The 288,358-nt window shown below is 38.0% G+C and overlaps 1 protein-coding gene, 1 long non-coding RNA gene and 1 other non-coding gene across 3 annotated transcripts; all 3 read right to left on the reverse strand.

The window, feature by feature from the left end:
- Window positions 1-600: 600 nt before the first annotated feature.
- Window positions 601-186,206, reverse strand: DNAJC1 (DnaJ heat shock protein family (Hsp40) member C1). Its single transcript, XM_061126180.1, has 12 exons — window positions 185,688-186,206; window positions 119,822-119,923; window positions 119,289-119,335; window positions 112,998-113,163; window positions 112,059-112,156; window positions 111,022-111,115; window positions 101,064-101,154; window positions 88,468-88,631; window positions 38,600-38,719; window positions 4,382-4,430; window positions 2,669-3,099; window positions 601-814 (listed from the first exon to the last, which is right to left on the reverse strand). Exons 1-12 carry the CDS (start codon window positions 185,886-185,888, stop codon window positions 746-748), a joined length of 1,632 nt encoding a protein of 543 aa, XP_060982163.1. The 5' UTR covers window positions 185,889-186,206; the 3' UTR covers window positions 601-745.
- Window positions 13,025-37,299, reverse strand: LOC133044653 (uncharacterized). The gene is made up of 2 exons (XR_009690016.1): window positions 34,101-37,299; window positions 13,025-22,023 (listed from the first exon to the last, which is right to left on the reverse strand). It is a non-coding gene; the product is annotated as an uncharacterized LOC133044653 (long non-coding RNA).
- Window positions 94,270-94,376, reverse strand: LOC133045387 (U6 spliceosomal RNA). The gene has a single exon (XR_009690248.1). It is a non-coding gene; the product is annotated as a U6 spliceosomal RNA (small nuclear RNA).
- Window positions 186,207-288,358: the final 102,152 nt, after the last annotated feature.

Here is a 288,358-nt window from a genome sequence, read left to right on the forward strand (position 1 = left end):
CAAGTCCTGAGCAAATGACATATTTAAAAAGGAGTGCACAGCTGATGGTGACAGTTCATTCAAAATTAACAGCACAAAATAGTGACTTTTAACTTGGATATTGAAAAGTGGGACCCAAAGTCATTAGATCCTAAAAACCTTGCCTATGTGTTCTCTGGAAATTCATAGTTGGGGATGTCTTTCAGCAAACCACAGTTTATTACTTATGTCTGTGTGCATTTAGACTTTTTTTTAAGATACATATAATGTATCCATATATTATATAATTACATATATTAATCTACACATTAATACATAGAGTTAAGATAACCCCACACTACTACTAGCTAGCTCAGTACACCAACCAGGTTTTTTTCTGCCCAAAATACCAGCATCCTGCTACTCATCAAGTGGTGTGATCTTTGGTCAAAAAAACATTATGTTTTAATTCTTACACATTAGTTCACTCATGTTCCTTCATACATTTGCCTGACTGTTAGAAAAGCACTATTCTGTTTGTCCCCAGGAAATTAAGCTTTGCAGTAATGAGAGAGAAAAATAATCTATAAAATACCCAAATCTGTTTTTTCTGTTAACACAGTATGTTTAAACAATATAACACAACGTTTATTTTAAATTTTTAATTTGTTTTTCCACTAAGGCACATGACGTATAGAAATACTGAGGTACAAAATGCAAATTTCTGCATAAGAGTTTTAAAATAATCCTTTTGGAAAATGGAGGTAAACATCATCTTCCAGAGGATTCAGCTTCTAGCTTGTTTTTTCTTTTGAATCAGTTCAACCAGCAGCTTGTATCTAGCGATACAGTCTTCCTGGAGAAAGAAAAAGAGGTGGTGTGGTGACAGTTACAATCAGCGTGCCCCTTGTGGGGTTAGCCCGCCATGCCCACTGCTGACCAAGGGCTGTCCTGTCGGCCTGGACCTCCTGGGGAGCATGCCCTGCTCTCCTCGGGCACGCCCCAGCACCGGCGGCTCTTCCAGCCCCTCAGGCTGCAGAATTAGCAGTTTAAGACCCCGCTGCCTGTTGCTGCCGCTCCTTGGGGTGAGGACCCTGATGAAGCACGGAGTGGCCTCGCTGCTCCCTTGTGTATCACTTTCCAGAACCATCTCTGTTTCTGTTCAGAAACACCCCGGAGGCACTGTAACCCTTCACTAACTTAAGGTCATGTGGGAAACTAGGCCACTGGTTTGTGGTCTGCTGCAGATGACTTTATCAGCTGCCCGGGACAAAGAATGAGTGTTCACTCTCTTCCTGGGGTTTTGGCTTTAGTAGTGTTCCGAGAGAAACACCTAACAAGTGCTTCTTCTGCATCCCCAAGGACCACCTGCCTAAAATATCAGCCTTTTCCTAACTGTTCTGCCCCGGCAGAGCCAAGTGTGGGATGTGGTGCTCAGCGGCCCAGCGCTCCGCTGGAGGACCTGAGGGCTCTGGGCTCTGAGCAGCAGGCCTGCCCGGGCGGCGCCGGGGGCCGGCTCCTTCTCTCAGGCCCCAGTGGCTTGCGGGCCACTTGGAGGGAGTCACCCAGGGGCAGCGAGCCAGCAGGGGTGGCTGAACCTCCCCTGGTTCTGATGTCAGGCTTAAAGGGAACCCTTGCAGGACATTCCTCCCTGAAACAGGAAGGTTTCCAAACCCCCGAGGCAGTGAGTTTGAGCATTCCACCCCGAGGAATCCATGGCTGCAGCTCCTTCATTCTAAGCCACTGTCAATTCATCCCACCTGTAAATGCTTGTGTACCCACAAATGCTAGAGGAATTCAGGGAAAATTATTTCTTCTGGCAAATCAGTTGGAGGGGCTAGGAAGGAGCTGTGTTTCTCAAACAGATCAACTGCTAATGGTTTATTTTTCTCCTCGGGAATTCTCAACTTCATCATTTTAAAGGAAATAAACTAGACCTATGCACATGGGGACATCCATGGCCACGAGCTAGATTTTCCAACACTGAATATCAATTAAAAAAAGAATGTAAATGAACATCAGTGTGCCCACAGGCTACTGAGTGGTGGGCACAGAAGGCAGCAGAGATTGGGTCTTTTGATTTCTCAGTGTTCCTGGTGTCTCAGACAAAGGGTATGGGTACGAGGAAAGCAGCCCAGGAGACCGCGTGTGTCAGGCAGGGCCAGAGTTGAGAAGATCACGAGGGAGGCTCCGCACTGGCAGCGCCAAAGCGGGGGGGGGGGGGGGTGTCGGGTGGGGCCTGCTTCTCCACAGGGGCCGCCGCCCCTTCTGAGCTGGTGTCTGGGAACCCTCTGCCGACGTGTTTAATGAGCTGCAAACAGGGCAGACAGCGCTGCAGGGACAAGCTGGCTCCTGGTCCTGCGGGCCACCTCTCAGTCCCTCCCCCGGCCCAGCCCCCACTGGCAGAACGAAGGCTCCAGAAGGTTGGTAGCATTGTCGTGGGGAACTTTATGTTCTGTGCATGGGGTTTTCGATGAGAAAAAGTAACTGGTCGGTGTAATGATGACACTTAGACTCTTGACCTCATTTATGCTCAGTCGAGTGCACAGATTCACAGAGGATGCCTACTGGAAGGCAGCTGGCAGGGGAAGGACGGGTTGGGTAGAAAGAGGATCGGAGGTGGCGTGAGATGAGGGACGGTCAGGTGGGGCCACAAGCCGCTTCCCTGTGTCTGGAGCCCCCAGAGGCCTGCCTTCCCGGCGTCACCCACCTTGCTCTTGGACGGGACACACTTGGCTATCTTGTCCCAGCGGTCAGAGGATCCCCTCGGGTACTGCTGTAACGCTAGTTCCAGAAGCTTCTGTTGGTTCTGAGTCCAGGGCTCCTCTGCAGCTCGCGCGCGCTCTCTCTGCTGGTGCTCCTCGTCACTGGACTCGTGCTGCTCTGACAGGTCGAAGTCCTTCTGCCTCCTCCCCCGGACCCGCTCCTCCGGCTCGGCGGGCCGGGCCGGCCTCCGCCTCCGCGGCCGGCTCTCCTCCGCAGCCTCTGCCCCCAGCTCGGCTGCCGCCGCCTCCTCCTCCTCCTCCGTGGCGGACTGGGCCTCTTCCCGCTGGGTGATGATGCTGTCCGGCAAGGCTGCGGTGGTCCTGGTGGGCCGGGAGTTCTGAGCTGTGGATCTGAGTTCCAAGAGCCTGACCATCCCTGTGTGGAGGGACACACGGAGAGACAAGGTGGGTTCAGGGAACAGGAGCCACGGCGGTGTGGCCGCCGCAGCAGAGAGTGGTGGGGGCATTCTGCGTGTGTTTTACTGATGTTCGCAGTATTCTAGAAAGAGCCATCACTACCCTAGTTGTGCAGGGAGGCACGTCAGCCTCAGCAGCAGCAGAGCTGCGGTCTGAACTCGCTTCTATCTGATTCTGGGCCGTGGTCCTTCCACCACTCTGAGGAACAGGGGCCTCCAGAGTCGGCTGTGATCAGAGGAAATGCAGGGAGTAACCGCCTACTTTCTAGGTGAGAAAGGATGTTCTTCAGGACCCAGGGTTGCTGCTGACTCCACGCGTGTCAGCAGCCTGAATGTGTCAGACCCTCCACGGGGCTCGCTGTCTGCCCGGGCCCCGCCCCTGCACCAACCTGCTTCCCGTGCCACCACCTCCACAGGTGTCACCTCAGAGACCCCCCAGATGTTCAACACCGCCTTTCCTGCCCTCCTCACATACTCCTGACCCCTCCGATTCTCTAGAAAGACCTGTCTGTCTAGGCCCCACCCAACTCCCCGCTGCCTTTTCAAAAGCATGTTTCTGGAGACCGTCTTGGAGGTGGGCATCTTTCACAGAACGCTCTTTGGCAGTCCCTGCCTTCCCGCCAGACCAACAGCTGTCCTGGTGGGAAAGCAATCGGGAATGCCCTCCCCCTTGAGCCCTTAGCATCCGTGCCCTGTCCTCCTCAGGGAGACGTTTCCAGATCTCAGGGTTTGCTGGTTGCTGGCTGGTTACATCGAGTACAGGGACCTGTATTTAAGTAGAGTTGGAAGGTTGAAGAGGCACTTCTTCCTGGTTTCAAGTAAACCGTATGGGGTTCTTAAAAATTCCGTTTAGTCTTTGAGAAAACGGATTCTGAAAAACACAGATTCTTGGGGAAGCTGCTTGATCTGTTCTCAAGGATACTCTGTGTGTGCGGTGGCAACTGTGGTCAGCGTGGAAAAAATGGTATAGACTGGCTTTCCCACGTGTCCCCTCCCGCCATACTAAAGAAGAACAAGGTTTCTACAGCTCCTCAAACCTATTTAAGTACATCTTAGCACCATCGTGTGTGCGGGGCTGGATTGGCTGGTGGGTGCTTGTAAATAGACCCTTTTTAGAGAGATGACCAGTAGAGTCCATTGGGCACAACTATTAAACACCATCATTTTTAAAGCAGTTGTGAAAGGGGGGTTGTTTTGAAGACATGGCTTGAGATAACTGGGATGGAGTGGGTGCTGACTCACCTGGGGAGCAGGTAACTGAATCCTTCAGTTGCTTGGCTTTGGTTGTCACCTGTTTCAAAAGAGAAAAGCTGACTTTCCACATGTTTATTGTAGGTGAGGTGACCTATTTCATACAAGGTCCATGGGAAGGAACAGAGTTTATTGAATCTTGGGCCTCGATGGACCCTCAGTCATCAGTTCAGTCCATTCTTTCTAACCAAGAGAAAACTGAAGCCCAGAGAGATTAAAGGAGTTGCTCCAAAACATCAGTCTAATCAAGTGGCAGAGTCAGGACAAGAACTCAGCCCATTCAGCCCCCGTATACAAGGCTGCTTCTGAAGATGTACTAGTTTTCAAAATCATTATATAAACACATAATGTTTTTTAGGTACAGTTTCCTGAAAGAATATCTTTCTTCACTGGAGACTATTATGAGTATTATGAACAGTGGAGAGATCTACTCTTAAAACTAATGATGTTGTAATATAAAAGTCTTTCTTTGCATCCCAGAAAGAAACCCTGAGAGCACTGAGATTGATCCTGGAGGAGGGACCTCTTGGTGGAGTAGGGCAGTTTGACCCAAGAACCATGAGACATTTACATATATACACAAGTGATCCACAGAAAGAATTATTCCCTTTCTTATAAATAAATGGTATTATATTGTATGTCTCACCTTACAGTTTGCTTTTTAAATTTTTTTCACAATAGTTTGGTTTTTTTTTTTTTTTTTTCATTTAATGATGTCTTAGAGGTCTATAGATAGATTTCCCTTTTTAAAACTGCTATAAAATTTACATAGAGTGGAATGTACAGACTTTAAATGTACATTTCAATGAATTTTGACCAAAACATGTAGTTAACATTCTAATCAAATTATAGAATATTGCTGTTACCTGAGTCCATCTCAGCCCTACCATAAACAACCACTGCTCTGATTGCTGCTATATATGTACTTTAAACAGGAGATCAAAATTAAAAAATTACAGTGGATAGTTATCTTAGTGCATTTATTAAACAAGCCATCCTCTCTCCATTTATTAACTTTATTGTGGTTACATTCCATTGTATACATGGAATACATACTTTGTATTCTATTTCCCTTAATCCATGTAAATTCTTGAACCAATATTTCACTGCTTTAAAGAAATTTGAAAGTAAAACCTCAGAAAATATCCTGTGACCAGCTCATAGTTAGATCTTGTATTTGGTCTTGGTTCCACCTCTGATTAGCTGGGTAACCTTGAGCTGTTTCCAATCGTTTGTCTGTCTCATGTATTACCCTCTGTAATGTGTGGATAAAACTGCTAATACCTTTTGTCTGTTAGGGATGTTCTAAGTTTGAAATAAGCTCTTAGCATGATACCTAGCAGATGGTAAAGGCTCAGTAAATATTACCTGTTATAATTGATGTGGATCATTTGTTTTTCATTCATACAAAGGGCAGAATTAGAGAAAATATTTAAAGCTGCTTAGAAACACTCTTTAATTCTATCCCCTACTTTCCACTCTATGAATGACCTTGCTTATTTTATGGGAAAAAACTTGAGGTTATCCAATGTAAGCTTTCCTGACTTCCAGCTTTCCCAACTCAAAATTCTGATTGTATTACCATGTATCCTTCTCACATTTTATATAACCTACGATATCCTCTTGTATATTTTGAATCATCTCTAGATCACTTACAGTACCTAATACAGTCTAAATGCTGTGTAAGTAGTTGCCAATGTGATGCAAATTCATGTTTTGCCTTTTTGAACTTTCTAGATTTTTATCCCCAAATGTTTTCCATGCAAGGTTGGTTTAATCTGTGGGTGTGGTGCTGACCATACCACGGGCTTCCCTGTCTAACTGCCATTTAAGTCTCTTAGAGATCTCTTAGCTCCTCAAACTAAACAAATCCCAACCTAAACTCATCAACTTCTCTGCTTTTCCTTCCTTTTCCTAACAGTATTATCATCCCAGTCACATAGGCTCAAAACCAAAGGGCCAATTTTGGGGACTTTTTTCTTCCTCTCCAGCCAGCTCCACATTCTTCACGATATTGATTCCATCTGTTCCCATCTCAGATCTCCACCACCTGTATTAGTTCCTTGTTCTCTAACTAAATTAATATAACAGCTTTCTAACTGGTCTAAACTTACCTGTTAGCAGTTCTATGAAATAATATCCCTAAGGCAGAGTTCTCATCAAGTACCTTTGATGGCTCACCAGTGACCATACAACAAAGTGTTCAGTTCTTAACCTGACACACAGGGAAATCCACAATCTCTTTTCTTTCCTGTATGCATCCTGCCTGTTGAACAATTAATGCTCCCTTTTGTGGTTTAGTTGCTAAGTCACGTTTGACTATTTGTGACCCTATGGACAGTAGCCCGCCAGGCTCTTCTCTGTCCATAGGATTTCCCAGACAAGAAATCTGGAGTGGGAAGATCCCGCAGTGGAAAGATCCAGGGGATCTTCTCAACCAAGGAACTGAACCTGTGTCTCCTGCGTTGGCAGGTGGATTTTTTTTTTTTTTTTAGCCACTGAGCTATCTTAATGCTCCCCAGATGGTCACAAATTCCCCACCCTGCTAACAACACTGTAAAGGAATTATGCTCCAATTAAAAAAAAAAAAAATTCCCTACCCTGTACTCTTAGCCATTGTTAACATTTGTCTGAAATGATTTTCTTTTCTTTATCAAACCTCTCCTTAAATATCTGTCCAGAGCCAAACCATCCTTCAAGGTACTTGCAAGTGTAACCTTCTTCTTGAAGATTCTCCCAGTGTCCACCACCAGAACTACCAACTCTGGTGACAATGTCTCTCCTCTCAATTCTACTGTATTTTTTAAAGATTTTATGTTTTTACATCATCATACAATAAAATTATCTTTTCTTCTTTTGTTGTACAGTTCTATATATTTTAACACATTTATAGATTCATGTAACTATAGGATACACAACCTACATATAGAATATGGAATAACTTTTTTTTAAACTCTTGCATCTTATTTTCTTATTTAACAAAATATTTTGGAGATTATTCTAGAACAGTACATGAAGACTTTTTTTTACAGCTTAACTGAGATATAATTCACAGACTATACAATTCATCCACGTAAAGTGTATAATTCAGTGGTTTTTAGTATATTCAGATATCTGCAGCCATCATCATGACCAATTTTAGAACATTTTTATCACTTCAAAAAGAACCCACATACCCATTAGCTGTCATTCTCCATCCTCCTCATCCCACCCCATTCCTCATGAAGCAGTAAGCAACTATGAATCCCTGTAGAGATTCTATAGATCTATGGATTCTATAGATTTAATAGAGGATCTATAGATTTCTCTATTCTGGACTTCCATATGAATGGAATCATATAATATGTGCATTTTTGTGGCTGGCTTCTTTCACTTTAGGTCATGTTTTCCAGGTTCATCCAAGTTGTAGCATATATCAATACTTCATTTCTTTTTAGGGGTGGGATTGGGTAGGAGGTGGAAGGTAGGTTCAAGAGGAAGGGGTCATACATATAGGTATGGCTGATTTCATGTTAATATAAGGCAGAAAACAGCACAGTATTGTAAAGCGATTATCCTCCAATTAAAAATAAATAAATTTTAACCATCAAAAAAAAATACTCATTTCTTTTTACTGGGGGATAGCATTCCATTGTGGATACACCACATTTTATTTATGCATTTATCAGTTGATAAACATTTATTTCCATCTTCTGGCTATTATAAATAATGCTGCTATAAACATTTGTGTATAAATTTTTGTGTGGGCATATGTTTTCATTTATCTTTTTTCTTTTTGTGGGTGGATAGTATGTACCTAGGAGTGGAATTGCTATGTCATGTGGTAACTCTAGGTTTAACTTTTTGAGGAACCGTCCTACTGATTTCCAATATGGCTGCACCATTTTACATTCACATCAGCAGTATGAGAGGCTTCTGATTTCTCTACATCCCTCCTAAAACTCATAATCCAATTTTTTTGTATTATTCCACATCTTAGTGGGTGTAAAGTGGTATCTTGTGGTTTTGATTTGCATCTCCCAAATGATGAGAGATACTGAACATTTTTTTTTTCCCATGTTTATTGGCTACTTGTATATTTTCTTTGGAGAAATGTCTGTTCAGATCCTTTTTTCCTTTTTTATTTGGGTAAGGGTTTTTTTTTTTTTTTTTTTAATGTGCTATGTGGCATGTGGTATCCTAGTTCCCTAACTAGGGACTGAACCCACACACCCTGCAGTGGGAACTCAGGAGTCTTAACCACTGGACCACCAGGGAAGCCCCAGATTTTTCTTTATTATTGAGTTGTATGGGTTGGTTCTTTCTATATTCTGGATATCCTTTATCAAATAAAGGATTTGCAACTATTTTCTTCCATTGTGTAGGTTGTCTTTTCAGGTTCTTAGTGGTGTCCTGTGAAGCATAAAAGCATAAAAGTTTTTAATTTTGATGATAGGCACTGCTTGGACTTCTGTTGTCCTATCTTAAGAATACTTTTGCTGAATCCAAGGTCAAGACTTAGCGTTCTATTTTCTTCTAGGATTGGGTTGGCCAAAATGTTCGTTTGATTTCTTCTGTAAGATGTCATGGGGAAAAATGCCAAATGAACTTTTTTGTCAACACAATAGTTTTATAGTTTTAGCTCTGACATTTAGAGGAATAGCAGCCTTAAATAACAATGTTAAATTTTCTGATCCATGAAAAGGAGATATTTTTCTATTTGTTTTGATCTTCAATTTCTTTCAACAATGTTTTCTAATTTTTGCAGTGTGTACTTCTTTTTGTTAAATTTATTCCTAAGTATTTTATTCTGTTTGATGCTATTGTGAATGAAATTATTTTCTTGATTTCATTTTCAGATTGTTCATAAAGTATTTTTGTACATTTATGTTTCCTGCAATCTTGATGAATTAATTTTATTCCATTGGTTTTTTAGTTAATTACTTAGCATTTTATATGTATAAAATCATGTTATTAGCAAACAAGGGCAGTTTACTTCTTCCTTTTTAGTCTTACTTATCTCACCTAACTGTTCTGGCTAGAACCTCATAAATGTTGAATAGAAGTGGTGAGGGCAGACATCCTTGCCTTATTCTTGATCTTAGTAGGAGAACATCCTCTCTTTCACCAGTAAGCATGCTTTTAACTGAGGTTTTTAGTAGATATTCTTTACTGGGTTGAGGCACTTCCCTCTTATTCCTAATTTGTTGTTTTATCGTGCAAGAGTGTTGGATTTTGTAAGATGCTTCTAAGATAATCTTATTTTTTTATTCTATTAATATGATGAAAGTAAAGTGAAAGTGTTAGTTGCTCAGTCGTATCTGACTCTTTGCAACCCTATGGACTGTAGCCTGCCAGGCTCTTCTATCTGTGGAATTTTCCAGGCAAGAATACTGGAGTGGGTTTCCATTCCCTTCTCCAGGGTATTTTCCCAACCTAGGGATTGAATTGGGGTCTCCTGAATTGCAGGCAGATTCTTTACCATCTGAGCCACCAGGGATGATATGATTTTATGATAAGTTAGCCTTTGACTGTGTGGATCACAACAAACTGGAAAATTCATAAGGAGATGGGAATACCAGACCACCTCACCTGCCTCCTGAGAAATCTGTATGCAGGTCAAGAAGCAATAGTTAAGAACCAGACAGGGAACAATGGACTGGTTCCAAATTGGGAAAGGAGTACGTGACAAGGCTGTATATTGTCAGCCAGCTTATTTAATGTATATGCAGAGTACATTATGTGAAATGCCGGGCTGGATGAAGCACAAGCTGGAATCAAGATTGCTGGGAGAAATATCAATAACCTCAGATATGCAGATGACACCATGCTTATGGAAGAAAGGGAAGAGGGACTGAAGAGCCTCTTAATGAAAGTAAAAGGGGAGAGTGTAAAAGGTGGGTTAAAACTCAGCGTTCAAAGAAATATGATTATGACATCCAGTCCCATCACTTCATGGCAAATAGACAGGGAGTCTTTATGGCAAACAGTGAGAGACTTTATTTTCTTGGGCTCCAAAATCACTGCAGATGGTGACTGCAACCATGAAATTAAAAGACCTTGGAAGAAAAGCTATGACAAACCTAGACAGCGTATTAAAAAGCAGAGACATTGCTTTGCTGACAAAGGCCCATATAGTCAAAGCTATGGTTTTTCCAGTAGTCCTGTATGGATGTGAGAGTTGAACCATAAAGAAAGCTGAGCATCAAAGAACTGATGCTTTTGAACTGTGGTGTTGGAGAAGACCCTTGAGAGTCCCTTGGGCAGCAAGGAGATCAAACCAGTCAATCCTAAAAGAAATCAGTCCTGAATATTCATTGGAAGGACTGATGCTGAAGCTGAAACTCCAATACTTTGGCCACCTGATGCAAAGAACTGACTCATTGGAAAAGACCCTGATGCTGGGAGGGATTGAAGGCAGCAGGAGAAGGAGACAACAGAGGATGAGATGGTTGGATGGCGTCACTGATTCGATGGACATGAGCTTCAGCAAGCTTCAGGAGTTGGTGATGGACAGGGAAGACTGGCATGCTGCAGTCCGTGGGGTCGCAGAGTCAGACGTGACTGAGTGACTGACCTGAACTGATGATGCGTATGTGTCTGTTAGTCGCTCAGTCATGTCCGACTCTTTGCGACCCCACGAACTGTAGCCTGTCAGGCTCCTCTGTCCATGGGATTCTCCAGGCAAGAATACTGGAGTGGATTGCCATTCCCTTCTCCAGAGGATCTTCTTGACCCAGGGATCGAACCCAGGTCTCCTGCATTGCAGGCAGATTCTTTACCATCTGAACTACAGGGAAAATCTATGAACTGATGATGAGTTTACATTAATTGATTTTCAGATATTGAACCTTTTATAAGTTTCTGGATCCAGTGTGCTATATTTTGAGAATTTTTATATCCATATTCACATGAAACACTAGTCTGTAGTTTTCTGCTCATGTCTTTGGTTTGCTGTTAGGGTAATAGCGGCTTATAAAATCCTTTGGGAAGTATTCCCCCTCTTTTATATTTGGGAAGATTTGTGAAGTTTTGGTATTAATTCTTCTTTAAATGTTTGGTAGAATTCAGCAGTGAAGCCATATGGGCCTGGGCTTTTCTTTGTGAATAGTTTTTTTTTTTTTTTTAATTACTGATTCAGTCTCTTCAATTGTTATAGGTCTGTTTTGCTTTTCTATTTCTTCTTTGATTCAGTTCTAGTAGTTTATGTCTTTCTAGGAATTTGTCCATTTCATTGATAGCTATTAGAGAAATAGGTATCCAGTCTCTAGGCCTACATTTCACAGTATTCCTCTACAGTCCTTTTTATTTCTATCAGTTTAGTAGTGCTGTCTCTTTCCATTTTGATTCTGTTAATTTGAGTCCTTTCTTTCTTTCTTTCTTTTTTGGTCAATCTAGTTAAATGACTGTCAGTCTTATTAATATTTTCCAAGGATTCATTGACTTTTCTCTACTTTTCCAGTCTCTAGTCTATTTCACTCATTTCTGGTCTATTTTTTCTTTTTTCTTATTTCTTTCCTTCTGCTTGCTTTAAGTATAGGTTGTTGTTTTCCCAGTGTTTAAAAGTGGTAGTTTAAATTATTGGTTTGAGATCTTTCTTCTTTCTTAGTAAAGACATTTATACATTTCTGTGAACTTCATTAGCTGCATTCCTTAAAACCAGGTGTACTGTGTCTTCACTTTCATTTATCTTTGGGAATTTTGATTCCCCTTGTGATTTCTTCTCTTACTTTTGGCTGGGCCACGTGGCTTGCAGGACCCTCCCTGACCAGGGATTGAACCCAGGACCCCAGAAGTGAAAGCTCAGGGTCCTAGCCACTGGACTGCAGGGGATTCCGTCTTTGATTAATTTGTTGTTTAGTAGTCTGTGGCTTAATTTAGACATATTTATTGCTTTTCCCTATTTTTTCCCTGCTACTGATTTCCAATCTCATTCCTTTGGGATCAGAGAGTATATTTTATATTACTTCTGTCCTTTTAAACTTATTGAAGTTATTTGATCACTGAGCACATTGTCTGTCTTGGAATATGTTTCACATTTACTGGAAGAATGTATTTTCTGTTGTTGTTGGATAAAGTGTTATACAGATGTCTGTTAGGTCTACCTGATTTATCTTATCATTCAAATCTTACTTGTTGATCTTCTGTCTAGTTTGTTTTCTCCATTACTGAAGGAAGGGGGCACGGAAGTTTCCAACTATTATTGTTGAATCACCTGTTTTTGTTTTCATTTCTCAGTTTTTGCTAAATGTATTTTGGTGCTCTATTAGATGCACATGCTTGTAACTTATATTTTCTTGGATTGGCCTTTTAATTATTATAAAATGTTCTTTATCTGTACAAGTATTTCTTGTTTTGAAGTATATTTTAGTATAGCCACTCCAGCTTTATTAAGGTTGCTATTTGCATGATATTTTTTCCTTCCTTTTTCCTTCATTTTATTTCTCTCTGTGACTCTAAAGTGTGTCTCCTGTAGACTACACAGGGATGAATCATGACTTTTTAATCCTCTCTGAAAAACTCTCTTTTGACTGGATTATTTAATCCATTTACACTTAATGTTATTATTGATATAGTTGAATTTAACTTTTAATGTCTTTTTTTGTTCCTCTATTATTGCTTTCTTTTGCATAAGTGAATGTTTTCTAATGTAGCTTTTTTTTTTTTTTTACTGTACTTTATTGAGTTTTTTTTTTTTAAGAGGTTGCTCTAGGGTTTACCATATACATCTTAACTTATGACAGCTTCAGATTTATACTGCCTTAATTCAGGGATATATAGAAACATTACTGCTATATAGCTTTGTTCTCTTTACCCCTGTACTGTAGTATGTCCATTATATAAACTGTATCTATTCATGTTAGAAATCCAGTAACACTTTTAAAATTACTACTTCACCTTCTGTAGTGGTTTACTCAGCCCATACAGCCTTGCTGCCCCTCACATCCTTTGTGCTGTTGTTGGTAAAGATATTACACAAATATTACCTTTCTATATGTTATAGGCCTGAGAGTAACATGTAGCTATTATTTACAACTGCTTTCTAAATCAGTTAAGGAGAAAACATATATTTATACTGTCTTTTAAAATTACCTAATTACCTTTCCTGGTGCTCTTTTTCATGTGGATTCAAATTACCACCTGGGGTTACTTGCTTTCAGACTGAAGAACTTCAGTTTTTATTTATATTGAAAAGTTTTTTTGCTTTTTTTTTTTTTTGGATAAATAGTTTTGCTGGTCGGCAAGTTTTTCTTGAGTACTCTGAATATGTTATTCCACTGCATCCTGGCCTTCATGGTTTATGTTGAGAAGAAGGCTGTTAATCTTACGGGGAGGGGTTTCCCTTCTAAGTCACAAGTCATTTCTTCCTTGCTGCCTTCAAAATTTTCTCCTTATTTTGACTCCTTGCATTTTTATTATGATGCATCTTTTGTTGACATTCTTGAACTTATCCTACTCAGAATTACTGAGTTTCCTGATGTATTTAGGTTAGCATTTTTCAGTAAACTTTGAAAGTTTTCACCCACACACTCTTTGGACTTTTTCCCCTCCTTTCTCTCCTGACTCCCATTATGCATATGTTGGTGTTTTCTCTGAGGCTCTGTTCACTGTTCTTTTGTTTTCCCCTCTGTCCCTCAGCTTGAATTTCTCTATTGATCTATCTTCAAGTTTGCTAATTCTTTCCTGTCAGTTTAAATCTACTGTGGAGTGTATCTCTAGTGAATTTTTGGAATTGTAATTATTATACTTGAATCTCCATTGGTTCTTTTATTATTTTTAAAAATAATTTCTATCTCACACATTTAAAATTGTTATTTTGAGGTCTTTTTCTGTGAAATCATATCTTTGGTCACCCTTTTTTTTTAAGTGTTTATTTATTTGGCTGTGCCAAGTCTTAATTGCAGCATACAAGATCTTTAGTCTGTTAGTTGTGACATGTGAACTCTTAACTGCAGCATGTAGGATCTGACGTATAGTTCCCTGACCAAGGATTGACCCTGGCCCCCTGCCTTGGGAGCTCGAGAGTCTCAGCCCCTGGACAGTCAGGGAAGTCCCCTCTGGTTACTCTTCCAGGGCAGTTTCTCTTGCCTCTGTTCTAATACGTGGGTCATATTTTCCTGTCTTCAAGACTCATTATTTTTGTTCAAAACTGAACTTTCAGGTAATATATTGCAGCAATTCTGGTTAGTAATTTTCCCCTCACCACACCCTTCCCCCAATTAAGATTTGTTTTATTTGCATGTAATTTTAGTGGATGGCTAGATTATCTTAGTGAAGCCTATTGCCCTCTGCCCCTACAGCATTAGGCTCTGATGTTGTTCCTCGGATAGGTGTGGTATGATGCCCAGTCATCTTAGGATGCTAGTCTAGTAGTATTTGTAGGACTCTCTTCCTCTCTTTACCTGACTACAACCAGCTGTTAAACTCCATTAATTGCTGGCTGAAGCTCTGTTTTCTACAAAATGCATGAGGGCAGAAATTACTCCACAAAGAAATCAAATCAAATTGTGGTTCCTTTGAAGGGATGGTTTCTGAGGTCAATAGTTGGTATTTGTTACAACTCCAGAAAGACTCCTCCCAAAGAAGTTATTATCCATGCGCTGGTTTGAGAATACGTGGTTAGCTAACTCCTTGTACTGACAGAATTCTGAATACAGTATAGGTCTTCTTGATTTATGCTGGGGCTGTTGTTGTTCAGTCACCCAGTGTCCGACTCTTTGCGACCCCGTGGACTGCAGCACACTAGGCCTCTCCATCCCTCACCATCTCCCAAAGTTTGCCCAGTTTCATGTCCACTGCATCAGTGATGCCATCCAGCCATCTCCCTCTGACACCCTCTTCTCCTTCTGCCCTCAATCTTTCCCAGCATCAGGGACTTTTCCAGTGAGTTGGCTGTTCGCATCAGATGACCAAAATACTGGAGCTTCATCTTCAGCATCAGCCCTTCTGACAAGTATTCAGGGTTGATTTCCCTTAAGATTTACTGGTTTGATCTCTGTGCTGTCCAACAGACTTTCAGGAGCCTTCTCCAGCACTACAGTTTGAAGGCATCCATTCTTTGGTGTTCTGCCTTCTTTATGGTCCAGCTCTCACAACTGTACATGACCACTGGGAAAACCACAGCCTTGACTATACAGATCTTTGTCTGCAGAGTAATGTCTGCTTTTCAACACTGTCTGGGTTTGTCATTGTGTTCCTGCCAAGAAGCAATCACCTTCTGATTTCATGGCTGCAGTCACCGTCCACAGCCCAAGAAGAGGAAATCTTTCACTGCTTCCACCTTTTCCCCTTCTATTTGCTATGAAGTATGGGGCCGGATGCCATGATCTTTTTTTTTTTAATATTAGTTTTAAGTCAACTCTTTCACTCTCCTATTTCACCCTCATCAAGAGGCTCTTTAGTTCCTCTTCACTTTCTGCCATTAGAGTGGTATCATCCATATATCTGAGGTTGTTGATGTTTCTCCCACCTGTCTTGATTCCAGCTTGTAACTACTCCAGCCCAGCATTTCTGATGATGTGCTCAGCATACAGGGTGATGGCAGACAGCCCTGTCGTACTCCTTTCTCAGTCCTGAACCACCAGTTGTTCCATACAGCGTTCTAACTGTTGCTTCTTGACCCCCATACAGGTTTCTCAGGAGACACGTAAGATGGTCTGGTATTCCCATCTCTTAAGAGCTTTTTTCCACAATTTGTTATGATCCACACAGTCAAAGGCTTTAGTGGATCACGTTTTGTCAGAACTCTCTGCTATGACCCATCTGTCTTGGGTGGCCCTACACAGCATGGCTCATAGCTTCACTGAGTTGCACAAGCCCCTTTGCCACAACAAGACAGTGATCCGTGAAGGATACGTTGAAAATGTTTTTACTATACCTAACCTACTGAACATGAACACCAAAGCTTTTGGCCAGATGGTAAAGAAACTGCCTGCAATGTAGGAGACCCGGGTTTGATCCCTGGGTCAGAAAAATCCCCTGGAAAAGGGGCATGGCAACCCACTCCAGTATTCTTGCCTGGAGAACTCAGTGGACAGAGGAGCCTGGTGGGCTACAGTCCCTGGGGTCCCAAAGAATCAGACACTAACACTCCCCTTAAACATACTCTGAACACTTACATGAGCCTACAACTGGACAAAATCATCTAACACAAAGCCTGTTTTATAATAAAGTATTTTATATCTCATGTAATTTATTGAATACTGTACTGCAAGTGGTTGCAAGTGTATCAGTTGTTTACTCATAATCACGTCAATGCTACTAGCCAACATGATGGGGAGTACTGTACTGCATATCACCAGCCTGGGAAAAGACCAAAAGTCAAAATTCGAAGTATAGTCTCTACTGAAGGTCTATTGCTTTTGCACTATCATAAAACTGAAAAATAGTCAAGCTGAACCATTGTTAAGTCGGGGACTATGCATATATCACAATCTGGACTATCCATACCACACAAAACAAATAGCTACTATAACCTGAGTCTTTCAGATCCTCAGTTTTAAATAATGAAATGAATGGTAAATATCACTATAATCATTTTGGGGCCATACTCTTCTTCTACTTAAAAAGGCAATTTAAACATGTAAGAAAACAACTGGTCAACTTTCCAATTTTATGTGGTTCAACAATTATTTTAATATTTTATCCTCTTTGCCAAGAACATATCTCCTGGTGCCACAAAATGGTTGATCCTTTTTTTCCTGAGAATTTCTCTTCAATAGTTTTTGTTGAGAACATTTAAGTTCTTACTTAGCAAATTTTAATTATACAGTACCGTGTTATCAACTATAGTCACCATGTTATACGTTAAATCCTCAAACCTTATTCAACTTATAGTTGAAAGTTTATACCTTTGCACCAACCTCTCCTTATCTCCCCCATCTCCTAGTCCTGGCAGCTACTTTTCTGCAATTTTTCTATGAATCTTGACTTTTGACTGAATACTACTTCACTGTATGTGTGTGTATAAACACATTTTGTGCACACGTGCATCAGTTGAAGAACACTTTGTTTCTGTACACCGGCTATTGTGAATAATGTTGCTATGAAAATGGGAGTGCAGATGTCTTTGAGATAACAATTTTGTTTCCTTTGGATATATACCCAGAACTGGGATTGCTGGATCATATAGTAGTTCTGTTTTTAATTTCTTGAGGAACCTTCATACAGTTTTCCATAGTGGCTGTACAAGTTTACATTCTCACCAAAAGTCTACAAGAATTTTCTTTTCTCCACATCCTCACCAGCATATTATCACTCTTGTTTTTTTCATATAACAGGTTTTGAGGTGACCTTACTATATTTTTGATTTGCATCTCCTTGATGATTAATGATGTTGCACATCTTTTCATATTCTTGTTAGCCACTTATAGGTCTTTGGAAAAAGTGTCTATTGAGGACATTTGCCTATTTTAAAAATGAATTATTTGGGGTTTTTTGGTATTGTATTTCTATGAGATCCTTGTATATTTTGATGTTACTCCCTTATTGGATGTATGGCTTGCAGGAATTTTCTCCCATTCCATAGGTTTCATTTTTATTTTGTTGACAATTTCCTGTGTAGAAGCTTTTTAATTTTATGTAGTCCCACTTGTTTTTATTTTTGGTTTTGTTACCTTTGCTTTTGTTGTCAAATCCAAAAAATCAACATGAAGACTAATGTCAAGGGGCTTATTCCCTACATTTTCTTCTAGTTTTATGGTTTTGGGTCTCATGTTCAAGTCTGTCTATCTTGAGTTAGTTTTGTGTGTGGCATAAGACAGAAGCCTGGTTTCATCCTTTACATGTGACTGTCCAGTTTCCCAACACCATTTATTAAACAGACTATCCTTTTCTCATTGTATATTCTTGGCTTTGTCAAAAATTAGTTACCTGTATTAATAAAAATAAACCAGTGGCTTTATTTCTTTTAATAAATATTTTTTTATTGGAGTGCAAGTGCTTTACACTGTTGTCTTTCTGCTGTACAGCAAAGTGAATCAGCTGTATTACATACGTCCCTCCTCGCTGGGCTGTGCCGCCAGCCCCCGCCCACCATCCCAGCCATTTAGGTCATTGCAGAGCACTGGCCTGAGCTCCCTGTGCTATGCATTTACAGTAGCTTCCCACTGGCTACCTGTTTTACATATGGCAGTATACATGTGTAAAATCCTAACCTCCCAATCTGCCCCACCCTTCCTTCCCCCACTGTGTCCACACGCTTGTGCTCTATATCTGTGTCTCTATTTCTGCCCTGCAGATAGGTTCATCTGTACCATTTTTCTGGATTTCACATATATGTGTTATTATGCAATATTTGTTTTTCTCTTTCTGACTGACTTCACTCTGTATAACAGACTCTGGAGCCATCCACATCTCTGTAAATGACCCAATTTCATTCCTTTTTTTATGGCTGAGTAACATTCCATTACATACATGTACCATGTCTTCTTTATACCTTTATCTGTTGATGGACATTTAGGTTGCTTCCATCCCCTGGATATTGTAAACAGTGCTGCAGTGAACATTGTGGTACATGTGTGTTTTTGAATTATGGTTTTCTCAGGGTATATGCCCAGCAGTGGGATGGCTGGGTCATATGGTAGTTCTATATTAGGTCTTTTAAAGGAGCCTCCATATTGTTCTTCATAGAGGCTGTATCAATTTACATTCCCACCAACAGTGCAAGACGGTTCCCTTTTCTCCACACCACCCCCAGCATTTGCTGGTAGATTTTTTGATGGCCATTCTGAATAGCATGGTGATATGTCATTGTTGTTCTGATTTGCATTGCTCTGACAATTAGTGATGTAGAGCATCTTTTCATGTGCCTCTTGGCCATCTGTACTGTTTTTTTTTTTTTTTTTTAAGCAAACATCTATTTAGGTTTTTTGCCCATTTTTTTGATTAGGCTGTTTTAATATTGAGCTTCATGAGCTGTTTGTATATTTTGAAGATTAATCCTTTGTTAGTTGCTTCATTTGTAAATATTTTCTCTCATTCTGAGGGTTGTCTTTTCATCTTCTGTTTTCCTTTGCTGTGCAGAAGCTTTTTAGTTTAATTAGGTCCCATTTGTTTATTTTCATTACTCTAGGATATGCATCACAAAAAGATCTTGCTGTGATTTTCTCAGAGTGTTTTTCCTGTGTGTTCCTCTAAGAGTTTTATATAGTGTCTGGTCTTACATTTAGGTCTTTAATCCATCTTGAAGTTTTTTTTGTGTATGGTGTTAGGGAATGTTCTAATTTCATTCTTTTAAATGTAGTTGTCCAGTTTCCCCAGCACTGCTTATTGAAGAGATTATCTTTTCTTCTTTGTATATTCTTGCCTCCTTTGTCATAGATTAGGTCACCATAGGCATAGGGTTAGGGTAGGTGTGTGGGTTTATCTCTGTGCTGTCTATCCTGTACCATTGATCTATATTTCTGTCTTTGTGCCAGTCCCATACTCTTGATTACTGTAGCTTGTAGTCTGCAGTCAGGGAGCCTGATTCCTCCAGCTGTGTTTTCCTTTCTCAAGATAGCTTTGATTATTAGGGATCTTTCATGTTTTCATACTAATGTTAAAACTTTTTGTTCTAATTAGTAAACCAATGGGTTTATTTCTGGCCTCTCTATTATGTTTTTAATGCCAGTGCCATACTGTTCTGATTATTATCACTTTGCAATATAAGCTGAACTCAGAAATGTGATCCCTCCCGCTTTTTTTTTCCCCTCCAAGATTGCTTTGGCTATCTGGGATTTTCAGACTATTTCTTTTTCAGTGAAAAATGCCATTAGAATTTTGAGAGGTTTTATATTGGATCTGTAGATCACTTTAGGTGGTATGGACAATTTAACAGTGTTAAATTCTTCCAATCATGAATGTGGGCTTCCCAGGTGGTGCTAGTGGTAAAGTCAGGAGATGTAAGAGACATAGTTTGATCCCTGGGTTAGGAAGATCTCTGGAGGAAGGCACAGCAGTCCATTCCAGTGTTCCTTCCTGGAGAATCTCAAGGACAGAGGAACCTGGTGGGCTACAGGTCACGAAGAGTCAGACACAAATGAAGCAACTTAGCATGAAATGAATACAAAATATCTTTCCATTTATTTGTGTCTCCTTCAGTTTCTTCCATCAATGTCTTACAGTTTTCAGTGTATGGATCTTTCATCTTCTTGGTTAAATTTATAACTAGCACTTTATTCTTTTTGATGCTCTTGTATATGGAATTGTTAATTGCTATTTTTGATAGTTTGTTGGTTGGTGTACAGAGTTACAACTAATTTTTGTATAGTGATTTTGTTGCCTATGATTTTACTGAAATAGTTTATTAACAGTTTTTAGATGGCATCTTTAGGGTTTTCCATATGTAATATCATGTCATCTGAAAATAGAGATGACATTGGAAGTGACTTGGTTTTCACTAAATCCATTTCTCTCTGATCTAGATGACTTTGATAACATGAGTGCCAGTTTAGTCATGAGTGTTTAGTATTACTTCACTAGCATATTCTAGAATGCGTTTTCCAGTATTCATTCTGCTTTTATATCACATACAATTATATTAGATATGGTCTCTGTCTTAATGTAGATGTGTGGCTTTTTTCTAGCTTCCTTTTGGGAGAAGACCTATATTCCTACACAGGTGCATATAGACAAGGCTTCTCTTCTTCCTCAGTATGAGAAAAAATAATATTGTGGGCTACTGGCTTAAGTGGGCTTTTGGATAACACTGTCCACGTGTGTATTAAGTTACCTGGATTGTAGAATTGTAGGTAAATGTGTTTCACCATGGTCTGATTCCAAGCAGAAAATACTTTATAATCCTGTTTCTTCATGTAGTTACACCTAAAGTTATCTTTAAATTTCTTATGAAACAGGGGCTTTATAATCAATTCTGGGATATATGGGTTTAGGCTGGAGTGAATGAAAAAAACCTAAAATAGGTTTCATTCCTTCCAGTGAAAATACTGATGAAAGTAACAGAAAATTAAATTAACAAAATGAAAATTATATTCCATAGGGTACAGTTAGAGTCAGTGAACAGTTACATAGTGGCACATTTCTACTCAATATACAGAAGAATTTTCCAATTTTCTGAGCTATACAAAGTATATTACTCATATTTCTGGCATCCTCAGATAACTTGGAAAATAAATATTGGCTATTAGTGATAACCTCAAGTTATATGTTTCAAATTCTGGCTGACTTAGTGACATTTTAAGTATTCTAATAATAAAAATTATGTAACTGTGAGGTTCATTCCAGTTGGCCCTCAAGTAAACACTGATTTGAACTGCACAGGTTTGAACCACTTATAAGTGGCTTTTCTCCAATAAAATGTACTAAAGTACTATACAGCTCACAGTTGGCTGAATCTGAGGAGGCAGAACTGTGGATACAGAGGGCTGACTGCAAAGTTATATGTGGATTTTCAACTGTGGGGGCATTGGTATGTCTGTCATGCTGTTCAAGGAGCAACTGTATTTTCATTTGGTTGTATTTAATTTTGGCCAACTTTTTGCTGAATCTATCACTCGTTATAATCAGGAACTATTGTAATTTCAAATAAAAGGGCACTCTGTTACCTGAACATAAAATAAACCACCTGAAAAATGTTTCCAACTGGTAGAAAGCAGTGCTGTTCATTCTTATTATTTCTCCAATGTCTTTAAAATTTTCTCTGGATTCTCTGTCTGGATAGAAAATACAAGAAATAATAATAGTGTTCATCTTAATCATTAAGAAAGAGGGCCTTTCATTAACTTCCTGATTACATCTATAAGTAATGTAGATGGCCCATTTACTCAGAGAATATACTAATGTCGACAGACAGTAGTATAGTTTTGCAAATATTTTTAGTCTTACCAGCAAGATATGTAACAACCCAACATATGTTCACCCACTTTCCTCTTTTTTAAATGAGGAAATTTTTAGCACAAGGAAGCAGTTTTAAATTGCATTAACACTTACTAGCATCTGCCTAAGGGTCACTCACTATCTATTGACTTGCTGTATCTCTGAGCTATACATAAGACAGAGTTAAGCAAAAAATTCATGATAATAAAATAAATCCCCACCATAAACTATGATGCTATCACCAGACCATAGATTATACTGTGAAAAACCAGTGCCCTTCATGAATAAAACATCCATGGTATTCAAAGTGGATGTCATTGTAACTAGTAAATTGGATCTAGACTTGAAAGTGGATCTGTCCTTTTGGTAAGATATAAGGTTCTGATGAGTGAGTAGAAATTACAAACTCAGTACATTAGTAATAGAGGACACTAAATAAGATCCAGGGAAAAACAAAAGACTGGTAAATGGGAGTCTATATAGAAAATGTTTCATGTAGTCTGCAAATATGCTTTGCTTGAATGAATCACCAAGGAAGAGGAACAGTGTTCAGTGAGAGCTTAATGAGATGCTGAATATTTCTGTGGTTCAAGTAGTCAAAGGAAAGCAACCACTTCTAGAGCTCTGTGGAATTATAGCCCCATGGATTGGCCAGTATCTTGGGACATGAAATACTTAGCTCTCAAATTTGTCTCCCTGTCACCCAGAACCTCAGAAAACCAAAATATTTCACTTTGAAGATAATATCTGATCTAGGCACAACAAACAAATAGTGCTGCGTACATACAGGGTTAAAAATAAAGTCTTTGCTAAACCAAGATGATGGTGTAGCTTAAATAAGAGTCAGACAATCTGGGTTCTAGTCCCAGGTTGCCGTTAACTAGCTTTGTGGCCTTGAACTTTTATCTCTTTCTGTAACTCACATCTGTGATGTAATTATTATGGAGATTTACAATTGTGTAATGGTTCATAATAACAAAGTATTTTCATAATGCTCTCATATGTCACCCCCCAGCTGCCCTGTGAAATTCAGATGATAGACAAGGAAACTGAAGCTCAGGGTGATATGGGGACCTACAGAATCACACAGCCCATAAATGGTGGTGGTAGGACACCAAAGCCAGGTTTTCTTTTAAATTCTGTTCTCTTCCCACTTCTTTATCCATAAAAGAGTGCACGAATGATTTCTTTTTAGATCAAATATTCTGTGATTTACTAGATATGACATTATTTATTTATTTTATGGCCACACCATGTAGCTTGTGGAATCTTAGTTCCCCAACCAGGGACTGAACTCGGGCCCTCTGCAGTGAGAGTGCAGAGTTCTAACCACTGGACCAAGAGGGAATTCCCTAGATGTGATATTCTTTTTTTTTTTCCCCACATTTATTTTTATTAGATGGAGGCTAATTACTTTACATTATTGTAGTGGTTTTTGCCATACATTGACATGAATCAGCCATGGATTTACATGTGTTCCCCATCCCGATCCCCACTCCTGCCTCCCTTTCTATCCCATCCCTCTGGGTCTTCCCAGTGCACCAGCCCTGAGCACTTGTCTCATGCATCCAACCTGGGCTGGTGATCTGTTTCACCCTTGATAGTATACTTGTTTCAATGCTGTTCTCTCTGAACATCCCACCCTCGCCTTCTCCCAAGGAGTCTAAAAGTCTGTTCTGTACATCTGTGTCTCTGTTTTGCATATAGGGTTATCGTTACCATCTTTTTAAATTCCATATATATGCGTTAGTATACTGTATTGGTCTTTATTTTTCTGGCTTACTTCACTCTGCATAATGGGCTCCAGTTTCATCCATCTCATTAGAACTGATTCAAATGAATTCTTTTTAATGGCTGAGTAATATTCCATAGTGTATATGTACCACAGCTTTCTTATCCATTCATCTGCTGATGGGCATCTAGGTTGCTTCCATGTCCTGGCTATTATAAACAATGCTGCGATGAACATTGGGGTGCACGTGTCTCTTTCAGATCTGGTTTCCTCAGTGTGTATGCCCAGCAGTGGGATTGCTGGGTCATATGGCAGTTCTATTTCCAGTTTTTTAAGAACTCTCCACACTGTTCTCCATAGCGGCTGTACTAGTTTGCATTCCCACCAACAGTGTAAGAGGGTTCCCTTTTCTCCACACCCTCTCCAGTATTTATTGCTCGCAGACTTTTGGATAGCAGTCATCCTGATTGGCATGTAATGGTACCTCACTGTGGTTTTGATTAGCATTTCTCTGATAATGAGTGATGTTGAGCATCTTTTCATGTGTTTGTTAGCCATCTGTATGTCTTCTTTGGAGAAATGTCTGTTTAGAACTTTGGCCCATTTTTTGATTGGGTCATTTATTTTTCTGGAATTGAGCTGCAGGAGTTGCTTCTATATTTTTGAGATTAATCCTTTGTCTGTTTCTTCATTTGCTATTATTTTCTCCCATTCTGAAGGCTGTCTTTTCACCTTGCTTATAGTTTCCTTTGTTGTGCAAAAGCTTTTAAGTTTCATTAGGTCCCATTTGTTTAGTTTTGCTTTTATTTCCAATATTATGGGAGGTGGGTCATAGAGGATCTTGCTGTGGTTTATGTCAGAGAGTGTTTTGCCTATGTTCTCTAGGAGTTTTATAGTTTCTGGTCTTTTTTTTTTTTTTTTTAAATTAAATTTTATTTTTTTATTAGTTGGAGGCTAATTACTTCACAACATTTCAGTGGGTTTTGTCATACATTGATATGAATCAGCCATAGATTTACACGTATTCCCCATCCCGATCCCCCCTCCCACCTCCCTCTCCACCCAATTCCTCTGGGTCTTCCCAGTGCACCAGGCCCGAGCACTTGTCTCATGCATCCCACCTGGGCTGGTGATCTGTTTCACCATAGATAATATACATGCTGTTCTCTCGAAACATCCCACCCTCACCTTCTCCCACAGAGTTCAAAAGTCTGTTCTGTATTTCTGTGTCTCTTTTTCTGTTTTGCATATAGGGTTATTGTTACCATCTTTCTAAATTCCATATATATGTGTTAGTATGCTGTAATGTTCTTTATCTTTCTGGCTTACTTCACTCTGTATAATGGGCTCCAGTTTCATCCATCTCATTAGGACTGATTCAAATGAATTCTTTTTAACGGCTGAGTAATATTCCATGGTGTATATGTACCACAGCTTCCTTATCCATTCATCTGCTGATGGGCATCTAGGTTGCTTCCATGTCCTGGCTATTATAAACAGTGCTGCGATGAACATTGGGGTGCACGTGTCTCTTTCAGATCTGGTTTCCTCAGTGTGTATGCCCAGCAGTGGGATTACTGGGTCATATGGCAGTTCTATTTCCAGTTTTTTAAGAACTCTCCACACTGTTCTCCATAGCGGCTGTACTAGTTTGCATTCCCACCAACAGTGTAAGAGGGTTCCCTTTTCTCCACACCCTCTCCAGCATTTATTGCTTGTAGACTTTAGGATAGCAGCCATCCTGACTGGTGTGTAATGGTACCTCATTGTGGTTTTGATTAGCATTTCTCTGATAATGAGTGATGTTGAGCATCTTTTCATGTGTTTGTTAGCCATCTGTATGTCTTCTTTGGAGAAATGTCTGTTTAGTTCTTTGGCCCATTTTTTTGATTGGGTCATTTATTTTTCTGGAATTGAGCTGCAGGAGTTGCTTGTATATTTTTGAGATTAATCCTTTGTCTGTTTCTTCATTTGCTATTATTTTCTCCCAATCTGAGGGCTGTCTTTTCACCTTACTTATAGTTTCCTTTGTAGTGCAAAAGCTCTTAAGTTTCATTAGGTCCCATTTGTTTAGTTTTGCTTTTATTTCCAATATTCTGGGAGGTGGGTCATGGAGGATCTTGCTGTGATTTATGTCGGAGAGTGTTTTGCCTATGTTCTCCTCTAGGAGTTTTATAGTTTCTGGTCTTACATTTAGATCTTTAATCCATTTTGAGTTTATTTTTGTGTATGGTGTTAGAAAGTGTTCTAGTTTCATTCTTTTACAAGTGGTTGACCAGTTTTCCCAGCACCACTTGTTAAAGAGGTTGTCTTTTTTCCATTGTATATCCTTGCCTCCTTTGTCAAAGATAAGGTGTGCATAGGTTCGTGGATTTATCTCTGGGCTTTCTATTCTGTTCCATTGATCTATATTTCTGTCTTTGTGCCAGTACCATACTGTCTTGATGACTGTGGCTTTGTAGTAGAGTCTGAAGTCAGGCAGGTTGATTCCTCCAGTTCCATTCTTCTTTCTCAAGATTACTTTGGCTATTCGAGGTTTTTTGTATTTCCATACAAATTGTGAAATTCTTTGTTCTAGTTCTGTGAAAAATACCGTTGGTAGCTTGATAGGGATTGCATTGAATCTATAGATTGCTTTGGGTAGTATACTCATTTTCACAATATTGATTCTTCCAATCCATGAACATGGTATATTTCTCCATCTATTTGTGTCCTCTTTGATTTCTTTCATCAGTGTTTTAGAGTTTTCTATGTGTAGGTCTTTTGTTTCTTTAGGTAGATATACTCTGAAGTATTTTATTCTTTTTGTTGCAATGGTGAATGGTATTGTTTCCTTAATTTCTCTTTCTGTTTTCTCATTGTTAGTGTATAGGAATGCAAGGGATTTCTGTGTGTTTTAATTTTACACCCTGCAACTTTACTATATTCATTGAATAGCTCTAGTAATTTTCTGGTAGAGTCTTTAGGGTTTTCTATGTAGAGGATCATGTCATCTGCAAACAGTGAGAGTTTCACTTCTTCTTTTCCTATTTGGATTCCTTTTATTTCTTTTTCTGCTCTGATTGCTGTGGCCAGAACTTCCAAAACTATGTTGAATAGTAGTGGTGAGAGTGGGCACCCTTGTCTTGTTCCTGATTTTAGGGGAAATGCTTTCAATTTTTCACCATTGAGGATAATGTTTCCTGTGGGTTTGTCATATATAGCTTTTATTGTGTTTAGGTATGTTCTTTCTCTTCCTGCTTTCTGGAGAGTTTTTATCATAAATGGATGTTGAATTTTGTCAAAGGCTTTTTCTGCATCTATTGAGATAATCATATGGTTTTTATCTTTCAATTTGTTAATGTGGTGTATTACATTGATTGATTTGCGGATATTAAAGAATCCTTGCATTCCTGGGATAAAGCCCACTTGGTCATGATGTATGATCTTTTTAGTATGTTGTTGGATTCTGTTTGCTAGAATTTTGTTAAGGATTTTTGCATCTATGTTCATCAGTGATATTGGCCTGTAGTTTTCTTTTTTTGTGGCATCTTTGATTTTGGAATTAGGGTGATGGTGGCCTCATAGAATGAGTTTGGAAGTTTACCTTCTGCAATTTTCTGGAAGAGTTTGAGTAAGATAGGTGTTAGCTCTTCTCTAAATTTTTGGTAGAATTCAGCTGTGAAGACATCCGGTCCTGGACTTTTGTTAGATGTGATATTCTTAATGAAATAGCTTTCATTCAGTTGAATCACCAAAGATTTATTAAGTATTGCCTTGGCCTGTCACTGTACTGAGAACAGTGGTGTACAAATAACAGCGGTCCCCAAGCTTTTTGACCCCAGGGACAGGTTTTGCGGAAGATAATATTTCCATGGATGGGTTGGGGGATGGTTTTGGGATGGCTTAAGTGCATTACATTTATTGTACACTTTATTACTATTACATCAGATTATCAGGCTTTAGATCCAGGAGATTGGGGACTCCTGATATAAAAGATCTAGTGTTATCCACCTCAAGGAGCTTCCAATGTGGTTACTGCTTGCATATTTGTTGACAGATTTCAAATTAACTAGGAGTATTGCTTATAAGGAAGAAAATCATTGTTCATTGCTTTAAAAGTTTTTTACTTCAAAATCAGTGTTGGCTAAAGTAAGGAAAGTATTCGTGTTTTGTGTTAGTTGCTCAGTCATGCCCGACTCTTTGTGACCCCATGGACTGCAGACCACCAGGCTCCTCTGTCCATGAGATTTTCCAGGCAAGGATACTGGAGTGGGTTGCCGTTTCCTTCTCCAGGGGATCTTCCCAACCCAGGGATCGAACCCTTGTCTCCTGCACTGCAGGCAGTTTCAAGTAAGGAAAAGAACAATCGAAAACAGGCTTACGTATTGACAGTGTGGGAGTTTGGCCTCACCTCTCAAGAAAGCCAGGTCTGCACTGCTTTCCCTGAGTTACTGCCAAGCACCAACTAGGTGAATTTAGTAGATTCAGGACCTTTGTACTTTGATTACCCCGGTGTGTATCAGACACCTCTGGGTGATACCTGTCACCCTGCTGAAAGTGTACGCAGGCTGGTAAATACCTTGTTCATCTCCCTCCATTATTCTGTTTGCCCCACCTTAAGCTGTATCCTCTGTGGAGGAAGACCCAGATGAAAGAAGGACCAAATGAAAGGGGAGGACAGGGGTCTGACAGTAGTTATTCCTTTGCTAGAACAATCAAATCAGCCCTCAAGGCCCTTTGACAGGGAAATATACACAGCAAACATATTAATAGATGGCTCTAGAAATCCTCTGGTAAAGCTATCTTTGTTGAGGGGATGGTCTGGCAAGTGTTTCAATAGAGGCTGAAGGTTCCTACTGCCTTCCTGACCTAGAGATTCGCTGCCAGTACCTTACAGTTTTGATTACTGTGGCTTTATAACATTTTGAAAATAGGACATGTGATGTCTCCAAACTTCGTTCTCTCTCAACATTGTTTTGGCTACTTGGGATCTGTTGTGGTTCCATACAAATTTTAGGACTGTTTTTCTATTTCTGTAAATCAATAAAGCTTTTATAATAAAAATTAAGAAGAAGGAGGTAGACCTATATATATATTGACATGGAAAGATACTAAAAGTAAAATGTTTTGTTTTTAAATTTCTAAGTGTTTTTAAAATGAAGTTAATACTTATACATAACTTAAAAAAAAAGTTTACAACAAGGGCTTCTGATGGAAAACCATGTACCCTACACTCAAGAGGCAGGCATTTTTGTCCAGTTCTTTAAAAAAAATTTTTAATGAGCACTATTTTTTTAACCATTAAAAAAACTGAATTATAGTATGTTTACAATGTTGTGTTGGTTTTAGGTGTACAGCAAAGTGACCCAGTTATACATATTTTTTTCAGATTCCTTTCCATTATAGGTTATTACAAGATATTAAATATAGTTCCCTGTGCTATCCAGTAGGTCTTTATTTATTTTATACATAATTGTTTGTTAATCCCAAGCTCCTAATTTATCCCCCTCCCTCACTATTCCCTTTGGTAACCATGTGTTTGTTATCTATGTCTATTTGTTTTGTAAATAAGTTCATTTATACAATTTTTTAAGATTCCACATATAAGTGATATCATATGATATCTGTCTGACTTCACTCAATATGCTACTGTCTAGGTTCACCTATGTTTTTGCAAATGGCATTATTTGTCATTCTTTTTTATGGCTGAGTAATAGTCCGTTTGTGTACACATATCACATCTTTATTCATCTGTAAATGGACACTTAGATTGGTTCTGTGTCTTGGCTATCATAAATAGAGCTGCTATACAGTGGCAGTTTTCACCATGAGATACCATGGGTAAAATATCACCTTCAGGTGAGTTACAATGCTTTATTTCTTTTACCAGCTACCTATCACTGAATAAGAAATCACCCTAGAAATTATCTTAAAACAATAAATATTATTATTTTTAAAAACTAAATAAAAAAAAAAATAGTGCTGCTATGAACATTGGGATGCATGTATCTTTTTGAACTATAGTTTTTGTCTGTTCTGGATATATGGCCAGGAGTGGGATTGCAGGGTCATATGGCAGTTCTATTTTTAGTTTTTTTAAGGAACTGCCATATACTGTTCTCAAAGAAGAAGTTGTTCATCTCACAAAGAAGAACTAAAGAGCCTCTTGATGAAAGTGAAAGAGGAGAGTGAAAAAGTAGGCTTAAAACTCAACATTCAGAAAACTAAGATCACGGCATCCAGTCCCATCACTTCATGGCAAATAGATGGGGAAACAGTGGAAACAGTGTCAGACTTTATTTTCTTGGGCTCCAAAATCACTGCAGATGGTGACTGCAGCCATGAAATTAAAAGATGCTTGCTCCTTGGAAGAAAAGGTATGACAGACTTGGACAGCATATTCAAAAGCAGAGACATTACTTTGCCAACAAAGGTCTGTCTAGTCAAAGCTGTGGTTTTTCCAGTAGTCATGTATGGATGTGAAAGTTGAACTGTAAAGAAAGCTGAGCACTGAAGAATTGATGCTTTTGAACTGTGATGTTGGAAAAGACTCTTGAGAGTCCCTTGGACTGCAAGGAGATCCAACCAGTCCATCCTAAAGGTGGAAGGACTGAAGCTGAAACTCCAATATTTTGGCCACCTAATGCAAAGAACTGACTCATTTGAAAAGACCCTGATGCTGGGAACGATTGAAGGCGGGAGGAGAAGGGGACGTCAGAGGATGAGATGGTTGGATGGCATCACCGACCCGATGGACATGAGTTTGAGGAAACTCCGGGAGTTGGTGATGGACAGGGAGGCCTGGTGTGCTGCAGTCCATGGGGTCACAAAGAGTCGGACATGATTGAGCAACTGAACTGATACCGTTCTCCCTGCTGCTGCTGCTGCTAAGTTGCTTCAGTCGTGTCCGACTCTGTGCGACCCCATAGACTGCAGCCCACCAGGCTCCTCTGTCCATGGGATTTTCCAGGCAAGAGTACTGGAGTGGGGCGCCATTGCCTTCTCCAACTGTTCTCCCTAGCGGCTGTATAAATTTACATTCCCACCAACAGTGCAAGAGGGGTCCCTCTTCTTCACACCCTCTCCAGAATTATTTGTAGACTTTTTAATGATGACTATTCTCACTGGTGTGAGGTGATACCTCATTGTAGTTCTGATTCGCAGTTCTCTAATAGTGATACTGAGCATCTTTTCATGTGCCTATTGGTCATCTGTATGTTCACAGTACCGGTTACAAGTATACATACCCAACTAACATGCTTATTCAACCTGTATTTCCCACCTCTACCAATAACCCCTGGTTCAAACTACCACTATCTCTTGTGAGGACAACTGAAATAACCTCTTGCTTGGCCTACTTTCCTGCTCCCACAGTTGCCCTGCCACAGCATCTTCTCTATTTAGATCTTGCACTCTTTTGCTCAAACCTTTCCTGTCTCAGAGTAGAATTCAAAATTTTTACCTTGACCAGTGAGGTCCTGCATGGTCCTCCACTACCTTTTGGCCTCATCTTCTCTAAACCCCTCCTGCTCAGCCACACTGCCCTCCTTGCTGGGCTCTGCAAGCTCCAAACATGCTCCTGCAAGCACTGTTTCTTCCACCTGGAGCACTCATTCTCACACAACCTCACTCCCTCAGTTGCTTTGTGTCTCTGCTCAAATATTACCTCTGAGAGAGGACTTTCCTCAGAATTTCACTTGAACCTCTTACTCTGCTTTTTCTTCATGGACCTTGTCAATATCTTCAGTTTCTCTTTTACTCCATATATTCAGTTTCTTTCTGTCATGCTTCCCTGCCATTCTTTAGGGCAACTATCTCTGTCTGCATGGTTGCGGCTGTTGCTGGTCCAGCCCTGGAAGGGAAAGGGAGGAAGAGCTCCCAGGAACACAGGTTACTTCACTCACATTCCTCTGAGAAGAAATTGGTGACTGAGCCACTGCAGAGCTTAGAGCGCTGTGAAGTGCAGTGTTTCTGGGCAAATATGGGCCTGCCTTCTCTATTACTAGACAAGGAGAGGACATACTTGATGGACAGCTTGTGATTGTTTTCCACAATTGATTTAAAAAATTGAAAAACCATTTATAAAATATGTAAGATCTCACATAATTGCAATCTGGTAAACAATACTCACTATAAAGACAAATACTGCACTGTGATCATGTTTCTTGTGTCATTAAAATTATTAGTGAGTAATATAACTATTTAATTTTAATAATTAAAATAGGTGATAATTATTAGAGAATATTATCACTATCAGGTTCTTCTGCTGTTTCTATCATTCCGTTTGTTAGTACACAAGCAGACTGTGGTTTTTTAAGTTGCAGGCTTGTGGCTACTCTGTGCACCTGTGGCTACTTACTCCACTCAGGAAGGTTTATGGGCACCATTTTCCCAGTAGCATCTGCTCATTTTGTGTCTCCGTGCCACATTTTGGTAATTTTCACAATGTTTCAAACAATTTCATTATTATATTTGTTGTGGTGATCTTTCATGTTACTACTGTAGAAAAGATTATGATTCACTGAAGGCTCAGATGATAGGTTGCATTTTTTAGCAATAAATTATTTTTAGTTAAGGTATGTGCGTTTTTTGGATATACTACTATTGCACAGTTAACAGACAACAATATAATGTAAACATAACTTTCACATGCATTGGAAAACCAGAAAATTTGTATGGGTCACTTTACTGTGATATTTGCTTTATCTGGTGGCCTGAAATTGAGTCTGAGATATGGCTGATCTTAAATCTGGACTGTGGTTTTCTGTTTGTGGAGTTTCTAGTTGCTTTTTGTTCACACATATGAATTTCTGCAGCTGCTCTCACACAGTCTTTTGTTCTTTGGATCCAACATGGACTTCCTGCGCTCTTCACCCAGCCGTTATCACTGTAGGGACTCAGGATTTCTATTCACTAGGCCTGGTCCACTTTTTCGAGGGTTCTGTGTCTTCCTCTGTATTGATTTATCCCTCATTTCCTGGAGTGCCATCTCAGGAAACTTTCCAGAACGGGCAGAGTCCTCACCCTATGTATTTACCATCGGAACTGCTCTGTTCTAGATTCAGGACCGTTTCCGCTTGAGGGGTGAGGCCACTGTTCTCTGGTCTCTCGGCATCCAGTGCTGCTAAGTGCTCTGCTGTCACTCTGAACTGCTTTAATTTGGAGAGTTTTTCTCCTGAGAAGCTTTAAAGGTCTTTTTAGGTGGTCTCAGTGTTCATGAAGCTCCCCCAGGATCTTTTCCAGGTATTCTACCCCACTTTAGAAGGCTCTCACAAGTTGGTCTCAGGTGTTTGTTCGTTCCTTCATCCTGGAGAACTTGTCTCTTTTATTGAGTAATGCCCTCATGTCTGTTTTCTGTGTCTCTCTCACCGGAACTCCTTTTAATCAGATTTTGAGCTTTTGGACTGATTCCATGTATTTCTTCTCTTTTCTATAGTGTTTTAAAATTGTCTTTTTCTTCTGCTCTCAAGGGGATTTTCCTGATGATGGCTTTCAACCATTCTACTTCATTTATTTGGATACTTATTTTGTTCACAGCACACTTTTGTTTCTCTCGACTTTTTAGATGTTAGAAGGCAGGTATAACCCTACTTAAAGATATCCAATTAACAAAACACTAAGAATTCTTTTAGTGTAATAAAAAGTACTGTAATACTTTTACTGTGATACATAAATGTGAGAATCCTAAATAACAAATCAAATCCAGTTTATTAAAATAACATGATCAAGTAAAGTTTATCTTGGAAATACAAAGGGGGACCTTGGTAATATATTCAACCTTACTAGGTCATATGAGAAAAGTTATATGATCATGTCACGGGATGTTAAAAAAACTATTGTTAAGATTTCACTTCTTTTCCTGAACATAACTGTAATAAAATTTTATTATACAGTTCTAATTAGAACTGTAAGAATTAAAGTGAAGAAAATTTCCCTATCAGACTGATACTAGAATTGATCAGACATTGGGTTTTCCTACTAAAATGTTGAGCAAAAAGTCTAATCACTATTATTTGCAATATAATATTTCTTTGGAATTGTTAGCTAATACATTCAAAGATAACAAAAGATAAAATGGCAAAGCATCTGCAGAAGGTAAGATTATTCTTAAATCGTAATGAATTAACACAAGCTGTCTTCAAAATGAGGCCAATAAGGAGGTAAGTTATAGAAATAAGTGCACTAGCACTTTTCACTTACTTGATGAGCAGTGATGAAAAACAAAAAATTTTGTTTATGAGACTATGAGAAAGTGTCCTCTCTCACACCACCAGGGACATTGTATATTGTTACAGCTTCTCTGGAGGCCAATTTTAGAGTCACCAAAGGTTCTAAAAACATCCATATTCTTGAATCAAGCAGCTCTATTCCTAGGCATAGAAGCTAAGGAAATATATAAATGGAAAGATGAATGAATTAAAAAAAAAAAAAGACATCCCAATAAAATTGCAAAAAAAGAAAAACTTAGTGACAGTCAGTTGGGTGCTCCTTAATTATATTGAGACAACATGGGAGTTTGTATGTGTTTAGAACAATGATGTGGATCTTTGTTGCCATGGAAGAAGTCTAAGCCTGTGTTTCATAGCAAAGTGAAAAGGGCAGAATACAAACTAATACTGTTAAAATTATGTAGTTGTATGCCTGTATAAGAAGACTGAAGTCTGTAATGACATATAACAGATGTGTGTGACAGAAAGATTTGGTAGCACATTATTATCTGTTACTGTCAGATTGAAAATTTATTAGATTAGCTAGTGACTCATCTGGCAAGAAGAATGGAATAAACGACCCATTCCTTTCTAAAATTTAATATCTTTAAGGGTTGAGAGAGTGAAGGAGGGAGGAAGAGAAACACAGACAAGGCTGGTCATCAAGAGAACTTTTCACATACTTTATATGCGCAATGATGAGAAACAAAAAATGCTCTGTGTTTATGAGACTATGAGGACCTTTACAAGTTGTGTAGTAGTAGTTTGACTCTAAAAGTAACAGCAATAACATGTTTGCCAAAGTATGAGTTAAATTACTAAATTCTACTCTGGATAAATACATGGAAAGTTATTTGTTAAATTTGTAATTTGTTAAAAAATTAATGCAAAGTATATTTTAACTGAGATACATCTAAACTGAAACACCTACTTTGGAAGCCCTTATATATATATATACACTATATACTTAGTTCACTGATAAAAGTCTTACATGTTATTATGACAGTTGTTTCAAAAAATGTAAGTTCCCCCAACAAGTATCCTCTCTCTAGTTGTGGCTATAGAAAATAAAATCGGGAATTTTATTATACTCTCTCTTTTTCACCTGCATATGGGACAGTTATCTAACTACACACCTCTCATATTGGCACTAAGCTAATTACTAAAGTCTGTTTAAATCTATCTACCTATCTTTTGTTTTGCTGCCTACCTGAGCCTTTTCCAAGGAGGCAGAAAATCTCCAATCGGTCTGTTATCACAACCAGAATGCAAGAGATTATGGAGAGAAGCAGAATCAGTTTACATCCTTTTCAGGCAAGAGAAAAAGACACTACTTCACAAGCAAGAAATCTGAGGCTCCCCGACCTTAATTTAAAAAACCTGCAGCTAATAATCACATTAAAATTGGTTTTACATGCCAGACAGTTTTTTGTTTCCTCTGTTGTTTTTACAATTTGAGTGTCCTTTGTGGTTACCAAAATTATTTGCTGAAAGGCATATATTAATATTTAAAATATTTCATCTGTAATAAGGTTAAGTCTTATAGTTTAGGTATATTTGAGTTAAAATATATTTTGTATTTTTTTTAATAAAGCTAGTAACATTCCTTGTGTTTATCCAGATTAGAACCTAGCAATTTAACTAGTAATTATGACAATACTGAAAACTCCTTAATTGAGGAGCAAAATGAATTTTTCATTGTAATCTGTCAACCCAAATAAAGAACATATACATTCCACCATGGGTACACTCTAACCCCTCCCTAAAAAAGGTCAATTGTTTCTTGAAGGAAAGAGAGCTCTGCCTGAAGCTACACATTTAGCAAGAAAACAGGTCAAAGAACAGAGGAGCAGAGCTGAAGAGAATTGGTACAGGTGATCTGGTCAGTATGCAGAGGCTCCAGTGACAGCAAACTGAACTTGGTTTCTTTTCAACAGTCGAATACTTAATGAAAACAAATCTAATTAACACCATTAAGGCAAAATAAGTGATCTTCTAAAGGGTGGTTAGCTTTCACTTAACATTCTGCTAAAGGAACTGTATTAGCCAGACCCATTTCAGCTGTTCCAGTATAACTCGCTGTTCCACTAAATAAGTTGTCTTCAGACACTTCTCTTTTAGAGAGAGAGTGGCTTACAGTTTGTGTGTATGTTACTGAAATGAAACGTTCAATCCAGCTATGGAGATGATGCTCACAGAATGAAAATACAATGTGGGTCTATATTTGTGTATACTAAGAGAAAAGTTACCATGGTACTTTCGGTGCCCCAAAAGTTTAGGCTTTCTAAGTATTTATTTCCAAGATACTTTTGGTATTATGAAAATACAACTAAATACTTGGGAAAAAAAAATCTCAGTCATGTTTGCTCCTTCCATGATATAAGTAAAAAATATCTATTAATATTATAGCCATGGAATCATTCTCCCTTGGGTAAGCCTAAAAGAAAAAAAATTATGGGATGAATTTGCAAAAGTGTGAAAAGATGTCTTTATCTACACCAAGGCTGCTCTTTAGAATTCCCTTGATTTTCTAGATCTATGATACTAAACAGCCATTCCAAGGCTCTGTTAGTTACGTGTCATGTATATTAGCTTCTCCTGCAACCCCACTCCAGTATTCTTGCCTAAAAAATTCCATGGACAGAGGAGCCTGGCAGGCGTAGTGTCCGTGGTGTCTCAAAAAAGTTGGACATGACTTAGTGACTAAGCAACAACAATATTAACATTTAAACTTTCATCTCTCTCCTCTTGAGAATAAAGGCTAAGATTTTAATGACAGTACATTAAAATACTGCTCTACTTTTTATCTGCAGTTGGGCACTATTAAAAGTTAAAGGCAGTCCTCTCTTCAAAGGAGACACTTATCAGCCAATTGAACTGTAAGTTTTGGGGCCCTTTTAAACCAATGCCTGTTTTATAACTCTAAAAGTATTTTAGCAGCTTTTAATAACAGGAGTTATATAGAGGATCATAGTACTTAAAACATCAGTAACCATGGAACATCTTTAATCTGGTCAGATTACTGATAAGGCAAAGGCATTATTAACTTAATCTTTACAAACAACCTTACAACAACATAATAAAATGCATATACCCTAACATTCTTAGCTGAAGAGAAAAGCCATAAGGTTACCTTTTCTAGTCACTTAAGATAACTGGTCTTATCTTGAAAAAAGCAAAAAAGCAAAAAAACAAAAAAAAACCCCAAAAGTTATAAAGATAAAAGCACGGGCTGACTTACCACATGATCAGACTTTAACTCTTAAATCAAAATAATTAAAACATCTCATGAAAAATTTTAAGTTTTTTAAATGTGATTTTAAAAAGACCTACTATATGGTAGTGAAAACAATATACAATTTGAAATTCTCAAAGCAGCTCCTGTCCAAATAAAAAATGACAGGCAATCTTTTGTTTCTGAATTAAGAAGTGGAAAAGTTTACTGTGAAAAATAACATTTATGCAACAGGTGGGTTTTTGTTTTTTTGGTAGTTGTGCTTATTAATCATTTTGCAGGGTTTTAAAATTGTTCATTATCAAAAAAAGACCCAAAAGTATAGTAACAGAATTGAACATGAGAAATATGAATCTTTGATTTCAGTAACTCCTTCAATATTTTAGATCTATAGGATTTATTTTAAAGTAAATTTAGTAAAGAATATTTAGCCATTTATGAAAATAAGGATCATACTGATGAAAATAAAGATGTCTCCATTTCAAATTAAACATTTACTGAATATTTAGTACATACCTGGTGCTGTAGTGGGTACTTTTATAAGATTCTCTGCCCTAAATTTCCAGTGTTAAATCTAAAACTTTCCAGATAAACATTTGGTCTTTTAAATGGTAGGTATAACTAATCATATATATTAAATTATATAGGATTATATATTATTTGTATTTACAGCATATATAAACAATTATTTTATATATAATTACAAAGTTATATGCATATAAATTTTTTTTGTTAACTTGTGAAAATGAATTGTAGGTATCATCCTTTAAATAAAAACATAATTGGAATATTGCTTATTTAACTAATGCAAACCACCAGTCTACCTATAGCAGTGTGTACTTCAATGTTAAGAAGATCCAGCTGAAATATAACTAATTCTGATCAAAGAACTAGTAGATTAGCCAAATATTCATTTTCGTTTTTCCATAACATCTTACGAACTTTTGGGCTAACCCAATATTTTTTCCCATAGCTAAAGGAGTCACTCTAAACATAAAAACTAGCGTTGTTTTTCTGTGATTAGGTCATAGTAGCTTAAGTCTCCAAACACTAGAATTCCTAGAATTCCTAATGTAGACCAGGGGACCGGCTGACATCTACTTCTTGCCTATTTCGTTAATGGTTTACTTCCAGGTCCTAAAAGGATTGGAGCCTTTCTCCAAAGATAATGTTGGATGTGTCTGTGTCTGTCTTCTACAGAGGTGGCGCTTTCTGGTTTGTCACTCTCCACACAATGCAAATCTGAATGAACTCACATCTGTCACGGATCGACCCAATTCGTGGGCAATCTTTTCCCATCGACCTGGGGTCCCTCCTGGGAACTTCACCATACTTCTTGTCAGCTGGCTGAGGTCCTCTTCTGTCCATTCAGGTGCCTGCAGAACATTAAAGAACAACAACGTTTGCTAAAACATTTAATAAGCCTGTGAAACTAAGTATTAGCATCATGCTTTCTGCAAAAATAGCAATGTTAATCTAATAGTTTGAATGAAGGTCTGAGTTGCATATTTAACGTTATGAATGTTCCCATATATACCAAATAATAAAGAAGCAGTATTGTGAACCCAAGCTTTTAAAGACATTAAAAAAAAAGGTAAGACAGTCGTTTGGAAGTGCATTGTGTGTCACAGATACCTCATGTGAGGTTCCTGTAGAAGGTCTCGAAGTTTTTAATAAGTTTTTTGCTTTTTTAATGTAAGTGAAAATGTGAACAAGTAAATGTACTAATTCCAAATCAGAACTGAGAGAATTTTTTATTCATTCTATGTAAAAGTAAGTCTAAAAATCATGTTGTTTTCAAGAAGTTTAATTTAGCCAGTGCTAGCATTTCATAAAACTTGAGAACAGAAATAGAAAATCCTGCAACCAAGACTTAAACCATCTGATCCATGCAAAGAAAGCAACACTTCCTTTTTGAGACAGTAAACAGCTTCTTAAAAGTTGGTCAAATGGGTAAATGAATATTAAAATACCTTAAAGATTATAAAAATCTTATTTGCAAAAGCCAAAATTTTAAAAGTGTACATATTTTCTGCATTTTATTGAGCATTACCACTTGGTGAGAGCCAAAGCTGAGAAAAGCAAAAGAGAGCATCATCGAATAACAGATAATGACATTACAATTATTTTATTTTACAGCACTGGTTCCTACCAGAGGCAGTAGCCACGCTGGTGTTATACTAGACTCTAGGAGTCAGCAGAGAGATGGAGGAAGCCACCTTATTTTCCTTTAATTAAAAAGACAGAAGGAAGGAAGGAAACCTTTGAGACAAATACCTTTTCTAATCACCATTTCCGATAATGAACAGGCACACATCAGGCCGTTTGCATTACAGAACCATCAGCACAGAACAACAGTCGGAGGTGAGTGACCCCAGGGACTATCTCTGCAGCCCCAGCACAGCGTCTCCCTGACACTAATCCTCCCTGTCATTCTCCCACTGCGCTCTAACCACACTGACATCCGCCCGCCTCACTGCAAGCTTAACGGGCCCTTCCTGACTTCTTACTGTCTCCCCCAATCAATGGTTCAAGCGTGCTCTTTTCACCATGTCCAAATGGCAGCTTCACTCAGAATCAAAGTGCGCTGCCCCTGTTAAAGGGCTTTCCGAAAGGCTCTCCAATTTGCATTCATTTGCAAAGCAAACTACTTTTATTCACTTTGTTCTGCTATCAAGAATGTTCCCTGCAGCAGATAAATTGGCATAAATACAACCTGCCACTTAAGAGTCAGTAAATAATAGCCAATAGTAGGGAGGATTTTATCAATCATTCTATTTTGTATCCACTAAAAGCTGAAAGCCTCAAACATATTCATCAGTACGACCCTTATGAAACATGCATAAATTCACTTCTATAAAAAAGGTGGCCTACACTGAGTATGGTCGTAGTTTCTTTGATATTTAATGAATATCAGAAATCTAATTCTCCATAACAGATCATTTAAGCATGTACACTGAAAATTATTTTTTTCCTTTTTGCTTATTTGTTTTTACTTTAGGGAAAAAGTATTATTCAGATATTATTTAGAGGGACATAATTGGATTTTCTAGGAAATCATTTTTGCTAAAAAGCTGCAACTTTAATAATTATACCGATTGGTAACAGAAATGCACGCATTACGAAGGCTTTATATATGCTTAATAGTCTAGTGTCATACCATGAAAAGCATTAAGTTGATGCTGCGCAGAGATACAGTATTCAAACCGTCCATCAGTGCAATTTCACAGTAAATCAAATCATCTTATTTCTGTATTAATTGTAACAAACATTCTTGGAGCAAACAAAATTGTCTAAAATGTTAAAAATACATGCACACAGTAAACTAAACATATTTTTAATAGATTGGCCTTCCAAATATGTTGCATGTATGAACAATGGGCATTAAGAATTAACCTAATTTTTAATTCCTTGTTAATGAGTCTAAAAGGACTGTGCCACTTTTTTCTGGAGAGGGAAAAATTTAAATCAAATATTTAGACAGATATCCTGAAAATCATCAACTACTTTGAAAATCTTTCCCTTTAGTTTCACTGTTATTTCACAGCCATGCTTTTATTATTAAAAAACTAGATCAGTAATAACTAGACCATACTCTGAAATCTTTGAAGAGGATCCGTAAGTCCTCAGTAATGGTGGGTTGTGTCTTTATAAGCAACAGCACCTACTGGGACCCAGCTACCACGGCAGCCGTGAGGGTGGCCACGGTGTGATGTATTCTCCTTGTTCTAATCTGGACCCAACTGTAGCTGTGAAAGTCAAATGAATGCAGAGAATACTGCTTTGCCACTTAAAACCACGTATGTGCAACATTACTGAGACCCTGGGCCAAAAATTCATCTCTACAGCAAAGTAATGGAAGATACCACATGGTGTGGGGACAACTGTTGTGACTACAGAAGCATTCCAGTTTTGCATCAGAAAAGCTGTGCTCTGGGAATAAATCTCCATACTGAATAAAAAATAAAAAGTTTTCCAACTATTTAATATTTTTATGTGATGGACTCCAAAATAGATCTACTAAAGTGAGAGCTGATGTAACATTTAAATTGTATTCTTTCTACCCCTTTGGGATAGATTTTTGCCATAAAATGAGCTATGTTCAAAGATTTAGTGCCTTTGAAAATCCGTAATATTTTTGGGGATAGGAGTCAGAGGATGTAGGGAAAGCATGCCATATTTTTAAAGTAACCTATATACACCTCGGGACTTCCCTATAGCTCAGGTGGTAAAAAATCCGCCTGCAATGCAGGAGACCTGGGTTTGATCCCTGGGTCAGGAAGATCCCCTGGAGAAGGGAAAGGCTACCCACTCCAGTACTCTTGCCTGGAGAATCCCATGGACAGAAGAGCCTGGCAGGCTACAGTCCATGGGATTGCAGAGTCGGACATGACCAAGTGACTGACGCACAGACACACACACACCTTTACCCTCACAGAGTTAGACTATAAATTTATTTGGTGCTGAAAACTTATGACCTAATTAAAAGGAAAATGTTAAATGTACTTATTGCCTTTTCATACTTGAATAACAAAGTCTATTTAATAGTAGTGAAACGCTAATGAACGTTTGTTGAAATAACTTATTAATGATCCTTATTTATGTAATTACAGATCTTATAATTTTGGAATGAACAGTTTTTAATAGATTCAATTTAACTCATAAATGCTCAGATTTTACCTAAGAAATAATATCCTTACATAGCATCAACCAGTTAAAAATATCATGTATATATCTAATAATGTAGATGGTGTATCTAATGATCCAGTAGCTGGCTACCTTCTAATTCTATAATCTGTACTGACACTGTGTTTTAGAATATGCATTTGGCTCTCAGCTATTAAATTTTCATTTCCAAATTTGAAAATTGAGCAGTTAATTGACTATATATGTGGATGAATCGTACATTAAAAAACCAAACAACAAAATTAAAAACAAATCGCTTCACAAATGTCTTTTCACTCTTAGGGAAAGAAACTCTTCTTTGAAGAAAAGCTTGGAACCTGTCCTAAGGTATTACCACAATGTTGTGACCCTTGAGGAGCATCACTGTGACAGGAAGGTCTCCTCATCTATGATTTAGCTATCTTGCCAAAAGAAAGATGCCCTCTGGATCAGTGATCCTAAAGTGGGGTCTGGTGCCAACCAGCAAACAAGTTTTGTTAACCTCCTGTGACACAGTTCAGAAACTCACAGCAATTGAACACTGCCACCACCACCAAAAGCAGGCTCTTCCTTTAGACGATATAAGCATCAAACTAGGAAGATGAGTCACACCAAATGTGAGCTGCAGTCCTATTTGGCATGACAGGATGACGGCTTGGTCAACTTTAAAACCTGGTCCTTTACTGTAGATGATTTGAGAAACACTGCTCAAGATAATGCAAATAGTTCAAATTTTTTTTTTTAAACAGTAGTAAATGGGCCCTTGAGAAATGGACTCAAAGAGGTTTGATCTATTCCTTTTCAGAATATTTTATGCCACTAAGTGTTGGGAGGATTCAGCTTCTAGTAAAAGGTTAGGCAGAGGGAACAGCAAAGTGCAGAGCGCTTTGAAGTGGGGCACGTGTCTGGTTCTGTCTGAGGAACAAGAGGACCCGGGTGGCTGGAGCAAAGCAAGCGAGGGGGAGCGGGAGGAGACGAGCCCGACGGGCAGGCGGTAAAACCACAGAAGGGTCAGAGAACACTGCAAGGACTGGGCCTCATTAACTGCCTGACACACGAAGTCAGTGGAGAATTTTTTTCCCCTTTCAGTTGGTTGAGTGTTTATTTTCTTCATTGAGGAAGGCTTATTTACAAAACTGGGGGTCGAGGGGACCCACACAAGCGAGTGCACTGACAGCGCCGATAGCTCAGTCCTGCAAGAGAAGACACCCCCAGAGTCGCCCTCCTTCCAAGGTAGAGTGAAACAAGGTGTAGGGACACAGGTGGCCCATGACGACCGCATCTGGAGCCACGGATAATTTGGTTTGTGACAATTTATCACACAGCCCCAACAGTTGAGCAATGAGGAGTAAGATGGGGGTGTGAGAAGACTCTAAGTCTTTAATGACAGTACTAATCTCTGCCTTTCTTATTCCTTCACTCACCTTCTGTGGCCGTTCAGAAAGGAGTAATCATAAATAAATGTAATCAAGGGGATGGGATATATTTGCCCAGAAATGTTTTTATATGGAAAAATTTGTGAAGTCTTACTTGAAACTATGATATACATTATCCAAATTGTAACCTAGTGTGTTCTAGAATCATCATAATTTAATATTATAATAGACAGCTGGCTCCATCTTATGATGTCTGTTTGCCGAGATCGTTGAAATCTCACTTCTCTCTTCCCCTTATGCGCCACATCTGGGTAAGCTTTTCAGGAAGCCTGGGAGACTGAAACCTTCCAAGTCCATCCCTGTGTACAAGAACCCTTATCCCCGCCCCACCCCACAATAAAAAGCCCCAAACCAGCCTCCTTTTCTTGTTCTCTTAATTTTGGGGTCAACAGGGAAAGCCTCTTTTGTATAATCATGGTGTGCATGACATCAGTCCTGACACGGGAACCAAATTTCGGGTGTGGAGGTGGTGATCCCATCCCTGCTAGGTGGCCACAGCAGTTGGCATCAGAAGCAGGGCATTCAGAGGGGCCACCACTACCTGGAGTTTCTTCTCTTGCTTTGGGGTACTGCCTGATGCTGCGTTTGCTGAGTCCTACCAAGCCTCTGTCATAGATTTAACCCACCACAGTCGGAAGCATCAATGATTGGTGTTACAGAGGAGTACGGGATCAGGACCCTCCCTGAAGTAGCCCTGGGTCCTGCGTCTTAGCCCAGATTCATTTGTGTCTTAGACTGAATTGTGTGTCTTGATTGATGGACTCAGGAGAAAGACCTTGTGACCTACTGGTTGTGTGTCTCCACCAGGCACTGGTCCTGAAGAGGACTTTGGGGATTATTTCCCTGGTGGTCCCCAATGCAGGGGGTACAGGTTCCATCCCTGGTCAAGGAACTAGATCCCATATGCCACAACTAAGAGTTGGCACACCACAACTAAAGATCCCTTATGCTGAAACTAAGACCCAGAGAAGTCAAATAAATAAACATTGAAACAAAGAAAATAAACATTGAAAGGGCTCAGGGGAAAAGACAGCTTGCATAGGCTCTCAGGGTGGTCACTTGTGTGTGAGACCAGCAGTTCCTGTTTGGAGAGCTGAATTACCGAGATTCACACTCCTGAAAGCAAACAGCTCACTAGGACCCTGTAAGATGCTTTTCCTGCATCTGCTGCCGATGTGTCTTGATCCTCGGATCAGAGGATTAGACAGAGAAACACCCATGGCATCCCTGTATGGCCAAGGATCCTACTCCTGGTCACACAAATTTGAGGCTCTGGAGGAAGAAATTTATTAATGTGGGCAGCGTAGAGAAGACCTCTCTCAAGACTATCCAGTAAACACCACCACTAAAAAACAAACAACCCAAAACAACCAAACCAAAACAAACAAAAACCCCTGACACATGGGGAGTTCACTCGCCTACTAGGGCTGCTGGAACACAGTTGCTTAAACAGAAGTCTGTCTCCTCACAGTCCTGGAGTCTTTTTTTAATTTATTTATTTTTTTATTAGTTGGAGGCTAATTACTTCACAACATTTCAGTGGGTTTTGTCATACATTGATATGAATCAGCCATAGATTTACATGTTGTCCTGGAGTCTTGATCTACAAGATCAAGGTCTCACCAGGGCTGGTTCCCGATAAGGCCCCTCCTCCTGGCTTGCACATGGTCTCCTCACTGCATCCTCACTGGCCTTTCCTCTGCGTGTGCACACAGGGAGAGCGCGCCCTGGTCTCTCCCCCTCCTCTTATAGGGACATCAGTCCTATCAGATTAGGGCCCTGCTGGGACCTCAGGAGCCTGGCAGGCTGTAGTCCGTGGGGTCAGAGAGTTAGACACGACTGAGCGACTAAGCACACATCAAGTATCTCCTTAAAGGTCCCATCTCCAATATAGTTGTGTGGGGATCAGAGCTTCAATGAATGAAGTGGGGACACAGTTCAATCAGTAACAAGAAGGAAGTGAAACTGAAACGGAAGTCCACAATTTGGCGCAGTTGGTAACAAATTTTACTGAAAAGGATTTCTACAACAAAAGGATATAAAAAGGGCAGATCGGCTTTTGTACTTCTGTAACATTGGTTCTGAATTAATATAACAATTGGCAAACCTTTGTGGCCTTAATCAATAATGGCGCTCAAATGACAGTTACACTGGGCATCGCACTCAATTTAAATAAGGTGGTTCCCATCATTGTTGGGCAGTTACTAAACATGATAAAGAGGACAAACAGGTATGCCTTACCTCAGCCACAGGAACTACAGTCTTGCCTAAATCCCTAATGATCAGAGTACCCACTGTCCTAAAACGTGCCACAGTGGTCATGGACTCTGACTCAGCAAGTAATAAAATCAAATCTTTGTCACTTACAAATTATCTTGATAAAATAGAAACCCACGGACCTCTTCCTCCCCCAGTGAAATAGTTAATATGGCCCAATGTAAATTAAGAGAGTCTTTAATGATGGAGACCCCTTAGATAAGATGTATTTGGAGAAGAAGTTATCATCCCCACTGCTTTGCTATTTAACAGAACCATTTGGCCTGCTCTTAAGAGTTGGTAAGAACGAATGTGCCACACAGTGGATTACCTCAATCTCATTAAGGTCCCATAGCCAGCACCACTAAACCAAATTCATCCAATCAGCATCTGGCAAATATTTTGCTCTTGCAGATTTATTGAATATTTTTTGTCCATGCCTACTTCACCAGTCCCTTGACTGCAGTTTGTCTTCCCCTCCAAAGGACACACTTTACCCAGCCCCTTTGGGGGTGCCTGCGCTTCATACATGGTGCTAGTGGTAAAGAGCCTGCCCACCAATGCAGGAGATATGAGACACAGGTTCGATCCCTGGGTTGGGAAGATCCCCTGGAGAAGGATACGGCAACCCACTCCAGTGTTCTTGTCTGGAGAACCCCATGGGACAGAGGAGCCTAGCAAACTTAAGTCCATGGGGTCACAAATTTGGACACAACTAAAGTGACAGCCCATGTGAGTACCTGTCACTGTACACAGTCTCTGAGGGCAAGATCTCAGCCACATCCTGCTCACTCCAGAAACTCAGGTGTGACATTGGTGATTCAGGAGCTCACCAAAAAGGGGATGGGTTGTTGCCTCACACATAGGGTGGGGCCTTGTCACCTTGCTTAAATTCCTTAGAAGTATTTGGGAAACTGAAGGCTGCTCCATCTATTTGACACTATCAAGAAATAGCTATGGACTCTCTCACCACCCACAACTTCTTTTAGGTTTTATATTCTAGAGGAAACATTTCTCATTTACAACTTGTACTTTATGCTGTTTACTTGCAAGCTAGGTCACCCCTCTAACAAAATGTTCTAGAATCTGTCCAAATTGTAAAATAACAGACACTCCTGTTACTGCCCCCCAGAGACTCCTTCACTGTAGCAGTTTTGGCAACCTTCTCCCTGTGTTAGAATACTAGTTATGTACAAGTAATGGCTTTAGAAGGGTAAAACCATAAATATCTGGACTACTAAAATTAAACTTTTGGTCTTTTCAAGAAACTGCTTAAAAAATGAAAAAGCCACAAACCAGAAGCAAATATTCATAATATCCAAAAAAAGATCTGATTCACAATTTATATATCCATTCTCCTACTGATAAACATTTGAGTAGCTGCTAGCTCTTGGATATTATTTATTATGAATATAGCTGCTCTGGTATTTGTGTATAACTCTCAGTGGTCATATGTTTTCATTTCTCTCTAAATACTCACTGGTGGAATTGCTAGGTCCTACAGAAAGTATACATGTCACCTTTTAAGGAACTACGTAAGTATTACCCCAAAGTATTGTTTTATACTCTAACCAGCAATAAATTGCTCCAGATCCTCACCCACACTTAATGCTACCAGCTATTTTATTTTTGACTACTCTGGTGGGAGTGAAATGTATCTTCTTGTGGTAACAGTTTGCATTTCCCAGATACCAAATGATCTTGAGTATTTTTACATGTGTTTACTGGACAACTGATTATCTACTTTTATGAAGTATGTGTCCATTTCTTTTGTTCATTTGTTAACTGGATTGTTTGTCTTTTTATTATTCACTTTTAAGAATTCATTGTATTTTGTGGACACAAGATTTTTGTCAGATATATGTGTTTTGGATATTTTCTTCTAGTCTGTAACTTGTATTTTCATGTAAAATTCTTCAACTTTTATTTTGAAATAGTTTTAGACTTACATAATCTCCATATACTCTTTATCTAGCTAATAATGATGTTAACGGCTTACGTAACCACTGTGGTTACAAGCTTCCAAGATGGTCCTCAGTGATTTTTACCTCCTACTATGAATGCCCTTGTTCAGTCCCCTCCCACAACACCTAGGGCTGACTTGTGTAACTAATAAGATACCGCAGGAATGACAGTGTGTAGGTTGCAGAAGACACTGCACTTTCTGTCTTGCTCTCTTCTGGATCACTCGGCTCTAGGAAAGCCAGCTGCCAAAGCACCAGGACACTGAGGCAGCCGGACAGACAGGCAGTGATGGGAAGAGAGTGTCTTCAAGATCAAAGGGCAAACATTCTTACTGTCTAGCAGAGGGGAGATAATTGCCCCCCTCTGTAGGAAAAGACAGTCGTGCTTACTGTTAATAAAAAATCTGGGTTCCCTAAGCTCAGGATTCCTCTTCTGTAACCCAACCCATTGGTCGATGAGGGGGTCATCTGCCCCTCTGCCTCACTTTGTGGGAAAATGGCAGGAAAATGGCAATGCTCTAGCTACTGCTATTGCTGTGAGTGATAAAACTGCCCTTTATCTCCAGGTGAAGAGTCTCGTGTCTTCTACCACATCCGTGAAACTGCAAGTGGGGTAGAATCTCCAATTCTTTACAGTTTTGGTGACAAGGACAAGATTCTGACAGAGACATGATTTTCTGAAAGAGGAAGGATGAGAGCCTTGCACAGACCTGAGGGAAGGCCATGGGAACCCTGTAGTGAGTATGCTGATCAAATCATAGAGTCAGTTATGGAGGCACATGGCCCTTCCATTGCTGCCTGTTAGTGAGGATGAATCATGGAGGTGGCTGCAGGCTGAACACCAGGGCACAGGTTCAAGACAGCTGCCTGACAGGTGGCCTCTCTGCTCCTAACTCTCTTCTGGACTGGGGCGCTTCCTTACCACTCTGTTAATCAGCTTCAGGTCTACACCACTGGAACAGCAAGTACTAAAATTCACTGTAGTACTGTTCCTGTTCAGGCAAAAGGTTCTGCTCTCTTTCAGACAATGTCAGACACACACATTTATAATGACCATGAAAGAAGAGAAATTCATGGGCATAAATCAGGCCAATCATTAGAACGATGTCTGGTTTACTTGGGAGTTCAGGGCGGGCAGGGTGTGTAATGCTCTTAAGTTGGGGTCCCCAAACCCCAGCTACAGACCACTACTGCACAGCAGGGGATGAGCAGTGGGCGAGGGAGCGAAGCTTTATTGCCGCTCACATCCCTGGTGTTACCACCTGAACCTCCTCCCCATCCCCCTGCCCTGTTTGTGGAAAAACTGTCTTCCACGAAACTGGCCCCTGGGGCCAGAAAGGTTGGGGACCGCTGCTCTTAAGGACAAATGGAATCAGCTGGGCTGTCTTTCCTATAGCTTGTCGACCTCAAGTCTATTTGGAAATGACAGTAAAAGGTCTTAGAGGTTTTGGAAGTGGGTCATGGCTACTCTGGGCTTCCCTGGTGGCTCAGATGGTAAAGAATCTGCCTGCAAGGCAGGAGACCCTGGTTCGATCCCTGGGTTAGGAAGATACTTTAGAGAAGGGAATGGCAACCCACTCCAGTATTCTTGCCTGGAGAATTTCCACGGACAGAGGAGCCTGGTGGGCTACAGTCCATGGGGTCTCAAAGAGTCGAACACAACTGAGTGGGTAACAATACAACACAACCCATGGGTACTTTTATCCTTTCAGAGAGATCTATGAGAGACAGATAAACTCTTGTAAGAAACCAAGAATGAGGCATTGATTAGAATTCAGGTTCTTATTACTTCAGACTGGATTTAGAATGCTGATGTAAGTCACCAACTAGAGAATGAGAAATTAACCCCAAGAAATCTAGGTAAATTTCTGGGATCAGCCTACCACCCTGGACAAGTCCTCAGCCCTTATGTAGAAACTGAATGAGAATTAAGAGATGTTAGTGATAGGAGAGCAATCATTCTGGATTAAGGTGAACTCCACAAAGAAGGTCAGCACTCTGTAAGCTTGAGCCAGCCAGTGGACACGCCATGACCTCAGCTAGAAAGCATTGTGGCAATAGTGCTATGGCTAAGACTCCATGCTCCCAGTGCAAGTGGCCCAGGTTCGATTCCTGGTCAGGGAACTAGATCCCACATGCTGCAATGAAGATCAAAGAGCCCACATGCCACAGCTAAGACCTGGCACAACCAAATTAAAAAAAAAAAGATGAAACAGATGGTGTCAGTCACAAGGACCTCACCACCTGATATAGATCATGGGTCACCCAAAACTCTAGAGTTGCATTTGGCTTGTCCAAATCAAAACTTAAAAGCACCCTACTCAAATCAGGGGCTTCCTTGGTGGCTCTGATGGTAAAGAATCCTCCTGCAATGCAGGAGACTTGGGTTTGATCCCTGGGTTGGGAAGATCCCCTGGAGAAGGGAAAGGCTACCCACTCCAGTATTCTGGCCTGGAGAATTCCTGGGGTCGAAATGAGTTGGGCATGACTGAGCGACTTGCACTCAAACCTCTGAGTGCTGGATATGGCATGTGTCTCATTTCAGCATTATTCCATCTGGGCTTTAAATGGACTGAGCTACTTCTCAGTGTACTGTGAAGGGACTCAAACCCACAAGGCTGCCTCGGCACCCAACCAGCAAGCTGCTGGCACGCGGTCTGCTTTTGAAGTCCCACATCTTCGTGACTGTTTTGAGCTGTAAGTCTATGACTAATGATTCTGTCAAGTGGAGACCAAGACAAAGGAAAACAGCCTTAACCTGGAGGCATCTCTTGGGTTTTGGACTTGTTGGCTCCTGACAGCTATCAGGTAAGCACATCTTTTTTTGAAAAGCATCTATTAGCTTGCTATTGAACTACTTTGAAAAAGAATGCCTGGTTTAAGGAAGCTTTGTGACTCTCCAGTCTGATACCACATTTTGGAGTGAGTCAACATGGATTCAGGGACTCATAAGTTGAGAAGGGCCTAACAAGCCTTGCCAATTAAATGGAAATGATATGTTCAAGAACCCAGCTGGCCTCGCCCCTCTGGCACCTGATCTCAACATGAAAAAGTGGCAGCTATCCTCTCTATTCCATCACCTGAAGCAAAGCTGCTGGCTCAATGGGGCCCTTGATTCACAAAGGTTCTCTACATTGCCTGGGCTTTTTTCACTGATGGCTCAGCCAATCATAAACCTGAGAGTATCCAACCTCAGGACCAGCTGTGAAAAAACAACAGGATCTCACTGTGCTCAGAGAGGAGAACTGAGAACTGCCTCCTCACCACCGACCCTTTTCCAGGTTATCGTTTTGCCATTCCCATGTGACCAGCCACATCATTATGGCTCTAGAAGGTAATCTTTGTCATGTTTCCAGCTTTCTAGGCCATTTGCAGTCTGTCAACAGTATGCCTTTTATTGCAAAAGCCACTCAACAGTGGGCCAAGAGTTAAAGTATCTGATGGAACTTAAAAACTGATTTAAAAAGATTTCTGACTCTCTCCCTCACCTCCTCCTGGTCTTTACACCTTAGTAAGGCAGTTGGTCATTAAATGTCACTTTCCCCAGAAAGGAATCCTATCTGAGCCTCTTCCTGGGTAATGGTTACGTAATGATTAGTATGAAAGGAGAGGCAGGGTATTGAGATTTATTTAGAAAATCTGGGATTCCCACCCCAATTTTGGCATCATGCTTCCTTCCCTTTTGACAATCTCAGACCAGTCTGGCTGGTATGCCTTATGGGTGGCAGTCCAGCCAAAAGGGGGCATAAGGGTTTTAACCTCACTTCTGGTCTAGATACCTAGATTCTTCTGTTAGAGTCACATGGTCTTGGGTCATGATCACTTCACTGAATAAGTAGTAGTGTCAGTTGCTTAGTTGTGTCTGACTGTTTGTGACCCTATGGACTAGACTGCCAGGCCCCTCTATCCATGGGATTCTCCAGGCAACAATACTGGAATGGATTGCCATTCCCTTCTCCAGAGGATCTTCCCCACCCAGGGATCAAACCTGGTCTCCTGCATTGCAGGCAGATTCTTTACCATTTGAGTTACAGGGAAATCTATACTTGTCACCAACTCAATGCAAAGTGGGGGATCTAATGGAACTCTGTAAGTTGTATAAAAATACTTTTTCCTCTTGTACCTGACCCTTCCAGGAAAAAGGTCTTGGTACACAGTCAGGGATTAAAAAAATGGGAAAGCTATAGCTACTAAAATGAGATACCCCAATTTTATGGCACTGGAAGGAGAACAACCATCTCAAAATATGGAAAGGAAAGAGCTTAGATCATGAGAGATGTGGGGAAAGGGAAGAGTGTTTGTAATTCTGTCTTTCATAAAAGGCCCTGAACACTCTTGTGAAGGAAATGGCCTGGTACTACCCTCTCAAATGGTTGCAAGTACCTTAAATTTAGCTGGCCGTACCACAATTTGATCATTATTCCCTTAAATATTTCTGATGATGCAGATGACCCAGATCCTACACCTCCCATGCTAAAACATCCATCAACACCTCTGAGTGTCACCTCCATCCTCACCCCATGGCCATCGCCCACTCTGTGGGGAAGGAAAACGTGACTCCGCTGGCGGCACAGACCCACAGGACCGGCTGGGCTGACTACCTTAGGTGGCTGCTCAACAAAACAAAGACTGGACCCCACTGTTAAAACTGGACTGGCCTGGGGACTTCCCTGGCGACCCAGTGGCTGAGACTGTGCTCCCAATGCAGGGGGCCCATGTTGGATCCTTAGTCAGGGAACCAGATCCCACATGCCCCAACTAAGAGTCTGCAAGTCACAACAAAGAAAAGATCCCGCATGCCACAACTAAGACCTAGCACAGCCAAATAAATAAATACAAAACTGAACTGGCCTGGCCAGGAGGCAGTGTAGGAAGCAGTGTCAACTTGTTCTTCCCTGGTCTCATAAAAGTCTCATATGTATCCAATAATATATTCCCACTGCCCTAACAATTGTAAATAAATTCTCTTTACAAGGTCATCATTTGCATGCACCTCAGGACTACTCTTTTTGTGTGAAAGCAAGCCATTATGCAAGGAGATCAAGCCAGTCAATCCTAAAGGAAATCAGTCCTGAATATTCATTGGAAGGACTGATGCTGAAGCTGAAACTCCAATACTTTGGCCACCTGATGCGAAGAACTGACTCATTTGAAAAGACCCTGATGCTGGGAAAGATTGAAGGGAGGAGGAAAAAGGGACAACAGAGGATGAGATGGTTGGATGACATCACTGATTCAATGGACATGAGTTTGAGCAAACTCAGGGAGATAGTGATGGACAGGGAAGGCTAGTGTGCTGCAGTTCATTGTGTGCAGAGTCGTACACAACTTAGCAACTGAACAACAAGAAGTCCTGAAACCTGCACCCTGGGAGGAGTCCCAAGAGACATTCAAGTGTTTAAGGAAACACCACTGGTAGGTTATAGAGCCCTCAGGATATTAAGAAGATCTCTCCAAAATGAAGTAACTGACTTGTAGTTCATGTCCTCCATGAGGAAGTTATCCCTGTAATCGGAACCATCTAACTGAAAAAGGTGGTATGAAATTTGTTTCTGATTATTTGAACTGACCAGTTAAACTACCTATCATGGTGGTGGAAGACATTCAGATCAGCCTCAGCTCTCTGGCCAGGTGGCCAGACTGGTGACCCAACTGCCATAGACGCCAAGGAGGAAGCTCTGCCATTGCTAAAGCATCCTGCTATACCATAGGCTTGATACAAAAACTGCTGATATTCTGGTTATTGCTGTTGCTATGAGTAATAAACTGTCCTTTATCTCTGACCAGGAGTCTTATGTCTTCTATCACTATTCATGAAACTATGGCAGGCTAACCTGTTAAATCTACAAATAGAGTGAAATTGCAGACACTTCACAGCTGACACTATGTACCTTTTCATTTTCTTAATGGCATTTCTTGAATGACAGAAGTTTTTAATTTTCATGAAGTCCAATTTATCAATTTTTTCTTTTATGGTTAGTGACTTGAGTGTTCTGTCTCTAAAAGCTTTGCCAGTCTTAACGTTAAGGTAGGGGTCAAGGTTCATTTACTATTTCACAGTTGTTCCAGTACCATTTGTTGAAAAGACTATATTCTTTCCCACTTTTAATTGTCTTGATATCATTGTCAAAAATCAATTGTATGTGTATGTCTATTTCGGGACTCTTAATATTACATTGATCTACTGTATGACATATAATTTTCATTATACAGAAAAAGGAAATTATAGTGTTGTGCGCTATTATTTTTTTAAAGATGTAGCACATCACAACATTTTGGTTTTTTTCTGGTATTAAAACTATTTTAATTTACAAATAAATATTCCATCTAGTTAAATCTTTATTTATCCCTGCTTGTGGAGTAATGCTGTATAGTGGGCAAAAGGACCTAAATCAGGACCTGTGACCTTTGTGGTCTCTTTTTAGCTACACTTTTCTGATACTCTACAAAACAATATCCTGTCTTACTCTTCCCAAAACAATGACACTATCATCACTTTATTTCAGCTAAGAAACTGAAAAACAGAGATGTAATAATTTTCTCAAGGCCACCCAGAAAGTCAGTACAAGAAGCCAAAGATTCAAAGATTTTAAAGAAAAACAAAAAAAAGTATTTTGGATAAAATTATAAACGACTAAGACCCAACATTTAGTATATTATTTACTAGACTATATAAAAGATATGTGTGTGTGTGGCTCAGCAGTAAAGAATCCACCTGACAAAAGCAGGAGTCTTGGGTTCAATCCCTGGGTCGGGAAGATCCCCTGGAGTAGGAAATGGCAACCCACTCCAGTATTCTTACCTGGGAAATCCCACGGACAGAGAAGCCTAGCAGGCTACAGTCCAGTCAGTCAGTTCAGGTGCTCAGTCGTGTCCGACCCTTTGGGACCGCATGGACTGCAGCACACCAGGCCTCCCTGTCCATCACCAACTCCTGGAGCTTACTCAAACTCATGTCCATTGAGTTGGTGATGCCATCCAACTATCTCATCCTCTGTTGTCCCCTTCTCCTCCCACCTTCAATCTTTCCCAGCATCAGGGTCTTTTCCAATGAGTCAGTTCTTCGCATGAGGTGGCCAAAGTATTGTAGTTTCAGCTTCAACATCAGTCCTTCCAATGAACACTCAGGACTGATCTCCTTTAGGATGGACTGGTTGGATCTCCTTGCAGTCCAAGGGACTAAAGAGTCTTCTCCAACACCACACTTCAAAAGTATCAATTCTTCAGCACTCAGCTTTCTTTATAGTCCAACTCTCACATCCATACATGACTACTGGAAAAAGTATTGCCTTGACTAGACGGACCTTTGTTGGCAGAGTAATGTCTCTGCTTTATAATATGCTGTCTAGGTTGGTCAAACTTTTCTTCCAAGGAGTAAGTGTCTTCTAATTTCATGGCTGCAGTCACCAACTGGAGTAGTTTTGGAGCCCCCCCCTAAAAAAGTCTGTCACTGTTTCCCCATCTATTTGCCAGGAAGTGATGGGACCAGATGCCATGATTTTCATTTTCTGAATGGTGAGCTTTAAGCCAACTTTTTTACTCTCCTCTTTCACTTTCATCAAGAGGTTCTTTAGTTATTATTCACTTTCTGCCATAAGGGTGGTGCCATCTGCATATCTGAGGTTATTGATATTTCTCCCGGCAATCTTGATTCCAGCTTGTGCTTCATCCAGTCCAGCATTTCTCATGATGTACTCTGCATATAAGTTAAATAAGCAGCCTTGATGTACTCCTTTCCCTATTTGGAACCAGTCTGTTGTTCCATGTCCAGTTCTAACTGTTGCTTCCTGACCTGAATACAGATTTCTCAAGAGGCAGGTCAGGTGGTCTGGTATTCTCATCTCTTTCAGAATTTTCCACAGTTTGTTGTGATCCACACAGTCAAAGGCTTTGGCATAGTCAATAAAGCAGAAACAGATGTTTGTCTGGGACTCGGATGTTCGCAATTTAGTCTCTGGTTCCTCTGCCCTTTCTAAAACCAGGTTGAACATCTGGAAGTTCAAGGTTCACATATTGTTGAAGCCTAGCTTGGAGAATTTTGAGCATTACTTTGCTAGCATGTGAGATGAGTGCAATTGTGCGGTATTTTGAGCATTCTTTGGCATCGCCTTTGGGATTGGAATGAAAACTGACCTTTTCCAGTCCTGTGGCCACTGCTGAGTTTTCCAAATTTGTTGGCATATTGAGTGCAGCACTTTTACAGCATCATCTTTCAGGATTTGAAATAGCTCAACTGGAATTCCATCACCTCCACTAGCTTTGTACGCAGTGATGCTTCCTAAGGCCCACTGACTTCACATTCCAGGATGTCTGGCTCTAGGTGAGTGATCACACCATCGTGATTATCTGGGTTGTGAAGACCTTTTTTGTATAGTTCTTCTGTGTATTCTTGCCACCTCTTCTTAATATCTTCTGTTTCTGTTAGGGCCCTACCATTTCTGTCCATCATTGAGCCCATCTTTGCATGAAACGTTCCCTTAGTATATGGCTACAGTCCACAGGGTCACAAAAGAGTGGGACACAACTTAGCAACTAAATAACAGGTGTATGTATATACTATTTTTAAAAAGAATGCACATTGGTGAACTTTTTGAAAATTGGTAAACTCTTTGAAAATGCACATTGGTAAACTTTTGTTAAAAAATCTCTGTAGTCATTATAACTTGTTTTCTACTTTTTTAATGCTGAAAAGTAGGAAAATCTTTATAAAGAACTACACTACTATATACTACCTAAAGCTTTATTGTCTTGAGAAAAATGAATAGTAAAGTGTAGAAAGTCAAAGTTAGATATATCAATATTACACTACTTAGGATAAAGTTTTATCATATTTAAAACTAACATGATATTAATAGAAAAATTTTAGAACATGTCACTAACTTTAAGACCTCATGAAAAGGCAGTACAAATCAGTTCTTTGTTTGTTTGTCTTGGAGCACATGCATTAGTCTACCTGCTTGTCAGCCATGCTTTGAAATTCAAGTTTAAAAACTGTATTGACAGTATACTAACGAATATATATGGAATTTAAAAAGATGGTAACGATAACCCTATATGCAAGACAGAAAAAGAGACACAGATGTGTAGAACACTTTTGGACTCTATGGGAGAAGGCAAGGGTGGGATGATCTGAGAACAGCATCGAAACATGTATATTATCAAGTGTGAAACAGATCGCCAGTCCAGGTTGGATGCATGAGACAAGTGCTTGGGGCTGGTGCACTAGGAAGACCCAGAGGGATGGGATGAGGAGGGAGGTGGGAGGGGGGTTCAGGATGGGGAACACATGTAAATCCATGGTGATTCATGTCAGTGTATGGCAAAAACCACTACAATATTGTAAAGTAATTAGCCTCCAACTAATAAAAATAATTGGGGGAAAAAATAAAAATAAAAACTGTATTGATTAACCAATGACATAATGCAAAATGATATCCTCTTGTTAGAATGATCCTTTATCATTATTTAATGCCCTTCTCCATCTGTTATGACAGTCTTTGTGTAAAGTCTACTTTGTCTGATGTAAGTGCAGTTATCCCAGCTTTCTTTTGGTTTGTATTTGCATAAAGTAACTTTGCCCATCCCTTTACTTTCAGTCTGTATGTCCTTACATCTAAAATCAGTCCCGTGTAGCCAACATACTGATGGGTCATTTAAAGAATTATAGTTGACCCATGAACAACATGGGTTTGAACTGCATGGGTTCACTTCCATGCCATTTTTTTCCAATAATTATGTACTACAGTACCACATAAAACATAGTTGGTTGAATCCACAGACGTGGAACTGGTGATATGGAGGGCTGACTGTAAAGTTACATGTAGATTTTTCACCATGTGAAGGTTTGGTACCCTGAATCTCCATGTTGTTCAAGGGTCAACTGTCATACCAATCCTCTCAAACTCCTCCAAAAAATAGAGAACCCTTTCACACTCATTTATACCAAAACCAGATAAGGAAGCCACAAAAAGGGAAAATTACAGGCCAATATCCCAGATGAACATAGATGCATTTTAAAATCCTCAAGAAAGTATTAGCAAACTGAATTCATTAATACATTGAAAGTATCATAGACCACGGTCAAGTGGAATTTATTCTAGGGATGCACCAATGGTTCAACATGTGCAAATCAATCAATGTGATGCATGTGTACTCAGTCACTCAGCTGTGTCTGACTTTGTGACCCACTGGCCTGCCTGTCAGGCTCCTCTGTCCATGGATTTCCCAGGTAAGAATACTGGAGCGGGTTGCCATTTCCTTCTCCAACGGATCTTCCAGACTCAGGAACTGAACTCATGTCTCTTGTGTCTCCTGCATTGTAGGTGGATTCTTTACCTGATGAGCCATCAGGGAAGTCCCCAAGTCAATGTGATATATACCATCGTTATCATAATACTTTTTGCAGATGATGTGATATAATATATAGAAAACTAACAAAGACTCCACCAGAAGACTGTTAGCACTAATACATTCAGTGAAGCTTCAGGAAACAAAACCACCTATAACAATCTGTTGTGTTTTTATACACTAATAATGAACTCTCAGGAAAAGAAATTAAGAACATAATCCCATTTACAAAAAATAAAATACCTAGGAATTAATTTAACCAAGGAGGTAAAAGATCTGTATATTGAAAGCTGTGAGACATTAATGAAAGAAACTGAAGACGACACAAATAAATGGACAGATGGTCTGTGTTCATGGATTGGAAAAATAAGTTAAAATGTAAATACTACCCAAAGTAATCTACAGATTCAATGTGGTTCTTATCAAAATTCCAATGGTATTTTTCACAGAAACAGAAAAACAATCCTAAAAGTTGAATGGAACCACAAAGAACCCCAAATAGCCAAAGCAATTCTGAGGAAGAAGTACAAAACTGGAGGCATCATGCTCCCTGATTTTAAATTATATTCCACACCTACAGTAATCAAAACAGTATGATTTGAGACAGTATACTGAATGGGAGAAAATATTTGCAAATGATATGACTGATAAGAGATTAAGATCCAACTATATAAACAGCTCATAACACTCAACATCAAAAAAACAAACAACCCTATTAAAAAAAATGAGGCCGAAGAACTGATTAGACATTTTTCCACAGAGGAAGTGCAGATGACCAACTGGCATATGAAAAGATGATCAATATCACTAATCATCAGGGAAATGCAAATCAAAATCACAATGAGATATCATTTAACATCTGACAAAATGACTACCACCAAAAAAGAACACAAATGAATGATGTTGGTGAATATGTGGAGAAAAGGGAACCCTATACAGTGTTGGTGAGACTGTAAATTGCTGCAGTCACTGTGGAAAACAGTATGGGGGTTTTCAAAGAAACTAAAAATAGAGCTATCATATGACCCAGCAATTCCACTTCTGGGTATACCTCTGAAAAAAACAAAAACACTAATTCAAAAGATACATGCACCTAATGTTCACAGTAGCATAACATACAATTGCCAAGATATGGAAATAGCCTAAGTGCCTATCAACAGATGAATGAGTAAAGAAAATGTGGTAAACACACACACACCAGGAAATCCTACTCAGCCGTAAAAACAGAATGAAATTCTGCCATTTGTAGCAACATGGACAGACTTGGAAGGATATTATGCTAAATGAACTAAGTCAGAGAAAGACAAATACTATACGACATCACTTATATGTGGTATCTAAAAACCACAACAAATTAGTGAATAAAACAAAAAAAAAGCAGACTCACACAGTAGGGAGAGGAGCATCAATAAAGGGGCAGAGTAGTGGGAGGCACAAACTATGGGGATAAGAAAGGCTCAAAGACATATTGTACAACACAGGGAATATAGCTGGTATTTGGTAATAACTGTAAATGGAAAATAACCTTTAAAAATTGCATTAAAAAATGGATCCCCTCCTCCAAACAATATGGTATTGGCATAAAATCAGATATATAGATCAACAGAAAAGAACAGAGATCCCAGAAATAAACCTATTCATATATGGTCAAATAATTGATGACAAAGGAGCCAAGAATATACAATGGGGAAAAAAACAGTCTCTTCAATAAATGGTGCTGAGAAAACTGTACAGCCAAATTCAAAAGAAATGAAACTGGACCACTACCTTACACCACATATAAAACTTAAAACAGATTAAAAGACGTGAATGTAAGACTTGAAACTATACAACTCCTAGAAGACAATACATGCAGTAAGCTACTTGACATCACAAATTGATTCACTATTAAAAATCCACCAATTTTTCTCATTTCCTTTAGGATGAAATCCAAATTCCTATGTAAGGTATCTACAAGACTGGGTATCTGGCCCCTGCCTACCTCTCCACTTTTACTTCACCTTAATCTCTGCCTCTACCTTAATGCTTCAGATATCTGAAAATACTAGCAGCACATCAAGAGTGTTTCATATCTCTATGCCTTTTAAAATATTTTCCCTGTGCCTATTCTTCATTATCCACCTATTAAATTACTGCTACATTAAGAATAAGTTTCCTTGAGACTTCCGTGGAGGTCCAGTCTTGTGGGAGCACAAAAGACTCTGTTTTCCCAATGCAGGAGGTCTGGGTTTGATCCCTGGTCAGGGAACTAGACCCCACACGCCTCAACTAGAGATTCTAGAGATCCCACGTGCCACAACTAAAAGATTCTGCATGCAGCAACGATGACCCCATGTGCTACAACTAAGATCTGGAGCAGCCAGAAAAAAGAGTAAGTTTCCTCTGTGAAGCCTTTCTAACTCCCAAGATACTGAAGTACTCCTGCTATACTCCCTCCACAACTATATACACTTTTTATAAAAATTATGATGATCTCTTTAATAACTATTTCTTTGTATGAATTATAATCTCTTAAAGTTTAGGGACTAGGCCTTTCAGGTACATATTCTCTGTGCCAAGAGCACATTATAAAGTCAGTGAATAATTACTGAATGAGGATTCTGGAAAAACGTAGAAGAACCCAAAGGAAAAACAGATGGGAAGCATACCAGGCCCCTTTGGAGGCAGGACAATAAATTCTAGATGTATTATGAAAAGTGGATAACCTCTCATGAGTGGACAGTGACCATAGTTACATATTCCTCCAGGATCAGTGATACTCAAAAGGTAGATCTCTTGCTTAGTAACGTTAAAATTCTGCCAAACAGATGGGATATTTTAATTTATAGATTCATAGCTATTAACATTAAATGTGACCTCAAGGACCAACTATTCTGTCTACAGGCAGAAATTTTCCTCTGTTATCCTATTTGAGAAAAAACTGAAACCATAAGAAATTGGAGAAGTTTTTAAAAAATCAGAACATATGATAAAAGGATATATTGGTAAGTAGTATGTAGTATGGGGAAAATTGGAAATCTGTAATATTCTTTCCATTTTGTTCAACTATAATGCATCCAGTATTTGTGAAAGGTCGTATTATTCAACAGAATGACACCTGGTTCTAGTTTAGTAACTGGAATCAAATATGTACACTGGCTTTCTTAAAGGGTAACACTTTTAGTAGTTACATTCCTTTACAACAGCTGCATTCCAATGGTTTATCTGCATGCTGTAATATTTAATAAGACTCTAGAATAAAGGAGATCACAGAGAAAACCTAGCTCAACACACTCTTTTTAAAATAGAAGAGACTGAAGCCTATGGAAGCTGACACAGCCTCTTCAGGCTCACTGGGCAATCAGTTTTGGAGTCAGGATAAGACCTAAGGTTTTCCAATTTTAGCCCAATAATCCAGTTTCAGTTTTTTAAATTGTAAAAGTGTTGTCACTGACAGTGGGCATATATATTGTATAATGAAATGTCATGAAAACTTCAATCTATTAAGCCAAACTGTTGAAAGTGAGATATCTTCTAAATGTTTCTACAAAATTAAAGCAGGATCACAATTTTAGACAGCATCAGTCATGACAATACTTGCAAATTCTATAGATCAGTATAAATACTGTAATTTCCTTTCCAGTTTTGTAATGTCATCTGATAGCCAAGTCCTAGTATGAAAGGAAAATAAAAATAGTGTCAGTATCGCTCAGATAGCTCACTTAAATGGAGTTGGGAGGCCATTAAGAAAGAATGACTTACGCAAGCCTTGCCTAGATGGAAACTGACCTTTGGACCTGATGAAATCATCCTGAACACCTGCCAGAAACTCAAGTTACTTATAGGACTCCTACCCTAAAAAAACTTGCGACAGTCTATCTACTTAACAGACCCCTAAAGCAACTTGTGATCCCTTAAGGACAAATATTATCTGACTCACGTCAATTATAATTCTCACCAGGCAACTTTTAGCAACCTCTGGTTTTTTGTTTTAGTAAGCCCCTGACTCTTTCTCTTCTTCAGAACACTCTTTCAGGGTTACCTCAATCTGTGTTTCCTGAACTGTGATCCTTAAGACCCCCAAATAAACACTTTTTCTTATTTGCAGCCTCCTGCATTATTTTTTGGGTTGACACTAGACACATTCTGGGTACTCAGAAAACAGTTGTTCAATTGACTGAAAGAATATCATATGTTAGTCTCAAGTATTAACCACCAACAGGGAAGACCTATGTAATTTACAGAAAAGGGATAAAAACAAGAATACAGCCAGGAAAATTACAATAATAGGGGAATAGTTTATAAAATCATCATAATTTTAAAAATACATGCTACTTAGGTCTTCACTAATCACATCAAATTTAAGGAGACTTGAACAAATATCTTAGAAAACCACAAACAAATCTATTAGATACTTTTTAGGTAAAAGTAAAAACATAGATGAAGTGTACAATGAAGATGTGCCTCTTTGTAAAGGCTTTAAATTTTCATGTTTTATCCAGATTTCCTTATGACAAGTGGTACATCTGTAAGATGGTTCCCAGGATAAGGAAGAGGATGCAAAAAGTCTAACTCCACTTTGAGTTAATTTTTCTATTTCAAATTCTAAAAGCTGATGCTGTTAAAGTGCTGCACTCAATATGCCAGTAAATCTGGAAAACTTAGCAATGGCCACAGAACTGGAAAAGGTCTGTTTTCGTTCCAATCCCAAAGAAGGACAATGCCATAGAATGTTCAAACTACTGCACAATTGCGCTCATTTCACATGCTAGCAAGGTGATGCTCAAAATCCTTCAAGCTAGGCTTTAACAGTACATGAACCGAGAACTTCCAGATGTACAAGCTGGATTTTAAAAAGGCTGAGGAACCAGAGATCAAACTGCCAACATCTGTTGGACCATAGAAAAAGCAAGATAATTCCAGAAAAAGCATCTGCTTCATTGACTACGCTAATGCATTTGACTGTGTGGATCTCAACAAACTGAAAAATTCTTAGAGATGAGAATACCAGACCACCTTACCCTCCTCCTGAGAAATCTGTATGCTGGTCAAGAAGCAACAGTTAGAACCAGACCTGGAACAACGGACTGGTTCAGAATTGGGCAAGAAGTATGTCAAGGCTGTATACTGTCGCTTTGCTTCATGGGAAATGCCAGCTGGATGAAGCACAAGCTATAATCAAGATTGCAGGGAGAAATATCAATAACCTCAGATATGCAGATGAAACCACCCTTAAGGCAGAAAGCTAAGAGCAACTAAAGAGCCTATTGATGAGGGTGAAAGAGGAGAGTGAAAAAGCTGGGTTAAAACTCAACATTCAAAAAACTAAGATCATGGCATCAGGTCCCATCACTTCATGGCAAATAGATAGGGAAAAAGTGGAAACTGACAGATTTTATTTTCTTGGGCTCTGAAATCACAGAGGATGGTGACTGCAGCCACGACATTAAAAGACATTTGTTCCTTGGAAGAAAAGCTATGACAAACCTAGACAGTGTATTAAAAAACAGAGACACCACTCTCCCAATAAAGGTCCATATGTACCTTTATCCAATCAAAACCACAGTCAAAGCTGTGGTTTTTCCAGCAGTCGTGTATGAATATGGGAGTTGGACCAAAAAGAAGGCTGAGTTATGAAGAACTGATGCTTTCAAACTGTGGTGCTGGGGAAGACTCTTGGAAGTTCCTTGGACAGAAAGGAGATCAAACCAAATTGAAATCCAAAAGGATATCAATCCTCAATATTCATTGTAAGGACTAATGCTGAAGCTGAAGCTCCAGTACTTTGGTCACCTGATGGGAAGAGACAATTCACTGGAAAAGACCCTGATGCTGGGAAAGATCGAGGGCAGAAGAGAAGGGGGTGAAAGAGGATAAGATGGCTGAATGGCATCACTGACTCAATGGACATGAGTCTGAACAAACTCTGGGAGATAATGAAGAACAGGTAAGTCTGGTGCAGCTCATAGGGTTGCGGAGAGTCAGACACGACTTGATGACTGAACAAAAACAACTCGTGTAAATCCATGGCTGATTCATATCAATGTATGACAAAACCCACTGAAATGTTGTGAAGTGATTGGCCTCCAACTAATAAAAAAAAAAAAAATTCACATTCCCATCAAAAGCAATGGAGTTTTCCCATTTTTCCTCCACATACTTGCCAACATTTAAATTTTAACTAAATGTATGTTTGTAGCTTGTTAGCTTGTTTGTCAGTACCTAAAACAACATGCATTTATCTAGCATATGCATCTGTGGGACATTCAGAGATGACTGATCTAAGCTGGGTTACCCATATTCCATGTTTCTAGTAGGTATTTTAACACTCATTTACTGCACCAGAAACTTTTAAAGCACACCTCAGGTATTAGAAAACAACTTTCTAAAAACTCAATATCTAACATTTTTTGACAAAACTTTTGTACCTATATGCATATCCAACACTGTTCTCAAATTTTCATAATACATATTTAGTTTTGAAATTAATATTTGTTAGCTTCATATAAAAGAAATTTGGGAGTTTTTCCTCTACAAATATTATAATATTAATATAAAATATGATCTGGTCCTGGAAGGTGTGGTATTTGTGTATTTTGTCATGTAGATTTGGATTATGTTGATAGATGCATAAAGATTATTGGGTCAGAATTCTTATTTTTTCTACCCTTTTACTTACAATCTTTCAGTAACATTGTGTTTTAGAGGTCTCTCTTATAAATAACAGGGGGGTTATATTTTGTATTAGTTTTTTAATCTGAAGAACTACTTTTATGTACTGTAATTACTGAAATAATCTGGATTTATTCTTTAACTTATGCTTTTGTTTACCATGTATTTTCTTTCATCCCTTCTCTTTTCCTGTACTCTATTGATCAAGTTTTCTTACTGTATCGTCCTCCACCTATTGGTTTAAAAGTTGTCAGTCAGCCAGTCAGTCCAGTCACTCAGTCATGTCCGACTCTTGGCAACCCCATGAATCGCAGCACACCAGGCCTCCCTGTCCATCACCAACTCCTGGAGTTTACTCAAACTCATGCCCATCAAGTCGGTGATGCCATCCAGCCATCTCACCCTCTGTTGTCCTCTTCTCCTCCTGCCCCCAATCCCTCCCAGCATCAGGGTCTTTCCCAATGAGTCAACTCTTCGCATGAGGTGGCCAAAGTATTGGAGTTTCAGCTTCAGCATCAGTCCTTCCAATGAACACCCGGGACTGATGTCCTTTAGGATGGACTGGTTGTATCTCCTTGCAGTCCAAGGGACTCTCAAGAGTCTTTGCCAACACCACAGTTCAAAAGCATCAATTTTTTGGCACTCAGCCTTCTTCACAGTCCAACTCTCACATCCATACATGACCACTGGAAAAACCATAGCCTTGACTATGGCAAAGTAATGTCTCTGCTTTTTAATATGCTATCTCGGTTGGTCATAACTTTCCTTCCAAGGAGTAAGTGTCTTTTAATTTCATGGCTGCAATCACCATCTGCAGTGATTTTGGAGCCCCAAAAAATAAAGTCTGACACTGCTTCCACTTTCTCCCCATCTATTTCCCATGAGGTGATGGGACCAGATGCCATGATCTTAGTTTCCCAAATGTTGAGCTTTAAAAGTTGTACATACTAGTTTTACTAAAGAGTACCCTTATATTTAAAAAATGATCACTAACAAAGTCTAAAGTTAATTGGTATCTTTATCCTCCTCCCATTCAATACAAGGATGCTAAAATGTTTCTGATTTCCTTCTCCTGAGTATTGCTGTCACATTGTTTTTAATCCCCTCCAAATTTGTCATCATCATTAAAATAATTTATTTTACAGTTAGTGCTTAAGATTTATCAACATGTTTGAGATAGAACGTTTTCCTGTTGCCCTCTCCTTCATTCTGTATTCAACTTTCTTCTGCCAAGGTATATCCTTTATTTGCCTTCAGTGTAAGGGTCTATGAATGGGAAACCGATGTCTTAGTTTTCCTGAAAATATCTTTATCTTATTCTCAACTAATACTTTAACGAGGTATTAAAATGCTAAGTTGACAATTATTTTCTCTAAGCAATTAGAAATAGAAATATTTTTCAATTTTTTCTGACATCTTCTGTTGCAGATGAGAAGGCAATTATAACTGGTGTTTTCCTTAGTTTTTGCTCTGTAATTGGTTTTACATTTTCTATTTGCTTTAATCTTGAACAGTTTCTGCATGGTTTGTGTAAGTGTGAATTTTTATTTATCCTGTTCAGGATACTGTATACTTTTCATATTGTGTACTTATCTTTTTTGTCAATTCTGGAAAACCTCAACCATTATTTTATTATTTTATATTGTATTCCCCACTCACTCCTCCTAAAACTGTCATTAGATAGAATGGTAAAGTACAGTATATATCTATCTTCCATGTCTCCTAACCATTCTTATATTTTCCTTTCTGATCTCTTGGTTTTGTATTCTGGGTGGTTTGACCAGATCATCTAGTTCACTAATTCTCATTTCAGCAGTTTAATCCAACCATTAAAAAGAAAATCAGTGAACATTTTCATTTATACTTTTTTTTCCTCTTATCCTGCATGTTCTTCATTAAGATTTTATCCCTTCTTTTATCTATTTATTTTAAAATGATTAGTTTTATGGTATCTTTCAGATTAGGTTTCTTACCTTCTGTTCTCAGAATGGCAGTTTTCTTTGCTGCATCTGTTGACTTTCCTCACAGTTCATAACTATATTGTGAGCACATCTTCACTAAGTTTTTGATTCTTTTAAAAATAGTTCCTTAACAAGAGCTCCCAAAGCCCTAAGTTTTGTGGTAGAGAACAGTTTTTGCATTGGCTTCTGTCAGGGTCCTAAGGGTTTTAATATCTCTGAACCATCGAATTTTTCTCATTCTTCTTTCATAAAATGGTAGCCTTTTGAGACTGGCTTTATGCAGGAGGCTCAATTCCAGCTGCCTGCAGTCCCAAAGGCACAATTTTTGCTTCAAGTAGTTATATAAAACCCCAGGCACCAAGCCTTAGATTCTGTGGTGTCATTTCCTGCTTATCAGTATGGTTTTGAGCTGTTACTGGCATTAAAACAAAACTGAATTTCCCTTTTATTCTTTTAATCAAGGCTATAATTGTTTTTTTGTTCTGTTTTTTTGATAATACTTAATCTTGTAGTGGAGGGCAGGGCTCATTCGTATCAGCTCAGTCTTTTGTGGTGCTAGAAATCTCTCAAGGGGGTCTTATTAAGGGCTAACATACATTTATTCTTAAGTCTAATAACCTAATGTTCAATTTGTCCATATCTATATAAATGTGTAGATACTATTGTCAATCTGTGATTTCTGAGTGCTATGAAGGGACCTAGAATTCACTATAAGATATAACAACTAGAAAGTGATTTCAAGTAGAACAGCCAATTAAAGAAACAAGAAAAATAAAAATATAAGAGAAAAAGAATATAAAATAGCATGTATAAGTACAACTACTCATGTTCTAGGACTTCCCTGGTAGCTCAGTTGATAAAGAATCCATCTGCAATGCAGGAGACCCTGGTCCAATTCCTGGGTCAGGAAGATCCACTGGAGAAAGGATAGGCTACCCACTCCAGTATTCTTGGGCTTCCCTGGTGGATCAAATGGTATAGAGAACCCGCCTGCAATGTAGGAGACCTGGGTTTGATCCCTGGGTTGGGAAGACCCCCTGAAGAAGGGAAAGGCTACCCATGCCAGTATTCTGGCCTGGAGAATTCCATGGACTATAGTCCATGGGGTCACAAAGATTCGGACACAACTGAGGGATTTTCACTCACACTCTATATGTCATAAATGCTGATGTTTTGCCACATTTGTTTTACCCTCTGAAACATCCTCCTCTCTCACTTACTGTTTTATCTTCCATAATCTCCTGGTTCTTCTTACTCTGGGAATATGCCTTCGGAGGTATTGATTTTTCCATATGTCCCCGAGATGTTTTTCCTCTACCTGCTTTCCGGGATTTAGGTCTCTAATGTACATCAAGGGCTCTAATAGTTACATCTGTAATTTTCATCTCTTAAATTCTACATTGTTAAAAAAAATTCTACATTATTGCTAAATGTTTCCTTCCACTGGTGTCATAAACTTGGCATGTCTTAAACTGATTATATATCTTTCTTCCAAACTATCATTTCCTAAACTGTCATGTTCTTTTTTAATCTCTGTTAATGATATCCACCTCTTCCAACTGTCCACTATCATTTTTAGTCTCCCAGACCCACCTTTGCTGTGTAGCCAATCAGTTGACAAATTGTGAAGATTCAAGAAGATTCACAAGACCTCTTCTCTGGTCTCTGCTTTCCCTACTAGTTACCTTATTCAGGGCTTCATCATCTCTTACTTAGCCTATGGCAATAACTTTCTAATTAGTCCTTCTCTTTCCTTTGACCTTTTACATCATTATAGTCAAATATTTCTATGATACAAACTTAAAAATATCTCTGCACTACTTACAAAATATGAATTAAACATTTTAATCTTACATTTAGGAACTATGACTTGGCTGCAACCCACTTTTATAAATTATTTCCTTTACCGTTTCAAGCATCCTTTGTTCCAGTTAACTGCATTACTCACTGTGCCTGGTAATATGCTCTTTACAGTCTTGTCTCAAGAGTGCTTTATATCAAGCAAGTTTCTTTTCTGGAATGTTTCTCCCCACCCCACTTCCAAATCCTTCAGAAGGCTTTTGTTTTTATTCCTAGTGGAAGTAATCTTGTCATTTGAACTGTAAAAGTTCTCTGTCACAAAACTTATAGTTAACATCAAAACATTTTTATTTAGATTTCTGTCTTATGTTTTCAACTAGGTAATATAGTGGTAGTGGCTTAGAACATAGATTCCCAAGTTAGCAAATTAAATTTGAATCATGGTTTTGTTACTTACTAGCTATTAATAACTAATTTGGAAAAAAGCTATTTTACCTCTCTCTACCTCAGTTTTCTCCTCTGTAAAATGAGGAAAATAGTACCATATGGGGTTCCTCTGAGATTAAATGAGTTGTACATAAAGTGCCTAGAGCAGTATCAGACACATAGAGTCACTTAATAAATGTTAGCTAATTGTAAGGACAAAATTGGGTAAGTCTTATTAAAATTTATCATTGTATCACCCAGTGACACAGTTTCCACATAGCAGTCAGTAAGTTAACTGAAAAAATTATAGTGAAACACTAGTTAATTCAAGCTATTATATACTCAAGTATAAGATTAAGTGGTATAGAAATAGTGCTGTAAGAATTCAGATAAGGGAAGTAATATGAATAAGAAAATACTTTAGGAAAGACTGACTCTCCAATGAAATTGTATCTTAAAAGATCTAATTGGAGAGAAGCAAACAGGATGAACTGATAGGATAATAGTCAAGAAATTATTAGCAGTCATGAGATAATGAGGTACTGGACTAGGATGGTTAGCACTGAGGGACTTCAAAGGGAGAATAGAAACAGAAAGAAAAAAACAAAGCCAGAAAAAATGGGTTTATAAAAACATGGAGAAGTAAAAAAAACAAAACAAAAACCAAAACAACAACATAAACTCGGTTGTATTTCTATACACTAATAATCAACAATATGAAAAGGAAATTATGAAATAAATCCTTTTACAATAGCATCAAAAAGGATAAAATACTTAGGAATTAACCAATGAAGTGAAAGAAAGTTTTTATACAATAAAAACTACAAAACACTGTTGAAAGAAATTAAAGGCATATAAATGGAAAGACATCCCATGTTCATGAACTAAAACACTTCATGTTGTTAGATATGAATTTTACCCAAAGAAATCTACAGATTCAAAGCAATCTCCATCAAAATACCCATGATATTTTATGCAATTGGGAAAACCCATCCTAAAATTCATATGGAATCTCAAGTGAACCTAAAAGCCAAAACAACTGAAAAAGAAGAAAGCTGGAGGATTCACAGTGCCTGATTTCAAAACTTACTACAAAGTTACAGTAATCAAAAGAGAGGGGTACTGGCATAAAGACAGATGGAACAGACCTGAGAGCCCCAAAATGAAGCCAAACATACATGATCAAATGATTTTTGACAGGTTACCAAGACCATTTAATAGGAAAAGGAAGTCTTTTCAACAAATTGTGCTGAGATCATATTATATATAACATGCAAAAAAAAAAAAAGAAACTGGACTCCTAACTTGAATAGTATACAAAAATATTAATGCAAATGGATCAACTATTTAAGAACTAAAAACAAAAAATTCATGGAGAAAAGCAAAAGAGTAAATTCCTGACTTTGAATTTGACAATGGATTCATAACTAATAGTACCAAAAGCCACAAATGAAAAACTAGATAAACAGGACTTCATCAAAATGTTAAAAGTTTGTTCATGAAAGGACATATTTAAGAACGTGAAAAGCAAACCTCAGAATGGGAGAAAATATTTGTGAATCATAAACATATCTAATAAGCAAATCATGTATCCAGTACGCAGAACATATAATGAACTTAACAACAAAAAGACAACCCAACTCCGAAAAGGGGCATTTCTCTAAAGAGAACACACAGCTAACAAGCACAGGACAAGATGCTCAACAATACTAGTTATTCGGGGGGTGCAAGTCAAACCCCCAATGAGACACCATTGCACACCACAGGATGGTTTAACAACAGAAAATAACAAGAGTTGATGAAGATATGTGAAAACAAAATCCTTGTACACTGCTGGTGAGAATGTAAAATAGTTCAACAGCTATGGAAAGCAGATTAGGGGTTCCTCAAAAGCTAAACACAGAATTACAGTGTACTCCAGTGATTCCACTTGGGCATACACTCAAAGGATTTGAAAACAAGCACTCTAGCAAATAGGCTTCCCTGATAGCTCAGTTGGTAAAGAATCTGCCTGCAATGCAAGAGACCCTGGTTCGATTCCTGGGTCAGGAAGATCCTCTGGAGAAGGGATGGCCTACCCACTCCAGTATTCTTGGGCTTCCCTTGTGGCTCAGCTGATAAAGAATACGCCTGCAATGCGGGAGACCTGGGTTCCACCCCCGAGTTGGGAAGATCCCCCAGAGAAGGGAAAAGCTACCCACTCCAGTATTCTGGCCTACAGAATTCCATGCACTGTATGTATCACATGGGGTCACAAAGAGTCGTACATGAATGAGCGACTTTCACTTTCACTCTAACAAACACATGTACACACATGTTCATTACAGCACTGCTAACAGCATCCAAAACACAGAATCAGTCCAAAAGTCCATCAGTTGAAGAACAGATAAACAAAACGTGGTGTACACATAAGATGGGATGTTATTCAGCCATAAAAAGGACAGGTACATGCTACAATGTGGATGAACATTAAAACGTGTGAAGCCTAAGAAGCCAGAAACAAAGTTCACATACTGTATGATTCCAACTATAAGAAATATTCAAAATAGGTAAATTCATAGAGACAAAATGGAGAATACTGGTTGATAGGCTGATGGTAGGGAATGGGGGGGTGCATGTTTAATGGGTACAGTTTCCTTTCAGGTGATCAAGTGTTTTGTGCTAGACAGAGGTGGTAATTGTACAACATTGTGAATAAATGCTACTGAATAGTTCACTTTTAAAAGGTTAATTTTATATTATGTGAATTTCTCCTCAATTAAAAAACCCACATTGATAAGTCCACTAGAAGAGTTAAAATGAAAAAACGACAAATAGCAAGTGTGGGCAGGTATGTGGAGCAATAGGAACTCTCATAAACTGCTGTGCTGCATTGGTTATAGTTACTTAGGAAAACTGGCAAATAATCTAATAGAGCTGAATCATATGCATACCCTAGCACAATGCGTAGTAGGTGCCCAATAAATGTTCACTGATTAAACTAATGAAGTTCCCACTATTTTTTAGGCACTGTGCTAAGACCCTGGGACATAAAGGTGAAAAGTAATGGTTCTCTTCTAATAAACAGATGTTTACATAATTAAAATACAATATACAGATAACCCTCTGTATCTGTGGATTCTGCATCTCTAGATTAACCAACTCTGGATTGAAAATAATCAGGAAAAAAAAATTCTGTAAAGTTCCAAAACGACAAAAGTTGCATATGCTACATGCTAGCAACTGTTTACACAGCACTTACACTGTATTAGTAATCTATAGATTAAAGTATATGGGCGGATGTGCATAGGTTACATGCATTCTATACCATTTTATGTAGGGGACTTAAGCATCTGTGGATTTTGGTCTCCTGGGGTTGGGAGTGGTGTCCTGGAATCAATCCACTATGAATACTCAGGGATGACTATATTTATATTATAGGGGGAGGATGGTGTATGGTTTTTAGAGTCAGATAGATAATTTGAGTCTTGGTGCCGCTATTTATTGGGCTTTCCTGGTGGCTCAGATGGTAAAGAACCCGCCTGCAATGTGGGAGACCTGGGTTCGATTCCTGGGTTGGGAAGATGCCCTGGAGAAGGGAACAGCTACCCACTCCAGTATTCTGGCCTGGAGAATCCCATGGACAGAGGAGCCTGGTGGACTGCAGCACACCAGTCTTCCCAGTCCTTCATTATCTCCCAGAGGTTGCTCAGATTCATGTCCATTAAGTTGGTGACACTATCTAACATCTCATCCTCTGCCGCCCCCTTCTCCTTTTGCCTTCAATCTTTCCCAGCATCAGGGTCTTTCCCAATGAGTCAATTCTTCTCATCAGGTGGCCAGAGTATTGGAGCTTCAGTGTCAGCATCAGTCCTTCCAATGAACGTTCAGGGTTACTCAGAATCATAGTTAGCTATGATTGTAGGTAAATCTGAACTTCGTGTGTCATTTCAGGAGTGCCTTTCTACTCTCAGTTTCAGACTATTGCTGCTAGTCATCTTTAAAAAACAGAGCACATCAAACCTCACTACTTCCAGCTCAAAATCCAAAGATTCTCTACTATATAAAATACAAAATGTAAACTTAAACTTCTGTATTTTGTTACCTACCTGTCTTTCCAGCCTTATCTCATGGCATATTCCCACTGTGTTCTAGACACAATGGCCTACCATCTTACCTTGAACATGTTCTGAAGTGTCTTACTCCTATGTTTTTGCTCAACACGTCTTTCTTCTAAGAATTCACTCTTTTCTCTCCTTCAGTATCTCTGAGTCACGAGAAAGTGATTTTCACAGTATATTTGATAAAAGGTCTTCTACATGTAACTGAGCTTAACATACAGATTAAGCCTGGGAGAGAATTAAACTGATCACATTTGTGGGAGTAGTCTGCTCCACATGACAGATGACTAGATTAGCAATTGGGAACACACTTTGGCCTTGTGGGTATTTTATTTAGATAGAGCAAGTTATTATTTTCTCAATACTAACAGTATTGTTGTAATAGAATATCTCTTCTTAAAAGAACAACACTGGAAAACTGCTTTTCTGGTCCAAAAACTTGAATCTAATCCAGTATCAAAATAAACTGGCCCTATCCCTGTAATTCCTAGTTGCAAATATAGTGAGATACTTCCAGGAAATTTAAAATCATAGAAGTAAGATAATCCATTCAAAGATAAACACACAAAGGGTAAAAACATGTAATGGGTATTGAGTGATGGAGTGAAGTAAATTAGTGGGATCAGTTTAATCCAACAAGTGAATTCAATTCAATTAACATTTACCCTATAGACAGACACTTCAGGGGATATAAAGTTAAAAGCTCAACCATCAGGTGGTTTACAGTGACACAATGGAATAATATAAGTGACCAGGTAATTATAAGAATTATATCTCATCTTGGTCCTGAAATACTTGTATTATTAATAAGACTAGAGGCAAGGGAAATATACAAAGCACAAAAACTAAATCCTAGACTACAGAACGCTAAAAAACTCTTTCATCATTAAAGGAAGATCAGAAACAAATCTCAATTTTTAAAAACTCTCTCCCCACAGGTATACCTAGTTATGTTTAAATATTATCAAAGATTGACTTTTAGAAAGCATTTAGTGTACTATGATTCATCTTTTCTATGGTCTCCTTTCTGCAGAAAATGTCTAATTTATTTAAGTATGTTTTCTATAACATCATAATCCTACTAAGATGAAAGTGGTTTATTTAGAGATACAGGAAAAAAATCCAGGAAATAGTATTCATTCAGCTAATCAGTAATATGATGTTGGAATAAAACAAGTAGCATATTAGTTGGCAGCAAGAGGAAAGGATTCTCAGATTTCAAAGCAACACTGACGTGGTAAGATTCAAGCAGAAGGGAGCAGGTGGTGTGGCAGAAGTCATTAATTATAAGGTACCCAGGCTTAACAAAAGATTGTAAACTATTTCTATTGTAGAAAGTTTCTTAAAAAGTCATTTTATAAATAAGTTAAGGTCAAACAGCCATCACAAAAGAAATGAGTGCTCAAAAAAAAGTTTCTCAAAGAAATAGTCTTTGAAAGACACCATGAAACTAGAGTGTTAGAGTATTACTAGAATAAAACATGCTGATAAGCACCTACCTTAACCATAAAGCCAAAATTCTTCTAGAAAATTATCTATTGAGATTAATTTTATTGAAGGGTTATGATGGGTCTGCCATGGGTATGTATTTGTTTCATGTAATTCTCATGGTGGTCCTTGTTCTATCCTCATGTATGTACTTGAATATATGCATGAATGTGATATACACAAACTGACATGTAAATCTTGTGTACATATTTCAGTCTAAAACAAAAGTAGTTTCTTATTTTGTGCTTTCATTTTATCTTAGTCTATAAGATGGAAGATTGTGATATTCATTCTCTTTTCCCACTCAGAGAAAACTTCCATAACAGGATGAGTTACTAAAAATTTAATACAGCAGGATAAAAAAATCTGCTATACTTTTTTTTTTTTTTAACTGCTTAAACAAATGTTTCCTAGTTCAGAACTATTCAGTGCTTACTGAAGCCGTTAGGCTCCATTTGTGTGAAAAGAGTATGGAAAAGAAAATCTGAGTGTGAATGAGGGAGCTGAAGAAAAGAATAAGATAATTTTGGGGGGTATCTAGCACTGGGAAAGGTAGATAGGTACATGGGCTCTCTGACGTGTGTGCAGCACCCTGGGGTGACAGGATTTGGAAGGGAGTGACGATATATTTATATGGAGGAAGCGTGAGAGAGGGAGCGAGGCCCCTGGCTAGCCTGAGTGAGGGGGAGCAGAGCCTGGCGTGAGGGGAGCAGAGCCTGGCGTGAGGGGAGCAGAGCCTGGCATGAGGGGAGCAGAGCCTGGCGTGAGGGGAGCAGAGCCTGGCGTGAGGGGAGCAGAGCCTGGCATGAGGACAGCAGCTGCCAGTGGGTTTCCTGCTGTATCAGAGACTACAGACACCACACTGGCCAAACCAGCAGGACAAGCAAGTGGGACTCACTTCAGAAGGAATTGGAGGGCATTACTCAGACAACCAACGAAGCAGTAATCTCAGACTGAAAACCTCTTTTTGGAGAGACAAGTGGGAAAGGAACAGAGTCCCAAAGAATGACTAAAAGAACATAGCACAGACCCTGATGGGGAAGGGCTTAAAGTCAGAAATGTCTCTGAAAAATACTGAGGGTTTGACATCTTTTGTATTCTAGTGTTATCAAACTAGTTAAACCTCTAAAAGAATTTCACAAAATACAAGTGCTTAATATTTGTAAAAGTGATTTTAATAGATTTAAAATAAATTTTAATAAATTAAGAATACCAGACACATAAATAGTGAACAAATACATTAGGTTTTTTGTGATTTCAAATCTACTGGTCATTTTCCATCATGATGATCAAGAGAACTCTGAAATGCACTCTTAATAGCATCATGTACTAATTCATTTATTGGGGTGTCTTTTCCACCAGTCTACAATAGTCAGGGACAGTGTTTACAAAGTTTTCTTTTGAAGCTTAAATGATAAACAGTTTTAATACAAAAGGCCAACTCAGCAAAATATATGATTTTCTAACCAAAGGTAAAGTTAAAATTTATCTTTTGAAAAAGGCAGAAAGTCTAGATCTAATACTGCCATGCTAAATTATTTTGAAAATATAATACACTTTAGAAAGCATATGTAAAATAATTTTATTAAAGGGTAAGCTGATGAATGATGAAAATATTCAGTGGCAAGCTGCTATTATCAGTGATGACTACAAATAGTTAATTGCTGGGTAACAGATTGGGACCTCTCATTGGAGACTTTGGCTATTATCAAGCTAATTACATTAAAAAGCTTTTAAAAATGAAAACCATGTTCTTACCAATAAAACAAATCAATCTAGGCAGTTTTAGGTAGGTGAAGATATAGCAACAAAAATATCTCACTATTATCTCCAATGTACTTAGGGTTCGTTTCTTTTGGTTCTGTTGTTAAGACATGGGGAAGATAATCATTTTGACAGGTTTAAAGTCATCTTGTTAGACAAGTAACAGGAAGATATTAAATGACTGCAGAATATAAACAAACTGATAAAAAGAAGCAGAAAACAGGATGAAACTTATAGTCTCTAAATATCCCTTAGATGCCAATAGCAAAATAATCTGCATAACTACAGTGAATCTCGGAGACATGAAGGATGGCTAAACCAGACATACAGTAAAAGGTAAGAAATGGAGTTCCCCCAAGGACAGTGGTATGCTGGAGCCCACTTATACCAGTTTGTGAGAGCCAGCTGCCAAAGTTTTAGGAACTGTGTGAGCTGGTTGTTAAACACATCCAGCATTAAGATTTAATTATATAAATGAATTTTTCAGTTCAGTCGCTCAGTCGTGTCCAACTCTTTGCAATCCCATGGACTGCAGCACGCCAGGCCTCCCTGTCCATCACCACCTCCCAGAGCTTACTCAAACTTATGTCCACTGAGTTGGTGATGCCCTCCAACCATCTCATCCTCTGTCATCCCCTTCCCTTCCTGCCTCCAATCTTTCCCAGCATGAGGGTCTTTTTTTTTTTTTTTTTTTTTCTTTTTTAATTTTTATTATTATTATTTTTTTTTTCCCAGTGGGTTTTGTCATACATTGATATGAATCAGCCATGGATTTACATGTATTCCCAATCCCGATCCCCCCTCCCACCTCCCTCTCCACCCGATTCCTCTGGGTCTTCCCAGTGCACCAGGCCCGAGCACTTGTCTCGTGCATCCCACCTGGGCTGGTGATCTGTTTCACCATAGATAGTATACATGCTGTTCTTTTCAAATATCCCACCCTCACATTCTCCCACAAAGTTCAAAAGTCTGTTCTGTGTTTCTGTGTCTCTTTTTCTGTTCTGCATATAGGGTTATCGTTATCACCTTTCTAAATTCCATATACATGTGTCAGTATGCTGTAATGTTCTTTATCTTTCTGGCTTACTTCACTCTGTATAATGGGCTCCAGCTTCATCCATCTCATTAGGACTGGTTCAAATGAATTCTTTTTAATGGCTGAGTAATATTCCATGGTGTATATGTACCACAGCTTCCTTATCCATTCATCTGCTGATGGGCATCTAGGTTGCTTCCATGTGAGTTCAGTTCTTTGCATCAGGTGGCCAAAGTACTGGAGTTTCAGCTTCAGCATCAGTCCTTCCAATGAATATTCAGGACTGATTTCCTTTAGGATGGACTGGTTGGATCTCCTCGCTGTCCAAGGGACTCTCAAGAGTCTTCTCCAACACCACAGTTCAAAAGCATCAATTCTTCAGCGCTCAGCTTTCTTTATAGTCCAACTCTCACATCCATACATGACTACTGGAAAAAGCATAGTTTTGACTAGACAGACCTTTATTGGCAAAGTAATGTCTCTACTTTTTAATATGCTGTCTAGGTTGGTCATACCTTTCTTTTCAAAGAGTAAGCGTCTTTTAATTTTATGGCTGCAGTCACCATCTGCAGTGATTTTGGAGCCCCCCAAAATAAAGTCTGCCACTATTTCCACTGTTTCCCCATCTATTTGCCATGAAGTGATGGGACCAGATGCCATGATTTTCGTTTTCTGAATGTTGAGCTTTAAGCCAACTTTTTCACTCTCTTTCATTTTTATCAAGAGGCTCTTTAGTTCTTTGCTTTCTGCCATAAGGGTGGTGACATCTGCATGTCTGAGGTTATTGATATTTCTCCCTGCAATTTTGATTTGAGCATGTGCTTCATCCAGTCCAGCATTCTGCATGATGCACTCTGCATATAAGTGAAATAAGTAGGGTGAAAATATACAGCCTTGATGTACTCCTTTCCCTATTTGGAACCAGTCTGTTGTTCCATGTCCAGTTCTAACTGTTGCTTCTTGACCTGCATACAGATTTCTCAGGAGGCAAGTCAGATGGTCTGGTATTCCCATCTCTTTCAGAATTTTCCACAGTTTATTGTGATCCACACAGTCAAAGGCTTTGGCATAGTCAATAAAGCAGAAGTAGATGTTTTTCTGGAATACTCTAGCTTTTTCAATGATCCAATGGATGCTGGCAATTTGATCTCTGGATCCTCTGCCTTTTCTAAAACCAGCTTGAACATCTGGAAGTTCATGGTTCATGTATTGTTGAAGCCTGGCTTAGAGAATTTTGAGCATTACTTTGCTAGCATGTGAGATGAGTGCAATTGTGTGGTAGTTTGAGCATTCTTTGGGATTGGAATGAAAACTGACCTTTTCCAGTCCTGTGGCCACTGCTGAATTTTCCAAATCTGCTGGCATATTGAGTGCAGCACTTTCACAGCATCATCTTTTAGGATTTGAAATAGCTCAGCTGGAATTCCATCACCTCCACTAGCTTTGTTCGTAGTGATGCTTCCTAAGGCCAACTTGACCACATTACAGGATGTCTGGCTCTAGGTGAGTGATCACACCATTGTGATTATCTGGGTTATGAAGATCTTTTTTGTATAGTTCTTCTGTGTATCCTTGCCACCTCTTCTTAATATCTTTTGCTTCTGTTAGGTCCATACCATTTCTCTTCCAACAACACAAGAAAAGACTCTACAAATGGACATCACCAGGTGGTCAATACTGAAATCAGATTGATTATATTCTTCACAGCCAAAAATGGAGGCACTCTATACAGTCAACAAAAACAAGACTGGGAGCTGACTATGGCTCAGATCATAAATTCCTTATTGCCAAATTCAGACTTAAAGAAAATAAGGAAAACCACTAGACCAGGTATGATCTAAATCAAATCCTTTATGATTATACAGTGGAGGTGACAAATAGATTCAAGGGATTAGATCGGATAGACAGAGCGCCTGAAGAACTATGGACGAAGGTTCATGACAATGTATAGCAGGCAGGGATCAAGACCATCCCCAAGAAAAAGAAATGCAAAAAGGCAAAATGGTTGCTGAGGAGGCCTTACAAATAACTGTGAAAAGAAGAGATGTGAAAGGCAAAGGAGAAAAGGAAAGATATACCCATTTGAATGCAGAGTTCCAAAGAATAGCAAGGAGAGATAAGAAAGCCTTCCTTGGTGATCAATGCAAACAAATAATTAAATTATACTAAAAAGATAATAGTCAAGATTCATTCCTTCCTAATTATTTTACTTATTTTATTATTATGCCCTTGAGGATATACACATCGAGTTTATCTACATGATGGGAATATTACAGAATGGTAACATTACTACTGCACATCTCTTCCAACTCCACTTTCAGTGACTTCTTGTTGACAATTACAAATCAGCCATGATGGGAGTAAATTACCACTTAATTTGGCAAATATTAAAATAGAGGCTTCTTTTTTCTCTCCAAAGAGTTGATTAAAAAAAAATTTATCAACCTACCACTCCCATAGAGAATACTCCCATGGGGTATTCTAAAAATTTTTATGAAGATGACTATTTTAAAATGAGTAACAGTATAAAATACTTTAAAAATGACTTTCTGAAATATCATTGATGACATATAGGGACTGTTATCTTAAATGGTACTAAAATATAAATTTGATAAACTCTGGAATACTTAACATAAAAATGCATTATATTTCATAAAGAAAATATGCCATCCCTCTTGAACTGACTGCTATGACTCTGGGGGTTTAGTTTTGGTTTGAAGTCATTCTAAACAGAAATGAAGAGGATTTGATGTAATGGTAGAATAAGAAAACACCAAAAGTCATTGTTGAATACTTTTCAGGCCCATGCTCACAGCAACCATCAACCTTTTAAAATAGGAACAACATTCTGGAAGTTGTTTCCCTGATAAAGACATATATGTCCTTCTTTATCAATTAAATGATTTTCTCTTTTTTATATTCACACACCTATTATCTCTATTCAAGTATCTCTTTTCTCAAAATAACCTGATTTTATTTCTGTTGTTTTTTACTCATTTTTCTGTACTCACCATAACTCTTTCAAAACATTAAGTTTCTGTGTATAATGGAAGAGTGTGAAACTGAGGAGGGCAGCGCAGCCATGCTTCTTACAACTTTAGGGTTTATCCAAGGATCTTGCCTTATGGGATGAGGAAGAGGCTAGATGGATGGGGCTCTAGCCTCCCTCATTTTGACATTAACCAGAGAAGCTCTCAGCCTTTTGTGTCTGTCTTTCATATATTGGGGTTCTGTGTAAAATGTCACTAGGAAGGAAGGAGGGAAGGGAAGGAAGGATGGAGGAAGGAAGGAAAAATGGAAGGAAGAAAGAGAAAGAAAGAAAACTAGTGTGTTAGAGAACTTAGGTATGCACGTATGTTTGAGTGTGTGTGGGTACATGCACGCATGTACCATCTTTAATTATGAAAGGTGTGTTTGGGTGTGTTTTGGATGCAATAGCAATAGGCAGATTGAGTTTATTCATGGTTAAAACATCAGTGCATTTTTAACTGAATTATAGGCATTATATTTTATATATACACATATACACAAAGACCTAATTAATTTAAATTACTAGCATTTGACTTTTTTTTTAATTAAAATTTAAAGTTAGGCTATGTAGGTAATCGAAGTTTTAAGGAAACAATTCTAAGTTTTGAATCTTCACACAGTTACATTATATGTATTTTAAAAATAATACCATGTGTTGTATATTATTTATATAACAAGGGCAACACTATCTCTCAAGACAAATAGAAACAGAGAATACTTGACCAAGATAAATAAAATGAGAAGTCCCTGAGAAAACAAACTTTTAGACAATAAAACACAATGCTAGTTGGAATACTGTCTTTTCCAAAAATACAGCCAAACACCTTTTGAATTAAATAGTCTTTCAAGTTTGAAAAGGGAAAATAAATAAATGCATTGATTTAAATGACTAGAAATGCGTTTAAAGACCTTTCTTTCCCCCCCTAAAGCAAGTAAATCAATCAAACAGTAAAGAGGAAAGTGCAATAATGACTTTAAGACAAGGGTTCAAGGAAGATGAAATAGTGGCTACATAGAAGATGGGTGTTCCACAGACTTTGTTTTGAGGTGTTCCATCCTAGTACTAACCAGGCCCCATCTAGCTTAGCTTATGAAATCTGACAAGGTACAGCCCATGGCAATAAGGATGGAGGATAGTGATTTTATTTCTTATTTTATTCATTGCAGCCCCAGGGAGAGAGATAACGAGAACAGGAATGAAATGCAGGTCTCCTACATAAAACACTGCAGAACATTACCACTAGGTCACCAGGGGGATGAAGAAGAAACTATTTTAAAAGAGCTTATTTGTTATAATATTTATGGTGGGAAATTATTTTCCCTCATTAAAACCTCACTTTTTAAAATCATACACATGAATGATTGTTTTCACATAAAAAATGTCTGACATCTGCTATTGGACTTAAAAATATTTAACTACGCTATTTCAAAAAATGTTAAAAAAATGGCTATCACCAACTTATGTCAGGCAATTATAATCAGAAGTAACTACATTTATTTTTTCATCCAATATTCCAGCATGCATGCTCAGTATCTTCAATCATGTCAGACTCTTTATGACCCCACAGATGCTGGCCCGCCAGGTTCTTCTGTCCATGGGATTCTCCAGGCAAGAATACTGGAGTGGGTTGCCATTTCCTCCTCCAGAGGATCTTCCTGACCCAGGAATTGAACCCACATCTCCTGCATTGAAGGCAGATTCCTTATTCACTGAGTCACCTGGGACATTTGCTATTGGACTTAAAAATATTTAACTACACTGTTAAGGATATTTTCAAAAAATGACTATGACAAAGTTATGTCAGACAATTATACTCAGAAATAACTTTTTACATTTCACTTTTCATCCAATATTCCTACTCTGAATATTTGTCATCTTTCACTTATTGCTTCAAAGTGCTACTGGCACTGCCACTAATGAAAGCTATGGCTAATTCTGGGAGAAATTACCTGGGTTTAACCCTGTCAAGAGCTTAAAAAGGTTAAGAAATTCCATAGATGGATTAATGCCTATTTACTTACACTGGTTGAGCCATGTAAAATTCCTGATAATGAATGTTTTTTCCTTAAAAAACAGCAATTGCATATGACTAAACTAAATATAGTACAGTCTTCCTGATAATCAGACATTCCTTCCAGATGGCAAAATATTATCTAACTTAGGGTTCTTATGAGAGTGAAATGAGCAACTTGATATACAGTAGAACATGGGACAATATCTGACACAAGATGTAAAGAAGATGATGATAATGATAAAATCCTCTCTCCATTACATGATTTAAAAAGCAATATTTTATAAGAGCTTACACACACAGTACTTAAAACTACTCTGAATATATACTGGACAAAACAAAAACTAGTTAGGGAGATTATCAGAGAATCTCTTGAACAAAGTTAATCAACTTTCTTAATACAAACAACATAGAGGTCAACTGGGACACATCTTTCTCTTCATTTGTTCTCCACTAATAAAAGGACAAAATAAAAATTTTAATATAGATGAAAACTTTGAAAATGACAGGAAGATCCAAAAGAAGGATGGATAAAAGATAAACTTTATGTTTTAGGGTTTCTCAGTTTACAAAATGTTTTAACATACATTTATCTTTAAGGTAGAAAAATAATTTCACACTTTTTGTATGGTGTTAAGTAATAAGAAAATGAAAATCCGTATCATATAGGTAATAAACAGTGATGTTAAAACTAGAACTTAGATCTTCAAATCTTAAGAATCCAGTATTTTGTCTCCTACTCTCCCTATTATTATGGTCTCGCAGCAGAAGTGACCATGGTAAACTACTTTGGACACTTGATCAATTCATCACGTATCCACTGAGAGTATAATGTGTGCCCATTTTTATGGTCAGTTCAAAGAAACAATAGGTAAAAATTCTAATGAAAAAATAATACAGCTTTGAAACAAAGGACTTCAGGAAATGACATGTTTTTTCACACAGTTCTCCACACCAAAAGCTCCTGTATGACTTCTTTTTAACTACTTACATATGCAGTGACCTTATTTACAAATGTCACTCTCTCAGGTATAAGGAGTTAGGGCTTTACATATAAATTTTAGGGAACAAAACACATAGCACAAAATACAGGATATAAAATAGATGAAGTAAAGGGTCAAAGATCATTTTACTGTCTGGGGAGTATCAATAGGAACTCATGCAAGACTGTAATAAGATGCATACTGAATACTATATATTATCCACAAAAGGAAGAACAAAAGAGGATATGACACCAAGCCTACAGAAGAGAGAAATGGAAATTAAAGATTAATCCAAAAGAAAGCAAGAGAGGAAACAGATAAAGAGGGACAAGTAGAAAGCGAACCCGAAGATGATCAATTTGAATCCCAAAGTATTAGTAATTATAATTATACTAAATGTAAATGAATTAAATGAACATTCCAAATTTCTAAAACTGTAAACTTAATAAAAAAAATTTATATAAACTGAAGGCAGTAACAGAAAGATACCTGGAAAACACCTATCTTTTAGGAAAATAAACATGAGTCAAAGAGGAATTCACAAGGAAAATTAGACTATTTTGAACTGAATGAAATGAATACATGCCATCAAAATTTGTGAGATACAGCTAAAACTACAAATATATAAATATATAAAAAAATACAAACTAAAAAGCTTTACATTTAAATAATCCAGTGTTCAAAGAAAACTTCTACTATTAATACTAAGAAGGAAGTTCTCCAATCGATGACCTAGCATCCACCTTAAGAAACTAGAAAAAGAGTAAAACCTCAAATAAGAAGAAGAAAAAATTAATAGCAGAAAATCAATGAAACCAAAAGTTGATTTCTAAAGAATAATCAGTAAAATGGATGTACTTCTAGAGACCGTGGCCAAAAATAAAACAGAAGACACAAATGACCAATATGATAAACTAAAGATGTCACTACAGATATTAAAATGATAATAAAGGAATATTATAAAAAACTTATGCCAGTTTATTCAACAACTTAGGTGAAATAATCAAACCCCTTCAAAGACACAAACTGCCAAAGCTACCTAAAGAAAAAAATAGATGCAATGCCACACAAACACTTGTAGAAAAAAGGAACATTTCCCAATGCATTCTATGAAGCCACTATCACCTGATATGAAAAGCACACAAAAATATTAAAATGTAACAAAATTATAGACCTATCCCTCAGGAAAGCTTCTATGACTAATAATTTAAGTGTAGCAAAGTTATAGGGTAAAAGGTTAATATACAAAAATTAATAGTATTTCCATATACTCACATCAGAAACTGAAATAAAAAATATAATTTGGAGTAGTATAAAATATGAAATATTTAGGGATAAATTTGACCAAATATGTTCCTAAGAGAAATTAAAGATGCAGATAAGAGATATATATCATGTGGATCAAAAGACTCAATATTTTTATGATGTCAGATTCTCCCCAAATTTATCTATAGATCAATTCAAATGCAATAAAAATTCCAACAGAATCTTTTGTACAAGTTGACAACTTGAATCTAAATTTATTATAAAGAAATGCAAATAACTAGAATAGTCAATACAATCTTGAAAAGAAGAAAACAGTTGGAGGATTTCTACTATCTGATTTCAAGGCTTATTACATAGTTTATCAATACAAATTGTACTGGTGTAAACACAGATATACAGATTAACAGAACAGAATAGAGAGCCCAGTAATAAACCAACACATATATGGCCAATTATAATATTTTCAACAAAGGCCCCATGGCAACTGAATTCAAAAAGGATAATCTTTTAAACAAATAGGGCTGGAAGACTGGGTAGCTAAACAGTAAAATAGAAATATATTTTCTGAATATATTTCCTGAATGCTCACCTCACACTATATACAAAAATTAACTTGAAATCTCACAGACCTAAATGTAAGAGCTAAAATAGTGAAACTTTTAAATGGAGACAAGGAAGAATCCCTAACTTTGGGTTTGGTAAAGATTTCTTATTTTTTGTTGTTGTTGTTCAGTCACTAAGTCATGTCCGACTCTTTTGTGACTCCACGGATTGTAGCCTGCCAGGCCCTTCTCTTCTGTCCATGGGATTTCTCAGGCAAGAACACTGGAGCAGGCTGCGATTTCCTTCTCCAGGGGATCTTCATGACCCAGGGACTGAACCCGTGTCTCCTGCATTGCAGGCAGTCTCCTGCATTATAGGCTGGTTCTTTACTGACTGAGCCATCAGGGAAGCCCTAAAGATTTCTTAACTAGGACATTAAAAGAAATTAGTACAAAGGAAAACATTTAATAAACTGAACATCTGAATTTAAGACTTTTGCTCTTCAAAAGACACTATTACTAAAATAAAAAGCAAGTTATAAACAAGAAGATATCTGCAAAATACACAGGTGATAAAGATGTTTTATATACACAGAGAGAACTTTAAACTCAATAATAAGACAATCATGGGCTGTGGACTTGAAGAGAGACTTCATAAAAGAAGATATTCTAATGGCAAATAAACAGATAAAAAGATGTTCAGCATTATTAACCATCAGAGAATTGAAAATCAGAATAACAAGGAGATAGTCCTACACATCTGCTGCTGCTGCTGCTAAGTCACCAGTCGTGTCTGACTCTGTGACCCCATAGACAGCAGCCCACCAGACTCCCCTGTCCCTGGGATTTCTCCAGGCAAGAACACTGGAGTGGGTTGCCATTTCCTTCTCCAACACATCAACTAGAATGGCTAAAATTAAAAACAGCACTGACACCAAAGGTTGGCCAAAATGTGGAGCAACTGCAACACTTACACACTGCTAGTGGGAATGTAAAATTCACCACCACTCTGGAACACAGTTTGGCAAGTTCATTTTACTACATAGCATTTACCCAAGGGAAATGAAGGCATAAGTCCACACAAACATGTATACAATAAATCTTCACAGAAGACTTATTTATAATGGCCAGAAAGAAACAAAATTTCCATCAACTAATAAATAAATTTTAAAAACTGTAGTGTACCTGTACACTAGAATATTACTCAGCACTAAAAAGAGAAAACTATAGAAACATGAACATGGATAAATCGCAAAACAGAGTATGTACTATATGTTCCTATAGAAATAATATGTTAGATCATGCAAACTAACCCATTATGGATTATTCAATTCAGTCCAGTTCAGTCCAGTCGCTCAGTTGTGTCCAACTCTTTGCAACCCCATGGACTGCAGCAAGCCAGTCTTCCCTGTCCTGGATTATTATTCAATATAATGGATTATTATTCAGTGATAAAAAGAAAAACTACTGATACACTCAAACACTTGGAGGGATTTTTAAGAGCATATTATGAATTTGGAGGGATTTTAAGGGCATATTATGAATTAAAAAAAAAAGTCAATCTGAGCACCTAAATCTATAAAGTAAATATTAAAAGAATAAAGGGATAAGCAGACAGCAATGCAATACAGTCATAATGGGAAACATCAATACCCTACTTGTATCAATGGGTAGATCATCCAGACAGAAAATAAATAAAGAAACATTAGCCTTTATGACATGTTAGACCAGACTGAATTAATAAACATGGACAGGACATTCCATCAAAAAGTAGCAGATACACATTCTTCTCACATACACATGAATCTCCACAACAGATCATAGGTTAGCCCACAAAACAACCCTTAAATTTATTTAAGACTGAAATCAAATCATATTCTTTTCCTACTACATTGGTACTGACATTAGAAATCAATTACAAGAAGAAAACAAATGTCACAAATGTATGATGATTAAGCGTAAGATCATCTGAATAGATGTATTTGATAGAACTGGACAAAAACTTTCATTTATGGTAAAAACTCTCAACAAAGTTGTGTATAGAGGGAATGCACCAAAACACAATAAAGGCCATATGTGACAAGCCCAAAGCTAACATCATACTCAACACATGAAAAGATGCTCAACATCACTAATCAATAAGGAAATACACATCAAAATCATGACAAGATATCATCTCTCACTAGTTAGAATGGTTATTATCAAAAGTACAAGAAATAACAAGTGTTGGCAGGGATGTGAAGAAAAGGGAAAGCTTGTGCACTGTTGGTGGAAATGTATATTGGTCCAACCACTGTGGAAAACAGTATAGAGTTTCCTCCAAAAATTAAAAATAGAACTACCAAATGATCTAGAATTTCCACTTCTGAGTATTTATCTGAAGAAAATGAAAACACTAATCTGAAAGATATACGCCCCTCAATGTTTGTTGTAGACTATTTACAATAGCCAAGATATGGAAAGAACTTAAGTGTCCACTGATGGCTGAATGGATATAGAAAATGTGGCACACATAAACACAGATACACACAGGAATATTATTCAGCCACAAAAATAAGGAAATCTTGCCATTTGTGACAACATGGATGGACCTTAACAGCATTGTACTAAGTAAAATAAATCATAGAGAAAGACAAATACCAGATGATCTCACTTTTCTAGAAGAATCTTAACAAAACAAACCACCCCAAAAATAATAAACTTAAGAAAATGAGAACAGACTGGTTTTTAAAAGAGGTGGGGCTGTGGCAGTGAGGAGCAGATGAAATGGATCAAAGGGTATAAATAAGTAAGTCATAGGGATGCAATAGCACAGTGACTATACTTAATAATAGTGTACTGCATACCTCAAAGTTGCTAGGAAAGTAAATCTTAAAAGTTTACAAAAAAATTTTGTAAACATGTATGGTGATGGATGTTAACTACACGTACTGTGGTGGACTTGACCCCGTGTTGGCAAGAATGCAAAGTAACTAAAGTTTATAATCCTGCTGCTGAGCTAGAAATTGATACAGATGTTAAAATACATATATATATATTAGAATTATCTACTTGTTGACCCTGCAACTAAATACACTAGTGTACAAAGGCTTTAACTTGGTTTGCCATGAGATAGTTTATTGAGTTCTATATCTATTAATATATTTTATGTACTTTTCAGCATGTATTTTACTCAATTAAAGCAAAATTAGAAAAATTTACCTGTTTTTGGAACTCCCTGGTGATCCAGTGGCTCAGACTTCAAGCTCCCAAAGCAGGTGGCATGGATTGGATCCATGGTCAAGGAACTAGACCCCACATGCCACGACTTAGAGTTCTCATGCCATGAATAAAGATCCCACAAGCCGCAACCAGGACCCGACACATACAAATAAATATATATATATTTTGAATTTACCTGTTTTTTCTGTGTTCTGTTCCTGTTTTCTAACCAGTCATCCATTTGTTCCTCAATTTCTTCTATAGAAGTTCCATGATCATAAGATTGAATATATGTACTTTCTAAAGGCGTATATACAGGAAATTCAGGTTTTGGTTTTTTTATTTTAACTTTCTTCTGTTCTAAAAAAAGTTTAAAAGCACCAATTAAAAATATAATAAAAAGAACTAAAATTTTATTCATAGACCTTATCTTGAAAGAACATACAATATATATTGTTCTTTTATAAAAATAGAATTACTTTACTTATATCAGCTTTAAGTTTTATTGTGCATTATCCATGGCATTGTTTTAAAATAAAACTCATAGATGTTGATGACAGATGATTATTATATAATCCCCATATCAATTTGTGTGTATCTTTAGTTTTCAAAGTATTGTTCATGAAACATTTCATTTAGCCATAGTGACAAGAGCCTGGGCATTAGTGTTTTAATCCTACCTTTACTACCTAAGAGTTGCATAATACAGGGCAAGTAACTTAACCCTTAGAACAAGTGTCCATTTTCATTCTGTAAAAGGGAGTTAAATCCAACCTAATAAAGTTGATGTGAGGAAAATTATATATCCCCTAACACATTACTTGGCAGAAAACTAGCTCTTCAGGGTATACATTCATCTTTTCAATATTTTACAAATGCAAAATGTAATCTGGCAGCATCCAGGGTAGTTATCAATAGATGATTATCAGTTTATCAACTGGCCTCTCCATTAAATCCCTTTTTGATTAGCGTTGACACTGAGAAGCAACTCTACTCTTAATCACTACTGTCAAACTCATCCATCCTTAGAAACATATCTTCTTCATCCTCTGTGTATGTATATGTGTTTATATGCACTATAATACCAACATAATAAAATTAATATGATGTTGGCATATGAAGAGACAAATTCCTAGAACAGATCAGAGAATTCATAAATATTTCAGTTCAGTGGAAGAAGGATTTAATAAATGTTGCTGGCACAAATAACTATCCATTTGAAAGAAAAGTGGACAGAACCTTACAATGTATACCAGAAAAAAATCACAGGTGCATAAGAGACTTAAATTTAAAAACCAAAACAATAAAAATATTGAAAAAGAAACCTACAATACTAACTATACTATTTAAAGGAAGCAGAAATCTTAACTAAGACTGAAAACCCAGATGCTACAAAGATAAAAGACAGAATAAATAAATCAAGAGAGAAATAACAGATTTGGAAAGATAATCTGCAATTCAGAGTACAAACAGAAGATATGCATATATAGAATACATAAAGAGATCTTATAACCTGATAGGATAAGCAGCCTAATAGAAAAAAATGGCCCAAAAAAATGTGTATTAAGAATACAGTGTTATGGGAACAGTTCTACTTTAAAAGGTTGTTACCATATCTAGAAATTACATGGTATTGAGTACCATATTTTATCCTATACTGCATCAGTACCTGTGTATATCTAAGCTTTTCAAATGGTGACTTTAAAAAAACCCTGATGCCATAAAAGGAAATTAGTAACTTAAATGACATATAAGGCTAATTTAAAGGTAGTATAAAAATATAACTCAAAACGGATCAATGACCTAAGTGTAAGATCTAAAACTCTGATTTCTCTGATATGACACTGAAGGCATAGACAATGAAAGAAAATAGACAAATTAGACTTCATGAAAATTTAAAAACTTTGTGCATCAAAAGATATCAATAGAGTAAAAAGGCAAGCCATATAATGAGAGAAAATATTTGTAAATCATATATCTGATAAGGGATTATATACTGAATATACAGAAAACTAAAACTCAACAAACAATCTGATTCAAAATTGGGTACAGGACTTGAATAGTCATTTCTCTAAAGAAACTCTTATTAGGATGGCTACAAGAAACACACACACACACACCAACCAGAAAATAAGTGGCTACAAGAAACACACACACACACCAGAAAATAAAAACCACTGGCAAGGATACAGAGAAATTGAAACTTTGTACACTGTTGGTAAGAATGTAAAATTGTATGGTGCTATGGAAAATAGTATAGCAGTTCCTAAAAAAAGTAAAGATAGAATTATCATATGATCTAGCAATTCCACTTCTGGATATATATCCAAAAGAACTGAAACCAGGGGCTCAAAGAGATGTTTGTTCACCCAAGTTCACAGCAGAATTAGTCAACAATAGCTAAAAATTGGAAGAAACCCAAGTGTTTAATGACAAATGAATAAATAAACAAAATATGGTATACACATACAACAGAATATTATATAAGGTACAGAGTTTTTATTTAGTCATGTTTCCAAATGTACTGGAGTTAGTGACTTGTTATATTACCTTTTCGTAAGTTATCTCAGAGAGGACTCTCCCATCCATAAGCATCCTATATCATCAAAGGAAAAATGTTCTAACCCGTTGGGATTACATCTGCCCTATCTCCTTTGTCCTCTCTCCACCAGTCCCTGAATCAACTTAAAAATCAGCACTAGCATCTCCTTTCCTCATGAGCCTGAGTTTTCTATAGAAATCTGTCTTCCGTTACCTTAAGGAAGGTGACTGTTTTCTGTCCTGCCTAAAGAGGCAAAGTCTGTCTACCATGTTCTTACTGTCCCCTTGGCACCCCTACTTGAGCCCATCACTAGGGGATGGGGTGGGGACCACAAAGCCAGAAGAGAAACATAATGTCTGGAACAATTGTTTCTTCAGATTAAAAAAAACTACTTCTTAAAAAAGGATTTTGATTACTTGATTTAGCTTTTGTTCTTAACTCATAGAAGTACAGAGGGAAAAAAAAGGGAAATACTGAGTTTTCCTTCTACCATTGATCCCCTCTTTGTCTAAATTTTAACCTTTCAATCAATTTCTTTATAGAATTACTCATTTTTTTTCCATTCACAATATGGGTTTTCATTATAGTACTCAGAATTCACATCTACTGACTTAGATTAAAATTCAGAATGTATAAAATGTTAACACTGAACAAAACCTTATATCAATACATATTCAATTTATTTACAGCAAAAAACATAAAGTTGATTAAAAATTTGTAGTAAAGAAAATGCTCAAAAATTTCAAATAGATCACATTTCTTCCTAAAAGAAAGATACATATTTATTTTTAAGACATTACCCTTTTCAGACTTCCCCCTCTAAAACACCATTTTAGTAAGACTACCACACCCCGCTCAGTGTAACTCTGGTGTAGCCCCTCAGAGGACACTGCACAGTCTCAGCAGTAAAGCAGAAGACTTGAGGGCAGATTAGCAATTAGGTCATGAAAAACAGGCGGCATAAAATAGCTATTGCTAATCTGCATGAGATGCATTTACTCAATTAAGCAGATGGAAATGTTATTATGAACTCAGTATTCCAGTGATGGTCTTTAAAATTAAGAAGGATGGGGGCAAATGAAATGCACACTGGGGGATTTGAGGCCTTTATGTATTAGTTCTAAAGTATACAATGTAGAACACTGTAATGAAGTTAACAAAATTAATTAAAAGATTCTTTGCATGTAACCATGAGAGACTACATTTAAAAATACATGACAGTTTTTGACATTATTAATAGCAATATGTCTGTTCTTTAAGGGAATGGCAAACTACTTCAGTATTCTTGCCTTGAGATCCCCATGAACACTATGAAGAGGCAAAAAGACAGGACACTGAAAAATGAACTCCCCAAATCGGCAGGTGCCCAATATGCTACTGGAGATCAGTGGAGAAATAACCCGAGAAAGAATGAAGGGATGGAGCCAAAGCAAAAACAATACCCAGTTGTGGATGTGACTGGTGATAGAAGCAAGGTCCGATGCTGTAAAGAGCAATATTGAAAAAAAAAAAAAAAAAGAGCAATATTGCATAGGAACCTGAAATGTTAGGTCCATGAATCAAGGCAAATTGGAAGTGGTCAAACAGGAGAAGGCAAGAGTGAACATCGACATTCTAGGAATCAGCGAATTATGATGGACTGGAATGGGTGAATTTAACTCAGATGACCATTATATCTACTACTGGGGGCAGGAATCCCTTAGAAGAAGTTGAGTAGCCATCATGGTCAACAAAAGAGTCCAAAATGCAGTACTTGGATGCAATCTCAAAAATGACAGAATGATCTCTGTTCATTTCCAAGGCAAACCATTCAATATCGTGGTAATCCAAGCCTATGCCCCAAACAGTAACACTGAAGCTGAAGTTGAACAGTTCTACGAAGACCTACAAGACCTTTTAGAACTAACACCCAAAAAAGATGTCCTTTTCATTATAGGGGACTGGAATGCAAAAGTAGGTAGTCAGGAAACACCTGGAGTAACAGGCAAATTTGGCCTTGGAGTACAGAATGAAGCAGGGAAAAGGCTAATAGAGTTTTGCCAAGAGAATGCACTGGTCATAGCAAGCACCCTCTTCCAACAACACAAGAGAAGACTCTACACATGGACATCACCAGACGGTCAACACTGAAATAAGACTGATTATATTCTTTGCAGGCAAAGACGGAGTAGCTCTATACAGTCAGCAAAAACAAGACTGGGAGCTGACTGTGGCTCAGATCATTGCCAAATTCAGACTTAAATTGAAGAAAGTAGGAAAAACCACTAGACCATTCAGGTATGACCTAAATCAAATCCCTTGTGATTATACAGTGGAAGTGAGAAATAGATTTAAGGGACTGGATCTGATAGACAGAGTGAACTATGGACGGAGGTTCGGAGGTTTGGGACATTGTACAGGAGACAGGGATTAAGACCATCCCCATGGAAAAGAAATGCAAAAAAGCAAAATGGCTGTCTGAGGAGGCCTTACAAATAGCTGTGAAAAGAAGAGAAGTGAAAAGCAAAGGAAAAAAGGAAAGATATTTCCATCTGAATGCAGAGTTCCAAAGAATAGCAAGGAGAGATAAAAAAGCCTTCCTCAGCAATCAATGCAAAGAAATAGAGGAAAACAACAGAATGGGAAATACTAGAGATCGCTTCAAGAAAATAAGAGATACCAAGGGAACACTTCATGCAAAGATGGGCTCGATAAAGGACAGAAATGGTATGGACCTAACGGAAGCAGAAGATATTAAGAAGAGGTGGCAAGAATACACAGAAGAACTACACAAAAAAGATCTTCATGACCCAGATAATCACGATGGTGTGATCACTCACCTAGAGCCAGACATCCTGGAATGTGAGGTCAAGTAGGCCTTAGAAAGCATCACTACAAACAAAGCTAGTGGAGGTGATGGAATTCCAGTTGAGCTATTTCTTTTTTTTTTTTTTTCCTTCTCCACAGAAATGCATTTTATTTTATTTTTTTTTTTAATTTTTTTTTTATTATTATTATTATTTTTTTCCAGTGGGTTTTGTCATACATTGATATGAATCAGCCATGGATTTACATGTATTCCCAATCCCGATCCCCCCTCCCACCTCCCTCTCCACCCGATTCCTCTGGGTCTTCCCAGTGCACCAGGCCGGAGCACTTGTCTCGTGCATCCCTCCTGGGCTGGTGATCTGTTTCACCATAGATAGTATACATGCTGTTCTTTTCAAATATCCCACCCTCACATTCTCCCACAAAGTTCAAAAGTCTGTTCTGTATTTCTGTGTCTCTTTTTCTGTTCTGCATATAGGGTTATCGTTATCACCTTTCTAAATTCCATATACATGTGTCAGTATGCTGTAATGTTCTTTATCTTTCTGGCTTACTTCACTCTGTATAATGGGCTCCAGCTTCATCCATCTCATTAGGACTGGTTCAAATGAATTCTTTTTAATGGCTGAGTAATATTCCATGGTGTATAAAAATATGGAACGCTTCACGAATTTGCGTGTCATCCTTGCGCAGGGGCCATGCTAATCTTCTCTGTATCGTTCCAATTTTAGTATATGTGCTGCCGAAGCGAGCACCCAGTTGAGCTATTTCAAATCCTGAAAGATGATGCTGTGAAAATGCTGCACTCAATATGCCAGCAAATTTGGAAAACTCAGCAGTGGCCACAGGACTGGAAAAGGTCAGTTTTCATTCCAATCCCAAAGAAAGGCAATCCCAAAGAATGCTCAAACTACCACACAATTGCACTCATCTCACACGCTAGTAAAGTAATGCTCAAAATTCTCCAAGCCAGGCTTCAGCAATACGTGAACTGTGAACTCCCAGATGTTCAAGCTGGTTTTAGAAAAGTCAGAGGAACCAAAGAACAAATTGCCAACATCCGCTGGATCATTGAAAAAGCAAGAGTGTTCCAGAAAAAACATCTATTTCTGCTTTGTTGATTATGCCAAAGCCTTTGACTGTGTGGATCACAATAAACTGTGGAAAATTCTGAAAAAGATGGGAATACCAGACCATCTGACCTGTCTCTTGAGAAACCTGTATGCAGGTCAGGAAGCAGCAGTTAGAACTGGACATGGACCAACAGACTGGTTCCAAATAGGAAAAGGAATACGTCAAGGCTGTATATTGTCACTCTGCTTATTTAACTTATATGCAGAGTACATCATGAGAAACGCTGGGCTGGAAGAAGCACAAGCTGGAATCAAAATTGCCGGGAGAAATATCAATAACCTCAGATATGCAGATGACACCACCCTTATGGCAGAGAGTGAGGAAGAACTAAAGAGCCTCTTGATGAAAGTGAAAGAGGAGAGTGAAAAAGTTGGCTTAAAGTTCAACATTCAGAAAACTAAGATCATGGCATCTGGTCCCATCACTTCATGGCAAATAGATGGGGAAACAGTGGAAACAGTGTCAGACTTTATTTTTCTGGGCTCCAAAATCACTGCAGATAGTGATTGCAGCCATGAACTTAAAAGACGCTTACTCCTTGGAAGGAAAGTTATGACCAACCTAGATAGCATATTTAACAGCAGAGACATTACTTTGTCCACAAAGGTCTGTCTAGTCAAGTTTTTCCAGTAGTCATGTATGGATGTGAGAGTTGGGACTATAAAGAAAGTTGAGCACCAAAGAATTGAAGCTTTTGAACTGTGGTGTTGGCAAAGACTCTTGAGAGTCCCTTGGACGCTATAAGATCCAACCAGTCCATCCTAGAGAAGATCAGTCCTGGGTGTTCATTGGAAGGACTGACGTTGAAGCTGAAACTCTAATACTATTATAGCCACCTCACGTGAAGAGCTGACTCATTGGAAAAGACCCTAATGCTGGGAAGGATTGGGGGCAGGAGGAGAAGGGGACCACAGAGGGTGAGATGGCTGGATGGCATCACCGACTCGATGGACATGGGTTTGGGTAGACTCCGGGAGTTGTTGATGGACAGGGAGGCCTGGAGTGCTGCAATTCATGGGCTTGCAGAGTTGGACATGACTGAATGACTGAACTGAACTGAACTGACTGTTCTTTAACTTTGTTAATGTTGGTACCGTCACCTTTTCTATTAAATTTACTACTGAACTGATACCAAAACATGAGCAACAAAAGTCTTATTACTCAGAGCTTAGGATGAGTATTGTTTTTAATAAGCTTTCTGGCATTTAGTTTCATCATTTTCAGTTTGAAGAAACCATAACCTGGTAATGAATTTTCAAACTTTTTAAAAAATTAATTTATTTATTTTATTTGGAGGCTAATTACTTTATAATATTGTAGTGGTTTTTGCCATACATTGACATGAATCAGGGATGGGGAAATGTCAAACTTTTCAGAAGACTATCACACATTTTTGCTGGCATACAGAGAGTTTTCAGATATTCATCTATTTTTAAATTATGTTTCTTTACATAATATTTTAATTAAACAATAACAAATTATTATAACAAATATCATATGATATAACTTACATGTGGTATCGAAAAAATGATACAAATGAACTTTTTTACAAAACAGAAATAGACTCACAGAGAAAGAAAACAAACTTAAGAAAGAAAACAAACCACAGGGGAAGAAGAAGAGGGATAAATTTGGTCTTTGAGATGAATATATATGAATATATATATATACCATTACATATAAGGTAGATAGCCAACAATGACCTATCATATGACACAAGGGACTGTATTAAATACCTTCCAATAACCTATAATGGAAAAGAATTTGAAAGAGTATATATATAGCTGAATCTGCTGCATATCTGAAACACTGTAAATCAACTTTACTTCAATTAAAAAATTTTTAAAAGAGCATTATTAAATCTGCATGAGAACTGCTATCAAATTCTTAGGGAGAACAAAAGTCTTTGAACAATTATGGTAAAACTGGCATGAAAATATGACTATGAAAGCAATGAAATTAGTGTATTCAAACTGCCTCCACAGGTGAATTTTGGTTTAGTTTGACATTTTTCTCTTCCTATAAATGTGGGTTCCCTTCACCTCCACTTTTCGACTAGTCTTAAAAGGCTTAGAAAAATTTTATGTAACAATTTTACTTAAAAATAACAATTATATAAAAGTTACATTTAAAGTTTCATTTATTCATTAATTTATTTGATTAAAACTGTTTCAACAATTGCTATAATACCAACTTTTGTTTCAATCTTTGGTTTTGTTATTCAGTCACTAAGTAGTGTCCAACTCTTTGCCACCCCATGGACTGCAGCACAACAGGTTTCCCTGTCCTTCACTATCTCCTGGAGTTTGCTCAGACACATGTCCATTGGATCAGGGACGCCATCCAACCATCTCATCCTCTGTCACCCCTTCTCCTCTTGCCCTCAGTGATTCCCAGCATCAGGATCTTTTCCAATGAGTCGGCTCTTTGCATCAGGTGGCCAATATACTGGAGCTTCAGCTTCAGCATCAGCCCTTCCAATGAATATTCAGGACTGATTTCCTTTAGGATTGACTAGTTTGATCTCCTTTCTGTCCAAGGGACTCTCAAGAGTCTTCTCCATCACCACAGTTCAAAAGCATCAATTCTTCAGCACTCAGTCTTCTTTATAGTCCAACTCCCACAACCACACATGACTACTATAAAAACCATAGCTTTGACTATAAGGACCTTTACTGGTAAAGTGATGTCTCTGCTTTTTAATATGCTTTCTGGGTTTGTCATAGCTTTTCTTCCAAGGAGCAACATCTTTTAATTTTGTGGTTGCAGTCACCATCCACAGTGATTTTGGAGCCCAAGAAAATAAAGACTGTCCCTGTTTCCACTTTTCCCCCATCTATTTGCCATGAAGTGATGGGACCAGAAGCTATCTATGATCTTAGTTTTTGTAATGTTGGGTTTTAAGCCAGCTTTTTCATTCTCCTCTTTCATTAAGAGGCTCTCTAGTTCCTCTTCATTTTCTGCTATTAAAGTGGTATCATTTACATATCTGAGGTTGCTGATATTTCTCCTGGCAATCTTAATTCCAGCTTGTGTTTCATCCAGCCCGGCATTTTGCATGATGTACTCTGCATATAAGTTAAATAAGCAGGGTGACAATATACAGCCTTGATGCACTCCTTTCCCAATTTTGAACCAGTCCATTGTTCTATGTCTGGTTCTTAACTGCTGCCTTGTCCTGCATGCAGGTTTCTCTGGAGACAGGTATGGTGGTCTGGTATTCCCATCTCTTTTAAGAATTTTCCACAGTTTGTGGTGATCCACACAGTCAAAGGCTTTGACATATCAAATAAAGCAGAAGTAAATTTGGGGGGGGGATTGTCTTGCTTTTTTGATGACCCAACGGATGTTGGCAATTTGATCTCTGATTCCTCTACCTTTTGTAAATCCAGCTTGCATCTCTGGATATATTAATATAGCAGTAATAATCATTTGTCCACCCTTACTCTCCAAAACACACATCAGTCAATCTTAATATGTAATCCTCTAGCATCCTAAATGTCCTCCTCTTAAACAGAGTCTGCTTTAAACAGTTATACAGTTTACCTGAATATTATATTGTATTTGTTGAAACTCTGTTTTTTGTTTTTAATTTTTATTGGAGTATAGTTGATTTAAAAGGTTGTGTTGGCTTCTGCTGTATAGCAAGGTGAATCAGTTATACATATATACATATACCCACTCTCATAGACTTTTTTCCTATTACGGAGTGTTGAGAAGAGTTCCCTGTGCCATACAGTAGGTCCTTATTAGTTATCTATATTTCATACGTAGTACTGTGTATACATCAATCCTAGTCTCCTAATTAACTCTTCCCCCTTCTCCCTTGGTAACCATAAGTGTGTTATCTGCATCGTTAATATTAACACTCAGGTTACACATTAATTCATCTATTTAGTCATTCATCCATTTATTAAACATTTACTATGTGCCAGGATGCTATATTAAATGCTGCAGACACAAAGATGATAAAGTCCCTGTTCTAAAGCTACCTAGACACCGAAAGGTTGTAGAAGGTAAAAATGGTCCCCTAAAAATGACTGTGTTCTGATGCTCAGAACCTGCAAATATTTTACTTACATGGCAAAAGAGACTTTTGCAGATGGGATTAAACTTGAGCACCTTAAGACAGGAGAGACTATCCTGAATTATCCAAGTTGGTCCAGTCTAATCACAAGTCCTTAAAAGTAGAGAACTTTTCCCCGTTATGATCAGGCAGAAATGTGACTACAGAATAATCAGAGATGCAACATTACTAGCTCTGAAGGAAGAGGAAGGGGGCCATGATCCAAGGAATGTGGGGGCCTTGAGACGCTGGAGAAGGAATCAGCCTTGCTTGATAACCTTGACTTTAGCCCAGTGAGACTCATGTCTGACTTCTGACCCACATAACTGTATGATAATGCATTTGTATTTAAGCCACAAAATCTGTGGCCACTTGTTACAGCAACAATAGAAAACTAACACTGGGATCATCTAGTCCCACATGGTTTTTTGACAGATAAGGAAATGAAAATAAAATCCTCAAAGTCACACATTTAGGTAGTGGTAATGGACTCTGGTTTTGGAGACAACATAATCCTCCTTTATTCTCAAACTATGGTTGGTGTTTAGGTAAAGGCAGAAAGCTAGACTTTCACTTTATGAAGGGTAACTGCCATAGATATTTTTCTATATATTCAAAGTGTAAACTGCATGGGAATACTAATAACACAGTTGCTCTTTTCCAGCTTCATTTGGCTAAATGGCTTCTGTGGGCTGCACGAATAGCTAAGGCATGCAAGTTATTCTGTAAATCTCACATGCTGTGTATTTATATACATCTGTAGGTGTGAGTGAGTATTAAATGTTATGAGTGTTTGTACAGTTTTCTGTGCCCACATTAGTCCATATCACTTCTCTAGGAATCTAGGTAGGTGGAGGGGAATGAAGTTTGAACCAAGAACATTCATATTGAAATTAAAAATAAAAAAGAAGACTTCCCCTCCATGAATTCAATCAACAATTACCTATTAAGCACCTACTGTGTGCCAGGGATTCTTAATGTCCTTAGATAGTCAAAACATTGAATAAAATAGATAAAATCCCTACTCTGATGAAGCTTACTTTCTATTGGGAGGACCAGATGGTAAACAAAATTAATTTATAAATTAATGTTAAATAGTATTAAATGCTCTGGATAAAAATAAAACCAGGTTAAAAAAATAAAACATTATAATAGGAAGAATGTGTGGGAAGGATGTAGATATAGAAAATTAGAATGACCAGGGCTGGGAAAATGCCTTCTTTAACAGTATGTTCAACTCTTCCTAAAATCAACAAGAACTGTCTCTAGTGTTTGGTGGAAGTCATCAACATACTGATACTTTAGTCAAGGTTTTTCATGTAATAGAGCAATAATACAAATTAAACAAAGACTTCCAAGACAAAAATCATTGACATTTTCAGGCTTACAGCAAGTTGGTGATCAGCACTAAATATTAATGACAACTGCAGCACTGGAGTGTTTAAGGACTTTCTAGATTTTACATGCCTCCCAGATTAAAGGGGGCTTTCCTGGTGGCTCAGACGGTGAAGAATATGCCTGCAATGCAGGAGACCCAGGTTCAGTCCCTAGGTCAGGAAGATCCCCTGGAGAAGGGAACGGCTACCCACTCCAGTATTCTTGCCTGGAGAATCCCATGAATGAGGAACCTGGTGGGCTGTGGTCCGCGGGGTCTCAGAGAGTCAGACACGACTGAGCTACTAAGCACATAGACATACAGATGAAAGGAACTATATGACTCCATGATAACTTTTCCCTCCTTCTGATACTGAGTTGTGGGTGGTTCAGAAATTACTAATATATGGAGAAGGAAGTGGCAATCCACTCCAGTACTCTTGCCTGGAAAATCCCATGGATGGAGAAGCCTGGTAGGCTACAGTCCATAGGGTTGCAAAGAGTCAGACGTGACTGAGCAACGTTACTTTACTATAAGGGAGAGGACAAAGAGACAAAGGAGAAGATGTGTTGAACCTCTATGAAATAAAATTTGTAAAAAAAAAAAAAAAATTACTAATATATTATTTTGCACATGTAGTACATTAAGTGCAAGTAAGTCTACTTAGAGAGTAGCAAAGAAATACCCTGGAGACAAGGATTGAGAAGATGCAAGAAATGCATCTTCTAGACCTAGAAGAAATACAAAAGAGAGTAGCAAAGAAAGCACAGAAAATTTAATTACTACTGAATTTAAGGAAAAATCCAAATTTAAATAATCAGTTTTATATAATATAGTTACTATAGTAAGACAATGTTTAAAACTCACTTTGAAGTGTTTCAAGTTCAGCTCTTGTCAATTCATCTTCCTTTTCCTTCAATCTTGTTTCTTTATATTTAGCATAAAACTGCCCAGCATCCTGAAAAAAGAAGTTACAAATAAATTAACATAAAAGTCAGTTTCCTTTGATGGTATTTTCCACATAACTTCAATTTAAAGCAGCATATTCATTTAATAAGTAGTTTTCCTCTGTGTTTATGTTTTCAAATTTTATGATGAACAGAAGAAATTGAATAAGCAGTTCTCTATGATTTGTCTTAGAGAACTAATGAAAGTCAGCAATTCTATGAGTGTATTAAATATGTTTAAGTAAAGCCTTTTCTGTCAGAAACATAAGGGAGGTATTCTCTTTCTGTTTTCTTCTATTGCATATTTTCTCAATATTGTGTGTGGACAGAAATCAGAAAAACATACTTGCTGAACTGAATTATTTGATAGTACAGTAAGTTATATTATTGTGACAAAGTACAAACAGTATTTTCATATTAGTCCCTTAACTCCAAGATTTTCAAAATCACTATATGCAAATCTGATTATGAAACATATATGACCACGTAGATACAAGTGAAAGATGTCACTCCATTGAGAGCTGAGGATTGAGAACACATACTGTATGCAAATACTTCGGTGTCAAGACACAGTGACTAAAGTCTCAAGGAGGGGCATTTAGGATAGGTGAGACTTTAACAGAGTACCAAAAAAAAAAAAAAAAAAAAAGACTAGGCCTTCAATAATCACAGACATGGAAATAAACAAGTTGGTGTTCCAGGCATATGAAGCTCCTAACAGTGAAAAAAACAAAACCAGAACATTTTTCAACACCTCTTGACTCAAACTTCATCTGTTCTGTAACAGCTCTACTTCTAGCTGCAAGGCTACACTGTGCTATGCTTCTATGGCTTTCTATATGCTTTGCCTTCTAACTAGAGTATTTTGCTCCCCTACCTTTTTTCTCAAGACCTCCTATTCATCCTTGAAAACCCTATTGAAGCATCACTCCTCTTGTGCAAATCTTCTGACCTTCCCTGGAAGACTAATTGTTTCCTGTATACTGCTTCTGTATTTAAACTTATCTCTATGGTTGCTTGTATCACAGTATTCTCTCCTAGAAAATGAGAAATTTGAGACAAGGAAACTTGTACACTCAGGGCACAGTATCTAGAATCCAGTAGGCACTTAATAAGTGTTTTTGAACTGAACTAGATTGAAAGATGTGAGAAATTTGTAAAGAAAGAAATGAAAGAGCTTGATGACTGACTGGTATGGAATAAGAAAAGGAGAGATATCAAGGATAACTCTAGGGTAACATTCCCAGACTTTGTGATTCCTAGAGCAGATAAATTATAGACCCTTCTGACAGGGTTTTATTTCTGCAGGAAGTGAAGGAATAAACTCAATCCTTGGTCTACCACAATTCAGATGGAAATGCATGAACACTTAAACCACAGAACTGGATTATCTCTTTTCAGTCATGCCTATCCAAATTAAAGCTTTCTCCTGGGGTCTTTGAAGGGCACAGATGTCATACACCTGACTTACTCATCCTCCCATGCCCATATATACTTTAAATTTCAACAAACGTTCAGGTTAAGAACTTACAGTCCTTTAACATTCCCTGCACCCTCAAAAAGACTGTTCAGTCTTGTTTTTTTTTCCATAAGACAGCTCTAATAGCACTTAGTTGTCTTTAACTTTATTCGAAACAATCGTTAGATTGTATTGTGACAGCTGTCATATCACTATGCATTAATTAAAAAAAACATCAAATTGGTGAATTTTTGTGTAGTCATTTTAGTATTGAAGATGGAAGGAGAAAAGCAACATTTTTTTTGCATATTAGGGTTTATTATTTCAAGAGAGGTTAAAAATGCAACTGAAACACACAAAAAAAGATTTGTACAATGAATGGAGAAGGTGCTGTGACTGATTGAATATGTCAGAAATGGTTTGTGAGGTTTCATTCCGGAGATTTCTTACAGGACAATGATCCACGGTCAGGTGGACCAGTTGGAGTTGACAGTGATCACATCGAGACATTCATTTAGAACATTAATGCTGCATCACGCAGGACACAGCCGACCTACTCAAAATATCCAAATCAAGTGCTGAAAATCATTTGTACTAGCTTCGCTATGTTAATGGATTTGATGTTTGGAAGCCACACAAGTTAAGCAAAGAAAACCTTGACTATATTTCTGCATGCCATTCTCTACTGAAACGTAACAAAGACATTTCACTTTTAAAACAACTTGTGATGGGCAATGAAAAGTGGATACCGTTCAATCATTTGGAACAGAAGAGGCTGTAGTAACCATCACCAACCACACCAAATTCCAGTCTGCATCCAAAGAAAGTAATATTGTGTATATGGTGGGATTGGAAGGGAGTCCTCTATTATGAGCTCCTTCCGGAAAACCAAATGATTAATCCCAACAAGTACTGCACCCAGTTAGACCAACTGAAGGCAGCACTGGACAAAAAGTGTCTGGAATCAGTCAACAGAAAATGCATAATCTTCCATCAGGATACCGCAAGATCACGTGTTTCTTTGAATATCAGGCAAAAACTGTTACAGCTTAGCTAGGAAGTTCTGATTCATCCGCTGTATTCACCAGACATTGTATCTTCAGATTTCCATTTATTTTGATCTTTAAAAATTCACTTAAGGGAGAAAATTTCTATTCCCTGGAAGATTCAAAAAGGTACCTGGAACAGCTTTTTGCTCAAAAAGATAAGTTTGAGAAGATGGAATCATGAAGTTGCCTGAAAAAATGGCAGAAGGCAGTGGAACATACTGCTCATAAAGTTCTTAGTGAAAATGAAAAATACTTAAAAAGTAAAAGTCCTTGATGGCCAATCCAATATGTAAAGAGAGAGTAGTGCTCACCCAGCGTTCTATTTGTTCCCCCACATTTCCTTATTCTCTTGAGATTACATGGGATTATGGGGCTAGTTCTCGGCAGGCTATGGTTAGAAATATGCGTCACTTCAAACCGAATACCAAAAAAGGCTGTGTAAACCTCCAGTTCTCACTCCTGCCATAGAGAGCCCTAGATGCATTCAGCCAAAAGATGATGAAGACATCATTATTCTGAGTCCCTAAGTGGCAAGTTAGAGCAGCATGTCTCCTTATGTAAGTGGAAGACACTGGAAACAAAGTTCAAGTCACTGGAATTTTAAGATGATCTGCACCTTACCAAAGTCTATCCTGGTTGATATAAATAGCAAGTGCTATAGAGTTAGTACAGAGAATATACAATGGGAAATTTTCAGTTGGCCTATCAGGAAAGGCTCCATAATGATGATAATTTAGCTAAACTGTGAAGATATAGTATTCCCAAGGTTAGTTAGCTATGAGATGGAAAATATCCCTTATTACAAACCTTTCTTTTTAACATTATTGAAACATATTTAAGTGATAAAAATACCATGCTGAACTGGCATTGCTTGTCACGTTTCAGTTTACTTTTCCTTCTCCATATAAACTTTAAAATATTAAACCATCCAAAAAAAAAAATCTTAAGAAAGAAGGGGGTTAAATTTAGAGTGGTACGAGCAGGGAAACAGCACCACATGGAAGAACTCTGCTCAGATGCTCAGTCGTGTGTGACTCTTCACGACTCCATGGACTGTAGCCCACCAGGCTCCTCTGTCCATGGGATTTTCCAGGCAAGGATACTGGAGTGGGTTGCCATTTCCCCCTCCAGGAAGAACTCTGAAGAGAGGTAGGTGCAAGAAGGATGGAGGACACTCCATTGCTCTTTGACTGTGTGATAGCACGTATCTCTTGTTTGAAGCTTACATATAACCTTCAACACAGGAGAATATCGTTTAAGTGCAGTTTTGAAAATCTGCCTACAAATTCAACTGCTCTATTATTAAGTTTTGTTCTCCAGCTGACTGATACTGTAATCTCAGAATTACATGTAATGTGTAACTACGTACAATGTAGACAATTACTTCCCTGGTGGCTCAGACAGTAAACAGTTTGCCTGCAATGTGGCAGACCCAGGTTCAATTCCTGGGTCGGGAAGATCCCCTGGAGAAGGGACTGGCAACCCACTCCAGTATTCTTGCCTGGAGAATCCCATGGACAGAGGAGCCTGGCGGGCTAGGGTCCATGGGGTCACAGAGAGTCATGTCCAACTCTGAAGTGCCTTAGCATGCACATAATCTCAAGAGTTACTTGTAATATGTAATTACATACAAGGTATAAAATTACAGTGAAGAATATAAGAAAACTTCTAAATTTCATACTTTGAATAAGAGTCTGTTTTTCTTTGTACGGAACTATAATAATACTAAGTTTACAAGAGTAATAAAAATAAAACATAAAACAAGAAGCTCTGTTTTCCTGTGCCTGAGTCGGTATATTCTAAGAGACAGAAGGCCCAAAGTGACTTTTCCATTTGCGCTAAGAGATAGAAGAGACAACAGAAGCCATCTATTCAGCCCCAACTCAATGCAAGAATCCTCTACAACTTTTATAAAAATTACAATCTGCCTCAATATCCGTACAGAGAATGTAAGATCAGATAGCTTACTCACAGACCGTGAGACTGGTTACCAAGCTCACTATCTAGCAGTGAAAAAAAACTTAGCCTTTCTTAGCTTTTATATTTCTTATATTTTAAATTTATTTTCCTCTGCTTTAAGATTCATTTCTACCATGAACTAATTGTGTCACTTTGGGCAAGCTGTCTCACCAATCTGAGTCTTAAGTATTTTTTCAGCTATAATATATGGACTCATTGAGACTGTGTGTCTCTAACATCCTAACATTTTGTGGTTTTAAAATCTTTTCTACATAACTCTACTTTATATTCTGTCTTTGGACCTCTGAATAATTGCATCTTATGGCCTCCTTTCAGAGGGTGGAAGGAATGGAATCTTTGTTATGTTGTGAGGTCTTTCCAATTCTCCTGTATCCCTTTGTCCTTCTGTAGCAGTAGTTTCAGCCTTATAAAAATTCAGATGAGTTTCCCAAACTTTTTCACTGGTTTATGTATTCTCTATGTAAAGTGTGCTTGTCTGCAAAATTTTTCAAAAAGTTCTGAGAATACTAAAAAAGTAAGCTTCCTTATCCCTTGGAAAATCTGTGTTTAACTTTGAGCAGAAGGGCAGGCAACTAAGCTTGCTGCAAATGCCTCCTAGTCTTTTAGAAGCTTTTCCTCCTGCTAATTAGCTGTGAATGTTTTGTTTATTTGGTTTCTGTCCCAGCAAGCAGAAGCAAAGGGGTTAGAATTAAGGGCCATGACTGTAGAGAGGGCAACCCCTGGGCTTGTCCAGAGCTGTTTCCATGGAAGAAGCTTCTTGGGAGGGAGGAGGCCTCCCTTTATAAACAGCTGTATAAAGTACAGTATTTCCTTTACTCTCAGACAACTTTCAATTTAAGGTAAAAGCCATAGCACCACAGAGAAGATTCTTCTGTTTTCTCAGCCACTGCTCCTCAGAAGCCCATAAATCCTGATGGGGTGGACATATGCATGCTGGGAATTTTCTACAATAATTTCTAGTCTGTGTTCATATAAGATCAACTTCGTAGTGAGAAAAGATGGGGGACCAGGACTTAATGATGAGAAAAATGAACAATTTTAGGCAATGAACTCCTAAGGGAGTTGCATGTTTTATAGATTATGTTATTAAGAAATGTAACATAGCAGGTAGAGAGCAATTTAAATGGTGAATTCCCAGAAATGTCAAACAAGCAAGCAAGCAAATAAATTTTGAACACTTAAGACCTTTCCACCTTAGAAAAGGTAGAAAACTATGAACTATGATTTAGACTGGTAATTTGTAATTACTTGGGATATTTGGTACTTACTTATTTGTATGAGAAATTGGTGGTGTTAGCAATCTAAATTTTTAATGGGCCTAAATAAATGAAGCTCCAACACAAACAGGCAGTTAAACTGAAAATATGCACACAGCACTGGTTATATTTCATCAGTTTTTGCTACTCACATTGCTATGAATATGTTTCAGAATATATATGATCAAATAAAAAATATCTAAGGGCATTTTGGAGGTTAGAAAATTTTCCTGGGGTTACAGGCTGAATACAGTCCACACAGAAGACTGGTTTAGTCAGATTCCAAGAGACTGTGTACTCCCTTCTGTTCTGTGAGAATACAGACTGGGAAGATACGGAGTGTCACTAGGGCTATACTTTTAATGTTAAAATTAAATTCTAGCCTGAAAGCATACCATGCCTCTCCTGATACACACCAAGTTCCTTGTTATATTCTAATTCATATTGCATGTCTTCTGTTGATTACTCCACCTGCCTTTTTTGCTGTATAACCACATTCTTCTCAAGTTTCCGAAGCTTCTCTGCAAACAGTCATGCATTTTACTCCTCTTTAATGTAATGTTCTCTCCAATCTCAATGGACACGTCAATTTACACCCTCCATATTCTTTTTCTTTGGTTTCTCATTTGACTTTTTACTTCTGCCTATGTGGGTACATGAATGATATGGGGATACACATTTTGCTAAATATACTAATATCCATATCTCTTTTCTTTCAAGATTTTCCAGTCTAGGAAATGTTTGATACTAATTTAACATCAGATATTTCATGTGTCAAGTATAATCGTTTTCAGTTACTGGTCTCATTCTTCTAATCCACTACATCTTACAGTTTTTTCAATATCTTCTTCAGAGCAAAGGAAAGGAATAAAACCCAGTACTGGAGGTAATAAAGACCTTCTCAAAATGCAAGGGGAGCTATCAAAGAAATACTTTTACCTCCACCCTGCTTGATCACAGAACCATTTTGAGCACTGTCTGCCCACTATGCACTTTAACTTTCCCGTTCCTAACAATGTATACATATCTTTGACAGACCTGTGTGACAGAAACACTTTTCTGTCTCAATGTCCTTTAATAGATTTGTCAGATTCATCTATTAATCTCCTAAATGGCTATATTCAGAGTCTGCTGACTTAGGATATAGTCTTGGATGACAGTAATGGGATATGTGGTATTTTTTTTTTTTTTTTAAAAAGAGCAGTTGTACAATTTTTCCTAAGGTTTTTTCAGTCTCAACATGTGTAATTATATGGGAGTTACTGTATCTATGAAATTATTTTTGTACACAACTAGTACACAGTGTGGGCACTTCACTGTCAAATGGTCTATTCATCTTTCAAGACTTGGCTCAAATTTTCCTTGGTTATCTTAAATAGAGACAATCTTACTTCTCAGAACATCTATAGAAGTCATTGTTTATACTACAGATATGAAGCTTATATATCATATTGTGTCCCAATTATTTTAATTTATGTGATATGACTCTGGCTATAAGGGCTTTTAAAGTGCCTTGTTCTGACACTGTGTTTATTAAATTTTTATTGAACCTGCTAAACTAATCCTACTGGATAACCAAGCATACATGCATGTGAACTATAATACAGAATGGCTATTTAGAGGAAGAATGGGAAGAAAAAGGTTAGAAATCAAGAGCTGTTGATATGACAACAAAATTTGGGTACAGGTTCTGCAAGTATGAAGGCCATTCACTGGAAGTCTTTGAACCTCTCAATCAAGATAGGGGTGGTATATGCAAGAAAAAGGATTCCTACTTAAAAACAAAACAATGACCCAGTACCACAAGAGTGGTGAAGAAAATGCTGAAGGTCATGTGTACCATTTTTTGAAATACTGAGGGCTCTAGTAGGAAGGACTCTTATCACCACTGTGTTAGTTACCAATCCAGACTGCTTCAAGTAAAAAGGGCTTCCTATAAATTTCATAAGTACCTTATTTAAGAAGATCTCATACAAGTGTCACAAAAAACTTCAGTGTTGTAGATAAGGCATATGTATTCATTTTACACAATTTTATGAATGATAAATTAATACAAAGGTCAAAGAAGACTGCAAGAAAAAAAAAAGCAGACAAAATCTAATCCTAATAGCAACTATTCAGTATTGCTTTGCTGATGTTTGTGAAAGTATAAGCTGTATGTTTATTGATCAGAAATACTTTCACTATTACAATTTGGATCAGAATCAACTATATTGTTTTGGTAGTGAACATGAGAAAGACATTAAACTTCCAATTGATTCAACAGTTTTAAAAGGTTTCTGAAGAGGCTAAAATGTTTTTACAAAATTCCTTACTTTTACAAGTTTTCTACAAATTTGCAACGAGGCAAAACAATAACTTGTAAAATTTAAGTCATTTTAATATATTGATTGTTTTTGCAAATTGCTCTGCATGCTAACCAAGAAATATGTTGATTTTACCAAATAAACTTTGTTTCAAATGACTTAGATTAAAACTACAAAGAAGTGAGTGGGATGAACTGGGAGACTGACATATATACACTACTATGTATAAAACAGGTAACTAAAGAGAACCGACTGTGTAGCACAGAGAACTCTTCTCAGTGCTCTGCGGTGACCTAAACGGGAAGAAAAGCAAAGGAAAGGGGGCGCGGTATATGTACACATACAGCTGGTTTGCTCTGCTGTACCGTAGAAACTAACACAATGTCATAAAGCAACTACACTCCAACAGAAGTTTTTTTTTTAAATAAATGAGAAGAAAAAAAATAAAGTGTTTCAGACTGACACTTTATGTGTTATTTATGCTGCCTCATGACTATTAAATTGATTTGCACTCTGATTTGCCTATTACACAGATTCTAAAGCTAGCAAAAAATAATCACTCTCTTAAAAATGTAAGAAATCATGTCCTAAAATATTTTTCTGTCACATCCTCTCACAAATATACCAGTAAGATAAACACATTTTCTCTCTCATACTAAGTCTTACATACACAGCATACAAGGATTGTGGATTTTTATCCAAATAAACAATACACTAAACAACTTTAAAAAAACTTTTAAATTACCAAAATACTTCAATTGTCTTTATTAAATGTAAACAAATGATTCTGTATGCAATAACTGTTAAGATAAACTATTTTGACAAAGAACTGGTAAATAATTTCTCAAAAGTTAGGAAGAAACACTAGTAACTTTTAGTTAATTCTCCCTTCAAATATAATTTCCATCATTAGAGGAAAAGAATAAAATACAGAAGATGGAGTCACTCACTTCCCTAAACGATAAGGAAAAACAGCCACTGTATGAAAAAAAGTAAGTAAACAGAAATTATCTCTCACTCTTACTCTTTGTGTTTTCTGAAATGAAAACATTTCCTCCAAAACTACAACTTCAAAGAATTTCAAAATTTGTACACCAAACCATTATATATTCTTTCAAATATTCTGTTTATGTGTTGGAAATTTTCTAAACAGGTGCAATAATTAAAATTAGCAAAATGATAACCTAATGAAATGTACTGTTATGCTAAATATAAAAAAAAGAGAAACTGCCATATAAATATGGTGTGTAATTTCTATCATTTGAGCAAGACTGACTAGCAATAGAAACTTCGATTACAGTATAAGACAAAATATCTGCACTCCTCTTAAAGCTGCAAACAAAAAAAAATTTTTTTAATAAAATTAAATTTAAAAAAAAGCTGCAAACAAAATGGTAACCTATGTATACTTTTGCTTAATTATACAAATACTTACCCAAAGTGTTTTTTTCCATACTATTTACCTAAATGCTTTTAAAATAATGGTGACAAGGTATCTGAGCTCTATTTTTACTGAATATGCCTTAAATGATTAAATTGTTATTGTTTTTATGTCTGTCCTAAAGATAGTATTGCTTTTTCCTTTTTTATTGTCTTGGAATTCTAAGGTGTTATAAAAGCAACATTAAGAGATAGTTAAAGGAATAGATACCTAAATAAATTTTAGAACTATTCTAAACTAGGTTTATACTTATAAAATACTATTCATTCAATCAGCATTATGAAGCATCTACTGTTATATTCAGCCTTCAGATAGCAGGCATAAATTATTTCATGAATAATTAAAATCAAAGCACTAGTATCATATGAAAGAGGTATTTTTTTTTACCTGGATTAGATGAGGCAATGCTTTTAGTGTAAGGCAAAACCAAATTCCCAGCTTGCAGGGAAGTAAATCATGCCACTGCGGTTTCACCAGTAATCTAAAAGCAAAGTATAAAGAGTTGAAAAACAAAATATTTTTATAATAATCATGAACTCTGTTTTAAACAGCTATTTCAACAAAAAAAGTTTTTCAATGAAATATTTATGACAGTTATCACTTAATCTGACATATTCCATCAATAAATATGTTAGTACAACAACTGCAATTATGTATAGTAAGTAAGAGAATGTAGACTAAGGTTTTGGGGAAGGAGACTTGAATAATCAAGATATAAAGATAAAGGCACAAAAGTCCTCTTTCTAACCTGGACTTTTCATCAGTTTGGCAAAATGAATTCTTAGACCTTATGATTACTTCAGCTATAAAAGACTAAACAGCATCACAGTGTCCCCAAGTGCTGACAAGCAGATATGAAGACTGTAGCATAAACAAACCAATACATAAAAATTAATGTCATTTGCAGTTCACTGAAGCATTACTCACTGATGTCATCAGGACAGAAGACAAGCAGAATAGTCTCTGATCTCCATCTCACATTGATCCAGTTCCTGCCCTGCTGTGTGAACTATTTAAACCCTTTATTTCTTCCTATGAATCAATAGGAGAAATGGTGGTATCTCTTTGAGTGCACTGCATATTACTGTCTCTCTACATACTGTCACTCCTGAGTTAACACTACAGTGATACATTCTTTTAGTAATATTTTGCTTCTAAAGTTCAGTAGAAAAATTTTAAACAAGAATTCAGGGGTTTAATTATTTAAATATATAGGAATACTTTACAAAGAGGAAAACCTGTGGAACTTGTGCTTAAGATCAGAATTTTGTTTCTTAAAACTATGGAACATTATTAGTCTTTTATAAACTGAATACAGATGTAAATATTGGTATATTTGAAATTGATATACATATGAAGTGGGATCACATTAAAGATGTATTTTAAAACAATTTCGAATTATAAACATGTTTTCATGTTCCCACCTTTCATTTTTTTCTGAAGCACCAAGTTTTGATACATCCACAGTCTTGCTGCCTGTCTTTTTCTTCTTTTCTCTCTTTTTTCTACTGAGCAGTTCATCCTTAATGTGGAAAAAATTATGGTTACAGGTTATCATTAACATGTACTCTTCAAATGTTATCAAGAGTCTTCTGTGAAGGGTAAACATTATGGAAGAACATTTATGCAAATGTATGTAGGGTCCAACATGATTAAGTAAAATCATCAATCTTTAACAATAACTGTTGTCATGGTATCCAGTCCTTAAACACACATGAAGTTCAGCACTGTCAGTCATGTGTATCTCCATAGCAATCAAAGTTTTCTAAGAAGAGAAGGCATTCAACTTACTTTTTCTCATTCATCCAACTTTAATAATGTCACTTCAAAAAGAATGAGTAAACAGATGCTAATTCATGAATACTGATAAATATGTTTCTCTTTAGCATATAAATAAAAGCTCACGGCAGGCAGAACAAACTATGTAATAGTGAATCAGTCTAACAAAAATGTAAAAATTTTTTAACCAATTTATCTCTATCAAATTATACTCATTTCAAATTTTACTGAGTTAAAAGCTTTTAAAATAATCATTCTAAATCATTTTGCATAAAAAACATGTATATCTAGAAGGTGACAATAAGGAAAACATAGCTTTACCTTCTAATTTTCAGCTTGATATTTACACCTTAACAAAATTTTTTAACAAACTCAAAATGACTCATTTTTAAAAGGAAACATTTTCTTCTTATGTCATGGGTTCTTGAAATAGAAACATCAAATACTAAATGTTGAATACAAAAGTACTAGAATAAAGAATATATATAAGAAAGCTGAAATTTTTATCAGTTGAAAAAATAAACGTCTAAAATTCCATATAAAATTAAGGAGGCTAGGTCACTTGATTTATTACCAGTACTTACCAGTTGTTTTTCCAGGTAGATTGACCAAACCACAGCATAATGACCCACTGTGAGAATAATGAACGAAAGTAATGCCAGCTCAGCGTTGCTCATTTTTCTCACCCGCCTGTAGTAGAACACAGGCTGTCGCCAATCTGGAAGTCCATTGATCAGAATATCATCATACCTAGAGGAGCAAATACAACAGTTTTTCATACGGAGTTTAAAAATAAAAGCAAACAACGTTATTTGTATCAATACTTAAAAAGAGGAAAGAGAAAAGAATTTCTCCAAAATATATAACATTTATACAGATTACCTGCATTACAATGGCCTGTAAATCAAAACACTGCATTCAATCATACACAATCTTCGAAAAGGCACTCAGTGATATACCCAGGATCTGATATACAGATCTTGTGTTTTTAAACACTCCAACGACATGACTCCTGGAATGACATCCAAACTCAAGGAGCCTTATAGTCCACCTCTCCATCACAGGCTGCAGTGAGGCCCCACCATGAAAGTCAGTGACAAAAGGAAGGATCTCAATGGGAGAAAATCAAGACAAGAGCTCTATTTGCTTCCAAGAATTATATATTAATTGAATCACATTCAGGATAAATTTTCTAGTTAGTGCTTTTATTTGAATCTCAGTACAAGGGTTCAAGGTCGAAATATTTATAATTTTATCAAAGCTTCTTAAAGACATAAAAAGTCTATTTAAAAGGGGCACCTTTTAATTTTATGTTGCTCATGTTCTTTTTAAGAATTAAAAACAATACCAAATTAGCAGGAGATGTGGAAACAACCAATTTCTCAATAAAACTGTTTATTTGTAAACATTTAGGTGGCAGTTTCCTCACATTTTTGTCTTTGCTGAAAGGGAAGAACATAACAAATTTCCTAGTAATTCACTTTAAATCAACTTTCTTTAGAATAAAATTTCAACTGAATTTAAATTTACCCATCAGACATTATGGAGGCAAATATTTTTAACGTTAAAAATAAGGAGTAACATTTATGACTGTAAAACTCAAAATGGTCTCATGCAAATACTGTATGTTCAAAACACACAACTTGTTAATCTTAGTTGAACACAACTCATTAAATATTCTAATCACACTATTTCCAGAATTAAATCTTCACTGAAAGGCCTAATTTGGTGCAACACATTGACCAAAATATTTTAATTAAAAATATTCTGAGTTAGTCGCAGGCCTAATTACAGGAATAGAAATAGGGCCTATATTGTCAGGCAGGTCAGTAGAACTCAGTAGTAGGTTTTTCTCAAGTAAATTGACCGATCTACGAATAATAGCGCAGCTGCTAAACTGCCAGTCTTGACATGTAAATCAATTTAAATGCAACAACTGCAGTAGCTACTTTGATAGTTATTAAATTGATACCTTGGAGATATGCTTAAAAAAATAAAGCAGAGCATTTATTACAGGCAACTTCTTTTTTCAGTAGAAAAATACTGGTTATAAATTCAAAATATATTTTATTGGACTATCTAGAAAACCTGACTTTTAGGATCAACTTAGATTATTAAAAATAACAGCAGATCAGAATAACCAATGTTCAAAGCAAATGACATTAGTGGTACTAAACTCTTAAAGGCAGGCAAACTTTATAGTATACAAGAATCTGGTAATTAAAATATGATTATGTAGTAGCTGATCCAAAGTTTGATGTTAAATATTCTTTTTCAATATTTATATAGCAATTTTTGAACACAAATAAATATATAACATGATTTCATCCAAAGTTATCATTCCTGTCCTTCAAAATTTATGTTTAAATCTACTGCTAAAAAGTGACTCTTTTTAAATTACCAACATATTGGCAAAAACGGTTTCAAGGGATATAACGTAAGATCACAATATCTGAATGAAGTCCAATAAAGAAAGGCCTGAATTTATTCTAAAATCTACATTCTACTTCAGATTTGTTGAGGAAAAAAAAGAGGAATATAATTATTTTCAGCTCTTCTCTCCCAGGAAATAACTTCAAGTAAAAAGTGTGGCTATTAATATAAACAACATCTAAGAAAGTGGTGACAGTTCCCTAAGAGCATTACTGTTAAACTTGTTTTAGATCTAAACAGTATTAGAAGAAAACCCAGCTAAACTCATAGCTGTGAATCTTGTATCAAATATTTTATCACCATTGAAATGCTATGTATCTGTTAACAGCTACTATTTTCTACCCCACATATAAATTGTATTTAGTGCACAGCTAAATTCAAGACAGCAGAATCTCATGCACTGAACACATTAAACAAAACTAGATATTTACTAGGCTATGTCTGCCACTCTAAACAACAGTTTCCAAGGATTAAGCTTAGAATCAATGCTCTATTGATTTTACTATCAATGAACATTATGGCTCACACGACTGGCCATTTTAAGGGAAGATAGCTTCTATTATAGTTCACTTTTTAGAGTATATGGTGTTAAAAGATAAATCACTGCTTTCCTGAAACACTGAAAAAATAAAGATATCCTTAAAATACAAAGACAATATATTCATAAGTTATTTAAGAAAAAATGTGTTGACAAAACAAAGTATCACTGTTATTCCTTTTCTATATCTAACACATAATACTGTTAAAATAATTAAGCTCATATAAACTGCTCTTAACAATTTGTTAAAACCAGATTAAGAATGTACACACATATGAATACTGTAAGAAAATACAAAAGTAAATTTCTTTGATGAAAATACCACTAATGTAAAAAAGATATGAAACTATAAAGGCATCATTTTAGAAATTAAAAATATTAACTGATCTATTCCATACATCCAACATATAGCCTAATAAATGTTTATTTCATTTGATTTTCTAAAATATATATGATAAACATAATAATGGTTATATAATCATTAGTGAGTTCCATTCTATAGTCATCAAATGACTATATTCAATTCACCAAATATATTTAGCCAAATATAAACATAAAAAGCAAATCGAAAAATGTTTAAATTCCAAGAAAAATTATGTAAATTATTAGCATGCTTTGAAATATAAAATAGTAACTATGAAATTAAAATAGAAAACAGGTATATTATATAAATAAATATTCAAATAATTCTAGCATTTGCCTAAATTGTGAATCTCTCACTGTAAAAAGTTTGAATCTTTAGCTTAAAAGAATAACATCATCTATTTAGGCCACATTTTGAACCTGAGTAAAAACTGTACAAAGATCATAAATAGGAAACAAGCTTAAATTAATTGATTTTTCCTTTATAAAATATATATATGTGCCAAAAGTTGTGGTACACAGCACTTACATTCAACTTTTACAAATATATACCATAAAATAGACCCAAAAAACTAAGTTGCACAAGCGAGTTACCAAAAGAATTTTAAAACAGATTTTAAATACAAGTAAATGTCCTAATATTACTAAAACACAATCTAGTGTATGTATGTAGTGCTTAGGATCGTCTCGGTACTTTGTTCCAGCTAACACTGGCTACAGCTTATGAGGCAGAACATAACTGAGCTGCTATTTCCTAAAATAAGGAAGTTACTTAAGGAGTTTCAAAAGACTTCTTTACTAATCTCCCTTATACTAACCAGGAAAACTTGTTTTTTCATGCTGTGGTCTATGTCTTTAGAAGAAAAAATGTCTTAGAAGTTTACTCCCAGTAACACTCCTAAGAATCTACCCAAGAGAAATGAAAAGCATTTGTTCAGAGACTTCTGTGTGAGTATTCACAACAGCATTGTTAGTCATAGCCAAAAAGCGGAAATGATCTCAATGTCTATCAGTTGATGAATGGATAAATGAAAGTGGAATGTGGAATACTATTCAGCAATAAAGAAGAATGAGCTACTGGTATATGCTACAATATGGGCGTACCTCAAAAATATGTTGATAATAGGAAGAAGCCAGATACAAAATACTACTAGATGATTTAATTAATATGAAAAAACACATTTACAGTCACATAAAGGAGATCAGTGATTGCCTGGGGTTGGGAACAGAATGGTAAGTGACTGCAAATGGGCTTGAGGGAGTGTTTTTGAAGGTAATGTTCTAAAACTGGTTGTGGTAGTCTGCACAACTCTGTAAATTCATTAAAAATCATGGATTTGTACACTTAAAATAAGTTAACTGTTATGGTATGCAAATTATACCTAAATAAGGCTGTTTAAAAAATAAACTTTGTTCCTTAAAAAAGAAAAAAAAGGTAATCTATTATTTTATCTGCTTCATTGTTATTCCCTTTCCTACTAAAATTTTTTAAATGAGGCTGCTTTCAGTGAAAAGACAATTATTTATAAGGGAAATAAATAAGTCCATTACAGTTCCTGGAAAGTTACACACTTGAAAGCACTTATTAATAAATATTTATAATAAATGATTGCAATACCAAAGAGCATTTGTTAATATCACTATAAGACAATTTTCTTTCAAAAGATAAAACTGTGCTTTTTTTTTCTAAAGGAATTATAAACATTAGGTAATTATAGAGATGCATTTCTCCTATAAGTTTAAATACTCATAGGTCACCTGGCCTCAGGCGCAAGCTTTGGAAGAGTGATTCTCAGCTTGATTAGTTACGACTTTTGCCTCAAGGAAAACCAGTTACCAAAGAGTTACTTGTGCCTCAAGGGGTATAAATACTACAGCTGTTTGTGTAACTGTCAGATCCATTTTTTCCTACTAACACTCTACAATAAATGCAAAGGGAACTAATCCTAAAAAGAAAATGTTTGATGAATCTGTGTTAATGAAGAAACAATTTATACATGAGAAGTGATTTGTTCTGAAAAGATATAAATAATTTCGGTAATTGAAAGAAACTGTTACAAAGTTTACTGACTTAAAACAACAACAAACAAAAAAAAAAAAACAAAATCTGACGCCAGAGATACAGGGAGACTAAATAAAGCTATCTTTACAGACACATACTTGATGTGTGAAACACAACTAGGGGCTCAGTGAGAGAAACCAACTAGAAAATATGCACAGAATGACCAACACTTCTTTCAACACGGTTCTAGGACTCTTTCAACACTATGGATTATCTCAAACCAGAGGAATGTCTGCTATGGTATCTGGACCAATGCCAGCCCTTGTTATAAAGCAAAGAACACTTCAAGAGAATATCCTGAGTACCTTGCTTTGCAATCTGACAAACTGAGGTATTCAAATTAAACTGTTAAAGATGAGAACCAAGAGTGGGAGCAGACACTGTAGGATACAGAATAATTCCAGGTAACACATCTGAAGAAAGATTCAGAATGTCACATTGCATAATGTTTTGGATTTTCTCTAAGATATACTAGCTTTAATAGAGTAATATTTTCGAACTGCAGAGGGTAGCTCAGTAGTGTCTCATGAAACCAATTTAGCAGACCACAATCAGCATTGTTTCTAAAAAGAAAAAAGAACAGTCTAGACTAGCCTAGAATAGAAAAATAAAATATGTCTTTCACACACAATAAGAAGTGTTCTGTGACATTTTTGTTTCTGTTGTGTCTGTATGTCCTGAAGCATGATGCAAAATGTATTTCTTACCATGAGTCTGACTTAAAGAACTCTGAAACCTGTCATAGTAGTGTCTACATACCACACATTTGGAAGAACAGAGGAAAGGGTTTCTGTGCAAGCTCCTAAGTCATTAGCATTTAAACCACTGTAAAATCTATTACTACTCTTCTGAAAGGCACCCAGAGACATCTCAAAGAGAGGGTGCTGCCTCCTGTCTGACGTTCAACCCTAAACACAGAGTCGCTGGAGGAGAGTAAGGGAAGGGATGGAGGCAAAAGAAACAGGAGAAAGAAGCAAATATTTTTCTTCTACTCCTATCTTCTACTTACACAAGTCTGCTCTCTCACTCACAAGTTAGGTTTATTATTTTGAATATGAGGAAACACTGAGAAAAGGTAGTAACTTGAATATCTCTAGTCGCCTAATTGCAAAACATTTAAGAAACTCAGGGGGGACAGACCCCCAAGCACAGATAGGAGCAATTACTGATATATCAAAAATGAATAGGCATTTGTTTGAAGTCAAGTGGGATTCGAATTTTCCAGGGCATAGATACTCATGTTAAAAATATTAGCTAATGAAGGCATGATCCTGAAGTCTCTAAGTACTGAATTAACCTAGTGAATATTTTCAGTAGAAATTAACTCCACTCTAAATATATGTTTTAAAAACAATGCATTTCTTGAAAGGAATGAAAATAAAATTACTAACACAATAAAATCTTTAATGAGACAATTCTTTTCTTTATAAACAGACATCAAAGTATAACATCTTAATTGAAAAGCAGATGAACACTCACCTCTGCCTTCGTTCATCGTCCTTCAAAACCTCATAAATGGCCACCAACTAGATAAAACAGGAGCATCACGTTAAAAATACTTTCACCTATAAGAAATCATTTAGGAAGACAGACACACTATAATGCACATGCAAAAAGCCCATGCACTCAGTGAACAGATAAAATCTTAATTATAAGTACCATTCTATGGTTTTGGTAGCACCTTAAGAGGTTAAAAAAGGCTTGATACCAAAATACATCTTTGCAAAAGATGCAAAAGTAATAATTATCTTAACACATGCTTTTTAAAACTGCAATTTAAAGAAAGAAAATTATGACAATTATGACTCCCCCCAGAACTGAGATTCTAATATAAAAAATGCTGGTAAAAGCGTTACTTTTTTTAAAAAACTGAATAAATATGTATGCATAACATTTCTAAACTACAATCTCATTTTAAATGGAAATATTCTACATATAGGTTACTGTTTTTACCATAAACATTTATTTATAAATTACCACAAAAATATATAACAGCAGCATATTTCACTTACTTGTCTAAACTGAGTTTCTGCATTTTCATCTTTATTCTTGTCTGGATGCAGAGTTAGTGAAAGCTTACGATATGCTTTTCTAATGTCTGCAGATGAAGCATCCTGGATGTAGTTGGGGGGGGGGGGGGGAGGGGAAAAACACAAAGCAAACTTTGTCAGAAAAAGAAATTCCCAGAACCTTGTTAAGATCTGAGAAGACAGCCAACCAAATGCAGGACCCCAGGCAATGTAATTTGAGCAATCAGTCTAACAACCAGGCTATGCAACTAGCCTGACCCACATGACTGAACAATTATTCAATCTAATTTGGCTCTCCTCTTAACTTTTCATTACCATACATTCATTTAAAGAAGACAGTATTTGGCAAAACTTTTCAAACACTTGCCTTCCTAAAATTAACCAATAAATCTTTTTCAGTAATTAAGAGATCAAAAAGAAACAAATTAAAAATTAATACATCCGTGTGCCTTCAAAGAAGGTCTTTATTTATTTGAGAATCTTAAAGCCAATGTCTGAAGCCCAGGCTTACCATATGTGGTTCCCTCATTGTTATTTATATTGAATTTACCATGAAGCAGCCACCTATGGAATCTCAATTTCAACATGTCAAAAAGTATGCCTATTTGAAGTCAGTTAAATTTGCATTTACCCAAAATAATTATAATTAGAAATAGTTATGTATATTATCCTCAACTTTTTAAAGTACGTTTCAGGGTATCTTCAATAGTGTCCAGTTTCCACAGTCTGGTTTGCAGAAATAAATTTGCCCACTATTTATGTGCTATTAACATAGTTTAAATATATTTTAAAAGGACAGCTGAGGAAGAGTACTTTGGATTAAATGAGTATTAAAATTGCACTTTATGTAATCCTGTCCTGTTTGTATATATAAACTCAGAGAACACCATTTTACATAGCTAGTTAAAAAAAAAATACATGAAAACAACAACACACTGTTAAGTATAAAACTTGGTCTCCATTAAGTTTAAAATTTATTCCAAACACTACCACATTCATAGAGAGGCAAAATGAGACTAAAGTTGCTTATTAACTTTTATCTTGTTTTACAAATGAATATTTGTTCAATTAATTCATAAAACTGATATACTAAAAAGTTCAAATGACTAAAAAAACAAACATAACAAAAGTCCATGTTCCTGGAACTAAATAGCTGTGAATTAAACAGAGCTGGAGCAAGCCAAAGTGAGACTATAATCAGTCTGTCAAGCTCTCTTTTATAAACCATTACTTTCATTACCAATTTTCTGGGACTGTTGCTCCAGGCCACCACTCTAAAGTTTCAACTTAGGTGTGAATATTTTTCTGACTCATGGAGGGTTGATGAGCTAAAAAATTAGCAGAGTAAGTTTTGCAGGTAATATAATTTCCATTCTCACAAGCTCAATGGAATTGTTCTGTTCTTTATATTTGAATGATAGCTAATAAGTAGTAGAAAAGAATGATTATTTTTTTCTGAAACTGTGATGGAGATTCTGTCGAGCAAAGTGGTCAAATGTCAAATGAATGCTCATTGTCTAACTGGGGCTTTAATTTTAGATTTTATTAATTGGGACTATATCATAGAGGAATTGCAAAAGTAGGTTTCTTACAAAATAAGATCTAATGTATTTGCTTATGTTACAAAATTAATACATGCTCATTACAGAACACCTATGACTTACTAACACTCACCTAAGACCCAGTCTTGCCAACCTGACTCCAATCCTCCAGTTTTCTGCTACAGTATACACCCTAAGTATAAATGTGACCAGATGGCTCTCCTATTTCAAACTCTTCAGTAACTCCCAAGAACCTTCATCATTTGTCTTATCCAGTATTTTTAACTTTGTATTGCACCATCTTGATCCATCTTCCTGGTCCCCCAAATCATCACACAATAAGATCCTGTTCCCCAACCTTATGTTTTTGTTTTGCATCCAGCTGTAGATACCGCAGTTCTCTCCCGACTTTGGAATGGGCCTCTCAGGCTGCACAGAAATACTGCCTATTTTTCTCGTGAGAATCTGCCCCATAATTTATTTCACCAATAAGCTTCACCTTAAGTAGACAGAACTGAAAAACTCAGTTTTCCCTATCTAAAAGATATGCTCTAGAGAAGCTGCATCTCAGACTAGCTTATGCATGTGTTCAGTTCAGTTCAGTCGCTCAGTCGTGCCCGACTCTTTGCGACCCCATGAACTGTAGCACGCCAGGCCTCCCTGTCCGTCACCAACTCCCAGAGTTTACTCAAACTCATGTCCAACAAGTCGGTGATGCCATTCAGCCATCTCATCCTCTGTCATCCCCTTCTCCTCCTGCCCCCAATCCCTCCCGGCATCAGGGTCTTTTCCAATTAGTCAACTCTGCGCATGAGGTGGCCAAAGTATTGGAGTTTCAGCTTCAGCATCAGTCCTTCCAATGAACACCCAGGACTGATCTCCTTTAGGATGGACTGGTTGGATCTCCTTGCAGTCCAAGGGACTCTCAAGAGTCTTCTCCAACACCATAGTTCAAAAGCATCAATTTTTCGGCACTCAGCCTTCTTCACAGTCCAACTCTCACATCCACACATGACCACTGGAAAAACCACAGCTTTGACCAGATGGACCTTTGTTGGCAAAATAATGCCTCTGCTTTTTAATATGCTATCTAGGTTGGTCATAACTTTCCTTCCAAGGAGTAAGCGTCTTTTAATTTCATGGCTGCAGTCACCATCTGCAGTGATTTTGGAGCCCCAAAAAATAGAGTCTGACACTGTTTCCACTGTCTCCCCATCTATTTCCCATGAGGTGATGGGACCAGATGCCATGATCTTAGTTTTCTGAATGTTAAGCTTTAAGCCAACTTTTTCACTCTCTTCTTTTACTTTCATCAAGAGGCTCTTTAGTTCCTCTTCACTTTCTGCCATAAGGGTGGTGTCATCTGCTTATCTGAGGTTATTGATATCTCTCCCGGCAATCTTGATTCCAGCTTGTGCTTCTTCCAGCCCAGCCTTTCTCATTATGTACTCTGCATATAAGGTAAATAAGCAGGGTGACAATATACAGCCTTGATGTACTCCTTTTCCTATTTGGAACCAGTCTGTTGTTCCATGTCCAGTTCTAACTGCTGCTTCCTGACCTGCATGCAGGTTTCTCAAGAGGCAGCTGTTAGCAGGCCCATTTTTACTGACAAGGTAAATGAGGCAAAGAGAAGTTAAGTAACTTGCTCAATTCCAGACTTCGGGGAAGTAGGGGAAAACAGAATTCAAACCCAAAAAATATTGCATCAGAATCATAGCTCTCCATGTTGATTCTTAAGATTCAGTTAGTATGTTTCAGCTGACTCACTGCACAGGGGGCTACAGCTTTGGGGAAGGCAGTGAGAACAACTGCTACACTTCTACTGATCTGATAAACTATACAGAAAACATCCACACAACTACAATGTAAATATGGTCCACTGCAGTTTTAAAGGTTAATATCCTGATATATGCTGGCTTTTACAGCACATTTTACACCATATTTCTACTACAGACCCAAATGTTAGAACATTTATCTCACAAACACAATGAATGAGACCTTTTATCTCTCTGATTTTCAGGGAATGGGTGAACTGGTCATCTTCAACACTGTTCACAGATCAGATCTACAGGATTCAATTCTTTTCCTTCTAAATGTGATATGGTGGGGTGTGTGTGTGTGTTTTTTGACAAGCTGGGTATGAATTATCTTAATACCTGGATGACTTCTGTAAAGAACGGATATATGGTCATTCTTTTAAAAACAAAAATAAACTCCAAGGGCTTGTCCCTGTCCCTGAAAAGAAACAGCAAATACCCTGGCAAAAACTGTCAGAATCAACCTTATATGCAAACCAGTCAAAGGATTCCAGTAATCAGTCAAGCACTCAGTCAAGGAAAAGTAGCTAATCCTCTGTAAGAGTCTTGAAGTTATCAATCTGAGTTATTGGTGTGGGTTTCTAGTGTGAAGAGTATGTAAAGTAGACTTTGTTCTAAAAGAACTGTGGTTGCTTGTTTAGGCTTATCTTTTGATTGCCTGACAGATTGCGTAAAGGGCTTACCTTTGTTTTTACCAAACTCTGATCTATCCCAGGACAGGCAGGCAACTGTTCAGGACATTTGTCAAAAACATTTAACAGCAAATTTATTAGCTGGTGTCAAACGAGGGAAGGGACTGCGGTTAGGCACACAATATATACATCAAAAAGCTAAGGAGAAAAGACTGGGAAGTGAGGTGCTTTGGGGAATATGGTATTTGAAGTGCTCCCACATATTCCTTGGAAACTAGACGACCAACATCTGTATGCCCAAAGTGGAGTACACAGTCAAAAAGACTTGAGAAGGCCCTAAATTCTCACTTCTGGCTGAAAGATTTTGAGGGGTTTTTATTTATTTTTTTTTTTGCTTTTCGTTTCTTTCCTGTGCCAAATCATTGAGGAAATCTTTGCTGAATCATTATCTGATGCATAAGCTAATCAAACAGATCTTAGTGGCCACAAATGGCAAAGAATATACACTATACAAAATTAATTCAGAAAAATCACTAGACAAACAACACCAACCACAAGCAGCAAAAAGGCAAAAACCAAAGGAAGAAAAACAAAACAAACCTGGTGAGGTGAAGTAATCTAACTGCTGCTAAGTCGCTTCAGTCGTGTCCGACTCTGTGCGACCCCATAGACGGCAGCCCACCAGGCTCCTCTGTCCCTGGGATTCTCCAGGCAAGAATACTAGAGTGGGTTGCCATTTCCTTCTCCAATGCATGAAAGTGAAAAGTGAAAGTGAAGTCGCTCAGTCATGCCCGACTCTTAGCGACCCCATGGACTGCAGCCCACCAGGTTCCTCCGTCCATGGGATTTTCCAGGCAAGAGTACTGGAATGGGCTGAAAATAATCTAATTACCACATTATATATTCAAAATATCCAGTATTCATTAAAAATTATGAAGAAGGCAAAGAAACAAGAAAGTATGGCCCACACACAGAAGAAAAGGAATAGAAATTGTCCCTGAAAATCAGATATTGGATTTACTAGAGAAGGACTTTAGATGAACTGTTTTAAACATGCTCAAGAGCACAAACAAAGAACTAATAGAATAAGAATGCTGTCTCACCAAATTGAGAATACCAACAGAGAGAGAAATTTTAAAGGCAAAGAGAAATTCTGGACTTGAAAAACACAATAACTGAAATTTAAAAATTCACTAGAGAATTCCAAAGCAGAGAAAAAAATCTATGAACTTGAAGATACATCAATTGAGATTATCCAATATGAGGAGCAAGAAGAAGAAAAAAAGTAAAGAAAAATGAATAGAGCCTAAAAGACCTGTGGGACACCACTACATATACCAACATACACATAATAAGAGTCCAAGAGGGAGACTAGAGAAGGCAAAAAAAAGAAAAGAAAAAAAAAAAAAAAAGGGAAAAAGACTGAAAACTAAACTTTTCAGTCATGAATAAAACACATGAATATACACACCCAAGAATTTCAACAAATCCTAAGTACACACAAAGTAATCCACACCTATGAACATTATACTCCAACTGTTCAAAGACAGAGAGAATCCTGAAAACAGCAGAGAGAAGTGACTCATTATGTACAAGGAATTCTCAATAACACTAACATCTATTTCTCATGAGAAACCATGGAGGCTAGAAATTAACTGAATGACATATTCACAGTGCTCAAGAAAAAAAAAAATCTGTCAAACAAGAATTCTATATCCAGCAAAGCTATCCATCAAAAAGGAAAGAGAAATCAAGATATTCTAAGTAAACAAAAACTAGAGTTCACTGCTAGTAGTCTTAATCTACAAAAAGTACCACAGAGAGGCCTTTAGGCTGAAAGGAAATCATACTAGACAGTAACTCAATTCATACAAAAAAATAAAGAACACTGATAAAGATAACTATATAGATAAATATAAAAGTCAATATTCACGTATTTCTGTTTAGTAACTCCAATTTTTAATGATTTTTAAAACTACTAAAGCAATGATAAATCTATGTCTTAAATAAAACAATAATATATGTCCATAGGCATACATGTATAAAGATGTAATCTGTGACAATAACTATATGAGGAAGGAAAACACAGCTATTTAGGAGCCAATTTTTTAATGTGATTGAAACTAACTTGGTATTAATTCAAACTAGACTGCTACAAATTAATGTCACTTATATAATCTCCATGGCAAATACTAAGACAATAAATCTATTTTAAAATCTAGATTTAAAATCTATTGTAAAAGAAAAAGCAAAGCAAATAATACACTAAAAATACTGTGAACAATTATGCCAAACAATTAGGAAACCCAGATAAAACAGACAAATGCCTAAAAACACACAAACTGACTCCCAAAGAAACAGAAAAAGTGAACAGACCTATAATAAGTAAAGAGATTGATTAGTTAAAAACCAAAACCCAAAAAGAGCCCAAGTACCTAAAAAGAAAAGCCTGAAACCTCAAAGCCAGATGACTGAACTCTGTCAAATATTTGAAGAAATCACAATCCTCTTTAAATTCTTCCAAAACATAGAGAGAAAGGAATGTTAACTTATTCTATGGGGCCCAGATACCAAGACCAGACAAATACCTCAAAAAACAAACAAACAAACAAACCTATAGACTAATATCCCTTATGAATGCTGATGCAAAATTCCTCAGCAAACTTCTAGTAAATTAAATTCGGCAGTATATAAAAAGGACTTACATACCATGACCAAGTAAGATTTATGCAATCAATTCAAAGGTGGTCATGGTATGAAAATCAATCAATATAATACATCATATTAATAAAATGAAGACCAAAACACTACATAATCATCTCAACTGATGCAGAAAAAGCATACCCAACACCATTTAGTAACAAACCACTCAACAAACCAGGACTCAAAACTTTCTGAAGTTGCTAAAAGGTATCTATGAAAAAACCACAGCTAACTTCCTACTTAAATGGTGAAGTCTGAAACCTTTTCTTTAAGATCAATAATAAGAAGGATATTTGTTCTAGCTTGAGCAGTCAGTGGGGAAGAAGAAACAAAAGGAATTCAGATTGGAATGGAAGAATTAATACTACCTCTATTCACAGATGATATGTCCTGTATGTGGAAAATTCTAAAAAATCACAGGAAAAATATTAAGGCTAATAAATAAATTTATTAAATTGTAGGACACAAGGTCAATATATAAAAATCAGCTTTATTTCTATATACTAGCAATTAAAAAATCCAAAGATGAAATAAAGAAAACAAATCCTTGACAACAGCATCCAAATGAATTTAAAAAATTGGAATAGTCTAACAAAAGTGTAATGTTTATACACTATGAACTATAAAACATCATTGAAAGAAGTGAAAGATCTTAATAAATGGAGAGGCATCTATGTTCATGGACTGGAAGACAATATTGTTAAAGTGGCAATAATTCCAAAGTTGATCTACAGATTCAATGCAATCCCTATCAAAATCTTGCCTAGCATTTCTGCAGAAATTTACATACTAATCCTCAAATTCATAGGGAAATGTCAGGGACGCCAAATAGCTACAATAACTTGAAAACAAATGTCCTAAAATAACTTGCAATAACTGGAAGTCACATATCCTGACTTCAAAATTACAGTCATCAAGACAGTGTGGTTATGATGTAAGGACAGACAAATAGCTCAATGTAAGAATTCAGCACCCAGAAATAAACTTTCTCATCTATGGTCAATTCATTTTCAACAAGGTTGCCAAGATCATCCAGTAAAGAAGAGTCTTTTCAATAAATGCTGTTGATATAATTGGATATCCACATGTAGAAAATAAAATTGGACCCTTACCTCACACTATATAAAAAGTTAACTTGAAATGAGTCAAAGTCCCAAATATAACAGCTAAAACTATAATCCCTTAGGAGAAAACAGAGGTAAATCTATAAGACCTTGGAATACAACAGATTCTTAGCTATGACATAAGAATAATAGGCAACAAGAGAAAAAATTTACAAACTGTACTTAATCAGAATTTAAAACTTTGCAGTCCCCTGTGGCATTAGTGGTGAAGAACTCACAGGAGTTCTTCACAGGAGACATAAGAGACACAGGTTCAGTCCCTGGGTTGGGAAGATCTCCTGGAGGAGGGCATGACAACCCACTCCAGTATGCTTGCCTGAAGAATCTCATGGACAGAGGAGCCTGGTAGGCTGCAGTCCATGGGCGCACAAAGAGTTGGACACGACTGAAGTGACTTTGCACACACACACACATGCAAGTTCGGTGGTTCCTTAAAACACACAGACACACACACAAAGAATTACTATACAACCTTGTAATTATATTCCTAGGTATTTATTAAAGAGAATGAAAACTGTTGTTCAAACAAAAGCTCGTACACTAATGCTGACAGCAGTATTATTCACCAGTGGCCAAAAAGTAGAAACACCCAATGTCCACCATCTGATGAATGGACAAACAAAATCTGGTATAGGTATATCAAAATAATTAATATTACTCAAACATAAAAGGCATGAAGTACTTTATATGCTACACATGAATGAATCTTGAAAATACTCTGCTAAATGAAGAAAAGAAAGTAAGTGAAGTCGCTCAGTCATGTCCCACTCTTTACGACCCTGTGGACTGTAACCGACAAGGCTCTTCTATCCATGGGATTTTCCAGGCAAGAATACTGGAGTGGGTTGCCATTTCCTTCTCCAGGGGATCTTTCCAACTCAGGGATTGAACCCGGGTCTCCCGCATTGCAGGCAGACACTTTACCATCTGAGCCACCAAGGAAGCCGAATGAAGAAAAACCAGATGAAGAAAACCAAATGAAGAAAAACCAGACACAAAAGGCCACGTATTATATGATTTCATTTCAATTGTCCATTTGCCTTTTATGGACAAATCTATTGATACAGAAAGCATTTCAGTAGTTCCCAGGGCCTACAGAGAGAGGGACACGGGGAGTGACTGCTTAATACACACGGAGTTTCTTCTGGGGCGATGAAAATGTTCTGTAATTAGATGGTTGCTGAACAACATGTGAATATACTAGAAGTCATGGGATTGTACACTTAAATGGTTAAAATGGTGAACTTTGTTTTGTGAATTATATCTCAGTTTTTAAAAATTGAAACAGTACTAAATTTTCTTTATTGCATGCTATGTGCTAGGCACTATTCTAGCCACTATATATGTTAATTCCCTTGAATTTTACAACCCTTGGTGACTTGGTTATATACTTGATAGGTATAATTATCCTATTTTAATGAGGAAACTGGGACTTCAACTAAGGTTAAGTAATCTGCGAAAATCTTGCATAGGTACTAGGTGGCAGAAATTTCCTGCCAGAAATTTAGTCTTACATCCCATGCTACCTCTTCTAGAATTAAAGTGGCATGTCTTATGGCCACTCCTCAATCATCTTCTAATGTAAATTAGGTTATACATCAAAATGGAACCAGTTATCTCTGGGAGTCTGAAAAGTGGGATTAGTAATAATCTGATACAGTTCAACCCAGAGACGCTTAAAAATGTATAGATTGTTCCTGGGAACACTGTTCTAGAGGTAGATATAGTAATCTAAATGAAAAATTTCTTATCCAATTTACTTATGAACAGATCTGGTAAGGCTGTTTGATGTGGGACAAATCTCAAGAGAAATTTTGTTCACATTCTAGATTTTATTAGATTAGCCCCTTTTTCCATTTACTATGATGTTTAGGTTGAAAATAACCAAGCCAGTTATTAGCTATGTAATTTTGGACAAATCTAAGTCTCAAGTTCTCATCTATAAAATAGGAATGATAATGTTAAAACAAATGAATACACACACACACATACATGAAAATATATATACATACATATATATGTATATAATATGCTAACTATAGCATCTGGCACACAGTAGTGCTGAGTAAATGAAAACTGTTATAAAGTGTAGGCTAAATGGTCACTGTTTCTTCTTCATTTTAACACTTGGCAAATCTTGACTTGCGATTTACTTGGATTTGTACTTTAGACCATGACAAGTAAGGAACTGAGAAGAGTAAGATGAATTTGGATGGTTTTTATTTACTGATTTGACAATATTCATTGAGTCCCTATACTTACAAGCACTGAGGACACAGTAGTGAACAAAATAAACCCAATCTCTATCCTCATAAATGCTTTGCAAGGTAAGAGCACTGAAAATTTTAAGTGGCCCAAGAGGGGTTCCTTATTTTACTTTATATCAGAGGTTGGCACATATTTTCTGTAAAGGGCTAGACTAAATATTTGAGGCTTTGCAGGCCAAAGAGTCTCTGCTACAATTATTCAACGTTGCCACTGCAGTGAGAAAGCAGCCACAGACAACACATAAACATGGGTGTGATGCTGTCCCAGTGAAATTTTATTTTAAAAAACAGCTGGTGTCTGGCTTTGGCCCATGCAGTGTAGTTTGTTGACCCCTGATTTATATCTGTGGATTGTCAATAATCTAAAACTCATTCTATTTACAGTATCTTTGCAAATTTGAAATCTACCTATACACACACACACATATGTATACATGTATACATGTATACAGATATTTTATGTCTGCTGGGAGGTTATCAAAACATCAGAAGACCTTACCCAGGACCTATCAAAGCACAGTGTTCTTAATAAAACTCCCTATTGCTTTGAAAGAACTCAAGAACATTAAATCCAAAAGAAGAACACCTAGTAGATTCAGTAAAGAGGCAAGACTACAGGTATTCAAACTATATATTTAGGCACATAGTTGAAGAACTTCAAACTCTGGTCGACATCTAGATATCTTAATTTGTGAAATGTTATTACCCAAGGTTAACTGCCTCAAAGTTAGGAATCCCATGTAATCTTTCTGACTAAGTCCTTGGGTTATTATCTGATGTTACTGAGTAAAAAGCCCAAGCTGAACTCTTAATAATGACTTTGTCCTCTTTACTCTGGCATTTAAATTTAAATTAAATCATTTGCATTTAAATTTATCAGTCAACACAGTCTACTCCCACTCTTCACCTTCCAAAAGAGCCAACAACAAAAAAACAAAAAACTATGTGCCTGGATAAAAGTGCATTTACCAGCAAAAGAACTAAATAACAGAAGCACGTAAGGACCAGAAGGATGAGGCAGGAAACTTGTGCTCAGCATAACTTCAGAACTATGGGATTTTATACCACGTTGACATAAAATTCAAAACAAATTGGAAAAAAATAAAAATAAATTGAAAAAGGAAAATATTTTAAAAAATAAAATTTCAGGGCAAAATAATTAATTAACTTCAGAATAAATTTTAATCCTGGGCTTCTATGGTTGACCTGCTACAAAAGAAGCAGGGGTTCTTCCACTGGAGATCACTGTTAAAGTCACCTGCTTTTGGAGAACACTACTAAAATTTATGTAAGATGATAGCTTTAGTTGACTTTTCTTAGCCTTAAACCATATATAAGAACCCATAAAAGGTTGGTCTATATCAAAATCCTGCTTTTTGATGCTCATGTAGAACATGTATCTTATTATTTTTTTGAGTCAAGATAAGTAAGAATAATTTGTTGACAAGTTGGGATAATTTCCAGTGCAGTAAGAGGTATGCATTGCACCCTCTTATTTTTAACTTGCATCAAAATAAATCTGGATTAATAACATGTTTATTTAAGTTGAACACACCTCTGCCCTCCCCATAAGATTAAAAATGCAAGCATTCTCCAAATGTAGATAAACAAAATATTGCAGCCCAAGAGACATCTGCTTCTGATATCTAATTACTGGGGGACTGAGTTGGCAGGAACATCAGATCAACTATTCACAAAAAAAAACCACCATTTCTGGTAACAAGATTAGTTATCTTATACTATATTTTTGCAGCTAATTTATTTTCAAAAGGAGGTCTCCTTACCAATTCAGTGGCAGAGGCACAGAGCAGGAGGGACAGTTCTATATTAAACGAATTTGAGAGACAGAACCACCAAATTATGCTTTTAAAAAAAAAAAATCTAACAAAGCAGAAATAAGAGTTGAAATTACATATTGCCTAGAAATTAATGAAAAGGAAAATATATGACATCAAAACTTTTAAGAGCTAAAGCTCTACTTAGAGGGTAATGCTTGTAGTTTAAAATACTCTTTTAATAAGACAATTTGAAAATGAATGAAGTGCCCAGCCTAATAAAGTAGAAAAAGAACAAAAGTACACAAAAGAAAATAGGAAGAACGAAAAAATAAACATAAAAATGGAAAGTAATGAAACTGAAAAGGAAAAAAAAAAGCTGGTTCCTTGGAAAGATGAATAAAACGTTCCGGACCCAGAATGCCTTGACAGTCCCTTAGAATCCTGGTTTCTGGACCTTGAAAATGGGCACACACCAGCTTTACCTTCCTCTCCACTGCATCTCCCTCCTGTGCTGTCCAACAGCGGAGCCAAATGATCTCATCTGAAGGCTCAGCCCAGACAAGTTCTCAAGATGATCCAGGGAACTTTCAAAATCCGTCCTTCACGTAAGGCAACTGTGCATTTGCTCCATTTCAGAGGCAGACTGGCCCTTAATCCCAGAGCACCAGTTCCCCTTACGGGGCTTTTCTCTACTATGGTTCTTGCTAGTCTGTACCTTGCTCCTGATATCTTGCTCCTGTATCTTCTTTTCAAAGACAGAAGCCCTAATTGCTCAATGCGGGCCCAGAAAATAGTCCCCTAGGGCCAAGGCTGGACATCTAGATGGCAGTGAACTGACTGTTATTGCTAAATGGTTTGTCCCTTTTCCCATTGGCATGCTTCCACCCTGACTTGGGAAGTGAGGTGCTACAATCAATGAAAGTGTTGATTTCAAATCCATGCCACACCAACGGAAAAAAAAGATAAGCACCCAGGCCTACCAACAGAAAGGGCAAAAGCAGCAGAAGCAGAGCCTCCATCTGATTTCCACCTTCCAAAATTTACAAAGCATATCTTATTGGCCGAAGCTCTATTACATCCAGCATACTTACTTCAAGTTAGTCTGAGAAAGTCATTAACTTTACACACTTTGTGCAAGAAAGCACACTAGAAGGAAGGAATAAATGTTGAAACTAATCCACTCTATTTACGACATTTGTTGTTGTTTAGTTGCTAAGTCATGTCCGACTTTTTTGTGACCCTATGGACTGTACCTGCCACGATTCTTTGTCCATGGAATTTTCCAGGCAAGAATACTGGAGTGGGTTGCCATTTCCTTCTCCAGGGGATCTTCCCTACCCAGGGATCGAACTCGTGTCTCCTGCATTGGCAGGGGGACTGGATTCTTTACAATGGAGCCCCCTGGGAAGCTCATTTACCACCCAGAAGGTTTGTTTTCTCACGTTGTTGTTGTTTAGTCACACAGTTGTGTCCGACTCTTTGTGACCCCATGGACTGCAGCACGCCAGGCTTCCTTGTCCTTCACCATCTCCCAGAACTTGCTCAAACTCCTGTCCATTGAGTTGGTGATGCTATCCAACCATCTCGTCCTCTGTCTTCCCCTTCTCCCGCCTTCATTCTTTCCCAGCATCAGGGTCTTTTCTCATGAGTCTGCTCTTCACATCAGGTGGACAAAGTATTGGAGCTTCAGCTTCAGCATCAGTTCTTCCGATGAATATTAAGGATTGATTTCTTTCAGGATTGATTGGTTTGATCTCCTTGCAGTCCAAGGGACTCTCAAGAGTCTTCTCCAACACCACAGTTCCAAAAGCATGAATTCTTCGGTTCTCAGACTTCTTTACGGTCCAATTCTCACATTCATACATGACTGCTGGAAAACCCATAGCTTTGACTATACAGACCTTTGTTGGTAAAGTAATGTCTCTTCTTTTTAATCCACTGTCTAGGTTTGTCATAGTTTTTTTCCAAAGGAGCAAGTGTCTTTTAATTTCATGGCTGCAGTCACCATCCATAGTGATTTTGGAGCCCAAGAAAATAAAGTCTATCACTGTTTCCATTGTTTCCCCACCTATTTGCCATGAAGTGACGGAATGGGATGCCATGATCTTCGCTTTTTCAATGCTGAGTTTTAAGCCAGCTTTTTCACTCTCCTCTTTCACCTTCATCAAGAGGCTCTTTAGTTCCTCTTCACTTTCTGCCTTAAGCATGGTATCATCTGCGTATCTGACATTATTGATATTTCTCCCGACAATCCTGATTTCAGCTTGTGCTTCATCTAGTCAGGCATTTTGCATGATATACTCTTGCAAATAAGTTAAATAAGCAAGGTGACAATATACAGCGTTGACGTACTCCTTTCCTGATTTGGAACCAGCCTGTTGTTCCATGACCAGATCTAACTGTTGCTTCTTGACCTGCACACACGTTTTGCAGGAGGCAGGTAGGGTGATCTGGCATTCCCATCTCCTTAAGAATTTTCCAGTTTTTTGTGATCCACACAAAGGCTTTAGCATAGTTAATGAAGCAGAAGTAGGTATTTTTCTAGAATTCTCTTGCTTTTTCTATGATCTGACAGATGTTGGCAAGCTGATCTCTGGATCCTCTGCCTTTTCAAAATCCACCTTGAACATCGGGAAGTTCTTGGTTCATGTACTGTTGAAGCCTTCCTTGCAGAATTTTGAATATCACCTTGCTAGCATGTGAAATGAGTGTAACTGTGCAGTAGTCTGAACATTCTTTGACATTGCCTTTCTTTGGGACTTGAATGAAAAGTGACTTTTTCCAGTCCTGTGGCCACTGCTGAGTATTCCAACTTTGCTGGCATACTGAGTGCAGCACTTTCACAGCATCAGCTTTTAGGATTTGAAATAGCTCAGCTGGAATTCCATCACCTCCACTAGCTTTGTTCATAGTGATGCTTCCTAAGGCCCACTTGACTTCAGACTCCAGGATGTCTGGCTCTAGGTGAGTGAACATAACCTTGGTTATCTGGGTCATGAAGATTTTTTTTTATAGTTTTTCTTATTCTTGCCACTTCTTCTTAATATCTTCTGCTTCTGTTGGTCCATACCATTTCTGTCCTTTATTGTGCCCATCTTTGCACGAAATGTTCCTTTGGTATCTCTCATTTTCTAGAAAAGATCTCTAGTCTTTCCCATTCTATTGTTTTTCTCTATTTCTTTGCATTGACCACTTAGAAAGGCTTTCTTATTTCTCCTTGCTATTCTTTGGAACTCTGCATTCAGATGGGTATATCTTATCCTTTCTCCTTTGTCTTTTGCTTCTCTTCTTTTCTCAGCTATTTGTAAGGCCTCTTCAGGCAATCCTTTTGATTTTTTGCATTTCTTTTTTCTTGGGGATGGTTTTGATCACCGCCTCTTGTACAATGTTATGAACCTCCATCATAGTTTTTCAGGCACTCTACCAGATCTAATCCCTTGAATCTATTTGTCACTTCCACTGTATAATCGTAAGGGATTTGATTTAGGCCATGCCTGAATGGCCTAGCTGTTTTCCCTACTTTCTTCAATTTAAGTCTGAATTTTGCAATAAGGAGTTCATGATCTGAGCCACAGTCAGTTCCTGGTCTTACTTTTGCTAACTACTGTATGAAGTTTCTCCATCTTTGGCTACAAAGAATATAATTAATCTGATTTCTGTACTGACCATCTCCTACAGCATTTAAGAAAGTGGTTCAATTTGCAAAGCAAAAGTGCAAAGCAGGAAATGCAATGGAATGATAATGAATGCTTTTACTTGGCTTTCTGAAATTAATTTTTTTTTAAGAGTAAAAACTATCTCTAAGTAAATAGACATGTAATCCTTTTCTTCAAGGACTGTCAGGATATATTTCCAAGTTATTTGTAGTATGGACTGTAAATCCCTGAAGACAGAGATCAGTTCTAAGTTCCCACTAGAAAGCACAATTGGGCTTCTCAGGTGGTTCAGTGATAAAGAATCCACTTGCCAATTCAGGAGATGTGGCTTTGATCCCTGGGTTGGGAAGATCCCCTGGAGGAGGAAATGACAATCGTTCCAGTATTCTTGCCTGGGAAATTCCATGGACAGAGGAGCCTGGTGAGTTACAGTCCATGGGGTCGCAAAAGAGTCGGACACAACTCAGCGACTAAACAACAACAAAAGCATAAATAATACAGTTTCTTAAAATTTCCTCATTTCCCAGTTTTTCCTTCTGGGTAAATGTATACTAGTGTAGTAAATGAAACTACTATCTATTCAGTAGCCAAAGCCAAAAATCTAAGGGTAAGCCTTGAGTATTTTCCTTCCTTCAGCCTCCTTATATAATTTGTCACATGTCCAAACACTCCCCTGATCCTCGGGCAAGCACCCTATTTTTGGCCCTGCTATGAGAGACTGTTGAAGGTATATGTTGCTTCAAACATCACGGCTTCTCTAGCATATAAAGTGATATTCAGTCCACCTTCTTTCTAATCCAGCTCTGTCTATATTCAACAATGAATTTCTAGAGTATCTTCTCATACTCAAGAAGTTAGATGCACTCGGATCTAGGATGCAAAAATGAGGCAAAAACCACTTCTGCTAGAAAACACAGTCATAGGTTTTTTTGGGGCAGTATTAAAAGTCTTGTTTCAACCACTAGCTTCATGGCCATTGGGCACTTTTTTGAGTGGAGCAGGTCTACAGCAGTAACTAACTGATCATCATAGTTCCCTGATCGTGAGGACTTCCTAACTGTAGCAATCACAGTACAGTTCAAGTAAGAGATATTGCAAAAGACTAGTATAATCACGAGAGAGACAGAACTTCAGTGTGTAGAAGAGTAGCAATGAGTTTACCTGAGCTTATCTTTGGGGAAAGAATAAAAAGTCTTCAAGAAATATTACTAAGAGAACTTCTGCTGAGAATTAGGTTAAGGAGATGTAAATGATAGGTGACTTGTAGTGTAGACTTGCACAAGTAAGGATACTGGTACCATTGGTAGAAATAGGGAACACTGGAAGGGTAGGATTAGAGGGTAGAGAAGAGTTTATCATGCAGGAAGTACCTTCGAAATAGTCAAGCGGAGCTGTTAATTAAGCATCTGAATATACAGATTTGAAGCTCAAAGAAGTAGTTAATTCTAGACATTTAAATTTAGGAGCTTCTGGTACACGAAGAAGAATCAAACCCAGGCACGAATAAGATTGCTTAAGGAAAAAAATATGGAGTGATAAGATACGAAGGCCTAAATGAGTATGAAGAATGTAAATAATGACAGAAAACCAAAGTTAGGTAGAAAATCAGAAGAGTTTAGTTTTATTCCAAGAATAAAAGAATGGTCAGCAGTATCAACACTGCTACTGGTGTACAATGAGCACTGAAACAGTACTGACTGAATTTGTTATTTTGAAGATCACCAACGACCTCAGGAAGTGTTTTTTGCTAATGTAATGGGTACAGAAGCCAAACTGGAGGGGTATGAGGAATGGATGGGAAGTTAGGAAATGAGGACATATTTTCAAGAAATCTGACTACTGGAAGATGATGTGGATTGAGAAAGGGCTTTTTTTCCTTTTTAACACTGATGAGAAGGAGCCTGCTGATAGAAGAATTTAAACATAGGTGACATGCAGGATTATTGAGAGACTGTTTCAGAGCAGGTGGGGATAGAATCCAAATTATGAGAAAAACTAGCCTTCAGGAAGAAGATGACAGATGGAGAAGCAAGTCAGTAGGGTAGATTGTGGGAAGCTGGAAGCATTTGACTCTGAATGTTATAAATCCTGATGATATAGAAATGTCATGACTCATAAAAGCTGAGAAGGGCATTCCCTGAATTAACAGGAATAAAGGTGCAAGTTGATGGTAAGAGAATTCTTTTAGGCTTGAACTCTTCATCACAGGTACTAGGAAGGTCATACTAAGGAACAAAGTGGACATGTAGACAGAGGGGAGACAGAACTAGTAACTCAGTCGGTATAATTTTGCCAAGCCATTCTATATCAGAAGATATGAAGTACATAGTGGTTATTTCTACATTTAACTCTTTCTTCTACATTACTGTCTCTTCATATTTCCAGTTTTATGCAAGATAACTGTTTACTTAGTAATCTGAGAAGTGATAAGTAAAAAATCAAAATTATACTAGATGATTGCTTAGTGATCAGTAAATTCAAATCCCCAGCTTATCTATGTAACAATATTACACACAAATAGATAATACTTTATGATCTGTGCATTTTATATCCAAATGGCCAACAAATGAACAAGTATCCAACTTCATTAATCATTGGGGAAAAGCAAACTAGAGTCCTAAGGAGATACCACTACATATGTTATGTCTTCAAAAGAGAATAGGACATAAGCCTCGTGAATCTGGAGATGACTTTAAATTATTTACTAAATCAGTTAAGGGTAGAGGAAAAAAAAAGAAAACCCTATACTCAGATTAATCCAGAAATTATTTCAGTAATTTATTCCTGGTTCTCATATATGGGTAACATGAGGGAAAATTTTTGAAACTTTATTCTTAAACTGGCTAGGGTTATTTCACTTCTCTCTCTGGAATCTTATTTTTTTGATTGTTTTGTTTTTAAAAAGCTGAAAAAGATAGAGAAGGAAAACCCAAATTTTAAAACTTTCAACTACTGATGGTGAGTGAAAGATTTAAAATTACATTGCCTTCAGTGTAAATAGTGGAGTCTGACCTCTCACCAAACAGATATAATTTCTTTGAGCTACTCTTCTAAATTAATTAAATGTGTTTTTAGTAACACTGCTTTGCTAGAAAGTCCCCAATTGGGAGGAAGTGGAGAATGAAGCTGATATAGGTGGCAAGTATTTTAAAGAAGAGGTGTTCTGAACCTGTCCTTAACCTTAGTTTATTTGACCTTTGATTCCTACTGTACACTACAGGTCACCAAACACAGTCTGTCTGGAATTAGAAAGTTCCCATCAGCACTGATTTGGAGACTAGTGTGATATTACATCTAGAGATTCTTTTGTCATTTATTTTGTTCCCAAAATTACTTTGTACAGTGGTTGCTGACCACTGTACTTACTAAAAGCAGTAAATATACAGAATTTCAAATAGTCATAACTATAAACTTAAATATTAAAGACTACAAGTTGGTAAGGAAATAAGTACTGGTAACTACTAATACTTTTATTATATGCCATTTCTTTGAATCATGACATAGAAATATCTGAGAAATCAAACTAGCTTCAACAGTTAAACACACTTCCACCCCCACCCAGAATAGATCTAATCCTAATTAAACTTAAAACTTTTGCACAGCAAAAGAAACCACAAACAACACAAAAAGACAGCCCTCAGAATGGGAAACTATATTTGCAAACAAAGCAATTGACAAGATTTAACCTCCAAAATATACATGAGCTCATGTAGCTCAGTATGAAAAAACAAACAACCCAATCAAAAATGAGGTGGAAGGGGCTTCTCTGGTGGCTCGGTGATAAAGAATTTGCCTGCCAAAGCAGGAAACACAAGTTCAATCCCTGATCTGGGAAGATTCCACAAGCCTTGGAGCTACTAAGCCTGTGTGCCACAACCACTGAGCCTGTGTGCTCTAAGAGCTCCAGAGCCAAAACTCCTGAGCCCACGTGCCAGAACGGCTGAAGCCCAAGTGCTCTATAGCTCGAGCTCCCCAAAAGAAGCCACCACAATGAGACGCCGGCGCACAGCAACTAGAGAATAGCCCCCACGTGCTGCAACTAGAGAAAAGCCCTATAGCAACAAAGACCCAGCACAGCCAAAATTAAATAAATTATTTTTTTTAATTAGGTGGAAGACTTAAAACAGACATTTCTCCAAAGAAGACATAGAGATGGTCAACAAACACATGAAAAGATGTTCAACATCACCAATTATTAGAGAAATGCAAATCAAAACTACAATGAGGTATCACCTCACACCTAGTCAGAATGGCCATCATCAAAAAATCTACAAATAATGAGTGCTGGAGAGGGTCTGGAGAAAAGAGAACCATCCTACACTGTTGGTGGGAAAGTAAACTGATATAGTTTCTATGGAGAACAGTCTGAAGGTTCCTTAAAAAACTAAAAATAGAACTACCATATGACCCAACAATCCCACTTCTAGGCATATACCTGGAGAAAACCATAATTTCAAAAGATACAGGTACCCCAAATTTTGTAATACCCCAATATTGGAATATTTGTTGTTGGTGTTTAGTTGCTAAGTTGTGTCCAACTATTTTGTGACCCCATGGACCATAGCCCGCCAGGCTCCTTCCGTCCATGGGCTTTCCCAGACAAGAATACTGGAGTGGGTGGCTATTTCCTCCTCCAGGGGATCTTCCTGACTCAGGGGTCAAACCTGTGTCTCCTGCATTGGCAGGTGGATTCTCTACCACTGAGCCACCTGGGAAGCCCAATGGAATATCACTCAGCCATATAAAAGAAACAAATTGCGCCATTTGCTGAGAAGTAGATGGACCTAGAGACTGCCATACAGAGTGAAGTCAGTCAGAAAGAGAAAAACAAATATCAAATAACACTGCTTATATGTGGAATCTAGAAAAATGGTACAGATGAACTTATTTGCAAAGTGGAAATAGACACAGATGTAGAGAGTAAATGTATGAATACCAATAGGGAAACAGGGAGGTAGAATGAACTGGGAGACTGGGATTGACATATGTAGAGATAACTAATGAGAACCTGCTACAGAGCACAGGGAACTCTACTCAATGCTCTGCGGTGACCTAAATGGGAAGGAAATCCAGAAAGGAGGAGATGTGTGTATATGTAACCAATTCAGTTTGCAGTACAGCAGAAACTGACACGACATTGTAAATCAACTATATTCCAATCAAAAATTAATTAAAAAATAAATAACTTGGAAAAAAATTTCTGGAAAAATATTTGTACTCAAAATTAAAACAAAACCAACCTCTGGATGTTATTACTGATTAAAATCACAATTATGTGTCAAGTGATTTAATTGATAAGCTAACAAAATTATGAATGATAATTAACTACACTTACAGGTCCTTATCTGAATAATTCAGGCTTACTTTGCTAACTAACAAATAACAGTTCTGTGAGGCTACATGATTTTTCTGGGAACTCTATTAAAGTCAATTTGATTAAAAAAATTTTAAGTCAAGCCAAATTAATTTTTAAAAGACAAATTAGAACTTATATTGGTAACAAAACATTCTCCTTCAAAGACCTCGGCAATCATATACTTTTGTAATGATTATTTGTATATAATGAATCAGAAAGAGGAATTAGTATACACAGAGAAAAGTACCCATGTTCAAGAAGTAAGGAATTCAGACAAGAAAAAGTTTCTTTAATCCTCTGCTCTTCTTTTAACAATCATGACTAAATGCAAAACGGCACATCAAGCAAGCTTGGTCAATTTAAGTGTCACTTTGTGCTTAAATTCTTATTATTCTGGAATCACAATATTTGATGTATTACTATGAAGTATTTAGTAATTACTACTGATTAATTACTTAAGTATTGTTAATTTATAGATAAACTTGGACATGTTAACATTTTTTAGTATAAAAGGGTTTAAGTTCTAGATTTTCATATCAAAACATTATACCTATTAAGATAAAATGTATTCGGTTTTAAATGCAGTATTTATGCTAGCCTATAAGGAAATAAACTTTATGAAAGAACCCTAAAAGTTATTTCATTAGTTTCTTTACATACACATAATAAATGCCCATTCAACTTTCTTCTCACAGGTCATCCTTAGTTACATAAATTTACTTTGCTATCATTACTTTTGTGGTACAGTTCAATGAATACACTAGCAAGAGGACTAGGTCAACATATTTATTTAAGGCCTTACCAAAATATTAAAATAAACTATCCAGCTGACATTTACAGAAAAGATGAACAGAAACTTGGTAATTTTCTACACAGTTCCTGATGTTTCCACTACTATTATTTCATATTGATAACTAATTATTTCATTGTCCTCATGTGTCACAAAATATATATCTTACATATTACAATTACATATATGTATATAATCTGCTCTACACACTTTATATACTCTTTGCCTCACACAGTATAACTTTATTATTTAGTTAACAGAGTAGGACACAACTGAGCATGCATGTTTTAATAAGCTACAAATTCATAACTGAATTTCCTCTATATGTCTCAGTTAATTTTTTTTTCACATATCAATGAATTTGAGATACATATACAACTACAATTTTTGCACAACACACTTGTACTTGGATGCATATAAATTTGTTTCATAAATCAGGGCTACTTCATTTAAAAGAGTATGCTTTACCATAAAATTTATACTTTAAAATAATGCCTTTACTATAAAAATTACATTTATATTAATACGGCCTTAACTACCTTCATAAAAACTTAAAGAAAATAAAAGACAAAATTCAGAGGGTTTATTCATTGATATACTTTATTTTTTGGTTTAAAAAGCCATGGTGTTATTAGAGAAATAATCATATATTATATCTGCTTACTAATGAAAAATTTAAGGAAAAGGGATTAGACCCAGGGTGGGGGAACAACCCAAAGATGTAATCTGTATCATACAATTTCATTTAAAAAAATCCTTTTTACAAAAGAAACTGAGCTTTGGGGAAGTATTTCAATAGCTATTTAGATAGCCACATGGTATAAGATAAAGTGAAACTTATTGAAACTGATTTTACTATATATAATTTTCAAAAGCAAAATAAAGCAGGAATTCTTTAATGACAGAATATATGAAAAGGATAAATTTTTTATTGAAACAAAATAGAGCACCAAATTGTTTCTCAAGCTGCTGTATGACTGTATTTTAGGTAGTACTGAAAATTATCCAATAATAATATAAAATCGAAACTTCACTACAGAGTGAAAAGACAAACGGTAATAGAACGCATACAGAACTAATGGGAATATAGAGCTGTCCAGACGCATTTTAAGAACTGACAAACATAACCTGCATTGTTTGAAGTCTGTATTAACAGCAGGGGTTGTGTCAGTGTTTTTTTTGATATATTAACAGAATGCTTTGACAAAAGATTTTTATTAGACACTATAATAACTGCTACAGATTTCATTGCATTTATTATACTTTCAACATACAGTTTAATAAAAACCTGTTAAGTAGACTACATTTCAGAGAAACAAAAAAAAACTTACAAAAAGAAATGAAAAGTTTGTCCTTTTCTATTGATATTTTATTTTTGTCTTGTGGACAAAAGTTACTGCTAATTATGTTTATACTACTGAAGTGTAAACATTTTCAATACTTTCACAACTGAGAGTATAATACTCTAAATACATCAGTTAAGTGCTGGTTGACAGGAGTGCTTCATTGCCGATTGCTACTACCAGCAAGATAAAACAAGTAATCTAAGTCAGCTTTAAATGCTAGAGATGATACTACCTAACACCAACACACTGGTTATAAAGGAGAAGAGGCAACTTGGCAACATCAATGTAACATACAGGAATTTTTCCTCCACAGAATTAAAAAGTTATAAACTTGTCTGTAGCGAATAACAACTGCCTTTAACCTTTTTCCTTTTAAAAAATGTTTGACATGTAAAATTAACTTGATATATGTATAACTGATTTCTTCAAGGGCAAGTGCTTCAGAGAGATGCAGAATGTTTCAGTTTCCCTTCGTCAAGAGAGATTCCTCAAGTTAAAATTTAAGCTGAAACCTAACCATAACTATTTTAAATGAATTAATTTCATTAGGAACTACCATTGTAAGGTTACCATTTATAGATATTTGTGGTTTAGCATAACAATTTTTGATTTGGAGTTTTCCTATCCCTGATAAACAGACCATATCTTTTCAAGTCCAAGTCATTACACAACTGAAAGCTAATTTAAAATAATTATATTGGCTTAGGAGGTATTAATAACAAAAGGAAATGCTTGAAAAATTGCAAGAGGCTTTTGAAATGTGTTTCTTTCTTACCAGAGTCCACAAACTTAATAAGATAAGGCACAAAGCAACACATGGCTTTCTAGGAGATTGTTACTACGGAGGTGACTCACAAGCAAACTATGCTGCAAATTTAGCTGACTTTACACACACCCCAAAATGAATTTATACAATATTTGTCTAGCCAAGAAGAAAATCAACTGTTGCTAACACTATCATTAAATGTAATTATAAAGAGTTACTGGCAATGACTCTGTTTCAGTGAGTGTTTTGGTCTCAATAGAGAATAAGAATTTAAGAAACTAAAAGAAAGTAAAGCCACTGTAAATCATTTTTCATGCTTCTCATAAGATTTTCCAGTTATACACTGTCCTTCAACAAAAAACAAGTATCTCATGTAAATATCAAACCAAATATTAATCATGGTTTGCTAATATTTTGAGGGTTAAGATACCTATTGCAAACCAATAGCACATACTTACTGAAATGCTTTTTAGGACATCAAAACTAATCCAGGTAATGATATATGAGTAGGAAGGTAAGAAAACTCACTACTCTTATTTCCAGTTTTTTTTTGTATTCTAAAAGAATTAGATACAAATCAACAATGCACAGAGAACAATAACATCCATATTTTTTCTCTATTAAAAAGACTTCTACATATAGTGATAATGGACTCTGACTATAAAAGAAAATCATTTCTGATGAGAGTAAGTATTTATTACTTAAAGAACATGTGTGTTCTTTTTTTTTTTTTAATGTGTGTTCTTGTAAAGAATATTTTACCAAAAAATATTTTGGTATTTGGGTTAATTTAAATTGATTTTTTTTAAAACTGGGGGATTGAATTGGAAAAATATGTTAAGAGCTCAAATGCTGAATGATAGATAACAAGCATAATAATTAACAATATAGATGGTCATGTTTAATTATGAAGCAATACTGATTTTAAGCACCTGATTTTATATTAACAAAATGTCTTTTACTAACTTGTCAGATATGCAAGCTTATTCTAATACTAGTTAGGAACGTTTGACTAACAATTTTAACATACTTTTTTCAACAAATATTAACAATGAAATAGATACTTAAATAGCCATTTTTTCAAATGATTGTTGCACTTGGTGAATTGGCTCCCCTAGTTAAAACTGACATATTCATCCTTAAATATTTTTTTTAATCTACTCTGCATGCAATTTATTATGTAAAATAATATAAAGCATGTATTTGGCAAATGTTCTCCCTTAGAAAGTACTGAAGCTCCATCTAGAGGCTTTTCCCCCTATTACTGTCACTTGCAATAAAAGTAATATCACCTAGAAATGTGAATAATACTAAAATGTCAGAGATTTCTTTTGTGTTTACTCTTTTGTTATTCATAATGAGTTCCTGCCTTAACCTTCTTGGGGTAGCTCTAGCTCCATCACTGCCATCAAGTGGTAAAAAACTAAAACTGAACTTTGAGAGAAAAAAAAGAAGCAGGGGGCAGGGGGAAAAACACCCAGGAAAAAGAAAATTATGTACTCTCTACCACTTACATACCCTCTTTTTTTGGTTCAAGAAATGAGGTCTTTTTTTTTTTCCTGTGTCATTTACTCTCTCAGTAATTACGGAGAAAACAGATTTGCCATCTGTTTCTAGAAATAGTTGTTACCTGTAAATTAGAAACTTTTCTGGATATTTGTCCATTTACAAGGTACATAAAAACACTTGTGGTTTAGTGACATATTTAATGTAAGCACAGTTCATAAATGACTTCCCTGATAGGGACAGCAGTGAGAAACACAAAGGTGTACTTAAGATTGATGAATTTTATAGTGCATTACAACAGCTATTAAAAGGGAAAAAAAATCATGATGTAGCTAAAGTAAGGATTTTCTATTACCTCTAAAAATAATCTAGATTTTAATAAACTGAACATTCTCATTGTACTCTCAGAATGTGGTGATAGTCAGGATTTAACACTGAAAAGCAAAAGAAAAAAATTTAACCATGAGGAAATAAATTAGATTTGAATTCAATTTCTGACTTTAATATCTTTACTTTTGTTTTTTTTTTTAATGAGCACATACTTCCTGAACTATGTTACAGGAGTCAAGACTGTCAAAGAAACAAAACTTCAAACTACAGAACCTAAGGGAAAAGACCAATGAAATAATGTCTCAGGTCAAGGAATTCTGCTCTGCGAGATGCATCACTCATGACCTAATTTTAAAATATTATTTGTGTATGAAATAGTAGGTAGGAATGTAGTTAACGTAAAGTCTCATAATCATGTTTAGAAACTTTCCAACATTGCTAAAATAGATATTGACGGACCACTCTTTCTGTTTTGTATATTTGTAACATGAAAATTACAGAATACTGTGATTTTATTCTTTCTTTAAATTTTTACTGAGACACTTGTTCACAAGTCAAAGAAACTGAAAATTTTGTAGCTTTGATTGTAGGTATGAATTACCATGTTAAATTAACAGTGGCAGCCAACATTCAGTGAGTTCCTAATATGTGCCAGGCACTTTTCAAGATATTTCACATGTATTAAGTACTCTTTCAACAACCCTTTAAGATAGGTATTATTAATATTATACGGATAAGGAAACAGGCACAGAGAGACGAAATAACCACCCACAGTCACACAGTAAGGGGGAGGGATGAGATATGAACCTAAGTGGTATGTCCGGGTATAAGGCAGGTTTTCTCAGTCTTGGCACTATTGACATTTGGGGTCAGATAATTCTTCATCTGGGGGGAGAGTGCTGTATGGTGTATTATCAGATGTTTGGCAGCATCCTTGGCATCTACCATCAGATGCCACTAACATGACCTCAATCCCCACCCCAGTTATGATACCAAAAATGTCTCCAGACACCCCGAAGTTTGGCAGAGGGAGAATGGGGTGGCTGATTGCCTCCAGTGAAAAATCACTGATAGGTAAGATTATTTAATCTGTTATAACATTGCAGAAACAAATCATGACCAATCAATCTGGAATTAGTTTTCCTCTGTTTTAAATTATTTATCAAAATACAGAAAATTTTAGATCTAAAGGTGGTTTAGGTTAGCAATACTCTGAGTCTTACTATTTAGGGGATGACATGTCACATAATTAAAAATCATAATATAAGGGGCAAATCTCATAATACAAGGTTTATGTAGGCAAACATGAAAATAATAAGGAGATGTAAAAATTCCATCCAAATTTATAAAAGTAGTTACCTCTGGAAAATGAGATGGAGGGACAAAGTGTGGGAATATTGCCTTTCACTTCATGTAGTTCAATGTCATGTTAACTTTTTTTTCAAACAACATGTTGGTTTTCTACAAAGTTTTTTAGAAACCAAATTTTAGGGAAACCTTTTTCTTTCTGACATCAGCATTTCAGTTATGACTTATTAACTGTAGGGTCTGATATGGGACAGAGGGGAGACTGAGGAAGGACCCATCCAGCTGGGTGTCTGCTGAGGCTGTTAAAGAACACATCTCCATCAGTGCTGAAGCTGAGGGCTTCAGTCCACAGCTCAGGCCAGGCTGCTTTGGCAGAGCCCATGTGGTCACGTGTGGCCTGGGAAACCCCATGCCCAACCCAGGCAGTGATTCAAATGCTCTGTGCTGAGCTTAGAGGAATCTTTTTCCAGGTTTTCATTAATATTTTCCCATAGGCTGCTTTCACTGGTTTTCCCATATACCTCCCTGTTATGCTAACAAAGGAAATACAACAAATTCATGATAAAATAATCGTGCTTAACTAGACAAAAATATTAATTAGTTAGCCATGGGTCTGAAAGCTAGTAAACTAGTAATAATTAAGAGGATACTAGAGATATATATTTTCAAGAGTGCTGCTTAAAGATGTGACTAAAAGTGGGTATACAATTTTCAAACAACTTTTTTTTCTAGAACTCTTTGCAATAACTTTAACCATGTACATTTTGCCAGTCCCCAATTACAGCAAGTTTTTGCTCCAATTACTTTTGATTATCCAGAAATCCTTTAAAGAAAACAGTAATAAGTGCTCTTCTCATCATTTAACTATACATTCTCTCATTGTCATTTTAATTTCTTTTCCTTCATTCTCCTACTTATTTTTACTACTGTAAACTAAATTGCATATACATTGTATCCTTTTCTTTCAGTCAGTATATATATCAATTTTCCATTTTGTTTTATAAATTTAATGAAGTAATGTTTATATTCAGGTAATGTTTATAGCTTCACATGATTTAGTATTATCTACTTAGCCATTCTCTGTTGATCTCTGCAATGATTTTGTACTGTATCAACTTAGCAAATAAATATTTTCCACATTTTACCTTCTTTTCTATCCTCACTGCCCGTGTTTAGGCTCTGATTTTTCTTTCCCTTGTTCTTTTCAATTGTTTAGTCTCTTTATACTTTTGCTGTTAACTATAGAAATAGTGTGCATCCCTGCTAGCTAAGTCACTTCAGTCATGTCTGACTCTTTGTGACCCTATGGACTGTAGCCCGCCAGGCTCCTCTGTCCTTGGGGTGCTCCAGGCAAGAACACTGGAGTGGGTTACATGAATAAGTAAACATATCTTCTTATAAAAATTTAAATAATACAGAGTAAAACATCCCCTTTAACTATTCTCCCTGGCAAATGCAACTCCTCCAAGTTATTATGGTCATCAGTTTTGTGCACATACATTATAAATACTTCTAGGTTTTCTTTTTTAAGTAAGTTTACTTTCATATATGGGCTTCCCAGGTGGCTCAGTGGTAAAGAATCTGCCACCAATGCAGAAGACATGGGTTTGATCCCGAGGTTGGGAAGATCCGTTGGAAAAGAAAATGGCAATCCACTCCAGTATTCTTGCCTGGAAACTCCATGGACAAAGGGGCCAGGCAGGCTACTGTCCACCGAGTAGCAAAGAGTCGGACATGACTCACCAGCTGAGCATGCACTTTCATGTATGTGTACATGTAGAAACCTTCCACTTTATACCACAATTAAGCAAAATACTTTCCTTGCATTAAAAAAGAAAAGACCTCATAATGGTCTGCTTTTGTCCATTCACATATTGCTTTGCTGGGCTTTGACGTTAATATTCATTTTCATACAAGATATGCTACTTGACATTAGTTTTATCAAGGATTTGGTTTACTACTGGAAATATTTAATTGAAAATACCATCAGGTGAAACACACACTATCCTAACACATAAAGTATGTAAGTAGTGACCTGAAACTAAAACTACTACTGGATTTAAAAGTTTTAACAAAAATATTCAATGTCAGTATTAAAATATTAATTAGAATGATAAAGGAATTAGGGTTTTACTTTTTTATAGTATATTTATTTTTTAAACAGCTTTATTGATGTATAAGCCATAAAAATCACATTTTAAGTATAGTGATTATTTTAGTAAATGTAAAGATTATCACAATTCAGTTTTAGAATATTTCCAATACTCCAAAAAGACCTCTCATACCCATCTCTACAGATCTGCCTTTCCTGAATATTTCATATATAGGGAAGGGATGACTTTTCTGATATATTTACATGTCAGATTTAGCAGCAAAAATATTTTGCATAAAGATCTTGCTGAAATCTTTTCTGCAGTTATTAAAACACCTTGCTCATTTGGTAAGGATGCTATCAATATAACTGAACTCCTTCTTCTCCCTTCTTCATTTCCTTCCTCTCTTCCTTTTGCCAATTTTCACTCTTGTAGTATTTAATAATCATCTCTGTTAACAGACCATGGTTTCTCACTACAGTTTACATGCTAGCAAGGTTATGCTCAAAATCCTTCAAGTTAGGCTTCAGCAGTATGTGAATTGAGAACTTCTAGATGTACAAGGTGGGTTTAGAAGAGGCAGAGGAATCAGAGATCAAATTGCCAACATTCCCTGGGTCACAGAGAAAGCAAGGGAACCTCAGAGAAACATCTGCTTCACTGACTACACTAAAGCATTTGACTGTATGGATCACAACAAACTGTGGAGAGATGGGAATTTAAGACCACCTTACTTGTCTCCAGAGAAACCTGTATGCAAGTCAAGAAACAACAATTAGAACCGTCACGGAACAACGGACTGGTTCAAAACTGGGAACGGAGTATGACAAGGCTGTATACTGTCATCTTGCTTATTTAATTTATATGCAAAGTACATCATGTGAAATACTAGGTTGGATGAATCTCAAGCTGGAATCAAGATTGCGGGGAGAAATACCAGCAACTTCAGATGTGCAGATGATACCACTCCAATAGCAGAAAGCAAAGAGGTACTAAGGAGCATTTTGATGAGGGAGAAAGAGGAGAGTGAAAAAACTGGCTTGAAACTCAACATTCTAAAACCTAAGACCATGGCATCTGGTTAACAACAGAAGGGGGAAAAGAGGAAGCAGTGACAGATTTTACTTTCTTGGACTCCAAAATCACTGTTGATGGTGACAGCAGCTGTGAGATTAAAAAACACTTGCTCCCTGAAAGGTAAGCTATCACAAACCTAGACAGCATATTAAAAAATAGAGACATCACTTTGCTGACAAAGGTCCATATAGTCAAAGCTATAGTTTTTTCCAGTAGTCATGTATGGATGTGAGAATTGGACTGTAAAGAAGACTGAACACCAAAGAACAGATGCTTTCAAACTGTGGCTCTGGAGAAGATCCCTGAGAGTTTCTTGGACAGCAAGGAGATCAAACCAGTCAATCCTAAAGGAACTCAACCCAGAATATTCATTGGAAGGACAGATGTTGAAGCCGAAGCTCCAATATTTTGGCCACCTGATGAGGAAGAGCTGACTCCCTGGAAAGGACCCTGATGCTGGGAAAGATGGAAGGCAAAAGGAGAAGGGGGTGGCAGGGGATGAGAAGGGTAGATAGCATCACTGACTCAATGAACATGAATTTGAGCAAACTCTGAGAGACAGTGGAGGACAGAGGAGCCTGGCATGCTGCAGTCCATGGGGCTGCAAATAGTTGGAACAGAATTCAGTCACTGAACAACAATATACATGGAAGGTATAAGAAATGGGCTTTTATATACAGACTCCAAAACATATTCTGATAGTTGAATGAAAAACAAAACAGAAATCCAGCATATAAACATATTATGTCCTTGAGATGTTTTAGTTTCTCCTAAATGTGGAATACACTTTTAAAAACTGATGAGAAACCCATTTAATACAGGTCTTTTCAAATTTGGAATTCTATCCTCAAATGGAATTCTACTTCCAAATAGAAATCCATCCTCCAAAAACTTCTGCTGTCACCCTAAACTCTCTCTCACAGTCCACATCCAATTCATTAGCAAATACTAAAGGTTCTATTATCAAATTATATTCAGGATCTGAACACTAATGCCTTCACCATTACAAAGGTCCAAAGCCACCATTCTTTTTTGCTTGGATCATGACAAAAACTTCTAACACAACTCCTGACTTCAGCCCTAGACTGGTCTCTTCCTTCAATAGTCTGTTTTCAGCACAGCAACTAGACTAAAACTAAATACACATCTAGTCAAAAACCTCCAACAGCTTTCCTTCCCTTTTACTCAGATCAAAAGTCCAAGCCCTTATTGATTGCAACTAACATCTTAGACTTGTAACAACCTAGTTTAACTTTTAACAACCTATGTATCCACTAAGAAATAACTAAAAAAAAAAAAAACAATTTTTTTTTAAAGAAAGAAGGGAATAAAATGGTGCACTGCAAAAAGTCAACTATCACCAGGAAGTGATAGAGAAATTAAGGAACAAAAAAACATAAGCTATAGTCAAATAATGTCGATGGATACCATTGAAAGAGTGAAAAGACAACCACAAAAGAGGGAACATATTTGCCAATCATATACTTGATAAGGGGTGAATATCCAGAATACATAAAGAACTCCTACAACTCAACAACAAAAAGACTCAAGTTGTTAAAAATTGGGCAAACAACTTGCATAGACATTTCTCCAAAGATATACAAATGGCCAAAAGTACATGAAAAGATGCTCAACATCACTAATAATTCAGTTCAGTTCAGTCGCTCAGTCGTGTCCGACTCTTTGCAACCCCATGAGTCGCAGCACACCAGGCCTCCCTGTCCATCACCAACTCCCGGAGTTTACTCAAACTCATGCCCATCGAGTTGGTGATGCCATCCAGCCATCTCATCCTCTGTCGTCCCCTTCTCCTCCTGGCCCCAATCCCTCCCAGCACCAGGGTCTTTTCCAACGAGTCAACTCTTCGCATGAGGTGGCCAAAGTATTGGAGTTTCAGCTTCAGCATCAGTCTTTCCAAAGAACACCCAGGACTGATGTCCTTTAGGATGGACTGGTTGGATCTCCTTGCAGTCCAAGGGACTCTCAAGAGTCTTCTCCAACACCACAGTTCAAAAGCATCAGGAACTGTTAATCAAAACCATAAAGGATACCACTGCAGAACTACTAAGATGGCTGTAAGTTTTAAAACTGGTGTAGAGAAGGATATAGAGAAACTGGGAACCCTTATGCATGGCTGGTGAGAAAGTAAAATGATAGTTACTATGGAACAAGTATGTTCCTCAAAAAGTTAAACATCATATTACAATGTGACTAACAATTCCACTCCGCAGGATACATCCTAAAAAAACTAACAGGGACTCAAACAGATATTTTGTAAACCAATGTCCACAGCAGCATTATTTACAATAGTGGAAATAACACAAGGTCATCAAGAGATGAATGTATATACTATACAGTATAGTCTATATATATATATGGTGGAAAATTATTCAGCCATAAAAACAATGAAGTATGGATATATGCTATAGCATGGATGAACCTTGAAAACACTGGGCTCAGTGCAACAAGCCAGCTACAAAAGGACAAATGTTGTATGATTCCACTTATATGAGTACTTGGAATAGGTAAATTTACAGAGACAGAAAGTAGATTAGAGGTTACCAGGGGCTGGCGGAGGGAGGGTGGGAAGTTACTGCTTAGTATGTATGGAGTTTCAGATTGGGGTGATGAAAAAACTTCGGCAACAGATGGTGGTTAGGGCTGTATGATACTGTGAATGTACTTAATGCTGCTAAATTGTACACTTAAAAATGGTTTAAAAAGCAAACTTTTGGTTCTACATTTTACCACACTTTTCTTTTTTTTTTTTAAAAGCCAAAGGTTTTACAATCACATTAAAACCTCTAAAATCCTTTAAAAGGCCTACGAAGTCACCAGTATCTCTGATTTCATCAGCAACCACTTTCCCTCTGGCTTTTTCCCCACCCACACCTCCGTGCCATTCCTTGAACACACAGGCAAGAGTCCTGCTGAGAACCTTTCCCGCTGCCCGTCCCTTATCTGTAATGGACTCGCCCCCTCACCTTCACGGCTCACATCCTCCCTCCTGTGGGTCTTCGCTCACACAGCACCCTTTCAATAAGGGTGACTAACCCTCCCCCAACATGTCCTAGCTCTTTTCCACTTTATCTTCCTCCACAGCACTTTATCTGGTGTGTGTGTGTGTGTGTAAAATCACAAATTTATTGTCATTTTCTTCCTCTAGAATGTAAACACCAGAAGGGCAGGAATTTTGCCCATTTCATTCAATGCTGTGACCCTAAAACAGTGCCAGGCACATTGTAAGCAGTCAGTAAATCACCACTGCTGAGTGAATGAATACTGAATTATTTTAATCACCAATATAAGACTATTGATCAACTATTAAGACGTGTCACTTCTTAAACTATTAAGACGTGTCACTTCTTAAACCTTCCTAGAAATTGGAGCACTCTAATTTTACTCTGAAGTCTGATCTACAATTAAAGCCTACTACTTTACTATTAACTTTTTTCTTTTGCTATGATTAATTTAGCTTTTGCTACCCTATCATTTTTTTCACAGTATCTCTCAAATGGTTTTAGCAGCATCAAAGTATACAACTCAATGACTTTTAACAAATTTATCCAGTTATGCAACTTTCACCACAATCTAGTTTTAGAACACACTTATCATCCCAAACATTCCTGCAAATCCATCTGCAGTCAACCCCAACTCCAACTTCCAACCCAAGGCAAACAGAAATTTACTTTTCATCTTCATTAGTTTTTTTAGTTTTATCTTTTCTAGAAATTTCATATAAATGAAATAATTCAATATGTAGTCTTATGTATCTGGCTTTATTCATTCAGCATGTTTTTGAGGTTCATCCATGACATTACATGTATCGGTTATTCATTTTTTTAAAAAAATTACTGAGTAGTATTCCAACTTTATCATATTTTAGGTACTTTCTTATTCTCTTGCAACACAATCTTCTAAATTCATTTTCTATTTTTCCTGATCTAGCTCTGAAATCAACCATTTTTCCATGTAGCCCTGGTTCTTTTAATTTACTGAGTTTTTCTCTCAAATTTTTTTCTTCATTTACACAAATAATAATTGGTCCTTTTTCAAATCTGTTTAGCTATTCTTTAGAGAACATTCATTAGGATACAGGCTAAGCTCCTGTAACAAAGAGAGCCTAAAATATAGTGGCTTAAATAAGATAGAAGGTTATTTCCTTCTCAGGTGATAGTCTAGAAATAAGCCATGCAGAGTTGAAAGGGCAGCGCAACACACACTACAATCTCTGTGTCCAGATTCTGCTGCCTCGAGTTTTCGTCAACTAGTAGCACACAGACAAACAGGCGGGGAGGGAGGCAGAGGAAACACACAGGCATTCCTTCCTCAGGCAGAACACAGAAGGGTCACACACGACTTGGGTTCACGCTCCACTGCCAGAATCTTAGCCTTGGCCACATCCACCTTCAAGGGAAGTTAGTGAATATAGTTTTCAGCTTGGCAGCTATAAGCCATATATTCATCTACAACCTAGGAATTCTTGGTGGATAACTAGCACAAGAGATTTGTGCCAATTAGAGGAACTTCAAATTAAATTCCCCACATGAGGTTTTGTCCTATATAGTCACATAACTTAGAACCACCAACTTATGAGGACTCACTCCTGGTTACAAAATCTCAGAGGAGATATTTCTGCCTCTCTCCTAAGCAACTGGGTTGAGATGGCAAGTTTTGAAACTTTGAAGAATGCTAACTCAGGCCAGCTGAGCAATGCATTTAACTTTTTTCCTATTTTATTCAGTATATTAATTGTTTCAATTGAGAGGATCATTCAGGATCATTCCACCACACTACAAACCATATTTACTGCCTACTCTCTTAAATCGTGCAAGGTGGCAACTGAATGGCATCGAATGATCACAGATCAAAAACAAAAATGAAGGCTACAAAACAGCTTTAAGCTTTCATCCTTATAGTGGTTACAAAATGTAGCATTTCAAAGTCTATAACCTTAAAATCATTAATTAGCTTCTAAAACAATAGAAATAACTTAGTGTCAGGTTTCTAAAATGACTCATTATATACAATATCATTGTTTAATTTTAAATGCATATTTGAATAGTTTTATATTGCACCACTTAAAAGTTCCAGTAATTTTTTTTCCAAAATTTTCACTCAGTATCTAAATTTATCTGTATCTTTTCTTCTCCACAAGTCATTACTTCCTTCAAAGTAGAAGAATACATAAATAAAAGAATATACAAGGAGCTCAATAAAACTATATTCTCATAAAAACTAAGATAAATAGCAACATTTAGTAAGTAGTATATGTTACATATATCATAATACTGAAACCTTACAACTATCTTATAAGGTAAGGGCTGCTTATCTCATAGATGAGAAAACTAAGATTCAGAGACTTTATGCTACTTATCTGAGATCATATAACAAGTAAATATTAGAGCAACCCAACTCTGAGCTCTTGGCCATTATGTTTTAAAATAAACATTTCCCCTGTACTTTAACTCTTTAAATTCAGGGTGAATCTTAAACTTGGTGTATTACAGTTGCTGTGGTAGCAATTCCAAGATGTCACTCCTCATGTGTCTGTGAACCTCCAAAACACTCTACAATCTGTGTAGGAAGAAAATCCTAGAAATGACCTTGGATCAGTCTTTTTAATTCCTAAGAAGTAAACAACTGTGAGGAAAGGGCAGGATGGGGAAAACTGGACATTCTTAGCAGCATTTCCAAGTGAAGTCAAAGTCACTCAGTTGTGTCTGACTCTTTGCGACCCCATGGTCTATACAGTCCATGGAATTCTCCAGGCCAGAATCCTGGAGTGGGTAGCCTTTCCCTTCTCCAGGGGATCTTCCCAACCCAAAAAACCCAGCATTTCCAAAGTGGATATCAAAAGTAGGCTAATGCCAAATAATTGCAAAGATGACTGAAGAAAGCAGCACCAAGGGTGCCTGATTTTTTTCTGGAAATACAGCACAGTGCCAGACTCTGTGAGGAAAAACTAGACATCAGTGACTGAGTCAAAAAGTGATTCAGAAGAGCTTGAGTCTGAATGTAAAGAACTTTAACGATCACTTCACCAATTTATTTCACATGTATTTTCCATTTTCAGGTATATGTAAGAGTTATAAATAAAATCTATGTCTAATTCTGGTAAGGGTTCTTTTGATGAACATGAAAATTCTAAATGGTAAAATGACAGTGTGTTCTCTAAGTCATATATAAAATAATGGTACAACATGCTATGACAGAAAAGCAGCATACTATATAATTCACGATGGGACATCTTAATACTGAGCTTCAGATATAACATCAATAAAATCATGCCCCCTCCTCCCAACCTCATCTTTTGACCAGGAGTTCATGCATTATGCAGGATAAAAATCTGATGTTTAACCCAAATCATATGCATTGACACTTTCACAGTTTTTTTCCAATTTGTCAAGTATAATGTTTCTGATGAGTTTCAAATGTATTCAATTCTTGGTTTTATGTTAACCTATATAAATTTTTTTAACCTATATATAATTTGCAAGGCTGGGGAAACAACTTAACAATAGGCATTTAGTTACTCTTAAATTATCCATGTTACCATGAAAGATTTTAATAATTTGTTAAATTGTTAAATGAACAAATTGTTAAAATTTAACAATTTTAGCAATCAATTTAACTGCTGATTTCAATCAGCTTTATTTTTGCTACTCAGCAATTTGATATTTCTAAGTTTTCTTGATCAGGTAGATTTATTACAAACACAAAGTAAAAAATAACATAATTCAAAGTTATATTAATATGATTTTTGTACTATGAAATAAAAATGGAATGAACATTAAGAATTAGGTAAATCCTCTTTTTTGTGGCTCTCCAATTTTTATTTTGAAGTTACCTAATAAATTAATAGCCTCTTTTCCCTCTTATCCTAAGTTGTTTAAAGGAGGCTAGGAAAAAACAAAATATTGCATATTTCTCTATAAGTATTAAAACATAAGTTTGGTTTTTTTAGTGGAAAAATGCAGAAACAGCACTAGAACCAGAAACCAAACAGAAGCAGGAAATTCTCAGTTATAAGACAGACTAATAAAACACCTTTAAATAAAGGATTTGAAGTTTATCAAGAGGGGAGAAAGTACTTGCAACCCTATTCAAATATTTGTTCCTGTCCTTCCATAAAGAATGTTTTCATTTGTAAACCTTGACAACTCCTTCCTACGTCAGCATCTCTATCTAAAGTTGACAGACCAAAGATGTATTTCAAACATGGACCACAAGAGAACATGGAGTTGATTTCTGCTGTGCTACCTTCACAAAAAAAATTCCTAAAATTATTTTCTTGAGGATAATTAGTAAGGTCACTGACTATGTTAGGAAGAAAAGATAAAATTATCAACCTAAGAGTTTCTAATCTTATCCTAAATATTCTGAGGTTTTTTTGTTTTTTTTTTTTACTCATACCCTAATTTTTTTTACAGTGCTAATCTCTCATATATATTTTATATCACAATAATGTTCTGAAATGTAGCTTCTAAACGTTTATTCCATACTAATTAGAATAAGTATTTTAGTATATCCTGATATGACTCTGGCCATAGAAGTATATATAATAATAGTCTAAACATACATGTGATGTAATGCCTTTAATTTTATAATTTGTTCAGGGATGTTTAGAAAAAAAGTGACTACTAATGAATGTTTTCCTTCAAACGTTACATTTGGCTCATCAACAACTAAATAATAACTAGGAATGAAATGAAAGATATTTGAATACATTATTTACATCAATGAATTGTTTATCTTAGCAATATATTTCACCTGTAGAAGTTAGAATCATTTTGAAGAGTCATATCTTGTCCTCTTTTTTAATACATAAGGACTAAGTAAAGAGGAATTTTTAAGGTTTATGAGAATTCAAGAGAAAAGGACATCTGGCAATAAAATGTGAACTTTTAAATAAGAAATACTACCTTAGAAAAATTGATACAAGAGAAACACAAGAGTCATTTTTTAAGCTTCTTCCTTTGAGAAACAAAGTATGTTGGACTTTTTTTTTTTTTAAGTAACTTGTCATAACTCATTTCTGTTCACATTAGAAACTCCTCTAAAACTCATTTGGAAAATATTTTGAACTTAGAGTTTGACATTATTCAAATTATGTTTGTTGAAAGTAATCATTAAAACCAAAGAGCAAACAGCACAAATATATAGCATTTTTTTAAAATCTCAATAATTTACAGAACTTTAGAATATTAGAACAACCTGGATGGTATTATAAGCTATATGCAGCAACTGGAGCATGTTGAGATAAGGCAACATGACTAAATATATCATGTAAACAGATTTCACACACAAAATAAAATGTTGTTCTTAGAAAAGTTTCAGGAGTTGAAACTATAATTTAAGCTCATCATCGCCCCTTTCCCTTTATCTTCCTTATTTAATATACATCTGCAGATAATTAAGAACTCCACTCTGCTGTAGTTTTTACTTACTGGAGTGTGACCTAATGTTTTGCTATCACAGAGATTTTTTTTAAGTATAATATAAACCAATTACTGGAAGAACAAATTTTAAGACAAGGATATATATAAAATATAATCACAAATTGTTATTATTATCTAACAGGCATAAAATTTCTGTCAATTGCTATAAAAATTTCTAAATGCTTACTCTCAGTTCGGTTTAACTCACAGCAAACAAGTAACAGTTTACAAACCAGCATCAGTCCATAGACCACACTTTGAGCAGCACTATCTCAGAATGTAACAACAAAAAATTAATTAGGAATTAGTGACTAAAGCTTTATTCAAGTGCTAAATATTCCATAAATTTGCTCTTTAAGTGTTCACACTTAAATCTAAAATAAATGCATTGATTACAACTTTCTTAAAATTAAGAAGCAGTTCTACCACATTTGAAGGCAAGTGCCAAGTGTGAATGATTTTGAGCATTCAATTAATTTAAATGAGAAAAATGTCTTGAAAATAAACAAAATTGTAAATTAAATTAACCTAATCTGTTTCCCTCAAGAGTAACATTGGGCTGTCCAAGCAGCCTTATACACAATTCCCACTTGGCCAGTTTAAAACATGATTCGCTCTGAATGAGTGGTCAGGAGGCTGCTGCCATGGATAGCACAAAATGGACTGATCTGTCACCTGTGTGTGCACTCAGTCACTTTAGTCCTGTCCAACTCTTGTGCAACCCCATGGACTATAGCCCGCCAGGCTCCTCTGTCCATGGGATCCTCCAGGCAAGAATACTGGAGTGGGATCCGTGCCCTCCTCCAGGGGATCTTCCCCACCCAGGGATCGACCCTGAGTCTTCTGCATTGCAGGAGGATTCTTTATCACTGAGCCACCTGGGAAGCCCCGGATCATTACCCACTGGTTTTAGTTCAGAACTACTTCTGCTCTGTCTCTACTACTTGAGAATAGTTGCTGGTATACTTCATGCTCTACAGCAAGAAAACAGAAATGGGGTAATTTCAGGTTAAAAACAGAACCAGATCACCTAAATACCATAATACATTCTAGTAAAAAGTCTTCACTTAAGAAAAGAAAAATAGAGGGAAGGAGGGAGGGAGGGAGGAAGGAAGGAAGCAAGCAAGCAAACTGAAAGGCTCTTCAAAATATAACTCTATTTTTCAAATTAGCTTCCAATTTTGTTTACAGCTTTACAAACCACATACTTAACTGAAGTGAAGTAATATTTAAAATCGGCAATTTATGGAGTAAGTCTTAGGAAGTAATAAACCCAGAAATGATAGTTTGTGCTGTTGTTGGTGGTTGTATTATTGGCTATGTGTTCCATTTTCTCAATTCTCTAAAAACTGAGTTGTGTTACTGGTTGTGTGTTCTGGTCTCTCAACTCTCTAGACATCAAAATTCCCATAACAAAGAAGAAATCTTACTGCTTCCAACACTGAATCGTCATAATTAAAGAAGCATATAGTCGTTCCTATGTGACTCTTGAAGGCACCAGTGAATAAAACCAACAGGCTGTCTAGGAAGAAAGTATCTCTATTACCAGAGAAAATCAAACAAGCAGAAAAGTAATAACAATCAAACTAACATTATTTTCTAATGTTCTGCTCAATATTAAGATCATATCAGTCCACAGTAATCCTCACAAAATGATGACCTATGTCCTAGCACTTGGCTAGAACTCTTCCACAACAGAAGGAATAGGCATGATAGATAGAATTTTGCTGAAATGAATCTAATCTTTATCAGGATTCCTCAAATATGGTATTTTATCCGAAGTTACTCACATTGGGTAGGAGAACTGTGTTTCAAAACAAATTTGAGACCAACCTGAATGTAATACAATGTGGCATGGTTGACAAAATTATATTTAGTAGTAATTACTTACTGAGGTCATATAGTTTTATGTTCACTACTTTAAAAAGTGTCAGCAAAGACTGGAGATGAAGGTCTCTCTAGTCTGAAATATGATTTGCAAGAATAGCGATCTACCAACCAGATGAGTCTTAATATTTTTCCTTTTAGTAATAAAGGAAGTTATGCTCAACTTCACTACTTAAAATTAAAATTAAATGGAATTTTTCACCCTTAAGACTAGAAAATGTAAAACTCTGACTAAAATATAAAATAGTAATTAGAGTCTGAGAAGTATAAATTAATGTAGCCAGTAGGGAAAGCAATTTGGCTGTGTCTAACAAAATTAAAAATATTATGTAGCCTATGATCCAGCCCATGATACTCTGAGTACATATATACACCCCCAAGCAGACTGAGATACACAGTACAAAATATATATTTGATTGGGACCTACAGTAGGAAATGCATTCTACATAACTGTGTTCTGAGTTGTGACATAGTTCATGAAAAAATAAGTGCCTTTTACTTTGACACTATTCTTTTTCAGAATGTAAATCCCAACTTACTAACCTGATTTCACTACCTGCTATTTAGAAAGCTGCCCTAAGAAACTGTAGCTATTCAAGACAACATCTGTAAAGCTGCTCACTGTGACACTGTTTAAAATAGAGAGAAAACTGGATACAACTTATATATCCATCCACACAACTGGATAATTTAAACATAAAATACAATGTAATATTATGAAGCAATTAATTGTTTAAATTAGATCTATATAATATGCATATATCTTTAAAATATAGAGTGAAAAAAACAACAAGCAGAACAGTATTTCCAGAATTTTATCATTTATCCTAATTCCATAAATGATACCAACAATACCATATTATGATTTTGGATAGGTACACATACATATGTAAAATAACTAAAATGGTCTAGGAGTATATGTATATTAATATATTAACTCACAGCAAGGTGTGGGTTTGTTAGAAGGTAAAGTCCAGCTAGAGAAGCCTTTAGCTAGATATATAATGCTTAAATTTTAAAGAATATTTTAATGTTACTTGAAAAAAATAGACAAGTTGCAGCAAATTTTAAGATAGCAATTGGAATAGAATGAATGGATGGGGGTAGGGATGAGAAATGATGAGGTACAGATGAGCAGAACCGGGTGTACAAACCCATAGACTTGAATCAATGAATAAGAAAAAGCAGGGGGGAAAAAAAACCCACAAAAATCATAAAGACTGAGGAAAGATTACAGAAGTATGTAGCAACAGCTGGGGTGGGGTGTGTAGTGGGAAAGGATGAAGTGGGCTGAAAAGGCAGAAAGAAAAGGCCTAACGACTGGTAAACTGATCCATTCCCTCAACGGTGGTTCAACTGTATAAATAAAAGGATGGCAGCATAGTGGGAAAGTACTCAGCAACTGTGTTTACACAGACAACAGAAAGTGCCACTAAAGTGGCAAAGTGAACTGTGCAAGGCCAATTAACCCTTTCACCTTAGCGTTTCATACTAACTGTCTCACTCACTGTGCCTCTGTTAGATCTACACTGATATGTGTTAGGACCAAACGCAATTATAAATCACTGTTACATGTATTGATGAATTCTGCAAATTCCATGAAGCACATCCATTTTATTTAGTGTTCTGAATACCTTCCTTGCTACTCTCATCTGGATTTAATTAAGGAACACTTTCAAAGGAAGAGAGGTTATCCAGAAATTCAAAGTACACATGTCCTTTATTAAACTATGAATTGATTACTACTCAGGTTTTTTTGGCCTAAAGGATTTTTTAAGGTTAGGTTCACTTCAAATTTCTTCTGAACAAATTAGGGGGAAATCAGGAAAAAAGTAACATAATTAAATGGGTAAAAATGTGATAGAGAAATACACTGAAGAGGTTTGCAAATCAACTGGCTGCTGCATAAGCAGCTGTGCCGGTAGTTATAATTTACTACTGTGAGGGGAACTTTGTATCTTGAAGGGCTATAAAATAGGACTTTCTTTTTTAAAGACAGTAATACCTTTATCACTGGAAACTGTATTCATCTTCCTGATTCCAAAATACAGCCAGGTATCCTCTTTAAATTATATTTGAGAGCAAGGATCATATTAATATCTTCCACACACTCTATAAAACTCTATGAAAAGCATCATATACTAGGCATGCAAATATTTGGTAATGAGTAATGTTGTGAGATGTTTAGTACGTGTGAAAGGTCTTGCTTCTATGAGACAAAGAGGGCCAATGGTAAAAGTATAAACTGTACTGTTGAATAGTAAATTAAGGCAATTTACATACATATTTATTCATTAATCCTAACACTCTTTTCCCTACTACCCCTAGCTCCTGAACGTACCAATATCATCCCACTATTAGTTAAAATTCCATGCCAAAACTTTTCCTGGCCATGTGATTTATCACCGAATCTTAATAGCAGTAATTTTTAAAATGCCAAATACTGGGGAAATGCCAACAGATGGTTTTGAAGTGGGGTTTTAAGGAATATATACTTTATTTCCTAACCTAACAAAGATCAATACCACCCTGAAAGGTTATACTTGCTTTTGGGAGCAAGGGACTCTTCCCAGTTCTGGCTTTTCTAGTTTCTTCTCAATGGGTAACAAAAGGCAAGAGCTGGAGAATTCAGCCCTCATCTAGCACAGAGGCTGTTCACTGAAGCCAAGAGCTGTGATAAAACCAGTGGAGGAAGAGAGGGCTAGCAGCCTTTGCCTTTCTCTAAGTCTGTTCCTGAATTTAGGCCAGGTTTCCCTACTTCTCTTTTCTTTCCTAAAAGCAACAGCACAGCCACCGCAGAAGCAGCACATGGAGACCAGCATCATCAGTGAGGGGGAGATGGAGCCAGTGGTAAGGAGCGGCGACAATCCAAACCTGCCCTCAGGAACGCGCCAGGGCACAGGGCGCTTCTTTGCAGGCAGGCGTGACTGTGGCGCTCACTCACGCAGCCGCCTCCTACTCCCTCAGGCCCTCTCACACTCAGAGGTGTACATCGCAGCGCTTAGTACTTCAATGCCAAACAAGAGTCAAAATTTTATCTTACGTGATTTTTTTTAAAAAAGAAAACCACCAAATGTAAAAGAAAAATGAAAGAGACTATACCATGTAAATACCATTTAGCTTAAAGCGGAAAGATACAGACAGTCTAATTTACAAAGCTCAGTTTCTCTAAAGCAACTATTATCAGGTTTTCTTCAGGAATTGACTTCTCTGTTCTACGAACACATAAACTATAATATGATTAAAATAAAATTCTGAATGAGAAATGGCTTCCAAAAGTAGTAATTATTAATTTAACCCAAGCAAGTATTTGTGTGATTTAAAAAAGTACAGATCTCTCTTCCTGTTTCTCTTCTGAAACCTCGAATCTCTGGAGCCAATTTTGGTCTTGAGTTTAGAATTGATCCCCAGTGCACGGGACCAAAATGACACATACCCAGAAGACAACAGACAGTTATGATGATTTTTTCACATTAAATAAAACAAATACACCTTAATACATCCAATATGACATTTAAGTCAAGCTTTTGTTCTAGTACTGACCCTACAAACAGTCCTTACATCACTATAGATCTCCATGTCCCCCACCTGGAATAATAAGGACTGATAATCAGTCTTTTCTCTATTTTAGAAAAATGACAAGATTGTCTAATATAAAAATTCTTTGAAAAATCTACAGGAAAGTAATAAATAAATGAAGAAAATGCTTTTCAAAGTGACAAGGGAAAAGATCCATGCCCATGTTATTTTTCTACATTCTATACATCAAGTCAACATTTAGATAATACACAACTGCAAAAGTTTTCTTTTTAAATGATGTCTAGTCTCTGTATAGGAACATTTGGATTATTTTGTAAATTAGATAAGCATCAAAAGTTTTCTTTCGGAAGCTCTTCTACTTCAAGACTTTCCACCTTTCTCTTTCCTCACCAACCAAATATTAATTCAGTTTTTTTAATTAACTTTTAATAGGTAATACAATAGTCAAGAAGACTAAAAAACATAAAATATGAAAGGCCAGTAGCCACCTGAAAACACATCTCAATTAAGAGAGGGAAATTTTAATAGGGAGTGAAGGAGAGAAATAAAACAGGCAAACTCTCCAGGAGTTTCCATTAGGTCATGAAGCAAGATTTTGTTGTACTCACATACTGATACAGTAATTTGCAAAATTCACAGTCTCTCAGTAAAGTAGGGAAGTCAATCAGCAAGTGAAAGGACTGACTCAGAACCTGGTCAGACTGGGGTCAGCAACTTCTTAAGCTTGAAGTATGTTTAGCCAAACTACACAACGCCAGAGCACAGGTAGGCCTACTGTTTTCATGCATCACATGAGCAGTCCATCAACTGATTATATTTTGTCTAGAAATGCAACTGAATTTATCTCCTCCAGGCATTATATACTTCTTTCAAAGATTCCATAAAACCAGCACAGTGCCAAGGACTAATAGAATAGATGGAAGAATGGAAGAAGGTTCAGGAAAAAGGGAAAGGAATATAAAAGACTGTGGAAACATATACAAAACCAGAATCCAAAAGCACCTTTCTAAAACACGAGAATCTGAAGGCTAAAGTACTACAGACATCACAGGGCCATCTTCTATTCGAAGACTCTGTATCAGAAACGTCTAAGGCTATAAGAAAATGCAAATATCAATTCTGGTTAAACACTGTCACTGAAGTGCACTTTTGTTAGCAATCAATTACTAAGTTTATTGTAGGTTAATTACTGTTGACATGTGCTTCTTTACCTTGAACTACCTTCCATGTGATTAGTAGAGTGGTATGATGTCCTTATACTGCAGAAGTGGTGTTAGCTCAATTTGATCTCTAACCAGCTCATTCATTTTTTTAAATGGAGATGAGCTTTCTTGCAATTAAAGAGAAAGCCTTAGCAACATATGAAGAACTTAAAAAAAAAAAAAAAAAGAAAAGAAAAAAAGCTAAAAATTCACAGAAATGCCTCCCTTTAATGTAAGTAGTACCTAACCTGAGCCACCAGAGAAGAATGCCTCATGGCTCAGATGGTAAAGAATCTGGCTGCAGTGCAGACCTGGGTTCAATTCCTGGGTTGGGAAGATCCCTTGGAGAAGGGAATGGCTACCCACGCCAGTATTCTTGCTGAAGAATCCCATGGACAGAGAAGCCTGCCAGGATACAATCCATGGGGTTGCAAAAAGCTGGACATGACTAAGCAACTAGCATATAACAGTACCTAGTTTAGTAGCTCTGAGAACATCTATGATTCCAACTATGTAAAGCTATCTGATGAAGCTAAGAATACAGTTGAAGAAGCACATTTCCTGCATTTTTCAACCTGTAGATCAGTGAAAAGCATTCTACCCTGAATCATATTTTGAATTTTTATTCAAATGACCTAAAAAAGGTACATTTTAAATAACGGAGCAGGAACAAAAGAGTTTAAAAGAGTTCTAAAAACTGGCTGACTATGATGCTAGATACAAATGTTGGTGGGAGATTAAGTATTTTTTTATTTTGTTAGTACTTATTATAAAGTTCCATAGATTTTGCCCTCTACTCAATCCTATTTCTCCTAAAAATCTGTTACTTTCAAGGGGGTGATTTTGCAGAAGGAGAAGCCAAATATGGTATTGTAGCAGAAATAACTGTTAATAGATCTGGTCCACCTGGATAAAGTAGAAAATAACAGAAAGCAAATTAAAAACAGTATTCTAGTCAAGAGGAGACCCTCATTTGCTTCTTGGAGGATTTGTCTCAAGGCTCACTGATGCAACTCAAGTCAGTCGAAAATGCATAATGGATAAAAGGACTATCAACCTTCTCTTGCTTACCTACTATTCTGAGCAGAGTTTGTTCTAGGCCTTCGATTTCTTCACTGTTTCTGATAAGAATCAAAAGTTTCTTCTCCCACAGCTTTTGATTTGCATTATTCTGAATTGATTTTTTTGTCTAATTCCCCAGCTTACCTTTCTCAGAATCAAAACATAACAGATTTATGGGGCTGGAAAGTCCTTAAGTTATCTAGTCTAACCTTCTCTACGTGAGGAATCCCCTCTATATTGTGCGTTACAAATTTCTATTAACCACAGTGATAAATACTGTGCTAAATGTTAAAGCAGTAAACAACAAAAAAAGACACAAAATCCAGATACTGACAAACCATATGTGTACATATATTTGCTAGTCTGTCCTGTGAGCAATACTAGACACAGGACGCCGCAGAAGCAACAAGCACACGTGGTGCCTGTATTCTGGTTTCCAAATATTAGTCTTTAATAAAAAGAACCAGAGCTCCTTGGAGACATGACTGATGCCAGGGCTGGGGTATCGAAAGTGCAAGATAGATCTGGAATATCCTGTGTTGCCAGAAAATAAATGCCCTGAAAAACAACACAGATAAGTGAGACAAAGGACAAGGGATCTGATGTGAAGAAGTTCTTAATGGCTAAATGTGGTATGAGTAAGAAAACAATGATAGTAATGGAGCATAACCCATAGACTGAAATAAGTAACTGACCAAACAGTGAGAAGGGATAGCTCTTGCTTATAATATAGAAAGAATAATGGAAACAAACAAACAAAAAAATCACCATTTGGTAAATACCATAGTAGCATGGTAATGCTGACCACAGGCAAGAATCATCAATAGATGCTAAAATTAATGGGCAAAAGAATGATGAGAAATAAGATATCTGCATAATCTTTAAGTATTTTCCCACAAGAAAAATAACAAAGGGAAAATAGTACTAAGGTGGTGCAAAAGTAATTGCTGTTTTACATTGTTGAACTTTGTCAGTCAATATTGGAATACAGTCTTAAATAAACGTGGCTATGTTAAACATTATTTTAATGCACATTTCTCGATTTGTTTTTTGTTAATTACTTATTACTTGCTATGTATTTTATATTTATTTTAAACTATAGAAATGATGTTTGACAAAAAGCAAATTTGAGCAACTTTTTATTCGAGTTCAAAATGGGTCGTAAAGTAGTGGAGACAGCTTGCAACATCAAAAACTCACTTGGCCCAGGAACCACTAACCAAGGTTCACTGCAGTGATGGTTCAATAATTTCTGCAAAGGAGATGAGAGCCTCAAAGATGAGGAGTAGTGGCTGGCCACTGGAAGTAGACAATGACAATTGAGAGTAATCATCGTAGGTGATCCTCTTACAACTACACGAGAAGTTGCCAAAGAATTCAATATCAACCATTCTACAGTCATTTGGCATTTGAAGCAAATTGGAAAGGTGAAAAAACTCCGTAAGTGGGTGCCTCATGAGCTGACTGAAAAAAAAAAAAAATCATCGTTTTGAAGTGTCATCTTCTCTTAATTCTACACAACAATTAACCATTTCTTGATCAGATTGTGACATGCAGCAAAAAGTGGATTTTATATGACAATTGGCAATGACCAGCTTGGTGGCTGGACTAAGCAGCAGCTCCAAAGCACTTCCAAAAGCCAAACATGCATCAGGAAAAGGTCATGGTCACTGTTTGATAGTCTGCTGCCTGCCTGATCCACTACAGCTTTCTGAATCCCACTGAAACCATTACATCTGAGAAGTATGCTCAGCAAATTGATGAGATGCACTGAAAACTGCAATACCTGCAGCCGCATTGGTCAATAGAAAGGGCCCAATTTTTCTCCATGACGTTGGACCACACGTCACACCAACACTTCAAAAGTTAAACGAATTGGGCTACAAAGTTTTGCCTCATCTGCCATATTCACCTGACTGCTCGCCAATCACTTCAAGCATCTCAACAACTTTTTGCAAAGAAAATGCTTCCAAGAGTTTGTCAAATCCTGAAGCATGGATTTTTATGCTACAGGAAAAAACATTTCTCACTGGCAAAAATCTGTTGATTGTAATGGTTCCTATTTTGGTTAATAAAGATGTGTTTAAACCTAGTTATAATGATATAAAATTCATGGTCCGAAACTGCAACTACTTTTGTACCAATCTAATAGCCTTACAATGAAAAAATCTGGCAAACATAACCATGAAATCAAAGTGAAGCTCATCTGTAATGCGACATCATGGGCCTGGTGATACGTTACACTGAAAAGGGTGCAACATCACTTCCACAGTATTCATGCAAAACATGCATAACCTGAATTTAGTTAAGGGAAAACATTAGATAAACCCAAATTGAGGGATGGGTTTCTCTGGTGACTCAGTGGTAAAGAAACTGCCTCCCAAGTGGGTTTGATCCCTGGGTGGGAAAGATCCCCTGGAGAAGGAAATGGCAAACCACTCCAGTATTCTTGCCTGGGAAATCCCATGGACAGAGCAGCCTGGCAGGCTACAGTCCAGGGGGGCATAAAGAGTTGGACACAACATAGCAACTAAACAACAATAAATTGAGGGGCATTCTAAAATATAACTAATCCAATACTCTTGAGAAGTATCAAAGTCAAGAACAACAAAGACTAAAGAACTGTCCCAGAGTAGAGAATATCAATGAGGTAAGAACTAAATGTTATGATTCAGGACTAGGAAAAAAGATGCTAGTAGGACAACTGATGAAATCTGAATAAGATTATTACTATTATTAGTTAATAATACTGTGAAAGTGAAAGTCACTCAGTCATGTTCAACTCTTTGAGACCCCTATACAGTCCATGGGATTCTCCAGACCAGAATAGTGGAGTGGATAGCCTTTCCCTTCTCCAGGGATCTTCCCAACCCAGGGATCAAACCCAGGTCTCACACATTGCAGATGGATTCTTTACCAGCTGAGCCACAAGGGAAGCCCAAGTATACTGGAGTGGGTAGCCTATCCCTTCTTCAGCAGATCTTCCTGACTCAGGAATCAAACTGGGGTCTCCTGCACTGCAGGCGGATTCTATAACAATACGTACCAATGATAATTTCCTGATTTTGATCATTTTATTAAGTTATGTAAGACATTTGGGGAAACTAGCAGAAGGGTGTAAGGGAACTGCATTATTTTTGCCACTTTTTCATTAAGTGTAAAATTATTCCAAAATGAAAGATCATAAGTAAACAGTTTATGTAGCTCTTAATTCTAATATTCAAAGTTAAGAGATCATACACGCCCTTAGCCTTTCTTTTTCACATTCAATATGTTCTTCATTGGACAAGATGCCCAGAACTCCTACTTATACTATAGCTCCACTTTTAAAAAGCTCCATTTGTTACCAGGAAGGTATATAATATACTGTTTTAGATTGCTTTATATTTCTCACTTTGTATGATCAAGTATGTATGTTAATGCAACCTAGAACTGGTTTTTAAAAGCAGATGCATAATACTGTTGGCCTAATGCCAAATTGTGATCAACTAAAACTTTAGCATTTATCTTTACTAAAGACAAATTAGATCTTCCCATTTTATACTTGTGCAACTGATTTTTTTTTTGCAATTGATTTTCAAAAGGAAAATATGGAATTACCTTTTTCTGTGATTATTTCCACCCTTTTCGTTTCTGCTCATATTTTACATGTAAGGGTACCAATTAGATTATTTTGAAGTACAATTCTAAAACTCACTCACCATGTACTAAATACATACTATTTACAGTGTACTATTACAAATTAAGGGTCTATACAAAAATTTGCCATGGAGTGGTCATATTTGATTGGAAGAGGAGGGTAAATCTTAATAAAGGGATTAAATTTAGGCTAGATTTTAAAAAAGAGGTAGCATTTGAATAGTAAAAAATAATACAGAATAATGGTTATAATTTTTTAACATAAAAGACAAGAGTGTAAATCCTAACTCCATCAATTATTAGTTTTGGGGAAGTCTTTGAAATTCCATTTCCTCACTGATTAAATATTTAACTTGATAGAATTGTTTAAGATTAAATAAGATAATATATAGTTAAGCAGGAAGCAGAAAAATGGGTGCAAAAGAATGAAGCTGGACCCTTATATTACATCATACACAAAAATTAACTCAAAATGGGATCAAAGGTTTGAAGGTAAGAGCTAAAACTACAAAACTTTTTGAAGTTGGATTTGGCAATTACTTCTTGGACATGACACCAAAAACACAGGGAACAAAAGAAAAAAAAGATTAATTTGGACTTCATCAAAATTTAAAAGTTTTGTGCATCAAAGGACACTATCAAGAGAGTAAAAAAACAATCCCTGTTCACAAATCATGTATCTAACAAGGGATTAATATCCAAGATATGTCAAAAACTCCCATAACTCAACAAAAATACAATCCCCCCAAAATGGGCAAATTATTTGAACAGACTTTTCTCCAAGGAACATACAGTGAACAGCATATGAAAAGATATTCAACATTATCAATCATTTAGAGAAAAGGATACCACTTCTTATCCACTATGAAGGCTATTATCAATAGATAAGTAAATGCTGGTAATACTCTGGAGAAAATTAGAACCTTTCTTCTTGTGGGAATGTAAAATGATGCAGCCTTTCTTCTTGTGGGAATGTAAAATGATGCAGCCATGGTGGAAGAGTTTGGCAACTCCTCAAGAAGTCAAATATAAAATACCATATGATCCTGCAATTCTACTTCTAGGTATATCCCAAAAGAATTAAAAGCAAGGGCTCAGACAAATATTTATTCACCAGTGTTGAAGGTGGCATTACAGTTGACTCTTGAACAATGTTTGGTGGGGATAGGGGAGGTGTGTGTTTAGGGGCATGGATGTTCTGAGCAGTTAAAAATCTATATACAACTTATACTCAGCCCCCACATTGGCAGATTCAATCAACTGTTTGATCATGTAATATTATACTATTTACTAATGAAAAGCATCCATAAATGAACTTTGGTAGTTCAGACCCATGTTGTTCAAGGGTCAACTGTATTTACAGTAACCAAAGGTGGAAGCAAGTTTATCAACAAATCAATGTATATATTCCACAAAATGTGATGTATATATTCAATGGAATAGTATTCAGTCATAAAAAGAAATATGATTCGGGGACATTCTAAAATATGGATTAACCTTGAAGACTAAGTGAAACAAGCCAGACACAGAAGAATAAATATTGTAGGACTCCACTTATATGAGATATTTGGAAAGGGCAAGTTCTTAGAGACAGAAAACAGATTAGAGGTTACTAGGGCCTGAGAGAAGAGGGAATGGGTAAGTAATTTTTAGAAAATAGATAACAGTTTCTATTTGAGATGATGAAAAAGTTCTAGGAATCAATAGTGACGATGGTTGTGTAACATTGTGAATATTCTTAATGCCAATCCTTAAAAAAGGATTAAAATGGTAAATTTTAGGTTATGCATATTTTACCACAATTATTTAAAAAGGAGCTAGCATGCTCTACTCATATAAAAGTACTCATATAGAGTACTTTTGGAGGTGGAAGAAATTTTAGGCAGTCAATAGTATGAGCAAAGTTACTGAGGTTAAAAAAAAAGGTACATATATGAGGGAAAAAATTTGAAATGATATAGTTAAAAACATTAAAAAGTGGTTTTCTTTGGATATTTAAAATTTCCCTTTTCTTTACTTTTACACTGAGAAAAGTAATAAAAACTATTTAAAGAACAACTCCTCATACAGGTAAGAACAGTGTATTTGAAATATGTTGCATGAAACTAATATCCACTGAAACTCTTTGATTTTAGTACTGTCCACCAAGTTGGTTACAAAAATGTTTTCAGTGAGATTAACCCTCACTGTCCTATTTTTTGTTTTGTGCATTTTGAAGACCACAAGAAAACATAATAGTATTCACATCCAGAAAAAGACAGTCTTTTTAAGAGGTATGCAATTGGAATATTTTCAAATCATCAAAAATAAAATTACCTGTATATGTCTTCAGAACCACTCATTTCCTCCAGAAGTGGTTTTTCTGACATGTACCTGAGTTTCAATAACTATTTTCCCATCTGGCACAGTTGAATCTAACTAGACTCAGGACAGAGCTCAGGACTCTCCTCCAAACATTCCCAGTACAGGGCCACGTACATCACTCTGAAGAAACGGACTACTTATTATCGTATTCAAAACCTGTCGGATCTGATTGTTCTAGAAATGTTACTTGCCTGTTTTAGCACCCAGACTTGGACCAAGCCTAGTAATAGTGAACAAAGAGGGACACAACTGAATGATTTACTGTTCCTTTTAATGCCTAAGTAACAGCTCTTATACTGCTGTGAATAATAGGCCTGACTGTATTTCTGGATGACAAGTGGTAAAAGGCTCTTAGATAAAAGGAAAATGGTATTAAAAACAGTAATAATTTTAAAAGAAGTGCAGCTTTAAAAATACTCAGGAGTCAAAGTAGCACTGCAAATACTTGAGGGACCTCCTCCTAAACCCTACTCCGAATACATATCTAGATGAAATGAAGAGAAAATCATAACTATACAGCTATGGTCAAAACTAGTCAAGTATCTCTATAGACAAAAACTAATGGAAACCTGTAGCCACAAACAGAGCTTACGCTAACAGCCTGGACTCCACACCTGTGAAGTAGGCAGAAGAAATGAAAAGTCTGTGTTCCACAGAGCAATGAGAACTTAAAGTACTTCTACAAAAGGCCTGGGATCAGAGCCAGGATGATGCTAGAAACCAAGGAGTGCAGTGGGACTCCACCACTCATGGGAAAAAGGTGTAAAAAGTTGAGAAAGACACTGCCGGAAGCTACAGCTTATAAAATATTATGTATCTGAGATATTAAGAGACCATAGTTTCTGCACAACAGCTGAAACCAGACCAAGCAATCTGCAGGCTTGGTATCTGGATCTGCAATGGCCTCAGGAGGGAGCCCTAAGCTGCCTGTGTAAGACCTGAGGCTTGTCTAGGTATCTCAGGGAAAGAAGTAAAAGCCACTACTGAGCCTCTAGGGAGGATAGGTGAACAGAAAGGAGAGAGAAACACGCACTCGGGGTAGACCTGAAAATGAAAATTCTACCTAAATATAACATTTTAATTATGAAAGAGAAATTATTTCCTTTTCAGTTTAATTACCTATGTGCAATTCTTCATAAAAACCTCAGTCTAAAACATCTTTATATCTTGATAGGTTTGAAGCAGACACACAGCCTGCACAACTGTATGCGCGGGTCTTGCTTTGAGACTTCTGGGCACAATTAAATTAACCCTGTGGTCCATATTATCAAAGCTGGCATACCCTAAACCATCTTGTGTTTGCAATGTTCAGAAATTTCCTGTTGCTAACTTTGATGAGCCCAGAGAATTATTTATAGTAACCTCAAATCACGCTTGGTGTAGTTCCAAGACAACTGGAACAACAGTGGCTCGGGTCTTCTCCAGGGTAGATTTAATACATATCTAAAGACTATGAAATCAAGTAGGCTTCTCAGCTTGCCTGTATTTAAAAAACAAAACAAAAAAACCAACTTTATTGAGGTAGAAATGCTATAGAAAGAACCGTGGTTTGTTCATTTTTTAAAAAATAACTCTACTGTTGTGGAGAGAATCAAAGGTCATTATTTCTCTTGTGCATTTTATTTTAAGGCATTAAAGAAAATAACTTAGAGGAAATATATATATATGTATATATATTCAGGGGTACTCCAAAAGAAGACAGTAAATAAAGTGGATGTGAGAATTATGATTTTGGGCTTTACATAAGAATAAAATTTCTGTTGAGTACTTTCATCAAAAACTTAACAGGAAAAAAAAAAAAAACTTAACAGGTTGTTTCATAATCCCTCCCACCATTGTTAGCCATAAATAAAACAGAATGGATGATCCTCTTCTGGGAGAGCTACAGAAAGAGACTGCTACATGAGGAAATAGGTTATATATTGCTGAGGTCTCTTTTAACTTCAGGATTCTGTATTGGTTCTTTAATTTTTGTTTTTCCCCTTAGCATAGAGTTTTCAGTATCTCTGACTCCAATGCAATTTCTTTCCTAAGCTAGGACTATTTAAAACAATAATAGCCAGGTATAAGAACCACTAATATAATGATCTACTTCCTTTCCTTACTTGTTTATGAAATTACAAAGGAAAAGGGGAAAAGATCAGCAATTAGTTAATCAGTTCAAAATAAAGCAGTACATTTAGGAGCAATGTGGTGGTGGCAAAGGCGGCCAGCCAGTGGACAATAATGACTTTGGAATCCCTAATTGATAGTATAAGAGCAAAAAGAATGGCACAAATAGAACTGCATCTGGAAATCCCTTTTTAAATTATTTAATGAAAGACATTATAATAATCAAAATAGATGACAGTAGAGAATGTAGTGAATATTTCATAGCTAATAATGTATTTGATGGGTGAGCTTCAGAGTAACTAGGGAGACGAGGCAACCTCAAAGTTAAAATTACAAAGTAGGAACACTGGTGATTTCCTGGTCAGAGTGTCACTAAAGACCTAACATATTAACTTAATAATGCTTTAAAAAATTACAAAATGTAACAGGCAAGTCAGCAAAATGACTAATTTGGATGACGCTGATTACTGAAAACACCCTCAGCGAACAGGCCTCTATGCATGGACCCTCTGAACCCACTGTCCCGAGAAGAGCAGCACAGACTATACTAACGGCCTTTACAGGCCAAAGAGAAGAATGGATAAATCGCACAAAATAGGAAGATGATATTTAGCACAACTGGAACAATCTAAAAACAAAGCAAAACAACAAGTACCATGAGTTAAAACACAAAACTTACAAATGATGTCCCTGACAAAATGGAAACGGCAATCAGTGATTTTATCCAAAAATATGTAGATATATACAACACAGAAACGTTCATTCTCTAAGGCTGTGATATCCAATGTGATAGTCATTAGCCATATTTGAACACTTGAAATGTGTCAGTGTAAATTTTTTATTTGAGTCACTTATATTTAAATTTTTTAAATGTCACTTGCTTCAGTTACTGCAAAGCTTTTGAAAGTATGTTTGGAAGAGCCTGAGTACATGAATCTACTTGTTAGCCGCATTCTATGAAATCTCAATACAGATTAAGTATTTTCAATCAAAATTATACAAATTGAAGTGTGCTAAGAAGTGTAAAGTGAAAATATATAACAAATTTTGATGTCTTAGTAAAAAAGCCCAAGTGTAAAATGTCTCAATAATTTAAAAAAATGTGAACACATGCTGAAATATTTTTGATACATGAGATTAAGTAAAATATATTAAGATTAAAAAATATATATATTAAGATTAATTTTACCTATCTCTTTTTTACTTTTTAAAATGTGGCTTTTAGAAAATTTTAGTTATATATGTGGCTTGTGTATTATGTATCTATTGAACAGCGCTGCTCTAAGAGATCAATGACTTTAAAATGAATGTCATCTGTCTAAAACCTGAGATATATGTCAGTCAGGATTTGTAAGTAAAATACTTCTTTATCTCCTAGTGCCACAAAATATTACTTCAGTCTACTCGGAATTTGTGTATTTATACGTTCCAAAGACCTGTGTATCCTCTTCACACAGAAGATTGTTACAAATCATTAAACTATTCCTTTGAGTTAGTACAAACTGTGGGTACGCTTAATGGTCATTCCACCATCCAGAGTAAGTAATCAAGTAACTGAAAGACACTTGATGTCTTTTAAATCTGGATTCTCTCACCAATATGTTAATGCCTTTAGTTCTAAAGACCTAAACAACGATCTTTAGTAGAGCAAAGATCTTGATGAGAGTAATTACACGGGACAATTTTACGTTTATATGTATACACATATATATACAGGCTTATAAATTTTCCACAGAAGAAAAACACTGTATCTGGCTGCCTTCACAGTGCTCTTCCAACCTTTTCCATATCATGGCATTTCAAAGAAAATTACATTTGAAAGACACTCTGGAGTTAACTTAAGGCTGCTCCAGGGAGGGCATCAATGTCCCAAGACACCGGCTTACTGTACATCACCAGGAGGCCTGGGCTCAGAGGGCCTCGCAGAACACTGCAAAATATCTCTGCCCCATACTTTGTTTTCATCTGACTCATATTTTATTCTTACTTATGCCTACAGTTGTGAAAATACAACCCCTCAACATTTTTAACAACAATATACAAAAAAGGCCACAAGATGGAGATATTACTCCATCAGAGTATTTGTACTGATGTGTTGTTTTTTTCCCCATGTATATTTCCCTCTCTCAGTATATGTCTTACTTTCTCCTTCAGTGATATTCTCACTTACTGTCTCTATCCCTAACATTTATACTGGTTCCTCTGCCACTTTGGCCTTCACTAGCATTATTAGAGAAATATAATGAGTACTTTTATGTCCCTTATTTTAAATATTAAAAGCAGGCAGATAATTAGAATAGTTTAAGCTCAAAATAAATATTTTTATTTACAAATTTTTCTCCGATAGGCAAGAATTCTTTTAAAAATTTGCTATCTGCTAGGAAATAGGTACTCCAAAAGCCATTTACTGGTGTACATTCTGCTACTTTATAAGGCTACATATTTATTGGGTTGGGCAAAAAGTTCGTTTGGGTTGGTTTTAAGATCATATAGAAAAACCCAAGTGAACTGTTTAGTCAACCCAATAATACTTCATGTTGATACCCCTCCAAATTTCCCTGGAATTCTTCTTTGACAACAGTCCTCAAAACAGTTCATGAGCCTTACTGGAAATTTATTTTCAGATCTCTTTATCAATCCAAAGGGTACTTACCCCAGCTTGTTAACCCAACTTAGTCACCAAGTTTAGCTTCAAATGACTATTAACATAGGCAAAAATCAAACTCATCTTAAAGATGCACTGTTAATGAAGACACTGTCAAATATGTTACAGGCTTTGAAAGCAATTCAAAATAAGCAATTTCAACAATGTTTTGGGAAGTGGCAGCACTGTTGAAAGTCTGTGAAGCTTTCCACAAAAACTCATTTCCAGATCTAATTAACTCTAAGTTAAACCTTATATACTTCCAAAGGTATAATACAAATAGTCACACTAACTCTGTGGAACTACTATAGAACTGCACAGCGTGACAATCATCTGAACATTATGACATACTTAATACAAGCAACAATTTCCAGTCACCCTACATTATACATACTTATAGTCACTTCCTTAAATCAAATTTAATCACCAGTATTAACACAAAACACTACTTCAAGTCAGAGAAGAACCTAAACACTAATCTTGTATCTCTTAACTAAAAGTTGGGAGTTAAAAATGACTGCTAATAGTTTTTTTTTTTTTTTCATTCCCAAAAAGTCAGAGGCTTCTTTGTAATTGGCCATGGGTTAGCGTCCTTAACCTGATCCATTTTAATGGTATGAAGTCCTTAAGTATTGGCTAGAAATATGAAGTATCCACCCTCCTTAGCAGGCATGTATATGAACCCTAGGATTTTCCTATGGTCTCTTTAGATGGTCCCAATAAACGGCAACAACAATTGTTCTGGTCTTAACCCATTTGACAGCTGCTCACCACATGGCACAGGGGGGTCTCATGTAGAAAATCCTTGCGCTTTCTACAACCAGGAGTTGCATGTGTTCCAGAATTTAACTAAAATTAAAAAATTACACCCTTTTAGAATTCTAGTGTTTGCCCTCAGCGGCATTATTTAGTACTGCTTCTTTCCCATTTTAATACTGCTGCTTATACCATGACGTGTCCTTTATTTAATTCTTGATCTTAGACTCTTGCCTTTAATACTTAACTGAAATTCTATGAGCTGACTGTGTAGCTGCACATAACTTTATGCCCACTGCCTCACTGGCACTAAAATAGGAGTCTGCCTGACAATGAAGCATATTGTTTTATGCATATATTCTCTCTAAACAGAAATGTTGACTGCGGCATGCCCTTGCTTTTGCAACATGTCTGCTTATATACAAGATTCCAGTTGCTGGATGTTGGTAATCAGAAATGTTAAGTGAATGAGTCCTAAGCTTATTTAATGTAGTATTAAGGAGAATGAGACACGAATTTTTTTTATTTTTTTGAGACACTAATTTTAGATTAAATTCCTAATTAAATCCGAGAGACACGATTACACGAAAATTTCAGTAAATATAAGCTTAAAAAAACTTAGCTGTTAAAATGGCATACTATGATGTTACTTAAAACATAATCATATTTTACATCCATTAGTGTAGGACCCATCTTTCACGAGGAGGTGTTTTGATGAAAATAAAGAAAGGAAAAAGAAAAAAAAGAAAAGAAAAGAAAGAAAGGACTGTGGATTCATTATAAAAGGGTATGGGGTCTTGCTTCACCCAATCAGAAGTCTCTTCCCACTTCAACTGCTTTATTTCATCTCTGCACACTTCTATACAAGAAAAGCTTTGGAGTTGTTTCTAATTCTGGGTGAAATTAATTAATGCCATCATTGTTCAAATAGACCCAGTAAGGCCTGACTTAGAAAAAGATTCCCAAAACCATATAGTAGCAGTCTGTAGAATAAGAAGTTCATTGATAGAAAACATAGAACGGAGACCAGGCTTAATACAGACATTAGGCATTTTATCACCTGGTGTTACTTACAACTGCCACAGAAGTTCCCCTCTCTGCAATCAGGTCAAGTATCTACCCTCTCCTCTATCCCATCCTGTGCATCATTCCCAACAATGAATAAAACATACAATGTTGCAATTCACATCACACCAATCACTGGGTAAGGTGGTGACTTTTATGAAAAGATTTTAGAATCCATCTCTATGAATAATTGCAATAAAGGACAGTTCCAATTTCCCCTTTCAGCTTAGGGTATGTCTATGAATAATAAAAGATAAACTGGGACTTCCCTAGTAGTGCAGTGGTTAAGATTTTGAGCTTCTAGGGCAAGAGGCCTGGGTTCCACTCCTGCTCAGGGAACTAAGATCCCACATGCTGAGTGATGTGGCTAAATAAAAGACAAACGATTCTAGGACTGTTCTCATAACTAGTGTAACGGTGAGGGGAAAGAACTTCCCTGGTGGTCTAGTGCTTAATAACCCTCCCGCAGGCATAGGGGACACGGTTCAACCCCTGGTCTGGGAAATCCAACATGTGGTGGCTGTTCAGTCCCTCAGTCATGTCCAACTCTGCAGCCCCCTGAACTGCAGCACGCCAGGCTTCCCTGTCCTTCACCATCTCCCAGAGCTTGCTCAAACTCAAGTCCATCGAGTCGGTGACGCCGTCCAACCATCTCATCCTCTGTTGCCCCTTCTCCTCCTGTCTTCAAACTTTCCCAACATCAGGGTCTCTTCCAGTGAGCCAGCGCTTCACATCAGGTGGCCAAAATACTGGAGCTTCAGCTGTAGAAGTCCATGGGGTCCCAAAGAGTCCAACATGATTAAGCAACTTTCACTTTTCAGTTTTAGCATCCAGTGAATACTGAGGGCTGATTTCCTTTAGGATGGACTGGTTGGATCTCCTTGCTGTCCAAGGGACTCTCAAGAGTCTTCTCCAACACCACAGTTCAAAAATATCAATTCTTCGGCATTCAGATTTCTTTACAGTCCAACTCTCACATCCATACATGACTACTGGAAAAACCCTAGCTTTGACTACACGAACCTTTGTCGACAAAGTACTGTCTCTACTGTTTAATACATTGTCTAGGTTTGTCATTGCTTTTCTTCCAAGAAGCACGCATCTTTTAATTTCATGGCTACAGTCACCGTCCACAGTGATTTTGGAGTCCAAGAAAATAAAGTCTGTCACTGTTTGCACTGTTTCCCCAACTATTTGCCCTGCAGTGGTGGGACCAGATGCCATGATCTTCGTTTTTTGAATGTTGAGTTTTAAGCCAGCTTCTTCACTGTTCTCTTTCATCTTCATCAAGAGGCTCTTTAGTTCCTCTTCACTTTGTGCCACAAGGATGGTGTCATCTGCATATCTGAGGTTATTGATACTTCTCCCAGCTATCTTGATTCCAGCTTGTGCATCATCCAGTCCAGCATTTCACAAGACGTACTGTGCATATATGTTAAATAAGCAGGGTAACAATACACAGACTTGACATGCTTCTTTCCCAATTTGGAACCAGTGCATTGTTTCATATCTGGTTCTAACTGTTGCTTCTTGTCCTGCATACAGGTTTCTCAGGAGGCAGGTAAGGTGGCCTGGTATTCCCATCTCTTCAAGAATTTTCCAGTTTGTTGTGATCAAAGGCTTTAGGCTTTAGATCAATGAAGCAGATGTTTTTCTGGAATTCTCTAGCTTTTTCTGTGATCCAATAGATGTTGGCAATTTGATCTCTGGTTCCTCTGCCTTTTCTAAATCCAGCTTGTACATCTGGAATTTCTTGGTTCACATACTGTTGAAGCCTGGCTTGAAGGATTTTGAGCATTACTTTGCTAGCATGTGAAGTGAGTGCAATTGCTCAGCAGTTTAAACATTCTTTGGCATTGCTCTTTTTTGGGACTGGAATGAAAAGATCCCACATGCCTCAGAGCAATTAAGCCCATGCAACACAACTACTGAGCCCATGCTCCGCAATGGGAAGCCTGTGCACCACCACAACGAAGAGTAGTCCCCACTTGCAGCAACTCGAGAAAGCCCATGAGCAGCAGCAAAGACCCAGCGCAGTCAAAAATAAATTTAAAAAAATATAAATCTTTTTTTAAAAAAGAAAAGAATAGCATTAAAAAAAAAAAATAACCATTAAAAGAGGATTTCTGTTCAATCAGCCCTAGACTATGTGGCAAGAGTTTCCCAACAGACTTGCTTTTTCCCCATAAAGTATGTCCAGGCAATCTCCACTAAACAGTGTGTACATAAGAAAAACCAATTTTACAATAATCCAATCTGAGGCAAATACATATACAACTAAACAAATATTTATTAAGCTCTAACTCTATACATGATATGTTTTACATCAGAAACATAAATGACTAGAAGGTTATCTACCATTCCAGATTTTGTATTATCTCTTTCTCTGAATTAATAATTTTGGACTCTACAATGAAAATCAGGGAGTGATTATTACATGACAGATTTCTAAGGGAACAGACTCACTAGAGACAGACTGAACTATATTCAACTAACACCAGAAGCTCAGTGGAATCTAACACAAGAATCACTGGAGAGAACTGATATAGTACAGGTTCACCAGTCATTTATGAAAGAAATCTTCCTCTTTATTTCTAAAAAGCACTGTGCTGGGGTTTGAGAAGTCCCTTTTAATGACTCTGCACTTCTCCCCCATCCAAAAAACTGAACACACAGGTCAGGCAAATAGAGATCAAATAGCACCTTTATTAATGAAAAGCTATTGGGTGAATTGAGATTATGTATGAGAGCCAAAAGGGCTTGCTAGCCATTTTTGCCCTTCCATCTCCATCCTAGGCGTTGAGACAGTACATTCAAGAGAAAGTCTGGCCCAGATAATAACTTTCTTACTGGTCTAGGGCAGAGAAGAGAATGAGCCTCATTACTTACAGCTTTGTAATTAGTTAGCTACCCCTAATCAAAGGGCTTCCCTAGTGGTTCAGACCATAAAGAATCTGCCTGCAATGTAGGAGACCTGGGTTCCATCTCTGGGTCAGGAAGATCCCCAGGAGAAGAGAATGGCTAGCCACTACAGTATTCTTGCCTGGAGAATTCCACAAACAGAGGAGCCTGGTGGGTACAGTCCACTGGGGTCACAAAGGGCCGGTCACAACTGAGTGACTGACACACCCCAATAAGAAGAAAGGTCATCATCCTCCAACAAGGTAACTCACTCATTGATGGAAAGATGTAAGAGATGGGTCAAGAGACCAGCAGTGTTTCTTTAAGGAAGACGCTCCCCTTGGAGATATATATAGGATAAGTGCAATGTAACTGTCCCTCCCTAATACAGGCTGCTACTTTGTGCCTTTACACATCAGTGCATCTGAAATACAAACTGGAAGAGCTTAAAAGATTAATTCTGATTAAAAACCTAAAGTCCAACATTCTGTAAGCATATGTCACTTAATAGTTTTCTTCTTTTAATCAGGTTTCAGTGTTCATCTCAATGTAAGGATGCAGTTACTTAAAAATTTATAAGAGAAAGAGACACATTTTCTAGTTCTATGAATAGAAATCTGTAATGATTGGGACCAAGTACTCTGATTTCATCAGAAAGTAAACACTGCAAAATTTAAGATAACTTAGCTTGTTAAAATTTCAAAGATTTTTTAAATGATTATGGAGTACTTATTGTTGACTAGAACCCTGTACAAAGTATAAAGAAAGTCAAGGCCCCAAAGATAATGAAAAAAACATGCAGAATTGCTATTGACCCCACAAGAAATACAGGTGTCCAAGGACCAGAAGCTGTTAGAGGAGATATAAATATTGCTTGGGGATCTAGAATTTTAGTTACTAATGAAAGATATAAACACTTTTCCCCCCTACATTCCTCTAATCTTCTACCCTGTATCCTCTAAAATGATGCAATATCCAAATACAAAAGCCTTGTGGACAATTAAAGTCATTCTAAAATACAGTGAGCCTCTGGCCTGTCACCTGTAAACATCCCTCCACCAAAAACTTCTGGAATCCCTCTGAAATCTTTTAGAACCAATTTGAAACCTAGGAATACATCGAAAGGAATTCCTTTGCTTTATCAGAGCAATAAAAGGTCATATATTAATAAATATAATCCATTAAATAAAAACTGTCAAGCAATTACTTATTCAGTGAATTCCTGTTTAGTTTTAGTTAACCATGTTTATATTTTTCTTTCAGTAAATATTTAAGAGTCTGCTATGAAGAAAATAAAGAAAATACCATTTGTCCTAAAAATGAGGCAACTAACTTCACAAGGTCATAAGTGAGTAAATGGTTTGGTTCAAGTTTTTAAAAGGCACTGACTATTCCAATTATAGATTTTAGGGAGTGACTGAGCAAGTTTACTTCAGACCTGGTGGAAAAGAGGATAAAATGGATACCACATTCAGTCTCTAATCATCCCTGGTGTTTAGTTCAGGGTATGGAGATCGCAAAAAGATTTTTCTATCAATTGTCTCCAATTCTGGCCTGTTCCTTATCTCCTTACCCCAATCAACTAATCTACTGATCTCATCACACCACTGAAACAGCTTTAGAAGCGGTAACTAATGACCTCCACACTGTTCAATTCAACATTCAGAGCTCATCTTATTTGAACTACCATCAGCATTTAACCCAGCTGATCGCTTTCTTCTCTTTGAAATACTTTCTCCACCTGAAAGAGAAAAAGAAAAGTCTCTACTACTGTCCTCACCATACACCCTGCTCCAGCCACATTGGCTGATGTGTCATTCCTCAAATACTAAGCTAGCTCCAAGAGCTCTGCATTTAACTGGTTGCCTTTCTTGAATGCATTTATTCACATGGCTCACTCCCTTACTTCCTTCTGAGGCCTTTTCTGAGCATCTGACATTTATGTTTACTTGTTTGGTTGTTTATTATCTGTTTCCCCCTACCAAAATGTGAGTTTCGTTTGAGTTCAGGGGTTTTATTTTATATACTGGCCAATTCCCAGTGCTTAAAATTTAGTAGACATGAACTAAATCTCTGTTGAATGAGTGACAACCAAATTGATTAAATGCATAGAGCCTGGTCACCACATCTGAGTAACCTACCTACTTAGCTCTGGCTCCTCATGGCTGGCTAGTCAAGAGAGACTGGCTGTCTCTGGCCTGAAAATTACACATTATGGACCTAAGACAGGCTGCATCTGTCTCTACCAAATTTTTGGTCTCCTAAAAGTCTTCTGAGAAAATTAAGAGTCAATGTAAAGAATGTGTTCCAATCAGGTTCTTTGCTTAGGTAAAATAAAGTTTCTTCTGCATTCTTTCCAATTTCAAAACAACTGCGTAGAGAAACACAGATGATGAAAACAATTTTCCGGATCCTTCTATTCAACTTCTACCTCCACACGGAATCTTCTCAATTACCTATGCTTCTTTATTTTCCCATTTTTGCCCATATAGTTAAATGCTCTGGTTGTCCACATTACCTAATTAACTCTGCAACTTTAACTGCATGAATTTATAAATGAAAATTCTATGAGACTTCACATGCAAGCTAGATCACAGAATCTAAAATTTAAACCACTGCTACTAAGTTTGTGTTCTCTTAAAGCAGCTGTTAAAAGGTTTCCTTGAGTAATTGGAAAATATCTTTCAAAATCTTTGGATAGGTTATGTGTAAGACTCTAGCTACAGAATTTAATCAATTTTGGTAAATTCTAATAAAAAATATTCTCAGTATTAAAGGCATTCTTAAGAGTCTTCAGAGTTTATTTCACTAATGATTCTTACACATACTGCATCACTATTTACTTTGAAATAAGGTATACTTTGTCTCTACTAGCAATAAGTGGCACCAGATGAAGATAATGAATACAGACAACACGAAATTGTATGCATGTAAAAATTTTAAGTGTGAAATGTTTAAACTACTTCATAACTCTTACAAAATTGAAATTCGTTAAAGTAATGGTGCCGTGGCAACAGCATTTTTATATTCACTTACATTTAATTGAAAAGTAAATTTCCATTTTGTGTTAAGCTGAACAGTTCACACACATTTATGATAACCTGTTGGGGCGAAATGTCCATTTCACCTCTGGTAACGCCAAGTGTGCCCTGAATAACAGTTGTGGGTAAACATTAATACCTTTTTGCCCCCTAACTATTCAAAGCATTTTTATGAAGGGCTCAATCAGAAGGTCTGAAATTCTTTCACCGTATACTCGTTAAACCAGTGAAATGGCATCTTCTCAGTATGAGTCATTCAGCACTCCCAGAGTGAAAGCAATCAGAAAAAAAAAAAAGGACAAGTTAAAGTCTAGAGCTGAAGAAGGAAAGAAAACGAAAAGAAAAGAAAAAGAAAACGATCCTGTGCTACTGGCTGAGCTCCTCTTCCTGGAGCACCCCAAGTGCCTCTACTGCCCCAGCACTTGATGGCTCCTTCTCTGACTTCCCGAACAACATAGTAGAGGCTTCAAGTTCCTGCAGATTTCTAAACGGGGCTACGAATGCCTAATCCAACAGGCTACACACATTACAAAGTACAGTGCAAGAAAAACTTCTGCAACCCAGACGCCAACCAAAAGGCATTCCTACCTTTCCGCAAAGACAGGAAAGGAGGCTCTTAAAAGGATAAGTGGTAACTGGGAAGGTGAAAATTTAGAGGGAGACACGACCACCTTCCCCACAATCAGAGGGGCAGGAAGAGAAAGGGTTTAGGAGTAAAAGATCTACCCCCACCACTCCTCCTTCCTCCAGCACAGCAGGGTGCAAGGATCTCCCCCAGAATGGCAGAGGGAAGAGAAGGGATCCCCACCCCAGGCTGGTGGCACCGTCCAGACTGTCACAGAGACCGGAACTTGAGAAGAGGAGCCGGGCGGTGAGGGACTGGGGAAGGCGGGCCATTCCCTCCGAGCCAGGTTAGGAGAAGACCGTGGTCAATCGGACAGAGAACGGCAGCCGAGCCCAGGACGACCAAGTCTTGCCCCGCAAGCCGGGCTCCCTCGGAGAAAACCCGGTCAGAACCCGCCCCACCCCCTCCTTTCCGCCCCAACCCACACGTTCTGCCCAGGAGATGCAGCCTTCGAGCGAGCGGGCGGCCCCGCTTACCTGCTGCACCCCGAGGAACTGGTAGAAGTTGAGCTGCACCTCCTCCACCAAGTCAAATAACTCCAGGTCTCCGCTCTCCCAGCCGCGCGCCGGCCCCGCGGCCGCCAGCAGCAGCAGCAACAGCAGCGGCGGCGGGAACGGCACGAGTCCCGGCCGGCGGCGCGGAAGAAGCCGGGCCAACCGGGAGCAGGGCGCTGTCATCGCGCCGGGCTCGGAGAGGTCAGCCGCCGCGCAGAGCCGTCGGCCGAGACCCGGGGACGTGGCGGGCAGCGCGGACTGTGGGAACACTGCTTGTCAGTCAGAAGCACGGGCAGCCGCCCCGGAGTCTCCCGCCCAGCGGCCGGTCCTGGCCAGAAGGCAGGGGCGGCGAAAGACGGCGGGCGCTTCGTCCAGTGAGAGCGCGGACGGAGCCGCGGGCGGCCCTAGCCTCCGCGGACCCTCACCCTTTACCCGGGCCTACAAACAGCTGGCGAGCCAGCGCCGGGCGCTTAGGTAGCGCGGCGAGGGGGGAGAGGCTTCCCCTCGCCTCAGCCTATCCCAGGCCTTGCTTCCGGTGACATCACGTCTCCTAGCAACCGCAGAGAGGAGGCGGGGCCGGAAGTACGGGTGCCGGCGCCCCAGACCTGGGCCTCAGCAAACTGCTTCTCAGTCGCTGGCGTGCTCCGCGGAGCCACACGAATGTTGGCACAGATTAAGAGACGTGGACAGTTACAGACATCGCGCATCTATCTGGAACGTCCTAAGTATCTGTGAAACAGCGACCTCCTTGTCCTCCCCCAGATATTGAAAACTAAAAGCATATTTGAAAACTGAGTTATTGATTACAGCCTCTGTTTCATACATTTAATTATTCCATCCCCCAAAATACAGGAGGAATTGAACCCAGGGCTTGAAAGGGGCAAATCTAGTGAGCAGTCTAAAGTTTCCTTTTAAGAGAGGTGAAGAAGAAATAAAATTTGAACCAAGACAAAAAGTGTACTTCCAATAATGAAATAATATTTACAGGCATAATACCATAAAATAGGCAACCCGGTAGAAAGTAATAAGCATGACAGACATTCAGAATCGTAGGGGTAAGTGCAGCTTATCGCCGTTAGCCCATTTACAATTGATGCTCCTTTCCCAATTGACGTCTATTTTTAAAGACATTTAAGCTAAAAACGCGTTCTCTCTTTCCCACAAGTGTCTCACTTCCTATTCTTTTTCCCCCTCATCACTATTGCTTTCTTTTTTGTGAAGCTTATTTTCTTCTTAGCTTTCTCACATTTCTCCTCCCTGACTCCCTACTCTTGCTGAGGAAGTAGAAGGGAATAAATAAATGCTTGTATAACTCAGGATGCTTCAGCAGTTTTGAGAGTTTGATCTCCTTTTTCCCATTTTGGATCCCAACAGTTGAATTAAGCTCAATAGGATTATAATAATACTCTCATAGTAAAAAGTGTTGTGTTTGACAAAGGTTAGTAGAACAATATCCAGTAGGTAAATCTTACTTAAATCCTTCCATTACTGTAGAGTTTAAAAAATATTTTTAAATAGTTATGAATGCTTAAAAATAATACAATATAATGCTTGAATTAATCCTATTTTAAATTCATTGTGAGGCTTTACTTTCAAAGATCCAAGAACAGGGGTATCTTAGTCTTCAAGGGCTGCTGTAACAATATACCACAAACTGGGTGTCAGCATGGTCAAGTTCTGGTGAGAACCCTCTTCCAGGTTTCAGAGGGCTTCTTTCTTGTTGTACCTTCACATGGCGGCAGTGTGGGGAAGGGGGACAGAGATCTAGTGTTTCCTCTAATGCAGAAAGCGAAAAACTAAACAGCCTCTTAATGAAAGTGAAAGGGAAGAGTGAAAAAGTTGGCTTAAAAGCTCAACATTCAGAAAATGAAGATCATGGCATGCAGTCCCATCACTTCATGGCAAATAGATGGGGAAACAATGGAAACAGTGAGAAACTTTATTTTCTTGGGCTCCAAAATCACTGCAGATGGTGACTACAGCCATGAAATTAAAAGTCACTTGCTCCTTGAAAGAAAAGCTATGACCAACCTAGACAGCATATTAAAAAGCTTTTACTTTGCCAACAAAGGTCTGTCTAGTCAAAGCTATGGTTTTTCCAATAGTCACGTATGGATGTGAGAGTTGGACTCTAAAGAAAGCTGAGCACTGAAGAACTGATGCTTTTGAACTGTGGTGTTGGAGAAGACTCTTGAGAATCCCTTGGACTGCAGGGAGATACAACTAGTCCATCCTAAAGGAAATCAGTCCTGAATATTCATTGGAAGAACTGATGCTGAAGCTGAAACTCCAGTACTTTGGCCACCTAATGCAAAGAACCGACTCATCAGAAAAGACCCTGATTCTGGGAAAGACTGAAGGCAGAAGGAGAAGGGGACGACAGAGGATGAAATCGTCGGATGGCATCACCGACTTGATGGACACGAGTTTGAGCAAGCTTCGGGAGTTGGTGATGGTCAGGGAGGCCTGGCGTGCTGCAGTCCATGGGGTCACAAAGAGTCAGACATGACTGAGCAGCTGAACTAAACTGAACCTCACAACTTGGGCTCCACCATCATGACCTCATCTAAACCTAATTACCTCCCAAGGATTGCACCTCCAAATACCATCACATAGGGAATTAGGACATCAACATAGGAATTTGGGTAGGACACAAACATTCAGTCCATAGCAAGGGATATCACCTTTTCTGTTTATCCCCAGTGCTGAGCACAATACATAACACATGCTAGCATTCAATTAGTTGAATTGAATCCTGTGAATACCTACCCACCTTCATTTCTCCCCCTACAGATTTTTAGTTTGATTTTTGATAGGTCAGTTTTCTTAAGGTGAAAGGCAACTTTACTAAGTCTTTAAGTTATCTTACTGTTTATTGAATGAGTAAAATGAAAACATAAAATGAGAGCAATAATCTTAGCATTACTTTTACATAATATCCCAACATTCATCTTTTCTCCTAATTTGACCATTAAATTAAGTGCAATATAACATTTGAAACTGGTGCCATATTGCCACTGATATTTTAGCAATCTGATATTTCCCTCCTGAGCTCTATTCTTATGTTGTCCAAGAACCCCAAGGACTTCCTCCATCTAAAGGGAATGGTTCTCTTTCCAAGGCCAAGCTGAAGTAGAACTGGAGTCTGTTCAGTACAACACTATTCCTGTTTCTCACTGGTATGAGGTTTTGCTCTGGCAGCTTCTTCCTACTCAGCTCCGATAGCACTGGTCCACTCTGAAATGATGCCCTTGCTTGTTCTGGTCTAGGTCTCTGCAAAGACCACAGTGATATTTACATTTAGACTTCTAGTTTGTCATATTCACATGTTCTATCTTGTCCTCTAGAGCAGCAATTCCCAAACTTTTTGGCACCAGGGACCAGTTTTGTGGAAGACAGTTTTTCCACTGACAGGGTCTGGGCGGGGCCGGGGGGGCGGTGTGCAGTGGCGATGGTTTCAGTTTCACCCACGCACCTCCTGTTGTGTGGCCTTGTTCCCGTGGCTTGGGAACCCCTGCCCTAAAGGACAATGCAATTGAATGAATCATTTGCTGATGCCAGAACTAAGCAAGCTCCCAATGGACAGCTGCTTTCTTATCTGGTGACATTTAATGATCCTGGGCATTGACTGATGAAGCTTAGTCTGTAGAGGCAGCGTACACAGGAAGAGAGAAGCCAGTGAAATGTTTAACGGTCATGTGAGTTGTGTAATGGATTGGAGACGTAGAGAGGAGCCCCAAACTTCCAGCCAGCTTTCCCACAGAACATTTGCTGAGTCCTAGGGTAGTGCAGAAGCCCAAAGGACTGAAGGGTAGGAGGCGTGAAATTTCCCCACATTCTACCAGTGCATGCAAAATGAACTCTGCCTAAAAAAAGGAGCCTGCTTTAGATATACAAGTAGTCTTCCCCCTCAAGACATCTGCAATATTTCTGAAGTTGTATGAGTAGGAGGATAAAGATCTAAGTTTAAAACCTCTGAAAAGCAGAACTAAAACTGCTGGGCTGAGGAGATAGAAACCTTGCAGGCTCTCTTATCAAAATCCCAGAGGAATCACACCTAAGAAACAGAGAAAGCAGAAGTTGAGTGAATCTTACCAAAACTCTAACCCAATCCCAACCCAGTTCAGTCCCTGACCCTCACCCCATTTGTCTATTTTCATCTGTAGGGGAAAATATCATCATCTCTATTGCCTATTTTTTTAATATAAAAGTCTGGTATATGACAAAAAATTATGAGATGTGAGACAAACAAGGAAATCTGACCAATATGAAGGGAAAAAAGTAGATAATGGAAGACCTACAGTAAGCCAGCTACTGGAGTCCAGATAAGGACTTTAAAATTTCTATTATAAAAGAAAAAGTATATAGAATGGATTAGAAGATGCAGAATTTTAACAGATAAACTGAATTCATAAAAAGGAATCAATGGAAAATCTCAAATTTAAAAGTATACTATCTGAAATTAAAAAAACTTGGTGGGTTTAACAGCAGAACAGAGGATTAATGAATTTGAGGACAGGTCAAAAAAAAAAAAAAAAAAATACCCAAATTGAGGCACAGAGAGAAAAAAAGGACATTTAAAAGCTTAAAATGCAGGTGGGACATAGTGAGTAAATCAAAACACATATAACTAGGCTCCTAGAAAAAGAGGAGAGAGAGAATGGAACAGAAGAAATAATTATAGAAACAATAGACAAGAATTTTGCAAAACCAATGAAAGACATGAAGCCAAACATGAAAAAATTAACTCAAAATAGATCATAGGCCCAAAGATAAAAGCTAAAATTATAAAACTCTTTTTGAAAAATAATGGTAAATCTTAGTGTCTTTGGGTTAGCCAGTGGTCCCTTAGATATGACAGCAAAAGCATGTGATGGAGGAAAACATAATTTGAACTACATAGAAATTTAAAACTTTTGTGTCACAAACAACACCATCAAGAAAATGAAGAGACATCCAAGATAATGGTAGAAATATTTGCAAATCATATACCTGATAAGGGACTTACATCTAGAAAATGCAAAGAATTCTTTCTACTCAATATTTTTTAAAATGGGCAATGGATTTCTCCAAAGAAGATATACAAAAAGCAAGTAAGTACAAAAAAGATGCCTAACATCATTAGCCATCAGGAAAATGCAAATCAAAACTTCAAAGAGATACCACTTTATAGCCATGATGATGGCAATAATTAAAAAGAGAGACAAAAAAGAAATTAGTGAAGACATACAAATTGGAACCCTCATATATTGCTGGTGGGAATGCAAAATGATGCAGCCCCTTGGGAAAACAGTTTGGCAGTTTCTCAAAAACTAAATATACAGTTATTATATGACCCAGCAATTCCACTCCTAGGTATATACACAAGAAAAATAAAAGCATAAAACTTGTATACAAATGATCATAGCAGCATTATTCATACCAAAAAGTTGGAAACAAACTTAATGTCCATTCAACTGATGAATGAATAAACAAATGTGGTACATCCATATGATGGAATATTATTTGGCAACTAAACAAAGAAAATAGTGATACATGCTGTAACATGGACAAGCCTTGAAAATATTATGCCAAGTGAAAGACACCAAACATGGATGACCACGTTAAGATTCCATTTATATGAAATACTCAGAATAGGCAAATTTTCAAGCTTCCCTTGTAGCTCAGTTGGTAAAGAATCTGCCTGCAATGCAGGAGACCCAGATTCTATTTCTGGGTCAGGGAAGATCCCTTGGAGAAGGAAATGGCAACCCACTCCAGTATTCTTTTCTAGGAAATCCCATGGACAGAGGAGCCTGGCAGGCTACAGTCCATGGATTGGCAAAGAGTCAGACACGACTTAGCGACTAAGCCACCACCACAAATGCAGAATGTAGGTTATTGGTTACTGAGGACTAGAAGTAGAGAAGCTTGGGGGTTGTCTACTAATGAATATGAAATTTTTTAGGGGGTATGTAAATATCCTAAAATTAGATTGTGGTGGTGGTTGCATATCCTTGAGAATATACTAAAAAACTTTGACTTGTATATTTTAAGTGGATGAATTGTGTGGTTTGTCAATTATATCTCAATAAGGCTGTTTGAAAAAGAAAGATACAATAAACTTAGCAAACCCCAAGTAGGATAAATGCAAAGCAAATAAACAAAAAAAGTCACACCTAAGTATATCATAGTGAAATTATAGAAAAGTTTGTGGGATTTACTGAAGGCGATAACTTCAAAGACCATTTTTAGCCTTAAATGTCTTAAAGAAGGAAGGCAGAAAATTAGTGAGCTAAATGTGCAACATAAGGAGTTACATAAATAACCAAAGAGTAAACAAAATTAAAGTTTGAATGAAGACACCTAATTGTTTTCAACATGACACTTTTGCAAGTCAGCTGGGCTTACATCAACCCCTATATGAAGAATTCTTTAAAATTTTATCAGTTTGTAAGTTCTGGTATTTTCAAGGTTCAAGGTGTGACCATGATAGTGTGTGGCCAAGCAGCTTTGGAAGAATATATTGAATACCACTGGTAATGAATGGCAACCCCCTCCAGTATTCTTGCCTGCAGAATCCCATGGACAGAGGAGCCTGGCAGGCTACAGTCCATGGGATGGCAGAGTCAGACATGACTGAGTGACTAACACACACATGGGAATGGGGAAGCAGGGAGAATCTAGAGTGTTGGATGGTTATCCACATAGAGGGTGATAGAAGAAGTTTTGATCTTATTATACATGAACTTGAACATCAAAATGACCACGCCTTACCAGGTGGCAACAGGAAACATCACTGGTAATTTCATAGACCAGTGGGGCTCAAAGAGGTGGTCTATCCCTCACTTTTGGGTAAGATCCAATTTAACTACATTAAACAAACTTAAATATAATACTTATAACAGCAAAAATCCAAATCTCACTTAAAATCACCATTTCTAAATCCTATGTTTTGAAATGCCTGGCTCTCATTAAATCTTGAAATTTTTCTCTTTTGCCCGCCTATTGGCTATTTCTCAAATACATGGACTTAAAGTTTTAAGATATCATTGTTCTCTAATGGAACATTATCTTCACTCAGTAATTTATTTACCCAAACAGCATTCACAGTCTTACACTGGGTTGACAAAGGTTAGAAAAATAGTATTTTGGGGAAGAACCTCCTTGAAAATAATCCCTTTTTATTGCAGTACTGAATTTTAATCTTTTGAAGGTCCTCATAAATAAATACAGATGTTCTTCATGTTATAAATAATACATATATTTCTATTATATTGACACTATGGATTTTACTTTTCTGGATAATGTACTGTTTACTCAAATAATTTCATTGTGCATACGAATACAGATTTCAGAGCCAAAATTGATTCAGTTCGGATTCTGACTCTACCACTTACAAACCGGTGACCCCTGTGTTTCAGTTTCCTCCTCTGAAAAATTAGGATAATAGTACTACCAAAACCGGGGTTCCCTGGTGGCTCAGGGACACAGGTTCAATCCTTGATCCGGGAAGATTCCACATGCCTCGGAGCAATTAAGCCTGTGTGTCACAACCACTGAATCTGCACTTTAGAGCCTGGAAGCCGCAACTCTGAGCCCCTAAGGCCCATGTTCTGCAACAAGAGAAGTCACTGCGATAAGAAGCCAGTGCACTGCAACTAGAGAAAAGCCGCCACAGCAATGAAGACCCAGCATAGTCAAAAATAAATAAATCAACTAAAAAAGAGCTAGTACTACCGAAACCATAAAATACTACCAAAATTGTTGTAAGAGTTAAGGGAGATAATTAGAGCCTGGTATTGGAGAAGGAAACGGCAACCCACTCCAGTATTCATGCCTGGAAAATCCCATGGACCGAGGAGCCTGGTTGGCTACAGTCCATGGAATCGCAAAGAGTCGGACACGACTGAGTGACTTCACTATATAGTAATTGCTGGGTTTCCCTGGTGACTCAGTGGTAAAGAATCTGCCTGCAACCCGGGAGCTGCAGGAGACTAGGGTTCGATCCCTGGTTCGGGAAGATCCCCTGGAGAAGGGCATGGCAACACATTCCAGTATTCTTGCCTGGAGAATCCTATGGATAGAGAAGCCTGGTGAGCTATAGTCCATAAGGTCCCAAAGAACAGGACATGACCAAGCACACATGCATATAGTAATTGCTATTTAAATATTACCATTATGATTATGGAAAGTCTCTGGGCTTCCCTTGTGGCCCAGCTGGTAAAGAATCTGCCTGCAATGTGGGAGACCTGGGTTTGATCCCTGGGTTGGGAAGATTCCCTGGAGAAGGGACAGGCTACCCACTCCAGGATTCTGGCCTGGAGAATTCCATGGACTGTATAGTCCATGGGGTCGCAAAGAGTGGGACATGACTGAGTGACTTTCACTTTCACTTCTACCTACCTTGTATTAAGAGCTCCATAAATAAAGCTTATCTATTCTTAAATGTTTAAATTTTGTCTTTAGTCATTTGTTATTAAACTTAGGCTCAAAGGCCCACTTCACCAGAAGTGTATGCAATCACTTATCTGTCCCAGATGGTGAGAAACAAGACCACCTTTACAAAATAATGACTAGTTCTCAAAGTCAGTTTCTTTTTTCTGTTTCAACTCCATAAAACATATTATTTGTGATTTTCCTGCTAAATTCGGCTTAAGGACATACAATAGATACCTAATTAGAAGCATGTGACCCAAAGGCACAAAAGGAAGGGAAAACATTCACATTCACTGATGAAGTCATTAAAGACTCACTGGTGATTGTCTTTCCCTGAAACAGCTCTGTCTTTTCAGATAATGATGTTTTCTCCTTTATATAGACTTGAATGTGCCTCAGTAGACTCTATGTAAAAATTTCTTTCTTCTAACATCTGACACATATCCAAGATTATCATTCATTTTTCAAATGTGTCCATCAACTCACATGAATCACTTTTTAAATCTGAAAATGAGTTTCTCTCCTTTTTCCTTTAACCAACCAAGAAGGATATTCTCTCTTACTGACGCCTCAATTCAGCCCCAGACGGCAATCGTTGTATTTTCCTCATATACAAAAGCACCAATTAGTCTGCAAAAGAAAATTTTAACAGGCCTCTTCATCATCCATTCTTCTAGGCTGAACAGCCCGGCTTTGGCATTCTGCCGTTGAGCCCTAATATTGTTTGTGATGCCAAACTGAAACACAATGGAAACAGTACAAAGTTGCTGATCACCTCGGTCAACATGCCACACAGTGAAGGCATTAGATTATACTTAGAAATTCCAAGCCTCATAAATGCTTACTATTAAATTTATTAAAAGGAGGTGGTGTTTTACAATAATACTGAATTAGCAATCAACATGGAAGCAAAAAGAGACAGATTAAGGGAAGCTTAGTTCCGAATGGTAAGATAGGAGCAATTAAAAAACATTTTTTTTAACCATATCTTTGGCCTAGCTTCATCTTTCTTCACTTCAATATATAATCTTCTCTTGTTTTTTGTAAACCACAGAAGGATTTTTAGTGCCAAGACTCCATAATGAGTCTAACTTAAAAAAAAAAAATTAAATACTAAGAATTTCACCACCAGGGGGCAAAGAACATGCTTACAGGCAAAGATTATTTTTGACATTCGAAAGGAGTTACCTTGCATGAACACAGTTTTTGTTGTTAAAATTTCAACAGCTGCAAATTTAGAGATATAGATACTAACCTAAACATTTAAGGTTAAGGAAGAATCATGTTTATGAAAGAAAAAATTATACATTACCATTAACCAAGTGCTCTTTCATTTACTATCATGTTTTAGACACTTAAAAAATTTTCCAACTCCCTTTTCTCTTTCATGTGTTTGCATAAGTGTTCATGCTAAGTTGCTTCAGCCATGTCTGTCTCTTTGCAGCGCCATGGACTAGCATCACCTGGGAAGCCCTTGCACAAGAGGAGGAAAAGTATAATTTGAAGTTTTGAAATACTAATTTAGCCTTTGTCTGTGCTCCCCTGACGACTTAGCACACATGCACATTTCCCTGGTGGCTTGGAAGTAAAGAATCCGCATGCAATACAGGAGCTGCAGGAGACACGTGTTCAATCCCTGGATGGGGAAGATCCTCTTAAGGAGGGCATGGCAACCCACTCCAGCATTCTTGCCTGGAGAATCCCCTGGAGAAGGGAGCTTGGTGGGCTACAGTCCATGTGATCACAAAGAGTTGGACATAACTGAAGCGACTTGGCAGCAGCAGCAGCATGCTGGCCTTTCAGTGGCTTTGGCTTATGGTATTTTTGGACAAATGGTTTCCTAAGCATGTATTTTGGCTCTACTTTTTTGTTAACTCAATGTGATTAACTGATAAACTCAGGTCTTAACCTCCTTCTAAAATCAGTTTCGTTGACTTGATTAATGCTTTGCCATTTGTTAATTTTGTAATGTTAAAACTATGTAAATAACTGATAAGCACATCAATTCATCAATTATCTCATTTGAGACCTCGATATCCCTGAATTTGCTGGGAGAGTACCAGACTCACAAATAACCTATAGAAAAGAAACAGAAGTTATCAGTATAGTAAACTATTGGTAAGATATAAAAATTTTGGTCTAACACATGCAAGTCCTATATTCTGAAATTACAGCGTATTTGATTATTTCTCACTTGTATATCAATAAAAGTCCTGGTAACAGAAGCGAAACTGAGAGTTTTTAAATCGAGGTATCTGTGGTGTAGGCAAACCACCACATTTTATTCCACTTGGCTTATTTTCTATCTCCTCTTCCTGCTTCTAAGTACCTGCTGAGACCACATTTCCCTGAATCAATTGATGATAACAATGCCACTATTTCAAATCAGGCCCGAGGTAGAATGGACACCACAGTGATCTGGTAAGATCTGCTACTGTTCTTTCCTTCCATTGCTCCCCGGAGCCTGGTCACCATCTCCACTGTCAGCCTCCCGGCACCAGGGCTGTCTCCAGGGGATGCAGAATTAGACCAGATACCACCATATGTTCACCTACAGAATAGTTTTGTCCAGACAAAATCTTATTGAAATAAATACTGACCACAAACTTAAGGAGAAAAAGAAATTGCAAAATGTCAGCACTCAGGGTTCATTTAGAGGCGCACACTAAAGGAACATCCTATGATGACCCCTTTCATATTAGTGATAAAGGGAAATGTAGAGATAAAGCAATATATTTTATGCTGTCAATTTGCTTTTATTTGTTTTGATGTAAATTGATGGACTCCTTCTTTCTTGTGTGTCTTCAAGCTGTGGCCCAGCCACTGACCGCTCTTGAAGGCTCGACTTTTCACTCTGATATGTGACAGCCTGTGTTAGGTAACTTGGTGTATCTAGCCAAGTCCTTGTGTGTAAACTAACCTCGCAGGGTGCTCAGCCCCACACCCCACACCGCTTCAACCAGCCTCCCACAGGTGTGCCCTGAAGGCACCTTGACTTGGGCCAAATTTTCTCATCTCCTTTTGTAATGGCAAACTATTGTCAGTAGCATGCTGCCTGCAATTTTCTAAAAACTTTTCAACCACATAGAATCTTTATGTAAGGTAAAGACAATATTTGAACAATGACTGAGAAAGAAGCTCATACTACAGAGAAAGTAGGGAAATGGACATTTGGAAATATTCCCATTATATGAATATGATATTTTTTCTTTTGCACAAAATGCTATGTGTCACTAATAAAAGTACTCCTCTCTGGATGCTTGAGAACTGGTTTTAAATCTTACAAATGTAGATTTTTCAGTGGATTTAAAAATCCATTTGTTAAAAATATAAAAACCTTTTCATTTTCAGTTCATTTCCAAGAACAATTATATGATATCAGGGAGGACTGAGAATTACTAAGCCAAATTTTTAGCAAAAACCTTTGCACAGTTGCTTAATGGAAATGCAAAAAGAGCCTATGACTTATAGCAAACCCAACCATACACTTCTTGCATCTGGATCTATCTCTCTTGGCTCAGACAGTAAATGAATCTATCTATAATGCAGGAGACTGGGTTAGATCCCTGGGTCAGGAAGATACCCTAAAGAAGGGAATGGCAACCCACTCCAGTATTCTTGCTTGGAGAATTCCATGGACAGAGGAGCCTAGTGGGCTACAGTCCATGGGGTCACAAAGAGTCAGACATGACTGAGCGACTAACACTCTATATTTTACTTAAACTTTGTGAGGGATCTTTCTCACTTAAGACATCCGTTCAGACTAAGCATCCATACAAATTGAAATTAAAATCTACCCTTTAATTTATCACATAATGTTCAGCCACATTCTAAACTTACACATCATTTTTAACAGTATTTCTCTCAATAAAGATAGACGGTGATAATATTCTTCATTTTTTCAGAGAAAATCTTGGTTTAATCAATGCTTTGGTTTTAAGGCTAATTTTTAAAAGTATTTTATCCATTGCTTAATTTTCTTTAGAAGTATTTAACCTTTGCTCATTGTTAAAACACTACCTTTATTTGAATGATGATATTGTATGTTTATTTATTTTTTGCTTGGAAAATCCCATGACTTCCCATCACACTTAGAATAAATTCTCATTTTTTAAAAGTCCCCCACAATTTGGCCTCTGTCTAACTGCAGCCTCACCTTATACCATCCTCTCTCTCATCACACTGATTTTCCTTCAGAGCATACCAGGCTCATTCTGTTTTAGGACCTTCACCCTCCCTTTGCTCCAGAACTCTTCCAGATCTTTGTATGGCTGCTACTGCCTCAGGTAGGCTTATCTTGATCCCTTAACCTAAAAGGGCACCTTGCTGCTCTCTTTTACATGACCCCCCCCCCCCCCCCCCCGCCATTCAACCCTCTGCCTAGCATTTACCAATCTCAGTTATCTCCCTTTATTTTTTTTAAAGATCTTTTTTTGTGGATCATTTTTTAAAGTCTATATTGAATTTATCACAGTATTGCTTATGTTTGATGTTTTGGGTTTTTGGCCCCAAGGCATGTTAGATCTTACTTCCCCAATCAGGGATTAAACCTGTACCCCATGCATTGGAAGGTGAAGTCTTAACCTCTGGACCTCCAGGGAAGTCCCTTAGTTATTTATCTTCCTTATTCATTCATTATTTGTTTCTTTTGTGTGACTTCAATTACTAGAATGCAAGCTTTATGAGGGCCTGATTTTGTCTGTCTAGCTCATTCCTCCAAATAGTGCCTAGCCCATATTAAGTTTTCAATAAATATGGTTGAATTGAAAAAGAAAACTCCTTTCCTTCTTCGAGGGTAACAAACTACTGTATTATGGATCAGATTCCTAAAACAAAACAATCAAGTAAACTGGAGAAATGCCTAAGTTCAAACCAAGGAATAGCCAGCTCTTGAGACAAGCTACAACCTGCATGACAAGCTTTATGTTTCACCTTGTACAACCAAGCAGTTCATGCAGGAAGATGTGATGAACTGACCTACACTAGTTGCAACTATTTGGTTGGGTCACAAGTCTGAAGCAACACGGACTCACCAGGGACACTGTAGGTATTCTCAGTCATTTTGATCAGCATATATTAAACTAGGAATGACTTCTAAAAACAAATTAGACTCTAACGTGGCACCAGAATGAAGACTAGGTCCAAAAGTTCTTCAGTGTTACAAAAATTCTCACTGACATCGTGAATAAATTCAGCTGACAGGTATAATTTATATTTATGTTCACCTAAGCAAGAGAGTTCCAGAAAAACATCTATTTCTGCTTTATTGACTATGCCAAAGCCTTCGACTGTGTGGATCACAATAAACTGTGGAAAATTCTGAAAGAGATGGGAATACCAGACCACCTGACCTGCCTCTGGAGAAACCTATATGCAGGTCAGGAAGCAACAGTTAGAACTAGACATGGAACAACAGACTGGTTCCAAATGGGAAAAGGAGTATGTCAAGGCTGTATATTGTCACCCTGCTTATTAACTTTTATGCAGAGTACATAATGAGAAATGCTGGGCTGGAAGAAGCACAAGCTGGAATCAAGATTGCAGGGAGAAATATCAATAATGTCAGATATACAGATGACACCACCCTTATGGCAGAAAGTGAAGAGGAACTAAAAAGCCTCTTAATGAAAGTGAAAGAGGAGAGTGAAAAAGTTGGCTTAAAGCTTAATATTCAGAAAACTAAGATCACGGCATCTGGTCCCATCACCTCATGGGAAATAGATGGGGAGACAGTGGAAACAGTGTCAGACTTTATTTTTGGGGGCTCCAAAATCACTGCGGATGGTGACTGCAACCATGAAATTAAAAGATGCTTACTCGTTGGAAGGAAAGTTATGACCAACCTAGATAGCATATTAAAAAGCAGAGACATTACTTTGCCAACAAAGGTCCATCTGGTCAAGGTTATGGTTTTTCCAGTGGTCACGTATGGATGTGAGAGTTGGACTGTGAAGAAAGCTGAGCGCCGAAAAATTGATGCTTTTGAACTATGGTGTTGGAGAAGACTCTTGAGAGTCCCTTGGACTGCAAGGAGATCCAACCAGTCCATCCTGAAGGAGATAAGTCCTGGGTGTTCATTGGAAGGACTGATGCTGAAGCTGAAACTCCAATACTTTCCCACCTCATGCGAAGAGTTGACTCATTGGAAAAGACCCTGATGCTGGGAGGGATTGGGGGCAGGAGGAGAAGGGGGCAACAGAGGATGAGATGGCTGAATGGCATCACCGACTCAATGGGCATGAGTTTGAGTGAACTCCGGGAGCTGGTGATGGACAGGGAGGCCTGGTGTGCTGCGATTCATGGGGTCGCAAAGAGTCGGACACGACTGAGCGACTGAACTGAACTGAACTGAACTGAAGTAGTGATAAGGAGAAAGCAATGGCAACCCACTCCAGTACTCTTGCCTGGAGAATCCCAGGGATGGGGGAGCCTGGTGGGCTGCTGTCTATGGGGTCGCACAGAGTCGGACATGACTGAAGCGACTTAGCAGCAGCAGCAGCAAGTAGTGATAGGATAGTTCAGTTCAGTCACTCCGTCATGTCCGACTCTTTGCAACTCCATGAACTGCAGCTCGCCAGGCTTCTCTGTCTACTACCAACTCCTGGAGCTTGCTCAAACTCATGTCCATCGAGTCAGTAATGCCATTCAACCATCTCATCCTCCGTTGTCCCCTTCTCTTGCCTCAGTCTTTCCCAGCATCAGGGTCTTATCCAATGAGTCTGCTCTTTGCATCAGGTGGACAAAGTATTGGAGCTTCAACTTCAGTACAATCCTTCCAATGAATATTCAGGACTGATTTGCTTTAGGATGGACTGGTTGGATCTCTTTGCAGTCCAAGGGACTCTCAAGAGTCTTCTTCAACACCACAGTTCAAAAGCATCAATTCTTCAGTGCTCAGCTTTCTTTATGATCAAGCTCTCACATCCACACATGACTACTGGAAAAACAATAGCTTTGAATAGACGGACCTTTGTTGGCAAAGCAATGTCTCTGCTTTTTAAGATCCTGTCCAGGTTGGTTATAGCTTTTCTTCCCAGGAGCAAGTGTCTTTTAATTTCATGGCTGCAGTCACCATTTGCAGTGATTTTGGAGCCCAAGAAAACAAAGTCACTGTTTTCATTGTTTTCCCATCTACTTGCCATGAAGTGATGGGACTGGATGCCATGATCTTCGTTTTTTTGAATGTTGAGTTTTAAGCCAGTGTTTTCACTCTCCTCTTTCACTTTCATCAAGAGGCTCTTCAGTTCTTCTTCACTTTCTACCATAAGGGTGGTGTCATCTGCATATCTGACATTATTGATATTTCTCCAGGCAATCTTGATTCCAGCTTGTGCTTCTTCCAGCCCAGCATTTCTCATGATGTACTCTGCATATAAGTTAAATAAGCAGGTGAGAATATACAACCTTGATGAACTCCTTTCCCAATTTGGAACCAGTCCATTGTTCACACCACTGATAATTCTAATTTTCCTCCAGATTTGTCCTGTAAATTCTAAGTCTTACCCGCAGAGCAATAGTATTTCTGAGGAGGCTTAGATATGCAAATATGATCATTTTATACACTCACTATAAATGATTTTGAAGCCCAACCTATTCTTAAATTTACTATAGGATTGCATTTTATGGAAACATCAATGTTTTCATTTATATTCAAAAGAAATGGGTGTTGATATTTCAGTTAATGTTACTGTTCATTAGGTTTTTCATCACGTATCTTGTCCACATAAGGTCACAGCTGTGGTTAAAGTTTGTTTTATAATGATGTCTCAAGCTGTATTCTTTTGACATAAAACTTTTTTTTTTAAACAAAACATTTTCTTTCAAGCACGTGGGGATAGTCTCATTTCAACATAAAATAATGCTTATTCACAATTTTTTAAAAAAACTTAAAGCCTTCATGATAGGGTCGTCATATTTAGCAAACAAAAATATAAGACACCTAATTAAATTTTAATGTCAGATAAACAACAAATATTATATGGGACATAATTATACTAACAAAAATTATTTCTTTTTTATCTCACACTCAAATTTAACTGGGTATGTTATCTGGTAACCCTAGTCTATCTTTGTTTTTCCCACTTTTGATAGAGATATTGGTTGATATATACACAGTCTTCCAGGATATAGTGATGTCTTCATTACTTTTTTGTTTGCTATTTTTAAACATTGTCAGCTTTTTTAAAATCAAAGTGTGGAGGGGGGAACTCCATGAAATAAAATGGAAACCAAGCAGTAAAGGATTTCATTTATGTCAAACAATTAAAAGGCAAATATTGACTAAGCATTTACCATGCATAAAGCATTGTGTTACAACATGACACCAGCACAAGAGAAGGGAAAAAGAAAAAAGACAAACTCTCAGCTTCTAGAGAATTTATAAATTTTGTGGGGAAGATAACACAGATACACATAAAAAGATAATAAACAGTACAAGGTAATAGATGATAAGAGCCAAAGGAGTAATAAAGACAAGAGGATTCAGGAGATCGATCCTATCTGTGGCTTTAGAGAAAGAGAGAAGGTAAAAGGGGAGTGTTTTACTAAGTGCTTTATGTTCATCATCCTTTTTAAGCTTTCTGCTATGGTCTGAATGTCTGTGTTGCTCTCCAAAAATTCACATGCTGGAACAATAATGCCAAATGTGATAGTACAGGGGCCCCCGACCACTGGGCCACAGACTGGTACCTAGGTCCCTAGCCTGTTAGGAACTGAGCCACACAGCAGAAGGTGAGTGGTAGGCAAGGAAGCAAAGCTTCCTCTGTGTTTACGGCCACTCGCCATCATTCACATTACAGCCTGAGCTCAGACTCCCATCAGATTCTGCAGTATGGTAATTTAATTATTTCATTACATATGACAATGTTGTAACAATAAAGTGCACAATAGATATTATTTGCTTGCATTATCCTGAAACCATTCCTCCCACCCTGGTCCATGGAAAAATTGTCTTTGACAAACCAGTCCCTGGTGCCAAAAAGGTTGGGGACCAATGAGACAGTGTTAGAAGGAGGGGCTTTTGGGAGGGTGGAGTTCTTATGAATGGGTTAGTGCTCTTATAAAAGAGGTCTTTAGTCCCTTCTACCACGTGAAGACACAGAAAGACACAGCTAAGAACCAGAAGGAGTGTTCTCACTAAAATGTGACCACACTGGCATCTTAATCTTGGACTTCCCAGCCTCCAGAACTATGAGCAATACATTCTTGTTGTTTATAAGCCACTCAGTCTTCAGTATTTAGTTACACCAGCCCAAATGGGTTAAGATACTCCTAACAACCCTCTGAGATTATTATTATTATCAACGTCAGTTTCCAGGGAGGGTCTACATTACATGCCTATGGTCACACAGTTAGTGAGCAGCATATCTTCTTCTACCTTAAGTTTTCCTGAACCCAAAGCTTCAGTTCCGCCTCTGAGATGATGGGAGAGAAGGCTAGAACCTCTACTGTTATATGGAGCTCCTAGAGGTTTGAGTGGGAAAGAGAGATAAGAGGATTATTTTAGAAAATAATTTCTTCACACATTGCCCTAGACATTGTGGATACAAATATTCATTCAATCACACTGAATTATAATGATACTAAAGAAAGTGTCAAATATTAGAAACATTGTGAAATCAAAACAAACTGAAATGAAACAAACTATTTGCATATAGAGGACTAAGAGAGCAAGAGAGAAGAGGAAGACTCAAAAATAAGTGAAAACCTGAGAATCCGCAAAAAACAAAACAATGAAAATCTGTTAGAACAAATAGATGAAGTCAGGAGAGTCACAGGATTTTAAATCATCACACAAAAATCAGTTGTGTTTCTATACACTGTACAATCTGAAAAGGAAATTTAAAAAACAATTGTACTTTTAATAGCATAAAAAAGGATAAACTATTTATGATTAAACTTAACCATGCAGGTGAAAGACTTGTACACTGAAAACAACAAAACATTGCTGAAAGAAATTAAAGAATACACTAACAAATGGAAAGACATCCTGTCTTCATGAATTGAAAGACAATATTGTTAAGATACCAATACTACGTAAAGTATAGGCTTGATCTACAGATTCAATGCAATCCCTATCAAAATCCCAATGACTTCCCTGACAGCTCAGTTGGTAAAGAGCCAATGCAATGCAGTTTGATTCCTGGGTCAAGAAGATCCACTGGGGAAGGGATAGGCTACCCAATCCAATATTCTTGGGCTTCCCTGGTGGCTCAGCTGGTAAAGAATTCGCCTGCAATGCGGGAAACCTGGGTTTGATCCCTGGGTTAGGAAGATTCCCTTGGAGAAGGGAACAGCTACCCACTCCAGTATACATTAGGAGCTTGCTATTTACCGACACAGAAAAAAAACTATTCTAAAATTTATATGGAATTTCAAGGGACTCTGAATAGCCAAAACAATCTTGAAAAAGAACAAAGCTGGAGGTGTCATATTTCCTGATTTCAAACTTACTACAAAGTTACAGTAATTTTAACAGTGTGTACTGGCATAAAGACAGACATATAGGTTAACAGACTAGAAGAGACCACAAATGATCCTTTACATGTATGGTCAAATGATTTTTGACAAGAATGTCAATAGCAAAGGACAGTCTTTTCAACAAACAGGACTACAAAAATTGGATATCCAGGTGCAAAAAAAAGAAGTTGGAAAATTCAGGAGACAAAGATGGCAGGGTAGAAGAACCTTAAGCTCACTTCCTCTCATGACTATAGGCAAATCACAACAGTTGAACAACCCCCAATCTAAAAAAAGGAAGTTGGACCCTTATCTTACAACACATAAAATATTATTTCAAAAATGGATTAAAGACCTAAAAGTATTACCTGAAGCCATAAAACTTCTAGAAGAAAACTTAGGGGAAAATCTTCATGACATTGGATTTGACAGTGATTTTTTAGCTATGACACCAAAAATACAACCAAAAAAGGAATAATAGTTAAATTAGACTTCACCAAATTTTTAAAACTTTTGTGTATCAAAGATGCTATTACCCCTTCCTTCTTCCTTCCCCAAAAGAAAAAAAAAAAAAAAAGATGCTATTAACAGGATGAAAAGACAATCCACATTTTGGGAGAAAATATTTGCAAATCATACATCTGATAAAGGATTAATAACCTGAATATATAAAGAACTCATACAGCTTAACAACAACAAAAAAACCCAAATGACCTCCCAAAATGAGCAAAAGATTTGAATAGACATTTCTCCAAAAAGATACACAGATGGCCAATGAGTATATGAAAAGATGCTCAATGTTGTTAGTAATTAGAGAAAGGCAAATGAAAAGCTCAGTGAGATACCCCTTCACATCAATTACAATGGCTATTATCAAAAAAACAAAACAAAACAACGATGAGAATGTGAAAACACTGGAGTCCTTGTGAATTGCTGATAGGACAGTAAAATGGTGCAGCTGCTGTGGAAAACAGTATGGCACATCTTCAAAAAATTCAAGATAGAAAACCTACATGATCCAGGAATTCTACGTCTGGGTACCTACCCCAAAGAACTGAAACTGGGGATTCAACAGGTATTTGTGCACCACATTCACTGCAGGACTATTCACAATAGCCAAAAGCTATAAAAAGGCAAATATTCATTGATAGATGAAGGGATAACCAAAACGTACTATATACATATAATTAAATGGAATATCATTTAGCCTGAAAAGGGACAGAAATTCTGATAAATACTACAATGTGGGTAAATACACTTATCCATGGGGTTATATGGATTACAGTGAACCATTATGAAGTGAAGTGAAGTCAGTCACAAAAGTACATATAATGTATGTTTCTGCTTATGAGGTATCTAGAGTACTCAAAATAAGAGAGAGAAAGAAATTAGAATGATGGTTTCCAGGGGCTGAGGGGAAAGAGGGACAGGTTCAATTACTGGGTATAATTGGGGAACATTAAAAAGTTCTGAAGATAGATGGTGGTGATGATAGTGCAACAATATGAATGCTCTTCATGCCACTACATGGTGCATTTTAAGAGCAACACATACACCACTATGTGTAAAATAGAGAACTAATGGGAACCTACCGTATCAGGAACTCAGTCAAGTTTCCTGTGCTATGTACTCAAGCACTCAGTGCTCGGTGGTGACCCAAAAGAGAAAGAAATCCAAAAAAGGGGGTATATGTGTATGTATAGCTGATTCACTTTCCTGTACCGCTGAAAGTAACAGACCATTGTTAAGCAACTATACTCCAATAAAAATTTAAATAAATAAATAAAATGGTTGAAATGGTCAATTTCATGTTATGTATATTTTACCACAATGAAACACTTTTTAAAAGAAGATAATGTCATCTGTAAACCCACCAACTGTGCACAAATAAATGAGAGCCCACAGAAACCTCTCTGATTATGGAGCATCCCCTAGCATTCCCTGGGCAGCGTGTGTACATCTGATACAGCATATACATACAGCACTTAATTGTCTGATAGAGCAACCAAGTGGGGGCACCAATGTAAAAATGGGTATTACCTATTAGTAAAGCTTAATTTCTTCCTTGCTTTGTTTGGAGAAAAGAAAATGATGGAAATAGAAGCTCTGACATTTTCTTTTCAGACTTCCGAGGGGCGGAGGGACGCTGCAGTGGTTCGCTGGATCCAATGCTGGGTAAGTAAGATGAAGACATAGACATGAGGCTGGAGTTGGCAATGTGGAGGCCACGCGGGGTCATGACAAGAGCAGTATTGGTGGGGTGGTGTGGACGGGAACTGCATGGAGTGTGTTGAGGAGAGGTTGTGGAAATGCTAGTGATTATAACCACTGCCTTCAAAGTATTTTGCTTTGAAGGGGAGCAGAGAAACAGGAGGGGAATTTGAAAAGTATTCTGGGGTCATTCGAGGTGTTTTGATTTTATTTTTCATAGGACAGATTACAGCGTGTTTGGATACTGGCAGGAAAAGTCTAGAAGAGTTGGGGGAATGGTGGGAGCCTGGCCCTTGAGAACAAGAAAGGGGGTGGGATCTGGGGCCCAAGAGGAGGAGTTAGCAGGGAGCTTGGTGGGGTGAGGTGTGTGCAGAGAAGACAGTCAGCTTGGTGAAGGAAGGCTGAGAGAATGATTGTGTGAGGAAGTGAGCTGGGGGAGGGGCATGCACAGGGAATTTGATGGGAAAGAGGGTAGAAAACAGCCATTTTGGAGCTGGGAAAGCAGATACACCAGGGATGTAAAAAATAAGATCCTCGTTAGTGCAGGGTATCCTTTTGTGATTTATGATTTGCAATGAAACTCTTCATTTAGCAGGACTGTATGTTTTTCTCCAGCACTCCTCTGCTGCTCAGGGTTGGGCACAGATCAGGCTGAGGGTTGGTTTCAGCTGGGCTGGGGCTTTCCTAGAGAACAGAGGGAGGGAGAGACCAGGAAGTTCATGGGGACTGCAGGGTGTGTGTGGTGATGGCTAGGAAGAGAATGTCAGGGTGCGGATCAGGTTTGGTCTTGGCTGATGATGAGGCTGTCGTCATGATAGTGGGCATCTGAAGTGGGCTAAGGCAGTAATCATTGGTGGTGAGAGGTCAAGGAACTAAGACCATGACACAAACATGTGGCAGTGGGGTGTGGCAGTGCTGGGCAGGGCTTCTGTGCGTACGTGTTAAGTCATTTCAGTCGTGTCCAACTCTGTGTGACTCTATGGACTGTAGCCCTCCAGGCTCCTCTGCCCATGGGATTCTCCAGGCAAGAATATTGGAGTAAGTTGCCATGCCCTCCTCCAGGGGATCTTCCTGACTCAGGGATCAAACTCACATCTCTTATGTCTCCTGTATTGGCAGGCGGGTTCTTTACCACTCGTGCCACCTGGAAAACCTGCACAGGGCTTAGGAAGGTGTAATCTGATCCTCTTTGGCTCCATCTTGGTCAGCAGGTATGAGTTTTCCCTCTGTGGCTCTGTTCTCATACAAGATAACCAAGTTCCCCACCTTCTGCTCCAGGATACAATATAAGCCTGGGAATAGCAGGATGCCCCGGTGGGTGGGAGCTTCCTTCCCATGTAAGGATGGCTCAGTACCAAGTCCTGTCCACTTCACTTCCTTGTTCTTTCAACTAAGGGTCTTTCTCTCCCCATTTCAAGAACTCTGCTCCTCCTAGGCTTTCCTCTTCCTTGTGAACCATCCACGTACCTTCTCTTTCCTTTTCCTGGAGCCCCAGCATTCTCAACATGTCTGGATCTTTCTGTCTCACATGTGCAATAGATGCTCCTTGGAGTCTGCTTCTTCTTTACTGTGTGCTGTGAGAAAGAAAAACAGTCTTCAAGTTTCTAGAGAGGGGAGAAATTTATGGAAAACACACAGGAAATTAGAGGTTCACCCTGTCTTGGATGCATTATCCATGAGCCTGTTGAATAAGTTGTCAAAAAGTAAAAACAGGAGTAGAGATGAAAGAACAGAGAATGAGGCAGGTATTAAAGTCATCAGTGACTAAGGTGCAATGATCTGGACAGCAAGATGTTTGATGATATGACCGTTGGAGGAAGGTGGGAGAGATAAAGCCTGGGGATGGCATCTGAGGGGCAAGGAGGACTCTCCCATCTTTCTGGTCTCAGGAACATGAGGTTTGAGAGTGACAACCAGCTCCACTCTAGAAGTGAAGTGCTGGCCCCCGGGGCAGAGAACTTTCCATTCCAGAGGAAAGGTCTATAAGGGCCAGGATCCCCCATCCATCATGTTCCCCTTCATATCGCCATCACCTTGTACAAAGCAATGTGTATGGAGAGTGTGGGCAACAAAGGTATATTGAATAAATAGGTGAGCAGTTAATTAAACTCAGTGCTTATACTTAAATCATGTGCCACAACCCAGCCACTCTTCTAGAATCTGTGGCAGTTTCAGCTTCTTGCATCAGGATATGTGGTTGCCATGGGGAGCACAGAATGCTCAAGGTGGTCAACTGCCTGCCTACTGAACGAGAACAAGATGCTGGAATCAGACTGAAATAAAAACTACCTGAGTTGTGGCCATTATCAGGATGCCTAATAGATCTGTTTCTCCATCAGATTATGCCAGGGGGGAGAATTTAGGGGAAGATGAGCAGGGAGTAAGTCTCTTAATATCAGGTGCATCAAAAAAAGAAGGCTTGTGAGTGGGAATTTCCAGGGAACTGCCCGACAGGTCACATAATGACAGCTGTTTGGCAAGGGAGCATTGGGGAAGCTCCAACACTGTATCCCTTCCAGTGGTTGCTATTGCTTTTCACCATGATTGCAGGTTTGTTTGCTTTCAAGGCTACCCTGGAGCTGGGGAGAGGAGAATGAGAACAGAGTAGGTTAAAGTGCCACAAAACTCAATGTCTTTTACCAGGAGTGAGTGTTTTTCTTGAATAAGCACTCCTCAAATTGTTACAAGCATTTGGTTAATTTCTAGAGTTCTGAAAAAGTTAATTTTGACCAATTTTGCTAGCGATCTTTTTCCTTTTACAGAGGAATGAATTTTCAGAGGTCCTTACTTGCATTCTTAGAAGGCATATTTCTATTTTTATTATTTTTCAATTTTTATCTTGAGATCATTGTGAAGTCACATGCAGTCATAGAGAATAATGCAATGATTCTGTATACCTTTCATCCAGTTTCTCCCAAAGATAACATCTTGCATAACTAGCATACAATATCCCATGGAGGAAAATAATACTGCTACAATTCACTGATCTTATTCAGATTTTACTATTTCTATGTACTCGTGTGTGTATTTAATTCTATATAATTTTATCACATTTGTAGATTTGTGTAACTACCACCACAGTCAAGATAACTAACAGTTCTACCACAAGGATCCCTCATGCTATCCTCTTATAGCCAGTCATAGCATCCCCTGCCCGGACAATCACCACTCCTAACACCTGGTAACCACTAATCTATTCTTTAGGTCTATAATTTTTGTCATTTAAAAAGTATCACAGGCTATATCATACAATGAAATATTATTCAGCAATAAAAAGAAATAGAGTACTGACATCACAGCGTAGATGTATCTTGAAAACATGCCAACCACAAATGACCAGATTCTGGATGATTCCATTCACAGGAAATGTCCATTTCCTGTCCATTTACAGGACATTTACAGGAATGGACATATCTATAGAGACAGATAGTAGATTAGTGATTGTCTAGGGTTGGGTGGGATGGGAGAGAATGGATGGTGATGGCTGAAAGCTGCAGTGTTTTTTGGGGGGAGTTAATGAAAATGTTCTAAGTGTGAATGTGGTAGTGGTTGTGCAACTCTGTGTATACTAGAAACCAGTGAATTGTATGCTTTAAATGAGTGAATTGTATGGCATGTGAATTATATATCAATAAAAGCTGTCAAAAAAGAGAATGCTATATAAATGGAGCTTCCTTGTTGGCTCAGTGGTAAAGAATCTGCCTGCCAATGTAGGAGATGTGGGTTTTGATCCCTGGGTCAGGAAGATTCCCCTGGAGAAGGAAACGGCAACCCTCTCCAGTATTCTTGCCTGGGAAATCCCATGGACAGAGGAGCCTGGCGGGCTACAGTCCATGCGGTTGCGAAAGAACTGGACATGACTTAGCAACTCAACAACTATAAATGGAATCATACAGTATGCAACCCCCACCCTCCCCCCACACCAAGACTGGTCCAATTATTTTTAAGCAAAAGTTTGGTTCCAAAGAAAACATTATGAAAAAGTAGTAGATACACATAATGTCTACATTATGGTTTATATGTAAGATATAGTTGAGTGTGACAAGAGGCAATGGGGCATGACCAAAAAGGTCGTGTTCTTGCTCTCTGAGGAGTCTGTAGCATTACCATTCACACTCAAATGCAATTCAGATGAGTCTCTTTTCAAGTCTACTCTAAGGATGAGATTTATCACCTCTCACTGAGTCAAAAATGGCATGGATGAAAAGCTGTTTCAGCTCAATTCAGATAAAATAGATTTTTATTGAAAGAGAAAGCCAGAAAAAGTCATAGGAATACACAAACACACTGGGCTTCACAACATCAGCAGCTTCTAGATTCATAGATAAAAACTGTGACTAAGACAGCCTTTCTGTTCTTGGCACAGATTGAATACTCTCCTTCCGTATGTAGCTCTTATCTTGTTTTCTGTATTATTTCCCTCCACACTAGATCATTACAAAGCTTTTTGCTGGGAGAATCATATTTGTAGACCTCACATAATTCTTTTCTGGTGGAAATAAAGTAACTGTTCATCTATAGACTACTGTCCCTTGATCGATGTTACCAGGATTATTCACCCTTGGCATTCAGTAGAAGGAAACTTGACTGGGTCCATATCCCCAGTGTGTGATATAGTTCCAAAGCTAGAAATTTGGGAACTTAAAATTTTCAAAAAGAGACCCTACAAATAAATTCTTTAATAATTTCAAAATAACAGGAGTTCTCAATGTCCTGAAATGTACAGGTTCTTTACAACCCTTTGGACTGTAGCCTGCCAGGCTTCTCTGTCCATGGGAGTTCTTCAGGCAAGAATACTAGAGTGGGTTGCCAAGCCCTCCTCCAGAGGATCATCCTGATCCAGGGATTGATCTTTTGTCTCTTACATCTCCTGCACTGGCAGGTGGGTTCTTTACCACTAGCGCCATCTGGGAAGCCCAAAGTGTACAGGTTATTTAAGTGGTGTTTAGCCCATATTTGAGGAAGAGAGGAGAGAAAGAGACAGCAAGAGAAAGAGAGAGAGAGCAACGAGAGAGAGAGAGAGTGAACCATCAAGGCTATTACCATTATTTTGACTCTGGGTTCACTTCCACTTTCAATTTAAAACGACATGAGTAATTAATCTTTGACTGAACAAACTTCTACAGAGGGGTGCCTTCTTGACCCTAGAGAAATTAACTACAATAGAAATGTTTCACAAGAAAGGCATATCATAAAAGTTAGGACAGAAATCACTTTCTAAACCAGAGGTTGACAAACGTCTTCTGTATGTGGCCAGACTGTAAATATTTTAGGCTTTGTGGGTCAAATGGTCTCTACTGCAACTATTCAGCTCTGTCACTGGAGCCTGAAAATAGCCATAGGCAATAGGTAAATAAATGGACATGACTCTGTTCCAATAAAACTTTATCTAGCAATACTGAAATTCGAATTTCATATAATTTTCAACAGTCATGAAATATTTTTCTTTTGATTAAAAAAAGTCTTAGCTTACGAGCTGTACAAAAACAGACAGAGGGCCATATTTGGCCTGTGGGGATTAATTTGCTAGCCCTACTCTAAAAGGATGAAAGAGTAGAAACATTGAAGTCTGTGTAGCAGAGTGGTTTGGAATCCACGTTTGGAGTCAGGGTTTAAATATTGACTGTGCCACTCACTAGTTGTGTGACCTTGGACAAGTTATGCAACCCATTTACAACCATGTCTTCATTTGTGAAACAAAGATGGTAATAGACATTCCACAGGATATCTGTGAAAATAAGATGAAGGAATACATGTAAGTTTAGCACGTGCAAGGTCACAGTGAATCTAGTTCCCACTAGAATGAACGTCTTGAGAAGTGCCTTCCCTTTTCCCCATAAAGCCTTCCCTTTCCCCCAGTCTCTGCCTCCACACTGGAATTTATAAGCAGGATTTTTATCAAGACAGCACCTATCAGGCTAAATCTTAGACTCAGTCCTCAGTCCTTATTCTCTCACCCCACACATTCAGTTCAGCAGGAAATCATGCCCTCTCTACCCTCAAAATATATCCAGAATCTGAACACTTCTCCATAACTATCCCCTGATCTACGCCACCATCAACTTTCACCTGGTCTTTCTGCTCCCACCTGACCTGTCTGTTTTCCATAGGGATGCTTTGAAAATATAACTCAGATCACTTCAGTTCTCCTGCTCATATATTTGGCTGTGTCAGGTCTTAGGTGTGGCATGCAGGATCTTTCACGCAAGATACTTGGGCTTAGTTGCCCCATGGCATGTAGGATCTTAGTTTCCCAAACAGGGATCAAACCTATGTCCCCTGCATTCGAAGAGTGGATTCTTAACCACTGGACTACCAGAGAAGTCCCTCAAAATTTTCTAATCACTCCACTCAAGAGAAAACCCTAAGTTCTTACCATAGAAACCCTTGGATCTCTTATATTCTTCCCCTAGCTTCCTCAGCTTCAACCACAAAGCCTCGCTATTCTTCAAACTTGTCAACCTTGCTCCCACTTGATATTTACTGGTATTTCTTTCTGGAATGTTCTTTTCCCAGATAACCAAGTGTTTTTGATTTTACTACTTCTTTCAGGTCTGTGCTCAAATATAATCTTGCTAGGAAAGCATTTCCTGCCGCTCCTTAACACTCTTAACCTACTTGGGGGTCACACTACCACCTCCTGCCATGTTTCATGTTTATTTGTTGACTGAATGCCTCTTGCCACTACAATGTAAGGTCACAAAAGCAGACTTTGTGTGTCTTGTTCACAGCGGTATCAGCAATGTTTAGAACAGCACTTGGCACAGGGTAGTTTCAAATTTGTTCAGCAAATTATTTTATTATCTATGAATCTTTGAGTTTAAATAAATAAAAGTGTATTTATTAAATTTTTGCTGCTTTAAAAGATTCTGAAAATGAAAGCTACCAATGGTATTTTTCACAGAACTAGAACAAAGAATTTCACAATTTGTATGGAAATACAAAAAACCTCGAATAGCCAAAGTAATCTTGAGAAAGAAGAATGGAACTGGAGGAATCAACCTGCCTGACTTCAGACTCTACTACAAAGCCACAGTCATCAAGACAGTATGGTACTGGCATAAAGACAGAAATATAGATCAATGGAACAGAATAGAAAGCCCAGAGATAAATCCACGGACCTATGGACACCTTATCTTTGACAAAGGAGGCAAGGATATACAATGGAAAAAAGACAACCTCTTTAACAAGTGGTGCTGGGAAAACTGGTCAACCACTTGTAAAAGAATGAAATTAGAACACTTTCTAACACCATACACAAAAATAAACTCAAAATGGATTAAAGATCTAAATGTAAGACCAGAAACTATAAAACTCCTAGAGGAGAACATAGGCAAAACACTCTCCAACATAAATCACAGCAAGATCCTCTATGGCCCACCTCCCAGAATATTGGAAATAAAAGCAAAAATAAACAAATGGGGACCTAATGAAACTTAAAAGCTTTTGCACAACAAAGGAAACTATAAGTAAGGTGAAAAGACAGCCCTCAGATTGGGAGAAAATAATAGCAAATGAAGCAACAGACAAAGGATTAACCTCAAAAATATACAAGCAACTCCTGCAGCTCCATTCCAGAAAAATAAATGACCCAATCAAAAAATGGGCCAAAGAACTAAACAGACATTTCTCCAAAGAAGACATACAGATGGCTAACAAACACATGAAAAGATGCTCAACATCACTCATTATCAGAGAAATGCAAATCAAAACCACAGTGAGGTACCATTACACGCCAGTCAGGATGGCTACTATCCAAAAGTCTACAAGCAATAAATGCTGGAGAGGGTGTGGAGAAAAGGGAACCCTCTTAGCACTGTTGGTGGGAATGCAAACTAGTACAGCCGCTATGGAAAACAGTGTGGAGATTTCTTTAAAAACTGGAAATAGAACTGCCATATGACCCAGCAATCCCACTTTTGGAAATACACACTGAGGAAACCAGATCTGAAAGAGACACGTGCACCCCAATGTTCATCGAAGCACTGTTTATAATAGCCAGAACATGGAAGCAACCTAGATGCCCATCAGCAGAAGAATGGATAAGGAAGCTGTGGTACATATACACCATGGAATATTACTCAGCCATTAAAAAGAATTCATTTGAATCAGTTCTAATGAGATGGATGAAACTGGAGCCCATTATACAGAGTGAAGTAAGCCAGAAAGATAAAGATCATTACAGCATACTAACACATATATATGGAATTTAGAAAGATGGTAATGATAACCCTATATGTAAAACAGAAAAAGAGACACAGATGTACAGAACAGACTTTTGAACTCTGTGGGAGAAGGCGAGGGTGGGATGTTTCGAGAGAACAGCATGTATATTATCTATAGTGAAACAGATCACCAGCCCAGGTGGGATGCATGAGACAAGTGCTCGGGCCTGGTGCACTGGGAAGTCCCAGAGGAATTGGGTGGAGAGGGAGGTGGGAGGGGGGATCGGGATTGGGAATACATGTAACTCCATGGCTGATTCATGTCAATGTATGACAAAACCCACTGCGATGTTGTGAAGTAATTAGCCTCCAACTAATAAAAATAAATGAAAAAAAAAAAGAAAAAAAAAGATTCTGAAAATGAGAACTTTTTTGAGTATTTTTCTTTTAAAAAAATTATTTGTTTATTTGGTTGGGATGGGTCTTAGTTGTGGCATGCAGCATCTTTAGTTGTGGCATGTGAACTCTCTGCTGCAGCATGTGGGATCTAGTTCTCTGACCAGGGATCAAATCTGGGCCCCCTGCACTGGGAATGTGGAGTCTTACTCACTGGACCACCAGGGAAGTCCCTTGAGTACTTTTCTTATATTAATTTAGAATAAATATTTGTGTGTATTAGTTGTGCTCAGTCATGTCCAGCTCTTTGTGACCTCATGGACTGTAGCCCACTAGGCTCCTTTGTGCCTGGAAGTTTTCAGGCAAGAATACTGGAGTAGGTTGCCATGCCCTTCTCCAGGGGATCTTCCCCACCCAGGGTTAGAACCTGAGTCTCCTGTGTCTCCTGCATCATGGGCAGATTCTTTACCATTGAGCCACTGGGGAAACCCATATTTAAGGACACTTTCTGTAAGTTGTAAGGGCTTCCCTGAGAGCTCAGTTGGTAAAGAATCCGCCTGCAATTCAGGAGACCCCAGTTAGATTCCTGGGTCGCAAAGATCCCCTGGAAAAGGGATAGGCTACCCACTCCAGTATTCTTGGGCTTCCCTTGTGGCTCAGCTGGTAAAGAATCCACCTGCAATGCGGGAGACCTGGGCTCAATCCCTATTCTATAAATTGTACAAAATATTTTCACTCACTTCTCTTTAAAAACTAATCCCATTACTGCAAAACCAATGGCAAGAAGCAATGAAGTATCATGTCTTTCCTCTGGGTGGTCATTTGCTGACATGAAATTCAGCAGTCCTACTTCTGTAGGGGGAAAGGGGGTAAATAAATATTGGAGGAGGGCATTAGTCTTTGTCACAGTTCTCTGTACTTTTTCATTGTAAAGAGCTCTGCCTCTCATCTTCCCCAATTGTCTCCTACCCTCATCTATTGCTTTTCTTTCTCAGTGTGGATTCAAGAAAGTAATCAATTCCTGACCTAGAGTTTAGCCCAAGGTCATCTCTCATGGACTCTGAAATACCCCACCCATCAGTGACAGTCTCATGCCTTCTTACTGTCAGAGATTCTGCATGAATAGCCCCAGGACTGGTAGTCACATACATCAAATCTGTGTTTCTCTTCTGGGGCATTAGGAGGTGGGGAGTAATGTAACCCTAGTACTGAATACTCAGGAGATACAGTAAGAGAAACAGGCCACTAAGAGGATTCTGTATATTCGGAAACAGTCTGGGTTGTGGTTGTTGTTTTTAAAGATATTTGGCATGTTAAACAATTATATTGGGACTTCCCTGATGGTCCAGTGGTTAAGACTTCGCCTTCCAGTACAAGGAGTGTGGGTTCGTTCCCTGGTCAGGGAACTGAGATCCCATGTACTTTGTGGTCAGAAAACCAAAACATTAAACAGAAGCAATATTGTAAGCAATTCAATAAAGACTTTAAGAATGGTCCACATTAAAAAAAAAAAATCTTAAAACAAAACCAATGATGTTGCTCACAAAAGGCTATTTCCAAACAAATGAGGATTTTATTCTAGTATTTTCCTTTTTTTCCCCTTCTAGATGATTTTGAGAGGTACCCTGCCTTGAACTTGGTTGTTGCTGTGACTCAGGAGACATTAGTTTGCAGTACACAACTAAAATATGATTTGAAGAAAGACTGAATATATTTTGACTTAAGCTTGTAGTGAATACTGCAGAGAGTGACTCAGGCTCCCCTCACACCACCTCCCACTCCCCAGCTCTCAGCTGAATCCTCCCTGGGAACTGCGCTCAGCCAAAAAGAACCACCCGACCTTCCTTCCTGACAGCTCACAGCTGAGGGCTGGACAACATGGAGCCACCCTGACCCACTCCGCTGCCTCATGACAGGCCTTCCCAGCTCCAGAGGTGCCTGTGAGACCCCACCACACATCAGCTTCTCCCTCAGTCAATCCTGTTTCCTCCCCTTTCCCCACAGGTGTTCAGACCCATAAGATTCACTGACAATTACTACACACAAATCTTCATCTCAGAGTCTGTTTCCCAGGGAAACTGACCTCAGTCAGCTTCTGAAGACCCGGATTTGAAGAACAGTCCTATTAATATTCTAGTCTGTTTTTGTATGTCAGTCAGAGCACTATTCTATTTACCTGATTACAGGAAGAGATAATTCTGGGTGGGTTTTCTTATTTGTTTCTTTCACATCGCAATAGAAAAAGTATTTTTGGAAAACGTGAAAATAAATAAAAATCAGAACTCTTTAGTTTTAAAATTTGTGGCCAAGGTAATCTTATATTAGAAAATAAAAATAAATGTTCTTTATATTCTATTATCATTAGCTTTTTAAAATAAAGCAATAAACATAAAAATAATGATTTGTGAAAAAAAGAGATAGAATTAATAATAAAGTAGAAGAACTGGTGGCAGTTATCTAAACTTTACCACTATTCAGGTTCAAGAATGGAAAATACTTTCAATTTATATATATATATATATGTATATATATACACACACACAACTAGAGATATAATTTATATAGTATATATAAATTCTAAGATTATACTGTGCTCTACAAATTAACCACAAGTTGAGGAAGTAACTAATGAAATAGTGAGTACTTAAGGGCCTACCAGTTTACATAAATATATTTAATTTTACAACCATATCACGAGGTAAGCATTATTGTCCCAATTTTATAAAGAATTTTATAAAGTTTCAGAAAAATTAAGTCATTCTTTTTTTTTTTTTTTAATTAAGTCATTCTTATAGATCACCTAAACAGTATGTAGTAAGGTCAGAGTTCAGCTCAGACCTGCTGCTTTTAGGATTGAAGTCGTGATGTAACTTCATATTGTGTGTAGTTTCTGATTTCTAAATGGATGAATGGGCTTGATCAGGGACTTCCCTGGTGGTCCAGTGCATAAGACTCTGTGCTCCCAAAGCAGGGGGCCCATGTTCAGGCCCTGGTCGGGGGACTAGATCCCACATGCCTCAACTAAAATTCCCTCATGTCTTAACTAAGACCTGACGAACTGGGCTGGACCAGAACACAGAGTTTGGTTCTAGAATGACAATAGATAACAATAGTTCACAGAAGCTTTTATTGAGCTTTACTCCCAATAACAAACAAGAAATAGAAGATATGCTTTTACATATATATATATATATATATAAAATTTTGCTTACTTTTTGACTGTATTGGGTCTTCCTTGCTGCATAGGCTTCTCTTGTTGTGGAGCCCAGGCTCTAGGGCACTCGGGCTTATGTAGTCGTGGCATGTCAGTCAGTTAGTTCAATTGCTAGGTCGTGTCTGACTCTTTGCGACCCCATGGACTGCAGCACACTGGGCTTCCCTGTCCATCACCAACTCCCAGAGCTTACTCAAACTCATGTACATTGAGTCTGTGATGCCATCCAACCATCTCATCCTCTGTTGTCCCCTTCTCCTCCTGCCTTCAATCCTTCCCAGCACCAGGGTCTTTTCCAATGAGTCAATTCTTCGCATCATGTGGCCAAAGTATTGGAGTTTCAGCTTCAGCATCAGTCCTTCTAATGAATATTCAGGACTGATTTCCATTAGGATGGACTGGCTGGATCTCCTTGCAGTCCAAGGGACTCTCAAGAGTCTTCTCCAACACCACAGTTCAAAAGCATCAATTCTTTGGTGCTCAGCTTTCTTTATGGTCCAACTCTCACATCCATACATGCATGACTACTGGAAAAACCATAGCTTTGACCAGATGGATCTTTGTTGGCAAAGTAATGTTTCTGCTTTTTAATATGCTGTCTGGGTTGGGCTTCTCTGGTGGCTCAGATGGTAAAGCATCTGCCTGCAATGCGGGAGACCTGGGTTCAATCCCTGGGTTGGGAAGATCCCCTGGAGAAAGAAATGGCAACCCACTCCAGTATTCTTGTCTGGAAAATTCCATGGACGGAGGAGCCTGGTAGGCTACAATCCATGGGGTCGCAAAGAGTCGGACACGACTGAGCAACTTCACTTTCACTTTCAGGTTGGTCATAGCTTTTCTTCCAAGGAGCATGGCTGCAGCCACCATCTGCAGTGATTTTAGAGCCCCAAAAGTAAAGCCTCTCACTGCTTCCATTTTTTTCCCCATCTATTTGCATGAAGTGATAGGACCAGATGCCATGATCTTAGTTTTCTGAATGTTGAGTTTTAAGCCAACTTTTTCACTCTCTGCTTTCACTTTCATCAAGAGACTCTTTAGGAGAGAAAAAGATGGCGGAGAAGTAGGTGGACATGTAGTACATCTCTCTCCACGGATACATCAGGAATACACCTTCACACAAAGAAGTGCATGCAGAATACCAGCTGAGAGTGGACAGGAGTATCTGACCAGTGGAAAAGAATACATAGAACCACACAAAACTTGGTAGGATGAAGGAACTACGGGGAAAATCAGGAGTGTTAGTAGGACTGGACCTGCCCTCCACGGTGGGGGAACTGAAACAGGGGTCTGATCCCCACAGCAGGACAGTTGTCTGAGTCAGAAGAGAAACATTTAAGGCTGAGAGTGAAACAGCTGATCTGTGGCAGCCTAAATGAAATGAGAATCAGACAGTCCTTGCCACAGTCATATGAACCCCGGGCAGGAACGTGGGTCTCCTGGAAGGGGCAGCTGCTGGGAGCGGAGTTTAGGGATTGTGGAGCAATCGCTGGGCGAGGGCTTCTGTTGACTGCAAAGAGACGGATCAAGGGGATGTGAGGGAGGAGATCGTGGTGGAAAATGCCTGTGGAGGAAAGCCAAGCAACCATGGAAGCAAGGCGATACTGCTGAGTCACGTGTAAGGGGTGAAGCCACCACCATAGCCTCTGTCTCTCCACACGCCAGCATCGGCAGCTGAACAACAGAGAGGCTGGCCCACCAAACACCTGATGCACTGAACTACAGAGTAGAACCCCACACAGGGTGCTCCTTCAGTGACTGATGCATGGAAACTACAGGGTAGGACCCCCCCTGCCAGAGTGCCCCTTTAAGTGACCGATGTGCTGAGCAACAGAGAAGGACCCCAGGCAAGGGATCCCTCTAAGTGCTTGAATGGGCAGAGCTATGGAGAAAGACTGGCCAAAGAAGCCTTCTGATCCCCAGCTACAAGAGGCTCGAAAAAAGACTCCGATAGGGCCATAACTCCTGCTGCGGAGGCAGTCTGTGTCCTTGCACACTTGGTGCTGCCAGGGTCCCCGCAAGCCAAGTAGCTACACCACCTTCATGCTCAACTATCACAGGGGCAGAGCTGCTACAGGCAAAAAAAAAAAAAAATCTTGCATCTATGCGTGCAAGGTCCTTTCAGACCTGTCCAACTCTTTGCGACCCTGTAGACTGTGGCCTGCCAGGCTTCTCTGTCAGAGAGGAGATTCTCCAGGCAAGAATACTGGAGCGTTTTGGCCAATACTGGTTGCCATACCCTTCTAGAGCACTGTATTTCCTACTACCCTAGACACCAACCCCCCTGAGTACCTGGCGCTGCCAGAACCCCTGTGTGACCCAAGCAGCTGCACCACTTCCACACCTGGCTCTCACAGGGGCAAACCCAAGCCATCTAGGGCAGCTTCAGGAGCTAAACCCCAGTGGACGACCCACATGTAGAGGTGGAAATAAAACCACAGTTGAAACATAAGGGGCAGTGTGGCTAAGGAAGAAGACTCAAAACCTTCCCACCAGCTGTACAAGTCATACGATTAAATCCAGAAGATTTAAATCCACAAGATCAACTAAGCAGACTCTGTGTCTATGGAATATATAAAAGGCCACTGAGAGCTCCCACAAAAGAAAATGCACTAGTTTGGACATTGGAGGCAAGAACACACAGGAGTAGGACCAGATTAGAATGTGAGCAGCCCCCACAGCGGGTCCAGAGATCAGTACAGTGTTAGAGGGCATCCTAGGGAGGTAAGGTGAACTGTGATTCCCAGCGAGGGAAAGGACTTAGACAGCAGTGACTCAAGAAAAACATTTATTGTGTTATTTTTTGACTTGTTCTTTAGATTCTTCTGGATTTTCCCCCCTTTCTTTCCCCCTCTGTTGTAGTTGTCGATTTTATTAGCACTAAGAAATCCAGTTAAGCTTTTGAGCTTTTTTTATTTTTCTTTTTCCCCAGACACATTTTTTATTGTCATCATAAACCTCTGCCTTTACATTGGGTTTTGCAGTTCTGTGGAGTTTTCCTCTTTTTTTTTCTTTTCTCTTTTTTTTAATTTTATTTTTTAAACATATTATTAGGTTTAAACCAGCCTTACAACAAATGTTAAATGGATTTATATAGTCAAGAAATACAAGAGAAGAAAAAAGATCTACAAAATCAACTCCAAACAATTAGAAAATGGCAATAGGAACATAGATATCAATAATTACTTTAAATGTAAATGGATTAAATGCTCCAAACAAAAGACATGGACTCACTGAATGGATACAAAAAGACCCATATATATGCTGTCTACAAGAAACCCACTTCAGACCTCAAGACACGTATAGAGTGAAAGCGAGAGGATGGAAAAATATATTCCATGCAAATGGGAAGCAAAAGAAAGCTGGAGTAGCAATCCTCCTATCAGACAAAATAGAACTTAAATTAAATTAAAGAATATTACAAGAGATAAGGAGGGATACTACATAATGATCAAGGGATCACTCCAAGAGGAAGACATAACAATTGTAAATATCTATGCACCCAACATAGGAGCACCTCAATACATAAGATAAACACTAACAGACATAAAAGGAGAAATTGAAAGTAACACAATAATAGTAGGAGACTTTAACACCCTACTCATACCAATGGACACATCTTCAAAAAAGAAAATTAATAAGGAACACAAGTCTTAAATGATATATTAGATGAAATGGATCTCATTGATATCTTCAGGACATTCCATCCAAAAGGAGAATACATCTTCTTCTCAAGTACACATGGAACATTCTTCAGCATAGACCACATCTTGGGGTCACAAGTCAAGCCTCAGTAAATTTAAGAAAATTGAAACCACATCAAACATCTTCTCCGACCACAATGCTATGAGACTAGATATCAATTACAAGAAAAAAATGTAGGAAACACAAACACATGGAGATTAAACACTACTTTTCTAAATAACCAACAGGTTACTGAAGAAATCAAACTCAAGAAATCAAAAAATTTCTAGAAACAAATGACAATGAAAACACAACAACTCAAAATCTACAGAATGCAGCAAAAACTGTTCTAAGAGGGACGTTTATAGCAATACAATCCTACCTCAAGAAACAAGAAAAACATCGAGTAGACAACCTAACTTTACACCAAAAGCAACTGGAAAAAGAACAAAAAAAAAAAAAAAAAAAAAAAACCCCAAAATTAGTAGAAGGCAAGAAATCATAAAGATCTAAGCAGAAATAAATGAAAAAGAAATGAAAGAAACAACAGTTAAAATTAATAAAACCCAAAGTTGGTTCTTTGAGAAGAAAAAGTTGACAAATCCTTAGCCAGACTCATCAAGAAAAAAAAGAGAGAAGAATCAAATCAACAAAATTAGAAATGAAAAAGGAGAGGTTACAAAAGACAATGCAGAAATACAAAGGATTATAAGGGACTATTATGAACAACTATATGGCAATAAAATAGATAACCTGGAAAAAATGGACAGATTATTAGAAAAGTTCAATCTTCCAAGACTGAACCAGGAAGAAATAGAAATTATGAACAAGCCAATTACAAGCACTGAAATCGAAGCTGTGATTAAAAATCTGCCAAAAAGCAAAAGCCCAAGACCAGATGGCTTCACAGGAGAATTCTATCAAACATTTAGAGAAGAGCTAATGCCTATCCTAAAACTCTTTCAAAAAATTGCAGAGGAAGGAACACTTCCAAATTATTCTATGAGGCCACCATCACCCTGATACTAAAACCAGACAAAGACAACACACAAAAAGAAAACTACAGGCCAATATCACTGATGAACATACATGCAAAGATCCTCAACAAAATTTTAGCAAACAGAATTCAGCAACACATCAAAAAGTTCATACACCATGTTTATGTTGGATTTATTTCAGGGATGCAAGGATTCTTCAGTATACACAAATCAATCAATGTGATACACCATATTAACAAATTGAAAGATAAAAATCATATGGTAATCTCAATAGATGCAGAAAAAGCCTTTGACAAATTTCAGCACCTATTTAAGATTAAAACTCTTCCAAAAATGGGCAGAGAAGGAACCTGCCTCAACATAGTAAAGGCCATATATGATAAGCCTACAGCAAACATTATTCTCAATGGTGAAAAACTGAACGCATTCCCCTTAAAATCAGGAACAAGACAAGGGTGTCCACTTTAGCCACTATTATTCAACATAGTTCTGGAAGTCCTAGCTATAACAGTCAGAGAAGAAAAATAAATAAAAGGAATCCAGATTGAAAAAGAAGAAGTAAAACTCTCACTGTTTGGAGATGACATGATACTGTACATAGAAAACCCTAAAGATAGTATCAGAAAATTACTAGAGCTAATCAGTGAATTTTGCAAAGTTGCAGGATACAAAATCAATACACAGAAATCACTTGCATTTCTATATACTAACAGTGAAAAATCTGAAAGAAAATTACTGAATCAGTCCCATTCACCACTGCATCAAAAAGAATAAAATATCTAGGAATAAACTTACCAAAGGAGATGAAACAACTGTACACAGAAAATTATAAGACACTAATGAAAGAAATCAAAGATGACATAAACAGATGGAGAGATATTCCATGTTACTGGGTAGGAAGAATCAATACTGTGAAAATGACTATACTACCAAATGCAATCTAGAGATTCAATGTGATCCCTATCAAATTACCAATGGCATTTTTCACCAAACTAGAACAAGAAACTTCACAATTCATATGGAAACATAAAAGACCCCAAATAGTCAAAGCAGTCTTGAGAAAGAAAAATGAAGCTGGAGGAATCAAGCTTCCTGACTTCAGATTATGCCACAAAGCTACATTCATGAAGACAGTATGGTACTGGTACAAAAGCAGAAATATAGACCAATGGAACAAGATAGAAAGCCCAGAAATAAACCCATACACCCATGGGTACCTTATTTTTGACAAAGAAGGCCAGACTATACAATGGGACAAAGACACCCTCTTCAATAAGTGGTGCTGGGAAAACTGGACAGCTACATGTAAAAGAATGAAATTAGAACACTTCCTAACACCATACACAAAGATAAACTCAAAATGGATTAAAGACCTAAATGTAAGACCAGAAACTATAAAACTCTTAGAGGAAAACAGGCAGAATACTCGATGACATAAACCAAAGCAAGATCCTCTATGACCCACCTCCTAGAGTAATGGAAATAAAAACAAAAGTAAACAAGTGGGACCTGATTAAACTTAAAAGCTTTTACACAGCAAAAGAAACTTAAGCACGGTGAAAAGACAGGCCTCAGTATGGAAGAAAATAATAGCAAATGAAACAACTGACAAAGGATTAATTTCCAAAATATACAAGCAGCTCATACAACTCAATACTAGAAAAACAAACAACCCAAACAAAAAGTGGGGAAAAAGACCTAAATAGACATTTCTCCAAAGAAGACATACAGATGGCTAACAAACACATGAAAAGATGCTCAACCTCGCTCATTATTAGCAAAATGCAAATCAAAACTACAATGAGATATCACCTCACACTGGTCAGAGTGGCCCTTATCAAAAAGTCTACAAACAATAAATGCTGGAGAGGGTGTGGAGAAAAGGGAATGCTCTTGCACTGTTGGTGGGAATGAAAATTGATACAGCCACTATGGAAGACGGTATGGAGATTCCTTAAAAAACTAGCAATAAAACCACCATATGACCCAGCAATCACACTCCGAGGCATATAACCCGAGGAAACCAAAATTGAAAGAGACACATGTATCCCATTGTTCATTGCAGCACTATTTACAATAGCTAGAACATGGAAGCAACCTAGATGTCCACTGATAGATGAATGGATAAAGAAGTTGTGGTATATATACACAATGGCATATTACTCAGTCATAAAAAGGAACGCATTTGAGTCAGTTCTAATGAGTTGGATGAATCTAGAACCTATTACAGAATGAAGTAAGTCAGAAAGAGAAAGATAAATACCATATTCTACCACATATATACAGAATCTAGAAAAATGGTACTGAAGAATTTATTTATAGGGCAACAGTGGAGAAACAGACATTGAGAGTAGACTTAAGGACATGGGGAGAGGGGAGGAGAGAGTGAGATGTATGGAAAGAGTAATATGGAAACTTACATTACCATGTGTAAAATAGATAGCCAGTGGGAATTTGCTGTTTGGCTCAGGAAACTCATACAGGGGCTCTGTATCAACCTAGAGGGGTGGGATGGGGAAGGAGATGGGAGGGAGGTTCAAAAGGGAGGGTATATGTGTATACCTATGGTTGATTCATGTTGAGGTTTGACAGAAAACAGCAAAATTCTATAAAGAAATTATCCTCCAATAAAAAAATAAATAAATTTTTTTTAAAAGGCTTTTTAGTTCTTCCCTTTCTGCCATAAGGGTGGTGTCATCTGCATATCTGAGGTTATTGATATTTCTCCTGGCAATCTTGACTCCAGCTTGTGCTTCATCCAGCCCAGCATTTCTCATGATATACTCTGTGTATAAATGAAATAAGCAGGGTGACAATATACAGCCTTGACGTATTCCTTTCCTGATTTGGATCCAGTCTGTTGTGGAGTTGGCAATTTCAGCTGCAGATTTAGAGCACAGGCTCAGTAATTGTTTTGACTCACAGCTTAATTGTTCCATGGCATGTGGGATCTTCCCAACCCAGGGATCGAACCTGTGTCTCCTGCACTGGCAGGTGGATTCTTTACCACTGAGCCACCAAGGAAGCCCCATAATTGCCTTTAATACATACATAATTCTACCTCCTACCTTTAGAAACAGTAAAGTAAAATGTTGGAAAATTTTGGATTCTTATCTGGAAGAAGAGGTCATATAGATAATATTCTAGTTTTAAAAAAACAGTTTTATTGAGGTATAATTTATATGTCAAAAAACTGCACATACTTAATGTGTGCAATTTGAAGAGTCTGGACCTATGCAGACGCATGTGATACCAGCACCAAAATCAAGGGGATAAATGTCCCAATTCCCTTGTGCCCTTTTGTTTTTGTTTTGTTTGGGAGTGATGGCTTCTGCTGTTACAGAGCATAGGCTCTAGGGCACTCGGGCTTCATAGTTGTGGCTCCTGGGCTCTAGAGCACAGGCTGAATAGTTGGGGCACAAAGGCTTAGTTGCATTGTGGCATGTGGGATCTTTCAGCCCCAGGGGTCGAACCTGTGTCTACTACATTGGCAGGTAGATTCTTTACTACTGAGCCACCAGGGAAGCCCTTCAAGCATACTTATATTTAAAAAAATCTTTTGCAGTTAGAAACAATACTGCAGCAAAGTACCCTACTTCTATGCCATTGTAAACCTGTGTGAGTTTAACTTTTGAATAAATTCCTATTGTAAAATTATTCAGTCAAAAACTTTTGGTAAATAATTGGCAAACTGCCCTCTGGGAAAATTCTGAACTCTTTTTTTGGACTCATATTTTTTTCTAGAATTTGTGACAGTAAATGTTATGTGTCAGTTTGACTGGATTGGGGGAGGTCAGGTGAGGGGACTTCATAGCCTCTGTAACTGTTTTAGCCAATTTCTCATAATAAATCTCCTTTCATAACCAATAGGTCTGTTTCTTTGGAAAACTCTGACTTATATAGAGTTTATTAAAATCAAATTACACACACACATAATCTATGTATTTGTTTCCAGTGAAAAAAATGGCAGGACTACAGAATCTCCCTCTCCCTCCCATTAAAATCTTAACAAATTATAAGACAGAGTAATGGCATACATATACACAGTTATAAAACTAGAGGGAGGCAAAAATTTCTTCCATGTTATTTGAGAAGCATTATTCTGAGACAGAAGTTGTAGGAATCCTTAGGTAGATTTTGCAGATGCAAGAGTGAGAAAGAAAAAGTAAACAGCAAGAAGAAGGTAATGTAATGAAAAAGAATCTGAAAAAGAATATATATATATAAGAATAAATATATGTATAACTGAATCACTTTGATGTACACCCGAATCAACGGTAAATCAACTATACTTCCATAAACATTTTTTGATTAAAAAAGTTAAAAACTAGTGGAAACATAGATGGTAGGTGGAAAGTCCCTTGTGAAACCATTCTCTTCTGCTGTATACACAAATAGTATACAGTATAATATATATTTATTATAAGTATAAATATTCTTAGCTTGAACTGGAAGAAACCCTGCATTGCTCATTCCTTTTGGTCAGAAGAAGGCTTGGGATGTGGCTGGTGGATAAAGAGAGGACAACAGAATGCTCCATCAGAGCTAACAGTTTCTGACAGTCTAAAGACTTGATACAAATTAGAGGCATAATTAGGATGTAGGCTTCCTCCCACCCCCAATGCCCCTGTCCCCATGAGAGTAGATAGAAATACACCTGATTAGGTGAAATAAACTCTGGTGCAGTTCTTAAAACACAACCATAGATACAAATACAAAGACAAAAGTCTAGCAAACCCACCAACTGATACCCTGCTCAGGTCTGGGAACTTCTAATCCAGGCAATAAAAAGGCAGGACACAGAATACAAAAACACTGAAGCCCAGCTATTAGGCTGGTTAACGTAAATGAGCAAGACGATCGATCTCTTTGTTAAATAAGAAATCCAGTGGAGTTATGGGCATTTACTCTTTTTACCATATAGGTGAGAGAAGGAAAAAAATGCTAGTAATCTTCTACTGGTTTGACAGAACAATCTTATAAGTATTCATATATACTGTATAGAAATATGGAAATGCCCAACATGACATCTAGAGAGCATCAGATTATTAAGTAAGACAATTTATCAGAATTATAGAGGACTGAGAACACAGCAATGGAGTTGTTGACTCCATTGGAGACTGAAAACACAGCAATGATTTCCAGAGTCTTTGTTTGTATTATCCTTCCAAGGATAAATTTATAATATTAATAATAAAGAAGAGAACAAGTTAATATATTTATAAATATTCATGCAAGTCCCAATGCCACATCAGATCAGATTCTCTGAACATGTTTTATGACACAAGGATGGTCACTTTTTTGTAGCTGCAAGGGAGAAAGCACCTCTCCTAAATGTCTCCTGGGCTCATTTTGGTAATTATGAAGACTTGCATTTTTAAGAGCCAACTCTGGAATTTTATTCTTTACTTAGAGCAACAAGTAAGCCCATGGGATTCAATTTTACTTGAAGAAAAGGAGAAAGAGATGACCTTTTTTTTTTTTTAACTAAACAACAGTGAAATAAGCTGATGATCCAATGGATGTTGGCAATTTGACCTCTGGTTCCTCTGCCTTTCTAAATCCAGCTTGAACATCTGGAAGTTCTCAGTTCATGTACTATTGAAGCCTGGCTTGGAGAATTTTGAGCATTACTTTACTAGCATGTAAGATGAGTGCAATTGTGCGGTAGTTTGAACACTCTTTGGGATTGCCTTTCTTTGGGATTGGAATGAAAACTGACCTTTTCCAGTCCTGTAGCCACCACTGAGTTTTCCAAATTTGCTGGCATATTGAGTGCAGCGCTTTCACAGCATCATCTTTTAGGATTTGAAATAGCTCAACTGGAATTCCATCACCTCCACTAGCTTTGTTTGTAGTGATGCTTTCTAAGGCCCACTTGACTTTGCATTCCACGATGTCTGGCTCTAGGTGAGTGATCACACCATCACGATTATCTGGGTCATGAAGATCTTTTTTGTACAGTTCTTCTGTGTATTCTTGCCACCTCTTCTTAATATCTTCTGGTTCTGTTCATACCATTTCTGTCCTTTATTGTGCCCATCTTTGCAGAAAATATTCCCTTGGTATCTCTAATTTTCCTGAAGAGATCTGTAGTCTTCCCTATTCTGATATTCTGAACATTTTATTCTGATAACACAAACAAACTCCTTCAGAGAATAGGAGAAGACAGAACACTACTCATCTCACTTTATAAGGCTAGTATAAACTTGGTAGTGAGAAAGAAAAATTATAGCCCAATTTCACTCAAGAATATAGATATAGAAGTAAAATACTAGCAAAATGAAATCCAGTGATACATAGGATAAAACACCATGACTGCCAGCCTCCAGGATCCCCTATGATCCCCACCTCCAGATAGTTCCCACTGTATCAAGGTTGGTGGATGTTACCAAAAGAGTACAGTAAGTGTGATAGAGTGTCACTCCTGAGATATGGTTATTAAAGATGTGATGGCTTCTAACTATTGATCTCCCTCACAGATCATTCACTTTGTGTGAAGCCAGCAGCTGTGTCATGAGCATCTCTCATGGGAAGGAGCTAAGCCTGCCCAGGGCTTTGTGAGTGAGCTTGGAAGTGGATCCCTTCAGTCCAGTCAAGCCTCCAAACGTCTGTAACCTCAGCCAGCACCTTGACCGATACCTTAGAAGAGATTCTGAACTAGAATCACCCAGCTCAGCCATTCTTGGATTCCCACCCCATAGACATAGTATGAGATAATAAATAAGCTGTTATATTTTGGGATGACTTGCTATAGAGCAAAAGATAAGTAATACATACAATGACAAACATAGGATAATTCTAGAAATGCAAAACCACTTTGACATTAGAAAAATCAATTAATGCATTCTACCACACTAAAGGAAAATTTTAAATTTTATCTCAGTAGATATAGAAAAAGCAAATCAATTATTTAAAAAAAAAAATCAATGCCATTTCTATACATTAGCAACAAAGGGAACCTTGGAATGAAAATAAAAGTCCTTATGAATAAATATTAAAAACAGATGTATAAGAACTTTATACCCTAAATAAATTTAAGAATAGAAAAATGTAGTCATATAAATATGTCAATCCTCTACAAATCAATAAAGTACAATGAAATTATAATAAAAATGAATGATGATGGAACACTTGGTTTTCTGTTTGTAAAGTGTAATATTGAATCTGTACCTCCTACACATACATAACAATTACTATACATACACAACAATTACTATACATATACAAAAATTACTATACACACACAAAAATTACTTGGGTTGAAGGGGGATTATGTTTCTCATAATTCTCCAGAGAAACAGAATCAACAGAAGATACAGATGGGTAGATAGGTAAAAAGACAAACAGATTAGACAGCAGATAGCTGGATGGATGGACTGATGGTTAGATAGATAGATGGATGGATGGTTAGATGACTAGATAGCTGTATGGGTGGATGGATGGTTAGATAGCTAGATAGCTGGATGCATGGATGGATAGATGGACAAACAGATAGACAGATAGATAGATAAATAGATTATAAGGAATCAGTTCAGTCGCTCAGTCATGTCCGACTCTTTGCGATCCCATGAACCGCAGCATGCCAGGCCTCCTTGTCCATCACCAACTCCCTGAGTCCACCCAAACCCATGCCCATTGAGTCAGTGATGCCATCCAACCATCTCATCCTCTGTTGTCCCCTTCTCCTCCTGCCCTCAATCTTTTCCAGCATCAGGGTCTTTTCAAATGAGTCGGATCTTCGCATCAGGTGGCCATAAGGAATAGGCTCAAACAATTACAGAGACTGGTGAGCCCCAAATCTTCAGGGTGGGCCAATGGTATGGGAGACCTAGGGAAAGCTGATGTCCCAGTTCTAAGGCCATAAGGTAGGTAGAGCTTATGTTGCAGATGAAATATAAAGGCAGTAAGCTGGAGAATTCTCTCTTACTCAGGAAAGGGTCAGCTTTTTTGTTCTACCCAAGCCTTCAATTGATTGGTTGAGGCTCACCCACATTAGAGAAGGCAATCTGCTTTACTCAATCTACTTGAGTAAATATTAATCTCATCAAAAATATCCTCACAGAAACATCCAAAACAATGTTTGACCAACTATCTGGGGACCTGTGACCCTGCCAAGTTAACACAAAAAATTAACCATCACAGGAGTTAAAGATATAAAGGGTAGCAAGAAAGCTTTAATATGTAGAGGAATATATTTATAACCTTGAGATAGAAAGAGATTTTGAAAATAAGATCCAAAAAATACAAACGGCAGAGAAAAAGACTGACAAATTTGACTACATGAAAGGGTAAAAAAAACCTTCTCTCTAGCAAACAAGTCTACATTTTAAAAAAAGAATGAAAAGACAAGTCACAGACAAGCCACAAACCACTCACTTTTAGTGTCTGCTTCTAGAGAGCCCAACCTGTGACACATTGTTCATAGAACCTTACAGCATGCAAACCATATACTGTGTTATAGACAGTAAACATTTATAGTTTGCAATTCAGAATAGTGGTGGTGTATGGGGATAGAAAATACATTTCAGAAGAAGTTTGGAAACTTCAAAAGTTATCTGTGATATTTTACTTCTCAAGCCAGTGGCAGGCATCAGTTTGTACTTTATCATTCTTTGCACCTTTGATATTCAAACATAAATATAAGACTAGGAGAAATTAAAGTGTCAAGTTTATGAGACCATCCAAAGAAAAAGTGAAAATCATAATTATGTATTTTAACATACAAGTGTTAGATTTATAAATAAAACATCAATTTCTGTAAGTTGAATCTACAGGTTTGAATAGACTGAATATTAATTAAATCACAAGCAACTGAACATTTCATTCTGGCCCACAGCCTCTTTTAGACATTAAAAACTCACTGAAAAGAATTTCCCTTCTTTACAAATGGAATGCATTCCATTTTCTCTAAAGCATGAGAGCCTGAAGGTCTACTTATTGCAAAGCTATTAAGATTAGCTGAATTAAGAATTAATTTCCCAAAGTGAAAGATTTATTATCTTATAGATTAATCAAGCTTTTAAAATTAGACTTACATATACGTTTTATCACTCAGCAAATATTAAATGCCCACGCTGTGCCAGGCACTATTTTCAGATGGTATGGATCCCCCTGAACAAAAAAACAGGAAGTGCTCTTAAATCACTAGCATGATTTTTTTTAAGAGTACTTTGCTACATCACCAAAGTATCTAACTGCTAACATTTGACCCGGATAAATTTTTTCTATTTGAAAAGTCAAGCTATTAGAGGAAATTCCCCACAAAGACTGCTCAGGGGAAAAAAAAAGATTGCACAGAAAAGTAAGGAGTTAATTCTGTTTCTGTTCAATGTGGTAATGGAATTTTTTCTTCCAGACTGTTCACACGTGTCTACTTCACTAAAAGCACCAAGGATTATAAATTTAGAATCAAATGTTTCTGACCATAAAAGTTAACTATCCAAATTTTTAAACACATTTAAACCTGCATGAAGTCCAGGCAAGGAAAAATTCCCAAACAGTAATATTTATTGAAGTAGAAACATAAATTATGAGAAACCATCTGAAAACAGAGCACAATACTCCTAGTTTTCTTAAATTGTTGCTATCTTGCCTACTATGCTAACCATCAGTAACACTTTCCATTTTAATTTTTCGGTAGAGGTTTCTTTATTTTTAAAAAAGCTGTAAAACTCAATCAAAGACAGAACTGAAAATCACTTTAATATTTCAAAATCATGAACCAATAAATTTTTTAACTTTGGAGGGTAAAAAGAATGTCATTAGAGTTTGAGATTGACATGCATAGTCTGACCATTTCATATTCATGGACAGCATGAAAAACTAACCATTTTAATTAAAACAACCCTTTGAATGATTTACCATTTCCCAGTAAACAAACAAATAAAAGCCTAATTAAGTTTTGCTATTTTTCTCCTCATTGTCAAAATAGTCGGATTCATGCATAATAGTAACTTTGTATCTACACTTTTCAATTCATATAATATAAATGTACCTATATTTATTGATATTTGGGGCTATTTTCATGCTATTCATACAACAGACTTACTGAGTGTTAATACATATGAGATATGCTTCTAGGCCTGGAGTGAGCAAAAAGACTTGATTCCTCTCCTCATTTCACTGTCAGACAAGTAGAAGAGGGGCTTCCCTGGTGTCTCATACAATAAAGAATCTGCCTGCAATGGAGGAGATCTGGGTTTGGTCCCTGAGTCGGGAAGATCCCCTGGAGAAGGGAATGGTTACCCACTTCAGTATTCTTGCATGGAGAATCCCATGGAGAGAGGTACCTGATAGGTTACAGTCCATGGGGTCACAAAGAGTCAGACACCACCGAGCAGCCAACACTTTCACTTTTTTTTTAAGTAGAAGAGAGAGACATTAATCAATTAATCTCTAAACCAATAAAGCAGTGTGACTGTGACAAGAGCTAGGAAGGAGTGTTACACAGGGCTGATCACAGTCCTTAAGAAGGAAGGTTAAGAGGAGGTTAAGAGAAGGCGGTAAAGAGAGATCTAGTCAGGGACTTCATTGGTGGTCCAGTAGCTAAGACTCCATGCTCCCAGTGCAGTGGGCCCAGACTTAATCCCTGGTCAGAGAACTAGATCCCACATGTCACAACTAAAAGACACCATACACTGCGATGAAAATCAAAGGTCCATGTGCCCCAACTAAAACCCAGTGCAGCCAAATTGAAAAAAGAAAAAGAAGAGCCAGAGGGATTTAATTGGGGAAGGAGGTCAGGGCAGGGTTCTTAGAGGAAGTGACCCTTGAGTTGAGACTTGAAAGGTGCTTGCAGTTAATGAAGTAAAGAGGGGAGGGGAGAGGATTCTGGAAAGATGGTTCTAGATACAAGTGCAGGTCTCTGTGGCAGAAGGCCAGTATGAGGTGCTGAAAGACACAGCATGAGCAGTAACTTGTGCAGGACGAGAGCCCAGAAGTAAGTAAGGGCCAGATAATAAGGACCTTGTAGGTCACAATAAATAGTATGTCTTTTCACCTGTGTGCATCTGCAAACACACCTTCTGTCTGTAATGTGGAGAACAGATGGGAGAGGGACCAGGGTGGAAGGGAGGAGGAGACAGATTAGGAGACTAGGCCAATAGTCTGAGGGAGGGATGATGGGGTGCGATAAGTGGTAGAAATAAAGATACTTTGGATTTGGAATTGCAGAACTCTGTGATGGACTGATAGTAAGAAATCTTGATTGGATTTGTGGCCCACAGTGTTACTAATGAAATATAATGAACTATATAATGAAAGCAAACTGTGAAATCATACTAAGTCTAATTAGTACACATGATCAAATTGCCAACCTCTGCTGGATTACTGAAAAAGCGAGAGAGTTCCAGAAAAACATCTACTTTTGCTTTATTGACTACACCAAAGCCTTTGACTGTGTGGCTCACAACAAACTGTGGAAAATTCTGAAAGAGATGGGAATACCAGACCACCTGAACTGTCTCCTGAGAAATGTGTATGCAGGTCAAGAGGCAACAGTTAGAACTGGAAATGGAACAATAGCCTGGTTCCAAATCAGGAAAGGAGTACATCAAGACTATATATTGTCACCCTGTCTATTTAACTTATATGCAGGGTAAATCATGTGAAATACCAGGCTGGATAAAGCACAAGCTGGAATCAAGATTGCCAGGAGAAATATCAATACCTCAAATACGCAGTGACACCATCCTTATGGCAGAAAGTCAAGAAGAACTAAAGAGCCTCTTGATGAAAATGAAAGAGGAGAGTGAATAAGTTGGCTTAAAACTCAGCATTCAAAAAACTAAGATCATGGCATCCGGTCCCATCACTTCATGGCAAATATGGGGAAACAATGGAAACAATGAGAGACTTTATTTTGGGGGGCTCCAAAATCACTGCAGATGATGACTGCAGCCATGAAATTAAAAGATTCTTGCTCCTGGAAGAAAAGCTATGACCAACCTAAATAGCATATTAAAAAGCAAAGACATTACTTGGTCAACAAAGGTCCACTGGGCAAAGCTATGTTTTTTCCAGTAGTCATGTATGGAATGTGAGAGTTGGACTCTAGAGAAAGCTGAGCACCGAAGAATTGATGCTTTTTAACTGTGGTGTTGAGAAGACTCTTGAGAGTCCCTTGAACAGCAAGGAGGTCCAACCAGTCCATCCTAAAGGAAATCAGTCCTGAATATTCATTGGAAGGACTGATGTTGAAGCTGAAACTCCAATACTTTGGCCACCTGATTTGAAGAACTGACTCATTGGAAAAGACCCTGATGCTGGGAAAGATTGAAGGCAGGAGGAGAAGGGGATGACAGAGGATGAGATGGTTGGATGGCATCACTGATGTGATGGACATGAGTTTCAGTAGGCTCTGGGAGTTGGTGATGGACAAGGAAGCCTGGCATGCTTCAGTCCATGGGGTCACAAGGAGTCGGACACGACTGAGCAACTGAACTGAACTGAACTGCTTGGTGTATTATTGTAGTATCTATAACTATATGAGATGTATTTCAGTAAAAATGACTTTGGCCTCACAGTATAGTTTGAGTTCACAGCTCTTTTATTAAAGAAAATTTACCTTACCACACTGGATGGCTATGTCCCTCTTCTCTAAATTTTTTTTTAAACTAAAACATATATCACATTTGTTTCTTGTCCATGATAGATTTTGAAAACATTAGGAACCTTAGGAGTATACTTTTCCTATTTAGCTTTGTGTGAACTTTTACCTTTTAAAATATAAACTCCTGGTTTAAGTATAAACTTCTACTAAATCCAAAATCACTAGTGAAACAACTCCCATCAAATGAAGACAAAGGTATTCACTTTGACTTAACTTGATACCACAATACATAAAACCATAAACTTTAAACTTTAAACAACTAGATTTTAAACTCAAAAAATTCCAAATGTACTTGCAGTTGTGCTTGTATCTTTCAAAATGTAACATGATGTAATCTATCCTTCCTTTCCTATTTGAGACTGAGTCAGTTTGAATGGAAATCACTCAGGCAGTAGAGAGAGCAAGCTAATTTATCAAGAGTGCCAGCAACAGCAATGCCAGGCTTTACAGATTCTGGGTTTGTGCTCAGTTGTGTCCATCTCTTTTTGACCCCGTGGACTGCAGCCCACCAGGCTCCTCTGCCCACGGAGTTTTGCAGGCAAGAATACTGGAGTGGGTTGCCATTTCCTTCTCCAGGGGCTCTTCCCATCCCAGGGATCAAACCTATGTCTCTTGCATCTCCTGCATTGACAAATGGATTCCTAACCACTGCACCACCTGGGAAGACCTTTAGAAATGCTATATGTGTGTTACTCAGTCATGTCCGACTCTGTGAGCCCATAGGCTGTAGTCCACCAGGCTCCTCTGCCAATAGGATTTCCCAGGCAAGAATACTAGAGTGAGTTGCCGTTCTCCTCTCCAAGGGAACTTCCCAACCCAGGAATGAAACCCGGGTCTCCTGCATTGCAAGCTGATTCTTTACTGTCTGAGCCACCATGGAAGCCCTTTAAAGATACTAGTCTCTATTAATTTCCATTAAGATTGGGTGGCAGACAAGCTTTTCTCCTCCTAGCATCCCTCTTTTCATTCCCCACCCTCCATCCTGGGAGGGATCTTTTTTAGGTGGAAAAAGAAACAGAGCAAAATAACCCTTCGGTATTTATGTTATTAAAGTGATCAATATCAGCAAGAGAAGAAAAAGGAGTTGGTCTGGTGGAGGATTTTTCTTCTCGGAAGGACCTACAATCCCCTCCCAAAACTCATGCTGCCTAGTCTGGCTTTATTGAGAGGAAAACCAAAGTGGTTAATTAACTGGGATTGGGGTGGAGGAGAGAGAGCCCGAGTGAGGGATAAAAACAGTGAGGGAACAAAGACAGAGATTACCAAACACCTCTCTGATGTGGCCTCTCAGTACTGAGAGGGGACTTGATGCAAAAAGCAAACTGGTCTGTTTGTGACTTAATAGGGTCTTTGTGTATTTGTGAACAGATTATGTAAAAACATGATTTTTCTCTGATAAGGAATAGTACCTTCACACCTTTCCAGATGTTATAGGCTTAAGCAAGAGTTTACACTGTTTGTTTAAGTTCATTTTTATTTGAGTAGAATTGGTTTACAATGTTGCATTAGTTTCTACCCTAGAGCAAAATGAATCAGGCATAGATATACATAGATTTGCTTCCTTTTGGACTTCCTTTCCATTCAGCTCACCACAGTGCACTGAGAAGAGTTTCCTGTGCTATACACTGTGTTCTCATTAGTTACCTATTTTACACATAGTATCAATACTATATATGTGTCAATCCCAATCTCCCAATTGCTGCTCCCTCCCTTTTCCCTCTTTGGTGTCCATACATTTGTCCTCTACATCTGCGTCTCTATTTCTGCTTTGCAAATAAGATCATCTATACCATTTTTCTAGATTCCATATATATACATTAATATACAAAATCTGTTTTTCCCTTTCTGACTTACCTCACTCTATATGACTCTAGGTTCATCGGTGTCTCCACAAATGATCCAATTCCATTCTTTTTTACAACTGAGTATATACATACCACATCCTCTTTATCCCTTCATCTGTTGATGAACATTTAGGCTGCTTTCATGTCCTGGCTGTTGTAAATAGTGCTGCTATGAACATCGGGGTGCATGTATCTTTTTGAATTAGAGTTTTCACCTTTTCTGGATATATATGCTCAGGAGTGGGATTCTGGGTCATATGGTAGCTCTATCTTTTGTTTTTTAAGGAACCCATACACTGTTTTCCATAGTGGCTGTACCAATTTATATTTCCACAAACAGTACAGGAGCAACCCTAGTATTTTATAAATAAGGCACCCACAACATTAAATAACTTGTCCAGATTCCTACAATTAGTTTGTGTTCAGCAGCAAGGACCAGAACCCACTTACCTAATCCCTTCCCATCAACGTTCTTTCAATCTGAACCCACTGTAGTGGCTCCACCATCACAATGGGTAGGAGGACTTAGAAGGCATTACTAAGTATTTTTCTTGAGAAACAGTAAATTGCTCTCTCCAATGATTGTTTGTCTAGTCAAGTCTAAAATGTGATTATGTCTGATTCTAATTTTGGTGCCTAGAGAATTTTGCCATTACATCCTGTAAGGAACTATCATACTGTAATATGGAGACCTGAAGCAATTCTTCTGTTCAGGCCCCTGTTGACTCAATTGCAAGTCCTCCAAAGACAAGAACTCGCCTTATTCACCTTTAATCCCTAGAATCAAAGCCATCAATAACAGAAAATATTCCCATCACAGATAGGAAATGACAAGGGCCTAAGAGGAGTGGCAAGTATGTGTAGGGGTAAAGTCTGGGGGCATATCATAGAAAAAAAACGTTGAGGAACTGTGTCTGAAAAATAAAAATACAAGCTATTCAATACAAGTTATCTATATTCAAATATAGATAATATTTTAAATTAATGAGCCATTGTTGATCATAGAACAGTACACCTCCTAGATGATATACTCAAGATTTTTATTTTAGTTTGTCTGTGCCAGGTTTTAGTTGTGGGACATGGTATCTTCGCTTGTGGCATGGGGGATCTAGTTCCCTGATCAAGGAACAAACCTGAGCCCCTTACATTGAAGGGTGGAGTCCTGGCCACCAGACCACCAGGGAAGCCCCTATACTCAGTTCAGTTCAGTTCAGTCACTCAGTCGTGTCTGATTCTTTGCGACCTCATGAACTGCAGCATACCAGGCCTCCCTGTCCATCACCAACTCCCGGAGTCCACCAAAGCCCTTATCCATTGAGTCAGTGATGCCATCCAAACATCTCATCCTCTGTTGTCCCCTTCTTCTCCTGCCCTCAATCTTTCCCAGCATCAGGGTCTTTTCAAATGAGTCAGCTCTTCGCATCAGGTGGCCAAAGTATTGGAGTTTCAGCTTCAACATCAGTCCTACCAATGAACACCCAGGACTGATCTCCTTTAGGATGGACTGGTCCCTATACTAAGTGGTTTTAAATTAATGAGTGAGAGAATATTAGATACAAGCTAATTTGAAAGTCCTCTTGGAATTGTGTGATAAAGTGAGATATATGTGATAAAGTCAGTCTGGGAGTATACTTTTCTTTTGGTATGCGATCTGGGTTATTTTTATTTTAAAAAAATATTTATTTGGCTGTATTGGGTCTTAGCTGTGGCATGTAGGCTCCAGACTGTGTGGGCTTCAGTAGTTGCAATGCACAGACTTAGCTGTTCTGAGGCATGTGAGACTTAGTTCCCTGACAAAGGATTGAACCCAATTTACCTGCATTGCAAGGAAGATCCTTAACTACTGGACCACCAGGGAAGTCCCCAAGATGTGGAGTTTTAAAGCACATAATTTGGGCTTGAAGATTATGGGCAGAAAATGGGCCTGGAGATTATCATATGAAGTGAAGTTAGACAGAGAAAGACAAATATCATATGATATTGCTTATATATGGAATCTTAAAAATGATACAAATGAATTTATTTACAAGACAGAAATAGAGTCACAGATGTAGAAAACAAACTTATGGTTATGAGACGGAAAGAGGGGGATAAATTGGGAGACTGGGATTGATATATACACACAACTATAGACAAAATAGATAACTAATAAGGACCTACTGTATAGCATAGGGAACTCCATTCAATACTCTGTAATGACCTATATGGGAAAATAATCTAAAAAAGAGGGGGTATATGTATAACTGATTCACTTTACGGTATAGCAGAAATGAATTCAATATTGTAAATCAACTATACTCTAATAAAAAAAAATTTTAAAAAGGAGATATGAATTAAGAAACCAAAGTCCTGACAAGTCAGAAGATAATTCTGTGAGCACAGGTTAGCTTTCTTAGTGCACGACTGCGTGGGGCAATGAGGTTGGGCTTGAGATCCGCTCTCTTACCCATTAGTGCTTCTAGTGGATGGAGCCCACTGCTGACACCTCCTAGGAAGCATCTTTTGAGCTGCCTTTCCTTTGCTTTTCTCTGTGATGACCCCATTATGCCTTACAGAATTCTATCATCAATTCTTTTTTTCCAAGTGAAAAATATCACATTGACTTTTTATAAACAAAATGTTTGTTATAAACCTGCAAGCAATCCAGAAAAGCATTAAAAAGAAATCACAACTCCCCTGAAATCCCATTCAAAAGTCATTCCCAATAGTATTTCTTTAGGTATCTCTCTTCCACAATAGACTGGAGTTCTCTGAATGCAATGACTATTCTTATTAAATTTGTACCCACTTAGTAGCATAATAGGTGCTCAATCAGAGTTTAGTGATGGAACAAATGATCAATTTTTGTTACACTCTGGATATACAGTTGCTGTCCTCTTTGGGACAGGGAGTTTGCAGTCAGGGGGAGAGAAAACAAAGAAATAGATGAAATTCTGGCAATAGTAACAGAGTTCTACGGCTCAGCTAAGACAGGGGTCCCCAACCTCCAGGATCTAATGTCTGATCATCTAAGGTGGAATTTATGTAATAATAATAGAAATAAAGTACACAGTAAATGTAATGTGCTTAAAACATCCTGAAACCATCCACCCTCCTCATTCATGGAGAAATTGTTTTCCATAAAACCAGTCCCTGATGCCAAAAAGGTTGAGTACTAAGAGATAGTGATCATTTCTGCCTGGCAGGATAAAAAGATAGACATTGAATCTGCTCCTCTACAATTAATTGCATCTTGCTAAATTAAAAACAATCTCTGAAGATATTTCAGAGAGTGTCTATGAAAAAAGACACAGAGCTGTTATGAGTACAGCATGTTCTCATAATCTGGTGTGGTAGAGAATATAGGGTTCTCAGGAAAGAGAGTTGGAAAATAAGGAAATCATCACTTGTGAAGCCCTTATTACGTGTCAGGTACTGGGTACTTTGTATCATTAACTTTCCTGAAAGAATGGTAGTGAGGTAGTAATGAGACACAGAGAAGGTAGTTATTAGATACATGAATAGATGAGGAGGTGTTAGAGGGGCCCAGCCGATTGCAAAGGGCCTAAGGTCACCCAGGCAAGGTTATGTAAAGACTTTAGGTAGAAGAATGACTTAATCAGAGCAGTGTAGCTTTTTTTTTTAGTTTATAACTACCTTAACAAGACATACTGCTTCTTACCACCATTAGTGATCAAATTTACCATTTTCCTCCCATAAACCAAGTCACCAGAATCTCGCATCTAGAAATGTGACTTAACGTTATTTCATGTATTTTTTTTTTAACAGAAGGAAGATACTTCTGATGATATTATGCCTAGACACCTTGTTTCAGACCTGTTTCTAGGACACCCTACAAATATTAAGATTTAAATTTTGCTTTTTAAGCATCTGCTCACTTGTTTGTACATGATTGCATGCTCAATTGCTCAGTCAAGTCTGATTCTTGAGAACCCACGAACTGTAGCTCTCCAGGCTCCTCTGTTCATGGGATTTCCCAGGCAAAAATACTGCAGTGGGTTGCCATTTCATACTCCAAGGGATCTTCGTGTTTAGCTCATCTTTTCTGAGCTCTCCTCATTTTATCAGGGACCTATTATTTCTGTCTCAATTGAAAGAGTCCAGATGCTTTTTCTTTTCAATTATTTTCTTTCCTCCTATGATGAATCTTGCTCAGCGTCTTAAACAGCCACATTTCTTATTAGAATGCAGCTTTGATTCTACTTTTCTGCTGTTTCTTTGTGTCTGCATCCAGACATCACATTGTATTGTCTACTACTTTTCATCACAGGTTTTGCTTAATTCTAACTCTGTCTGTGGAATCAAGTATTGTTATCCTTCATAATAAGAAGCTTCTCTGCTTCACTGTTCTCTTTCCTCCCTCCCTCCCTTCCTTCCTTCCTTCCTTCTGCTCTCTCTCTTTTTCTATGTTGTTACTCCGGGCTGAGGAAGATCTGCTTATCTGTAGAAGGCATCTGTCTTTAGCGCTCATTTCTTCTGTTTACTTACTGACTTATTATCTAACTCTTAGGAGCAAACTGATTCTAAGGGATTCACATTGCTCCTTGCTTCCTTGTAGGTGGCCACTAAGAGTTCTGTGAAATCACATTTTTCATACAATTATCAAATGAATAGACAAAGAGATGTAAAACATCTGGACTTTTGGGTAAGCATTTGGTAGCATATGCATTAGAGAAATGGAGATGAATTCCCTTGGTTACTGATACCACGAAATGGATCTTAGATAAGACTATAAACAAGGAATACTTTAAAATGAAGAAGCATGTGAGTGAACGATCTTGGTTTAGATTAGCAGACTTGGTAGGGTTTAAGGTCAAACTCAGCTTTGTTTAACATCTTCATAAATAATCTAGAAGATTGATTTAAAAGAACCCTTAATCACATGTTTAAGGGACTCCAAGCTGGGAGGTGTTAAACATGATATGAGGAAAAACACAAGGAGAGGTAGATGGATAGAATAATAAATGTACACCTCCCAATTAAACAGGAAAAATATAAAATGATAGTTTTGTATGGGAAACAATTTCAAGTCAAGTTATTAAAAGAAAAAAAAAAACACAGTAAAAGAAGAACAATGTTGAAAGAGGCCACAGAAAGCAATCTGTAACGTGGTACAGAAGCTAAAATGGTCATTATTATATAAAGTTCTTTCAAAATGACTCTGCTTTCTGGTGGGTCAGTGGTAAAGAATCTGCCTGCCAATGCAGGAGATGCAGGTTTGATCCCTGGGTGGGGAAGACCCCTTGGAGGAGATAATGGCAACCCACTCCAGTATTCTTGCCTGGAGAATCCCATGGACAGAGGAGCCTGGAGGGCTACAGTCTATAGGGTTGAAAAAGAGTTGGACACAACTGAGCACTCACACACGCACACACGACTCTTTACTATAATTTGCTCACCTAAATGCCAACATGAAACAGAACTATTAAGGCTTACAAGCCAGTCATAAAATCATACGACCCAAATTATGCACTTTGTACTCAAGTTTTATTAAAATTTTAACATTTAGAAAGACTGATTTCAGGGTATGGTGCACAGTGGAAAAGAATTTTAACACATGTTGACATTCATGTAACACCCATTCAGGTGACAGGAGACTTCCATCATTCCTGAACACTGCTTTTGGTAACCAGCTTCTTCCCCCAAATCTCTGGCAACTACTGTCTGTTACTACAGCTTTGACGATTGAGGATGTCAAGTAAAATAAAATCATTTCTTACATAACTTTCCATGTAAATAAAATCAATTTTTATGTAACTTTGAGGTGATTTTTTTTTGAAAAAATTGTGATCAAAAATACATCTTAATCACTTTCAAGTGTACACTCCAGTGTTAACCATATGTACACATTTGCACAATACTCTTCTAGAACTTTTTCAGCTTGCAAAACTGAAAGTCTATATCCACTGAACAATTCCCCTTTCCTCCTCCCCAAAGGCCCTGGAAACCAACATTCTACTTTCTGTTTCTAAGACTTTGGCTAGTTTTTAAAATTTATATTCAATTGGAGGATAATAGAATTACAGTGTTGTGCTGGTTTCTGCCACCCAACAACATGAATAAGCCTAGGTCTACATATATCCCCTCCCTCTTGAGCCTCCCTTCCACTCTCCTCATCCCATCCCTCCAGGCTGTCACCAAGCACCAAGCTGAGCTCCCCTGCTATACAGGAACTTCCCACTAGCTATCTGTTTCACACATGATAGTGTTTATATGTCAGTGCCACTCTCTCAATTCATTCCACCCTCTCCTTCCCCTGCTGGGTCCACAAGTCCGTTCTCTACATTTGTGTCTCTATTCCTGCCCTGTAGTTACTCTCATCAGTACCATTTTTCTAGATTTGACATATATGTGTTAATAGATGATGTTTCATTTTCTCTTTCTGACTTACTTTACTCTGTATAGTATCTCTAGGTTTCTTCATCTCACTAAAACTGACTCAAATTCATTCCTTTTTATGGCTGAGAGATATTCCATTGTATATATGTACCAAACTTCTTTATCAACTCATCTATGGAGAGTTTGACTAGATTCCTCATGTAAGTAGGAACATGTAGAATTTGTCCTTCTGTGATTGGCTTATTTCACTTAGCATAATGTCCTCAAGATTCATCCCTTTTGTAGCATGTGACAGGATTTCCTTCCTTTTTTAAGGTTTCATAATATTCCATTGTATGGATATTCCACATTTCCTTTATCTATTCATCTCCTGACAGACATTTAAATTGCTTCCATCTGTTGGCTATTGTGAATAATGCTATAATGAACATGGTCGTGTGACTATGTCTTCAAGATCCTGTCTTCAATTCTTTTGCATATATTTATATTCCCAGAGGTGAGATTGCTGTATGATCTGGTATCTGTAAAATGGTAGTTAGAGGCTTCACACTCATGTTCGATTTTTTTTTTGACAAAAACATTCCATCATTCGTTATATAATGTCTGGTCTTCTTCCATCATGTGAAATTATCAGTCACAGACTATGAAAAGGTTATATTTAATTCTATCATCCCTTCTTTGTTTATTAACTCAAATTTCCCTGTAAAGAAATACTTCCCTTCAACAACCATTTGGTTACCTTAAGTGTTATGGACTGAATTGTTTCCCCCAAAATTCATATGCTGAAGCCCTAACCCCCAGCACCGCAGAATATGACTGTACGGAAATAGGGTCCTTAGTTTGCAGGGCAGGAATAGAGATGCAGACATAGAGAATGGACTTGTGGACACAACGGGGGAAGGCCAGGGTGGGACAAACTGAGAGAGTAGCCCTGACATATATACACTATCACGTGTAGAACAGGTAACTGGTGGGAAGCTGCCGAACAGCACTGGGAGCTCAGGTCAGTGCTCGGTGATGACCTAGAGGGGTGGGGGGAAGGGAGGCTCGGGAGAGAGGGGTATGTGTCTACACGTGGCTCAGCAGGTAAAGAACCCGCCTGCAAGGCAGAAGACACAGCAGACACAGGTTTGATCCCTGGGTCGGGAAGATCCCCTGGGGGAGGAAATGGCGACCCACTCCTAAACAATCCCATGGACAGAGGAGACTGATGGGCTATAGTCCAAAGGGTCACAAAGAGCTGGACACGACCGACTGAACACAGCTGACTCACACTGTTGTACAGCATAAACTAACACAACACTGCAAAGCAATTATACTCCAATTAAAAAAAACTTTAAAAAGTTAAAAGGACGCCATTAAGGCGGGTTCTAACCCAGTCTGACTGGTGGACACACAGAGACACGTTAGGGATGTGCACAGAGGAAAGGCCAGGTGGGGACACAGCAAGAGGGTGTCCGTCTGCAAGACAAGGAGAGAAGCCTCAAGACAGGACAAATTAATCTCGCACGTCTGGCCTCCAGAACTGAGAGAAGTTTCTGGTATTTAAGCCACCCGTACTTTGTTGTGGCAATCACAGCAAACTAATAGACGGAGGTAAGCTTGTGTAGGAAAGGCAGGGTAAATGCTTGATATTTATTACCAGTTTGCCTTTATCTTGAGTTATCTTTGATTTCTTTTTCTTCTTTATTGCCATTACTCTGGGCTTTAACTTGATGATCTCGACAGGAAGAAATAAAAAATACAAGGAACAGGAAAAGCGTTGAATTGTATGATACTGCTGAAAAATGTAAAAAAAAAAAAAAGATAGTCTCTCAGTTGTGTCCATCTCTCTGCGACCCCATGGGCTGTAGCCAGGCTTCTTTCTCTATGGAATTTTCCAAGTAAGAAAATCCCTTGGGTAGACAATCCCTCCTCCAGGGGATCTTCCAGACCCAGGGATCGAACCTGGGTCTCCTGTATTGCAGAAAGATTCTTTACCATCTGAGCTACCAGAGAAGTCCTAGTTAACTCTAAATGGATGATGATCATGTGTTTAAGGACTGCAGGGTAGCTATTAAGGGAGGGTGTAGCACACAAACATTTCTATCCCAATGCCCCTCTCCTCTGTAACACTTCATGTAAAACATGTGAAGCATCTAAAACCCTTCAATTAAGTCTTCCTCCTTGGGTGCCAAGTGCTTTGATTATTTGGTGGGTGTGCTGCCTTCAAGTGACAGTATCCTCTTAAAAGGTTAGTGATCTTTTTGGCTGATTCATACCATTGCTGCTGCTGCTACTGCTAAGTCACTTCAGTCGTGTCCGACTCTGTGCGACCCCATCCCTGGGATTCTCCAGGCAAGAACACTGGAGTGGGTTGCCATTTCCTTCTCCAATGCATAAAAGTGAAACGTAAAAGTGAAGTCGCTCAGTCATGTCTGACTCTTCGCGACCCCATGGACTGCAGCCTGCCAGCTCCTCCGTCCATGGGATTTTCCAGGCAAGAGTACTGGAGTGGGGTGCCATTGCCTTCTCCGGATTCATACCATTAGGTAAATATAAAATCCCTCAGAGGGTGAAGAACTGAGTTTTATCAGCCAATGTTAGAAGAGAGGCATCTACTCAAAGCAGCTGGTACCTCCTCAACCCAAGCCCAATGGGAATCTGTTGTCTTTGTCCCTTGTCCACCACAGAAATAGCCTCTTCTAGCTTTTGAGCCCTAACTTTGTACACAGTGGTGTTCTGACCCTGTAACTTATGCCCCAGAACTCAGATGTATTTGGTGCTCTACCAGGCTTCAGTGAGAGTGGACAGTTGTCTGAGTGGCTTTGGAAGCAAAAGGGAAGGGAATCTGAGCTCAAAATCCCCTTTAATTTGTCTTGATTAGATTTTAAGTCTGTAACTTTTAATTTTTTTTTGGCTGTGCCTCGTAGCATGTGGGATCTTGGCTCCCCAACCAGTGATGGAACATGGACCCTCTCCCCTGGCAGCACAGAGTCCTAACAACTGGACTGTCAGGGAAGTCCTAAGTCTATAAGTTTTAGATCACTGCCTAAAAACACAAGAACAAAATGTTGGCACATTAAATATATATACTATGTTGTAATATATACATCACATGATTATTGGTATAACTGTTATGTATACATAATTAATAAGACATGGGTTTGTTCACTGGGTCTGGAAGATCACCTGGAAAAGGAAATGGCAACCCACTGCAGTATTCTTACCTGGGAAATCCCATGGACAGAGGACCCTGGTGGGCTACAGTCCATGGGGTCACAAAGAGTCAGATGCAACTTAGCAACTAAACAATAAAAATAATTAGTTGGAATCATAATCAGAGCAAATTATGTTTTTAAATACACTGAATCTGAAATACATTTTTTTCATTTCAGTGAAGAACTTTGCCATGATATACCACATATATCTTAAATGTCCCATTAGGGACTGGAAAGTATGATTACAATTCAAGTTAGAGACTGTAGTTTAAAGTTACCACATGAGAGAACTCATGTATCGATTGCCAAATGATTTTTACTTAAATTTAGCTAATTCCATCAATAAGCTGACAGGGAGGGTGGAAATTTACTAGAACAGATGTTTGAACTCCCATAGACATTTAGATGCATCGGAAAACTGCAGAGATGGTGAATTATGCATCTTAAACCCTGCTGGTTCAAAACGTTTGAATCACCCTGGTTCAATTAATGTCTCTAAATGAATTATAAGTTAACAAAATGCTTGTCAGGCCAAACTCTGATCCAGGCTCACCTCGGTGTGATGCAAACAGTGGCCACAGGCCAAGGACGCGTCGTGCTCTCACACTGAAATATGAACTGGGCTCTGGGGAGACCAGAGAAGCCTAAACAAACATCTGGGCCCTTCTAGCTGCTTACTATTTTCAGTTTTTACCACAGTCGTCTCTGGATTTCTGTATAAAAGCAAAATCTACTGTACGCTTCTCCTTAGAAGAGACAAGAAAATCCTCAGATTCCAGCACCAATTTGGCTTCCATCAGTACTGACAATTCTCCTTTTTTAAAGCAAATTATCTTTTTCCTCGGCTGTCTTTTCCCTTCCATTACCTCTGTATCTGTTTCATTTTTTCTTACCACATTTAGATTTTTTATCAAATTATTAAGAGGCATTTAATTAATACAAGATATGACAAATCCAGGAAATAGGATAATCCGTGTCACAAGAATAGTTTATATGCTTGGATAACCAAGAATTAGGATTATAAATGGGTTCACTATCTAGAACTATAGCCTGGCCCTCTAACACAGATAGTTGACCTGTGGCCTGTAAATGGACTCGGTTTGGCCAACTCAATGTTCTTTTTAAAGATTGAATATGAGTGATATTTAAGCAGAAGGCACTTCTTCTAGTTGATCTCAGGCCAAACAATCTTAAACTCTCGCTCTCATATGCACCCCACCTGAATGGTCTCTGAGTCAGCTAAGCTTGTCCCTGGTCAGAGTTTTCATGCAGAAAGACTGCAAAACCACATTTCTCAAATGTTCATCAGGGAGTCCTGAGGTGTGGCTCAGGGCTGTGCATTTTTAAGGAGCATTTCAGGTGATTGTGTGGATTTGATCTTGAGCCACACTAAAGAAACATCACTGAGAAGATTTTCCAAATTGTTTTTGTGTGCTTGTGTGACAAAACAATCAAATGAAATAAAAATAGTTCCTATTCTAGTAGTCCTACAGAAACCTGACAGAGTAGATAAATAAGAACAACAACAATAATCTATTTTTTAAATGTGGAAAATTAGGCAACATTTCTCCAAATGTTTTTTCCCTTTTTCTCTTTTCAGAAAGTTTTTTTTCCCTCTGATTTTTAAAAGTTATACATAAAGCCATACAATATAGAAAAGTAGAAAAAGAAAAACATTATCTGTAACTTCACCCATCTAGAGAGATACTTTTAAAGTATAACATAATATGCAAGGTAACAGAGATATAACATAAATATAACAATATAAAATATTTATATAATAAAATAAAAAGTCTACTTTATAAAATCAAAGATATTTCTGTACCATAAAAAGTCACAGTTAAACAAACAAGCAAAATTCAAGTTTCATAGAACTGCATAAAATCGAAAGTAAAATTGTCCTTTCCCAAGTCAATCCTGAAAGTGGCTCTTTTTCTTCATTTTCTTTCAGTAACTTAAAAAAAAGTAGCACTGTATATTTAGGTAAATACTTAATATGCTAATTCTTTTTCTCCATTCAATTTAGGTATAACTTGTATTCAGTAATTTGCATATAAATCTTAAGTCCACTCAAAGAAATTGTTATATATGTCCACAACCACTGCTGTTACCTGAATCAAGCTACAGAACATTTCAGCTCCTATGAGGCTCCCTCCTACCCCTTCTCAGTTAGTATTCCCTCTGAGATAATCACTTCTTTCCTTCAACAGCACAGATGAGCTCTGCAAGTGTTTGAATGTTCCGTAAATGGAATCCTACAGTATATACTCTTTCCATTCACATTTCTTTCATTTCACATAGAGTGTGTGACATTCATTCACGGCTTACTTTTCACTGCTGTGTAGTATTCTACTGTATGACTATACCACAATTTATCTATTATATTATTGACGGACTTTTGGGTGGTTTCCAGTTTTTATTATGAATAATTCTACTATGACCATTCTTGAATGTCTTCTTGTGGACATAAGAACTCAAATCTCTTGGGTATATAACAAGGAGTTCGATCTATCAATCTTTTTTTCTCCTTATAAGAAATCATTATCCACTCTCAGGTCATAAAAATATTCTCTTGCTGTGTCAACTTTCACACTTGGGTTTAAGATTCATCTTGAAGTAGAGGCCAAAATGCTTTTTTTCCCTTTTAAGTGTATATCTACTGTTTTTTAAATTTATTTTTTCACTGAAGGATAATTGCTTTACAGAATTTTGTTGTTTTCTGTCAAACCTCAACATGTATCAGCCATAGGTATACATATATCCCCTCCCTTCTGAAACTCCCTCCCATCTCCTGCTCCATCCCACCCCTCTAGATTGATACAGAGCCCCTGTTTGAGTTTCCTGACCCATGTAGCAAATTCCTATTGGCTATCTATTTTACATATGGTAATGTAAGTCTCCATGTTACTCTTTCCATATATCTCACTCTCTCCTCCCCCTCCCCATGTTCATAAGTCTATTCTCTATGTCTGTTTCTCCATTGCTAACCCTGTACATAAATTCTTCAGTACCATTTATCTAGATTCTGTATATGTGCGTTAGAACACAATATTTATCTTTCTCTTTCTGACTCACTTCACTCTGTATAATAGTTTCTAGGTTCACCCACCTCATTAGAACCGACTCAAATGCATTCATTTCTATGGTTGAGTAATATTCCATTGTGATTATATACCACAACCTCTTTATCCATTCATCTGTAAATGGACATCTAGGTTGCTTCCATATTCTAGCTATTGTAAATAGTGCTGCAATGAACAATGGGATACATGTGTCTCTCAATTTTGGTTTCCTCGGAGTGTATGCCTAGGAGTATGATTGCTGGGTAATATGGGGTTTTATTGCTGGTTATTTAAGGAATCTGCATACCGTCTTCCATAGTGGCTATATCAATTTACATTCCTACTAACAGTGCAAGAGCATTCCCTTTTCTCCAGGATTTATTGTTTGTAGATTTTTTGATGAGGGCCATTCTGACTGGTGTGAGGTGATATCTCATTGAAGTTTTGACTTGCATTTCGCTAATAATGAGTGATGTTGAGCATCTTTTCATGTGTTTGTTAGCCATCTGTATGTCTTCTTTGGAGAAATGTCTACTTAGGTCTTTTTCCCACTTTTTGTTTGGGCTGTTTGCTTTTCTAGTATCAAGTTGAATGAGCTGCTTGTATATTTTGGAAATTAATCCTTCATCAGTTGTTTCATTTGCTATTATTTTCTCCCATTCTGAGGGTTGTTTTTTCACCTTGCTTATAGTTTCCTTTGCTGTGCAAAAGCTTTTAAGTTTAATCAGGTCCCACTTGTTTACTTTTGCTTTTATTTCCATTACTCTAGGAAGTAGGTCATAGAGGATCTTGCTTTGATTTATGTCATTGAGCATTCTGCCTATGTTTTCCTCTAAGAGTTTTATAGTTTCTGGTCTTACATTTAGGTCTTTAATCCATTTTGAGTTTATCTTTGTGTATAGTAGGAAGTGTTCTAATTTCATTCTTTTACATGTAGTTGTCCAGTTTTCCCAGCACCACTTATTGAAGAGGCTGTCTTTGACCCATTGTATATTCTTGCCTTCTTTGTCAAAAATAAGGTACTCATAGGTGCATGGGTTTATTTCTGGGCTTTCTATCATGTTTCATTGGTCTATATTTCTGCTTTTGTGCCAGTACCATACTGTCTTCATGAATGTAGCTTTGTAGTATAATCTAAAGTCAGGAAGCTTGACTCCTCCAGCTCCATTTTTCTTTCTCAAGACTGCTTTGGCTATTCGGGGTCATTTGTGTTTCCATATGAATTGTGAGATTTCCTGTTCTAGTTTGGTGAAAAATGCCATTGGTAATTTGATAGGGATCACACTGAATCTGTAGATTGTGTTTGGTAGTACAGTCATTTTCACAGTATTGATTCTTCCTACCCAGTAATATGGAATATCTCTCCATCTGTTTATGTCATCTTTGATTTCTTTCATTAGTGTCTTATAATTTTCTGTGTACAGTTTTTTCATCTCCTTTGGTAAGTTTATTCCTAGATATTTTATTCTTTTTGTTGTAATGGTGAATGGGACTGATTCTTTAATTTTCTCTCAGATTTTTCACCATTAGTATACAGAAATGCAAGTGATTTCTGTGTATTGATTTTGTATCCTGCAACTTTGCAAAATTCACTGATTAGCTCTAGTAATTTTCTGATACTATCTTTAGGGTTTTCTATGTACAGTATCATGTTATCTCCAAACAGTGAGAGCTTTACTTCTTCTTTTCCAATTCGGATTCCTTTTATTTTTCTTCTCTGGTTGCTATAGCTAGAACTTCCAGAACTATGTTGAATAACAGTGGTGAAAGTGGATACCCTTGTCTTTTTCCTGATCTTGGAGGGATGTGTTCAGTTTTTCACCATTGAGAATAATGTTTGCTGTAGGCTTATCATATATGGCCTTTACTATGTTGAGATAGGTTCCTTCTCTGCCGATTTTTGGAAGAGTTTTAATCACAAAAGGGTGCTGAAATTTGTCAAAGGCTTTTTCTGCATCTATTGAGATTATCATATGATTTTTATCTTTCAATTTGTTAATATGGTGTATCATATTGATTGATTTGTATATACTGAAGAATCCTTGCATTCCTGGAATAAACCCAACTTGATCAGGGTGTATGAGCTTTTTGAAGTCTTGCTGAATTCTGTTTGCTAAAATTTTGTTGAGGATTTTTGCATCTATGTTCATCAGTGATATTGGCCTGTAGTTTTCTTTTTTCTGTTATCTTTGTTTGGTTTTGTTATCAGGGTGATGGTGGCCTTGTAGAATGACTTTGCAGTGTTTCTTCCTCTGCAATTTTTTGAAAGAGTTTTAGAAGGACAGGCATTAGTTCTTCTCTAAATGTTTGATAGAATTCTCCTCTGAAGCCATCTGGTCCCAGGCTTTTGTTTTTTGGGAGATTTTTTATCACAGCTTCAATTTCAGTGCTTATAATTGGCTTGTTCATAATTTCTATTTCTTCCTGGTTCAGTCTTGGAAGATTGAACTTTTCTAAAAATCCATCCATTTCTTCCAGGTTATCCATTTTATTGACATATAGTTGTTCATAATAGTCTCTTATAAACCTTTGTATTTCTGCATTGTCTTTTGTAACCTCTCCTTTTTCATTTCTAATTTTGTTGATTTGATTCTTCTCTCTTTTTTTCTTGATGAGTCTGGCTAAAGGCTTGTCAATTTTGTATATCTTCTCAAAGAACCAGCTTTTAGTTTTATTAATTTTCACTATTGTTTCTTTCATTTCTTTTCCAGTTATTTCTGCTTGGATCTTTATGATTTCTTTCCTTCTACTAATTTTAAGGTTTTTCTGTTCTTCTTTTTCCAGTTGCTTTTGGTGTAAAGTTAGGTTATCTATTCGATGTTTTCCTTGTTTCCTGAGGTAGGATTGTATTGCTGTTAACTTCAGTAACCTGTTGGTTATTTAGAAACATATGGTTTAATATTCATGTATTTGTGTTTCTTACAGCATTTTTCTTGTAACTGATGTCTCGTCTCATGGTGTTGTGGTGGGAGAAGATGCTTGCTATGATTTCAATTTTCTTAAATTTACTGAGGCTTGATTTGTGACTCAAGATATGGTCTATCCTGAGGAATGTTCCAGGTGCACTTGAGAAGAAGGTGCATTCTTCTTCTTTTGGATGGAATATCCTCAAGAAATCAATGAGATCCATCTCATCTAATGTATCATTTAAGACTTGTGTTTCCTTATTAATTATCTGTTTTGATGATCTGTCCATTGGTGTGAGTGGGTTGTTAAAGTCTCCTACTATTATTGTGTTAGTGTCAACTTTTCCTTTTATGTCTGTTAGTGTTTATCTTATGTATTGAGGTGCTCCTGTGTTGGGTGCACCCAATATAGGAGAGACAGAAATTAGATAGAAAATTAGAGATACCAAGGGAACACTTTATGCAAAGATGGGCTCAACAAAGGACAGAAATGGTATGGACCTAACAGAAGCAGAAGATATTAAGAGGTGGAAAGAATACACAGAAGAACTGTACAAAAAAGATCTTCATGACCCAGATAATCACAATAGTGTGATCACTCACTGTGAGCCAGACATCCTAGAGTGTGAAGTCAAGCGGGCCTGAAGAAGCATCACTATGAACAAAGCTAGTGGAGGTGACGGAATTCCAGTTGAGCTATTTCAAATCCTACATGATGATGCTGTGAAAGTGCTGCACTCAGTATGTCAGCAAATTTGGAAAACTCAGCAGTGACCATAGGACTGGAAAAGGTCAGTTTTCATTCCAATCTCAAAGAAAGGCAATGCCAAAGAATGCTCAAACTACCACACAATTGTACTCATCTCACACGCTAGTAAAGTAATGCTCAAAATTCTCCAAGCCAGGCTTCAACAATACATGAACCATGAACTTCCAGATGTTCAAGCTGGTTTTAGAACCAGAGATCAAATTGCCAACATATGCTGGATCATCGAAAAAGCAAAAGAGTTCCAGAAAAACATCTATTTTTGCTTTACTGACTATGCCAAAGCCTTTGACTCTGTGGATCACAATAAACTGGAAAATTCTGAAAGAAATGGGAATACCAGACCACGTGACCCACCTCCTGAGAAATGTATGTGCAGGTCAGGAAGCAACAGTTAGAACTGGACATGGAACAACAGACTGGTTCCAAATAGGAAAAGGAATATGTTAAGGCTGTATATTGTCATTGTGCTTATTTAACTTATATGCAGAGTACATCATGAAAAAAACACTGGGCTAGATAAAGCACAAGCTGGAATCAAGATTGCTAGGAGAAATATCAATAACCTCAGAAATGCAGATGACACATCCTTGTGGCATAAAGCAAAGAAGAACTAAAGAGCCTCTTGCTGACAGTGAAAGAGAAGAGTGAAAAAGTTGAGTTAAAACTCAACATTCAGAAAACTAAGATCATGGCATCTAGTCCCAGCACTTCATGGCCAATAGACGGAGAAACAGTGGAAACAGTGGCAGGGGGTTCCAATATTTTTGGGGGTTCCAAAATCACTGCAGATGGTGACTGCAGCCATGAAATTAAAAGACACTTACTCCTTGGAAGGAAAGTTATGACCAACCTAGACAGCATATTAAAAAGTAGAGACATCACTTTGCTAACAAAGGTCTGTCTAGTCAAGGCTATGGTTTTTCCAGTAGTCATGTATGAATATGAGAGTTGGACTCTAAAGAAAGTCGAGCGCTGAAGAATTGATGCTTTTGAACTGTGGTGTTGGAGAAGACTCTTGAGAGTCCCTTGGACTACAAGGAGATCCAACCAGTCTATCCTAAAGGAAATCAGTCCTGAATATTCCTTGGAAGGGCTGATGCTAAAGCTGAAACGCCAATACTTTGGCCACCTGATGCTAAGAACTGACTCATTGGAAAAGACCCTGATGCTGGGAAAGATTGAAGGTGGGAGGAGAAGCGGATGACAGAGGATGAGATGGTTGGATGGCATCACCAACTCAATGCACATGAGTTTGAGTAAAGTCCGGGAGTTGGTGATAGACAGAGAGGACTGGCCTGCTGCAGTCCATGGGGTCACAAAAAGTTGAACACGACTCAACAACTGAACTGAACTGACCTATGTTGGGTGCATAGATATTTACAATAGTTATGTCTTCCTCTTCCATTGATCCCTTGATCATTATGTAGTGTCCTTCCTTATCTCTTATAATATTCTTTAAGCTCTATTTTGTCTGATATGAGGATGCTACTGCAACTTTCTTTTGCTTCCCATTTGCATGGAATATATTTTTCCACCCTCTCACTTTCAATCTATATGTGTCTTTAGGTCTGAAGTGGGTTGGGTTTCTTATAGACAGCATATATATATCAGTCTTTTTATTTTTTTTCTTTTTTACTTGCAAATATGAATTCCATACATATTGTACATGAATCTGGCTGGAGTGTTAGTCAGAGGCTGACTTTCTGACACCCCTTTGTTTCTGTTTTTGAGAGATTCTGTTTCCCATTTTAAGCTGAATTTGTCAGGCATAAAAATCACTAGTGAACTTGTGCAGTGGGCCCATGTGCTGCTTGCGAGCTTAACTCCTCCAGGAGTCACCCCAGAGTCGTTTCAGCTCGTCTTATGTGTCTCGGATTCTGCCTCCGGCAATCTAAGACCACCATGGCCTCTCAGGTCGCTGAATGTCCAGTTCTTACGTGCGACCCCTATACGAGCAAGTATTTTAATTAATGAGTGGGTTTTCCTATGGGACCACTGCACATGGTATGAGGACTAGGCCTCCACCACTCCTGTAAATTTCTCAGTCACCTGAGAAAAGCAAAACTGGCCAGGAGGAGTCTTGTCCCTTTTCTTCGGAGTAAAGCTCTCATTTATTTTCCTCACTTTTACCCCGACAAATTCTATAATGGCAGTCAAATTGAGGAAAAGTGTCAGATCAGCCTCTTACTTAACCGCTCAGCCAAGACCCTTCAGTTCCCACAATGGAGCGACCTTGGCATCTTTCAGCTGAGCCCCAGTTATTCCTCGATTTTGTTTTCCCAATTGAGCCCCCCTACCCAGTACCTTTCCACTGGGTGGGTAATTCCCCTGGCATCTTTCAGCCAGCCCCCCATCCAGTATCTTTTGACTGAGTAGGAATTTCTCTGTATCTTTCAGCTGAGCCCCACTCAGTATCTAGACCATGAGTGGGTATGCCCCAGATGTTTCACCCGGGCCCCACCCAGTATCTTTCCTACTGGGAGGGGGCAGGTAACCTGCTCCACCACCAAGTAAAACTCAGAATCTCAACCAATATGGGAGATGTGAGAACCAGGAGAGACTTAACCAAATTTGTCTGCACTCCCCGAGGAGGCAGATGGGCACAAGGGGCCGCTGCTGGTACCAAAGCTCCAGTTCCTTGTGGAGTCCAGTCGAAGGAAGGAAGTCCACCCTGGGTCACTTCGTCAGTCACCATAACTGTCGACTAAAAAAGATGTACAACTTGGGAGTTGTAAGTTAAGTTTTATTTGGGGCAAAATGAGGACTGCAGCCCGGGAGGCAGCATCTCAGATAGCTCTGAGAGACTGCTCCGAGAGACTGCTCCCTCAGTCTTGTTTTTGAATCCATTCAGCCAGTCTGGGTCTTTTGGTTGGAGCATTTAATCCATTTACATTTAAAGTAATTATTCACATCTCTCCGTTCAATTCAGTTCAGTTCAGTCGCTCAGTCATGTCCGACTCTTTGTGACCTTGTGGACTACAGCATGCCAGCCCTCCCTGTCCAGTTCTGTGGAGTTTTCCCTCCCCCTCCCCCTCTTCTTTTTTGTTTCTTTTCTCTTTTTTTAATTTTAATGTTTAGTTCTTTAAACCTATTTTTTTCCTACATTGATTCCTTTGTTTGCTTTTCCTACAGTTCTTACAGTTAATCTTTAATGCATATAAATCTTCTTTATCTTCCTCTATTTAACTTTGTATATCTGTTCTTTCTTTCTTTTCTTTCTTTCCTTTCCTCTCAACATATTTGTTAGTTTTGTTTTCACTGCTTTATTCCCCAATTGGCACCTTCCTCTACTTTGTCTTCCAGTTTGTGCTGTATTTAGTTTTCTTCTGGTAGATATAATTTTGGTTTCCTTTGTTCTCCGAATCAATCTATTGCACCTTATTTTTGTTGGACTGTTTTGATTTTGCTTATGGGCGTATATGTATATGTGTATATTCAATCACACTTTTTATTGTTTTTATAAACCTCTGCCTCTACATTGGGCTTTTGCAGTTCTGTGGAGTTTTCCTTTTTTTTTTCCTTTCCTTTTTTCATTCTTCTTCCGTTTTTTTTTTTTTCCTCTTTTTTATAACTTTAATTTTTTTAAACTTATTACATTTTTTCTATATTTATTCCTTTGTTTCCCTTTCCTACTGTCCTTTTCCTCTTGCAGTTAATCTTTAATGTATATAAATCTTCATCTACCTCTATTTAACTTTGCATATCTATTCTTTCTTTCTTTCTTTTCTTTCCTTTCCTCTCAACATATTTGTTAGCTTTGTTTTCATTGCTTTATTCCCCACTTGGCACCTTGCTTTAGTTTTGTCTTCCAGTTTGTGCTTAAGTGAGTTTTGTTCCTAACTGGTCAATATAATTTTTCATTTCCTTGTTCGTTGGGTCAATCTACAATGTTTTTGTTGGACTGTTTTGACTTTGCTCGTGGATCTATATGTATATGTGTATATTCCATTATTTTAACTATTATTTGCCTGATTTTGTAACTGCCATTTGTCTGGAGTTCATCTTTGGTTTTTCATTTTTAGATATTTGTTTTAATCTCACTTAATGCCATAACAAACCACTTGTGGAATCTTCATTCCTGAGCAGACATCAAGCCCTGACCGTTTGGATTAGGAGCATTGACTCCAAGACCCTAGACTACCAGAGAACTAACCCTACAGAATATCAAATAGTGAGAACTCACACAAAGGAAACCACTTGAATACAAGACATTAGGCATCACCTAATCACCAGCAGCACCCTGTGCAGGATGCCTCATTTAAACAACAAACAAAAGAATACAAACCCAATCATCAGCTGACAGGATTACCACCTAACTCAGCCTTGCCCATCAGAGGAAAAACAAACAAAAAATCAGCACAAATCTCTCCCTATATGAAGCTCACAACAAACCACTGGACCAACCTTAGAAGGGCAGAAACCAAAAGGAAGAAAGAATTCAACCTTGAATCCTGGGAATAGGAAACCTCAAACACAGTAAATTAAAAAAGAAAAAGAAAAAAAAAAAAAATGAAAAGGCAGAGGAATACTGTACAAATGAAGGAACAAACTAGAAACATAGAAGTCCAAATAAATGAAGAGGAAATAGGCAAACTACCTGAAAAAGAGTTCAGAATGATGATAGTAATGATGATCAAAAACCTTGAAAACAAAATGGAGAAAAATACAAGAATCAATTCACAAAGACCTAGAAGAATTAAAGAAAAAACATACAAGCAACATAATTACTGAAATTAAAAATACTCTACAAGGAATCAATACCAGAATACCTGAAAAAGAAGAACAAATTAGTGAGCTTGAAGACAAAATGGTAGAAACAACTTCTGAAGAGCAGAATAAAGAAGGAAAAGAACTGAGGATAGTTTCAGAGACATCTGGGACAATATCAAATGCACCAACATTTGAATTTTAGGAGTCCCAGGAGAAGAATGAAAAAGAAAAGGTATGAGAAAATTTTTGAAGAGATTATAGTTGAAAATTTCCCCAACATGGAAAAGAAATAGCCAATCAAGTCCAAGAGGCACAAGGAGTTCCATACAGGATATAAGCAAGCAGAAATATGGCAAGACACATGCTAATCAAACTAACAAAGACTAAATACAAGGAAAGAATATTAAAAGCAGCAAGGGAGAAGCAACAAGTAACATACAAGGGAAACCCCATATGCTTAACAGCTGATCTTTCAGCAGAAACTCTGCAAGGCCAGAAGGGAATGGCAGGATATATTTAAAGTACTGAAAGGGAAAAATATGCAACCAAGATTACTGTACCCAGCAAGAATCTCATTCAGAATTGGAGAAATAAAAAGCTTTTCAGGCAAGCAAAAGTTAAGAGAACTCAGCACCACCAAACCAGCTTTACAACAAATGTTAAACAGACTTATATAGTCCAGAAAAACAAGAGAAGAAAAAAGATCTACAAAATCAACCCCAAACAATTAAGAAAATGGCAATAGGAACATATATATCAATAATTAAAATTGGACTAAAGATTTACTGAGCATGGCCCCACACATCAGAACAAGACCCAGTTTCCCCCTCAATCAGTAAGCAAAGGAGTAAAGGAAAGATATACCCATTTGAATGCAGAGTTCCAAAGAATAGCAAGGAGAGATAATGCCTTCCTCAGTGATCAGTGCAAAGAAATAGAGGAAAACAAAAGAATGGGAAATACTAGAGATCTCTTCAGGAAGATTAGAGATACCAAGGGAACATTTCATGCAAAGACAGGCACAATAAAGGACAGAAACGATATGGACCTAACAGAAGCAGAAAATATTAAGAAGAGGTGGCAAGAACACAAAGAACTATACAAAAAGATCTTAGTGACCCAGATAACCATGATGGTGTGATCACTCACCTAGAGGCAGACATCCTAGAGTGTGAAGTCAAGTGGGCCTTAGGAAAGCTTCACTATGAGCAAAGCCAGTGGAGGTGATGGAATTCCAGTTGAGCTATTCCAAATCCTAAAAGATGATGCTGTGAAAGTGCTGCACTCAATATGCCAGCAAATTTGGAAGACTCAGCAGTGGTCACGGAACTGGAAAAGGTCAGTTTTCATTCCAATCTCAAAGAAAGGCAATGCCAAAGAGTGTTCAGAATACTGCACAATTGGACTCATCTCACATGCTACCAAAGTAATGCTCAAGATTCTCCAAGCCAGGCTTCAATAGTACATAAACCGAGAACTTTCAGATGTTCAAGCTGGATTTAGAAAAGGCAGAGGAACCAGAGATCAAATTGCCAACATCTCTTGGATCATAGAAAATGCAAGAGAATTCCAGAAAAAAATCTACTTCTGCTTTATTCACTATACTAAAGCCTTTGACTGTGTGGATCTCAACAACTCTGGAAAATTCTTAAAGAGATGGGAATACCAGACCACCTGACCTGCCCCCTGAGGAATCTGTATGCAGGTCAAGAAGCAACAGTCCAAACTGGGCGTGGAACAATGTACTGGTTCAGAATTGGGAAAGGAGTACATCAAGACTGTATATTGTCACTGTGCTTATTTAACTTATATACAGAGTACATCATGAGAAACACTGGTCTGGATGATGCACAAGCTGGAATCAAGATTGCTGCAAGAAATATCAATAACTTCAGATATGCAGATGACACCACCCTTAAGGCAGAAAGTGAAGAGAAACTAAAGGGCCTCTTGATGAAGGTAAAAGAGGAGAGTGAAAAAGTTGGCTTAAAACTCAGCATTCAGAAAACGAAGATCATGGCATCCGGTCCCATCACTTCGTGGCAAATAGACAGGAAAACAATGCAAACAGTGAGAGACTTCATATTTTTGGGCTCCAAAATCACTGCAGATGGTGACTGCAGCCATGAAATTAAAAGGCACTTGCTCCTTGGAAGAAAAGCTATGACGAACCTAGACAGCATATTAAAAAGCAGAGACGTTACTTTGCCAAGAAAGGTCCATATAGTCAAAGCTATGGTTTTTCCAATAGTCATGTATGGATATGAGAGTTCGACCATAAAGAAAGCTGAGTACTGAAGAACTGATGATTTTGAACTGTGGTGTTGGAGAAGACTCTTGAGAGTCCCTTGGACTGCAAGGAGATCAAACTAGTCGATCCTAAAGGAAATCAGTCCTTAATATTCATCGGAAGGGCTGACAATATTTGGCCACCTGATGTGAAGAACTGACTCATTTGAAAAGACCCTGATGCTGGGAAAGACTGAAGACAGGAGCAGAAGGGGATGAAAGAGGATGAAATAGTTGGATGGCATCATCAACTCGATGGACATGAGTTTGAGCAAGCTCCAGGAGTTGGTGATGGACAGGGAAGCCTGGCGTGCTGCAGACCAAGGGGCTGCAAAGAGTCAGACACGACTGAGTGACTGAACTGAACTGACTTGCCGTGAAGTGATGTGACTGAATGCCATGATCTTAGTTTCGAAATGTTGAGTTTTAAGCCAGCTTTTTCACTCTCCTCTTTCACCCTCATCAAGAGGCTCTTTAGTTCCTCTTCACTTTTTGCCATTTGAGTGGTATTGTCTCAACCCAGCATTATCATTTGTTGAAAAATCTGTCCTTTCCCTTAACTGAGTTATAGTTAATAAATCATCTCTGTCTGGATCTCAAATGCATTCTTTGTTTATATTTGATTATTTGTTCATCATTTCCACACCCTTAATCACTATAAATTTATAGTATCAACATTTGGTAATTAAAGTCTTCCTTCTTTGTTTCCTTTCAAGAGTCCCTTGACTATTATAGGTTCTCTGCATTTCTATATAAATTTTAAAATCACCTTGTCAATTTTTACAAATAACCTGCTAGAATTTTGCTTGGAATTGAATTGAGTTTATAGATATTTTGGGTAGAATGGATATCTTAATAATCTGTGGATACAATATTAACATTCCATTAAAAACATTATCTTTAATTTCCCTCAGCAGTGTTTTTGTACTTTCAACATAAAGATTTTGTCAGTTATGTTCCTTGGTTTTTAATGGGTTTTGTGCTATTTTATATTTCATTTTATATGGTATTTCTAAAATTTTTATGTTCTGGTTTTTTTTCTAGCATATAGAAGTTTTCATTCAGTTTCATACAGAAAAGTTTCATACAGAAAAATCTACTTTTCTGTAATTGACCACGTATCCTGCAACCTTGTTCAATTCTCTTATTTATTCTAATAATTTGTTTGTAGGTCTTTTGGGGCTTTTTCTGTACATGTCACCTACAAATGATAGCTTCATGCCAACAACTGTGACGGGAACAGCCACATGTAAAAGAATGAAATTAGAACATTTTCTCACACCATATACAAAAAAAATAACTAAAAATGGATTAAAGACATAAAAATAAGCCTGGAAGCCATAAAACTCCTAGAAGAAAACATAGTCATTATACCCTTTGCCATAAGTCTTAGAATATTTGTTTGCATCTTTCTCCTCAGGCAAAGGAAACAAAAGCAAAAATAAACAAATGGGACCTAATTAAATGTAAAACTTTTGAACAGTGATAGAAACTATCAATGAAATGAAAAGAAAATCTACTGAATGGGAGAAGATAGTTGCAAATAATATCACCAACAAGGGGTTAATATCCACAATATATATAATAGCTCATACAACTCAAGATTGAAAAAACAAACAACCCAATTAAAAAACGGGCAGAACACCTCACATACATTTTTCCGAAGATAGTATACAGATAGCCAACAAGCACATGAAAAGATGCTAAAAATCACAATGATCAGGGAAATACAAAACAAAATCACAATGAGATATAGATACCAGCTCATGCCTGTCAGAATGACTACCATCAAAAAGACCACAAATAATAAACATTGGTGAGTATGTGAAGAGAAGTGAAGTGAAGTGGCTCAGTTGTGTCTGACTCTTTGTGACCCTGTGGATTGTAGCCTACCAGGCTCCTCCATCCATGGGATTCTCCAGGCAAGAATACTGGAGTGGGTTGCCATTTCCTTCTCCAGGGAATCTTCCCGACCCAGGGATCGAACCCAGGTATCCCGCATTGGAGGCAGATGCTTTAACCTCTGAGCCACCAGGGAAGCCCAATGTGAAGAGAAGGAAACCCTAATGCAGTGTTGGTGGAAATGCAAGTTGGTACAGCCACTATGGAAAACAGTATGGAAGTTCCACAAAAAATTAAAAATAGAACTACCATACAATCTAGCAATTCCATTCCTGGGTATATAGCCAAAGAAAATGAAAACACTAATTAAAAAACACACACACACACACACACAACAATGTTCATAGCAGCATCATTTACAATAGACAAGATAGGGAAGTAACCTAAGTGTCCACCGATAGATAAACGAATAAAGAAGATGTGATATATGACTGGTGGGCAATAGTCCATGGGATCACAAAGACTCGGACATGACCGAGCAACTAACACTTTGTCACTTGATATATGCATACACACACAGCCAGAAAAAAGAATGAAAATTTTGCCATTTGTAACAACATGGATGAACCTAGAGGGTATTAAGCTTAGCGAAGTGAGTCAGAGAAAGCCAAATACTACAAGCTTTCACTCATATTTGGAATCTAGAAAATAAAACAAATGAATGAATTTAACAAAATACGACAGACTCATAGATGCAGAGAACAAACTAGTGGTTACCAGAGGGGAGAGGGCTGGGGGAAGGGCAACATAGGAGCAGAGCATTAAGAGGTAGAAACTACTATGCATCCAATAAATAAGGCACAAGGGTATATATGTACAGCACAGAGAATGTAACCAAAATTTTATAATAACTTTAAATAGTCTAACCTATAAAAATACTGAATCATTAGGTTGTACACCTGCAACTAATACAACATAGTAAATCAACTATACTTCAATTAAAAAAAAAAAAAGCACTGTAAAGGGTCAGAGATTTTACTCTACTTGCAAGGTAACAATTTAGCTTGCCATTGCTTGCATGCCATTGGAGACATGAGACCCTTGGGTCAAAATGAAAGACTTTTAAAAACTCACCACAAAAGCAGTGTCCAGAGTAGTATGTTTGCGGCCCCAGTTTGCACAGAGCAATGCAGAGGGGCCTCGACAAACATCTGCGCCCACAGAGGGTCGTGTCACAGGAGAGGAACACTGAGTTCGGGGAACCTTCTGTTTTATAGCAACCAGTAAGTAAGACTTCTTTTATCCCTGTAGCAGACATGATCTCATCCCTCAAGGTTGCCTGCTGCAAATACAACCCTAAAGAGTGAGCAGGGGACTTCCCAGGTGGCTCTGTGGTAAAGAATCTGCCTGCCAATGCAGGAGACACAGGTTTGATCCCTGGTCTGGGTAGATCCCACATGCCGTGGGCAACTAAGCCCACATGCCACAACTACTGAATCCGCACCTAGAGCCTATGCTTTGCAACAAGAGAAGCCACCTCAATGAGAAGCCTGGGCACCACAGTGAAGAGTAGCTCCCTACTCACTGCAACTAGAGAAAGTTCGAGAGCAGCAACAGAAACCCAGTGCAACCAAAAATTAAAAAAAAAAAAAAAAAGAGTGGTCAGGGCCTTGCAATCTTGGCATGCTCAGCAAGCCGTGGAGGAACAGAGGGCCTCATGAAAGAGGGTCTTCACACACTACCCACCCCTCAGGTTCACATCATCTCGGCTTCTGGCCTAACCAGGGCCCCAGGGATATGCGCAGGCTGTGTTTCCTGGCAGGTTTTCCTTGGGTTTGTATGTTTGTATCGGTAAGGAGGCAGGCTGCCTCATCTCAACCCCAGATGCCAAAATAAAGACAGCTGTGAATTGGCCACGGGGAGGGACGTGACTGGACGTCTATTTAGGACAAAGCTACTTTGCCCTTTTGTCCCTCCTATTATCCCTCATGTGGGTCCAGAGTTATTTCAAACTGCTTTGCCTTTTTTGAGGCCCCTCCCATTCTAGGAGCCCCAGCAGGCAAATAACTGTCTTTGCAGGCCCCTGTTTTAACCAAAGCAGGATGCTCTGGAAGGAGAAAGAGCAGGGCTGGGGCAACATCTCCCTGTCTCAGCTGCTCCGAAATAAACCCAGTTCATCGGTTAGCCACCCTGGCTTAGCTGCAGCTCCCTCCCTCTTTTATTTGTGGGAGGAGGGGGGTCGTGGGCTAGTGTTGTCTTGGGAAGGTTTTTGTGTTTTTCTCTGCTCTCTTTAAGCTTCTTTACGCTTCCTATCCTGCTGTCTCCTCACTCAGGATTTCCTCAAACTTCCTCTCCTAAGGTGACTTCCCTTGTTGCTTTCTCCATTATGTTTTCATTCCTTAAAAAAAAAAAATTTGATTCCTGCTATTTCAGTGGGACCTTGGGAGACTGGGGAAGTAAACGGGAATTCTCATTTCTCTGTCTTGAAATGGAAGCCTATACTTTTTCAAGGACTTAGCATCATGAAGAGTCCCAAGAGGTCCCTTTTCCTTCCCCACACCTTCCCTCTCTCGCTGTCTCTACTTCCACAGACAAACTGCAGGCCAACAAATGCCGGTAAAACAAAAGGAAAACAGAATGGCAGTTATTTTCATTATGCTTGTTCTCTTTTTCACTGATTCAAAAAATGTTTGATAAGTGTCTCCTCAGTGTAGACACTGAGGAATAGACACCAGTGTAGACACCAGGAATACAAGAACCTCTAAGCCCCTTACTTCCTAGAGGTTTCCGGATGAGAAAGAGAAAAACAGGCAAACAAACAATAGGTCAGGTGGTTAAAGGTAAAATTCACGGCGGAGGCCTAGGGGTGGAAAGGATGCTGACAGAAGAGGGTTGGTGGGAAGAGAATCCACTGAGAACGTGGGAAGTGGCGAAGGCTTTTCCTTGGGGTCATGGACCAGCTCCGTCTCATTCCAGACAGACAAAGGGGAAGGACACCTCACAGAATACAACACAGACACAGGCAGAGCCGTGAGATGGCCCGGCAAGTTCGCGGAAGTTCTGTATTTCCAGAGCTCAAATGTGTCACGGGAATAGTGAGAGTGAGAAAGCCTTGAAGAGCCATGTGAGTCACTCCAAAGAGTTAGAACTTGGCCAGTGCTTCCCAGAGTGTGGTATGAAGATTATCTTAGTTCAGAAGCGGGCTTATAGAAAAACAGTTTTGAGTTCATGATGTACATTGGAAACATGCACCAACACATCAAATCCATGCTTTTGCAAATAACACTTAGGGCAAGGCTAGTTGGTGGAGGCACCTGGGGGGCTACAGGCCACAAAGGGGTCGCGAAGAGTCGGTCACAACTTAGGGGCTGAACAACGCACAACAGCAGGTAATGCTGTTGCAATCCACCTTTGGCAGATCAATGTACATGTAGGTGCTCAGACTTAAAGAAACTAGAACAGAGGACACACTAGTAACAGTAAGGAGTTTGAAATAACAAAGGAGAAATAAGAGTAAAATGCACAATCTCTTCTTTCCATTCCTGAATTCATTGTCCCATTTACTGCGTATCTGTCAGGATTTGAGGGATTTGGGGCTAATCAAGGGAAATGTGACGGCAAGAGGCAGGAGCACACCTACACACACCTTTACTGGATCCTGCCTGTGACCGGGATGTGTGTGGGGAAGCCCCTCGCAGAAGGCGTCTGTGCAAAGGCTCCTGCATGGGGGCCACCACCCAGAAGGGAAGGAGGGCCAGGGAACTCCCAGTGCAGAGGGAGGCCAGGTGGCTGATGTGTCTCAGCGACATGGCTCAGCTGCGTGGTGGTGGTCTCACAGCCCCAGCTGTAGCAGCCTGGGGCCTTATGACCACAGGCTCTATTTTACCAATGACTACAGATGTGGGGTGAGGTTTCACAGGATATGCAAAAGAGGTGGACCCTAAATGGCTCAGAATCTTTTAATTTGGGCTACTTAAAAAATATATATATATACATATATATATATATATTTGGCTGACTGGGTCTTGGTTATGGAACGTGGGATCTTCAGCTGTGGCATGCAGGATCTAGCTCCCTGACCAGGGACTGAACCCCGGCTTCTTGCTTTGGGAGCACCGAGTCTTAACCACTGGACCACCAGAGACGTCTCTGGGCTACTTTTTAAAATAACCAGATGTGTAAAAATTTGAATCTGGCACTGAATTCAGGAACTTCAGCCTCCAATGAAGAAACAACAACACAGAGAAGGCACCTTGGGCTCATTTAAGTAACAGCATTTGTTCTGCGAGTTCCTAAATCTTGCAGTTTGCTAATACAACTTACAGCAATGTATTCAAGTGACGAACTCACATGACAACAAAACCGTTCAGCTCTCCTTTTAAGTGGTATTTCTTTTCATTTAGTATAATTTAAAATAAACCCAAACAATTTAATTTTATTTGACTTCAAAACAATTTGCACTGAGTTCAAACTAAGAAGCCAATTTGGCGGTTTAGAGCACAGACTGGAGTCAAAAGATTTGAATCCAGTGTCTAGCTTTACAACCTCCTGCATCATCAGATGTCACATGAGGATCATGGTGTCTACTTCATTACAACTTAGGATTCGACAAGGTCATGCATGCAGAACATGATGGGAGACTGTTCTGGCTTGGATGTCAACCGAGGGAACTATATGGAGGAAATCAGAATAGCAATGAGAGGAAGACACAGGGCATCCCCCACCCAGTGCATAATTTACAGGTGGGGGACACAGAGGTTATTTACCAATGACTCTTAAACTCCCTCACCCACTCAGAGAACAAGGTCTAAAGTGTGGAAGAGAATTTTGCCAGGAGACTGTTGAAGACATTTCCTCGGAGAGGGTAGCTGCAAAGCTTTGAGTTCCCAATCCACTTATTTGCTTGGAGGGGTCAAGGTGTTCCTTTCTAAGGACAAGGTTAGTGGGGGTTAGGAGCGGTTTCAATGGGATCGCACCGAAAACCCTGATCTGTTTCCTGCAGTTGTGAAACAGAGAACCGAGCCAGACTTTTGCCTAAAGTGGGCTGAGGTCAGACACAGCTGTAAAGCCCAGGGAGAGGCAGACTCGGCTGTTGCTTTGGCGGCCAAACCAGGAAAAGGCTGGGAGGGAGCTTGCACTGGGATGTACTCCTACAAGTTGTTGGACCAGGCATCCTGGAGGGTTCCAGGTGGACTGGACAGTGGCCAAGCCCTCAGGTGAAGCCCACAAATCTCATCTGGAACCCCCACTTCCTGCTCACCCTCCAACAGTGTCGTTGAAGATGGAGGATCTGCACATCTTTATCAGAAAATGGCTCAGCCCCTCAGTCGTGTGTTAGCCCTGGGTTTCCCCCTCCTCCTTTCCCCATCCCCCCATGAGGCATGGCCTTGAACAGGTTCCCTGCAGCTCCCTCAGGACAGCAATGCCTAATGAATGCATCTGGGAGTGAGCCAAGGAAATGTTTCAAGTTCTGTCTTATATTACAGATTTGGGAGTGGAAACTAGAGGAGGTGCAGACCTTGAAAAATACCGTTGTCCATTACTGTCCCTCCTTAGGTGTCAGATCAGCTGCAGTTACCCTCTGGTCCTCTGAGGCATAGTCACCTATTCATTAGCACATTGACAGCCATAATGTTTATTTTAAAATACAGAACTTGGCCATGAAAGAACTAGGAAAACGGCACTATTTCCTGTCTGACCAGATCTTTTGCTCGTGGCTATTTATTGCCTTATTGGGAAAGTGAAGGGACTCATCTGTCTTGCAATAACAAAAAGGGAGATGCACTCAATTATACCCTTAGCAGGGAAGAACAAGGCAGAGGGCAGGAGCTGCAGCTGGAGTCTGCAAATGAGAAGTCTGCAAAGTCCAGGGAGCCTCCTTACCCCTGAGGGGAGGGGGGGACCAGGCGCACAGGCTATGGCGAGAGCCTTGCTGCACATGAAATGCAAACATCTTCATTGTTTTTCCATGCTGGCTAATTAAGATAATTTCTGTTTGAAGTTACAGCTCCTGGCTCCACTTTAAGAGGCCTACTCTTATTTCTTGAATCTGTTCCCAAAATGCGTAGGTTTTCTGCATGGTCTGTCTGGCTGGGTGACTCTGGACAATGTTTTCAGGAACTGTCAGGCATGTGTAGCCGTGAAAGAGGCAACTGTGTATGTGCAGAAATAGCACAAAAGTGGCAGCATCTCACAGATCTGAGACAGTATGATTTTTCTGAAGACCCTAAATGTGAAGCCTCCACTGGGGTGCCTAGGGATTTTCTGGGTAGGTGTGGCTTAGGTGTCACATGCCAGGTAGCTGAGGGTTGATGAGATCACTTCTCGGAGCCCTTGTGGCCTCTCTGGTTTATGCTGATTTTAAGTGGGGGCAAGAATGGGGGGGTGGGGGTTGAAACAAAATCATTAGGATTGGTCTGGTCACAGCCCTGATCAAAGCCAAACAATGCACAGGCATTAGAAAGAGGTGCTGTTATAGTGGAAGGGGGTGACCCTTACTTCTTGTCCCCAAAGTTCTTTCATCTTTCAGACCAAGATGTTCTCTCCTGCGTTTACGGAGCAGAATTCAACATTTTCAACCAGGTACCAGAGAGCAGCAGCTGAGCAGAGCCAAAGATCCCTCTGCAAAGGGAGCAGCCACTATGGAAACCAGTATAGACTTTCCTCAAAAAATCAAAAATAGAACTACCATATGATCCAGCAATCTCACTTTTGGGTATATAGCCAAAGGAGATGAAATCCCCATCTCAAGGAGATATCTGCATCCCCATGTTTGAAAGTTTTAGCTGCTAAGTTGTGTCTGATTCTGTAGCTCCATGTGGCTCACCAGGCTTCTCTGTCCATGGGACTTCCCAGGCAAGAATCCTGGAGTGGTTTGTCAGTTTTATCACAGCATTATTCACTATAGCCAAGAAACGGAAACAACCTAAGTGTCTCTCAGTGGATGAATGGATAAAGATGTGGTATAGATATACAATGGAACATTATTTTGCCAGGAGAAAGAAGGAAATCTTGCCATTTGTGACAACATGGATGGACCTTGAGGGCATTATGCTAAGTGAAATAAGTCAGAGAAAGACACCATGCAATAGTTCATGGTATCATTTAATGCAAAATTTTTTTAAGGAGTCAAATTCTCAGAAAAGTAGTTGGGGGCTGGTGGGGGGTGGGAAAAATATGGAGAGGTTGATAAAAGGGTACTTTCAGCTATAAACTTTCAGCTATAAGACGAATAAGGTCTGAGGATCTAATGTAAAACCTGGTGACTAGAATTGATGACACTGTATTGTATAATGGAAAATTAAAACTATACAACTAGGTACTTCCCTGGTGGTTCAGTGGCTAAGACTCTGAGCTCCCAAAGTAGGGGCCTGGGTTCAATCCCCGGTCAGGGAACTAGATCTCATATGCCACCACTAAAGGCCCCACATGCCACAGCTAAAGATTCTGCATGACACATTGAAAAGATCCTGCGTGCCACAACTAAGATCCAGCACATCCAAAATAAACAAACCAAACAAACTCTAAACAACTAAAAACAAACAAGCAAAAAAACAAAGACGTTTCCCAAGATGAGTGCTGGCAAGATCACTCCCAGGGTCTCTACCTGAAACAGCAGTAGTCAAACCTTGCCATTTACCTAGCTGATCTCTAAGTAACTCATAGCCATTCTTCTAGGTAATCACAAGGACTCCCTGTATCCAGGTTCCTCACTATAACACAGCAATGATAAGAAAACTGACCTCCAGCGGGGGAAGGGGGACGACTGTGAGAAGCAGCTGAGATGACACGTGGAGACCATTTAGAATTGCACTGGACACAGCTGGCTATTTATAGGGCTCATCGTCCTTGCTCTGTTGTCCAGCATTTGTAAGGACAGTGGTTGGGAAGTTTATGCTATCTATACCTGGCTCAAAGCCTCATTATTGATATCTGAGAGGTATGTGGTAACCAATTAAGCCTTGGTTCTCTAGTTCAAACCTTTCATTTAGATAACCAGACAACTACACACTTGGACAAAATTATTTCAACTGCCTATATTTAATTATTTCTACTCTATTCTAAAACAAGGATTTGAATTCACACATGTATAATGAAATATAAGTTTTAAAAACTCATATCCAGAAAAAATATATAGAAGGGGAGATAAATTATACTTGCATATAATGTATATAACAAAAATTTATGCATAGTGTATATACTATAAATTAGATAGTTTATTGAAATTATAAATAAAAGTGAATGTGAAAATAAATACTAGGCAGAAATTCTGGACCTACAAAAAAGGCTGGGTTGCAAATTTACTTCTAAGTTTACTGGAAGGCAAAGAAAAAAGAGAAATATGATTAACTACACATTTACATTGTCTAAAAGAAGAAAGAATAACCAGTTTTTCAGAAAAACAAGCAAGAACATAAAAAGCTTTTCCTGGGGCTTCCCTGGTGGTCCAGTGGTTAAGACACACTTCCATTTCATGGGGGATGGGTTCAACCCCTGGTTGGGGAAGTTCCATGAGCTGCGTCATGCAGTCAAACAAACAAAAAAAAACTTTTCCTGATATTTGGGTATTTAACAGAATGTTCTGCCTGGTTTTTCACATGAGAATACTGAGAATCACTGTGGCTGATGTCTTCACCACACCTGGACAATGAACGCGGCAGCTGATTCTCTAGTATAATGTCCTTCAGTGCTTTCCAGGTGAATAAGGCCAGTCATAGTAAAGACAACTGTGGAAGCATCAGACAAAGTATTCCAGTGTGAGACCTCTCCTTTTGATCTGACTTCATGTACAGGAAAACATAGACTATGAAGAGAACAGTGAAGTTCTTGCTTGTCTTTCAAATTTTTCCATTTTATATAGTTCCTCTCAACTGTTTCGATGAGGGCAAAAAAAGCTCCCAAAAGACAGCAAGATAGCAGCAGACAATTTAAGATTATATTTTGGAAGAAAGGGCTAACCTGAATTACAGTTTGATGTATTTTTAAATAATTCTTATAGGGACCATTTTTAAAGTCTTTATTGACTCTGTAATAATATTGCTTCTGTTTTATGTTTTGGTTTTTCAGTCCTAAGGCAGGTGGGATCTTACCTGCTGCTGCTGCTGCTGCTAAGTCGCTTCAGTCGTGTCCGACTCTGTGCTCCCATAGATGGCAGCCCACCAGGCTCCTCCGTCCATGGGATTTTCCAGGCAAGAGTACTGGAGTGGGTTGCCATTGCCTTCTCCACTTACCTGCCTGACCAGGGATCAAACCCACATTCCCTGCAGTGGAAGGTGAAGTCTTAACCACTGCACCACCAGGGAAGTCCCTATAATTTGATATTTTGAATCCTGTCTTATATTGGGATTTGGTAATGGGCAATTTATAATAAAATTGCTGCATCTTTTAAAAACTGCCTTAAAAGACTTTCATAATTTTTAGATTCCCATGATATACTGTTTAAAACTCTTAGGAAGAAATTGATAAATTGGTATGGTTTCAGGCATTAGATAAACAGAGTTTGGTGCCAGAAACTCAGAGGTAAATTTTAGATTTAACATCAGTATCTCTCCTTCAGCTAGTTTCTCTAGAATAACTATCTTTGTTTCACTTTAATTCAATCATATCCTGTTACCATGGTTTGAACAGTTCAGTACTATTGGTACCATTTTTTATAAGCTACCTCAGAACGTTTTTTGAAAGATGAGGCATGAGTTAACAGGTAAACACAAAACAGTATTTTGTGATGCCAAGGGGGAGCATTTAAAATTTATTCACTAAATGTATCCATCAATATTGTTTTTGGCTGGAAGTAATACAGAACTTGACACAACTGTGGTTTAAAGCCTTTATTTTGTACATCAAGAAGTCTAGAGAAATACAGTCCAGGGCCGATATGGATGCTTAATGATATAACGAAGCATTCAAAGTCTTTCCATCCTTCAGCTTCACCATCTATATGTGTGGCATTCACCTTCACGTTCAAAGGTAGCTACTATACCCCTTACCCTCAGCATATCATGTATGCATACCAAACAGAAGAGGAAAGGGACATTAGGCCACAAGCAACATGCCAGCTGAGTCTGTTCCTTTAAAATCTTTCTCAGGAAAAAAAAAAAAAAAAAATATATATATATATATATATATATATATATATATATATATATATAAAATAAAATCTTTCTCAGAAGCCCCTGCCCCCACCACCAGCAACCTCTCCTTAGGTGTCACTGCCTAGAACTGTATCATCACCTTCAGCGGTAAAAGGCTCCAGGAAGCTGAATATTTTAGTTGAAAATAACTAAATTTCCCCTTAAGCAAACTCATGGTCCTGTTAGCAATGAAGAAGGTGAGAATAGGACTTCCCTCGTGGCACAGTGAATAAGAATCCACCTGCCAATGCAGGGGAAACAGGTTCTATCCCTGGCCTGGGAAGATTCCACGTGCCTTGGGGCAACTAAGCCCATTTGCCACGACTGTTGAGCCTGAGTGCCTGGAGTCCGCGCTCTGCAACAAAAAAGCCACTGCAATGAGAAACCTGCGCACTGAAACGAAGAGTAGCCCCAGCTCGACGCAGCTAGAGAAAGCCCAAGCACAGCAATGAAGACCCAGCACAGCCAGAAATACACACATAAAGAAGGTCAGAGTAGATGTAAGGAGGCATTTAAAGGTGTCAGCCACAGTAAGTACTAGGCATGTAACATCCGACATGATAGATATAACATGTTGCTGTATGTTACATATGACAGAGTAAACCTTAAGACTTTTCATAACAAGGAAAAAAATTCTATTTCTTTAATTTTGTGTCTGTATGATACAGAACTAATTGCGAAAATCATTTTATGTTGTATGTAAGTCAATCATGTACACATTAAACTTACATAGTGCTACACATCAATTATGTCTGGAAACAAAAAAAGAAATCACAGAAAATGAGCATCAACCACAGTAAATGTTTGTTATACAAGATCAACAGGAAAAAAAAAAAACTGCCTCTTGTGTATGATTTCAACTGTATAAACCAATAGAGACAACATGAGAAAAAAAATCACCAAAATATAAGTCATTGTCATTGGGTGGTAGAATTATCAGTGATATTTATTTTCTAATGTGTACTTTTCTACATTTTCTTTATTTTATTAAAAATAAGTGTCTTCCAGTTTATAGTGAGAAAAATAAATTTGTATTTACAAAATAAAAGGTATTTTCTGTTTCCATTTATCTTATGACCAGACTTTTCCAACTGATCATTCACAGGATCATCCTGAACTTGATACAATAATATCATGAACCATTTTTTATGGATACTAATAGGTTGCATTTAGACTTTCTCATCCAGTTTTTTTAATATGCTTCCTGCCTTTAAGAACCTAAACTTGACATATTATAGATTAATTATGTGACAATCAGAAAAGTGACAGGACAGCAGGGTTTGGTTCAGCTGGAAGTTCACTCAACTAAAATGCAAAGATAAAATTACATTGGTGTACCTTAGTATCTGTTACCTTGGGTAGGATAACTCACTGCTTTGAGACCCAATGGCCTCAACTACAAAATGAAGGTTTGAACTGCGTGATTTCTAAAATGTCCTTTTTGATCTCAGCATTCTGCTTATTCCAGCCACACATCAACTCTGGTTATTTATCCTCACACTGAAACTGTCATCTCGCAAGTGATGCTACTCTACTCATTTCTCCTTCTACTTCTTTGAATATTTTTCTTTTTCAAGTGGTTTACTTGCCTCCTTCAGACCCAGCAGTGTGAACAATGTTCAAGAATCCGCCTTGTTCTCATCTAGCTCTTCTCTGTGGTCCCTTAGGCAGTTTCATCTGCTTTGATGGCCTCTCTATGGACCAGTCCTAAATCTATGCCTCTGGCTCTGACATCTCCAAGCTTCAGATTCACGCTTCCACCTTCCTGAGGACCTTATGTCATCTGGATAAATGTTGTCACCTGAAATTTGACCTGTCTAAAGCCAAGCTCATCTCTTTTCCTGGGTTTTTCTGTTTTCTGTTATTTCTCTGATTGGCACCATTCTTTCCTTGGTTTCCTAGGTGTGTAGCCTTGAAGGATAAATTTGATTCCTTCCTTCACTAACCTCTCTTATAAAATCAAGAGGAAATCTTTCCGCTTCTGGTTCAAGATGGTAGCAGCAGAAGATCCTGAACTCACGGACACATCAAATCTACAGCTACATATGAAACGACTTCCTCCAAAAAAAAAAGAAAAGAAAAACTGGTAGAATGACTCCTACACATCAGGTAAATGGGAAAAGACAGCAAAAACACATCAAAGTGGGTAGGAGAGACTGAGATACATTTTTGCCATAAAGCCTACCCCTGGAATGGTCACCCACAACTGAAAAGGAACTCAAATCCTAGAGCTTCTCCCTGAGGAACAAAGGGTTTGAACTCTACCAGGCACCCCAACTTTTAAGAGTTGCACCTGAGAGATGAGTCCCTAAATCATGTAGCTTTGAAAATCATCAGGGTTTACTTCCATAAGACCCACAGGCTACAGTGAACTCAGAAAGGCTCTTTAAAGGGTTCCTGCACTCTGACTCACCTGTCCTAGGGACCAGTGCCCAAACTTCACGTGAAAGGGGGTTATTTGCTTATCTTAAAACACTGAAAGGCAGGCACCAAACTTAGCACATGCTGAGGGAGGAACCGGCTGGAGAACTCTCTGGGGACAGAGGTCAACAGTCACCATCTTGGTACTCTCCCTCTGCCTCGTGCCAACTCGCTGGTATCTCCTGATGCCTTGATTTTTTGCAGCTGCTGTCAGGAAACATGACTAATTTGCTTGGCTATGGTGGCCAAGCAAATTACAAGGGTTTATGCTTGAAGTCCCAGTTTTTCCAGTAGTCATATTGGACTATAAAGAAAGCTGAGTGACGAAGAATTGATGCTTTTGAACTGTGGTGTTGGAGAAGACTCTTGAGAGTCCCTTGGACTGCAAGGAGATCCAACCAGTCCATCCTAAAGGAGATCAGTCCTGGGTGTTCACTGGAAGGACTGATGCTGAAGCTGAAACTCCAATACTTTGGCCACCTGATGCGAAGAGCCAACTCATTAGAAAAGACCCTGATGCTGGGAAAGATTGACGGCAAGAGGAGAAGGGGATGACAGAGGATCAGATGGTTGGATGGCATCACCGACTTGATGGACATAAGTTTGAGCGAGCTCCAGGAGTTGGTGATGGCCAGGGAAGCCTGGCGTGCTGCAGGTCGCAGAGTCAGATACGACTGAGTGACTGAACTGACTGATGCTTCAAGTCCCAGAGGACTGTATGTATATTTACATACTTTAAAAGTTCCAGTCTGATGGTCTGACTACAAATCAGCCTGAATCTAGGTGCAGATTGAGATCCTGCCCTTTGGGACACCGACAGATCTTGGCACACCCTTAACTATTGGGAGCCACTAAGAATAAAAGAGGCTGCTAGGACAATCACAAAGGCTTGAGATACAATCTTAACCTTTGAGAGCTAGAACAGTATTGAATGATAAGCTTCATTCCTACACAAAGCCACTCCTTACAAAGACTGGGAGAGGTAGTTCTTTTATCTAAAGCAGAGAAAGCCAATGCAGAGAGTCAAGGAAAATGAGATGGAGGAATAAGTTCCAGATGAAAGCACAAGATAAAGCCTCAGAAAAAGTTCTTTGTGAAATGGAGATAAGCAATTTACCTAGTAAAGAGTTTGAAGTAATGGCTATAAAAATGCTCACTAAACTTGCAAGAACAATGGATGACCACAGTAAAAACTTAAACAAAGGAATTTTAAAAGTACAAGAATGCACCAAATAGAAATCACAATTTGCTGAAGAACACAATAACTGCACTGAAAAATACACTAGAGGAATTCAACACCATATTAGATGAAGCAGAAGAAAGAAAGGGCATTGGAATTCACCTAATTAGAGTAGCAAAAAGAAAAAAAATGAAGATAGCTTAGGGAACATAGGGAACAACATCAAGCAGACCAACATTCATATTATATGACCCCCAGAAGAAGAAAAGAAAGAGAAAGGAGCAGAAAAATAATGGCTGAAAATTTCTCTAACAGGGCAAAAAAATGCAGAGAGCTTCAAATAAGATGAACTCAAAGAGACCCACACCAAAGTACATGATTATAAGATGTCAAAAGTTAAAAACAAAAAGGAGAATATTAAAAGCAGCAAGAGAAAAATAACTTCTTATGAAGACTATCAGCAGATTTTTCAGCAAAAACTTCATAAACCAGAAGGATGTGGCATGATACATTCAGAGGGTAGAAAAAAAGAAAAACTTGCAATCATGTATACTTAACCCAGGAATGTTGTCATTCAGTATTGAAAAAGAGATTTTCAGACAAGCAAAAGCTAAAGGAATTCTTCATCACAAAACCAGTCTTACAAGAAATGTTAAAGGAACTTCTTTAAGCTGAAAAGAAAGGGTAGTAATTAGTAACAGGAAAGCATATGAAAAGTATAAACTTCAGTGGTTAAGTAAATATATAGAAAAATTTAGAAAAATCTAATGTTGCGAAGGTGGTGATTAATCACTTATAAAGTAGGATGACAGTTAAAAGACAGAAGTAGTAAAATAACTATGACAACAATAGTTAAGGGATACACAAGATAAAAAGATGTAAAATGTAACATCAAAAGCATTAAAATGAGGGGAGGGGGGTAAAAACATAGAGTTTCAGAATGCATTCAAACTTAAGTTGTTAATAATTTAATAGACTGTTACAAATAAAAGTTGTATGTAAGCCTTGTGGTAACCACAAAGCAAAAGCTTATAGCTGATATGCAAAAGAGAACAAGAACGGAATCTGAGCATACCACTAGAGAAAGTCATCAAACCACAAAAGAACAGGGCAAAAGAAGAAAGGAACAAAGAGAAACTACAAAACAACCAGAGAACAATGAACAAAATGGCAATAAGCATGTATCTATCAATAATTACTTTAAATGCAAATGGGTTAAATTCTCCAATCAAAAGACATAGAGTGGCTGAATGAGTTGAAAAAATAAGACTGATCTATTCACTGCCTAGGATTTCCCAGGTGGTACAGGCGGCAAAGCAGCCATCTGCCAGTGCAGGAGACACGAGAGACGTGGGTTTAATCCCCGGGTCTCCTGTAAAGACCCTTTGGAGGAGGAAATGATAACCCACTCCAGTGTTCTTGCCTGGGAAATCCCGTGGACAGAGGAGCCTGGAGTGAACTGCCATTTCCTTCTCCAGGGGATCTTCCTGACCTAGCGATCAAACTTGCTTCTCCTGCACTGCATGCAGATTCTTTTCCACTGAGCCATCAGGGAAACCCAAGTCATAAGAGACTACTACGAACAATTATACCCCTACAAATTACACAACCTAGAAGAAATGGACAAATTCTAGAAACATACAATCTACCAAGTCTAAATCATGAAGAAATAGAAAATATTGATGGATCAATTACTAGTAAGGAAATTGAATCAGTAATCAAAAACCAGAAGTCCAGAACCAGATGGCTTCATCAGCAAATTCTATTAAGCATTAAAAGAATTAAGACCAATCTTTTCAAACTCTTCCAAAAATAGAAGAGGAGGGAACATTTCCAAATTCATTTTACAAGGCAAACATCACTCTGATACCAAAACCACATGAGGGTGTCACAGAAAAAAAATTACAAGCCGATATCCATGATGAACAGAGATGAAAAAATCCTTAGCAAAATATTAGCAAACAAAATTCAACAATACATTAAAAGGATCATACATTATGATCAGTGGGATTTGTCCCAGGGATGTAACTAACGATGGCTCAGCATTCAGAAATCAATCAAGGTGACACACCTTATTAACAAAACAAATAATAAAAATCATATAATCATCTCAATAGATGTAGAAAAAACATTTGACAAAATTCAGCATCCATTTATGATTATAAAGAAAACTTCCAACAGAGTACAGAGGGAACATACCTCAACAAAACAAAGCCATACACAACAAGCTCACAGCTAACATACTCAATGGTGAAACCAGAAAGCGTTTCCTCTAAGATTAGGAATAAGACAAGGATGCCCACTCTTGCCACTTTTATTCAACGTAGTATTGGAAGTTCTACCCAGAGCAATCAGACAAGAAAAAGAAGTAAAAGGCATCCAAATAAAACAGGAAGAAGTAAAACTGTCACTATTTTTTGCAGATGCCATGATATTACATGTAAAAGCCCTGAAGACCCCATCAAAAAACTGTTGGAACCAATAAATGAATTCAGTAAATTTGCAGGATATAAAATTAATATACAAAAATCAGACCTGCAGAATGGCTATCATTTATTTATTTATTTATTTATTTATTTTTAATTTTTTTATTAGTTGGAGGCTAATTACTTCACAACATTTCAGTGGGTTTTGTCATACATTGATATGAATCAGCCATAGATTTACACGTATTCCCCATCCCGATCCCCCCTCCCACCTCCCTCTCCACCCGATTCCTCTGGGTCTTCCCAGTGCACCAGGCCCGAGCACTTGTCTCATGCATCCCACCTGGGCTGGTGATCTGTTTCACTATAGATAATATACATGCTGTTCTTTCGAAACATCCCACCCTCACCTTCTCCCACAGAGTTCAAAAGTCTGTTCTGTATTTCTGTGTCTCTTTTTCTGTTTTGCATATAGGGTTATCGTTACCATCTTTCTAAATTCCATATATATGTGTTAGTATGCTGTAATGTTCTTTATCTTTCTGGCTTACTTCACTCTGTATAATGGGCTCCAGTTTCATCCATCTCATTAGGATTGATTCAAATGAATTCTTTTTAATGGCTGAGTAATATTCCATGGTGTATATGTACCACAGCTTCCTTATCCATTCATCTGCTGATGGGCATCTAGGTTGTTTCAGAATGGCTATCATTTAAAAGGCAGAAATAAGTGTTGGTGAGGATACGGAGAAAAGGGAACCTTGAGACAAAAGTTAACTAAAGTTATTGTGATGATGATTTTGCAATATGTACAAATATCAAATCATTATGTTGTGTACCTGAAACTAATTTAATATGTCAATAATACCTCAAAAATTGTATAGAGTCAAATTTGTTAGTCTTTTATGATTTGAAACAGTATTTTTATAACACTCAAAGATTATAAAAATAGTCAGTTTTCTTTCAGCACTTTTTCATTTTACTTTTTAATTTTACATTCTGTTTCTAATCTGACATGGAATTCCTGACCTAAATTGTGGGACAGCACATCTAATTGCCTGCCTAACACCTCTACTTTGGTTTCTGGTAGTTATCCCACAGCTCCCATGGCCAAATCAGGACACAAATCTTTGTGTCCTCCTCTATAGATCTGCTCTTTCTTGAATCTTTCTGACTTTAAAAGATGGCATTTCCATCTCCCCAGTTGTTCAAGCAAAAAACCCCTCCATCATCATGTAGTCCTCTCCCTCACCTCCAACTCATCAGTGAGGTCTGTCAACTCTACCTCCAAACCACATCTCAAATCCGGTGCATTGTCCCTACTGCACTGATACTTCCTAAGCCTAAGCCAGCAGCATCTTTTTCCTGGACTGCTGTGACGGGCTGGTTCCTGAGATCATTGCTTTCACTCCTTCTGCCTACATGTACGTTACTCATTCTCTACATAGCAACCAAGGAGATTTGTTTTTTAAATTGTACCCCAGATTATATAAATCCCCCCTATTTAAAACTCTACCATGATGACAGAAGATCTACATAGAAGGCTCCACCACTGCCTGGTGGATCCCAGATCTCCTTCCTTTCCCCAGGCTCCAATGTTCTCTAAATAGCTGCTTTCAGGGTTTTTGCTATTCCTTCCTCCTGGGCTTATCTCCTCTCAGATCCACACAAAGCTGGTCACATCTTTTCACTTAGACCTCTAAAAACGTCACCTTGGCAAGGCACTTCCTGACCCTAGATAAAGCAGCCCCGGTCATTTTTCTCCCTCTATCCTGTTTTACTCCATCTTAACACTACCTGATGTTTTCTTTGTCTGTGTATTATCAGAGCGCAAACCAAATGAAAAGACTCCACTAAGCAGTGGGTCCCAGTGAAAGAGTTTTACTGTTTATCTTTTAAAAATTTTGTTTGTGCTGGGTCTTTTTTGAGGCGTGTGGGCTTTTCTCTAGTTGTGGCATATGCTGGCTTCTCTTGTGATGAGCGGGCTTCGTTGCCCTGCGGCATGTGGGATCTTAGTTCCCTGACCAAGATCAAACCTGCATTCCCTGCATTGGAAGGCAGATTCTTAACCACTGGGCCACCAGGAAAGTCCTAGAGAGCGTTAAATACAGCTGCTATGATGGGATTGGCTCTTTGGAAGACTCACTCAGGCTGTAAAACGGGGAGGCAGACCCTAGTAAGGTGACAGCAAAGGCAGGGAAACCCTGGGGGAGGCGAGGAGGCTGGTGGCGAGCATGCAGCTCTCAAGGTCAAGCTCTGTGTCTTATAGCTAAGTCAAGTCAGGTACTGCCCAACCAGGTCTAATTTAACCCATTAGGAAAGTGCTCAGAAGGATTCAAGCACTTGGTTCCTTGGAAATGTGACAAGACGGGAAAGATAAGAGTGAGCAAGCAAGACCTGTAGGAGAGGAAGCCCTGTATTTCCTCTGTGGTGTTTTTTTTAAAGCCTCAAACTTAGAAGGAAAAATCCGATAAATATATTCTCGTCTGAATTTCCTGCCGGTCCTTAGCCAACTCTCAGCGAGGGAAGCCAAGTTCACGTAACCTCTGTGAGGAAGGCCAATGGGCTGACAGCTGGATATCAATATTTACATTCTGTTATCACATCTGTTGAGGAACCCCAGGCCTAGTAGCTAAACTGAATTATTCTAGTTTTATCTCCTGACTGCTGGGTTCTGAAAAGCACACTTCCTCTTTTTTGAAGCACGGGTTTTCTTAAGGTCATTATATACATATGTATACACACACACACACGTTTATTTGTGCATGTATGTGTACATATATATACAAATATTTTTTTCTTCCCTAAAATATCATAAAGACATCTCACCCCAAGAGTTAACCCTTCTCTAGCTCAACTGGCACTCAGGATATCTGAAGTGCAAACAGACTGACATGACTTGTTATAAGCCAACATTAAAACAATCTGCCATCTGTGAGACACATCTCCGACGTTTCAGTAAACAACAAGGAAAACAGACTTTAAGTGATCGCTGACATGAGTCAGCTGTGAGCAGCCACAAGGAGAAAAACACGTGAACGGTCTGGGAGGCCTTTCTGGGACTTAGATTTTGTTAAAAAATCAACTGCCAAGTGAAACTTTAGGAGAGAGGGCTGACCACCCAGTGTAGAGACAGTGCTCTATAGATACATTCCACAAATCATGGGAAGGTTGCCAGATAGGCACTTTCATTAAAAAATCTCTATGACAGATACCCTTGGCCAGATATCACCCACGGTATCAAATGCCAGACAGCTTAAACAGTTCCTTTCTCCAGAGTCATACTTTTTCTTTATTTTCCCTTTCTTCTACGTAAATCTTTACGAGATGTGCACAGATGCAGTTTAGAACACTCCAGATTTATTTAGCGTGTCCTCATTTTCTGCACTGTACATGGGTTGGCTGATGTCAGGGCAATGCTTAGCTGGCTGCTCTGCTGAAGGGTTTCTCTCTCTTGCAAATCATGCATAACATCCATGTGTCTGTTCTACAGAATGTGGGGATGGAAGAAAACATCTATGGTCTTTTAGTTTGGCCTTTTAATTAGCTTCTCCTTTGCAGTAAGAACAGAGTGGAACTTGCTTAGAGGTTGATTTACAGGGTGTGGGAGGGTGCACCCTCCCTCGAGGCAACAACAGTCAACAAGAGGGCACAGCTGTTGGTGGACCTGGATCCACAGTCACCCACAAAACGAAGTGGCCAAAAACAAAAGCTCAAGTGTTACTTATGAGTGTGAAGGCACACAACTTCTCAAACATCAGTGCGGAACGAAGGAAAAGACATGTCCTGTCTGTCTGTAGATTGGGGTTTTTTTCTTTACCAGCAACCACAAGGTTTGAACACAGTTTGATGAGAACTTTTGCTGTATTTTGAGTTTGGCAGCAAGCAACTGATTAACTGCATCTTAAGCCTGATGTGCTGCAGGACATTTGGGGAAGGTTATCACTGTGTTTTGTCTTTTTTTACAGTCCAGCATGAGAATTCCTCTGGACAAGGAATTCCCTACCTTGTGAGCATCATGAGGGAGACGTGGCAGGAAAGTCGAGATCTCCATGTTCTCAGTCTCTTTGGAAGCAGATCAGAACAGAGCCACTCCAGACATGAATCAAATGTAAGACAGGCCATCCAGCCCAGGGGACAGCAACCTGGGCCAGCAGTGTTGGGGGTGGGGCACTGAGGGTACAGAGGGGGCCCTGTGGGGACACCCACCGCCCTGCAGGCTGGTTCCCAGCAGTATCCAGAGCGGTCCCTGCTTCTTCCAGCATCATCCCTGGTTCCAACTCATTCCCCAAAGCTGGTTCCCCAGCATCCCCAGCAGTCATAAACAAGGGCTTAGTAGTATCATTTTAACACTTTGAAAAAAATCCTCCAGGGTCAGTTTGTGTTATGAGTCACGAGCCAGGGAAGGGAAAGAGGACGCTGTACCGAGCAGTAGTCAGAATCCCAGCTGTTCCCAGACAGCATGTCTTGGCATAAACACCGGGTGGACCTCAATGTCCTGCCTTAGCCCAGGTCTCCTCTTCACCGCCAGCATTGTATTCCTATCTTCAAAGGCAGGTTCCCACCTCAATTCTTTTTGATGGCAAATCAACTCAGAAATACCACTTAAACAACACAAAACAAAACACCAACATTTGTAGTTCATCCTGATTTTCCCCAGGAGAATGTGAGCTGATTTGCAGGATGACTTAAAAGATGTAATCTTGATGATCAAACTGTGATTCCGTCTTTGCTTACTCCTTCCCCAATAGAGTCTTTGCACTATCTTATAAATAACATACATGTGTGTGTGTGTGTGCTATATACATAGTCTTCAGTAGCTTTTTTGCAAATCTGCAAGCTGCTACCTCTTTTCACAATAGCTAATTTTAACTAGAATACAGATTTTTTTGAAGCAGTGCTCTAAGCACTAAATATTTATTTTTAAATATACTATTCACAATACAAAGCTGAGAACAAGGTTGCTGCAGTGCTTATCCACCTAGTAAGCAGAGCTGCCAGGGGCTGAGCAGGATTTAATGACGGCTTTCTACCTGCCCTGGAGAAGGAAATGGCAACCCACTCCAGCACTCTTGCCTAGAAAATCCCATGGACGGAGGAGCTTGGTGCAGGCTACTGTCCATGGGGTTGCAAAGAGTTGGGCACGACTGAGCGACTTCACTTTCTACCTGCCCATGGACTCGTAAATGGATTCTGCACTGGGTGCGTCTCCTGGCTCTTTTTAAGTGTGAAGAAGTCCTTTTGTAACCAGGCAGTCTCAGATGCTACCGGTATGAATTACACCCTCGTCTGTAGAGGTGAACAAGCAATCTGCTTTGTTTGGTTTCCAACCTTGAGCTTCTGTAAATATGACCTTTATGTTCAGTGGTGTTTTACTCTACTTTGCAAAATAATAACTGTTTGAGTGGGAAATGGATTAGGGTAATAATATATCCTGCAGCAAATCTCCTAAAAAGATTTCTGGGAGCAATAACGGGTGTTTCCTCAGAGCCTAAAGCCTCATCTGGGTAGCGATCTGGTGACTTCTGTAATTTCTTTTTCCCCCCTTTTCTCCCAGTCCAGCCCTCATCCACTGGGCTTCCAACCCGCTTGCTGCCTCGCAGGTATGCGGGATTTTAGTTGCCTGATCAGGGATTGAACCCATGCCCCCTACAGTGAAAGTGCAATGGACCTCTAGGGAAGTCCCAGAAATGAAGCCTTTTTACTTGAGGAATTGTTGATTCAAATGTGTATGAGTGGGACTTGCCTGGCAGACCCATAGTTAAGACTGATAAACATTGCCATCTCCTTTTTCCCAGCATCAGAATCACATCTTCCCTCAATGACTTCATGTATACCCAAATAAGAACCCATGACATTTCTGCACAAACACTGCTTTTTCCTTTCTTACATCACCTCATCCTCCTCTTCACTCAGATTGACCATTTCTCTCCCTATTAACTTACATTAATGACCACTGCATTCAAAAATGTCAGTCAAAACTCGCTTTCTTCATGAAGCTAGTTAGTACTACTTAGGTTCTCTCATTTATCATCACTCTTCAACATGTATGTCCACTTAAATACAAACTAGAAATATGGGGAAGTGAGGGATGGCTTCTCAGAGAAGATGGAATTTGAATTGACCTAGAATGAGCAAAATTTTAAATACATAGACGCTGAGGAAGGGCATTCTATTCATCACCACCATCACCGTGACCATCATCATCACCATGATCATCAGAGCTAATACTTATGGCACACTTACTATGAGCCAAGCTCTATTCTAAGGCATTTACATGCAATATTCCACTTAATTCTCATGGCAACACGAGGAGATATTAGCTCCATTTTATTGAGGCATACACTGAGGCAATGATAGATTAAAAAACTTGTCCAAGATTGCTCAACTACTAAGCAGTAGAACAAAGTCTGAAACACAGAGGCTGTGCTTATAACCACTGTGATATACAGCCTACAGGATTGATTAGGCAAACAACAGCAGACAAGGGGAAATGCAGGGTCTGAAGAAAAAGCCATAGATTAATATGACTACACTAATATGAGTGTTTAGTCTCTGGAGAGTTAGAATCAGGCTAAATGACAGAAGGTCTTGAATTCTTTCACTAAATTTGCTTTTATAGGAGTTATTCTGTGGATAGTAGAGAGCTGTCAATGGTTTTTAAGTAGATGAATGGTCTGAAATTGGGCTTTAGGTAAGCAGGTGCCTACCTGCCTATAGGTTTGGAGTCAGTGAGGAGCACCTATAGATAACTGAAATTCAGCAGAAATCGCCAATTCTCTTCTTTCCTTTCATTTACTGAGTGAAGAACTTAGCATTCAGTCTAATTTAAATCAAATGCAGATTCTGAAACACTGTAGCATGACATCTCCAACAAACAGGAAGAAAAAGAATTCAATTTGTCCTGGGTATATAATGACTCTCACTAACTTTATGAAATTATCATCATCCAAATTCCTTTCTTCCAGGGCATACATACAGTCTCCCCTAATTACTAGATGTGTTTATCAGCTCCATCTTTATTAAACAAAGACAAAAATACTCAATATATTTATCCTGCATAAGTCTTTCCCCTCCACTCCAAGCAAGCTGCAATTAGCAGCCAAAGCAATATTGAAAGGGGCTTAGAAAGAACAATCATAGATGTGTGAATTATGTGTATAACTGAGTTTAATTAAATCCCTTTGCTGAGAGAAATGGAAGTGCTAACAGTTATGCACACTTTTCAGCTGCTTGTATTAAGCTCTCAGTGGAACCCTTGGAAGGAAACCGCACAAGGTGGAAATTCTGCTTTGGGCAACCCAGCTGAAGTTTAACTCTGAAACAGCTCCAACCACTTACTGTGCACAGTTCCCAGGGCTTGTCTGTGGTACTGTGCTGTCACTAAAACTTGACTGTTAGTAGTTAATTAGGCTAACCCATCAAATTACTGAGTTGCTTAATAAGATATAGTTTGGTTAATATTTTGGCAGCAAATCAGGAAGGAGACCCTATACATACATCTATTTTTCTGCTGAATGTCTTTCACCTCAATTTCTCATCTTTTCCTTTTTACCACAAGCCTCCAACAATCCCTAAAGTGAATTTTATTTCAGAATGCTAAATTCTCCATTCGCTTGATTCAGGAAGTCTGTGTTAGTTACCTAGTTGGGTGGGGGTGGGTACATTTTTCAGCAAATGCAGGCCAGGGTTCACACCAAGAGCTTATGCTGCTTAGAATCTGGTGTTTGCCTGGGCATGACTGACCTTTTGTTACAACTCTAAAACCAGGCAATACCTTGTCTTTTAAGCCAAAGTCACTTTGTTCATGCACCATGGTGTAGAAGTGGCAAGTCCCAATCAACCACCTGTCAGTGCTTTCTGAGGAGGATTTTGACTTTGCTCATAGGTAACCCTGTCTGCCAGCTCAAGCCGTGGTGAGCATCCATCTGAGGAATCAGCTTCTTAAATCCCTCGCCTTTCATAACAGAAATGCAGATGTGACATCCACAAGTGTTACTGCTATTAAGAATAGGTTTTTTGTTTTGTTTTTTTCTTTTTTGATGTGGACCATGTTTAAAGTCTTTACTGAATTTGTTACAATATTGCTTCTGTTTTATGTTTTGGTTTTTGGCCTCAAGGCTGGTGGGATCTTAGCTCCCTGGTCAGGGATTGAACCTGCACCCCCTGCATTGGAAGGTGAAGTCTTAATCACCAGACTGCCAGTGACATATTCCCTATGAATACGTCTTAAATCAACAGCCACTGCTTTAAAGCTCTTGACAGACAGAAGAGCCTTGAATCACCTTCCAGATAACACTTTTGTGAATGCTTCTTCCCTAGTCTTCATGCTTCATTTCTTGGGAAAGAATCCCAGTAACGAAATATTTTGACTTCTCTCCACCCCCATGAGCTAATCTGACTGGGGACTTTGGAGGTCGGAAGTGGGTATGCACAGGCCTAATTTCTCCACTTTCACTTGGGGAAGGAAAATTTTTTCCTTTGTGAAGGTCTTCACTGGTCCAGTGTTGCTGGACATCCTGTAGATACAAGGGTCTGTTTCTGGGGTACACTAGTGGGGAGTGTCCTTGGCCACACTTAGAAGCCACATTTTCCAAAATCAGCCTTATGAGTAATGAAGGTGATGTATGTGACCTCCATCTGCTGACTGATATATTTTTTCAGTCATTTCAGAGTGTAGTTGGGAAAAAGTGGTGCCTTTATTGGGCCCCAGCTAACATAACAAGTTCTAAAGCCCCACTGAGAAAAGTTATATTTAATAAAGACAGATTCTCAGGCCATTCATTCATTCCTTAAGATTGTAAAGGTTCCAGCCTGGTGTCATCTTGTATTAATACTCATTTAGAGCATATTAAAGTAGACCCTCTCAGAATTGCCTTCATGAAGTCAAACATTAATGTTGGTCTTCACTGGAAGACCACTATTGTCCTTCATAAAAAAGGGCAATATAAAACAAAATATGAAAAAAAAATGCATCTGTGAACAATGGATGAAAACATTTTCTGTTTCTGTTATATGTTTACTGCTCACTGTCTACTTGTTTATTCCATGTGGTAGCCTTGCTTTAGAATTTTGAAGCAGGAGGTGTTGTCTTGACTCAAAAATTGGTATGCTCACTCGGCAAGAAGAGATAACTATGTAACTTAACGATATTTCTCTCTTTTGATTTCACTACCAGGAAATTCTTGGCCCAGTGTAACATTCAGGCACAGTAACTACAGCAGCCAATACAAATTGCATTCTTGTTTCATTCTTTTCATAGCTTTAATATCTGATTTCCATTTAAATAACATGCACACAATCAGTTTTGTAGGTCATCCCAAACTCTTTAAAATATGAATAAGGCACACTGAAAAATTAAAAAAAAAAAAAAAACACACA

This window comes from Dama dama, chromosome 23 (genome assembly GCF_033118175.1).
Source record: "Dama dama isolate Ldn47 chromosome 23, ASM3311817v1, whole genome shotgun sequence".
Classification (NCBI taxonomy): Eukaryota; Metazoa; Chordata; class Mammalia; order Artiodactyla; family Cervidae; genus Dama; species Dama dama.

Coding starts and splice junctions, on each gene's coding strand:
- DNAJC1 (XM_061126180.1), bottom strand. CDS start 185,888: ATGACAGCGCCCTGCTCCCGGTTGGCCCGGCTTCTTCCGCGCCGCCGG. Junction 111,116..112,058: donor GCTTCAGAAAAAAATGAAAG/GTGGGAACATGA, acceptor CTTTGCTTTTAG/ATTACTGGTGAAACCGCAGT. Junction 88,632..101,063: donor TGAACTTGAAACACTTCAAA/GTGAGTTTTAAA, acceptor AACTTTTTTTAG/AACAGAAGAAAGTTAAAATA.